This window comes from Sus scrofa, chromosome 8, assembly GCF_000003025.6.
Source record: "Sus scrofa isolate TJ Tabasco breed Duroc chromosome 8, Sscrofa11.1, whole genome shotgun sequence".
Taxonomy (NCBI): Eukaryota; Metazoa; Chordata; class Mammalia; order Artiodactyla; family Suidae; genus Sus; species Sus scrofa.
The window spans coordinates 71,611,666-71,837,575 of NC_010450.4; the positions used below are offsets into that span (position 1 = coordinate 71,611,666).

Below are 225,910 nucleotides of genomic sequence, written 5' to 3' on the forward strand. Positions count from 1 at the left end.
CTTCAAACCAACCCTTGCCTTGGTTTAGGTGCATTCCTCTTGTGGTTTAAAACTTTTTTTTTTTTTCATGAGTCTTAAGGTACTTTATTCCGCAGCCTCAAATAAGTTAGTGTTTCTTATGTAATTACACAGATAAAAACATATACACTGTAAAAGATGGAGAAAGCAAAGTAGATAGAAAAAAGCCTCAAACATGATCCCAACGCTAAAGCAAACCCCTTTAATATTTGGTAGCTTTCCTCTTGGGCTTTTATTATTTCTGATTTTCTCACATGGGTAACTGGATTATACTATAAATATTTTTGTATTTCGTTCTTCTCATTTATAATAAACATTTCCTATTGTGAACATTTTAGTGACTGCGTGATATTCCATCACGTGGATAAATCAATTAACCATCTCCATGTTGAGACTGGATTGACAAAACAACAAAAGCAGAATCTGCAGGAGGAAGTAAAATCATCATATAGGGAGTACCCTACAAAAATATATGCTGTTTAAATAGTATGAAATTGGCTGTGCTCTCTGTTCCTGCTTGCATGTCAAAGATTCTGTAATAGAAAGGAAAAGGTCATTTTCTTATTTAAAAAAAGCTCCATGTCAGTGCCTTACCTTCCTATTCATATGCAAGATCTTTTTAAAATCTCATAACATACATTCTAAAGATATATAAGCAATAGTTAATTTGTAGTTTTACTTCTATACAATGAAAGGATGTCACCTGGTAGAACTGTATTGTCACTTGGTAGAACAGTTTAAAAATGTGTTTACCTAAAATAGTCTGAAGAACAGAATATCCCGACTGGTTAAATATTCTGGTGAGCTACTGAGCTGCCATGTAACCTTGTACATAGATGATAATTTTTTTTCATTTTTCAGTTTCTTTTTTTTTTTTTTTTTCTTTTTTCTTTTTTTTTTTTTTTGATTCTTAGGGCCACACTTGCAGCATATGGAGGTTCCCAGGCTAGGAGTCAAATCCGAGCTACAGCTGCTGGCCTACACCACAGCTCACGGCAATGCCAGATTCTTAACCCACTGAGCAAGGCCAGGGATCAAACCTGCAACCTCATGGTTCCTAATCAGATTCGTTAACCACTGTGCCACGACAGGAATTCCTAGTGCAACTTTCAAACTCTTTTCTTTTGTGATTCAGGAATTTCTCTGCTACTGCTGCCTTGTTCATCAGAAGTATTCGGGTGTTGGCAAACAGGCCTTTCACCCTTCTGCCAGCTCAGCTGTCCCTTCCCAGGACGGCCCTAGCCCTGTGCTGTGCCTTGTGTAGTCATTTTGTGAGTCTATTTCCTTTCCTGGATTAGGCGTTTCTCTATCGCGTGGACATTGTATTTGCAACCAACATGGCTTCTAGCAGAGCGCTTTGTACACAGCCAACATTCAATATACATCTTTATATTTCAAACTAGTTCCCCCTAAATGGGTAAGGGCTAAAACAAATATTTGTAGCAACTGCAATTGTTGTTTCAAGCAAATTAAGCAAAAAATAAAATAAAAACAGGTATCTAATCTTTAATAAGAAATTTACTGAATGCTTACTTTCTGGCAAATACCACGCTAAGTGCTTATAAACATTAGTTCTCAAAATTCTCAAAATAATCAAGGAGGTAGGTGGTATGTTCTTTATAGAGAGAAGACTGACAGATGGGGGTTATAGCAGGTATCCAAATATTTGTTGAGTACCGATGTACTGGGCACTGAACTAGCCCTGGAGATGCAGCACAGAACAAACTCTGCCTTTAGTGGAGCTTACTGTCTATGTCTAGTGGAACTTGCTAAGATGAAATATACATCAGCATTCTAGATTTAGGCATTACTTGATATATATTATGAGCTTGGATAATGTGAAGTTCATCCCTGAAATGAACCATTCTCAATGCTGACAAAAATCTGAGATTAAAAAGCTGAAGCTCACACCCTAGTGACTTCTTCAAGGTTAAAGTCAACCTGAAGGTTACTCTACCTTTGCTGGTAACATCCAACATTACGAGGATCTGACCTCCAGATTTAGAATAAACAAAATATTCTCAAGAGGGCTTATAACATAAAAAAAAGGAATCAGATAGGAAGATGATACTATGGGATGAAAGAAGTAAAAGACTATAGCTTTTTAAGCCAGAAACCTAGCTTCCATATAAACCTCAGTTAAGAGCAATAGAAGAACGACCATCAGAACACAGAATGGACTCTGGCCTCTGGGCACTAAGTGGGCTGGGCAAGTTTAGGGGAAGGACAGAAGTTCCAGGCACTAACACAGTTCACACGGCAAAGCTGTAGACTCTAGCTGCTAGGTCATTCTGAATTTTATTCACCTCTCCCTGGAGCTAGACACATCTGGAGATGCATCATTCAAACAGGCAAAAGAAAAGGGAGCAGTTTCAGTTCTAAAACATTCAAATTTGCATCAGACACTTCCTGAGAAACACTGACGTTGCTGGGGGTTGACTGAGGGCTCCTCTCACTAGGCCAGTGCAATTTAATCATTAAGCCTCAAGGTCTTCACAACGAATCCCCAGGGGTACGGGGCATCTTAGAGAAAGGTACAAAGTTTCATTCAAATAAAACTGAAGTTGAACTCAGAGAGTGAACAGAAGATGCTGGAAGAGGAACAAGAAAAGTGGTTTTAGAAGTTGCTGAGTAAGCGGAAAACTGTCTTTGACTCTAGTTTGAAGCAATTTTTTCCCAACTAACAAGTAGTATCTAAGAAATCAGGGACAAAGGGTACCGAATTATTTCCAAATACAACTTGCAAACTGACGGACCATGGTTCTCATGGCCCTGAATCCACTCAAGCATGCCTAGGAAAGGGATACAACACACCCCACTCAAGCACACAGAGCACCTATTTAACACCAGAAAACATTTACTGAGACAGGGCAAACAGTGGGCTGAAAATATTACAGGGTGAAGGAAGGCTGAGGACACCAATCTGATCTCTTTTTCCTCTCTGGCAGAGTGGGCAGCCCAAATGATGAACTAAAGCCATTCCAAGATTACTTAAGGCAATTTAAAAGCAAGGTCTTAATCAAAAAGCCTGTACTTGGCAAAAAAAAAAAAAAAAAAAAAATTACATACTTAAAGCAATTTAAAAGCAAAGTTGGGAGTTCCCGTCGTGGCTCGGTGGTCAATGAACCTGACTAGTATCCATGAGGACTTGGGTTCGCTCTCTGGCCTCACTCAGTGGGTTAAGGATCTGGCATTGCCGTGAGCTGTGCTGTAGGTCACAGATGCAGCTTGGATCCCTTGTTTCTGTGGCTGAGGTACAGGCTTGCAGCTACAGCTCTAATTCGACCCCTAGCCTGGGAATCTCCACATGTCATGGGTGTGGCCCTAAAAAAAAAAAAAAAAAAAAAAAAAAGACCAAAGAAAAAAAGCAAGGTCTTAACCAAAAAGCTGGTACTTGGCCTTAAAAAAAATTTACATCTTTTGGATGAATGGACCAAAAAAGCTAAACTGTCTACTCAAAATCTGTACAGCAGGGACCTGTTTTCATCATATAAGCCTATTTACAAGTAAGATCCTCTTACTTTTGTAACAGTGTCCTGTTTTAAGAGAATATATAACTCCCATGCCCTGCAGAGTTAGTGCATAAGGCCTTGGTGACCCCACAGATTCATGGACCTATCTCTACTAGAGAACCATGTATGCTGCAGTGTAAACACACATATACACACCTGTCCCTCGCCCCATCCCGAAAACAGGCTGTAAATGCCTTGACTGAGGACTTATGGCTCCTCTATTTTTATATCTTCAATGACAATTAAAAGGCACTCTCTATATATGTGTATATATATAATGAACACTGTATATGTATTTATTTATAACCATTTTCATTTAGTGCAATATATATATCGCATGAACACTAAATGAAAATGATTTTACAACACTGCTGCTGTTAACATTTCAAACACTCTCACCACTACCCATCTCTAAAATACCACCACCAAAAGCTACCAAGTTTACTGTGGTTTTCACAATATGGTGCTTCTAGACTTTTTACAGTAAACAAACATTCTTAATTTATTAATTTTCAGAGTCATGACACAAGTTTAGCATTCTTCTTGGAATGGAAAACTTGCTTGGAAGTTACTTCATTCTTTTTCTCTTTTTCAAAAGTGCATCTCGTAGTGCCAGCTGGAAGATAAAAGAAAAAGATATGTAAACACGATCTAGAGAAAAAGACCATAGGACCAATGTCCAAAGTGAACCTATGAACATTCTTACCAAGTTTTAGAGTTCCCAAAAGAAAATATACAGAGTATCAAATAAAAGATTATGGCTGCTTCCATGTCTTCGCTACTGTAAACAGTGCTGCAATGAACACTGGGGAATGGATAAAGATGTGGTACATATATACAATGAATATTGCTCAGCCATAAAAAAGAACGAAATAATGCCTCTTGCAGCAACATGGGTAGGCCTAGAGGTTATCATACTAAGTGAAGTTAGTCAGACAGTGAAAGACAAATATCACATGATACCACCTATATCTGGAATCTAAAAAAAGGATACAAAGGAACTTCCTTGCAGAACAGAAACAGACCCACAGACTTTGAAAACAAATTTATGGTTACCAAAGGCGACGGGTCGGGGGAGGTCCTCCTCTCTTATCACGTACTTTGCTTTCCTTTTCTAGTCTCATCTCTTTGTGGTGACATTCTACAGCTGCACCATCTGATACATTAGCTACTGCTACATGTGGCTGTTGGGCCCTGAAATGTGACTAGTCCAAATTAGGATGTGCCACCATGTATAACACACTGGATCTCAACTAACTCAAAAACAAGAATGTAAAATTATCTCATGTAGGACTTTTTATATTGATAATATGCTGAAACGATACTATTTTGAGTATACTGAGTTAAATAAAATATTTTACTAACATCAATTTCACCTCTTTCTGCTTTTTTATTTTAATATTACATATGTGGTTTGCATTGTATTTCTATTGGATGGTGTTGGCCTAGAGTGAAGGAGAAAACGGAAAAACTTAGAGGCTTGGAGTCAAGTTTTATAACGAAGAGACCTGAAAGAAAATATAGGGCAAGGCAACAAACACTGAAATTCTAATAAATGGCAAGAAAATTGGAGGAGAAAGTATTCTTGAACCAACGAGTGCATATATCCAATGAGCTTTTAACCTCATCTTAAAAAATTCTCTAATCTTTGAGAGAAATATTTTATACCTCACAAGGTGCTGACGGGAACAAAGCAAGGCTTCTCTGTTGTGCCAAAAGAAAAAATGCTGTTAAAACACAGAGGAAGTAGGGCTGGGGGAACACCCCTACCTAAAATGCAGCAAGTCCACAAAAAACTCACAACGAAGCAAGGCCTGTCAACAGGATGGTTACTATTTCCTCAAAACTAAACTCTCACAAAGGGCAGGAGAAGGACAAACTGATGGATTGAATCGCTTCAACTATGAATTTAAACTGAATTGGCAAAATTCAGACTATTTAAAATCTTAAATAGCACCTTTCCTTTCCCCTCCACTTTCCACTTTTATTCAAAACACTGTACTTTATTACTTTACATAATGTTGCTGAACGGTTTAGAACTAGAAAGGTCACACAGCAAGGTATGCTTTAAGAGCTACCTTAATTCAGTTCATACTGACTCGGTTCCCACACAGACCTCGGAGCACTGCCCTGGAGAGCTGGCTGTTACACTCAGGCCTGGCAGGCTCGTCCTTGGCTAGCAGTTTAGGAATGCTGGTTCAGAATGTGACACTACTTCACCTTTGACCTGAATTCCTAGAGATTCCTCCGAATACATTTAGTTATATACTCTGGTACACTTCCAGTAGAGCAAGATACAAAAACATAAATTTGTTTTACTACAATGAATTATGAAATAAGTAAGCCAAGACAGCAGCACAGGACTACCCATCAAAGACTGAAAATGGATAAAATGAAATCCTAAAGACCTGTAAACAGAAAGGCTTTGTATAAGTGTACACAGAGGACGGATCACGCCAGCAAGAGAACTGTTTTGTTTGTACCCCTTTCCTAAAACTGCTTCTGAAATATTACCACACACATACTTATTGCTCTTTGGAAAAAAGGGCCAGGCACTCAAAAATTATTATTCAGTTAATTTTTGGAATTCTCGTTGTGGCTCAGCAGTAATGAACCCGACTAGCATTCATGAGGATGCAGGTTCAATCCCTAGCCTCGCTCAGTGGGTTAAGGATCCGGCGTTGCCATGAGCTGTGGTGTAGGCCACAGACACGACTCAGATCCCACATTGCTGTGGCTGTGGTGTAGGCCAGTGGGCTGCAGCTGTGATTTGACCCCTAACCTGGGAACCTCCATATGCTGTGGGTGTGGCCCTAAAAAGACTATATATGTATATATATATATATAATTTTTACGTTTCACAGATGCAAGAGAATTTTGGCAGAATGGGCCTTAGTGATTATCCAGCTTGCACTCCTTTATTTATAGAGGAGGAAAAGGGACTGCCTTTGGTCATACAGCTGAATCTCACGAAGTCAGGTCAAGGATTTACACACACTGACCACTTTCCACCTCACCATGCTCCCCACAATCCCCTCATCAATCCTAAGTACAAGGGTCTCAGAAGACACAGCTCCACTGACATGTGGAGAAGTCGTAGATGATGATATCACTCAACCTAGTCAAGCTTCAAGTTGAACTCACCTGCTTTTCTCGGAAGGAACGCTTATTTTTGGACCGGACGTTATGACTATACCGCATCATCATAAAGTTCTTCTGCTTTTTCTTCTCTTTATTTGTGGAACTGGAAAATGGATTCATCTTGGTCTTCTTCCTCACAAATTCTTTCCGGTCTGTCTTTCCGGCCTATCAGCACACACACACACACAGATACCACGGCAAGAATTATCTCATCGACATATACATTTCCCCTGTGCCAGCTCTACTGATGCCAAGGACACCAAGGTGAAGGGAACACAGGCCCAGCTCCCCGGCGACTCAGGTCAATCAGGGGAGAAGGGACCATGATGAATTGTGATGAGGAAAGGGGAGCTCCATGGGAGACAAGGTTTTCATTCTGCCTGGTGAGCACAGGGGGGCCTCTGAGAAAGAGACCCATGAGCTGTTTTTCACAGAAGGAAGGCCTTCCTGGTGGGAAACGAGAGAAGGGCAGAGCACTTCAGGAAGGAGGGATGGTACATGCAAAGGCATGGTGGAGAGAGGACGTGGGAACAAGCCCCAGTACAGATGGAACCCAGAGCGTGATGTGGAGCCCATCTGGAATCCTGCTGAAACAAGGTGGAGAAAATGAAGCTGGAGATGTAGGCAGGGGGCATCCCAGCCGGCCACAGCACCTGCCCGAGGCAGGCTCCACCCGACTTGCTTTTCATCAACGGCTGTAAACACTCCCTTGCTTTTCTAATAGCCTGGATTGTTGTACTGAGCCTCCCTGAGACCGTGCACATAGAACGGTGCCTTTCTATGCTCTAGAACTTGCCATGGATGGTGGGTTACATGCCTACCAAGCGGTTAAAATGCATCTAATGGAACAGCTCATATCTGCGCATTGTATTCTATGTTAACTCTTCCTTGATTTAAAACATTAAATTACTGCAGTTCTGTGGCTATACGGGTCCTGGGTGGTATTTTACTTCATGTGCTTTCCATTTAAAGAGCTAGGGAACGACATGCCTCACTCACCATTGCAGTTGCTAGTCTTGTCTCCTTGTCAGACTTTGGCTTTTTATGAAGGCGTTCAATGTCCCGAAGCGAAAGTAACTCACCCCTGGGGTGAAGAAAAGAACATAACATGAAACAAGGGTGGAATTCCTTTTCCCGATACTTTCATAATCACGCGAGCTGACTGCGGACCTGGCGTGCGCGCCGTCCTACCTGGGCTCCTCATCACTGTCTATTTCCACGTACTTCCTCTTCTGGGCTTTCCCGGGGGCCGCGTCGAGTTCTTTCCTCATTTGGGCCATTCGGATTTTCTGGAAGTCTTCCTGACTTAAGACCCGGCTGGTGCTGACGGCTGCAGCTTTGGCTTTCCGCTCCTCCAAAGGCATGCTGTTCAGCTTCTCGGACTTGAAGGCATACAACACAGGCGTCAACAGCTATTAACTCCAGGGAGAGCGTAGCCCCCATCACTTGAAAGGGCAACGTCAGGACTTACAATTTCTTTCTGCTCTTCATCGGAAGAATGGTGCACGTCAACCCACTCACCATCGGAGTCTGCTTCGTCACTGAGGCTGGTACTCTCCCACCCGTCTGTGGGAAAACGAGCGCACCGTGAGCACCCACTTCACGGGGATGCTCACGATACACTGAGATGAATCAGGTAAAAGAAAACTCAGGTAATGAACCTCAAACAGATGCTCACCAAGAACTGTGCAATATTACTGTTAAATAAGCAGCATCAATTTAACTAAGTCAAGGAATGAAGAATAAGCACTGACCAAGTGTCTACCATGAGCCAAAACTTTACAATTGTTCTTCAACCCTCATAACTCAACAAAAGAGGAACAGATTCTCGAGTTAAATAACCTGTCTCAGACTATATTACTAGAAATGCAGCCTATGCTAAAATTAGGGAAATCATGTCTGACTCTAGAGCCCATGTTCTTGCTACCAAACCAATTGTGTCCATCAAAATTGGACTTACAGGAGTTCCTGTCATGGCTCAGAGGTAATGAACCCGACCAGTATCCATGAGGACCCAGGTTTGATGCCTGGCTTCACTCAGTGGATTAGGGATCTGGTACTGCCATAAGCTACAGTGCAGGTCACAGACGAGGCTCAGATTCCAAGTTGTTATGGCTGTGGTGTAGGCTGGCAGCTGCAGCTCCAGTTCAATCCCTAGCCTGGGAACTTCCATATGCTGCCAATGAGGCCTGAAAAAGACAAAAAACCAACCAAACAAACAAAACTGGACTTACACACTTACTGACGACACGGCAAGTTATCTAACTAGTCTAAGCATATCTACACGTTTGAGAAATTAGAAACATGTCATTTAGGAGTTCCATAGTGGCTCAGCAGGTTAAAGATCCAATGCTGTCACTGCTGTGGCGTGGGTTAGATCCCTGGCCCAGAACTTCAGCGTGCCATGGGCGTGGCCAAAAAAGAAACAAGTCATTCAGAGAACTTAGGTAGAAAATTTTAGGTGTGCAAGATCCTCAATAAAGAGGTATCAGAGTTCCCAATGGAGTCACCACAGTAAACTTTCAAAATCAAGGATACCTGCCGTCTGTGGGTGGATGCCCATGTTCTGTAAGACAGCATCCTGGCTTGTAGGTATGGCACACACAACACAGCCACTCATGGTAAGGCCTAACCCTATCTCTAGTCTCAGAGCTTGCTATGCATCACCTTGCAGACTATATTCTAATAACCTCCTAAATCCTCCAGGACTTTGCTCACAGTCTGCTTGGGCAGTCTCCACTATGCTACCATCGCTCGCTCATTATAAAAAATATGGCTCATTGGAGTTCCCGTCGTGGCGCAGTGGTTAACGAATCTGACTAGGAACCATGAGGTCGCGGGTTCGGTCCCTGCCCTTGCTCAGTGGGTTAACGATCCAGCGTTGCCGTGAGCTGCGGTGTAGGTTGCAGACACGGCTCGGATCCCGCGTTGCTGTGGCTCTGGCGTAGGCCGGTGGCTACAGCTCCGATTCGACCCCTAACCTGGGAACCTCCATATGCCGCGGGAGCGGCCCAAGAAATAGCAACAATAACAACAACAACAAAAAAGACAAAAAGACCAAAAAAAAAAAAAAAAAAATATGGCTCATGGGTCACTATTTCCTTTAAGGGTTTGTTGAACCTCTGAGGTAGACCTGACCTCTCTCTAGCCCTTATCTTCTCCTCCAATCACAAGCCTTGTTAATGCTTTATTAGCTGCTTATGAAAGACCCTCAAGAGCAGGAGCCACATCATTCATCTTGGCTTTGACAGTGGTTGGCTCTTAGCTAATTTTTATGAAAGCGTTGTTGAAATAAAGAAGGAAGAGGAAGAAGAGAGGACCCTGGCAACCAACGAAATCAATGCTAAGCCTGAAATCAGATTAGAGTTCCTCAGCATTCTTCAACAAGTTCAGCGAGCATTCTGCTTTTGGAGGATTGCTAAGGGCTAATCTGCCTCATTTTTTCTAGGCACCAAACAAAAACCCATTATCTTTCCCAAATGTCAAACAGTATGCCCTTGATAAGGGGCAGCCACTCTGAAGGACATGAAAAGACATTTCCTACATTAGGGTGAAAGGTCCTTCAGAGCAGGAACCATGTTCACTTGACCGCCAATGCTTGTGACAGTGCAGGCCGCAGAGTTATTACTCAGTAAGTACCTGCTGAATGGATGTCCAAACAGTATGAAATTTCAAGACCAAAACAAATAGAGGACTGATTCTGCCCAGATAATGGTGAAACAAAAACAAACCTCCATCCTCTTCAGCATTTTCTTCTTTTTCAACTTCCAGGATTTCTGCTCCTGGAATGTAATCTTTAGCATCTAGTTCTCCATATTCTTGCACTCTTGCTTCTAAGGACGCCTCTGTAGGCTTACCCTAAAGGAAAGAATCTAGTTTTCAATCAGGTTCTTAGATTGCAAAACACTCTTCATGAAAAGGATTCTCTAGGATTTTGAATTCAGAGGGAGAGTCACAAAAAGTGGAAGCAATCGAATGACAAAGACAGCTCACTTATGTCTTGGGTCAAGGTAAATCCTCCAGCCAGAACTTTGCCTAGAAAGAAAACTTTGTTTTCCTGCTTTCTTCTGACTCAAATCAGGAAACTTGGAGTTTTAAGCCTTGAGATCACATCATCTTCTCTTACATACATGCACTTCCCTTCCTGCCCAACTCAAAAGAGGCAGTGTCCAGTGAGGGAATAGCCTGTTCAGCACTGGCATCAGCTACTGACTTGAACCAGTTTAACACTCAGCCAGCATCAAAAGGCATGTACCGACTACAAAATATTTAAGCAATAGTATTCAACCAATTTTATTCTGAGCTTAAAGAATAAAACTTGGGAAGTTTCCATCGTGGCTCAGCGGAAACAAATCTGACTAGTATCCAAGAGGATGGAGGTTCGACCCCTGGCCTTGCTCAGTGGGTTAAGGATCCGGCATTGCCGTGAGCTGTGGTATAGGTCGTAGACGCGGCTCAGATCCCAAGTTGCTGTGGCTATGGTGTAGGCTGGCAGTGGTAGATCCGATTCGACCCCTAGCCTAGGAACTTCCATATACCTTGTGTGCAGCCCTGAGAAAGCAAACAAAAACAAACCAAAAAACTACATGTATCACCAATACTCCTAATGGAAGCATGAGAAACACTATTAAATTCTAGGAAATTAGTCTCACTTTTTGAGACCAAACCCTTGATCAACAGATGCATGCTTCACCTACCCGGAATTTCTTTTGCAACATCTGAGGATTCAGTGTTCGGAAGAGCTGAATCAAAGTTCTAGCAGACATCATCACATCTGGAAAACAATACCTATAATCAGAAACTTCAGAGCAGGGTCTCTTGAGGTAAAAATGAGTTACTCTATCCTTTTTGATCTATCCGAGAATAACACACTACTTACTCTTATCTTTGTGTGTTTTATACTGAGCCAGGTCTTGGAGAAGTTCTTCAGTCATAGCTAGAGGACATCGAGCTGTTATCTCTTTTATAGCATTGATTCTAGAAAAGGAAAAAATGAATTTAAAAAAATCAAAAAATACAAAGAAAATCAAAGCAGGGAGTTCCCTCATGGCTCAGCAGGTTAAGGTTCTGGCATTGGCACTGCTGTGGCTCTAGTTTCAGCTGTGGCACAGGTTCAATCTCTGGCCCAGGAACTTCTGCAGGTTGAAGGCATGGCACCCCCCCCCCAAAAACCAAAATTCAGTTTCATCACGGTTTCACGTGGTTCCACCTAAGATGTTCTTTCCTTTTCCTTTTTCTTTACAGGGCTGCACCTACGGCATATGAAGTTCCCAGGCTAGGGGCTGAATCAGACCTGCAGCTGCCGCCCTGCACCACAGTCATAGCCACAGCAACGCCAAATCCCAGGCGCATCCATGACAAGATTTTCTAAATCAAAAGGAATCTAAGTTGGGTTTCATATGGCTTAGGTCTCTAAAACTGCAGCATGGCAGAGTGTGAGGGTGAGCAGCCTCAAAGAGTTTTGATTCCAGACAGTTAACTGGCCTTTCCTTTACTAGTGGAATAAGGAACAGTGTCAGTGCGGCAAAGTAAAGCATACATTAGAGATACTGCAGGTTTGGTTCCAGACCACTGCAATAAAGTGAGTAACACAAATATTCTGGTTTCCTAGTGCATATAGAAGTTATGTTCAAACTATACTGTAGTCTATTAATTGTGTAATAAATAGCATTACGTCTTAAAGAATGTATTACCTTAATTAAAAATACTTCATTGCTAAAAAATGCTAACCTTCAACTGAACCTTCGGCAAAGTATAACTTTTTGCTGGCAGAGAGTCTGAAATACTATGAGAATTATCAAATTGTGACACAGACATGAAGTGAGCAAATGCTGTTAGAAAAATGATGCTGACAGACTTCCTCCACACAAGGTTGTAATCACCACAATTTGTAAAAAAACAGAGTATGTGCAAAGAGCAATACAGAGAAGAGCAACAAAAGGAGGTATGTCTAGGAGTTTCCTGGTGGCCTAGAGGTTAAGGATTTGGCATTTCACTGCTGTGGTTCAGGTTCAATCCCTGGCCTGGGAACTTCTGAATGTCTTGGCACAGCTCCCACCCCTAAAAGAAGGTATGCCTATAAACAATAGGCAGCATTTATTTGCCAACTCCAGGAAGATGGTACTGGTTAAACAAGGAAAAGTTGCAAGTCTTCAGGGCTGTTATCCTAGCAATATTTTCCAAGGGAGATAAAAAATAGCTGTTCATACTGCCTAGTTGTCAGGGCAGATCAGACAATCCCTAAACCAGTGCTCACACTCATAAGTATTTCTGAATTAATCACAAGAGCCGCCCAACTGTCTTGGGATTAAAAAGTGATTCAATAACAAATCATTTGTTCCAGGGAAGAGAGGAATTCAGGATAGGAGACAGGAGAAAAACATTGAGATTGTTATACATTCATTCATTTGAAAGAACAAAGCCAGTAAAAAAACCAAAATGTTGATTAGGAGGACAAGTATCTTTGACCAGTAAATTAAAAAGACCAAGCCTCCTGAGAAGACTGAAGTATATTTTAAACTGTTTTCCCAGAGGGCACATTATAGCTGAGATTTTACATCGCACTAATGGAAAGCGAGCCCAGTACTGAAACCCACATCCGCGGCCTCCAGCCACACTCTACATACCCTACGGTCATGACTTCCCCAGAGTTCTTGTCGGTAACAAAGTTGTTGGCCACCGTCATGAGCAAAGACTGGATGATCTGAATGGGAGGGAAAGGAGAGACATGAGTCCTGGATTACATCCACACCTACTCACACACCGGACGACAAGGGACAATAGATTATTTGTTCCACCCTCGGTTTGGGAGTCAGAAGGATCAGGACTGAGGAAGGCAGAAAGAGAACGACTCCACTCTGGGTGTCAGCTTTCTTCTTGGCTTTGCTCAGATTAAATTTAGTTCTCCTTTAATATTAGTTTTCAATATGGATTTAAAAATTGCTTTGACCCAATGTAATCCAACAGGGTTTTAATCAAAGAAAGGATTCGCCAACTTTGAAAAATAATCACCACAGATGCACTGATGTTCCTGCCTTCCCCGCTATAAAATTCTGCAATTAAACAAAACCAGAATTTTCAACGATTTGTCCAAAGCAAACTTTACTTTCTCTTTTTTCTATGTTTTGGCCGCTCTTCGGCATATGGAGTTCCTGGGCCAGGGATCAGATCCAAGCTGCAGTTGCGACCTATGCCGCAGCTGCGGCAATACCAGGTCTTTAACCCACCTGCTGGGCTGGGGGTCAAACTCGTGTCTCAGCACTGCAGAGATGCTGCTGATCACCTTATGCCATAGCAAGAACTCCAAATTTTACTTTTTGTGATAAAATTTTTTTGTTTCTCTAACTAAACTTTTACATGTTATCTCCTTAAGAGGTAGTGCCTCTTCCACTCAATTTGTAAAAGGCGGGGAGGACAGTAATCCCTTGTGGGAAAAGCCACCATAATATACTTAATAGTGGCTCTGCTATGCAGGTACGGAGATCCAGAGAGAAGTAAGGTTAAGAGCTCTCACCTCTGGAGGTACTAAGTGATGAGATGCTTGTGCAGCAAACAGAAGGATCTTTGTTACTTCTAAAAATGTAAGAGATCAGAAGGGTCACAGTCCGTTTATTGCTCAGCCTCTCAGAACCACAGCAAACACGGCAAGCACAAGCCGACCCCAGTGCTATTGCTGCTCGCCCCCCCAAACACCCAGCCCTCAGACGTCGGCATGAGTTACTGCCTCCATTCCTTCGGGTCCTTGCTCAACTGTTGCCTTAATCAAATTATCTTTCCAACGACATAATCTAAATAGAACCCATCTCGGAACTCTCTATTGCCCTTACCTGCTTCTTTCTTCCTCAAAAAACTTATCTTCACCCGGCTATAGTGTGGACCCCTCTCTAGAATGTAAGCTCTATGCAGGTAAGGACGTCACTTTATGGTCACCCATGTCTAAGGCAGTACTCAGCTAGGAATCATGAAATAAATGAATAAACACAAACATACCTATATAAACACACTCTCCCTCCAAAGGGGTAGTATATATAAAGAATAAGGCCTCTGGCAAATGAAAAAAGTGAAGAAAAGCCTAACTTGCCGTTTATTGGCTGAGTGACTTTGGCCTTTTATTTTCTCTCCGCACCTCACAAGACTGAAGTGAGGATTAAATGAGATGATGTATATAGAGCACTTAGCACGGTGCTTGGCTCATGTCAGATGTTCAATAAATGTTCTTCCTACTTTGGTTCAAGTCCAAAGGCAAAAACCACCATCTCTTCTTTCCCACTTTGATGTCATTTTTTTTTTTTTTTTTTGTCTTTTTGCCTTTTCTAGGGCTGCTCCCTCAGCATATGGAGGTTTCCAGGGAAGGGGTCTAATCAGAGCTATTGCTGCTGGCCTACACCACAGCCACAGCAACACTGGATCCGAGCCACGTCTGCAACCTACACCACAGCTCATGGCAACACTGGATCCTTAACCCACTGAGCGAGGCCAGGGTTCGAACCCGCAACTTCATGGTTCCTAGTCAGATTCATTAACCACTGAGCCACAACGGGAACACCTTTTTTTTTTTTTTTTTTTTTATGTTGTTTTTAATTAAGAATAGAAATGAGGGCAATGAGAGCAGTAAGATAAAATCCTGGTATCTGTTTTATTATTCTTATTCTCATTTTATTTTATGTCTTTTTTTTTTTTTGTCTTTTTGCCATTTCTTGGGCTGCTCCCGCGGCATATGGAGGTTCCCGGGCTAGGGGTCGAATCGGAGCTGCAGCTGCCAGCCTACGCCGGAGCCACAGCAACGCAGGATCCGAGCGGCATCTGCGACCTACACCACAGCTCACGGCAACGCCGGAACCCTGACCCACTGAGCAAGGGCAGGGATCGAACCCTCAACCTCATGGTTCCTAGGCGGATTCATTAACCACTGTGCCACGACAGGAACTCCTGGTATCTGTTTTAAAGTTACAGTAAAAGGTCAAAATTATTTTTTAGAATTTTCCACATGAATATTTATGGTATTAAAACACTTGCTGGAGTTCCTGTTGTGGCTCATCAGGTTAAGAACCCGACTAGCATCCACAAGCATGCGGGTTTGAACCCTGGCCTCGCTCAGTGGGTTAAGGATCGGGACTGCCACAAGCTATGGTCACAGATACAGCCTGGATCTGTTGTTGCTGTGGCGCAGGCCTCAGCTGTGACTCTGATTCAACCCCCAGCCCGGGAACTTCCATTTGCTGCAGGTGTGGCCATAAAAAGAAAACAAAAAGCAAACAAACAAAACTTGCTTTGAGAACTCAGTTTTTTGTTTTGGTGTTTTTTTCCCCAAAAAATAATTGTTTCTTAAAGCTGATGAGCAGAATAATTACCTCATGACAGAATCTGGAAAGAAAACATAAAGGTTTCTCTCCTTGGTCTTTGTTCTTTTTTTTGGCTGTGCTGGCAGCATGTAGAATTTCCGGGCCAAGGATCAAACCCATGACACAGCTGTAACCAGAGCCATAGCAGTGACAATGCTGGATTCTTAACTCACTGACCCATGAAGGAACTACTCTCTCTCCTTGTTTTTGAAACAGAACACACTTTACTCCTAACTCTTGCTAATAATTACAGAATAAGACTCTGAATGGTTATTCTAACTCCAAGGCTACCAAAGGAACGTGGCAAGTGGGAAGCTTACCTCTTTGGTGGGGCTGCAGAAATCTCTGCACAAAGGGATAGAAGTTGAAGAGAAAAAGCTGTGGGAAGAAGAGGCACTGGTTTTTAATATTTATATAGCTAAGCTATAGAGTTTCATTTCCCCATAATGCAACTGTATTACTGAGCTCAACTAACTGGGAATCATTTTTTACTTTTTTTTTTCTCAAGCATTCAAGCCCCAGGATGATTCAATGTGATGTCCTAACCAAGGAAAGGAAGGCTACGTTGCTATCCTCATCATGCCAAAGAAGAAGAAAGTGGATGCAGAATAAACCAGGGGGGAAAGGCAATCAAAATATAACGTTCTTATATCTTATAATAACCAATAATGGAAAAGAAGATGAAAAAAGTATATGTTATGAATAACTTTGCTGCACATATGAAACTAACACAACAATGTAAACCAACTATATGCTAAAAAAAAAGTGCAACATTCTTCTACTTTTAAACTGGTAGAGCTGCAGAACCAACTTTTTAATCTCCAAAGATATAGTAATCCAAATCTAAATAGCACCTAGTGTAATTTTATCACCAAAACCCCCACAATTCTGGTTTTATTCCTGGATACCAGTCCAACCACACTGGAGGAGTTACTCTGGGCTCCATATTTTAGACAGAAAACACACACTCTGGAGTCGACCTAAATAAAGGTGACAAGGATCCGGTTACCCAAGCAATTATAATCTTAACTTCAAGAGGAGAAACTATGGAGACAGCCTAGTCTTTTTCAAAGTTCATCCTGTGAGAACAAATTTTTTTTTAATCCTATTTTGGCCACAGAGCAAAACCAGGGCCAGATAATTAAAAGAGAAGACAAGGGTTCACTATAAAGACAGATGCTCAACTGTAGTCACGTGTGAAACTCCAGTGTCATTTCCATCAAACTATGCTTCAATTGTGAATCACTTTTGCTTTTCTATTGAGCTCAAATTCAGGTGTGACTTGAGATTACTGCACACATGTAACAAGAACTGACCTGGCAATCTTGCTTTAGAAATGCAGCCCATGGAGAAAAAGCAATTTATTCAGCAACATCTAAGGCGCTCTTGCAATCTAATTTAATATAAAATGGATAACCAAAGAATTTAGCTGTGCAAAACTGACAATCTCCTACTAGAGTGGGCTGGAAGTCAGGAAAGCTGTGAAGGGGCAAAATGCAAAATGCAGTAGTAGCTGATAAAAATATATAGGCTATCTTGGCTGAGAAAAATACACACATGAAACTAAGTTAAATAGAGTAGAACATCCTGTCCATAAACTGAATATATCTATAATTTAACTTCCATACTTAGTGATAAGAAAGCAGAGTGATAAAAGCAGCTCTTTTCAGAGCGACAAGATTTTCTTCTTTCATAAACTGTATGGGTTTAAAGGGTTTGGGAGGATAAAATTAAGCACTGCTCTATCCCAGTGGCTTTCTTCTTACCAAGGATAATTCTACTTGTAAGTTTACCAAGATAAACATAATGTAATTCCAACCTCGTGAATTCCCACCAATCTGGAGATGAGGTTCATGAGCATCATCTTCACCTCAAACCTCTCCTTAGAACTCTCTAGCTGCTTCAGTAGCTTTTCTGCAAAATCTGGGAAGGAGAATATCAGAAAAATATATGGGCCCATGGTCTGTACAGTATTATCCAAAGGTAGAGTGATCACTGACTCAGAAATAGCTGTGCCTGAAATCACCCTGCTGAACCAGGGTGGTAAAAACAGCAGCATGACAGCAGGTGACAAGCCTTACACACAGCTGAATACGCCTTCAATGGTGCTCAAAGGTAGGCCTGAAGAATTCCCAAGGTTTTTAGCATCAACATCTTGATAACTGTTTGACAGATGCTCCGCTAACATTCCTTAGGGCCTTGCTTCTCAAAACGTGGTCTGCAGATCACCAGCAGCTGCCCGCCCAATAACATATTAGAAATACTAAACTGCAGGCCCCACCCCAGACCTACGGAATCAGAATCTGTACTTTAACAGGATCCAAAGGTAATTTGTATGTGCCTTAAACTTTGACAAACACTGACTTAGAGGAGTCAGCAAATTAGAATACCGAGAACATTCAAATTAATATAATCTAACTTAATATAGCCAGTGCCCAGCCATACCCCACACTAAACTAAGCGGTCGCAGGGATAATAGGACCCAAGTACCAGCAGAGTTTTATAAATTTCCTAAGTGATTTCAATGTGCTTCTCAAACTCAAGTTTGAGAAGTGGTGTTCTAGAACAAGGTTTCCCAAACTTTTGGTTTCCACAAACCAGTTCATTTGGTCAAGTATGATGTCCTACCATTATAGTATAATTAAAGACATGAACTGCAAAGAGAGTGGTTCCTCCTTTGTTTTTTTTTTTTTTTTTAGTTTTGCTGTGGAGTGAAAATCACTGCTTTAACACGTAAGTCTCTAGGCTGCAACTAACTAGTAACAACTAAGCATTTACTGATTGTTTATTAAGTGCAGGGGATTTTATATTCCCTGGTAGTCTTGAAGGTAGCAAGCTAAATAGGCAGATAAAGCCAACAAGGAACTTGGAAGGTCATAATTACAGTACCTTGGGGATCATGAATCAAATGAATCGCTGAAAAGTTGAACACTTCTGGTTTTTTCTTCTTCTTTTGTTTCTGAAAGAAAGTGAGAGGAAAACATTAATATTCTGGATTACAGTGATGAAGCCCATGGAATTAACTGCAAAAGGCTGTTATCAAGGCTGCCATACTATCTAAAAAGAAAAAAAAATTTTGTTTCAAAAAACTTTCTTTCAACAGAACTAAAGGTGTTTTTTGTCTCTAAGATTAAATCTTGGGAAAGTTTCAGCTATTATCACCTGTGAGACCTAAAGAGAAATACAAACATTACGAAATACACCAGGGCTGGAGTTCCCACTGTGGTGCAACAGGACAGGCAGCATCTCTGCAGCACAAGGATGCAGGTTTAATCCCCAGTCCGGCACAGTGGATTAAAGGATCCAGCATTGCCGTTGCCGATCTGATCCCTGGCCCAGGAACTCCACATGCCTAGGGGCAGCCAAAAACGAAAAAAAGAAAGAAAGGAACCCCCCCACACCAAAACACAAAAGGCCAAATTACCTTCAAATAATCATTGCAAAATATAAAAAATGTACTTCATTTGTATACTCTTCTGAGAAGATATTCTGATCAAAACAAGTTAAAAATTCATCAATTAATTTATTCAAGTCACAGTTTTGGTAGAGCTGAGAACATTTATTCACCAAGAAAATTAGTGCTTAGAATACTACTCAGCCATAAAAAAGAACAAAATAATGCCATTTGCAGCAATATGGATGCTACTAGAGATTCTCATACTAAGTGAAGTCAGAAAGAAAATGCTATATGATATTGCTTATATGTGGAATCTAGAACATGGCACAAATGAACTTATCTACAAAACATTAATAGACAGACATAGAGAACAGACTTGTGGTTGCCAAGAGGGAGAGGAGGAAGTGGGATGGACTGGGAGTTTGGCATTGGTGGATGCAAACTATTACATTTGGAATGGGTGAGCAATGGGGTCCTACTGTACAGCATAGGGAACTATATCCAGTCTCCTGGAATAGAACATGATGGAAGACACTATGAGAAAAAAGAATGTATCTTTTGGGTCACTACGCTGTTCAGCAGAAATTGACACAACACTGTAAATCAACTATACTCTAATAAAAATAAAATTTTAAAAATTAGTGCTTAAACTTCATCACACATTTCTAAGTCTTTCAAAAATGCTATTTTATTTTAAATTCTTAAAAGCTTTCCCTAAGGACCACATATTCTGCATTCTAATGATCTCTACTTCATATTCCAGGTACAAGTCTCACCTTGAGCACTTTCATAGCCTTTTCTAACTTCTTCTTGTTTTTGGAGCTTTTCTTCCCTGTGGCATACTGCACCAGCAGGTCTCTTGCTGTTGGTGTGTCATCCTGAAGAAGAAACTACTTTGTAAAACTGTATACAAGGAAAATCTGCATGGAAGCAAAGAGTAATTCTTTCAATCACTTCTTTGTACTTACACTGTTTGCATGCAGCTATTAAAAAAAATACTCACCCACGTGCATGAACAGGCACATAAATACAAAGATTTTCACTGCAGCACTGAGTTCTGCTTTTATATTTTGCTTTTAGTTTTTATTGAAGTATAATAGAGGAAGAATGCAAATTTTTTATTTGAAAAAAACTGTAAATAACTATTTATCAATAGGGAAATGCTTAAATTATAGTACATTCATATTCTGAAATATTATATAGATGTTAAAAGAATGAGGCAGATCTATAGGCACTAAAAGAATATCTAAATGCACTGGTATATCTATATATGTCACCACAAAGAAAGCAGGCTGCAAAATCGTACATTATTTATATCTATTTTAAAACACTACTACACATGTAAGACAATATATGCACACATCATATATAAACACGTGGGAAACAAAATGGTTATCTATAAGGAAGAAACTGGGAAGTAGAAATAAGAAAAGGACAAGAAAATTTTTATTTTATCTGTAGTATCTGAATTTTTTTACAGTAAGAATGTATTATTTGTAAATCATTTAATAAAGTAATAACAACTTAAAACAACTTAAAAGTTGTTATTCTATATTCCAGTATTATCAAAATGCTAGTGATAGCAAGTGAGAAGGGAGCTTTTTTTAGAATTTTTAAATCTTAATAAAAGTATCAATAAAATAAAAAATAAAAATAAAAAACTATTAATGAAATTAATATTAATAAATACAATAATTGTGTTAATAAACTACTAAACTAAAATAACTTTTTAATTTTAAAAATAAAATATTAAGAAAATAATCTTATTCATAAAACAAATAATTTTATTAATAAAATACTTTATTTTTAAAGACTGCACCCACGGCATATGGAGGTTCCCAGGCTAGGGGTCTAATCGGAGCTGTAGCCGCCGGCCTACGCCACAGCCACAGCAACATGGGATTCCAAGCCATGTCTGCGACTTACACAACAGCTCATGGCAACACCAGATCCTTAACCCACAGAGCGAGGCCAGGGAGTGAACCCGCAACCTCATGGCTACTAGTCGGATTTGTTTCCGCTGCATCACAATGGGAACTCCCAAAAAAATATTTTTTAATAAAGGAAATTTCATGATATCTTAAACTTTGATTTCTCCTTTTAAAGATGCTATACTATTCTCCCTGCCTCTACTCTAAACTTCCATGACATTGACACTCTGCCTCAAAAAATGCTGGCAATAATTTTTATTCTAAGGTTATACAGTGAGAGATAGGTATAGCTTTAGCACTAAGAACAAGGCTGAATGAATCTAAGCTTTATTATTTAACTAATCTTACTGAATATAAGTGATAAATGCTAAATAGAACAAAATCCCTGCATGGCAGAACACAATAATGGATGAAGGTAGCATCTAAGTTTCTTTCTAATTTGAGTAGTCATGGATTTTATAATCTCTATTGAGAACCCAATAATAAAATCTGATAAACTGTAAAGTTCAGAAGCATCTGTGGTTAAACTAACCTCAGATTCTGAGTCACTGCCCTGTTTCTCCTCTTCGTCTTTCCCAAGGAAGAATGTCAAAGCAGCAACTAATATCTGAAGACCAGTTCAAACAAAATCAATTACTCATTCCAGCTTACAACAAAGAATAAATACTTTTGCCTGTATTGATACATATGAACTAGGAGCTGAAGGAAAAAAACCAAGAGTGGTGTGATTTAGGCTCATTTTCTTAGCTAAGCTCTTCATGGTTATTATCTTTCATTATTTATTTATTTATTTATTTATTTACTCTTGTCTTTTTAGGGCTGTACCTGCAGCATATGGAGGTTCCCAGGCTAGGAGTCAAATCAGAGCTGCAGCTGCTGGCCTACACCACAGCTCACAGCAACGCACCAGATCCTTAACCCACTGAATGAAGACAGGGATCAAACCTGCGTCCTCAGGGATACTAGTTGGATTTGTTACTGCTGAGCCACAATGGGAACCCCATAGTTATCTTTCAAGTAGACAGTCAAGAACTTCTATGTCCCCCAAGTGAAAAGTGATATTACAGCCCTTCTAACAGAAAGTCTAAACATGTCCTGCACTTGCGCTTGATAAAAGAACAGTCAAGAATTACAAGGGAAAACATAAAATAAATTCTAAGGCTATAGTTTAATACAAAGTATTTTAAAAACTCATTTAATTTTGTTTGATTCCGCTAAAGCACAGATAAACCAGGGAAGCAACCTAAGCCAAAGATGGTGTGCGTGTTCACACACCACTTCTTCCTGGCACAGCCATCCTCGCCCTCTAGTGGGAAAGCAGACCACTCACAGGAGAGCCAAGCAGTCTTAGAGGCGCTCACCTTGGTGACCTTAGAGAAACATGCTGTTGTGATCACATTGACAGTTTTGGCATCATTCCTAGGGGAAGACAGTTGAGTGTTTTCATGTAAATTTTTATTCTACTGTTTTTGATAGCATAGACAATAGCACAAAACATACAATATCATAAATACTTCTAACATGTTACAATTCATAGTTTATAGTATTTCTAAAAGCTACAGGTTGCTAAATAGTCAACTACAGGTAAACACGTAATTCAATTTTAGTCCGGTCTTGTGTCAGAAAATCATGCCGCCATTAAGATGGATTTTTTGAAGAATTTTAATGACATACCATCCTACTCAAGATTATTGGGCGGAGGAGTTCCCATTGTGGGTCAGTGGTAATGAACCCAACTACTATCCATGAGGATATGGGTTCGATTCCTGGCCTTGCTCAGTGGGTTATGGATCCGGTGTTGCCATAAGCTGTGGTGTAGGTGGCAGATGTGGCTCACAGCACACGTTGCTGTGGCTGTGGCGTAGACCAGCAGCTACAGCTCCAATTTGACCGCTAGCCTGGGAACTTCCATGTGCCCTTAAAAAAAAAAAAGACAACTGAGGGGGAAAAAAGAATAAAAACTACAATATAGCAAAATTCCAACCATATTTTATTTATTTTTTTTTGTCTTTTGTCTTTTCAGGGCCGCACCCATGGCATATGGAGGCTCCTAGGCTAGGGATCTAATCAGAGCTACAGCTACTGGCCTACGCCAGATCCACAGCAACGCCAGATCTGAGCTGCCTCCGCAACCTACACCACAGCTCATGGCAACGCTAGATCCTTAACCCACTGAGCGAGGCCAGGGATTGACCTGCAATCTCATGGTTCCTAGTAGATTCGTTCTGCTGTGCCACGACAGGAACTCCCCAATCATATTTTAAAATGCACACTGAAAATGCAAGGAAATGTCATAGAACATTAACTGTGATTATCTTTAGGTAGTGGAGCTTTCACTAATTTAAAAAAAACTTTCAGATTTCTCCAAATTTTCTCCTGCAACAAATATTACTTTCATGTTAAAAAAAAAAATAGTGAAAAAGCAAAGCAAAAGACATGAGTTGGGGGCACTGCACCACCAAGTAAAAGTTTATGAAACGACTAATTTGTGTACAGAGGATAAAATGATTTGAAAATCTTCAGAGAGGCAGGGTAGAAAGAACTTGGATTTCAGAGTCAGACAGATCTGGGTTTGAATTTCAACTTTGCCTTTTACTAGGAATAGGTTTCATTACTTATAAGATGGGGATGATCCCAGCTGAGCTCCATTACACTGTTCCGAAGGTTGAACAAGGTAAGGCATAGTACAGGTGCTCAAGAAACGGTAGCCAATGCTATTATTTGGATTGCCTCTGTATTTTACTTTCTTCTTTTTTTTTTTTTTTTTGGTGTCTTTGTCATTTCTTGGGTCGCTCCCGCAGCATATGGAGGTTCCCAGGCTAGGGGTCTAATCGGAGCTGTAGCCGCCGGCCCATACCAGAGCCACAGCAACGTGGGATCTGAGCCGTATCTGCAACTTACACTACAGCTCACGGCAATGCCAGATCCTTAACCCACTGAGCAAGGGCAGGGATCGAACCCGCAACCTCATGGTTCCTAGTTGGATTCACTAACCACTGAGCCACGATGGGAACTCCTGTATTTTACTTTCAACTTAATCTATAGCAGCAATAGCGCAAGACCAAGAAAATATTTGTGGCAATTCTCATCGTGGCTCAGTGGAAATAAATCTGACTAGTATCCATGAGGATGCAGGTTCGATTCCTGGCCTCACCCAGTGGGTTAAGGATCTGGCGTTGCCATGAGCTGTGGTGTAGGTGACAGATGTGGCTAGGATCCCACGTTGCCGTGGCTGTGGTGTAGGCCAGCAGCTGAAACTCCAGTTTGACCCCTAGCCTAGGAACTTCCATATGCCATGGGTGCGGCCCTAAAAAGACAAAAAAAAAAAAAAAAAAAAAAAAAAGAGAGAGAGAGAGAGAAAAGAAGCAAGCCTCTGAAAATACATAGTGCATGAGCTCATTTCTATCAATTTAATAAACAAACTTAAAAAAATATTAGTGCATATATTCTGTGGTAATTACAAATGAATAAAAGATGATTTCTCAAGAGGCAAGTGCGTATCTATTACCAGATATTTCTTCTGTAGAGTTCAATCATCACATCTAAAGATATCTTGGCTGCAGTTGCATTGCTGTCTCTTAACATGGTATACATGAAATTCTGTAAAACCTGATGAAAAAGAAGACTTAATATACTGATGTTAAAATGCTGCCAATATGGAAAAGAAAAGGGTACTTACTATATTCACTTTATTGTTCTTGTGTTTTGCATTTATATTTTTGATATCAGTCACAATGTGAGTATACAAAGTCTGAGGAAAAGAAAAACATATACACATTAACCAACATTTCTAACCTTGCTTAATTTGAAGAAAAGTACAAATGTACAGGAGGCTTTAATTTTACTCACTTTTCATTCTATCAAAAAAGAGACCAAAAACAAGTAAACCAAAACCAGTTAAAGCAAAAGGAAAGTTACCCTCAAAAGGTGAAAAGTGGAATTAGAAAAACTTAACAATTCCACTCAGATAATCAAGAGAAAATACATTTCCAACCAAAGTTCACACGAATACTTATAGCAGCATTATTCATAACAGCCAGAAAATGAAAACAATCCAAACCCCATTAGTTGATGAGTGAATAAAAAACTGTGCTACAACCAGACAATAGAATATATTTGGCCACAAAAAGAAATGAAGTACTGACACAGGCTACAACACAGATGAACCCTGAAAACATTATGCTAAGTGAAAGAAGCTGGTCACAATACGCAGTCACATATTATATGATTCCATTTACATGAAATATCCCAAAGAGGCAAATTTATAGAGACCAAAAGTACATTGGTGATTGCCTAGGGCTTGGACAGATGTGTGATGGAAGGTAACTGCTAATGGGAATGTGGTTTTCTGTTCTAAAATTGACAGTGGCGATGGTTGCAAAACTCTGTGAATATACTAAAAAATACTGAATTGTAAGCTTACAATGGATCAATTGTATGTGAATTACAGCTCTTTCTTTTTTTTCTAAAGGAAAGTCATTCCATTTATTGAGCTCTAGCTGCATGTGAGACAATGCTGGGACTTATACATATATCATTGGTACCCCGAACCACTTTTATTCCACGAGTTAGACCAAGAAGTACAACTGCCAAGATTAAATGGTTGTAGTCTCATAATTAAGTTAATGAATGAATGTAAATGTTAGTTTCTCTTTCTTAGAATTCTTTCATAAACTTTCAGCTTCTGGTCTTACTTATATATAAGCAAACACAAAGTCATAAGGAAATATTAATAACAAAAAGTTAGTTTTGGTGGGGAGATGGTGGGAGAAGTTATAGCCACAAGTGCCCAGTCTATGCTCTGATTTAGCTAGTCGGTACAGTGCAGAAGAAAAGGGCTTGGGTTCTGGAGCCAGACTGCTGGGTTTATGTTCCTGCCTCGCTATTCAAAATCTGTGACTCAGGAGCACACTCCTCTCTGTGCCTTTTTAATCTATAAAATAAGCATCATCATCACTATCATTATCATCTTCTCTATCTTAGAGTGCTTTGTGAGGAACCAATAAAATGCTCTGAGAATGGTAACCTGACAAAAATGAAACACTCGATAATAACTGTTAGCGATTACCATCATATTGCAAGCACACAATGGTCGATGTTTTCTCCTATAAAAATTATTCTTAACTGTACCCAATAATATAGAGCATCAAGACTCCAAACTCTACAAGTTTTATGTCACTTCAAGGAAGAATGAGATGGGGGGAAAAAAGCAATTTTGGTTTTTACCTTGCGCAGGAGCTTATCGTGGCAACGTAGAAGTTCAAAGAAGAGTTCTAGCAAACTTGATGGATTGATGAGATTCTTATTCCTCAGCAAGATCAAAGCTTTGCAAAATGTCTCGGGAAAGAAAAGAAAACATACTATAAGATGATGATAAAGTAAGATGAGAAAATGGAGCAAGTATATCCCAAAAGTGCTTAATGTCTTCTATTAACTAAGGACTATTCAAGGCATCGGAACAGAACAGACAGGCCTGCCCTCATGGACCTTATGCTGGGGGTGGCACAGAGGAGGGAACAGACAAGCAAGTAAGCATGTAGACAGGTGTATCTCAGATACAAAGGCAGTAAAACAGGGTAATGTGATTGATATGTAGTGACTGAGGGAGGGCTCCTTTATACAGAGGTCAAGGATGTGCCAACATGTCATAAAACCCTAGAGATCAGAGAATCCACAGAGATAAGAAAGGTGGGTAACAATAACATAACACACTAAACTGGAACAATCAACCTGAATTTGTGAGCTTACAAGGCCTTCTTTGAAGTATTATTACTAATAAGAATGGTCGGACAGCAGGTATAGCACTCTTGCTTCATGAGTACCCGCCTCTTAAATTTTGGCCTCTAATACTATTCTCCATTGCATGGAATAAGTAGCCTTTGAAGAATAGTTGATTTCAAGTCTTAGGGAAGGAAATATAGTAAGAAAGGGTTTAGAGCTATTTTTGCCAGAATGCAAGGATGCTTTCAAACAAATCAGGAGCATTGCGAAAAGGACTGGCTAGGTGGCGACAAGCAGTTTAAGGACCCAACCAATTTTGATCCCTGGCCTTGCTCAGTGGGTTAAGGATCCAGTGTTGCCACAAGCTGTGCTGTAGCTTACAGGTGTTGTTCAAATCTGGTATTGCTGTGGCTGTGGCATAGCCCCCAGCTGCAGCTCCGATTTGACCCCTGACCTGGGAACTTTCACATGCTATAGGAACTTCCATATGCCACAGGTGCAGCTGTAAAAAGAAAAAAAGAAATTGATTTTTAAAAAGTACATAAAAGGTAGTTACAATTTTTTTTGCTCTTTTTTTTTTTTTTTTTTTTAGGGCTGCACCTGCGACATACTGAAATTCCCAGGCTAGGGATCAAATCGGAGCTATAGCTGCTGGCCACACCACAGCCACAGTATCGTGGATCCAAGCAGCATCTGTGACCTACATCACAGCTCATGGCAACACGGGATCCTTAACACACTGAGTGAGGCCAGGGATCAAACCTGCAACCTCATGGTTCCTAGTCCAATTCATTTCCGATGTGCCACAATGGGAACTCTGGTAATTACAATGTTAGAGAAACATTCAAATTTTGTTTCATTGATTTTATTAAGTAAATATTAATATAAATGGGTATTGTGCCACTTCTGCAAGAAATATAGTCCATTCACATCTATGTAAATAGGAATGAATAAACAAAAATTGGGGAATGATTCAGTAAGTACTGGAAAAATAGTAAATATTCCAGGAAGGAAGGAAGACTAGTGGTTGTTAAGGATTGGTAATTATCACAATAGCTAATTAAAAAGTGGCTCCACAACTGTGTTCTAAATGATTCCTCTAAAGAGGAATGCTAATTACACAGATTCAATCCTGTTTCCTAGCAAAAGAAATCTCCTAACTGTTCTTAAGAATCTACTTAATCTGGGAGTTCCCTTTGTGGCTCAGTGGTAACAAATCCGACTAGCATCCAAGAGGACACAGGTTTGATCCCTGGCCTTGCTTAGTGGGTTAACGGTTCGGCGTTGCCATGAGCTGTGGTGTAGGTCACAGACGCTCCTCGGATCCTGTGTTGCTGATCTTGTGTTGCTGTGTCCGTGGTGTAGGCCAGCAGCTATAGCTCCAATTAGATCCCCAACCTTGGAACTTCCATATGCCGAAGGTTAGGCCCTTAAAAAAAAAAAAAAAAGCAACCCCCCCCCCAATCATCATAAAACACTATAGAGAAACAAACACATACATATATTTATTTAACAATGCCTGCAGACCAGTGTGGTTGGGTATTGTTAGCCACACAAAACTTAAAGAAAACCTAATTACTTAGAAAGACACTAAGTCTCTACACTCAAAACCTCAAATCTGTACGGCCCACAAGGACTTGAAAAGTCCTATGACATTGTTAAAAGTCTTCTGTTGGAGTTCCTGTCGTGGCTCAGTGGTTAACGGATCAGACTAGGAATCATGAGGTTGCGGGTTCGATCCCTGGCTTTGCTCAGTGGGTTAAGGATCCAGCGTTGCCATGAGCTGTGGTGTAGGTCGCAGACGCGGCTCGGATCCCAAGTTGCTGTGGCTCTGGCGTAGGCCAGTGGCTACAGCTTCCATTCAACCCCTAGCCTGGGAACCTCCATATGCGCGGCAGCAGCCCTAAAAAGGCAAAAAGACAAAAAAAAAAAAAAAAAAGAAAAGGCTTCTGTAACGGTTCAAGTCTGAAGCCTCTTAGGCTGTGCTGCCTAAGGTCCCAGGTCCCAAAAGATTTACTCAGAGATTCCAAACCTTGGCTTATTTGAGATTATATTCTTTGGGGGAAGGGGGAGCTAATCAAATTAATAAAATCCTAGAGAAGTATAAAATAGAAGAATCACAGAAAGCCTGGGAAAATGTAAGAATAAGAAACAAGCCTGAATCTAGAGACAGCATTTCTGTAATTTTAGCATAGGATATTAGCATGTTTTTTTGTTTTGTTTTGTTTTTTGTCTTTTGCCATCTCTTGGGCTGCTCCTGCAGCATATGGAGGTTCCCAGGCGAGGGTCTAATGGGAGCTGTAGCCACTGGCCTACGCCAGAGCCACAGCAACTCGGGATCCGAGCCACGTCTGCGACCTACACCACAGCTCACAGCAACGCCGGATCTTTACCCACTGAGCAAGGCCAGGGATCAAACCAGCAACCTCATGGTTCCTAGTCGGATTCGTTAACCACTGAGACATGACGGGAACTCTGGATATTAGTATGTTTTGTGATCATAATATTTGTCTAAGTTTTACCAGCTGTAAAGGTGTTTGAAAAGCTGATGTATGGGAGTTCCCACTGTGGCTCTGCAGTAATGAACCTGACTAGTATCCATGGGAACATGGGTTCAATCCCTGGCCTCATTCATGGGTTAAGGATCCAGCACTGCCATGAGCTGTGGCATAGGTCGCAGACACAGCTCAGATTTCATGTTGCTGTGGCTGTGCTATAGGCCAGCAGCTATAGCTCCGATTTGACCCCTAGCCTGTGAACTTCCATATGCCTTGGGTTCAGCCCTGAAAAGACAAAAACAAAAAACAAAAAAAACAACAATCGAATTCATTACAGTGGTTTGTCCATGATATGCTCTCTTCTATAAGGGAAATAAAGGAAGCAGGTTAAGACAGAGAAAAGCTGAGCAAGGATATGTCCTTGGCTGAAGACTAGCTTTAGTCTGATCATGGAGAAAACCTGGAGTATAAATTGCAAAAGACAGTTGGACCCACCTTGTAGGAAGGGCTTGGGCTCTTGAATCTCTGGGCTGGTCAGGTACCACCAGTGGGCCGGGAGGGCCACCTCCCACATGCTAGGGCTCCCATTCAGCTGAAGATAGTGCTCCAGAGAAAGGGCAGCTTTATTAGCAGCCAACATTTCCTACAAGCAGGTGAAACTGGAGCACTGGCCTGGTGGAGGGGGTGACACTCTGCCACTAAGGTGACAATGTTTAAATGCTCCAATGGCTACTTAATGGATAAATGTACACATTAAGCTTTATAAAAACTCTTAAGTTGTAACTAGGATTATTTGTGCATATGAGATTTGAATGAGCAGAAGGCACCATCAATCAAAAGAAGGAAAAGAGCATCCCGGCAGGGTCAGTTTGCTGGCAGAATAGCGAGATCAGAGAGAGGAGTGTGGCAGAAAAGGAGATGAGGTCAAAAACACAGGCAGGAAGCTAATCATGTAGGGACTTATAGGCTAAGTTAATAAGTCTGAGTTTTACTTTACGTAGAAATGAGAAGCTAGAGAAAGATTTTAAGGAACAGGTGACATTCTGATTTAGGTTTCAGAAAGATGTTTAGCTGAAAGACTGCTTTCCTCTAAACATGTATTATGTGCACACATGAACACAGCACAATTTATCAATTCAAGTACTGGTCCTACCATTCGGAGATCTGGATCCAGGACAGTGTGGTTGTAGGAGAGAAGATCCTTCAGTTCTTGAGGAAAGTTACTTAAATGTTCTGGATAACAGTGACCAATCTGTAACAAAGCAAAGGCTCTTCTGAAGTTTTCCTTCTTTCTTATAATTCACATGTACATATTTAGGATGTTCTGCAAAAGGAGAGTAAAAGTAGATGGTTCTAGATCATCTCTTTTTCTTCTATGTGCTAATTGCCCTGATCCCTCTCAAATATCCTCTAGTCTAATAAGTCATATTACACATGATTTAGAATCTGCTTTTATGATGAATTTGAAGGAAACAGTTTGAAAGCCTTGCTCTGGTTGGTTCTGTGAAAAGCTCTAAAAAAATCCTTTACCTCAACATAAGGAGAAAGTAAAATCTGCAAAAAAGGAAAGTTGAAAAAAAATTCTTTTTGAAGTTTCCACTCTCAAATGCAATGAGGCTGCGAGTAAGCAGAAAAAAATTTCCGCAAGTTGTGTGTAACAACTGGTCTTTTTTTTACACAAAAATTGTCTTACCTGTGCCATAAACATCACCAGCTCTGCCAGTTCCTTGCTGGGTTTATTTGGTTGTAATTTGAAAATCTCCACATTGGATTTGTAGTGATTATACTGCTGTAGAAACTGTAGAAAAATAAAATTAAATTGGTCACTCTCTATTATATGACTTTCTCAGGAGAGGATGAAAAATTACCTAGAAATCTTTGACAGCCATATGGATGCAGCCATGGTATAAAGAAACACTACATTTTCCTCATCTGCATTCCTCAAAATTAGTTTTGAAAAACCTGAGCACTTCACAGGTAATCTAAAGACCCATTCTCTTATCATTAGAAATTTAGGTAGTACAGTAAAACAAGAATCAAAAACTTAGATCGGGGAGTTCTATCGTGGCGCAGTGGTTAATGAAACTGACTAGGAACCGTGAGGTTGCGGGTTCGATCCCTGCCCTTGCTCAGTGGGTTAACGATCCGGTGTTGCCGTGAGCTGTGGTGTAGGTCGCAGACACAGCCCAGGTCCCGCGTCGCTGTGGCTCTGGCGTAGGCGGCAGCTACGGCTCCGATTCGACCCCTAGCCTGGGAACCTCCATATGCCATGGGAGCGGCCCAAGAAATGGCAAAAAGACAAAAAAAAAAAAAAAAAAAAAAAAACCACTTAGATGGGGCTCTATACCGGCCATCTACTACCTGAATAACCCCTACTCTATTGTCTTGTACACAGAGCACTGACAGCTGCAGAAAAATAGTGGGTCAGAAAACATAAATTATATCTCAAGTACACAAAGCTCTTCAGTCAAATTCCCCTCTTATTTTAAATAATAATAAAGATTTTATCCTGGAGTTTTAGATGTATTAACAGGCAAAAGCAACAGACACACAAAAATAATTACAGCCCCACTTATTCAGCACTTGCTGTGTACCAAATTCATCATGTATATCATCTCATTTAATTATGTTTACTCCTAACAACATCCCAACAATCTGATGTTGGAACTCAGCAGGCCTCAGCTCCATGCCCTATATCCACTCTTCAAGCCTAACCCACGGCTTTAAAGTGTGTGTGTGTGTCTGTGAGCGTGTGAGAGAGACAGAGGGAGGGGCAGGGGAGGGAGAGGGGGAGAGACACTCACTAAGAGAATGAGTATTTCTTTGTATTATCCCATTTCTTCCCCTAGATGATAGAATGTAACTTAATGAGAATGTGTTTTTATCTGTACAGCTCACTACCTTAGCCCAGTGCCTCACACGTAACAGGTATTAATATCTGCCACATACCTATATGCAGAATTAAAAAGACCTCCCCATCCTGCCTTCCTTCCTTTTTCCTTATCCCCCATATCCACTCCAGCAGGAAGTCCTACTACCTCTATTTTCATGTAGTCCCAGTCTGTTCACTTCTCTCCACTTATGTTGGTAATTTGAGTGGCATCGCCACACCTCGCCTCAGCTATTCCAACAGCCATTATACCAGTTACCCTGCTTCCAGTCTTGCTGCTCTACAATTCATTCTATCATTCACCTTGAGAGTAAATCTTAAGATAAATCAGATTATACCTTTGCTTAAAACTCTTCAATGGCTCCCTTAAGTAAAATCTTAACCTTACCATGTTTTAAAAGCCTCCGCCTTGAGTTCCTGTTTTGACTCAGTGGGATAACCAACTAATATCCATGAGGTTGTGGGTTTGATCCCTGGCCTCGCTCAGTGGGTTAGGGATCTGGCATTGCCGTGAGCTATGGTGTAGGTGACAGATGCAGCTTGGATCCTGAGTTGCTGTGGCTATGGTGTAGGCTGGCATTTGCAGTTCAAACTCAACCCCCAGCCTGGGAATTTCCATATGTCTCAGGGGTGGCCCTAAAAAGCAAAAAAAGGAAGAAAAAAAAAAGGCCCCCACATGATCCGACTCTGTTTGCATTTCCCATGTATCTTACACTGTCCTTTTCTGTGTTTACCATATTTTAGCTACAATGGTGGCCTCTCAACTTCTTTTCCACCAACAGTTGCTCCACTTCCTGTTCCCCCATCTAGAATGCTCTTGATCTGTCTCAATATCATCACAGCAGAGAAGCTATCTCTGTTCAAGGGAGCCAAAGAGACAGCCTCCAATTCTAATGTATTCCTACCCAGTTCTACTTTCTTCATAATTCTTATCACTATGTCTACCATCATTAGAATGTAAGTCCAAGAGAAGAAGGCTCTCGTATCTTATTTATCACTCTATCCTGGGTGCTTAGAAATTATGGAGTTCCCTTCATGGCTCAGCAGTTAACGAACCCAACTAGGAATCATGAGGACGCAGGGTTCGATCCCTGGGCTCCCTCAGGAGGTTAAGGATCCAGTGTTGTTGTAAGCTGTGGTGTAGGTCACAGATGTGGCTTGGATCTGGCGTTGCTGTGGCGGAGGCTGGCAGCTGTAGCTCCAATTTGACCTCTAACCTGGGAACCTCCATATGCTGAGGGTGCAGCCCTAAAAAAAAAAAAAAAAAGACAAAAAAAAAGCATTGACATAAATATTTGTATGTGAAAATATGGAGGAGAAGGTCGATCAAAAGATGAATGACTGTGGTCCTGGTGTGGCACAATGGGATTGTCTGAGTCTCTGAAGACCTGAGGCGCAGTCTCCGGCCCCAGCCTGGCACAGTGGATTAAGCATCCTGAATTGCCGCAGTGTAGGTCCCAACTGTAGAGGTGGCAACTGGGCTTGATCCCTGGCCCAGGAACTCCATATGCCACGGGGCAGCCAAAAAAGAAGAAAAAAGAATAATTGTTTCAGCCATTGAACAAATCACATTCCAGTAAGAAGCACAGACAAGTAATTGCAGCAAATCTTTTTAATGCCTGTCAAATAGGTGTCCTGACAAAGCAATTGCCATTTTTACATTTATAATGGATAAGCAATGAGGTCCTAGTAAATAGCACAGGAAACTATATCCAGTTTCTTGGGATAGACCATGAAGGAATATAAGAAAAGGAATGTATACATATGTATGACTGGCTCACTCTGCTGTAACAGCAGAAAGTGACACAAGACTGTAAATCAAATATACCTTAATTAAAGTGAAAAAATTTAAAAAAAGAAAAAGCACCTGCCAAGCCACCACGTTCATTTTGTCAAACACCCTTAATGCTCACAATTCGTATGAGGTCGGTATACAAAGTCTCTTACAATCTGAACCTAATCTAATTTTCAACTTCATTCTAGAGATAAATTCCGACGCCCAGGTCATGCCAGCTTCCTATGAGACTGAGTTCTGTTTTTACTAGATATGCTAATTCCCGGCCTGTCCCTTATACCCAAGAATCCCTCTGCTTCCCAACACAGTGCTGCAAAGAGCGCGGGCTCCCGCAAACAGACGTCGGTCGAAAAGCATTCTAACTTAAGTTTCATCAAGTTCAATTTAGGGGTTTCAGAAAAGAAAAGGCTGAGAAACTTGCTTGAAAGTCAGAGGTTGGGGGTGGACCATTTGGCTCTCCCCCTAAAGCAAAATGAGTTCTTTTAAAGGGTGTTTCTGTGACAGCGGGGTCTACCGAGCAGGAGCAGAATTCTAAGAGTGAGGAACGAACTATAACACATGTCTCTCCCTTCATCCCTTTCCTCCTTTCGAGGATAAGAGGACGTGAGGCGAATCAGGATCCCAGCTCCGCTCCACGCCTCCCTCCAGCCAGCGTCCCTACCACCGCGCCCGGGCCTCTAGCGTCCCCGCACCGCATTCCTACCTCCTCGATGTAGGCCGGCGGGTCCCGCTTGATAAGATTCTGTAACTGCGGCAGGTTGCTGGGCAGCTTATTATTGTTTCTGCTAGACATGTTCGCTGCTGACTGGCTACGCAGCGAGCAATTTAAGAGAACCCACACGGCTGGCAACCGCCTACCGCCTCAGCTACCGCCAGGAATCGCGCTTCCGTGTATGACCGGAAACAGCACATGGGAAGCTCAGCAGGCGGCGCCATCTTGGCTCCTAAAGAGAGCTTGACTACGGGAGCCTCAGAGTGTCAAACTTGCTCTCAGTGCCGAAATGCTCCATTGTGATTTATGCAAGATTTCTTTTCCCCCACCCCGCCCCAGCCAACGTTTAAGTAATCTGAAATGCGAATATTTTGTTCACACAGTAACTTTTTTTTTGTGTGTCTTTTTTTTTTTTTTTGCTATTTCTTGGGCCGTTCCCGCGGCATATGGAGGTTCCCAGGCTAGGGGTTGAATCGGAGCTGCAGCCACCAGCCTACGCCAGAGCCACAGCAACGCTGGATCCGAGCCGCGTCTGCAACCTACACCACAGCTCACAGCAACGCTGGATCGTTAACCCACTGAGCAAGGGCAGGGACCGAACCCGCAACCTCATGGTTCCTAGTCGGATTCGTTAACCACTGCGCCACGACGGGAACTCCCCCAGTAACTTATTTCATTATCCCAACATTCCTTATGAAACAGACATGAGAATAGATTTTTTTTCCTTTTTAAAATCCCAAAGCCTTAAAGTTAGAAACTAAAAATATCCGTTGAGAATAGATAGCACTATCCTATTTTAGAGAAGGGGAAAAATATCAATGTGGGGTGTAAATTAGTTTTCCTATATAATTTAAAATACCTGTTTTTGTTTTGTTTTTAATTGTTTCTACCCAGCCTGACACAGACAAGGAGGGAAAACGGTGGTCTGAGTAAAATGTGGTCGTATCCATTGATTTAAAATGCAAATGAATTTGTATTTAAGAACCAACTGTTGGAGTTCCCGTCGTGGCTCAGCAGTTAACTAACCCAACTAGCGGGTTTTAATCCCTGGCCTCACTCAGTGGGTGAAGGATCTGGCTTTGCTGTGCGTGAGCTGTGGTGTAGATCGCAGAGGCAGCTCTGATCCAGCGTTGCTGTGGCTCTGGCATAGGCCTGCCAGCTCAGATTTGACCCCTAACATGGGAATCTTCATATGCAATGAGTGCAGCACTAAAAAGACAAAAAAAAAAAAAAGTTAAAAAACCAGCTATTGGTTAGTAGATGCAAATTACTGCATTTGGAGTGGATAAGCAATGAGATCCTGCTGTATAGCACAGGGAGCTGTATCTCATCACTTGTGATGGAACATGATGGATGATGTGAGAAAAAGAATGTGTATATATATATATTTATATATGACGGGTCACTTCTGTACAGCAGAAACTGATAAGTACTGGGGGAATGAATTAATGAAATAGGGTGTTGTTAATATAGACACTTGATCACTCACCCTGTGTCAAGCACTCTTCCAAGCACTTGACTTGTACTTAATCCTGAGACCAGCCCTCTAAAATAAGCACTATAATTATCTGCACTTTGCAGATGAGGAAACAGGCACAGACATGTTGACTGCCTAAGTTCATAGCAGGTGAGGAAGCTGAGAGTTCAATCCAGGCAGTCTTGATTGTAGCCTGTAGAAAAAAGTAGCCTGATAGTTGTCAGCTGCTAAGCTGGTCTGGCACCAGTAGATGGACAGTAGTATTTCCCTGCTTAACATAAGCAATTTCACAGACACCAGCTTTGGTCCAGGTCATCTGTGGCCACGTTGGAATGAGCCAAAAACAAGACAACTTAGTAATCACATGGAGGCACAAGCAAAATCAAGAATAATGTTCAAACCACGTTGAGTTTTTCAGCAACATTTGGATAATGATTATTTGTTTATTAATCATTGAATCAGGTACTTGTGAGGTTATTAAGGTGTAAATATAAGCAATAAATCTTTTTTTTTAAAAAGCCCACTCAGATTTTAAATTTAAAAAATTTGGTCGATTGGATCAGTGAGGATAAAAAGCATTCTCAAAACAAAAGATATTGAAATTATTTAATGTAATTCCCATCAAAATCATAAGCTTATGTACTATGAATGTTGTACTTATGTACTAAGTCACTAAAATGTGACTTATGAATAAAATATTCAGGCCATGTGGCAAGCTTTTACTCACAGTCTGTATATCAGGCACTAGGGTAAATACTTTGAATACAAAAATAAATAAGGCATGGGCATTTGCCCTAAGGAAACTAATAAAGGAGAGAAATAGACAAACACTCTTAAAATGAATAAACATGTTCCTATAATACAGCAGTGGAAGCAATAGAGAAGACATCCTAACCCAGAGGATCAGAATCTTACAGTCATGGTACTAATAGATTGAAATTCTGAAAGGAGGAGCGAAAGAAAGTCTTCTACATAAAGAAAATAGCCAACGTAAAGGGGCAAATGCTTGACAAAGTCTGGTGTGACTGAAGGTTGGGGGTGGGGAGTGCGGCAGGGAAGATGCTGAGGAAAATGAGTCAGGTGAGAGTATTTGGTTCTGATGGTAAAAGCCTTCACAAGCTAATCTAAGAAGGGTATATAGGTCACTCATTTTACCCCTAAACACCCTGAAGCAGGATTTTTTTTTTTTTGATAGATGAGAATACTAAGACTGAGAGCAGTTAAATACATACATATTTTAATTGACAGGACATTGTAAATCAACTATAATAGAAGAAATAAAAAATGTAAAAAAATACATATGTAGTTTTAAAATGTTAAATAATGGCTATATTATGTGTAATGCAATGTACATATGTTTAGTGTGTATTATCCAGATCAACACAAGAAAACACTATTGCTGTATTTAGTCTTAAAATAGTAAAGGTAGGAGTTCCCGTCGTGGTGCAGCAGAAACAAATCCGACTAGGAACCATGAGGTTTCAGGTTTGATCCCTGGCCTCACTCAGTGGGTTAAGGATCCGGTCTTGCCATGAGCTGTGGTGTAGGTCGCAGACGAGGCTCGGATCCTGCGTCGCTGTGGCTGTGGTGTAGGCCGGCAGCTACAGCTCTGATTAGACCCCCTAGCCTCGGAACCTCCACAAGCACCTGCAGCTCCTAAAAAAAAAAAAAAAGAAAAAAAATTAGTAAAGGTACTTTCCATCTTTTTCCATGCCCAAATGATCTTTAACCTAAAGGGAATTGTTCTAGAGAAGAAAGTATTCTTGATACTTTTGCAAAAGAGGCCCTATTATAATTATAAAATGGATCATGATAACTGTATTCAAATGGCTTAAAATTTTTCTTTATTGAAGGGCCCTAGACTAGAAGGCTATTTTAAATTGTGTTTGCATGAGGCACACTCTTTTGACTTATATCTTTATATGGGTTTCCTTTTTTGGAGCGGAAAGTCTTCTAGTAGTCCAGACGGCAGTTTGAGCACCAGTCTTGAGCCATTAAGTCTCTATTACAGGTACATTAATTGGAAGAAAGAAGATGGGAAGAGCAAAAGGGTGCATCTCCTAGCTAAATTAGCCCTACAAAAGTTCCAAACATATATACTTCTGCGTCTCTCTCCTGGGGTCAAAACTTAGTGAAATGGATTGTACTACAAGTAAGTCTTGGGCTGGGCACAAGGAGGTTCTGACTAAAGCAAGGAGAGGTTATGTTCATTTTGAGGAATGAGGAAAGGTTTGGGAGGATGGATGATGTATTTGAGATAAGTAGAAAGACTTATCCTTCTATTATTATGATATTATGGCTGGAACTTGGCCTCTGCTCACTGGTGCCAAACAGAAAGGCAGAGACAGAGTTTTGGGCAAAGGAGTAAAAATAGCCTTAATGCTTTGCCAGGGAAAGAGGAGTCACAGCAGGCTTATGCCTTAAAGACTGTGCCCCCCTTAGGAGAGATTGGGAAGTTATAGTTTTGGAAGTGAAAAATAGGGCCGTAGATAAGGATCAGAGGAGAGGCAAGCTTGCATTGTTTTCAAAGCTGGTCTGGTGGTCTTCTTTCCAGAATAAAGAATGCTTCATTGACATCTTCCATTTGTTGGGGGTTTTAGTTCTACAGAAGAACTCACGGATATATTTATCGATATTCCTTGAGGAGGGACCAGGACCCTGCCACAAGGCTGCACTATTGTTTCTTTCTCTCTCTCTTTTTGTCATTTTAGGGCCATACTTGCAGCATGTGGAAGTTTCTGGGGTGGGGGTCCAATTGGAGCTGCAGCTGCCAGCCTATACCACAGTCATAGCAATGCCAAATCTGTGCCCTTTCTGTGAGCTACACCACAGCTCATGGCAGCACCAGATCCTTAACCTACTGAACAAGGCCAGGGATTGAACCTGCGTCCTCCTGGTTGCTAGTCGGGTTACTGCTGAGCCACATCAGAAATTCCTGCACTGTTGTCTCTTGACTGCTCCTCCCTGGTCTCTGCATCTCCTCCCTTCCCTGATTAGCAACTGTTTGAACCTGCCCTTTGGAACTCAGGGAAGGTCATGGAGCCTAAGCTTGGTCCCTAAAACAAGAAATGGAAGATGCAGAAAGGTTTGTGTGCCAAGGAGCCCCACAGAGCCCTGTTCGGTATCAATGTTAAAGAATACACAGGGGATAAATAAACAAGTCAGTTGGGACAGGAAGTAATCTCCATAAGAGTTTATTAGTATCACTTATTTAAGAGAATTTTGAGGGGAGTTCCCGTCATGGCACGGGGGAAACAAATCCAACTAAATGTGAGGTTTTGGGTTCACTCCCTGGCCTTGCTCAGTGGGTTAAGGATCCTGCATTGCTGTGAGCTGTGGTGTAGGTTGCAGACTCGGCTTGGATCTGATATTGCTGTGGCTTTGGTGTAGGCAGGCAGCTACAGCTCTGTTTAGACCCCTAGCCTGGGAACCTCCAGGTTCCAATATGCCCAAGTTTCCTTGTGGGCCCCCATCCCCAAACACACATCTGCTTTCTGTCATCATAGATAAGTTTGCACTTGTAGAAACTTTATACAAATGGAACTATGCAGTATCTATTCTTTTGTGTCACTTATAGTTATTTTAAAATCCACCCATGTTGTCTGTATCAATAGTTCACCTCTTTTATTTCTGAGTAGTATTGATCTCAGAGAGACAGCAGTGAGTGACAGCTTGGAGCAAGCTCTTAATTTTCTGCTTAGAAATAGAACCTGGACAGCCTGGGTGAAAACCAGGAGTCCTAGCCACTAGACCAGCTAGAGGCTAGAAGAAGAATTGCCCTGATCCTTGCCCCTGTTGAAAGTAAAAATATTTCAAGGAGGCAAACAGTGTAAAAACAGGTATAAAGTTTATTATTAGAGTCATAGTACAACATGTGGGAGAGCACACAAATAGTTTAAGTCAGAGGCAAAGCTGTAATGCACACCCTGAAGAGGGGTGCAGGTAAGGGCTTCCCCCTGAGTGAGGAGCGTGCCAGGCAGGCAGTTTAACTCCCTCATATAGGACAGTTCTTCCAGGTCTTTGTTTACCTTGGACCAAGTATCTTGTTTTATTTCTCACACTTACTGGACATAGAACCCTCCCCAATATGCATGCACATGTTTTGACAAAGATGGATTCCAGAGTAAAGGGTTCTGGGACAGCGTCAGGACTTATTATGGCCTGGCGCTCCCACACTTTTTGACCCCTAGGAGTCTTACTGCGCACATGTAATTGGGGGAGATGGCCTTGACCCCAGGAGTGATTGATATGGTCTCTTATCTTTCTACTCCAGCAGAGCTCAGCTCCTGCAATTAACTTTCTCCTTGAGGTGGCAAAGAGAAGAAAGGCCCAATTTACTCAGCCTAACAAGTCCCAGCTATTCTCAGCCCAAGAACCCATCTACCTCCTGCCTCAGTATTTCATCATATGGATGTGCTAGAATTTATTTATTCATTCACCTGTTGTTAACTCTTTGGGTTGTTTCCAGTTTGGGGCTATCAATATTCATGTTTGAGTCTTTTTATGGACATATGTTTTCTTTTCTGTTGGTAAATACCTGTGAGTAGTGAGGCTAGATCATATGATAGGTTTATATTTAACTTTTTAAGAAATGCTAGTTAATCTTTCCTTCTACCATTCCACTGAAAATTCTTTTTATCAAGATCAGCAGCAATCACCTTGATGTTGCTAAGTCCAATGGTCAGTTTACATTCTTTATCTTAACTGCAACGTTTGATATAGTTGGTCTCTCCTTCCTTCTAGAAATATATTTGGTAATTGGTCTTTATTTATTTATTATTTTCTTTTTAGGGCCACACCCTTGGCATATGGAAGTTCCCAGGCTAGGGGTCTAATCAGAGCTGTAAGCTCTTGGCCTACACCACAGCCACAGCAATGCCAGATCTGAGCCGTGTCTGTGACCTACACCACAGCTCATGGCAACACCGGATCCTTAACCTGCTGAGCGAGGCCAGGGATTGAACCCCAAACCTCACTATTCCCAGTCAGATTCATTTCCCTGTGCCACTTCAGGAACTCTGGCAATTGGCTTTTAAATGCTGTCTCTTCAGCAGTGCTTGTTGTGGCTCAGTGGTAATGAACCTAACTAGGATTGATGGGGATGTGGGTTTGATTCTGATTCTACTCCTAGCCTGGGGAACTTCCATATGCCGCAGGTGCCACCCTAAAACGAAAAATAAAAAATGAAAAAAAGTCTCTCTTCTTCTTCATTTGCCTCCACGCCTTTATTGTTGGCCACAGAGATCCTTAAATGGATTGAGTTACTCCTCTAGCTTCTTGCTTCACTCAGATTTAAAGCAAAAGTCCTTCAGGGACATAAAGGATCATATAAAACCTGATCCCACATTACCTCTCTGGGCCCCTTTCCCATCATGCTCCCCTCTGCCCGCTCTGCCCAAGAAAAATGGCCTCTGCGCCGCCTTCAATGTGTCAGACCTCTGGGCCTTCCTACGTTCCGTTTCCTCTGTCCTAAGCACCACACACCTTGTTCCCTCACTCTCAGTTCTTTGCTCTCATGCCATCTTATCAGGGAGGCTTTCCCTGACCTCTCATGCTGCCTCCCACCCCACGCTCCCTTTGCCTGTTTTATTTTCCTTCATAGCTCTTACAATCTCTGGCATATTATGTATTTACTAGCTTAATTGTTTATTGCCAGTCTTTCTACACTGACTGTGTGTTTAATAAGGATGTTGTGGGGTTTTTCCTTTTTCTTTTTAGGGCCACCTCTTTGGCATGTGGAGGTTCCCAGGCTAGGGGTGGAATGGGAGCTGTAGCCGCCGGCCTACACCACAGCTCATGGCAACGCCAGATCCTTAACCCGCTGAGTGAGGCCAGGAATAGAACCTGCGTCCTCATGGATGCTAGTCAGGTTCATTTCATGCCGAGCCACAACGGGAACTGCAGGATTTTGTTTTGTTCACTGCTCTATCATCCATACTTGGAGCAATGCATGGCCCATAGTAGGTAATCACTTAATACTTGTTGACAGAATGAATAAATAATTTCTAGTCTTCCAATTCTTCAATCATGTGATTTATTAAAATAAGAACTTAAAATATCTTAGATGTCCATAGACTAAATTTATCTCAAAATCAGGGAATGACTAATATGTAGATTCCGGTTATTGTCTTTCTTGTTAGAAACCAATGATCCTGACTGACTATACTCGGAAAAGCCAGGCACGTGTCAGTCCTTTTCTAATTAAAATGTTTTTTAAATTGTTAGATTAGCCACTGGAGGGAGCTCCTGCTTTTCTTTTTAGCAAGAAAATTACACCATTTGACAAAATCACTACATTCAAACTCAACAGGAAACATATCAGAAAGAAATTTGAATTCTTTTCCTATTTTCATTAGTTCATTTAATTTTTTATTGTTCTTTCTTTTTCCTCCTCTCTTTCCAGCTTTATTGTGAGTTTTACCTCACAATATCTTTATCACAATGTCCATCTCTCCTTTCCTCCTGGTGGATGGTGGGACTACTGGGGTGGCCTTTGGACAAATCTCTGAACCCCGCTTGACATGGACTAGTCACCATCTTTCTTTGATCTTTTTCTCTTAAACCACAGCAGCCAATTTTTATTAATGTCAAAACCAGCTTTTTTTTTTTTTTTTTTTAATCTTCTATGTGGTTACACTTAAACCTCAAAGCATGATAACATTTCACTTGGCCTTCTTCTTCTTCTTCTTCTTCTTCTTCTTCTTCTTCTTCTTCTTTTTCTTTTTAGGGCTGCGCCTGCAGGATGTATGGAAGTTCCCAGGTTCGGGGTCAAATTGGAGCTGCAGCTGCTGGCCTATACCACAGCCACAGCAATGCCAGAGCCGAGCTGTATCTTCAAACTACGCTGTAGCTTGTGGCAATGCCAGATCCTTAATCCACTGAGAGGCTGGGGCTCAAACCCACATCCTCATGGGATCTGTGTCAGATTCTTAACCTGTTGAGCCACAATTGGAACTCCTCTGTTGGCTTTGAAAGAATGATTTTATGAATAGAAAGCTCCCTTGTAAGTAGACCACTACACATTGTATCACTATTTAATCTCATAATGGATGGCAAACAATGCTTACTTTTAACCTTATGCTAGATGTCTTGGGTATGCCAGCTGAACCTGGTGCTGTTCACTGCCTTATTCTATAAAAACCTGTTACTGCTGAATTAATTTAGACAGTATAAGACTATTAATGTGAACTGAAATTGGATATTTTTCTCTTTCTTGGTCTTTTTTTAAGGCTATACCCATGGCATATGGAAGTTCCCAGGCTATGGGTCGAATTGGAGCTGCATCTGCCAGCCTACATCACAGCCACAGCAACACAGGATCCAAGCCATGTCTTCGACCTACACCACAACTCATGGCAACGCCAGATCCTTAACCCACTGGGCCAGGGATCAAACCCACATCCTCATGGATACTAGTCAGGTTTGTTACCACTTAGCCGCAATGGGAACTCCAAATTTGGATGTTTCTGGTTTTCACTGTTATAGAAACCCATCATGGGGCCCAAGATCTCCTAATACCACCATGTAATTTTTCCATTTCATGGGAAATAGAATAGGCTGTAGATAGCATTTTTAAAAATTGTAGGGAGTCCTCCAATTTATATCTCATCTCAAAATAATCTAAGACCAGAGAGGTGGGCTTCCCACAGTATGGCAGTCCTAAACCAGATCCCCATGTCAGTTTCTCTTAAAGTATAAATATATTTAGGAGTTCACATTGTGGCTCAGTGGGAACAAATCTGACAAGAATCCATGAGGACGCAGGTTCGATCCCTGGCCTCACTCAGTGGGTTAAGTATCCGGCATTGCCGCGTGAGCTGTTGGTGTAGGTCACAGACGCAGCTGGAATCCCTTGTTGCTGTGGCTATGGTGTAGGCTGGCAGCTACAGCTTGGATTCTATCCCTAGCCTGGACCCTCCATAGCCTGGAGTAAAGGGAGCATCATTGTACAAAGTGGCCAGATTAAGCCATCAGGTGTCCATTAAGCAAAAGTGACTGCATACAGGGCCAAACACTGAAAAGGGATGATGTTTGGGGAGCCCTTTGAGAAACCTCAGAGATCATAGTCTCTCACGCTTGTTTTCAGATGAAGAAGCTGTGAGACTTGCTGAGGCTACACAGCCCATGAGTGGCACCAGAAATATCCTCCAGTCTTTAGATTTTGAGGTTCTTGGTTGTCCTTCCATCTGCAATGTTTCTCCCATGTTTGAAGTCTGTATTTGGGGATATGGGAGATAATAATAAAGATAACAGCAGCTAATACTACTGCTTAAAGTAAAATGTTGTTTGTAACCTGTGTTATTTGGGTTCTTTGGGATGCAGGCTCTGAGACAGAGTCAGATGCACAAGAAGTTTATAGTGGGAAACTTGATCAAAATAAAAGTAGGGAGGAAGAAGATAGGCAGAGGGCTGCCTCAGGAAATGGGGAGTGGAGGGAGGGGGGGGGGGGGAGGGGTGCATAAAAAAAAAAAAAAAAAAAAAAAAAAAAAAAAAAAAAAAAAAAAAAAAAAAAAAAAAAAAAAAAAAAAAAAAGAAGAATGGCAGAGGCTGCCTCAGAATGGGATGCAGTTCTAAGTTTTAATCAGCCCGGTGGGGACCTCCTAGTGAAAGCCTGCCCATCAGGGGAGTCCTTCCCTGGGGTGAAATGACCAGGCCTCAGTATTCCTTCAGTCAACATGGACTCAGCCCAAAATCTGAGGTAGTCCAAGGTGATGCAGCTGGAGGGGGGCAGCTCACTGCCCTCCCTGCAGCTCAACAAGTTTTTTGCAGAGGTTGATCCAGGCAGCACACCTCTGTGGCTGCCATATAACCGTGGCCCCCAAGTTCTGTTTTTCTGGAGTCTCCAATATCCAAATGAAATGACATTAGACCCCTAGCCAGGGAACCCCCATATGCTGCAGGTGTGGCCCTAAAAAGACAAAAGACAAAAAAAAAAAAAAAAAAAAAAAAAAAGAAAAAAGAAAAAAAAGGAGTTCCCGTCCTGGCGCAGTAGAAATGAATCTGACTAGGAACCATGAGGTTGCAGGTTCGATCTCTGGCCTCTCTCAGTGGGTTAAGGATCCAGTGTTGCCATGAGCTGTGGTGTAGGTCGCAGACATAGCTCAGATCTGGCGTTGCTGTGGCTGTGGTGCAGGCCGGCAGCAACAGCTCCAACTTGACCCCTAGCCTGGGAACCTCTATATGCTGCAGGTGTGGGCCTAAAAAGACAAAAGACAAAAAACAAAAAACAAACAAACAAAAAAACCCCACAAATAAAATGGCTTAAGCCCCTCTTCCACAAATTATGAGAAGTCTAAGATCTCTCTCAATATTTTCAAACTCCCCAGGCAGGCTTGCGTTTAAAACTGAATGTTACCCAGTGGTGTTTTAAAGCAGGTCATCCCACCACAGGAAATTTCTCACTGGTCTTCTGTACTTTTACCCTAACATGCTCTCATTTGTACAGCTGCGCTCCCATCCCTTTCTGCCTCTGCCTCTCTCTTTTCTTTTTTTATGGCCTCACCCAAGGCATATGGAAATTCCTGGGTCAGGGATTGAATCTGAGCTTCAGCTGTGACCTATACCCCAGCTGCGGCAATGTTGGATCTTTAACCCACCGCACAAGGCTAGGGATGGAACCTGAGCCTCCAAAATGACCTGAGGCAGTGGGATTCTTAACCCACTGCACCACAGCAAGAACTCCTTCTGCCTTTCTTTGCTGTTCTAGGACTCCCAGTACTCTCCCTAGCTACCAGAGGTGATTTCTATTTCGTTATTATTTGGGGAAATTTAGCTTGCTTTTTCGTTAACTTTCATTCCATAAAAAGCCCCATCCAGCCTGCGGCTAATTAAAGGCTCCAAACAAGAGACATCTGCATTGAAATACCTTCTGCCGCTTTTAAAAGTGTAGGAGTGATTACCGGCATTTCTGTTTTTAAGTAGCAATAATTTTTCTACTCTGTTATACGATTTACTTTGAAATTTCTCCTCTCACAGTTATAAATTTTGATGTTAGGTCCTCTTTCTGGAGGAAGTTCAGGTTGCCTACTCTTGATGGTTATGGAAAGCTGATGGTAGGTGGCTGGGCCTCCTTGGTCCTACGATTTATGCAAAAGACAGAGGTCAAAGCCTTTTTCCCTGAAGATGGAGATATCAGAAACTTTTTCCTGTTTTTGTTTTTAAGAAAAATGAATCGTTTACGAAAACAGCCAACTGCAAACAGTAAAGTGAAGTATTCTAGTTAAAGGATGAGATTTTAAATTTCGTATGGCAAACTTCTAAAGAAAGCAAATAATTACGTATAATTTGACACCTTTCCCTCTAATCGTTTACCGTTTTGCCCCAGTTCACAATCTTATTCAGAGGTAGATTTGATTGCTCATTTGTGATTTACTTACTTCCTTAAAACGTAGGGTCAAAAACCCTCCTGGGAACTTTAAATTGACTTGGTATCAAAATGCCTCAAGTGATCTCTCAGCCACTGTGACTACCTAGGAACTAATTAACTTCTTTTTTAAATTAAATTTTATTTTATTTAAGAATGATTGAACTATAGTTCATTTACAAGGTTGTGATGATTCCTGCTGTACAACAAAGTGATACTGTCATATGTATACACATACCCGTTCTTTTTCAGATCCTCTTCCCGTATAGGTTATCACAGAATATAGAGTTCCCTGTGCTATATAGATCCTCATTGACCATCCATTCCACATACAATGGTGTACATAGGCCAATCCCAAACCCCCAGTGCATCTCTTCTTCCCCACCTTTCCCCTTTGGGGACCATAATTTTGTTTTCAAGTTCTGCGAGTCTGTTTTTGTTTTGTATATGAGTTCATTCATATCCTTTTTCAGATTCAACTTCTTATCAGTAGAAGGTTGTTTGTTCTCCCTTCTCACCTAATGTCACCCCCTATACTGGCCAAAAGAAAAAGTGACAGTACCCTAAAGCAACTCCAATTGTAACCTCTCTCTTCATCTTCCTTTGTAATAAGGAAACAACTTCCCATTTTCCTGAGAGGGATAAAGAACCCTCAAATACTTTCCACCTAATTAACTGGCATTTCAATTTAAAAGTGTAGCTCACAGATGAAATATTTTTACTGATGACCACTTGCTCTAATATGTAAACTTTGGCTACCAACTGATTGCTGGTATAGCAAAATTATTTAAATTTTAAGTCAGAGAACAATTCCTAATAAAGTCACTTTACAACAGGGTAGTCACAGGGGGAGGACTTCAGTGTGACCAGGAGCATTCTGGGATGGAGTTATGGAAAAACAAGCCTTGCATCATAGGTGGGAATCAGATAGATGGGGGGAGGGGAGGAGGTGAATAAAAGAGCATGGGCCAAGCTGAAAGCTGAAGTGAGCATGGTAAATTTAGATGACTGTAATAAGAGTAATTCAGATTGAGTTGAAAAGGTCATGGAAGAAAATTTAGGGTAAAGCCTATGTCAATCAATGGAAAAATACACATTCAGTGCTTCCTAAGTGCCAGGCCCTGCCATAGGCACTATAGGTGCAGTGGTGTAGAGGACAGTGTTTTCTGTAGTCAAGAAACTTCAGTTAGGGAGTTCCTGTTGTAGTTCAGTGGTAAGGAACTTACTAGTATCCATGAGGACACAGGTTTGATCCCTGGCCTAGATCCGGCATTGCAGATCTTTCTTTTTCTTAAAAAGAAAAAAAAAAGAAATTTAAAGTATTGTTTGTGGTGGGGCAGGAGACAGGAAATGACTACGTAAATTTTTCTTTTTTTTTTTTTTTTTTTTAGGGCCGCCCTTGCAGCACATGGAAATATGGAAGGTCCCAGGCTAGGGGTCAAATCGGAGCTGTAGCTGCTGGCCACAGCCACAGCCACAGCAACGGGGAGTCTGAGCCACCTCTTTGACCTACACCACAGATCATGGCAATGCGGGATTCTTAACCCACTGAGCAAGGCCAGGAATGGAACTTGCATCCTCACAGGTACTAATCGGGTTTGTTTCTACTGAGCCACAACAGAACTCCAAGTTACTAGATTTTTTAAATCGTGTGCCTTCTAGGTAAAATTAGAATAGACATTCCCTGTATGAATGTTTTAATGTTTTTTTTTAAAGGAGCAAAATTTGTATTTATTTATTTACCACTTATATAATGATTTTTATTTTTTTCCATTGTAGCTGGTTTACAGTGTTCTGTCAATTTTCTACTGTACAGCATGGTGACCCAGTTACACATACATGTGTACATTCTTTTTTCTCACATTATCATGCTCCATCATAAGTGACCAGACATAGTTTCCAGTGCTACACAGAGGATCTCATTGCTAATCCATTCCAAAGTCTTTTAAAAAATTCCTCTAAGAAATTCATATGGAAAATAATACTAATAATGCAAACATAAACTAACAAAAGATTAAAACATAAAACAATCAAGGAAATAAAAGATGTTTTAATCTTTTGTTAGTTTATGTTTGCTTTATTAGAATTATTTTCTTTCTTTTCTTTTTTTTTTTTTTTTTTTGTCTTTTTGTCTTTTCTAGGGCAACTCCCATGGCACACAGAGGTTCCCAGGCTAGGGGTCGAATCAGGGCTGTACCCGCCGGCCTACGCCAGAGACACAGCAAGGCAGGATCCGAGCCGCATCTGCAGCCTACACCACAGCTCACGGCAACACCAGATCCTTACCCACTGAGCAAGGCCAGGGATCGAACCTGCAACCTCATGGTTCCTAGTTGGATTCATTAACCACTGAGCCACGACGGGAACTCCTATTAGTATTATTTTCCCATGAATTTTTAGAGGAATTTTTTTTTAAAGCCACTTCCTCATTTTCTCGAGATCGGTTTAGCAGTCTATTTTATAATCCTCATAATCCTGGTTCTAGTCTAGAGTTAGCCATGGAGGACTGTGCCCAATAAGGGCAACCCATCGTCTCAAAGTGCAGAAAGTGATGGACTGAGGGCACGTGTCACTCCCTCCCAGTGTGGAAGTTTCAGTTTATCCATGGAAATTCAGTAAGTGACACAGGATCACTAGACAAATGCATTGAGCAAAACCACCAGTATTGCTGACTTCAGATTTATAGTAAATCTTCAGTTTTTCTTATTTTTCAGACAAAAGTATGTTGTAAATACTTGCATTTCATCTGCCCCATAGGGTGCACACCCCACTTTGGGAAGTACTACAACAGAGAGGGTCTGGGAAAAGGATGGCTATTTCACTAAGGGTGATAAGGGAAGAAGACTGAAGTGACATTTAAGTGGAAACTCAAATGATGAGGCAGGACAGCTGTACAAAGAGTGCTTCGGGCACAGGTGTATCAGTGAGGAAGCACAGTCACTCTGAATAGTATGGGAATAAAGGATTTACTACAGGAATCAGAAGTTACACAGGTGAGGGAGGATCTTGGGAAATGAAAGTCTGGAAGGTGAGACATGGAATTGGAGAGATTCACAGATCAAGCCTTCAGAAGTACTGGTACAGTTGTACACGTAAGAGCTTGTAAGAAAAATCCAAGAAGCTGAGCCTGTCCAGCTGCCAAAATGGGACTGCTAGGCGTCTGTGGGAAGCTGTTGCTTCTGTATAACTACTGTCTTTCTGGGTCCACTTGCGAGTATCTGGTGGAGGGCCTGTGACCATGGTTGTCAGAAGGCCAGCAGTGGTGAAGACAAGGTGAGCTGGGAGGAGAGAGAGGGCAAGGTGGGATCCACTGGATTCACTGGTTATATCCCATCAGGAGTAATGGTCATGCCTGCACTTCTGTCTTGCACGTCTCACACATGTGCCTCTTTGGCTAACTCGAACCTAGACCCTTACAAAGAAGGGGATTCTGGGAAACAGAGCTCCCAGCATAACCAAGTTAATGTATCTCAACCCAACAGGGAACAGCATGTGCAAAGGCCCGAGAAGGAAATGAACTCTGTGTGCTTGAGGGTTAGAAAGAGGGTGAGGCTGAGGCTCAGGAAGTGATGGGGAAGGTGGAGGGAGCACAGCCTGGAAGTAGGCAGAGCCTAACTCATGTGGGTCTGGGCAGGCCTTGGATTGCTTGACTTAATCCTAAACCACAGGATTTTTTTTTTTTTTTTTGTCTTTGTCTTTTAAGGGCCACACCCGTGGCATATGGAGGTTCCCAGGCTAGGGGTCTAATCGGAGCGATAGCTGCTGGCCTATGCTGGAGCCACAGCAATGCAGGATCCAAGCTGGTCTATGACCTACACTGCTCAAGGCAAAACCGGATCCTTAACCCACTGAGCAAGGCCAGGGATTGAGCCCATGACCTCATGGTTCCTAGTCGGATTCATTAACCACTGAGCCACAATGGGAACTCTGGTAAACTACAGGATTTTAAGTAACGTGGTGGTATTCTGTGAGTTCTGCTTTGAAAGGGTCATTCTAGCTATTACGAATGGGAAAGAAGCAAGAGAAAAGTTGAGAAAAAAACAGTAGCAGAGAAAAGAGGAAGTTATTGAGGTGGCCTAAGAAAGAGACAATGATGGCCTAGACTATGGGTCTAAAAATACACACACAGAGAACTGGTGGTCAGGTGGGCTTTTGGTCTCTTTTCTCCAGCCTATTTCTTCAGTCCTGGAAACACCGCTCTGTGTGTATGAGATATGAAACACCCTCTGTTGAGAAGAAAGGGCAGCAGAGGTAAATGGTCAGGGGAGGTTGGGACTGACACTGAGGACTTTCTAGGCACCAAGCTCTATGCTGGGCCTGGTCCTCACAACAATCCCTGGGAAGGAACCTTGAGGCACAGGGGGGTTAAAAAGTATACCTGAACCAAGTTCATACTGCTTGTAAGTGGTAGGCTTCTGATCTTAACCTACCTATCTCAGAACCCAGAATCTTAGTTCTTTCTACAGAATCCTGCTGGGTCTCAGGTTAAGGCCCTACCTTGTCACATCCACCATAAGCAGCTGCTACCTGCCCAAATCTCACATCTGTCTGTCCTCTCAAGAGCCTCAAATGTACAAGTCTTGGGTCTCTGTCCATTCCCAATATTAGAGACTCCACACTGCATAATACCTCCAGGCCAAGTTTCCTGGACTCTGAAATAACTTATCCTATGTCTGGGTCGCTGTAACTACTTAGACTTTATAATATTTAAACATGTATGGTTCTAGGATATGGAAAAGAGGACATTTTTGGTCTCCTAGGTATATTTCTTATTGGAATAGCATTGCCTTTGAGGATTAGGAAATAAATTGCATTCCCCACATAACTCTTGTAAGTCAGTTGTCAAATTATCAGTAGCATTTTTTTCTGTCTCCAAAGAACCCTTTAAAGGGCTCCCATGTCTTTATTTCAATTATACCTTATCTGAGATGAAAGCAAATGAATAAGGACATGAATAAGCAAATGAGTAAGAATGGCTGTTAAATATGCAATAGATGAGGTACTTGTTCAAGACATTAAAAAATCAAGACTTGTTTTCTGATCAGTGGTCCATTTACTGACAGCATTGTCTTTTAGCAAAGAAAATATTTCAAAGTACAGGGTATATATGCTAATACAGCTTTGAACCTAATAATTATTTGCTTAGAGACTATACATATATGTATAAATGATGAATGATTATCATGTTTTTATATGTCATAGTTACTTAGTCAAAACATGTAGTCTTTGGCTTTAGTTGTACACTGTCCACTTTATCTGTGAAATGCAAGCGTCACAGATTCTCAAATTAGGAAACATTTAGATTTTTCAGGGGAGTTACATGGAAGGAACTAAAGATCTTCATAACCAGATAAAATGCTGTTGGGATCACCATGGGCAGCCCTGTAAGGAGTGACAAAATTTGGGAAAGACATTCTGGCCAACGACACCTTCCCTTCAACAGTTCTCCGAACTTGCAGAGGCTAAGGGCACCAACCACACTTCCAATGACAGGATTTACTGCTTCCTCTAGCTCTTGATAACTTAACACCCCCTCTCCTCAAGGGTGCTGGTGTGGTAATCAATAATCATGCTATTTTACAAAATCTGAAACAAGTTAAACCAACAATGAAATTCATATTTACCCAACATGTGTTTTCAAAAGGATCTTGGTGGCCTTCTTGTCAGGTCATAGAAAACTGAGGCTTGTCAGGAAGGGTACTGAAGGAATTTTTGTACTCTGCGGGAAAAGCTGAGATACTGGTTGATCCCTTCCCATTCTAAGGCTCCATGAATCTAGGTAGTGTGTATATTCAGTGAAAACAGTTTAGAATTTCCATAAGTGATTTGAACATTTCCTTCTTATCTGCTGGAGAGGCCAAGTAAACATCCTGTCCTAATAAAACAAGGATGTTGCATCACCTCACGTCCCTGAAGTGATAATAGCCTGAAGATAGTGAGTAAAAGATGTTACCAGGGGTTAGACAATTTGGAGTAGCCAGTAAATAGCCAGCTCCTGCTCCGAGGAGATGATCTGGTTGCTCTCCTACCTGCAGCAACTGCAGTGAAGAAATGATGCCAAACCCAGTTCCACAGTATATTAGGCATGATGGCAGATTCAGGGAAATAAACTCTGGCCCTGCCCTCAAGGAGCTGACAATCTTGTTAGAGAGATAAAACACACACAAAATAATTAGGAAACAAGGAAGTGTTCATCTATATGGCACTGAATATAAGTGAAATAGGAGTTTTAAAATGATCCAAGTATCTAGAAGGTTCTATTTAAGAGGGAGGATAAAATTAAGCCTTGAAGTGATCAAGTGAGGCTGAGTGAAGAGAAGGGGCATATCCGTGAGGTGCTGGGGGAAGTGGGAGGAAGCAGTTGACCCAGGCGAGTGAGAGCACGACCTGTGTGGTAGAAGGGGCAGGCACTGCATTGCCATAGGATGGCGAGGAACTGGCCTGACTAAGGCAGAAGGGACCAAAGACTGATGTGGTCAGCCTGGAAAGGCAAGATGGGGTCACATGGCCTCAAAACCAGACAGAAGGTTCAGAAGGCCAAGAGCTAGTGCTCTCCAGAGGCGGCCCCCAGAAAGAGCTAACATGAACCTCTCAGAAATGTTGTATGTGAGACCCACAGGCTGAAATGAATACAGATGCTGATGGCCATGGCAGCTTGGCGAGGTCCAGCTCAATTCCAAACTACCTGGCTTACCAGCACGCTGCCAGGCTGGGGGCTGTTGACCTGTATCTAAAGATGGTCTCTGGAGGCTGCAGTGTGTGGCCTGGAAAGCCCATGGCTGCTCTCCCAGGCAGCTGTTGGGTGGGATGTGTTTGTGAGGATGTCTGCCCAGGTGTGGGCGTTACTAGGACTGTAGCTAAAGCATGATGAAATCCAGTTGGTTGGAGATGGAAGAACAAAGACAAACTATAGCTTCTAAACATTCTTCATACTGGGATTTTAAAAGCAACCTTCTAGCTTGAATTACTCTGACATAATAATGCTTTATTTTTTTCTAGTCAAATCAATAAGCTTATGCATTAAGATGCCCTCCCCTTTTGGAATTATTTCAGGGTGGTTAAAGATAAGCTTTTTAACACAGAATACTTGTTGGTAACATGGTCCCTCATGTCATCTTCTTTTGATCAGGACGTTGAGATTTTTTAACTTTTCGAACTTTCTTGGTTTTTGGATGTTTTTTCCCTTTCTTTTGCTTTTTCTTTAGGCTGACCTGTGAGAAGAGGTCACAGAAAAAAAGAAAAAAAGAGTAATGTATCTCATTCCTACCATTTTTCCTTCCTTATATTATATTTGGACTCTCTAGACTGTGATCTTTCTTTGTCCTCAGAACCAGTTTAAAGTTGCTTCACTCTCAAAGGGGCTCCTTTTGATTCTCTTGGCTTTGCTCACTTTGATGAGGAGACAACAGCCTTCTACCTGGTTGCTTCTGTCCATTCCCTGAGCTTTTTACCAACCTCACTCCAACATGATCCATTCTCCCAACTACAGCTTTCTGAGGTTGGTACTATTATCATTTACTTTTTACAGCTGAGGAGACTGACGCTTGGAGAGGGTGACTCACCCAAAGTGGTAGTTTGTATATGGCAGAACCACTAGTCCATCTGACTCTGGAGGCCACACTTTCAACTACAGACTCTACAGCCCTCTTCTTCTTTTTTTTTTTTCTTCTTTGTCTTTTTCCAGGGCCAAACCCAAGGCATATGGAAGCTCCCAGGCTAGGGGTCCAATCGGAGCCGCGTCTGCGACCTACATCACAGCCACAGCAACGCCGGATCCTTAAACTGTTGAGCAAGGCAGGGATCGAACCCGCAACCTCATGGTTCCTAGTCGGATTCATCAACCACTGAGCCATGGCGGGAACTCCTCTACAGCCCTCTTCAAACTCAACTCCCTAGCATATCACATAGGATTCTTCCTGCTTCATTTTAGTCTACTTTTCTACCTCAGTCCCTTCATTGCCCACACACAAGCTGCAGCCACATTCTCAAGGCTCCCTGAGCACAGCAAGCTCTCTCATGATCTAGTCTTTTTTTTTTTTTTTTTTTTTGCATGTTGTCCTTATGCTCCTGGTAAATTACTTATCTTTCAAGACCCAAATCAAATGTCACCTGATATTTGTCTTCCTTAATATTTTCTCCCTGTTCCCCCCCACAATGGCAAAGTTCATTACTCCTTCTATTATCTTGAAGTTTCTTGTACACATCTTTATTTTATATTTCTCACACTATATTGTAACCAATTGTTAGCATATTTTCTACAGCAGGAAAGACTTTAACTTATTGCTTTTCTATCTTCGGGGTGTACCATTCAATTCCATACACACTTACTGCACTGGATGAGAAAGACAAGCTCCCTACTCTTATGGAACACAGACTCTAGTGGGAGAGAGAGATAAGTGATACTATAAGCAGGAATACAATTATACCACAACTGATGACATCATTTTGGGAACAAAACAGGAGCATGATAACACGAATGAAAAATCCTTAAGTTAATTTCTAAAAGAAAGAAAAATGTTTTCCTCTTTTCACCAACCTGTTTCTCCCACTCTTTAATCAATTTTTTCACATCTGGTGAATCTGGGTTTAGACATGTTTGATCCCCATTCTTCATTGTAGCACTGCCAAAGAAATAGCAACAAGATATATTTTTTAAATAATTTAAATGCTTCATCTTACCCACAGAATTCAATTCCCCTTTAAAACATATTTATGTCATCACTATAAGTATCTGAGACTTCCAGTCTTTTTTCTGCTTTTTCATTTTCTAAGTGAATGAGGGGACTTAATGAATTTCTAGGATAGCACATATCCCTAAATTTTTAAAAATCCAACTGATATATGCAATGGGAGAATCTTCAATCTAAAGATAATATCAGTTCTGTTGTGCTAGAAGTGGCTCTTTATGTTTAAGAGAAAACATAAAATAGGTAAGTTGCCAATATATCTACTTTTTTTTCAAAAACAATGAAAATCAGCATAAAATTTTGCTAAATTTTCCAATGAAACAACTTAAAACATAATAAAATATTTTGCTAAGATAAGATTAACAGACCAGTTGAATTTTTTTATTAATTCTCCAGAAATAATTTAAATAATTTTTTTCTTTAATTTCTATATAATCTAAGAATAAGCTTATTCATTCCATATATCATCCTTGATTTGGGTTTTAAAAAACTTAAAATATGCACCTCTTTTAATCTAGCAGTTCTAATCTCTAGAAAGGTATTACTAATAGGGAAGAATTATAGACAAAATGTTGCCACCATAACAGTTTGTTTCCATAGCAAAACACTGGAAATAACACCACATTTAGGCATTGGTCATATAGATTATGTACCTCCATATGATAGAATAAAATTTGGCCATTAAAAAAACATGATATTATTAGAAAATATGATATTATTATAGAAGATTACTGACATGAGGAAATGTTCATGATATAGTGTTAATGAAAAAGCAGATTACAAAACAGTATATAGTGTATCACTTTATTTTTGTATATATATATTACGGACATAGATGTGTGTATATAAATTTTGTAACTATATGTGCACACACAAAGCAAATGAAAGAGATTAGGAAGACATATATATAGAGATAGACAGAGATTTATTTATTTATTTATCTATTTTGTCTTTTGTCTTTTGTCTTTTTAGGGCCACACCTGCAGCATATGGAGGTTCCCAGGCTAGGGGTCTAATCAGAGTTGCTGCCACCGGCTCACACCACAGCCACAGCCACAGCCACGCCAGATCTGAGCCGTGTCTGTGACCTACACCATGGCTCATGGCAATGCTGGATCCTTAACTCACTGAGTGAGGCCAGAAATCAAACCCACAACTTCATGGTTCCTAGTCAGATTTATTTCTGCTGCGCCATGATGGGAACTCTTAGGAAGACTATATATCAAGAGATTAATAGTATTTACACTAGATGTAGGCTTATAAACAACTTTTAATTTCTTCTTAATGAAGAGTTACCTGCATTAAACATTTTCTTCAGTGAACATGTAATACTTTGGTAATATATCATCCTTGGGTCCTAATCTCTACCAGAAATAACTTGTTTTAGAAGAAAAAAAGAAGTAGACCAGATTTATGGAGAGGGAACCATCTGCATTTTAAGTGTCTAAATGGACCAGCATTCTGAGGGTGAGGATCACACTAAATTTAATGCTGGAGCATGTGTGTTGGATGAATTGTTACTTACATGACTTCCATTTTCTCACAAGAAGGGCTTGGGGCGAATTGTTTAAGATCCCTTAAGGATTTTAAATGGATCATCCTTTGGCTGGTGTTGATGCAGGAACAACGTCCATTCCTCATTAGTAGGGTTCCTAAGGGAAAAAGAGGGGAGAAAACATTGGTGTAGAGCAATATCTTAATTCAGATGATCCACCAAAATGATACATTTGACTTACGATTATTACTAAGTGTCTGTTAATTATTACTGCAAGATTTTGAAGTAGCTGTTATCTCCATTTTATAGATAAAGAAAGTAAGATTCAGAGAAATTAAGACCAAAGTCGTAGCACTGGGAACTCTGTCTAGTCACTTATGATGGAACATGTAATGTGAGAAAAAAGAATGTATACATTTAGGTGTAACTGGGTCACCATGCTGTACAGTAGAAAAAATATATACATATAAATAAATGATTAAAAAAAAAGGTGAGGGTTAAATAAAAAGAAAGAAAAAAAAAAGAAAAAAGAAAAAACCCCACAGCGAATCTCATACATTAAAAAAAAAAAGAAAAAGAAAAAAGAAACAAAGTTGTTCAGCTTTTGGGAGGACAGGTACAGGGTATCAGCTCAGGTCTCTTTTGAGTCCAAAGGTGTTACTCTAAACTATCATATTTTACAACCTTAGGAAAAGAGATTTTCATAATGTTCAATAAATGCCTACTCCAGGTCAGACACACATAACTCACTCATGTTCACTATGCAGACCATAATTTCTTGAGCAACTCTCACAGCCATTTTTTAAAATCTGACTTTAGTGAAATGGAGTCGATGTTGGTTTTGACAAAAAGCTCCACTTATAACAACGAATTACTACCAACCTGATCCTCCCTACTGTCTTGTTTTTCAGTAGTGCTTTGAACTTTTGAAAACGCTTTAAAACACACTAGCATTCCTTAATTCTTCCATTTATTCAACATGTACTTACTCAATGCTACTATATGCCACACACTGTGTAGTAGCTAGAAAAAGCTGAACTATAAAATCTCTATTTTACAGTTGAGGAAACTGAAACCTAGAAAAGTTCACTAATTTTCCCCAAATAACAAAGGTAGTAAGTAAACAGACTAAGGACAACCTCTCTGATTACTGGATCCTTATTTGGTTAACCACAGACATACTATCAAGAAAGTCTATCAAGGTAACAAAATTAATTTAGGAGACAAAGTCTTCATCTCATTATCACCCAGTTCAACAAACATTTATCAAATACTTACTACATGCCAGAAATTCACACATCTAGACTGAGAAGACTTGTAGTTGACTTGGCAGGTCCAATATATGAACTTTGGATAATTGACCACAAATGGCTCATATCACTTTCTGATGCATGCAAAGCAATCACCTTTACTGGGCAAATTCAGAAGCTTTTATAGCAATTCACATCTCTGACTTTAGTAACTTAATGTAACTCAGAATCCCTTACCTTGAACTCCAATCAGAGTCAGGAAGATGATACCCAAAAGCAAGGCAACACTGCTTTTCTTCATAGTGGTAGAACAGTGTCACTTCTGTAGGTGTTCCACTGAGTCACTCTGTATTGGATTTCAAGCCTGAGAAATTCTTTAGAAAACATGCTCTTGGATATCCTATTTATTTAGGAACTCTATTTCCCTCCTAAAATCTGATTGGCTGGTGTTAGCTGATCCAGCTAAACTGAACACGAACTTAACTGCTCTAGGGGAAACCCTACTCTCTGATCCAAGGGAATTTCTGCATGCTTTATTCCTTCCTTTCCATTTCACATAAACGGGGTGTTTATAATAAGAGATGTGAAACCATCATCACTGGCAGCCTTTAGCACACTTACAGCTGCTCACCTGGATGAAGAATAAGTTATATAATGAATATAAAAACTTCATATAACAAGGGTTGGAGATGTGGTTTCCAGATGGGAAATATTAAAGTCCAGATAAGCAAAATATTCTTCACTTTTTTTTTTTTTACTGCTTATTGAATAGCCTCATGTATAGTATATGGCCATATTTATTTTTTCTTATATTGCCTACCCAACAATCTTAAACAATCAAAATACATTAAAAGGCACTTTAATTTTCTACTGTGGTAAGCTCATTTTGTTTTTATGTCACTGCTGCTATAGCTTATTATTTTTTTTAGTGGTTAAATTAGTTAGAATAAAGGATTAGTTGAAAATAGACAGTTGGTACTACACAAAACTTAATAACGTCTATGTATGGAAGAAAATAATCAACAGAATGAAAAAGCAACCTATAGAATGGGAGAAAATAATTGTAAATCATATCTCTGATAAGGAGTTAATGCATATACAAAGAACTTCTACAACAACTACAAAGCCCAAATAACCTGATTAAAAAATGAGCAGACTTAAATAGACATTTCTCTAAAGAAGATATACATACAAATGGCCAATAAGCACATGAGAAAAGCTCAGCCTCACTAAACATTCAGGAAGTACAAATCAAAACCACCATGAGATAATCACCTCATATGCACCAGGATGCCACCAGAAAAACAACAACAATAGAAAATAACAAGTGTTGGTGAGGATATGTAAAAATTGGAACCCTGCTGCACTGCTGGGAATGTAAAATGATTCAGCCATTATGGAAAACAATATAGAGATTCCTCCAAAAATTAAAAATAGAATTACCATATAACCCAACAACCCCACTTCTGGGAATATGTTCAAAAGAACTTAAAGCAGGATCTCAAAGAGATATTTGCACACCAGTGTTCATCACAGCATTAGTCAAAACAGCGAAGAAGTGAAGCAACCCAAATGTCCATTGACAGATGAATGGGTAAAGAAAATGTGGTATATACATGCAATGTGATATTAGGCAGCCTTAAAAAAGAAGGAAATCTTGTCACACGCTACAACATGGGAGAACCTTGAGAATTTTATCCTCAGAGAAATAAACCAGTCACAAAAGGACAAATAATCTTAGAAGTACCTAAAGTCAAATCTTAGAAACAGAAAGTAAAAAGGTGGTTGCCAGTTTCCACTGTGGCTCGGCAGTATGGAACCTGACTAGTATCCGTGAGGATGTGGGTTCCATCCCTGGCCTCGCTCTGTGGGTTGAGGATCTAGTGTTGCTGTGGCTGTGGTGCAGGCCGGAAGCTGCAGCTCAGATTCGATCCCTAACCTGAAAACTTCCATTTGCCACAGGTGTGGCCCTAAAGAAAGAAAGAAAAAAAGAAAGGTGGTTCCCAAGGGCTCAGGGAAAGGGTGAGATGAAGTAAACCTTTCGTGGGTTTAGAGATTAGTGTTGCAGGATGAAAAAGTTCTAGAGCTCTGTTGTACAATGGTGTGAATGTACTTAACACTACTGAACTGTACATTTTAGAAATGCTTAAAATGGTAAATGTGATGCTACATGTTTTTTACCACAATAAAATAAAAAAGGGAATAAGGAGTATGTAATGAAAATCTAAATTAGTAGTGGCTGACTGGATAGAAGTGTATTTCTCCCTGACAGAGGCAGGTGGACTAGGATTTTACCTTGGTTCTGAGGTCTCCATTGCTGTCTTCATGCACATGGCCAAAAGGGGCTTGCTTCCATGTCCACTTGACAAGTACAGGATGGTGGGAGGGCAGAAAAAGGGTTTTCCCCCCCTTTTTTCACCTATCACTTTCCATTTCCTCCCATGGGCCAGAACTTCACATGGCCACAACTAGCTGCACGGAAAGTTAAGAAATGTGATCTTTATTCTGATGACCCACTAAAACTTGGAGGTTCTATTACTGTAGAACAATGTTTCTCAACCTCTTTTTTTTTTTTTTCATCATTGTTTCTCCTGAGATAGAGTCAAATTTAAATTAACATAAATCTAAATTAAATTTCTCCTTAAAGAGAAAAACTAAATAGAAATAAGATTTTGTTGGCTAGGGTTGAACTTTGGTGGGCCATAAGTCACTGTGATATCTAAGATTTTTTTAGCCCCACAAGAACCAATTTTTGTCCCCTTAAAGGCATTCCCCCCCACCCCCCGAGAAAGCATACTGTAGAGTAAGGGGGGAACAGACATTACCATTTTCTGTTGCTTGATGCACATTTGGGACTGGTTTCTAGATGGATTATTAACGTTTAAATATATTATTACAGAATTTTTTTTTGGGGGGGACCACACCTGTGGCATATGGAGGTTCCCAGGCTAGGGGTTGAATTGGAGCTACAGCTGTTGGCCTATGCCACAGCCACGGCAACTCAGGATCTTTAACCCACTGAGCCAGGCCAGGGATGAAACCCACATCCTCATGGATACTAGTCGGGATCATTTCTGCTGAGACACAATGGGAACTCCCAGAATTATTTTTGAAGAAAACTTGTGGTGACCTTTGATAGAGCTATTCATTTGGTTATGTTTAATTTTGGTAATGACTGTGACCATGGCTTGGGTAGAGCTGGGTTCAGGTCCCAGCTTTGTTACTTAATGTCTGTGTGCCAATTACTTTTGTAAGCCTTAATTCCCTCAGCTGAAAAAACTATTACTGACCCAACAGGTTGGTGAAATTAACGGCAATAAGTGTGTCAACTGCACTACAGAGCTAGCGGCCATTTTTTTTTTCCTAGTAAAGAAAGGAAGATAAAGACCAAGGCCCACAATGGTCTTCCCCTGCCCACCTTTCAAATCTCTTGTATAACTCTCTGCTCCATCACCCTCGCCTCCCTCAATTCCTCAGAGGGGCAACGCTCCTTCCCATCATGCTGTTCCCTGCCTAGAGTGCTGTGCCTGCTTTGTCTTCCTCCCCTACTCCTTAGTATCTTACCCACCGTAGATTCCAGCTTGGCATGTCCCCTGGGAAGGCTTCCCTGACCCCTAGACCTGGTCAGGTCCTCCACCAGGTGATTTCATGTCCTCGTTCAAACAACGTCCAAGGCAATGTTAGGTTAGCTGCAATCTATGGTTAATATCTCCTTCTGCCACTAGAACAGGGAAAGCTTGTGAGAGTCCACGCGGGAGCGCAATGCCAGCACAACGCCAGGCACTCAGCACACGTGCACAAGAGAGGGAACTAAAGCGCCCGGGCTCACTCCACACTGCGCATGCGAGGCTCTGCCTGCTTCTTCCAGGGAGCGCGCACTGCGCCTGCCCAGCCAGCCCGCTTCCAGAACGTTCAGTGGGGAGGCTGCAGTCGCCGCTAGAGCATCTCTCGTAGTGCTTGGCCCTGTTGGGTGAGTCCGCTGCCTGTGCTGATCCGGCTGAGAAGCACGTCCAGGAGAAAGGTAGTGGCCGCGAGCCTCGGGATCTTTCCTCTCGGTCCCGTGTGTGTCCCCGTCCCCCACCTCCCCACCCGAGGGGTCGCGAATGAGGTTGAGGGAGCGTTGGCCTCGGACGGGCCTGGGAGTCTGGGCGGACGAAGGCCGCCGCCGGGTGAGGCCTAGGAGGGTCGTTCGCCTTTGGGCCGCGGTCACAGGGCAGAGGCCTTCTGGACCCGAGGAGAAGGTGTTGGGGTCAGTTAGGACTTCCTTGAGGCTCAGTCTTTTTTTTTTTTGGAAGTAGCTGACTTTCTCTGGTTACCCGGGGTCCCGCTGGAGGCCCGGCCAGGGGCTGGATTCTCTGGGCTTTGAGCCTCGCGGAGCAGGTGAGGCCTGTGGGCGGGAAGGGCCGCCGCCCGCGCCGCAGGGCCTTGCTCACTCGGTTCCCAGGCCTCCTTTTGGAAATTGTCCTGAAAACTCGGGAGGGAAAACACACTTCTGACTGAACCCCCCCCCACCCCGAGGTGGCGTTTATGGCTACATAGGGCATTTAGGAGAAACAGAAACCCGAGGAGGGGACATTGCGGGCGGTTCTCACGGCCCTGGGAAGGGAGCCAAGGCTTATCGGCCCCATCAAAACCAAGAGTTAATTCCCAATTTCCTTTTGAATGGAGTTTTTAACCTCATTTGCCTCGCAAAAAACCCCCAGTTCCTGTCCCCGAGGAACCAAATGCTGATGTCACCCTCCCAAGCAGAACAGGGTTCAGTTTTCACATGTGCTTGCCCACCAACCCCCTCTGTCTGGCTGTGGAGCCGGTGCTGGGCTATTTACTTATATACACAGAGTGACCCGCCGCCGTGAAAATCTGAGTCTTCCCTTTTATTTTCAAAGGGGAAATAATTTTCTCTCATAGTGAAACTCCCCAGGCCCGTTTGAATTTCTTGCAGTGTGGACTTCCCCTCTTCTCAGCAGCTCTTGCTGTTTGTTATTAAAGGACGCTGACTTGAAAAGGGGGTATTTCTTGAAAGTCTCAGAAGCCCCTAGTGAGCTCCTAATTTTTCTTCTTTCCTCTTTTCTCCCCATGCAGGGAGTTGTTCCTTCTTTCCAAAATATTATAGTATGGGAAGTTGCCTTCAAGCCCACTTGTTGTTGTTTTTATGGGGGGGGGGCGGTTCATGTCTTGTCTGCATCTCAGGGAACGAAGAGAAAGGAACACGTTCTTCCTTTATTGATCTAAGTATCTAGCCTCCCCGTTTTTATCTTTTATCAAAGGTTTACGGACTGGATTAAATCTGTGAATAAACTGTCCTGAGAGGGAATGTCAGTACATCATTTAAAGAACAGCTGCAGTTGAAAGCTGGCAGTAACACAACATTTTTTGCTCTATGACTTTTGGCGAGTCAGCTTATAGTCTGATAAAATGTAATCACGGTTATTAAGAAGCTGCTGCCTCACTTGAGAAAATCTTATCCCGGAAAGGAAGAAAATATTTTTGTTTAAAATGTTGATATATATTTAAAGTGATTTACATTAAGATTGTTTATCTCAATAACTTTGCAAGAAACAAAATCCATGTTCTCGAAGCCTTTCATTTACTGTTTATCATTCATTATTTCATTCATCAAGCTTTTGTTTTAATCATTCTTGGACACAGATATGAACAATAATTTCTGCCCTTGAAGAGCTCACAGTTTAGTGGGAGAAAGCTGCATGTAAATGAACAATTATTGTAGAAGAAGTGGTGTGATAAAGGATTGTACGTAGTTATTGGAGGTGCAGAGAAGGTCACAACTCTGGCCAGTGGCCTCAGACACAGCTGTTAGAATTAAGTCTGGAATGGAGGTGGTTGGAATTAGTTACTAGGAGAAGATGAGGCAGGGAGGCATTCTGAGCAGGAGGCATAAAAAAGTATGCTAAGTTTTAGAAACTGCAAGAACTTTGATAAGGGTGAAGGGTAGAGTGATAATGGGGGCTAGTGAGAAATGAAACTAGAAACGTAGTAGGAGCCAGAGAATCAAGGGCCTTCTCAATCCCTGTGTGGTGGGGAGACATTGAAGGATTTTACTCAAGGGAATGACACGAGCACATTCAACCCACATATTCACGTATGTCTACATCTGACTTTTGTCACTAAACAATATCATTTAATTTATCTTAACATGTGCACACATATCCTGGTATTTATGTAGTTTATATATTTAAAAAATGGTTCTTTATATTTGTAGTCTGTTTATTCTCAGTGCTGGGCATTGTAGTTGTTGTATTTCAGAAATACCGCTCATATCCTCTTATTTTTTTCAGAGGTTTCACCTTCTTGTGATATTTTCCTTCTTTGGAAGTTTAGAGACAAAGATTAAAACATTTTTATCTTTTTTGTAACATTTTAACAGTTTACTTGTCAGAAAGATTAGGCTAATTTTGTAATGCCTTCATCAGTATGCAGATGTCCCAGTTTCCCAATCTTTTTGTCATTTGTATTTTCTTTTGTTTACTTCATACGTGAACCTTGGCACCTGAGATCACTGTTTCAGTTTTTTTACTTGCTTGCATTTTAGTTTGTGTTGGGTCAATATCTCCATGATCTCTCTTTTCAGGATCACTTGTTAAGTGAGATTAGGGTATTTATAAATGTATGTCAGTTCTTTTCATATTTTGAATAGGAAGCTTTAATCCATTTTCAGTTAAAATACCTGCTTTTTCTATTTTGTTGCCTTCACTTCTTACATAGTTTTTATTGAAGGGTAACATGTTATATGGGCAGAATTGTGTCCCCCTAATTCATATGTTGAATTTCTAACTGCTGCTACCTCAGAATGTGACTTTATTTAGAGACAGGGTCTTTAAAGAGGTAGTTACGTTAAAACAAGGTCATTAGGATGGTTCCTAATCCACTAGGACTGGTGTCCTTAGAAGAAGAGACAAGGACACAAGCATGTACAGAGAAGACCATGTGCAGACACAGGTAGAAGACTGCCATCAGCAAGCCAAGGAAAGACGTTTCAGAAGAAACCAACCCCGATGATTTCTTTATCTTGGATTTCCAGTCTCCGGAATTATGAGAAAATAAATTTCTGTTGCTTAAGCCACTCAGTCTCTGGTATTTTATTATGACAGCCCCAGTTAACTAATACAACCTATATACAGGGAAAGAAAAGTATATAAATAGAAGAGTGCTCCATATGACTCACTGAATTTTCACCAAGTGTTAGTGACATGATATACCCTTCTCTTCTTCCCCAAAGGTAACTCTTGCCATAGGTGAATTATGTCTATTTTTGAATTATATAAATGGCATTATATGGTATGTCCTATTTAGTGTCTCATTGTTTTCTCTAAATATAGCATTTGAGAGATTCATCCATGTCATGGGTAGAGTAATGGTTTGTTCATTTTATTGCTCTTATAGTATTCTCTTATGTAAGAGACTTATTGTAAGATGTATATCCAGTTGATGGACATTTTGATTGTTTCCCATTTGGGGCTAAATGAATACTGCTGTTAATGAATGTTCTCATGCATATCCTTTGGTGCACATATACATGCTTTTCTGTTGAGTCTATCACTAAGAGTGGTTTAAAGAGTGTGTGTACGTTAAGCTTAAGTTGCGCTATTTATGCTTCCACAAGCACTGAATGAGGGTTTCATTGACCCTACAGCTTCACATATATTTAATATCATCAGGGTCATTATTTTGTTATCTTAGCTTTTAGTTTAAAAGTTTTTCATTGTTATAAAATACTTTCTGAATAAACCCCTGAAAACCGAAAAGTTTTTGCACAGCAAAGGAAACCCAAAAGAAAACAAAAAGACAACTTTCAGAATGGGAGAAAATAGTTTCAAATGATGCAACCGACAAGGGCTTAATCTCTAGAATATATAAACAACTTATACAACTCAAAAGCAAAAAAGCCAATCAACCAATGGAAAAATGGGCAAAAGACCTGAATAGACATTTCTCCAAAGAAGATATACAGATGGCCATCAAACACATGAAAAAATGCTCAACATCATTGATTATAAGAGAAATGCAAATCAAAACTACCATGAGATATCACCTCACACCAGTCAGAATGGCCATCATTAATAAATCCACAAATAACAAGTGCTGGAGGGGCTGTGGAGAAAAGGGAACCCTCCTGCACTGCTGGTGGGAATGTAAACTGGTACAGCCACTATGGAGAACAGTTTGGAGATACCTTAGAAATCTATACATAGAACTTCCATATGATCCCGCAGTCCCACTCTTGGGCATGTATCCGGACAAAACTCTACTTAAAAGAGACACATGCACCCGCATGTTCATTGCAGCACTATTCACAATAGCCAGGACGTGGAAACAACCCAAATGTCCATCGACAGATGATTGGATTTGGAAGAAGTGGTATATATACACAATGGAATACTACTCAGCCATAAAAAAGAACGACATAATGCCATTTGCAGCAACATGGATGGAATTAGAGAATCTCATACTGAGCGAAATGAGCTAGAAAGACAAAGACAAATACCTTTGAATTTATCCTGCTTGGAATTCATTGAGCCTTTTGGATGTGTTTTGTTAGATATGGGAGTTTTCCGTCTTATTTCTGTGAATATTCTTTCTATCCTTTTCTTTCTTTTCTCCTCTGGTACTTGCATTATAAGTATGTTTTATTTGGTGGTATCCTTTGGGGCCTTTAGGGGCCTTTGGGACCTCTATCCTTTAGATGCTGTTCACTTTTCCTCATTCTTTTTTCTTTTTTTTTTTTTTTGTCTTTGTTGTTGTTGTTGCTATTTCTTGGGCCACTCCCGCGGCATATGGAGGTTCCCAGGCTAGGGTCGAATCGGAGCTGCAGCCACTGGCCTACGCCAGAGCCACAGCAACGCGGGATCTGAGCCGCGTCTGCAACCTACACCACAGCTCACGGCAACGCCGGATCGTTAACCCACTGAGCAAGGGCAGGGACCGAACCCGCAACCTCATGGTTCCTAGTCGGATTCGTTAACCACTGCGCCACAACAGGAACTCCCTCATTCTTTTTTCTTTCCCTGCTCCTCAGACTCAATTTCACTTGTCCTATTTTCAAATTTTCTGATTCTTCCTTCTGTGGCTCAAATTGCTGTTAATTATAATTACTACTTCTTTATTGATATTCTCATTTTCTTCACACGTCTTTTCCCGTAGTTGCCTTTTATTCTGTTTTCTTTCTCTTTTTATTTTGGCCACATCCCCAGCATGCAGAAGTTCTTGGGCCTGGGATTGAACCCGAGCCACAGTAGTGACAACAACAAGTCCTTAACAACCAGGCCACTGGGGAACTCCTCCTCTTATTCTTGGCACATGGTTTTCTGAGCTCTTTGAGTATATTTAAGACAGTTGATTTAACATCTTTGTCTAGTAAGTTCAGTGAATGGGTTACCTCAGGAATGGTTTTCTGTCAATTCTTTCCCTTTGAATGGGCTTTATTTTCCTGTTTCTTTGTGTGCTTTAGGATTTTTTTGTTGTTGTTGAAAACTAGCTGTTTTGAATATTATAACGTAGGAACTTTGAAAATCTAATTCTCCCACCCCTCAGGGATTGTAGATTTTGCTTATTGAAGTCGGGAACTATCCTTTTTTTAAAAATTTTAAAGAATGCAATTTACTCGTCTTTTTAAAAATTAAAGATTTAATTTTTAATTTTAAAAATTAAAGATGGTCTTTTTAAAAATTAAAGATAGTGTTGTGCCAATTTCTGCTGTACAGTAAGGTGACTCAGTTTTTTATATATATTCATTTTAAAATACTGCTTTCCGGAGTTCCTGTTGTGGTGCAGTGGTTAACGAATCCGACTAGGAACCATGAGGTTGCGGGTTCGATCCCTGCCCTTGCTCAGTGGGTTAACGATCCGGCGTTGCCGTGAGCTGTGGTGTAGGTTGCAGACACGGCTCGGATCCTGCGTTGCTGTGGCTCTGGTGTAGACCAGCAACTACAGCTCCGATTCGACCCCTAGCCTGGAAACCTCCATATGCCGCAGGAGCGGCCCAAGAAATGGCAAAAAGACAAAAAAATAAATAAATAAATAAATAATAAAATAAAGTACTGTTTTCCATCATGGTCTATCCCAGGAGATTGTATATAGTTCTCTGTGCTATACAGTGGGACCTTGTTGTTTGTCCATTCTAAATGTAATAGTTTGCATCTACTAACCCCAAAGTCCCAGTTCATTCCACTCCCTTCACCTTTGGCAATCACAAGTCTGTTCTCTTTGTGGGTCTGTTTCTGTTTTGTAAATAGGTTCATTTGTGCCATATTTTAGATTCCACATATAAGTTATATCACATGGTATTTGTCTTTATCTTTCTGACTTACTTCACTTAGTATGAGGATCTCTAGTTGTATCCATGTTGCTGTGAATGGCATTATGTTCTTTTTTATGGCTGAGTAGTATTCCATTATATATATATTATATGTATATATATTTTATATATATATATACTTATATATATATGTATTTCTTCTTAATCCATTCATCTGTCAGTGAACATTTAGGTTGCTTCCATGTTTTGGCTATTGGGAATAGTGCTGCTCTGAACATGGTGGGGAGGGGCTGTGTATGTATCTTTTTTTCATTTTTAAAAATTTATTTCTTTTATTGAAGTAGAGTTGATTTACACTGTTGTGCCAGTTTCTGCTGCACAGCAAAGTGACCCAGTCATTCATATATATACCTTCCTATCCTTATATTATTTTCCATTATGAGTCTATCTCAGGAGACTGAAAGTAGTTGCTTGTGCTATACAATAGGACCTCATTGCTTATGCATTCAAAATGTAATAGTTTGCATCTGTTAACCCCAAACTTCCAGTCCATCCCTCTCTCTTTTGCCTCCCTCTTGGCAACCACAAGTCTTTATGTCTGTGAGTCTGTTTTGTAGATAGGTTCATTTGTGCCATATTTTAGATTCAGCATATAAATAATGTCATATGGTTTTTGTCTTTCTAACTTCACTCAGTATGAGAATTCCTAGTTGAATCCATGTTGCTGCAAATGGCATTATTTTATTCTTTTTCATGGCTTAGTAGTGCTCCATTGTATATATGTACCACATCGTCTTAATCCATTCGTATGTCAGTGGACATTTAGGTTATTTCCATATCTTGGCTATTGTGAATAGTGCTGCTATGAAGAAGTGGGTGCATGTATCTTTTTGAACTGCAGTTTTGTCCAGGTATATGCACAGGAGTGGGATTGTTGGATCATATGGTAGTTGAGTATTCAGTTTTATGAGGAACCTTCATACTGTTTTCCATAGTGGTTGTACCAGTTTCCACTCCCACTAACAGTGTAGGAGGAGGAACCATCCATTTGTGACTTTACCAAATATTTTTTCCAGGTGGGTATTTTGTTATGTATGATCACTGAAATTTCTTAATTTGTTATGTTTCTTTGTTTGTTGAAACATAAAACTGGTTATGTTTCATTATCTCATGGTCAGCCAGTGACCTGACATATCTCCATAAATGTAGATGAAGAAAAGTAGAATGACACACGAAGCCTGATCATGTATATTTTATTTAAAGTAAATTTCAGGAAGTTGTCTTTGAGACCTGAATCAAAGTTGAATTTCAAAAATTACTTTTGGCTTTCTTCTAATAATCATCCCCTTCCAATAACCACCACTTATTGGTACCTCAAGTTGGAATCTAAACGATGTAATTTTGAAAATGTCCTAGTTTTCTGCCTAGTAGAGTTGAGAAGATCTGCAAGTCATGAAATAGAGGAAGTAGATGCAACAAAATTTAGGTTTTGGAAACTAAGACCCCCTTTTGTATTGCACTATAGTACATTGCTCTGTAGTACCACAAAAATCAAACTTAATTAAAAAAAAAAGTAAACGTTTTGAAAAAACCATGCCTATTATGTTCTTAGCAAACAATTATTAATATATAACATTTATACTAAGAACTTTTTAATATATACATGTAAAGTGGGATTTCTATTTTTATTTTTATATTTTGTCTTTTTTTGCTATTTCTTGGGCCGCGCCCGCGGCATATGGAGGTTCCCAGGCTAGGGGTCTAATCGGAGCCGTAGCCACCAGCCTACACCAGAGCCACAGCAACGCGGGATCCGAGCCACGTCTGCGACCTACACCACAGCTCATGGCAACACCAGATCGTTAACCCGCTGAGCAAGGGTAGGGACCGAACCTGCAACCTCATGGTTCCTAGTCAGATTCGTTAACCACTGTGCCACGACGGGAGCTCCTCTATTTTTATTTTTTAATTTTTTCTTTTTTTTTTTTTTAGGGCCACACCTGCAGCACATGGACGTTCTCAGGCTAGGGGTTGAATTGGAGCTGCAGCTGTTGACCTCATGACAGCCACAGCAGTGTGGGATCTGAGCTGCATTTGCAACCTGTGCTGCAGCTTGTGGCAATGCCAGATTCTTTAACCCACTGAGCAAGGCCAAGTTTCAAACCCACATCCTCACAGACACTGTTGGGTTCTTAACCCACTGAGCCACAATGGGAACTCCAGATTTTTATTTTTTTTAATTTTATTATAGTTGATTTACAATGTTGTGCCAATTTCTGCTGTACAGCAAAGTGACATATATACACGTTCCCTTTCTTATCTTCCAAAATGGTCTGTCCCAAGGGACTTGATATAGTTCCTTGTGCTATACAGTAGGACCTCATTGCTTATCCATTCTAAGTGTAATAGTTTGCATCTACCAACCCCAGACTCCCAGTCTGTTCCACTCTCTTCCCCCTACCCTTGGCAACCACAAGTTCTATGTCTGTGAGTCTGTTTCTATAAAAAAGTTTTTATTCTACCTTCTGAGAATTCTTACCAGTCAAGAGAATTGTATAAACTTTATTATTTGTAGTTTTTATTACAAAAATAATAGTTATTACTGTTTTGTTTTTCAAATTGCAAAATTGGGTATTTCAGATTATGTTTTCCAGTCACTCCAAGAATCAGATGTACTTCTCTTGGTAGGAGTGATGGTAGTACTTCTGGTTGAAAATTGTGCTCTAACGTTTCAGCTCATGTTGTGATGTCTGCCACTGTGGATATGTTTGTTCTTTTCTCCTCTGGTATTTGTGTATTGGTTAATTAGGTAATTAGGCTTTGTGGTTACTCATGTAATTTTTGAACATTCATTTGATGTTACTTTAATTGTGAGTTTTCATTTTGAGTGAGTTAGCTAAATATATGTATCTTGTTATTATTCATACTTGTGTTTTCCCCAGAATATGTAATTCCAATTTAATTAGGTCTTTGTTTTTATATTTCAAAACACATATGAGATATCTCAGTATCTGATGACCTGTGACTTCAGATTTTAATGTTTCTGGTATTCTCTGTCTCAATCCATTCTTTCCCTGCAAGCTATGTAATTGTTTTACTTAGTCCCAGAGTTATGTTGAGCTGTTTACACAGAGCTTTGTGTATGTATGGATGGTGTCTGTCTACAATGCTGATTTGTGATTCTTGGTTCCTGGCCAAACTGAACTCTACATTCTCCTCGAAAAGAATTTCACTTCCTTTGTCAAATCTTCCCTAAACACACCATAGCCCTAGGTTATCTCTCTTTTTCCTTAACTCTTACACTTTTAAAAAAAGCATTTATAACATTCATTCTTTATCCCATTCCCATTAATACTCCTTTGAGTAATAATAAGCATCAGCAAGGATAGATGAGATAACATGGATTCACCTGCATCTCATTTATTTATACTGATGGTCATTAGGAGATATAATTCTGCAAGGCCTAAATTCGTTAGCATATATATCCAGTGTAATTCTTTATAACTGTAAAGAAATTTTTTTTTAATGAATTGTTAAAAGTAATTAAACAAGGAGGCCATTGGATTGAGGTAGTTCTAGTGCCTTGGTAGCCCACGCAGGCAAACCAAAAACTTAAACAAGAGTTAGTGCACTTGAATCTCAGAAAATGAAACTTAAGGACAACCAACTAACTAGGATTTCCTAAGTAAGGCAACTGCTTAAGTTATAGCCAAATAACTTTCTTGCTTTGCTTCCACTTCTTCTCTATTAAAAAAATTCTCTCCAGCTCCTGTCAGTGGAGTGTTTCTAACTACTTTAGTTTGGTGCTGCTTGATTTGAATTAATGTGTGCGCAAATAAACTTTTGAAAAATTTCAATGTGTATGCCTCAGATTACCTTTTAACAGGACCTTCCTTCATCATGCAGAAGCCTTCCAAACTCCTCTCAAATACTACTTCTAAGGTGGCACTAGCTAGGCTATATATTGTTCTGCCCCTCCCCATGGTTGACTTCGTTACTGTGTGGACTTTTCTTAATAAAACACAATTAATAAGATGAGAGGTCTTGCTGCCTACACAATTTAGATTGGTGCATTCATTGTTTAGTCTTAATTTTACCCTTTATTCCAAAGTAATATTTCAAAATATTACTTTCATCTTTGTTCATCTCACTCTCATGATTGCAAGAATATAAACATTGTTTAATTTTATCTTTTCCTTTTTTTGGCTGTGTCTGCAGCATGCCTAAGTTCCCAAGGCAGGGATCATATTTGAGCCACAGCAGTGACAATGCTGAATCCTTAACTGCTAGGTCACCAGGGAACTACTTTAATTTTATCTTTAAAAATAGTTAACTCCTTTGTGTCTCTGTAGTGTTATAGTGATATTTACAGGCGCCTTTGAATTTAATACATCTGTTTCTATTAATTACATGTAAGATGTTTATCATTTCCAACATGATAGATTTTTTTTTTTGGCCACCCTACAGCATATGAAGTTCCTGGGCCAGGGATCAGATCCAAGCCACAGTTGCAACCTAAGTCATGGCTTTGGCCACACCAGATACTTAACCCACTGTGCCAGACTGGGGATCGAACCTACGTCCCAGCAGTCCCAAGAAGCCATCAATCCCATTGTGACACAGTGGGAACTCCAGTAGGTTTCTTTTTTTGATCAGCGTTACTTAAAATACAAAGTATCTGAATATTGGTGTTACCTACCTTTTGTTGCTGGTGATACTTGGTTTATATATGTGCTTTGTTTTCTTAGCTGAGTTATAATGATATTAAGGTCAGATACCATGTCTTGATTGTTTTTGTTTTCCCCATTGTATCTTTTTTTTTAAATTTTTTTTTAAATCACTGATGAACATAGATGTGAATGTTGTTTTATTATTATTATTATTGTCTTTTGTCCTTTTAGGGCTGCACTGGCGGCATATGGAGGTTCCCAAGCTAGGGGTCTAATCGGAGCTGTTGCTGCCGGCCTACGCCAGAGCCACAGCAACGCCAGATCCCAGCCACGTCTGTGACCTATACCACAGCTCACGGCAGCACCGGATCCTTAACCCACTGAGCGGCGCCAGGGATCAAACCTACAACTTCATGGTTCCTAGGAGGATTCGTTTCCGCTGTGCCACGACGGGAGCTCCATTAGATCTTGAAGATAAGTAGGTACACAGTATGTATGTATGTGTGTATTTATTTATTTTTTTGGCCATTTCTTGGGCCACTCCCACGGCATATGGAGGTTCCCAGGCTAGGGGTCTAATCGGAGCTGTAGCTGCCAGCTTATGCCAGAGCCACAGCAACTCGGGATCCGAGTCGAGTCTGCGACCTACACCACAGCTCATGGCAACACCGGATCGTTAACCCACTGAGCAAGGGCAGGGATGGAACCCGCAACCTCATGGTTCCTAGTCGGATTCATTAACCACTGCACCACGACGGGAACTCCCACAGTATTTATTAAGTTGAATTTGATTGAATTGAGAATATTCCAGGAATCTTTCCCTTTCATCTCATATAATAATTTGAAGATCTTTAATTTTTAACAACAGAGCAAGTTTGTGCTTCAGTGGTTTTAGACGTTAAAGGGAAAAAAAGGTGTTATTATGGTTAATAAAGTAGTCCAGATAGTCTTGAAATTCCAGGAATACCTTGGAAATAGGACTGTTTAATCTCCTTTAGGACCTAGATCTTTGGAGTCAGCTCAGGTAGCTTGAATACATCCCCAAACTAGCCTCATATTTCCAGTGTCATTGGCATGTAGTGACGAACGATGAATTAGGACAGACTTATGGTTTTAACTGTTTGGAGGTTATAGAACTGTGAGAATCGATAAAAGCTATGGATATGTGCACATTTGTGCATTTTGCTTACAGTTTTAGGTAAATTGTTGAGCCCTAAAACCACACATACCAGGATACAAATTTTCTGCTCTGGGAATGATGACATTCATTGTAAAGACTCTAACTCTCCTTAAGCTCAGATTGATTTTAAACTTTTTTTGCTGCCTTATTTTCTCCTCTTTTTTTTTTTTTTTTTTTTTTTTGTCTTTTTGCCATTTCTTGGGCCGCTCCCGCGGCATATGGAGGTTCCCAGGCTAGGGATCCAGTCAGAGCTGCAGCTGCCAGCCTATGCCAGAGCCACAGCAACGCGGGATCCGAGCCACATCTGCGACCTACACCACAGCTCAGGGCAACGCTGGATCCTTAACCCGCTGAGCAAGGCCAGGGATCAAACCCTCAACCTCATGGTTCCTAGTTGGATTTGTTAACCACTGAGCCAGATGGCAGGAACTCCATCTCCTCTTTTTGCATTCCAGAGTTAATTGAGGGAGTTTCTCTCTTGCATCTGAGCTTAGGAAATGAGATGGCTATGCTACTTTGGCTGTAATTAGATTAGACTGTCCTGATTAAATATTGCATAACATGTAAACAACATGCTTGTCTCCATCACCAAGTGAAACTAAGACAAGTTATTTTTTATTTTGAAAAAACTCTCTCTCAGAATGAAACCTAGAGGGACATGGATTTCCCCTCCTCTTAACAACTATTGCTGCTAGTAAAATATTAAACTTGGTTTTAAAGCACTTTTATTTTTGAAAGTCATAGAAGCAAGCCCCTGCTTAAAACCTTAATTCTATTTTCACGTAGGAGCCTCTCATAGCCTAGTAGGTAGTTTTCCAGTACACAAAAAAGATATTAGAATGGGAGAAAGTCATTGTTCTTTTTGTGCCTCTCTGGTATTCAACGAAACTGGTATGCTTCTTTTTATTTTCAAGTTTGCTTTCTCCTGAGGTTTAAGAACTATCTAATGTCTTTGGAAAGTTGTCCAGTCCTTAGAAGGAACACTGATTTCCAAAGGATCCTAGCTATAGCATGTATCAGTAACTCGTTATTCCTTCAGTCAACAAGTACCTGTTGAGCATGACTGAGTGCCCAGTACTCTTGTAGATACCACGGATATAGTGGTAGGTTAGGTGCCGTCCCCTGCTCTCTTACAACTTCATGAGGCTAGAGAATAAGCAGATAAATATGTACAGTTCACCCTTGAACTACATGGATTTGAACTACATGAGTACATTTTTAAGCAGATTTTTTTCAATAATTAACTGCAGTGTGACACAGTCTTTGGTTGAATCTGCAGATGTGGAACTGTGGGTACAGAGGAACTGAGGGACCAGAGGGCCAACTAAAAAGTTATACTTGGATTTTTGTTCTCGCGGGGTGGGGAGATACATGCGCCTAACCCCTGCCCATGGGTCACCTGTATTTACAAAGGCTATAAAGGAAGGTAACAACATTGAGAGTGATAGAAATGGTGCCTTTTTTTTTTTTTTTTTGTAAGGGCCACACCCACATCATATGGAAGTTTCCAGGCTGGGTCAAATCAGAGCTGTGGCAGCTGGCCTGCACCACAGCCACAGCAATGTCAGATCCTTAACCCACTGAGCCAGGCCAGGGATCGAACCTGCGTCCTCATGGATGCTAGTCAAGATTCGTTTCCACTGAGCCACGATGGGAACTCAGAAATGGTGCTATTTTCAATTGATTAGTAAGGAAAGCCTTTTTTGAGTAGGTGGTATTTGAGCAGAGATAGGGAATAACATGATGGAGTGAGCTGTGGAAGTGATAGTAATAACGTTTGCTCTACTTGAGAAACAATAGGCTAGTGTGGCTGAAGTAGAAAGGTGGAGGAGGATAGTGGTAGGAATGGGGGAGGTGTGCAGAGTGTTACAAATTATGATGCGTTTTAGATTTCATTTAAAGTGTGGTGGAGGAGGGCTTTTGAAAGGGTGGAACCAGGGGAGAGCCATAATCTTACTTATGTTTTATAAGTATTACAGTGGTTGTTGTATAGTGAATAAACTATATCAGGCGAGAGAATAAGCAGGGAGACTGACGACAAAGACCTTATCTGGTGACCTGAAATATATTTACTAATAGTTCAGTGACTTTTTAACACAGGGCATTAAGTTTTAGCCTAGCATGAAGATAGAAGTTCTTGTATCTATATGACTCGGTTTTCAGTTCAGGGTTTTTCAGGGGTTATTAGTTTCATGAAGGTCACTGAGAACATAAATCCTAGCCTTTTGACTGACACAAACATTCAATGTCTTTGAAAATTGGTTTCCATTTGCTTACATTTTTTTCTTTCTAATTAAAAACAGGAAAAATGTTCTGTGTGGAAAACTTGGAAAATAAAAAATAAAATTATTTATAATCCTATCACCTAGCAATAGCATTTTAATTAACTCTTGGAGGTTGTTTTCATTAGTAACATTTCTGAAAGATTGCTATTTCTACTTTTATTTGAGAACATAGGGGTCCACATGGGCTTTCGTGACCTATTCAGTATTTATTATATTCATACTGCCCTATTGAGGTTCTCAGCTGGTCTCTGAATGGAGGGAGAACAGTTTCATCAGTTATCTAAGTCTACTTCTTAATAATTCAGTGAATTTTATTATATTTATAGTTGTACATCCATCACCACAACCTAGTTTTAGAAGACATCCATCCCAAACCCCTAGTCCAAAGCTTAGATATGGGACAGTGAATTAACCAAGTATGGTCTGACAATGAAAATTAAGAGACAGAATTACAGTCATTTTTCCCTTTCCTGTAGGAGGCCAGTGTTCTCAGATCAGGCTGCAATATATTGATCACTGTGGGCCATGTATTTCCCCAGAAAAAGAGATTCTCCCTCTGAGATTTACAACATGACTGTAATACAGTAGTTATGTCCATTATGTTCACTGTGTACATCAGATTTTATTTACATTGAACATGGAGAGCTTTCTGCTCAGAAAAGACATTCTTCATCTTTTATCTGTCTTCCCTAAAAACAGAGACTTTTATTTTTAAAAAATATCTGCCTAGACTTCTGTTCCTGAACTAGATTTCCGCATGAGCCTTATTTTCTGGCTTATAATTTAAAAAAAACTCATTAAAATTCTATTTCTATTTATATGGAAGAGACAAATACACTTTCCCTTGCTAGTTTCTATTCCTCATGGCAGTTAAGTAAGGCAGTACCTTGTTCTAGACAAGGTCATGCGGACTATAGCATTTAAGAGGATGTATGCCACTTCCATCTCTTCCTGTCCTGGCAACCCTTGATTGAAATAGAGGGAGACTATATTCTGAGTTAGCATAGGGGCCCTGCCAATCTCAAAGTATGGAACTTGGTGTGAACAATAAGTAAACTTTCATTGTATTAGGTTTTTAATATTTGGAGAGCTTTGTTACTACGGCATAGTCTAGCAATCTTGTACGTTATTTTTGTGTGTGTTTTAATTACCCAAAATTATGCATATAGCTTATAAATATTTAATGCTGGTGATGGCATACTTAAACTAAAAAGAATTTCATGATCTAATTCCTGTCTGTCTTTCCAACATCATTTCCCACAATATCTATACCTGTATCTTTAAACTTATATTCTTCCAGATTGAACATACTGTACTATTTCACAACTGTCTGTACATGCTCTTTCCTCTATTAGAATTCACTTTCTCAGGTATAGATTAAAGAAGACATTTTCATGTACCCACTATCTAGGTAAAAAATAGAACTTTACTATAGTCTGGAAGCCTCTTATGCACTCTTACCTGATTGCATTTTCTTTTCACCTCCTGAAATAATCACCATCCTGAAATTTATGAAGCTCATTCTTTTGTCTTTTGTTTTCATCATATAGATGTTTACTGCTAAGTACAATTGACCCTTGAACAATGTAGGAATTAGGGCTCTGACACCCCCTCCTCTGCCACAAATCCATGTATAACTTGATAGTTGACTCTCTGAATCTGTGGCCACATTTATGGCTTCAACCAACTGCAGGTAATGTAGTACTGTAGTATTGAAAAATATCAAGTAGACCCATGTAGTTCAAACTCTGATGTACAATGAATGTTAACCTTACATGTTTTGAAAGTTTATAATAAATGGAATCATGCTGCATGTGCTTTTCTGTGACATGCTTCTTTTTTGCAAGATTATTTTTGAAATTCTTCCATGTTGATATGTATAGTTGTACTTCACTTATTTCCACACTGTGTAATATTTCATTTAATAACACTAATTATCCATTCTTTTCATGGACATTTGGATTTATATCCAGACTTTATATTTAAACAATGCTGCTAAAACACTCTCTCATATATATCCTATGCAAGAATTTATTTGTGGTGTGTACAGAGTTGTAGAATTGCTAGGGCATAGACCGTGCACATGTTAAATTGTATAAGGTGGTACCAAACTGGTTTTCAGGATAGTCATAACTGTTTCTTTCTTTCACCAGAAGTAGAGGGGCATTCCTAATTGCTCTAAGTTACCTTCCTGACAGTTGGTATTACCTAATTCACACTAGTGGTGTGAGTTAGTATACCCTAAGGATTTGAATGTACATATCTCTGATTACTAATGAAATTGACATGTTGTCATATGTTGAGGGCTTGTCCTTTTTATTTTTGTGGAATTCCTAGTCAGTTGTTTCCTGTTTTTCAACTAGTTGTCGATCTTTTTCCTTTTTAATAGTTCTTTTTTTTGCCATTAAATATTTTATATAGCATAATAAAAAGAATAACTTAACTGGTAAGAATAACAAAGATAATACACCCTGTGAAAATAAGTAAAGTATAAAATGCATAAATTGGTTAAAAAATAGTGTAACTATATAAATATGTCCTCACAATTTGTTACATCTTATTGATTCTTCAATATAGGCATTACACCATTCTAGGTGATGTGATCAGCAAGACATTATAGACCTTACATTCCAACAATGATGTCAAATGACCCCCTTCAGGGTGGATTATGCACTTACTATGAGATATATTTCTTCTCCAGAGATTCCTTGTTTGTGTATCAGTTGTAGATTTTTGGTTTGCAGTTATTCTGAAGTTTTGATGTAAGAGTCTATATGTATATGAAATTGTTTTAAGTTGTTGGTCTCTTAATTGCAAGTTCATCTCCAGTGTCCTGCATTTGTATCCACCTCTTCTCATTATTTCTGATTTTGGTGGTATAATTGTGCATGGATGATTTCATACCTTTACTGGTGAGCCTTGTCATTTGTGGAATTTTTGTTTCCTGTTGTGGCCTTTTCTTTTCTGCCTAGATAAGTTCCCTTAGTATTTGTTGTAAGGCTAGTTTAGTGTTGCTGAATTCTCTCAACTTTTGCTTATCTGTGAAGGTTTTGATTTCTTCTTCAAATCTGAATGAGAGCCTTGCTGAGTAGAGTAATCTTGGTTGGAGGTTTTTTCCTTTCATCACGTTAAGTATATCATGCCACTCCCTTCTGACCTGCAGAGTTTCTGCTGAAAAATCTGCCAATAACCTTATTGGGGTTCCTTGTATGTTAGTTGTTTCTTTTCCCTAGCTGCTTTCAAGGTTTTCTCTTTGTCTTTAATTTTAGTTAGTTTGATTAATATGTGTCTCAGTGTATTCCTCCTTGGGTTTATTTTATATGGTACTCATTGTGCTTTCTGGATTTGAGTGAGTGGATCCTTTCCCATGTGAGGGAAGTTTTTGACTATTATCTCTTGGAATATTTTTTCTGTCCCCTTCTTTCTCTCTTCTCCTTCTGGTACCCCTATAACACGGATGTTTCACAGTGTTTCACATTGTCCCAGAGTTCTCTGAGGCTCTCTTCATTTGTTTTCAATCTTTTTTCTCTTTTCTGTTCTGCATCTGTACTTTCCACTAATCTGTCCTCCACCTCGCTTATTTGTTCTTCTGCCTCCTGTATTCTGCTGTTAGCTGCTTCTAGTGAATTTTTTATTTCAGTTATTGTATTTTTCATCTCTTCTTATTTAAGTTTTATATCCTGTATCTCTTTGGTCAGTGTTTCCTGTAAGTTATCCATCTTTGCCTCCAGTGTATTTCCAATGTCATGCATCATCTTTAGCATCAGCAATCTAAAGTCTTTTTCCTGGATGCCGAGAATCTCCTCATAGCTTAGCTGATTTTCTGGGGTTTTTCCTTTCTCCCTCATCTGAGTTAGAGTTCTGTCTTTTCATTTTTATAGGTTTTTGGTGTGGTGGCCTTTTTACAGATAATAGAGTTGTAGCCTCTCTTACTTCTGGTGTCTGCCCCCCTTGTGGCTGAAGTCAGTGTAGGGGCTAGCTGTTGGCTTCCTGATTGGGGGGGCTGATGCTTGCCCACTGGTAAGTGGAGCTGATTCTAATCCCTCTGGTGGGTGGGTCTTAGTCTCTGGATGGGATTAGAGACAGCTGTGTGCCTGAGGGGTCTTTAGGTAGCCTGTTTACTGAGGGGCGGGGCTGCGATCCCATCTGGATTGTTGTTTGCCCTGGGACTTCTCAGCCCTGACTGACGGTGGGGCCAGACTTTCCCAAAATGGCCACCTCCAGAGACAGGCAAGCTGCTGAATATTGCCGAGAGCTTTGCTTTCAATGTCTGTCCCTCACAGCAAGCCACATTCACCCCTGTTTTCCCAGGATGTCCTCCAAGAACTGCAGTCAGGTTTGACCCAGATTCCCATGGAGACCTCGCTCAGCACTGGGACCCAGGGCATGTGAAAGTCTGTGTGTGCCTCTTAAGAACGGGGTCTCCGTTTACCTCAGTCCTGCGGAGCTCCTGTGCATAAGCCCCACTGGCCTTCAATGCCAGATGCTCCAGGGGCTCTTTCTCCCAGTGCCAGGCCCCCGCACGTGAGGGTTTGATGTGTGTGGCTCAGAACTCTCACTCCTGTAGGTGATATCTGTGAACCAGTTAGTTTTCAGTCTGTGGAGCTCCCCCCCCCCCCCCCCCCCCCCCCCCCGAGGTATGGGGTTGTTTATATCACCCAGTCGCCCCTCCTACCTCTTGATGTGGCCTCCTCTTTTTCTTCTGGAGTAGGGTATCTTTTTTAAGGTTTCCGGTCCATTTGGATGGAGATTGCTCAGCCTTTAGTTGTGAATTTTGTTGTTTTTAGAAGAGAAGTTGAGCTCCAGTCCTTCTATTTCACCGTCTTAATCCTCTCTTTAGTAGGAGTTCTTTATATGTTTTAGATAGTAATAATTTGCCAACTAAATGCATTGCAGATACCTTCTTAGTGGCTAATTGGATATGGGAGGTGAGGGAGGAGGAGTGTAGAATTACTCCCAGATTCCTGATTTCAGGAACTGAGTGCATGCTGATGCTATTAAACTAGCACATGGGATAGAGGAGGAGAAAAAGCTGTCAGGGGGAGAGAAATCAGTTTATTTTGGAGTTTGATGTTTCTGCGAGATGTCCAGTTGGAAATGTTTAGTAGAAAGCTGGCTGTAAGGATCTGAAACTCAGGCCAAGCTTTGAAATGCCACAGAAGTCCTGGAGGAATCCTGTATGATGGGCCTTTCAGGAGACTGTGGTTGGAAGGAATAAGGTAATTCTCAAACTCATTTGTCATCTGCCCATTCCTACTTCATCTATAGAATATGGATTCTCCAATCAAAGCTTCTTATGAAATAAATGTCCCAGTCAAATGAGCCACCAGACACTTCATCTTATAGTAACTTTATTACCTTTTTTGTCTGAACAGTTAGTCTTTCTTAATGTTTCTAGGAGAGAACATTAGTTTTATTTTGAAGAGCACCCACTCAGCGTATTTGTCTTACATAACATGCAGAACATGTATCCACATTTAAAAATTTATCTCATTGTAGTACATACTTTTACAAGGTATTCCATAAACACTGAAAACTATAAGAAACATATACATCTAAGAATCCTACTTTATATAGTCTTTCACTAAATAATACTATTTTCATATACATTTTCAGGTATTTCTAGCTTCTCCTGTGTATTTAGAATTATGTATGTAATCACCAAGAGAATATGGGCCCCTTGGAAGGAAAGCAGTAGAAGCCCACGGAGTAAAGATCTTTCTTTAAAAAGCAGGTTTTATTATTGTTTTAAATACCTCTTGGTTATTTGAGATTCTAAGAACTTCGATTAAGTCCCAAAGTGGAATGATCCCTTAATAACCAGACGATAGGAAAGGTGAGGAAAGTGTCAGTAGCAGGGCCAGGACTTGGCACATTCACTAAGAATGTAGCACCTCAGTGTAGCTTATAGTATAGTGCCTGGGCAGAGTTACTGCTCAACAGCTCGGGATGATGAACCATCTGCTGCCCTGCAAGTGTGGGAGCAGCTAACTTGGTGACTGCAATCCATGGACAGTTAGGGCTTGATGTATGGTGTATGTAGAGAGATGATGGCAGAGGTAGATTCTCTCCGGCCCATCCTTATCAGTAGTGCCGTGATTATGCTTCTCTCTGTGTTCGAGGAGATCTTTTAGACCTGTAAGAAGAGAGGGAGAGTGTGAAAGACTCTGGTTTCAGTCTGAGTTCTGCTTGGAACACACTGAATTCATAGATAATCCCAAGTTCTCAGGTGAAGTGTGGTGAGATTTCCTGCTACACAATCATTGTGTGTTACAGGGGTCCTTTTTAAAAAAGGCCAGGAAAGGCTTGTGGGAAATTTGGTATCTTTGCTTGGATAGTTATAACTCTGCCTCAAGGTTGAAATGACCTATTGACACTTCTAGATAGGGAATCAGGTGACTTGATATACCACATAAGATGACATCTCAGTATATAAGCACATGAAGGTAATGGCACAGTGGTGGTAACACTCTTTTAAGCCAAAGATTCCCAGGAAGGCCCAATGCAAATATTTCTAACTTCCCAAAATTGACATTTCTTAAAGAGAAATACTTCTGCAAGCAGTAGCAAACCTACCTTTCTTTGCTAATTGCTTTCAGTAAATTCTTGATGGTCTTAGACTCTGGATTCAGACATCTTTTCTCCCCATTCTTTTTCATTGTGGCACTATGGAAGTAAATAGGAGTGAAAATATTTAAAACAGTGTTTTACAACAGTAAAACAGATGGAATATGCAGTTTTAAAGTCAGACATTTAAGTTTAACTTTAGCTATTTCCCTTTGCTATACTTAGAATAATTACTGATCTTTTGTGATCATCATCACATATTTAATGTATGATTACAACTAGGGAGATGATCATTAGGTGGGATTTTACTCACATGATCTCAACATGTGGGCAAGATTGACTTGCAGGAATCATTTCAAGTTTTTCTAAGGACCTCGGATTAACAGGTCTGTCACTGATCTTGATGCAGGTACAGCGAACAGTTCTGGAGAGAGGTATTCCTGCAGGAAAAGAGACATGTACAGCAGGGGAGCTTAGTGCAGTTTTCATTTTAGGCATGTAACATGGCTGGAATAGTACTTAGCAGAACCTGTACCTCCAGGTAATCACATAGTCAATCTGTGGAGGAATGGCCTCATAGATTATAAAACACAGCTCCGTATGATTAATTAGTTGATTGTCTGAAAGCATGGAATTGCAGCTTGCTGATTATAAGATCATACCCTTGAGCCCATGTCATATAGTTATTTAAGTTAACTAAGGAGGTACCTATCTCATCCTTTTTGGCGTCCTTCCATCGAATTTCTCTATCCCTATTCCTCCTCCACTCCCACCTTCTTCCTTCCCTCCTTTATTCCACTTGCTTTTCTGACCATAAACTCTGACTAGAAGGAATCTCTGCTCATTTTCCATTTATGGGCAGGCTGTAAGACTTCTGCAAATACATTTCTGTATTTAATGAATTTATACCCAGTCCTATTTCTGATGTTACAAGTTAAATATCCCCTGATGTTCCTTACCTTGAGTTCCACTCAGAGTCAGAAGAATAAGGCAGAAAATAAGAACAGCACTTTGGTTCATGGTGCTGCAGCTGAAGATTCTTCTGCAGTAGGCTCAGAATGAGCAGTTGAAGAGTGTCTCAGAAAACGTGTGGCTCGGATGCAGTATTTATTTGCAAAGGCACTTTCCCTCTCTAACTCTGATTGGATAACATTATAGTTGACTCTGCACAACCTGCTTTCTGTTCCTTGGGGAAGTCCCGTGTTGCAGAATTGAAGATATTATTTGTATTTATTGTGGTTTCTGAGTTATGGAATTTCCCTCCACCTCCTTTTTTTCAATTAGAGTGATTTAGGTTTCGCTTTCTAAAACATAAACTGTTTCTTGAAAAACGGGACTTTATTGCAAGTAGAAATAGTTTTTTTCTAATGGGAAACTTGGATTCTCATCTCGCACTTCCTGCAATATAAAAATTTCAACCTAATCCTCAAGTCAGAGTCCTAAATACAGTTAGTTTTAAAATGAGTAAGCCTTAATATTTGTTTTATTCCATTTAAATCTGCAGCAGTAAGACATGGACAGGAATATCTTACATTTGTTCACTTTTTTATCAGTTTCAGAGATGTTGTATAATTTTTGTTTTATCCCTACAGTAATCCTGGAAAAAGATAGGAAATTATTTTTATTTTGTATGTGGAAAAATAATTTTGTTTTATTTTTATTGATTTTTATTTTTTCCATTATAGTTTACAGTGTTCTGTCAATTTTCTACTGTACAGCAAAGTGACCCAGTCACACACATATATATACATTCTTTTTCTCACATTATCCTCCATCATGTTCAGTCACAAGTAACTAGATATAGTTGCATGTGCTATACAGCAGGATTTCATTGCTTATCCATTCTAAATGAATTAGTTTCCATCTCTTAACCCCAGACTCCCAGTCCATCTCACTCCCTCCCCCTCCCCCAGAAAAATAATTTTAAAAATTAGATCATTGTGTTAGGTCATACATAGGTTGCTGTCGATTCTAATTAACTATAATGCTTATTTTTCCCATCATATATTTTGTACTCTTTTTTGGGGGGCCACAGGTGTGGCATATGGACGTTCTCAGGTTAGGGGTCGAATCGGAGCTACAGCTGCTGGCCTACGTCACAGCCACCGCTCACAGCAGTGCCAGATCCTTAATCCACTGAACAAAGCCAGGTATTGAACCTGTGTCTTCATGGATACTAGTTGGGTTTGTTTCTGCTGAGCCACAATGGGAACTTTTCAACATATATTTTAAATTTTGGTAATTACTTTCAGAGGCTAGGTAATTTTTTATGTGTAATTCCTTAGTAATAACAGCTTTTCATCATTTGGAGGTAAAGCTAATTTTTAGGAATAGTAATTTATCTAGGTATTGCAGGACTTGATTAAATACTACAGAGTAATAGGTTTGGTTTTCTTGGACAGGGTCAGGGATATGAAACTGGCACATTTCAAGGAATTCTAGAAGTTCTCTGATTATTCATAATGTTGTTAGAATAAGTGAATAGCCTCCAACATAATTCTTTCTAGGGAAAATTTTCTAGGGAGGCTTCTTGGGAGAACACTACTCATTTGGATATCTGATTTCTGTTGTGTTAGTAAACAAGTTTTATGTGTTAGTCACTGAATGAAAGTATATGATAAAACCTGGAATAGAGTAAGAAAAGGATTTGTAGCTATAATAGAGTTATTGCAAAAAACAAAAGATTTTTGAGGAAATAAATTTTTTTAAAGTTTTATTCAAGTGTAGCCGATTTACAAAGTTGTGATAATTTCTGCTGTACACCACAGTGAATCATATATAAAAAAATTAAAATGAATTTTTAAAAAAGACCAAAAAAAAAAAAAAAAAAAAAAGGAGTTCACGTTGTGGCTCAGTGGTTAACAAATCCAACTAGGAACCATGAGGTTGTGGGTTTGATCCCTGGCCTTGCTCAGTGGGTTAAGGATCCGGTGTCGCCATGAGCTGTGGTGTAGGTCGCAGACACGGCTCAGATCTCATGTTGCTGTGGCTCTGGTGTAGGCCAGCAGCTACAGCTCTGATTAGACCCCTAGCCCAGGAACCTCCATATGCTGTGGATGTGGCCCTAAAAAGACAAAAAAAAAAAAAAAAAAAAAGACAGATAAATACATATCCATTCTTTTTCAGATTCTTCTCGCATATAAGTTATCACACACAGAATATCAAGTAGGGTTCCCTGTATAGCACATTGTCATTGCACACTATATGCAACAGTGTGCGTATGAAATGCCAGACCCCAAGTCATTCCCCCACCTTTCCCCTTTGGTAACCATAAGTTATAGAAGTCAGTGAATCTGTTTCTGTTCTGTACATAAGTTCATTTGTATCATATCTTAGGTTCCACATATAAGTGATATCATATGAGATATCACTGGCTTTCTCTGGCTGACTTACTTCACTTAGTATAAGAGTCTCTAGTTGTATCCATGTTGCTGTAAATGGCATTATTTCATTCTTTTTTCTGGCTGAGTAGTATTCCATTGTGTATATGTACCACATCTTCTTTATCCATTCCTCTATCAATGGACATTTAGATTGCTTCCATGTCTTGACTGTTGTAAGTATTGCTTCAGTAAACATTGGACTGTATGTACCTTTTCGAATTACGCTTTTTTGCAGTTGTATGCCCAAGAGTGGGATTGCTGGATCATATAGTAGCTCTATTTTTAGTTTTTTAAAGAACCTCCCTACTGTTCTCCATAGTGGCTGTACCAATTTATGTTTCCGCCAAAGGTGTAGGCGGGTTTGCTTTTCTCCACACCCTTTCCTGTGGCATATGGAAGTTCCTGGGCCAGGGATAGAATTGGAGCTGTAGCTGCAGGCCGCTTGGCTTTTTGATGATGGCCATTCTGACCTGCGTGAAGTGATAACTCATTGCATTTTGATTTGCATTTCTTTAATACGTAGCAGTGTTGAGCAACTTTTCATGTATTTTTTTTGGCCATCTGTATGTCTTTGTAAAACATTTTTTGATTGGGTTGTTTTTTGATACTGAGTTGTATGAGCTGTTTGTATATTTTGGAAATTAAGCACTTGTCAGTCACATTGTAAATATTTTCTCCCAGTCCATATGGTACGTTTTCATTTTGTTTATGGTTTCCTTGTTTATGGTGTTGCTCGCAACAGCAGATCCGAGCCACATCTGCGACCTATACTGCAGCTTGCAGTAACACCAGTCCTTAACCCACTGAGCCATGACAGGAACTCCACCAACTTCTTTTTTTTTAACCTACAATTTCTGTAGATTGGTTTTGCCTTCTCTAGAACTTCATGTAAATAGAACCATTTCAGTTATGTACTCTTTTGTGCAAGGTTTCTTTTGTTCATGATAATGTTTTTAGATTCATCTGTGTAGTTGCATGAATGAGTAACTTGTTCTTTTTTATTTCTGCATGGTACTATGGCTACTATGCACATTTTTATATAAATATTTATCTGGGCATATGCTTTCATTCCTCTTCAATTTGGTAGTAGAACAGAGTGATCTATTTAAACCATAAATCGTCATGTCACTCATCTGCTTAAGACCCTCTAACAACTTAGTTATATTTAGAATTAAATCTACTTTTGTATTCTGCTTTACTAAGACCTCTGTGATATGACTGTGTTTGATTTCTCCAGGCTCATTCTCTCATTGTTCCCTCTCATGCACTATACTCTAGTCACAGAGGCCTTTATACTAGCAATTTTCTTTATCTAGAATACTTTTGCCCCTGTTCTTTGTACTGGTGGCTCCTTCTGGTCATTTGAATTTTAGCTAAATGGTATCTCTCTTACCAAACAATCTAGAGCAGCCATGAACATATTTTAATTCTCTTGACATTTCTCATTTTCTGATATATGTTTAATTTACTTTTTATTTTTTTAATGCCTATTTCTTCACTCTTGAACGTAAGCCCCCAAAGAGCAGGGACTCTGTTAGAGCTCATCCCCAGCAACTAAACATCACCTGTCATATGGACGGTATTTAGTGAGTACTTAATGGATAGATAGATGTATAAAATTTCCCTGACTTTAAGAAACAGCATAAATAAGAATTGAACATCTTCAAGTATAATTTCTATTGACTTAGCACATTTCCATGTTAGGACATGGGTGTTACCGTTTTCTCTTACTTCAGGAACCAAGTTTAACCTAAGAAAACTATAATTACCCCAGAAATTAGCACAGATTCAGATAAGTAGAATCAATACAGGTATTCTCGCTAGCTATAGGCCAGAATCTTCATTCTTAAGGCTATGGGATTAATATACAAAGGGTGGTTTACTGAAAAACTCCTTAAGTTATCCATTGGTGGTTTTCTGTAATTGTGCATTGAGTGAATGAATGAATGCAAATCTCTTCAGTGTATATTACACATATGGTCATGGATGGTGTTCTAAACAGGAAAATAAGAAAAGTTGTACTTGTTCTCATTATTGTTTGGCTACTTTGTGTAGAGAACCAGCTAATCTCAGGGGATGCCAGGAGGGATAGGAGCCAGTGTCTGTCCTTGTAGACTTGCATTCTAATGGGAAAGACCAACAAATATGAAACAGTAAGTATCAGTGAAAGAAACTATGTGATCAGTGCCAAATGAGTGGTATAGACATAAATGATATGGGCGTTCGTAGGAGATTGTATTCATTAAGACCAGGAGTGTTCAGGTGAACCCTAAAGTGTGAATTGTACTTAGACAGTGGCTGGGAAGGGAAAGCATATGAAGTTAGAGAAATGTCACAAAAAATGGCATAGAGAGATGCCAGACAACTAGTCAGGCAGGTTGGTACAGTCACATAGGGATGGCAGTTTAGGATTCTGTAGGATCCGGTCCTCAGTTTTACAGGTCCAGAAGCTCTCCTTTTCTTCTAATAATCTGGGGTAATGTTCTCAAAGAGTTAATTCTGCTGACCAAATGACAAGGGTCTAAGATGCAAATTAAAAAGATATTTGTTTATTTATAGTGAAGACCTTCCAGTGACTGAGATGATTGGATCTGATATCCAAGTTACCCTTTCCCAGTGTCAGAGTACCTGGGAAATTGAATTAGTAGTCAGAATGGTTTCTTGTGAAAATAGAATCAAAACAAAGGATCTTTCTCTTGTTTTGAATGGGGATCTGCTCAGGAGAGAACCTTTATTAAGGGTTTGTTTTTTTTATCCTGAATTCTTGTCCTTGTAAGTGTGATCAATATGGAGAAGAATTCAGAAAAACTCAGAGACAGCAGCAAGCCAACTATTACTTGTTATATCCACAGCCAATCTTTCATGAATCATTTGAATAAAAACCTAAATTATAACTTTAAAAATTTATATTTCAGTTTTTGTAAGGCTTTTTGACATACTCATTTCTTAGTATTTACTGATTTGGAGTCCAGTTGTGAAAGAAAACAAGAATACAGAAATACTCCATCTTTAGTTTCAGTTTCATTTACTGTTGGTTTATCTTTAAGACTATGGCATCAGGCCAAAAGAAACAGTCTTCCCTAACAAACTTGTTGCAGACCCAGGGAAAAAAATGCTTTCCGAGAAACTAATGTGCTTAGAAGAAATTTCCTGAAAAGTGAGCAGGGAGTTCAGTGCTTTCTGTAGACTGGGAATCTCCCTCAGCTGAGGGACAGAACACCTTGAAAAATATGGGAGAGGAGGGCAAAGCTTTGCTTTTCATAGTTTTGACTGAGCTGCAAAAAGATTCTCTTAGCTAAGAGTGCTTGGTAATACTGGCTACATACTTTGGAGTTACCTCCATCTCCTCATTCACAGCCAGGGCAAAGTGGTTGATAGACTCTAAACATCATCCTGCTTGGGAAAGCCTGAGAAGAGCTTCTCATTCAGACCATGCAGGGTTTTGCTTTTCTCACACTTGATGGGACGATGAGATGGGCTAGGAATCTACAGCTGACTGTATGTAGTTTGGTTTCTCACTTGCTCTGTGATTATGAACAAGTTGTTAGGCCTATCTGTGCTTGTTTTCTTATTTTCAAATATGCCTTATAATACCTAACTCGTCCACCTTTCAGGTTGTTTTAAAAATGACACCTTATGAAAAAGGTATTTTATTTAACAAGTCTAAATGAGTTTTTCACTGGCTAGCATTTCAGAAATACAGCCAGCTCTCTGGCTGAATTTCAGCTTATTTCCTGGATTCAATAAATAGTATTTTCTCTCTGGATGATGTAGTTATTTGTGTGATCAGATGTATCTGTTTGTTTGCAGTGTTCATTAGTTATAGGCCTGACTTTCCTGGTGAAAGAGAGGGTTGGAATCATTCAGCATTTATCTTAGGAAGGGGCTTATTTAGGTAATCTGGCTTCCCTTAGATGAGTAAGAGTCCACTGTGAATTTACCAAACAAGACTTCTCTTCTTTGTTTAATTAAGTCCTAGCCTGAAAAATAAAAAAAGAAAGGAAGAAATTCAATCCATAAGAATCCGAAGGGAAGAAATAAAACTTTGCATAGAAGCCTGTCTGTATAGAAAGCTCCCCCCAATTTACTAAGTTTTAGAAAGAACAGAATTTATCAAAGTGGATGGCCAGAAGGTCAATGTACTACACTTTTTTTCCCTTTTTTTTTTCTATTTTTTTAGGACTGCACCCATGGGCATGGGGAAGTTCCCAGGCTAGGGATTGAATCTGAGCTGTGGCTGCCACCCTACACCACAGCCACAGCATGCTGGATCTGAGCCTCACCCTCACAGCAATGTCAGAGCTAGGCCAGGGATGAACCCAGGTCATCATGAATATTAGCTAGGTTCATTACTGCTGAGCCACAATAGGAACTCCATGTATTACACTTTTTACAAACATGTGAATATGTGCATGCATGGATCAGAGAGGACAATATATGTATCACCAACTAAAATGATTAATCCGAATCTACAAACCTGTGGTCTATTAACAAGTTAATTGACCATAAACTTCTCATTTCAGAGGAAGAGTGAGAGCAAGTTTTAGATCTCTGGTTCCTCTTTTAGAGAGGAGCCAAAGAAATGTGGCGTAATTATGTCACTGCTTTTCTGAGTGATTTCATATCTTATAAATTGGGACATTTCTAAGAATCTCTATTAAATTGTAGCAATATTTTGGCTTAACAGAGCAATTGATGAATTAGATCAGCATGCTGTTCAGTAAAGGACGTTGTTAATCCAGAGATCAAAGCACTGAAGGGGACTCAGTGGCAAGATTATGGCTAGTGAATGACATTGAATAGATGGAATGGTAGAAGATAAAATGAAAGGATAGGCAGAGCAGAGTAAGAGGTGGGAATTGATTTCCTTTTTTTCCTTTCTTTCTGCCCCTGTATATATCTCTTTCTCTCTGTGTGTGTCTTTTTCTTTTTTCACTTTCTTTTTTTTTCTTCAACTCTCTTGATTTCCTCTCTCTCTTTTTTTCCTCTCACTTTTTCTTTCTTTCACTCTCTGTCTCATTTTCTTTCTTCATGGCCCCAGTAGGGCAGGAAGACTGTGGATTAAGAGGTATTGACAGAGTTCCCGTGTGGTGCAGTGGATTAAGGATCTGGTATTGTCACTGCAGCAGCATGGGTGGCTGCCGTAGTGTGGGTTTGATCCCTGGTCTAGGAGCTTTCACATGTTGTGGGTGCAGCCAAAAAAAAAAAAAAAAAAGATGTATTGAAATATGCCAATACAGGGGGCTCTCAAGTTATGAATGTTTCTTAAGACAAAGAGTCTGGAGGATCTTTGGTTTCCATATTAAATATCTGTGCAAACTGCTTAGTATTAGACTTTATTTTATAAAAAATAGTGTATTAAAATTAATATTTACTGTATGCTTTATTTTGTGCTGTGCTGTTTTAAAAATTTTACCATGTTTGGTTTTAATGACCACTGTAGAGTCTAACCATTCTACTAGACTGCCTCTGTGAGTTGCTTTTGGATTAGCCTCTATTGACAAAAATCTATGACATCAATCAACAGGTCAAGGCACCTGGTCATCTTAAGTTAGTGACATCACTTGTCCCTCAGGAATAAGCAGGCTCTGTTGCTGAATCTGCCTCGTCAGGATCAAGAGGAGTAGTGTATCAGACAGGGACTTGGAAGGAAGGGGGGTATATATATTCATCTGGACTTCTGAAAAAAATTTAAGGATGTGGGCAAGAGTAAAGGAACGAATAAAGGATATTGAGGGCATCCAGAAAGAAGCTATTACTGGAACCTAGTGATAAACCCATTACATATTAACATAAAGATATTTATGAAAATATCTATATTTACCAAATAAAAACAATTTAGTGGAAAGAGTAGCATTGTTTTACATTTCTGGAAGTCTCTTTAATGTCTGGCTTGGTAGACGATGGCTAGATTCTTGTTATCTCCTTCTGCATTTAATTTGCTGCAGTATTACATGCCATGTAGCTTTAGGAAATTGGTGAGATGATGAGAATAAAAAAGACAACATCTTAATGTTACTATTAAATAGTTGTCACTTTATAGATTTTATGAAAGTATCTCGGACTCTTTAGAGGGTAGCAGGGAGGAGAGAGTGTCACAGTTTGAGAACTGCTGTTTTATAATACAGTATCGTATAGCATGTTATAGCATAGTATAATCTGTGCTCATTCAGTCTTTAGTTTTATACAGTGAACATTAGACTGTGATCATGGAGTTCCGTGTGGCGCAGTGGTTAACGATCCGACTAGGAACATGAGGTGCGGGTCGGTCCTGCCTGCTCAGTGGGTTATGATCGGCGTGCTGTGAGCTGTGGTGTAGGTGCAGAGCAGCTCGATCGCGTTGTGGCTGGGTAGGCGGTGGCTACAGCTCGATTCAACCCAGCTGGAACTCATATCCGGAGGCCAAGAAATAGCAACAAAACAACAAAAAAAAAAAAAAAAAAAAAAAAAAAAAAAAAAAAAAAAAAAAAAGACTGATCACAAGCATGTTATGATATCACTGATTATATTAAACTTAATGCAGAGTAAATACAGAACAGTAAAAAATAATTTGATGAAAATTTAATGAGTTAAATTAACACAACACATGCCAGTTACACAGATGTGAAGATCCCTTACTTTACAACTAGAAGACTATTGTCGGAGGCCAGCTCCAGCGGCCAGGAGCGTGCACTTCCCGATTGGAGAGGGACCGGCGTCGGCAAATGTATAACAAGGAGACAGCCTCTTTGTCCCTTCTTTCAGGGCACTGGACTGCTCAAACTTTATTGACAACAGTGGTTGATTATATAGACAGTTTTTCACTACAGATTAGGTTACAGTGTTAAAAGTACATTGGTTAACTATTACATGGTATAGCAGCTATGCATCCTGTTTTAAGATCTCTGTCTTAACTAAGCTTAGTGAGTACTTTGAAGAGGCCATAAAGCGCAAGAATTTGGCATTTACAAACTTTGTAGACTGGTGCTTATCTTCAAAGCGTTATGGCAGGGAGACAGTGTAAGTAAATATAAACCAACTTAATTAAACTAGCTATCACTAAAAAGCTTTTAAAATCAAAGACAAAACTCACAGCTAGGTTTTTTGGATAAGATATGGCTAACTTCTATGGACCTCATTAAAATCCTAACTAAAGTTTACTATATAACTAGTTAATAAACACTATGTTTTAACTAAGTTGGATTAAAATAGGGGAAAGTCCTTCAGGATGAAATTCTTATTATATTGTTGTAACTTTGTTAAATCACGAATCACCACAGGAAAATAAGAATGAAAAATAAGAATAATAAATAAGTAATCAGGAAAGACTGAGGAAAACTGAATAACAAATAAAACAGGAAAGACTAGGTCACCCGAGAAACAATCCATGTTCTCCAGCACAAACATGGAAATTGTTTTCCCAGGAAAGCCCCAGTTCTTCCCCATCAACATCAAAATGAGAGTTGTGTAACCTGAGGCCTGCCCTCGGCTTGTACTGTACAGGTAGGCTTTTTATCCTGACCAGAAGCCCACCTTCCGCATGCACCGTTCAGGTGAGCTTTTTTCCTGACCAGAAGCCCACCTTCGGCTTGTACCGTTCAGGTGAGCTCCCTTTCTTGGTTAAGAACCTGCCTTCAAGTTTTTCTGCCATCAGGCAAGGTCCTTTTTTTTGAGTCCCTGCATTTTCTCGGCTCCCCACAGAAGACCAGTTCATGCATGATCTGGTGAAAACCGTTTTGTCCCTGATGCTCTAGGCACCAGGAGTCCCATTTTGCTTGTGAGTGTTGAGCACCTGCCAAGCCGCTTATAACCATGGGTGCTGCAGGAGTACAAGTAGCTGACATGGCCTTAGTCCTGAAAAAGCAAGTATCATAAGATAGCCTTTGGCTAACAACCAGCCATGGAAGCCCAGAGACTGTCAAAGAGATCTCACGATTGTTGTAAAGAGTTTTGGAATCTTCTGAGAAAGACATTGTAAGCAGAGGAGAGGAAGAGTTTGTTGAATAAGGGGAGAGTGATCTATTCTACAGTGTATATGTCTGGGACACCTCAGGAAAGGATATGCTTGGTAACTCTGGGGTAGAATCTTGAAAGATGCATAGGTAATAGACACCTGGATAAAGGAGAAGGACATTTCGGATAAAAAATAGCATGGAAATGGCAAATAATAGAATATGACTGGAGTAGAGAATTCAAGGTGGTGACAGAAACAGCATTCAGAGAGAGGCTAAGCAATGTGGATTTTATTCTGAAGGCAATGAGAAGGTATTGAAAAATTTTAAAAGGCGAGTAGTATCAGATTAACATTTTAGAAGATGTCAGAGAAAACCAGAGCTGAACAACAATTAAAGTAGTAAAAAAAGCTTTTGTTTAGGAACTTGTATAATAGGGGGGAAAAGAGACCTCAGTATAGAGCTGGGCTTATTTCTGAAAACTGCATGGAAAATTAAGGTTTATAGCCAAGGTGAGTGTGTGTGTGAACGGGAGGAGGGGGAGCGGTGGCAGGGTAATAAGTGAATGGGAAATTATTAAGGGGGTAGGGTAATTTTTGCTAAACTGACCTAATAGGATTTGGAGGCAAGCTAGAGTGATCAGATGTCACTGGAGTAATCAGATATGAAGGGTGGGGGATTCTTGTTGAATTAACTTATTAGCAGGACTCTTGCTAAAACAGGAGAGAGATGAACATGTAAATCTACTGAAAAAGAGGGTTCATAACAAACTAAACGTTGGTCGTGGAGAGTTTTTGTCAAAGGTTACTTTGGACCACTGTTGGAGGGTAGAAGACTGAGGCAGGGAGCTCATGGAGGTTCCTATAGATAAGAACTAATTGGGGCCTGAACTAAGCATTATTCCTAGAGATAGGAGTGAAAGGGATGAACTAAAAAAATTTAATGTGATATGAATTGTACTTTCAGGTAATGCCTGTTGGACAGATACTGAGTATAAATGACAAGATACTGAGTATAAATGACAAGATTTTTGCTGCTTCTTCTGCTTCTTTTTTTTTTTTTTTTTTTTTTTTTTGCTTTTTAGGGCACATGTGTGGCATATGGAAATTCCCAGCCTAGGGAACAAATTGGGCTGCTGGCCTACACTACAGCCACAGCAACCTGGATCTGAGCTATGTCTGAGACCTGCACCGCAGCTCATGGCAACGCTGGATCCTTAACCCACCAAGTGAGGTCAGGGGTTGAACCTGCATCCTCATGGATGCTGGTAGGGGTCATTACCACTGAGCCACAACAGGAACTCCCCCGTTATCTTCTTACTGAATGTAATATGTGTGTGTGAATGTGTGTGTAGATAGAGATAACATTTGTTGTTGGAGTGACATGCACATTAAAGGCAGTTAAGGTGGTTTTTATTTTCAGAATCTTGTGACACTTGGAGTATGAAGAAACCAGGGCAGGTAGGCCATAGGTATATGGCTTTATTGAAGAGAGACCCAGGGTCATGGTAAAGGTAGAGGTAGGTGCAGATCTGGTCCTTTTTTGGGGGAACTGCTATAGATGACAGAGAACATACCTTGAAATAGAGTGCTATGTTTCTGAATTTATGCATTTGGGAGGCTTTTACAAATGTGACAGACTTAATCATTTGGGGAGGAGAGAACTATAAAATATCTATATGTGTATAGGTTTATATATGTATGTATATATACATATATACACACATACATATATACACACATATATACATATATATATGAGATAACTATATACAAGATACTGATACTGTAGTTAATATATGTGTGATAGCTATGGTGAGGCCCTGTAAAAGTAAATGTGTTTTGGTAACTGTGGCACATTTCCCTACTCTCCTGTAAGTCAGAGATTTAAATAAAGTAAATACAAATTTTATGACTATTTTGTTCCATTTTAAATTAGAAGCTTTAGAAAAGATCTAGTTTTTGTTTGTTTTTCTTTCTGTGGCTGTACCTGTGTAATATGGAAGTTTCTGGATCAGGGGTTGAATCAGAGCTGCAGCTGTAGTAGCCTATTCCACAGCAACGTGGGATCCAAGCCCCGTCTGTGACCCACACCACAGTTCATGGCAATGTCAGATCCTTGATCCACTGAGGAAGTCCAGGGATCGAATCCGCATCTCATGGATGTGAGTCAGGTTGATTTCTGATGTGCCACAATTGGAACTCCAAGATGAGGAATCTTAAGCAAGTAGTTCAGTATGGTGAGTTCATTAATGCATATTTTTCCATATTTTAGATCATTGATAAGTTTTTTTCAGGCTCTTATTAACTGTTTTTGTGAACAATTTATGGAAGAATGCTAAATCATGATTTGTGGGAAATCATGTAAAGTCTAATTTACCTCAGAGCATTTCTAGTATACTCATAGTTTATTGAGTATCACCAAGCAGCTACATCTGCATTTCTAGTTCAGGACTTCGAGCAAGTGTAGTTATCCTTCTTTGGCCCTTAAGTGAAACTGTAGTAGCAATGTACATAAGATCTCAATCTCAAATAAAATTTGTAGACAAGGCAAGAAGAAGCAACTAACATTATCTTGCCACCCCCCTCAATAGAACAATTGTGTGTGAGTGTGTACTGTTATTTATAATCCACAGAATGCATTGACTACATCTTAAAGATTTATATTTTTTGGGTCTGGAAATCTTTGGCAGACAACTGAAGAGGTATATTAATTCTGTATTGGTATATTAAGTACTATACTCAATAGCCAAAAGTAATTAAATGTAATCTGTCCTTTTCTATCAGTCGTATCCAAAACTCCTTCATCTGTTTGAAAGGAGAAACAGTTCTAAACTTCTAAATCACTGTGGACATTTGGCACCTTAGGTTCTATGTATTTAAAACCCAACCTGCAGTTTCTTTGCTATACCACACTCTTCTCTGATCTACCTATTCCTGTTAGTGGCAGTACTACTCTTTTATTTATTTATTTATTTATTTATTTATTTATTTATTGCTGCACCTGCAGCATGTGGCGTTCCTGGGCCAAGGATTGAACCCAAGCCATGGTGGCGCCCCAAGCTGGAGCAGTAGCAACACTGGATCCTCAAGCCAGTGTGCCACCAGGAAACTTGGCAGTACCATTCTTTTAAACCTCAAAACCTCAGCTTTTCTCGATGCTCTTCACTGGCTTTATTTCAGATTCAAATTCCTGGCATTTTCTTTGATGCCATTCCTCAGCCTTAGCCTTCACATACAATCTATCACTAAGTCTTATTCTTATTTTGCAATATAATTTTATATTTGTTTTCACCATTACCACCTTATTTTAGTCATTATTTTGGTGGTAAAGTACACATAACACGAAAGTTACCATTTTAACCATTTAAAAGTATGAAATTCAGTGGCATTAAGTACATTCACAGTGCTGTGTGGTCATCACTGTTATCTAATTCCAGAACTCTGTTGTCACCCCAAGCAGAAACTGTATCTGTTAAGCAGTCACTCCTCATTACCTCCTCCCTGCCGAGGCCCTGACAACCTTTAATCTGCTTTCTGTTTCTATGAATTTGCCTATTCTGAATATCTCATATAAATGGAATCATAATATGTTGCCTTTTGTGTCTGGCTTTATTTACTGAGTATGTTTTCAGGGTTCATTCATGTTTTAACATGTATCAGTGTTTCATTCATTTTTGTGGCTGAATAATACTCCATTGATGAACATTTGGGTGTTTCTACTCTTTGGTGATTGTGAATGATGCTGTATGAATAAGATTTTGTCTGAGCAATTATTTTCACTTCTTTTGGGTATATGTCTAGGAGTGGAATTGCTAGGTTATATGGTAATTCTGTTTAACTTAACTGCCTTTATCATTTTTCAGACCAGTCAGTATTTCCCAAAGTGTGGAATAATACCAAGGGGCCCACTGATAGCAATATTTAATATCAATTGATTATTCTCTTTTTAACTTCAGTCCTTCTGATTAAATCATGGGGAGTCTCAATTTGAAATTAAGTATTGCTTTCAAATATTTGGAAGATCCCCTGTGGTGCAGTGGGTTAAGGATCTGGGATTGCCACAGCTATGGCCCAGGTTGCAATTGCGGCATGGGTTTGATCTCTGGCCCAGGAACTTCCACATCTGCGGGTGTGACCAAACCAAACAAAATCTCGCCAAATATGTTTATCTACCTTTGAACAAATACAGAGCAGGCTGAGGCTTAGAAGTTTTGGCATGTAATGGTTTCTAGCTGGAATTTAGTATTTTTTATTTTATTTCCTTTTATTGTTACATTTATTTCTGTAGCAAGTGATGCTGATTTCACATATACAGTAGTGAAAATCAGCTTTTCATACAAATAAAAGCCATATAAAGGTGGTAAACAGAACTTGCAAAGGATAATGGAGATTGATCAGAAACATGGTAAAAAAAATAATTGTGATAGTATGAGAATGATTTGCATTTGGGAAATACAGACCTGAGCTATAGCAACATACTCCCTTCCCCAAGCTTTCCCAGTTTCAGTCAACCTTTTAAGCCATTCCCAGAATAATTTAGAGTAAGTTGGAATAACTTGGATAGGGTTATTCTCTTATTTGTGAACATTTAATGAATCCTTATAGAGAGTGAAATTCAAGGTTGTTTTGCTAGGCATTTGATGTCCTTCATCCTTATTCCAACCAACCAATCTAATGATTATTTTTAGAATTCACCTTATACTTACCTACCATTGTGCATTCTTTCATGGCATTTCTCTGCTGTGTGTTCCCTTTCCTTTACTTTCTGTTGCCATTCAGACATTCTATTGTTAATATTTATTGAGAGTCTGATATCTACCAGGCATTGTTCTGTGGGCTAGGACTATAGTAGCTTTCTTATTGAGCTTACACTTGTACGAGAGCAATAATTAAGCACGGGAATACTTATTTACTTGCCATAAATAGTGTTATGAAAAATTAAAGTCTTATGAAAACAAAGAGGACACCCAATCTAGTGGAGAGTGAAAGGGTGGTTTCAAACATGACCTCTTGGAGAAAACATCATTTAAGCTGAGACCTCAGAGTTCAAGTTATGGCTCAAGGGGTTAAGAACCCAGTATCCATGAGGATGCAGATTTGATCCCTGGCCTCACTCAGTGGGTTAAGGATCCAGTGTTGTCACAAGTTGCAATATCGGTTTCAGATGCAGCTCGGACCTGGAGTGCTGTGGCTGTATGGTAGGCTGGTGGCTGTATAGTAGGCTGGCAGCTGCAGCGCCGATTTAGCCCCTATCCTGGGAACCTCTGTATGCCACAGATGTGGTTATAAAAAGGGGAAAAAACTGAGATCTAAATGACAGGTGGCATTAGCTTAGTGAAGGAATGGGCTAGGGAAATAATTATGTGCAAAGGTTCTGAGGTGGTGTGGATGTTGACTCAGGTATGTTAATTCTTTCATGCATTTATTTTACCATGAGGAAATTTAAGTATTATGTTGTTTCTCATTAATGATGTATTGGTCTATACAACTTTACTTTTTTAAAAGAAAGCAAATTTATCATATAGCTCTTACCGAATTTTTATTTTTAAAGATACTCTAAAAAAAAAAAATCACTGTAGGGAGTTCCCATTGTGGCTCATCGGTAATGAACATGACTGGTATCCATGAGGACACGGGTTCAGTCCCTGGCCTGGCTCAGTGGGTTAAGGATCCTGTGTTGCTGTGATCTGTGGTGTAAGTTGCAGACACGACTCAGATCCCACATTGCAGTGGCTGTGGTGTTGGCCGGCACCTGCAGGTCCAAATCAACCCCTAGCCTGTGACCTTCTATATGCCACAGGCATGGCCCTAAAAGACAAAACAAAAAAAATCACTGTAAATAGTCAAAGATTCAGGTTTTAAAACTATCCAGGGAATTCATATAGAAGTCCCATTTCTATGTAGAAATTTATAGATTTATTATAAATTTATATAATTTGTATTTATTATAAATATGTTATAATAAATTTTATTTATAAATATATGCATATTAATATTTATACTATGTATTATCATAGACTAAATACATTATATTATGTACACACATATATATGTATTTGTGTACACACACACACACACACACACACACACGCACATCCCATAGATAACATTTTGACTTCTCATTATTGCTTGTAGGCACCAGTCAAAAGCTAGTCAGTAGGAGGGCATGTTAGTTCCAGGCACCTTTCTCTGCAATTTACTTTTCTGTCCATTCTCTGATCTGCTTTATGGTTGGCTCTTTGATACCAATGAGGAGAAACAAAAGATGCATTTATGGGCCCAGCATACTTTGCTGTGCTACTTTGATAAAAGATGCATTTAATTGTTTTTTTTTTCAAATAAATACTGATTTTTTGGTAATTCTATAAATATTTTCTTTTTTTTTACATTTTTAAAGTATAGTTGATTTACATTTTGTTCCAGTTTCTGCAGCACAGCAAACTGACCCAGTTGTTTGTACACACACACACACACACACACACATACACACTCCATTTCTCTTCTTTTTCTTTTTCTTTTTTTTTTTTTTTTTTTTTTTTTTGTCTTTTTGTCTTTTTGCCTTTTCTAGGGCCACTTCCCGAGGCATATGGAGATTCCCAGGCTAGGGGTCCAATCGGAGCTGTAGCTGCCAGCCTACGCCAGAGCCACAGCAACATGGGATCCGAGCCGCATCTGCAATCTACACCACAGCTCATGGCAACACCGAATCCTTAACCCACTGAGCAAGGCCAGGGATTGAACCAGCAACCTCATGGTTCCTAGTCGGATTCATTAACCACTGCACCACGACAGGAACTCCTCCATTTCTTATATTATCTCCCATCATGGTCTTTTTTCAAATGTATGAATGTCTGTAACAAGAGTGTTGTAGCAGCTAAGGTTTTTGGATACATGCAGAGAAACCAACTCTGGCTAGCTTTAGCAGGAAAGGAATTTAATTGGTAGTTTAAGAAGCCATAGGAAGACTGAAGAATCAGACTTGGAAGAAGTACAAAAAGCTAAGGGTGCTAGGTGGCAGGAGGGACTAGCCAAAGTCATGCTACAGGAACATGTTAGGAAGCCACTACTATAAGACTTAACTGTTATTACTGACAACTTAAAATGTTTCTTACTGATAGCGTCTTTATGGTTCTAGCTGGAGTTTAAAGTCTCGGGTAGGAGCCGTCTGGCTTCAAACTTGTTCTGACTGCCAGGAAGGAACTCCTTCCTTTGGTTTCTACCTTTTGGCCTCCCACCAAAACTCGTATAATAAGGAACTTGCCCTGAGTAAGGAGGGGATTTGAACCTAGGAAGACCCTTTAAAAAAAGAGATAACTGTCCTTCATAACTAGTCATTAAAATACCTTTCAAAACAAATCTGTGTGATGACTCTTAGCTGTATGCCTTTTGAAATACAAGGTAAAATTGTTTAAGGCATTTCATATTTGTGGAAAACACAGTTATTTCTGTTTTAAGAAGGGTTGTGATAGTTTATTAGAGAAGAATGATTTTGGTTCTTTTCAAAGTGAAACTTGGATAACCCTAAATTTTATAGTAGAGGAATGACTAAAAAAGTAGAATAGATATGTATTTTCTAAGGAAAAGAATTGTAGGAAGTAAAGGTGATTGCCATATATGCATATGTATTTATTTTTCAACATTTTCTTTGGTACACAAAAACATTTCATGTTTAAAACGTGTTCCAAATGTTACTGTAATTTATAAGAATAGATAAAACCAAACTGCATGGTAAATACATATGTCCTAATTGCTTCAAAACATCCCAATGAAAAAACAAATTAAAAAAATAAAATTGAGACCAAAGCTACTAATTCAGTTATGAAATACTTGCACTCTTACCAGTCACCCATAGCTCATATTTGTCTTCATAGTACATTTCATGAATTACAGCCTTTTTGTAAAACAAGATGCTATGTAAGAACTTTTTCCATATGTAAATATAATTTTGGGAGAAGAAATGTGTTCTTGCTTAAAATATTATCTAGGGAATGTTTATTACACACATGGATGCTTTTGACTTATGAGTCATGGTCCTGACTCCAGTAGTCATATTATATTGTAATATGAAATATTGGTCAAGTCTAGACAGGTAACTTTTAGAAACAGAAATGTTTTCATAGTCACAGCAGAGTCATCATAAGCATGAAACGTTCTAGAAAGTTTCCTAACCTAAAAATGCATGAATGTACATTGTAGCAGGCAGAAGAAATTCAGGTGTTATTATAGCGTTCTTATTTCAGTATTCACAGTTAGACTTGTTTTAGGTTTTCAAATCTTCTTTTCCAGGGCTTCATACATTTTGATATTTTAGGAAATTCATTCTTTCAACTTTCTGAAATGAAAAGAAGAGAGTTTTACAAGCTCGGGCTGTTCTTGCTCCCAGTGACTTAAGAGTTGACATGCAAAAATGTAGAAAAGGGAAGGTAATTATAACCAAAGACCCCCTTATCAAAATATTTTATACAGAGTTAGAGCAGCGTCATTCTTCAGTTTTCTGCTTTATTTTTTTCAGATTTGTCTGGGATGAAACAGATTATAAAATTGAAGTAATCTGGTAACCTACCTTCATTATAACATTTGCTTGCTTTGATTTGGGATTTAGGCATCTTCGTCCTTTATGTGCTTTCAGGGTGACACTGTTTAGGGAAGATCCATAATAGGCATTAAGTTTTCGATGGAAAAAACATCAAAACAAAAAAAGCCACTACCATTGTCATCTTCCACAAGTCCATTACTTACATCACTTCTGTTTTGTCACAGTTGTTACTTGGGTGAATTATGGAGACTTTCTCAATATCTGCCACTTTCACTGCTTTTACTCCAGGGCCAATGCAAAGACACCTTCCCGCTTTGAACATGGGGAAGCCTAGAACAGATCATAGCATCAGTTACTAATGGATCTGATGGCAAAAGATGGCCATGGTTTATAATCTTGATGAAGAATTTGGTCCATGTTTTCATTAAGGGCAAAGACAGTAACTTGTTAAATAGCACTCAATGCTGATACTGGGGAAGGAGCTTAAGAAAGAAGTTGATGATTTTCTCTTTAAATTTGTAAGCAAACCATTAAAGAATAAAGGGAAGCATGAAAGAAGTTTATTGGAGATCAAGTTTATTTGCCTCTTACTTTTATGCCCAAGAATGTTTCTAGGAAGCTAATAACATTATCTCATATAAAATCTTCCTGGCAGATATTTAAAACTTTTGCTAAAGACTCTCACCAGATTTTGTAGTCAAATAAGAAATTCCATTAAATTTATCATGCTTAGTTTTATCAGTTATCTCTAGTGTCTTAAATATCTCCAATATTCTTTGTCAAAGCTATAGTAACTTCTAATGTGTGAAAATAAATAAAAATTCACTGTATCTTTGAAGATAAAAGTGGAAGAAAAGACATTTGAAGTATTAGGAAAGAAATTCACAGGTTGAGAAGTAAAAAAATACCACTTACCTTGAATAGTTGTAGCACAAAATATGACAGCCAAGACTATAGCCATGCCCTTCACACCCATGTTTGTCTGCTGCTTCTGCTTCAGCTTTGATACTCTTCTTGGAGGGAGTAGAAATGCTGAATGTGGAAGAAAATTCTTAATTGGCATTTATATATAAGGCATTTTACACACCAACAGTCATGTTATGGCAGCAGGGATTTCCCTACCTGAGTCATGTTCCTTTCTTCCAAGAGTTTCTCTTTTGCTCTAGTCCGAATACTACTCTCCCTTCCTTCTGTTACAGAGTTGAAAGTAAAGGAATGTGAAAGTACTTTGTAGACGGTAAAGAACTGTATAAATATGGAATAGGGTATACCCAGTTGGGAACCAGCGTTAAGATACCATTTCCTAGAAATGTGTTTAATTATTGGGCTACTCTGGGCAGTGGTATTCTGATTGCCATCACATTTCTCTCAAGTGATGTTTTTATTCCTTAGATTCTACTTTGATGTAACTGCTGTTTTCTTTTTATTGCTATCTTTTTCCTCTTAAGCTTTCTAAATCTATTTATTTTAAATATATCACTTGCAGACACTTAAATCATATCAAAGGGACTTTAATAGGTGAGTTTATTTACTGTGTAATTGGTAGTCTGTAAACTTTTAAAAATGCATCCTTGTTGGAGTTCCCCTTGTGGCACAGTGGTTAACGAATCTGACTAGGAACCATGAGGTTGCGGGTTCTATCCGTGGCCTTGCTTAGTGGGTTAAGGATCCAGCGTTGCCCTGAGCTGTGGTGTAGGTTGCAGACTCGGCTTGGATCCCGCATTGCTGTGACTCTGGCATAGGCCGGTGGCTATGGCTCTGATTAGACCCCTAGCCTGGGAATCTCCATATGCCGCGGGAGCGGCCCTAGAAAGGGCAAAAAGATCCAAAAAAAAAAAAAAAAAAAGCTTCCTTGTTTCTTTTCTGTCTTTATGTTTTCCTTGGTTTCTTTTTTTTTTTTTTTAATTTTTTTTGTTTTCCCACTGTACAGCAAGGGGTTCGGATTATCCTTACATGTATACATTGCAATTACATTTTCCCCCCACCCTTGGTTTCTTTCTAACTTTAGGTATATTTTCTTTAACATTTTCTTACATGACTTGAACAAAATACATTGTTTTGTATTTTGCTAGCAGTCTTAAAAATTATTTTTTACCTGACTCTTTCTGATTATTTACATCAACCTGAATAGAATCTTCTGGTTCCTCCCTTTGTAAGATGAGAAACAGCACTTTAACTTTCTTTCAAACATTCTTTCCTGTTGCCTAGTTTTGTTGGTGTAATCTGTGGTTATAGCTAGTTTTCTATTTTCAGATGATTATTTTACATTACTCAACTTCTTTTTGGGGAATTACTCCATTTTAATATTCCAAAATCATACATTTATTCAGACATATCCTACATTCAAATTATTTTACCAGCCACTCAAGTCTTTAAACCTCTTAGTCTTTAATGTATCTTGAAGTAGCTGGAATATTATTTCTTTTTCCTCATTCATTTAACATAAATGATTCAAGACAAATTTTCTCTCAGGAAAATGGGTAAAGTAAAAGGAACATGTTCTTGGATCTCTGAGTCCTTTTCCATTATTTTTTATTCACTTCAACTACTCAGGTAGTATGTAGATCCAAAATTATGCAGAGTTGAGAGAGGAAACTGGTCTTGTCCATTAACCTTTCACTCGTGTTTTTTTTTTTTTAACCACACAAAAAGTAAGCCTAAGTAGCTCTGGCACGTGCTAATGTGGATGCTTTCTCTGTCCTTAACACTCTCTCTCTTTACTGCCTCTTCCTCCCAGAGTCCCTGACTTAAAGTTTACTGGAAAGCACCACCTGGTACTATGGGTAGTTCATTGCTCATTTGTTCATTCAACAAATATTTACCTCAGGTGTCTATCACATGCCTGGTGCTATTGAGTATTGAAGATAGAGCAGTGGACAAAACCAAGTTCCTTCTTAATACCTCTCAAGTTTTGCAGCATTCTGACTTACTGTAGAAGGTTGTCTGCCTGATTTCTGCTGGTTCTGTAGATGTGTGTCTTTAGGACTACGACTTCTGACCTAAGTACTTTCTGATATCACATGAGGAGGATAGATTTCTGTCAGAACATCCCCTCATCTAGTGAGCTTGAGAGAGCTCTCTTATTTCTGTTTATATAATAGGGTTCCTCTAGCATGGAATGCACTTTCTTCTGCTTTCCTTTCCTTCCTTTAAGTTTCGATTATCTTCATAGAGGCTTCAATACATGGTGATTTCTTCTCCTGGCTGTATAGCATTTATTGTGTTACCTAGCTTCATCCAGAAGAAATGCAGTGGGAACCACATACTTCATTTTATTTATTTTAATTAATTAATTAATTTATTTATTTATTATGGTGGCACCTGCAGTATATGGAAGTTCTCAGTCCAGGAATTGAATCTGAGCAAATACTGCAACCTATGCCTTAGCTGTGGCAATGCTAACAGCTAACCCACTGTGCTGGCCTGGGGATTGAACTTGTACCTCTGCAGCAACCCAAGCCAGCTACAGTCAAATTCTTAACCCACTGTGCCACAGTGGGAACTCCCATGTACTTAATTTTAAATATTCTAGTAGCTGCATTTAAGAAACAGGTGAAATTAATTATATTTTATTGTAAAACATGAAAAATTACTTCAAAGTATAATCAATATAAAAACATTAAATGAGATATTTTTTCAGTACATCTTTTAAAAATTTTTATTGAAATATAATTGTGTGGAATATAATTATTATTGGAATTGGAGTACCTGTTGTGGCTCAGCAAAAATGAATCTCACTAGTTAGTATCCATGAGGACACATGTTCAATCCCTGGCCTTGATCAGTGGATAAGGATCCGGCAATGCCAACTCGGATCTGGCATTGCTGTGGCTGTGGTGTAGGCTGGTGGCTACAGCTCCAATTCCACCCCTAGCTTCGGACCTCCATGTGCTGCGGGTGTGGCCCTAAAAAGACCTCCCCCCCAAATTTTTTTCGAATGTAGCAAAGTTGTGTTACTTTCAGGCATACAGCAAAGTAGTTATCCATATATATATAATATACATATATATGTATATTATATATATAATTACTTTTCAAATTATTTTGCCGTATAGGTTATTACACAATATGGAATAAATTTCCCTGTGCTGTACAAGGACCTGCTGTATACCATTACATCTTCAAATTGTACTAGTCACATTTCACATGCTCACTAGCCACATGTGGTTAGTGACTACCACATTAGTGCAGATCTAGTTATTCATTTAGTATATTACACTGCCCTAATACTAAATTTTAAATAAAGACGGAGATTGGAGAGATACTGTGCTTTTTCTTAATTTGCTTTAGAAACTTTTCTAAATCTCCTTAAGTTCTTCTTATTCTTTCCTTCCTTCACTGAGTCATTATATCTCATTGCTCTTTCTCTTTGATTAAGCAGGACAAAGTTTAAACTGCATTCTCTTTTTAGTAGTGTTTGACCTTTTTTTTTTTTCTTTGGTTTTTTTCTGGAATTGGACTATTCTAAGTTCACCTACTCAAACAAGTTTCTCCTTGAATTTAAAGGAGAATCCTAGTAAATGAATGTAGTTTTTATAGTCACCAAAAAAACCTTTCCAGCTTAACAGTTCTCTAATCTGTGATTCATGTGAAGTTTTAGTTATGTACGAAGTTATGCAGTTAATGTAGAGTTTTAAAATGTTTTCAAGTAGGAAGAGATTGGTGCAAGACTTTAAAGGTAATTCCCAACCCACCATTCACTAAATCTTTGAATAATATATTGCTTGCAAAAAAAATAAAAAGAATTGAAATTATTTTGCCAGTTAAACTGGTGAAAAGTGGGTTAGAAATGGAACAGTTGCCATTTATTATAAATCAGTATAAGGTAACAGAATCCTGTTATTGTGAATTTATATAGAGAGCAGATGACTCACTCCTAGGGCAGAGGTTGCCACACATGTGAGAGGCACCTGCAGTAATATGAACAGACTGAACAGATTGAAGTAGAGTTCTTAGCTCTTAAAAGTACAGTAGTACAGAACTTGATGCTCTTTTATAAAGGGATTAAGGCATTTAGGGAGCTGCCAGTAGATTTTTTCAGAAACCCTTAATGGAATAATACTTCTGTGATTTTTCTTACAACATTATTTAAAATATTCTTCCCAGAAATCTGACAGACCCTGCAGGCTATATTCAAGGCAGCTGTTAGGTACTGAGCAAAGCTGTATTTTTCCCAAAACATTTTGGGAAAAACAATAAACAATAAAAAAATCACTAAGGCATTAATGAATAGTGCATATTTTACTGCTTTTTGAAAGAATTCCACAAAGACAGTGAATTTTGAATAAGGGTGTTTCCGAGCTTCTACTTAATAATCTCTTTCTGGGACTTTGACATAAGATATTTTCAAAAGCTGTACCTTGCTAACGCAGTCTGGTATTTGAGAATGAAATATACAAGAACTCACATTTCACAAAGATGACTTCTTTTGTGATATGTGCTACCCCAAACACTGCCGTCTCAAATGCACGCACAAAAGAAGGGCCAGTTTTCAGTGGTCACTGTCACTATACTGACCCCACTGCTAGTCCTCTACCTTTCCTCTCCTTTTCAGAATGTCAGGAGGAGTGGAATCAGACCCTAATACACCTTGTAGGCAAGATAACTGAACTCTGCCAAATTTCTAATGTTAAAGGAGAGACAGTTATCTGTATGCTGAAGGATGAACACAAAAAGAAGAAATAAACTTTTAGCTTCCAGTAATTGAAGGTTTGAATGTTACTGACAATTCAGTTTACTTTGCTTTTTAACTATTCTTTTTTGTGCTGGCCAGACACAGTCTATCTGTATCTAGCTCCTGGAGTTGTGTGACCTTCTATTGTCCTAATTAAATTTATTGCAAAGGAGAGAGTTTCCTGGGACAGCTAAACTACAGGTGATTTATTGAACTATGACTCTTGGATTTTCTTGGAGATAAGTTGATTAAGATTTCAGTGTACCCTTCCTCTTCTGACGTGAAAACAATGTTTTGCGTTTTTGGAAGAAGAGTTATAAAATAACAATCATTATTTACCTTTTTTTTTTTTTTGGCGTACCAGTAGCATATGGAAATTCCTGGGCCAGGGATTGAATCCAAGTTGCAGCTGAGACCTGTGCTGCACGCTGGATTCTTTAACCCACTTCACTGGTCTCGGAATTGAACCCATGCCTCTGCGGTGACACTAACTGCTGCAGATTCTTAACCCACTGTGCCACAGTGGGAAGTCCCATTATTTGCTTTTTTTAACCTAGCAAAGCACATGTATAAATGCTGTTTGTTTTATGTAGAATCAGACTTACTTGCCATGGAATATTACTTTTTACCAAGTTTATTTTTTTAGAGTATAATTAATGTGTCAAAGAGAAGCTGCTTGATTTGTTTTCACAATAACTCAGAAAGAAAAAAGAACATGGGTTTGAAAATGAATTACTTCCCTTTAGAATTTTAGGTAAAAAATTAAGGCCTCACATGTTTAGAAGACACCAAAACACTCAAGTTTCATCTCACTGAATAGATTAATCCTGTTTTCTATGTCCACTGTACTCCTCACGAGAATGTTTGCTGCTTGCTATTTGCATGTATTTGATCCACGAGCAGTGGGTTGTATAAAGCAGCTTCAACATCACCTTATATTCAGAGAAATCATTTTTCTCACATCAAAGGCTGCTCTCTGCATGGCCTTAAATTGGCCACCTGGAAAATGACTGCAGTCTGTAACTGCCCAGATCAGTATGGGTGTTCATGTTAATTTTCCAAGCAGGAAAACAACATGCTTATTATTACAGGATAAAAACACGTGAGAGATTATGAACAACGAACAACTTTACAAAAAACTAGTTGATAGAAGCTTGATTCACTAAGAGGAAGGAAAATTGTGCAGTGGCTTCCCTTACTCTTTTCTGCTACCTAGAAAAGCTGAAGGAGAGGGAAAAACAGATCTGGCAGGTAGTATTTCAGGGCTAGTTGGAAAAAGTAATGCATGAAAGGGTCTTGCCTGGAGAGATGAGCCCTGTCTGTGAATGTTAGAGGAGCTATATATGTAAGGTATGGAGTTGATAATAAAACGTAAGTTTCAACTTCACATTGTGCATGTTTTTTTTAGTCAGCAGCAGAAAACTACTTACCTCTTATACTCCATCATTTCTTGATTCTTACCACTTAACACACTGTGTTGAGTTAGCAGGATATGTGGATTTTTCCCTCCCTAGATTGACAGGAAGGGCCACTTTTTATTTTTTATTTTATTTTTATTTATTTATTTATTTTTGTCTTTTTTTTTTTTTTTTTTTTTTTCCTAGGGCCGCTCCCACGGCATATGGAGGTTCCCAGGCTAGGGGTCTAATCAGAGCTGTAGCTGCCAGCCTACTCCAGGATCACAGCAACACGGGATCCGAGCCGTGCCTGTGACCTACACCACAGCTCATGGCAACGCCGGATCCTTAACCCACTGAGCAAGGCCAGGGATCGAACCTGCAACCTCATGTTCGTAGTCGGATTCATTACCCACTGCGCCATGATGGGAACTCCAAGGGCCACTTTTTAAAATCACCTTTGTGTCATCCACTACCATGCTGCATAGCAGGGAGTAATATGAATGTTTGTTACATAAATAAAGTTGATTAAAGAAAAAATAGGATAAATAAAATGATGATTTATAAGGAGCATTTCAGTACACATGGCCTGCCAATCGGAACTTTAAATGTAATGTTTTAAATGGAAGGTACAGTTAGGAATGTAAAAAAAAAGAACTGGAAGGCCTTTTTTTTGTTGTTGTTACAGATATTTTACTTCTTACATTATTTTAATACAGTGAATTTTGAATAAGGATGTTTGAGCCTATATTTAATCTCTCTTTGTGACTTTGTGATAGAAGACATTTTCAAAAGCTGTATCCTGCTAATGCAGTCTGGTATTTGAGAACGAGATGTACAGGAGCTCACATTTCATAAGGATGACTTCACCTGTGATGTTTGCTACCCCACACATTGCAGTTTTTCTTTTTTTCACTATAGCTGCACCTGTGGCATGTGGAAGTTCTCAGGCTAGGGGTCGAATTGGAACTGTAGCCGATGGCCTACGCCGTAGCCACAGCAACACCAGACCTGAGCTGCATCTGCAGTCTCCCCAACAGCTCACGACAACACTGGATCCTTAACCCACTGAGCAAGGCCAGGAATCGAACCTGCATCCTTACAGACACTATGTCAGGTTCTTAACCTGCTGAGCCACAATGGGAACTCCCAGAGTCCCATTTAATTTGTATTTCATTGAATACCAGGAGAATGATTATATTATGAGACATCAAAATTTGCCCTTTGTTAATATTTCCCTGTCATGATGAGTAGCAGTAACCATTAAAAAACCTTAGAGCAACTGATTCTTATTCCATGGAGAGAGAAAAAGGGAAGAAGCCTGTGTTCTTTTTCTTTTATCCTTTTAGGGCTGCACCCATGGCATATGGAGGTACCCAGGCTAGGGGTCTAATCAGAGCTGTAGCTGCTGGCCTACATCAGACCCACAGCAACACCAGATCTCAGCGGCATCTGTGACCTACACCACAGCTCATGGCAACGTCGGATCCTTAACCCCCTGAGTGAGGCCAGAGATCAAATCCGCAACCTCATGGTTCCTAGCCAGATTCGTTTCTGCTGCACCACAGGAACTCCCAAGCCTGTGTTCTTAATTAGCTGGGATAGACAGAAACTCTGGTGTGAGGCAGTAGTTGATGTCCATGCAGTAGGCAAACAACAGTCCCTGTCCCTGGGACTTTATACCAGATGAAGGCCTCAGATCCTTCCAGAGAAAACAGGGAAGGATAGGGAAGGAGTCAAGGAAACTAATTTAGCTAACCATCACAGTGCTGCTCCGTTATTCCCATCCCTGCATTCCACTGCTTTCACTAGCCTACATCCTTAATTCATTTCAGGGTACCAGTTGCTACCTCTCCTCATCCCAGGTCTCTTCTCTTCTGGAAACTTCTAAATTTGCATTGACAAAGAAGTACTGATCAGTTATTTTATAGATGTTCTTCAGTTTTGGCTTATCTTATGTTTGCTTGTAATTGGGATGAAGTTAAGCATTTTTGGGAAGAAAACAATCAAATGCTGATATGTCCTTTCTAGTGTATCATACCAAAGAGCTTATATTGTTGATATATTTTATGACTAGTGGTATTTACTTTGATCATTTGGTTAAGTTTCTTGCAAGGAAACGTCATCAAAGATTGGAGACCAATTAGGAATAACTGAATGCGGAGTTCCCATTGTGGCTCAGTGGGTTAAGAACCCTATGTAGTCTCCATAAGGTTGCTGATTTGATCCCTGGCCTTGCTCAGTGGGTTAAGAATCCACCATTGCCACAAAATGTGGTGTAGGCTGGCAGCTGCAGCTCAGATTTGATCCCTAGCCCGGGAACTTCCATATTGTCACAGGGGCGGCTGTTAAAAAAAGAGAAAGAAATACCTAAATGCAGTTTGGCTCCTGGACAGATCCTAGAAAAAGAATGTTAGTGGAAAAATTGGTGAAATTTAAATGAAATTGTTTAGTTAATTATGTTGTACCAATGTTCATTTCTTGTTCTTAGTAATTGTGCTCTAGTAATATAAGATGTTAAGATTAGCGGAGGCAGCTGGAGATAAGGATACCTGTAGTGTTTTTACAGTTTTCTCTAAGTTTAATTCTAAGGAAAAAGTTAAAAATAGTGACATCTAATACATAGTCTCTACTGTGTGCCAGACTCTTGTCTGTTAACTCTTTGATTCTTCTCAACCCACTGGGAGGAACTATTATTATGGTTGTTTGACAGATGAGAAAACTGGATACAGAGAAGTAAGAAACATGTCTAATGTCATATGGTTGTTAAGTGATCGTTTAGCTGGAAAGTGGCTGAGTTGAGATTTGAACTGAGGCATTTTAGATCCAGCAATCCATTACATCATACTGGCTTTCATTGTGCATCGTATACACAGACGCACACACACACAAAGTTTAAAAATAATTCAGACATACAAAAAACAGGTCTATCTGCCCCTGAAGCAGTCTGTTACTAGAGGGTTTTTTTCATTGTTTGTTTTAAACCTTCATAGAAGAATTGACTCTTGAACATTGATAGCAGCCTATTTTGGTTTTTATCCATAATATTCAAAGCTGTGCTGTGGCAGTGTTCTCTCAGAAGCTTCTTTTGGCTACTGACTGTTGTTCATAACAGCTGTGTTGGAAACTTAGGGAATCCCTTCTGAGACGGTTGGACCAGAAGATTTTATGAATAACGTGCTAAATGCTCATAACTACATGTTGCATTCTGCATAATAAGATTAAGTAGAACCAGATATTTAGAATTCAGCTAAGAAATTCTGCTGTCGCTCTCCTGAATGCCTTAATTAGTATAAATGCCTTTTTTATCTTAGTATTGAGATTATTTATTTATATTTTAAAAAACCCAACTTGGTGGCCATTGTAACAATGGCTTAATTTAAAGATTATGTTATGTGTAGTACTGTAGATAGGACCATTGGGAGTCTGAATGAATTACTTGAGTCTGATTATCAGATAATGTAGATTAAACCTGGGTTTCCTGTATAACTTCTAGAGGTAGGTGGTTCCACAAGGTATATATTTCCCTGAAAAAAAAGATTTTATCTTTGAGTGAAATAGAAAGTTGATAAAATATATTAAGTTACTGACTCATTACATTAAGCTTCATAATTCTAGGAATCAATCACTGCTGATGCATATGTTTAAAGAAATTCATTTCTATCTTTCATCTTGGACAGAAAGAAGAGGAACGAGTTATTTAAAAGGTGATAAAAACAGTAGGAATTTCCTACCTGTTTATACACGCACACACACACACAGAACAAGCAAGTACTGTTCGTCTTTCTTTCCATAGTTAGGATATTTTTTTCTATTTTGAATTAAACTTGGTAAACAGCAGCAGCAGCAGTGACTTCTTTTGTGTTACCTTTGGCTTCATGGTGCAGGGGAGGAATCTCATGGTAAGTATTTGCTTTGGAAAGTCCAAAGGCCAAAGTTTTTGTTTGTTTGTTTTTTTGGTTTTTGTCTTTTTAAGGCTACATCCGTGGCATATGGAGGTTCCCAGGCTAGGGGTCTAATCAGAGCTGTAACTGCCGGCCTACACCAGAGCCACAGCAACGTCAGATCTGAGCCACGTCTGCGACCTACACCACAGCTCATGGCAACGCCAGATCCTTAACCCACTGAGCGAGGCCAGGGGTTGAACCTGAAACCTCATGGTTCCTAGTCAGATTCATTTCCTCTGTGTCACGACAGGAACTCCAAAGGCCAAAGTTTTTAATTTTCTTAGTGTCTTCCCTTCCCTCTTCTCTCATTTTTATATCAAGATTTATTCACATCCTCATTTGTCTCCACCGTTACTTTTTTTTTCCTTCTCTCATTTTTTAGAGTACAGTTGATTTACAATGTTGTGTCAGTTTCTGCTGTATAGCATAGTGACCCAATCATATATATTATATATATTCTTTTTCTCATACCATCTTCCATCGTCTTCTACTCCAGGAGATTGGACATAGTTCCCTGTTCTGTAAGTAGGACCCCATTGCTTATCCATTCCAAATGTAATAGTTTTCATCTACCAACCCCAAACTCCCCATCCATCCCACTTCCTCCCCCTACTGGCAGCTACAGATCTGTTCTCCCTGTCTGTGATCTGTTTCTGTTTTGTAGATAGCATCATTTGTGTTCTAAATTTAGTTTTCTGAGGAATCTCCATACTGTTTTCCACAGTGATTGTACCAATTTACATTCCTACTAATAGTGGAAGAGGAGGGTTCCCTTTTCTCCACACCCTCTCCAGTATTTATTATTTGTTGACTCATTAATGATGGCCACTCTGACCAGTGTGAGACAAGTGAATATGAAAAGAGTATTGGCCAATGCATTAGGATTTATGGGTTTAATTTAGATTCTGCTAATCAGAGTGTTACCTGAATCCTAATTCTGTAATCTGAGAAAGAATGGGGTATGGATGATTTCTAGGGTCTCTTTAAACTCTGATAATCTGTGAATTGGTGTTTTTCAGTAGCATTTCATACTTTTGAATCCTTCCTTCTTGAAATTCTCTTTCCTTTGGTTTCTGTAATATTGTACTCATGGCTTTCCTCCTGCCTCTCTTGCCATTCCTTCTTTGCAGGCTCATCTTCCCCTCCCTGAAGATTCAGACCTAGGTACTGTACTCTTTTATCACTTTCTATCTATCTTCCATATCACTATACATATCTTAGGCAGTGTAGTCAGTGATCATGCTTCAGTAATTTTGTACACACACACACACATCAGTGGTCCCCAAATTATATTTCTTTTTTTTTTTTTGCTATTTCTTTGGGCCGCTCCCGCGGCATATGGAGGTTCCCAGGCTAGGGGTCGAATCGGAGCTGTAGCCACTGGCCTACGCCAGAGCCACAGTAACGCGGGATCCAAGCCGCGTCTGCAACCTACACCACAGCTCACGGCAACGCCGGATCCTTTAACCCACTGAGCAAGGGCAGGGAGCGAACCTGCAACCTCATGGTTCCTAGTCGGATTCGTTAACCACTGCGCCACGACGGGAACTCCCCAAATTATATTTCTAATCTAGACTTCTTCTCTGAGTTCTAGACCTGTATATAAACTGTCTACTCAATATCCCCATTTGAGTGCCTTTTAATCCCAAACTCAACATGTCCAAAACCAAACTCATAAAATCTTTCCCTCTGTGGTGTACCCAATCTGGGTATATGCCACCATCACCCACCAGCCTCTAATAGTTGTACAAGGCATAAATGGGAGGGTCTGAAGTAGTCTCCTTTTCTTTTTCTTTATTAATTTATTTTAATTATATATATATATATATATGCTTTTTTTTTTTTTTTTTTTTTTTTTTTTTTTTTTTTTTGCTCTTTTGGGGCCGCACATGGAGGTTCCCAGGCTAAGGATCAAATCAGAGCTATAGCTGCCAGCCTACGCCACAGCCACAGCAGCACCAGATCCGAGCCATATCTGCAACCTACACCGCTGCTCACAGCAATGCTGGATCCCCAGCCTGCTGAGGGACGCCAGGGATCGAACCCACATCCTCAGAGATACTAGTCGGATTCGTTTCCTCTGCGCCATATGGAAACTCCTGTTTTTCTTTTTACGTTTCTTTTTATTTATTTGTTTTTGGCTCTGCCTGAAGCATGCAGAAGTTCCAAGGCCAGGGATCAAACCTGTGCCATAGCCTTGACCTGAGCCACAGCAGTGACATTGCTGTATCCTTAACTCCTGTGCCATCAGGGAACTCCCTGCAATAGTGTCTTCATTGATCAACCTGCATCTGTTCTGTTTTCCCTCTAATCTATCCTTTACAGTGGGGCCAGAGAGATTTTTTTTTAAAGGCATCTCTACTCTCGTGTCTCTGTGATACTTTTGCAATATTCTAACAGCTTTTAAGAAATTAAGACCAAATTCATCGTCATGGTCCTGCCTGCCTCCCCAGCTTCATCCCACCATTCTGCCCTTTGTTATCTCAGTACCAGCTACACTAATCTTCTTTCAGTTCTTCAGATATACCATAGTCCTCCCACACACCCTACAGGGACTTTGTCTTACTCTTCCTTGTGCCCAGAATATTTCCCATCCTCTTCCCTGTTGCACATATTACTCGTCCTTATGCTTTGAGCTCAGTAGTGACTTTGAGAGTGGTCTTCCCTGGCTCCTCCAATCTAGATAAGGTTCCTTTATTAAATGTCCTCTTAGAACTTCTTTTCAGGAGCTCTGTTCTGGCTCAGTGGTAACAAACCCGGCTAGTATCCATGAGGATGTAGGTTTGGTCCCTGGCCTCGCTCAGTGGGTTAAGGATCCTGAGTTGCAGTGAGCTGTGGTGTAGGTTGCAGACTCAGCTCAGATCCCACAGATGTTGCTGCATCTGTGGTGTGCCTATACATAATCTTGTTCTTTTAAGAAACAGGACCTTTCTGAAATCAGGTCATATTTTCTCCTACATCATGGCTTTGCAATACTATTTCAGAAAAGTCTCAGCTTCTGAACATTACACATGAAGCTTTTTTTGTCATCTTGGCTCCTGTTTCCCTCCCCAGGCTTGAATTCTCTACTCCTTTTAGCACATATCATGCTATCCAGCTATTCTGCGTATCTTGGCATTTTCTTGAATATATGTGCTGTGCTGTGCTTTTACACCATCACTACCTTTTGCATACTTTTAAATCTTCCTGAGATTCTACCTTCTTTCTTTTCCTAACTAGGTCCTATTTCCTCTCTAGTCTTCAACTGAATTGTAACTTTCAGTACCTTCCACACCCCAGAGTAAAGTAGCGGCACTCCTTTGTAGACCCCATAGTACCTCATGTATATTTCTGACATAGCACTTACCACACATATTATAATTTTTGTTTATATCGTGTCCTCTTCCTATAAGTTCTTTGAGGGCAAGGTACTGTATTTTTAAAAAATTTTTGTTTCTTAGGCACCTGTTATGGTGTGATACTTTGGGCTTAGTAAATGTTGGTTTAATGAGTGCATGAAAAGAATACCAAAGCATAAGGATTGTGTGCCTCAAAAGTGGAATTTCACATAAATTTTTAGAGTATCTTTCCTTGGATAGTCTAAGGACAATATTAGCAGTTTTTCTGAGTTAGTTTAGTAGTAACCTTTTGTCAGTTTTATGTAAAAGCATTTGAATTTGATATTTGGGTTAGGAATAGGCAGGAACTCCCTGAAAAATTCCTTTAGAAGAGAAAGCTGTTGTGGATGATGAGAACATGTAAGAAAGCTACCAGGCCTATTCCTGTAACCATTAACCCCTCTCATCTCCATAAGGGACCACCCCTTTTAGTTTTGCTTCCCTTTTTAAAGGCCAAGATTTCCTGTTCCAGAAGGGAGTAAGCTTAAATTAAAACACATCAGGTTATCTTCAGTTTTCTTTTAAGTTTGAATGATGTTCCAACAGTAGTTGCTTCCTGGGGGTTTCCAGCTTTGAGAAAAAAGTTAACAACTAAACTCTTGACTACAACATTAGCTATGCCCAGGGACAGGATCTTTCTCTGTTATTTATGTTACATAAAATGCTCACCTTTTAAATAGTGTTCTGTGCATTTTAAAAAAATTTACAGGGCTGAAAGTAAAAATTCTTTTTTTTCCCCACCATCTTATTTGGGAATCCATAACTTCCACAGGGTTTTCCAATCAGTAAATCAAATCCTGTTTACTCTTATTTTGTGTCCTCTGTCCACAAGGTTCCATACAGTTTTGGACATCTTACAGCTGACAAATGAATGAAGACAGCTTATTTTCCCTCTGATTTTAAAAGCTTTTTTTCTTTTCAGTTCTCTGTTAATCAGTTTTGTAAAGTGTGGAGAAAAATACATGTGAACATAAAGCTGTTGTTTGAGCTGCTCTTAAAACTTTTTTAATTAAAAAGTCAGTAAAGGAGTTCCCATCGTGGCTCAGTGGTTAACAAATCCGACTAGGAACCATGAGGTTGTGGGTTCCATCCCTGGCCTTGCTCAGTGGGTTAAGGATCCGGCATTGCTGTCAGCTGTGGTGTAGGTTGCAGATGCGGTTTGGATCCCATGTTGCTGTGGCTGTGGTGTAGGCCGGTGGCTACAGCTCTGACTAGACCTCTAGCCTGGGAACCTCCATATGCCGTGGAAGCGGCCCTAGAAAAGGCATAAAGACAAAAACAAACAAACAAAAAAGTCAGTAAAATGCATATGGCTGTTGCATAGATGATAATGATGATAATTAAATTAGCCATGGTAATTTACAAAATTACAAAAAAGAAATACAAAAGCCTGTTTTCTTACTACTTGAGAAGAAGCAGCCTTGGATGGAATGAGGTAGTGAAATAGAGGGGTATAGAGAATGAAGAAAGGGAGGAATGATGGAGTAGATCTGACTTGACCTGCTGGAGCCTCTGTGGGCTTGGCATGATGGGAATTGTCTGCCTGCTCTCTAAAGGCTGTATAGTCAAGGTTTTAATGAGGCTTAACCTTTCTCTTACCACATTGCGTCTTTTTTTTTTTTTTTTTTTTTTTTTTGTCTTTTTTGTCTTTTTTGCTATTTCTTGGGCCGCTCCCGTGGCATATGGAGGTTCCCAGGCTAGGGGTCCAGTTGGAGCTGTAGCCATTGGCCTACACCAGAGCCACAGCAACGCAGGATCCGAGCCGCGTCTGCGACCTACACCACAGCTCACGGCGACGCCGGATCGTTAACCCACTGAGCAAGGGCAGGGATAGAACCCGCAACCTCATGGTTCCTAGTCGGATTTGTTAACCACTGCGCCACGACGGGAACTCCCACATTGTGTCTTGTGGCACGTTAGTGTGCATCAGCATGATAGGGGTACAGTTGTAAAAACAAATGGTTTTCTAGAAATTACTGACAAAAGAGGTAGTTGTTTCAGGTGTCAAGTCTACCTTCAAACTTGCAATTTCAGTCATTGTCATTGTTATCATAGAAAGGTTTAAAAGGTATTTGAGGACCTATACATGGCCACTCTACCTCTCCTCATCTTCTACCTTATTTTTCATTCACTCAGCCTTAGCCAGCCACAGTTAACCTTAGCCGTCCTGCTTTTCCTCAGACATAGCAGACATAGCTCCTTGTTATAGCTCAGTGTTGTCCAGAAGTATTGTCCAAAAGCAATATAAAGCAGGCCACATATGTAACTTAAAAATTTCTAGCAGCAACATTAAAAAGATTAAAAGCAGCAAGGGAAATTAATTTTATTAATGTATCATATCTAACCTAATATATCTAAATAAGATGTTTACTGTTTTCTGTGTGTTTGAAATCTTATTTCAGCTGTATTCAAATCTGTGTTTGAAAGTTGTGTTCAAGTATCAGCTTTTAAATTTAAATTAAATAAATTGAGACACACTACAAAATTGAGTTCTTTAGTTACCAAATCACAGCTCAATTGCTCAGTAGGCATAGATGGACAGGACACTTCTCACTACTCTCTATGTAAAGAATACTTTCCTATAGAAAACCTTTTGGTTAATTCCCTTACCTCCTTCAAGTTTTTTCTCAAATCTCACCCTCTCAGTGAGGCCTACCAAGCATTCTATTCAATACTAAAACGTGCCCATAACTCCCCACACCCCATACTTCTAATCTGCTATACCCCACTCTATTTCATCTCTTTTCACTATATAATTGCTTATTTATTATCTTCATTGTCAGTTGCCTCCCTCCCTTTCCTCTGCTGCTTGCTAGACAGAAGCTTCATGAAGCCAGAGACCTTTGTTTTGTTCATTGATATATCCCAACACCTAGAATAGTGCTTGGCTTGTAACAGGTAAACATTTAGATTAAATTTATTAATGAATGAGTCATTATAAAAACTTGTTGAAATTATTAACAAATATATACTAGATTCTAGATACAATTCAAAGTTAAAAAGCATCATTGACCACATTCTTCTTAAATAGATCTTGAATGCATTCTCTGTACCTTATGTTGTTTTAATTTGGGAGTAGTGAGAGAAAAATGAGGGGTACAAAAGAAGCTTATAATTTAGTTAGGAAGCCAAGATTCAGAAAAAAGAGAAAAAAACAAAAAATACTGCATTCTCTTGCATACATTAGAGAAGTGACTTAAAACATGGTTTCTCTTATTGTGCTACATGTATTCCTTTGAGAATATTTAAGTAGTTATGTGTCTATCATTAACTATTTGACAGGATTCAGGGAACACAACAAATCGGAAAACTAAAAGTATTATAAAACATACACTTGAAAACAATGACAATCAGAGAATAATTTCAGTTTTGAAAATTGAATTTAGCAAAGACAATCTCTTCTTTTTTTTTCTTTTAAAAAAATGTTGCTGGAACAACTAGACATGGTTATACGAAAGAATAAATGTAATCACCATATCACCCTTCGCAAATTAACTCAAATGTATCACAGGCCTAAATATAAAATGCAGAACTATAAAGTTAGAAATAACACAATAAAAAACCTAGATATCCATGGGTATGGTGGTAATTTCTTAGATACAACACTGAAGGCACAGTCCATTAAAGAAGTAATTGATAAGTTGGACTTTGTTAAAATTTAAAACTTCTGATCTATGAAGGATAATGTTGGGAGAATAAGAAGACAAGCCACAAACTGGGAGAAAATCTTTGCAAAGACATATCTGATAAAGGATCGTTATTTAGAATATACAAAGAACTCTTAAAACTCAACAAGAAAACAAAAACCTAATTAAAAATGGGCCAAAGACTTCAACACCTCAGTGAAGAAGATATACAGATGGTAAACAATGCATATGAAAAGATGCTGCACATCATATATCATCAGGGCAATGCAAATGGGCACAACTGTGAAATACCTTATACATTATACACCTTATTAGAATGGCCAAATCCAAAACACTGTTGGCAACAAGTGCTGTTGCAAAAATGTGGAGCACCAGAAACTCTGATTAATTGCTGGTGGGAATACATAGTTATATAGCCAATTTCAAAGACAGTTTGGGGTTTTTACAAAACTAAATATACTATTACTATATAGTCTATCAGTCACAATTCTTGGTATTTACCTAAAGGAGTTGAAAACTCAGGTTCAGGCGTACACAAAAACCTGTACATGGATATTCATAGCAGCTTTAATCATAACTGCCAGAACTTAGAAGCAGCCAAGATATCCTTCAGTAAGTGAATGGATACAGGGGCACATCCAGACGGTGAAATATTCACCACTAAAAATAAATGAATTATAAAGCTTTAAGAAGACATGGGGGAAGCTCAAATACATATTACCAAGTGAAAGAAGCCAATTAGAAAAGGTTATATACTATGTGATTCCAACTCCATTACATTCTGGAAAAGGCAAAACTATGGAGACAGTAAAAAGATCAGTGGGTTGGGGCAAGGGAGGGTGATAAATAGGTAGAACATAGAGGGTTCTTTGGGCAGTGAGACCTCTCTGTGTGATTTTATAATGATGGATACATGTCATTTGTCCAAACACATAGAGTGTGCAACACCAGGAATGAGCCCTAAGGTAAACTATGAACTTAGGACAGTTGTGATGTGTCAGTGTAAGGTCATCGTTTGTAATAAATGTATCACTCTGTTGGGGGATTTTGACAATGTCTGCATGTGTGGGCAGGAGTGATATGAGAAATATCTGTATCTTCTTCCCAGTTTTGCTTTGAACCTAAAATTGTTCTCCCTCAAATCTTTTTTTAAAAACTAAATTTGTACAGATCTTTTAGAAATAAATTTATTCTACACTTTGTTAGGGAAAATTATTTTAAACCTAGAATTATGTATCAGCCAAACTGTTAATCATTTCACATTTTAGAAAGCACTAAAAACTTGTGTTTCTATGCATCCTTTCTTAGAAAATTATTTCAGAAAGTATGCCACAAAACTTATAAAGATAAATCTGAAGAAAGAAGCTGTATAATATAAGAAATGGAAAATGTACCCAGGGATATGTTAAAAATTTTTTTCTAGTGTGGCAGTTGTTGGCTTAGAAAGCAGTTGGTCCAGATTAAAACTGAGCTTCAAGAAGGAATGGACTGGGAGTTTGGGGTTAGTAAAGGCAAACTGTTGCATTTGGAGTGGATAAGCAATGAGATCCTGCTGTATATAGCACAGGGAACTATATCTAGTCACTTGTGATGGAACATGGAGGATAATGTGAGAAAAAGAAAGTGTGTGTGTGTGTATATGTCTGTGTGTGAGTGACTGGGTCACGTTGCTATACAGAAGTTGACAGAACATTATACATCAAATAAAATAAAAATCCTTTAAAAAAGAATCAAAAAATTGATTTCAGGCAATAAAATTGGAAAAAGAAATATATTAGGGGAGTTTCCGTCCTGGCTCAGTGGTTAATGAATCTGACTGGCATCCACGAGGACGCAGGTGGGATTCCCTGGCCTTGCTCAGTGGGTTAAGGATCTGGCATTGCCATGAGTTGTGGTGTAGGTCACAGATGCAGCTCAGATCCTATGCTGCTGTGGCTGTGGTGTAGGCCAGCAGCTATAGCTCTGATTCGGCCCCTAGCCTGGGAACCTCCATATGCTGTGGGTGTGGCCCTAAAAAGACAAAATATATATGTTAGGGATATGATGGAGACATTACTTCTCTTAGAAACAATGTTAAAGCCACTTGGAAACTCAAGGAAAATTAAAAAAAAAAATTGTAGTGATCGAAATATGAAACAGACCAAAATGGGGCATGATTTTAACTGATTAGTGGAGTATATTCCACTAGAAAGAATTTTTCACTTGATCTTAAAACTAGAATGCTTTACTTTGTGATAGTGATCATGACATTAGAACAGAACAGCAGAGATGGAACTATAATCCTAGATGTTTCTTAGCTTTATCCTAAAGAATATTTACATGTTTGCAAAGTTATAAACAATATTTTTGGGTTTTGTAGTTTTTATTGAAGTATAGTTGATTTACAGTATTAGTTTCAGGTAAAGAACATAGTGATTCAAATTTTTTTTTTTTTTTTTTTTTTTTGTCTTTTTGCCTTTACTTGAGCTGCTCCCGCAGCATATAGAGGTTCCCAGGCTAGGGGTCTAATCAGAGCTGCAGCCTCCAGCCTACGCCAGAGCCACAGCAACGCAGGATCTGAGCCGCATCTGCGACCCACACCACAGATCACAGCAATGCCAAATCCTTAACCCACTGAGCAAGGACAGGGATCGAACCCTCAACATCATGGTTCCTAGTGAGATTCGTCAACTACTGCGCCACGACGGGAACTCCAGTGATTCAGTTTTTTAATAGATTATACTCCACTTAAAGTTATTACAAAATAATGGTTATAGTTTCCTTTGCTGTACAATATTTCCTTGTTGCTTATCTGTTTTATAGGTAGTAGTTTGTATCTCTTGATCTCCTACTTACCTCTATCTTGCCCCTCCCCTCTTTTCTTTCCCCACTGGTAATCACTAGTTCTCTGTATCTGTGAATCTGTTTCTCTTTGTATTAGCTGTACACACACACACACACACACACACACACACACACACACACACACACAGAGTTTATTTTCTTTTTTAGATTCCGCATATAAGTGAGAACAGAATACTTGTCTTTATCTGGTTTATTTCACTAAGAATAGTAATGTCCAGGTCCATTCACATTGTTTTGAGTGGTAGAATTTCATTCTTTTTATGACTGAAAAGTAGTCCATTGTATATGTATACCATATCTTCTTTACCCATTCATCTTTGATGGACACCTAGGTTGCTTTCATAGCTTAGGTATTAATGATGCTGTGAACATTGGGGTGCATTTATTTTTTTATTTATTTTTGAATTAGTGTTTTTGGTTTTCTCAGATTGAATGGTAGTTCTATTTTTAGTTTTTTGAGGTCCTCCCTTATTGGTGTCCACAGTGGCTGCACCAACTTACATTCCCACCAACAGTGTACAAGGGTTCTCTTCTCTTCACATCCTCATCAACATTTGTTATTTGTAGACTTTTTGATGATAGCCATTCTGACAGGTGTGAGGTGATATCTCATGTGGTTTTGATTTACATTTCTCTGATAATTAGCACTGTTGAATATCAGATACAACAGATGTATCTGTTGGCCATCTGTATGTCTTTTTTGGAGAAATATCTATTCAGGCCTCCTGCCCATTCTTTAATTGGGTTGATTGGTTTTTTGATACTGAGTTGTATGAGCTATCTTTATATTTTGGATATTAATGCCTTATCAGTCATATCATTTGTAAATATTTCCTCTCACTTGGTAGGTTGTATTTTCTTTTGTTGATGGTTTTCTTTGCCAATTTGTTCGATTTCTGTGGCTGGGATTTCCAATACTGTGCTAAATAGAAGTGGCAAAAGTGGATGCCTTGTCTTGTTCCTGATTTTAGAGGAAGGGCTTTCAGCTTTTCATTGTTGAGTATGATGTTAGCTGTGGGTTTGTCATAAATGGGTTTTATTATGTTATGTTCCCTCTACACCAACTTTGATGAGAGTTTTTATCATGAATGGGTGTTCAGTTTTGTCAAATTCTCTTCTCTGTGTTGAGATGATCATGTGATCTTTATCCTTCCTTTGGTTAATGTGGTTTATCATATTGATTTGAAAATATTGAACCACCTTGGCATCCCTGGAATAAATCCCACTTGAAAATGGTGTATGCAGTTCCTGTTGTGGCTCTGCAGTAATGAACCTGACTAGTATCCATGAGGACGCTGGTTCAATCCCTGGCCTTGCTCAGTGGGTTAAGTATCCAGTGTTGCCGTGAGCTGTGATATAGGTCAGAGATGCGGCTTGGATCTTGCATTGCTGTGGCTCTGGTGTAGGCTTGCAGCTATAGTTCTGATTGGACCCCTAGCCTAGGAACTTATGTATGCTGAGGGTGTGGCCCTAAAAAAAAAAATAAAATAAAATGGGGTATGATCCTTTATATATATTGTCAAATCTTGTCTGCTGGTATTTTGTTGAGGATTCTTGCATCTATGTTCATCAGAGATATTGGCCTGTAATTTTCTCTTTTTTTGTAATGTCTGTCTCATTTTAGTATCAGGGTGTAATGGTAGCTTTGTAGATGAATCCCCCCACTTTTTTTGTCTTTTTGTCCTTTTAGGGCCGCACCCTCGGCATATGGAGGTTCCCAGGCTAGGGGTCTAATTGGAGCTGTAGCCACCGGCCTACGCCACAGCCACAGCAACGTGGGATCCGAGCCGCATCTGCAACCTACACCACAGCTCACGGCGACGCCGGATCGTTAACCCACTGAGCAAGGGCAGGGACCGAACCCGCAACCTCATGGTTCCTAGTCGGATTCGTCAACCACTGAGCCACAACGGGAACTCCTCTTTTTTCTTTATTTAGTCTTAGCAAGTTGTTTGTTTCTAGAAACTTGTCAGTTTTTACCTAGGTTGGCAATTTGTTGGCCTTTAACTGTTCATAATGTTATCTTACGTGGTTTTTTTTTGTTTTTGTTTTTTGTTTTTTGTTTTTTTTGTATTTCTGGGTATCAGGTGCAATTTTTCCTATTTCATTTCTTATTTTATTTGGGCCCTCTCTCTTTTCTTCTTGATAAGCCTGGCAAAGTTTTATCTTTGCCAAAAACTAGCTCTTGGTTTCTCTGATCATTATTTTTTCCTTCCTTCAGTTGAATTTGGGTTTTATTCTTCCCTTTCAAATCCATTTAGATGGTAGGCTAGGTTTTTTTATTTGAGATTTTTCTTGTTTGTGTGTGTGTGTGTGTGTGTTTGAGGTAAGCCTGTATTGCTATAAGCTTCCCTCTTGGCGTTCCTTTTTCTGCCTGCCATAGATTTTGCAGAGTTGTGTTTCCATTTTCATTTGTCTCAAGGTAATATTTTATGGTTTCTTCTTTGATTTCTTTATTGACACACTGATGTTTTAGTAGCTTGTTGTTTAGTCTCTGTGTGTATGTGCGTTTCCCATTTTTCTTCCTGTAATCGATATCTAGTTGTACCATTGTTATCAGACTAATAACGACTTCTGTCATCTTAAATTTTTGAGACTTATTTTGTGGCTTACTATGATCTGTCCTGGACAGCATTCCCTATGCCCTTGAAAAGAATGTATAGTCTGTTGGTTTTGGATGGAATACCCCATAGATACCTCTTAAGTCTAACCACTCTATTGTGTCATTTAAGACCACTATTGCCTTACTGAGTTTCTGTCTAGGTGACCTCCATTGATGTTATGTGGGCTATTAAAGCCCCCTACTGTCATTGTATTATTGTAAATTTCTCCATTTATGTCTGTTAATGTTTGCTTTGTATATTTAGCTGCTTCAGTATTGGGCTAATAATATATGAGTACAATATCCTCTTCTTATATTGATCCCTTTATTGTTATATAATGCCCTCCTTTGTCTTTTGTTATACAGACTTTGTTTTAGAGCCTATTTTGTCTGATAGGACAAAGGGAGTATTGTTATGGACTTTGTTATAGAGTCTGTTCTTTCTGTTAGGACAAAAGGATTGTCACAGGAATAATTTCTTGTCTCTTCCATCTCTGTGAAATATCTTTTTGCATCCCTTCATTTTCAGTCTCTCTGTGTCTTTAGCTCTGAAGTGAATCTCTTGTAAGCAGTACATAGATGGATTTTTGGGTTTTATTTAATTTTAGAATAGACCTATAATCAAAACATAGATGATTTTATTATGGCTTTGGAACAGAAAGCAAATGTTACTGAATTTTAACAGTGTAAAGATAAAAGAACTATTGATGGAAATTGGAAGGTAGGGTGCAGTAAGGAGATGCCTACTACAAAATGAGTACCAGAAAGAGAATGTTGGAAGTCGATGCTTTTAAATATACTAAAGATACTGTTATAGTTATCAATATAGAGAGGAAGAAGGGAGCTGGAAGAGTATGAGTAAAATCTTTACCTATAATAATAAAAAGTCAATAAATTTATTTTCAAGTTGATATACTAGCAGTATAGCTAGTAGTATAAACAGAATAATGCGAAATAGTTAAAAGTGATTATTTCTAGGAACAAATGGATCACAGGTTATTTATCATACTATGCCCTCTGAAATATTTGATGGTTAAGTTCTGTGTATTGTATAAAATTTAATTTAAGAAATTAAAAGGCCTTAGATAATAGGCCCTTTTAAATTGATGCATTCAGAAGAAAGGATAGTTAGAAGGCAGTATCTGTTGGGGGAAAACCAGATTATACATTTGTAAGGAAGAGAAATTCTTATCAAGACTGCTCTGTTCCAAGTCATATTATGATCCCAAAATTCTTCATCTTATATCTGTTACCATCACCAGATAGTATGTAGAGGCCGAGCACTCTCTTAAAATATTTAATATCCCTCACCTGACTTAACACATAACATTCAGTAAACATTTGTAAGTTGCTTATTTGTATAAACCTTGTGTGCACTTAAGGTTCAGGTTATCCTTTTCAGAGGCACAGTGAGGTATAGAGGTGTCACATTTACTAGGCCTTAGTTTCCAACTAGCACTTAGGGGAATACTCACCAGGTAACTCAGTGCTTCTCACTTATGAGTGTTCCTATCACAGTGGTGAAGAAAATTATGTTAATTTACAAATATTAGAACTTTGTCATTGAACTCTATAGTCTCATACATAGTAGACACCTCAGGTATTTTTTGAGTGAGTGAATGAATAAATGAGTGACCTCTTTTGCAGAATCATATGGGTATAGAGAATCCCACAAAAATATAATCTCTGAAATTGCCTGTGAAATCAGTTACTCACACAGGAATGGGTCCTTATCTTGGAAAGATTTTTTTTTTTTTGGTCTTTTTAAAGCTACACCTGCAGCATATGGAGGTTCCCAGACGAGGAGTTGAATCGGAGCTGTGGCTGCTGGCATACACCACGTCTAGATCCTAGCCACATCTGCGAAGTACACCACAGCTCACGGCAGTGCCAGATCCTTAACCGCTGAGTGAAGCCAGGGACTGATCCTGTGTCCTCATGGATGCTAGTCAGATTTGTTGCCATTGAGCCATGATGGGAACCTTGGGAAGAATTTCAATGTAATTGACTCTTGTGCTATGTTCTTGCATGTCCTTTTTCTAGAGAGTATGTTTTAAGTATCATTGCTTAGATTATTGATACTTTTCTCACTCCTTTGAAGTACTTTATGAGCACAAGGGAATCTCTAATTTTATTGATGCCGTATTTTAGTTTCTACTCTTCCACCTTAGTATCAACATTGTGTAAGAGTTCCATTTACTGTCTGTTGTTCCAGAATCTTGGTTTGCAAGTTTTGGAAGTCTTCTGGAAGGATAGAATGCAAAGGGGAATTGTCATATGCCCTTCTTTTCCTCAGAGGTGCTTGATTTACTATCCAAGTCAGTGGTTAGTATATGAGAAACCAAATCCTCAGCACTTACCATGGGTCATTCATACGTGGTTGAATGATGTCTGCCTAGAATGTTTTGGGTGCTCTATAAACTAATTCTCTAAGTAGTTTAAAAAATTATGCCATAGTAATTTACGTTAACTCTCTTTCCATGGTGATTGTTTGTGGGTTGAACTCCACCTTTACTCCACAAAAAAGAGAATTGCTAAAAACTTCATCATCTTGGTCTAGATTTCTTTGCAACAAACCGTATTATCTGATTTAAATAATAAAACCTGACTATAGATTTCAGTGTAGTAAAAAAAATCTCCAAGATGAAATCCTGAGTTGTAAAAGAGACTTGTAAGACTATAACAGGTTAGCTAAGAAAGTCACAGTTCACTTGGCTTTAGCCTTCTAGCATGTAGGAAAATACTGTGTAGCTTAGTGCTTCCCATTTACAAGTGCCCCATCATAGGGGTGAAGAAAATAAAGTTAATTGACAAATATTAGAGCACTGACACTGAACGTTCAATGTCAGTGCTCTAATATTTGTCAATTAACTTTATGAACTCTTTGGTTTAGAACATATTAGAACATAGTGTTATATGTGAACTTGTGGCCAAGTGTGTCTGTGTGTATAACAGGTATTAATAAATAGCACAAGATTGCTGAAGCATGGAGATACTTGGTTTCAAGTCATAGTTTAAGTGTTCTTTGAAACCAAAATTATAAGTCCAGGTGACCAAAAACAGAACACCTTACCACTTGTACTGGAAAGTCCCTATGAGTAAAGTTTCTTCCCAAGTGGGCACATTAGATCTAGTTGCAAAAGCTAATTCTTTGCCCTTAGTGTCAAAGATGCTGCTGCTATTTCCACTAATGTTTATCCTGGAAATATTATTAAGCTTAGTAAGGCTACTGACTTTCTTTCCTCCATCTCTCTCCCTCCCCTCACTCTCTTTCCTTATCTTCTAAACATTTTTAAAGTGCTCATAGTGTAAAAGACATATACTAAGGAGAATTCTAGGAGATCCAAAGATAAGCTAACACTTATCACAAGGGACAAATGAAAAATTCCTGAAGGAGTTTTTTGAAATACTGTACCTCTTGTACTCTAATAAAATCCACTCCAAATATACACATAAATGCTTTGAAGTTACTGTCATAGAGATCCATTGTCCTTGATAAGAATGTGTCCCTGTGGTGCGGTGAGATCAGCAGCATCTGTGGAGCACTGGGACGCAGGTTCAATCCCTGGCCTGGAACAGTGGATTAAAGACTTGGCATTGCCACAGCTGTGATGTAAGTCACAACTGTGTCTCGGATCTGATCCCTGGCCCAGGAGCTTCATATGCTGTGGGGTGGCCAAAAAAGAAAAAAAAAATGTCTCTCTCACTGTAGTAGAAAAAAAAAAGTTGAGAATTAAAATGTACAAACAGAGACACGTTTACAAATATAATAATATATTTTAATCGTTGTATATTTGAATGTTATAGGGTAATATTTGGGGTTATTTTGAAAATACTAAATATGCTTTCAGTCCCTCTATAAATTCTGTTCTGTTGTGTTTCAGTCACCTTTAGTATTAAGTCATTAGTGGTCCAAGGGAAGCAAAAGATAGGTAGATGATACCAGAACAAGAAGATTCATAGGGTAAAGGAGGAGGAAATAGCATATGGGAAGTATCCCTAACAGGAATTGGGAGCAGAACAGAAGGAAAAGAAGGGGAAAAGAATAGACTCCTGTGTCCCGGCTCCATGAGGTTGTAACTTTAGAAAGGGTTGGTGTAGGAGTTTAGAAACAACCCAAGTTTCAGGGAATTCTAAAGCAGTAGAGGTTGTTTTCTTTCCTTTTCTTGGGCAAACTGGGCCATTTTCTTTAAAAAGCATCTTGTATAACATGAGACCACCCAAGCAATAAGTTGAAAATGGAAAGTAGTAGAATGAGTTGGGAGCAGACAAAGTTTCCTTCTCTCCTGTTTTACACAAAATCAAGATTGATTAGGTGGAATTCCTAGGTTTCCCTTTGAGCCTAGTAAAGGTAACTGGGGCACAAACCAGCTGTAATCTTCTATAAAAAGATGCTCAGCAAATCCAAGGAAGCTTATCTAGGGTTTGTGGAAGGACCACCTAATGTAAGTGAGAGGACATAGAAATTGTTTTTTATAATCCTCAATGTCAGAGGTTGTAATGGGGGCAGGGGTTACTGATGGGAGGGATTTACCAACAGCATATCATCTATAGGAAATACTAAGTTATTAAACCAGCAATTACATGTCACCATTGCTGGAGACCAGAGCTAGAGCCAGCAGAATGCCACAATGTAGATGGGGAACTATGTAAAAAAGGAAACTGTTTCTCTGTATTGGATATCAGCGTGATTCACAAACTCAAATGCTCATAAATGGCAGAAACAATATTGCCAATCAAAGTTTAGTTACTTCTGAGTTAAAGAAGTCTCCTGTAAGTGAACATTTAGTTAAGTTTAGAACTCTTTTCTCCTCTTCTCCCCTTTTGTCCTTCCCAAGAGCAAGCTAAGTCCTGCCATTGTAGGGAGAGGTAACTTGTTCTGGTGCGGAGCTCTAGTGTCTGCTGGCTTTCACTGAGGTGTCTGATCCTGCTGGTCTGTGGATGATGGTAATTTATGTTCATTGCTGTAATATCCTGCCTTGGCCTCCGGACTCTAAGGTACCTGTACTTTGCATTATCTGATCACAACCCTGAGCTACTTTGGATTCCCCATCATTCAAGCCTCTTCCTTTGGCCATTGCACGATTACAGATGCTTCCCAGTAGTGGTCTTCACATTGGGATACATATAACTCTGGAGGTACACTAAGACATTCCAAGGAATAGGTGGGCAAGATTGTTGTTATTTTAAAAAATCAACTGTATTTACATATGATTTATATGATAAAATTAATCAATTTTAAATGTAAAATTCTGTGAATGACCCTTGATGGATGGTTATCATAATAACTACCAATTCAATCATGGTATAAAACATTAAGTCATCCCAGTAAGTTCTTTTATGCCCTTTATAGTCAGTCTCCTTCCTCCACCCAAGGCCCTGAAAGTCACTAATCAGTCTTCAGTCACTACAGTTTTGTATTTTCTAGGATGTCATTTAAATATTATCATATAGTATGTAGCTTTTGGGGACCAACTTCTTAGTATAATGCTTTTCACTGGTCTTTAGTGCATTCACACACACACACACATTTTTTTTTTCTCAAATTATCCTCCATCATGTTCCATCACAGTAACTAGATATAGTTCCCTGGGCTATATAGCAGAATCTCATTGCTTATCCACTCCAAATGTAATAGTTTGAATCTACTAACCCCAAACTCCCAGTTCATCCCATTCCCTCTCCCTCCCCCTTGTCAACCACAAATTTATTCTCCATGTCCATGTGTTTGTTTCTTTTCTGTAAATAGGTTCATTTGTGCCATATATTAGATTCCACACAGAAGTGATATATGGCATTTGGCTTTCTCTTTCTGACTTAACTTCACTTAGTATGAAAGTCTATATCTAGTTCCATCCATTTTGCTGCACATGGCATTATTTTGTTCTTTTTTATGGCTGAGTAGTATTCCATTGTGTGTACATACCACATCTTTTTAATCCATTCATCTGTCAGTGGACATTTAGGTTGTTTCCATGTCTTGATGTCTTAACTATTATGAATAGTGCTACAATGAACATAGGGGGTGCATGTATCTTCTTCATTGAAAGTTTTGTCCAGGTATACAGGAGTGGGATGTATGGGGTCATATGGTAGTTCTGTATTTAGTGTTCTGAGGCACCTCCATACTGTTTTCCGTAGTGGTTGTACCAATTTACATTCCTGCCAACAGTGAAGGAGGGTATCATTTTCTCTACACCCTCTCCAGCATTTGCTATTTGTTGACTTGTTAATGATGGCCATTCTGACAGGTATGAGGTGGTATCTCATTGTAGTTTTGATTTACATTTATCTTTTTTTTTTTGGTCTTTTTAGGGTCACACCTGTGGCATACAGAGGTTCCCAGGCTAGGGGTCAAATCAGAGCTGCAAGTGCTGGCCCATGCCACAGCCACAGCAATGCAGGATCCAAACTTAAAGACAAGACATTAAGCCATTTAATGTGTAAGTCTTTTTTTTTTTTTTTTTTTGGTCTTTGTTGCTATTTCTTGGGCCGCTCCCTCGGCATATGGAGGTTCCCAGGCTAGGGGTCGAATCGGAGCTGTAGCCACCGGCCTATGCCAGAGCCACAGCAACGCGGGATCCGAGCCGCGTCTGCAACCTACACCACAGCTCACGGCAACGCCGGATCGTTAACCCATTGAGCAAGGGCAGGGACCGAACCCGCAACCTCATGGTTCCTAGTCGGATTCGTTAACCACTGCGCCACAACAGGAACTCCTAATGTGTAAGTCTTTTAAGCCATTTTGAGTTTATTATTGTGCATGGTTTGAGGGTGTGTTCTGGTTTCATTGATTTACATCCACCTGTCCAGTTTTCCCAGCACCAATTGCTGAAGAGACCATCTTTTTCCCATTGTATATTTTTGCCTCCTTTGTCAGAGATTAATTGACCATGGGTATCTGGGTTTATTTCTGGGTTCTCTGTTCTGTTCCATTGGGTTATATGTCTGTTTTTGTACCAGTATCACCCTGTCTTTTTTGCTTTTTAAGGCTGCCCCCACGGCATATAGAGGTTTGCAGGCTAGGGATCGAATTGGAGCTGTAGCCTCTGGCCTGTGCCAGAGCCATGCCAAAGCCACACCAGATCCGAGCCACGTCTGTGAGCGAGGCCAGGGATCAGACCTGCAGCTTTATGGTTCCTAGTCGAATTTGTTTCTGCTGAGCCACAATGGGAACTCCCACACTGTCTTGATTACTGTAGCTTTGTAATAGTGTCTGAAGTCTGAGAGAGTTATGCCTCTTGCTTGGGTTTTTTTTTTCCTCAGGATTGCTTTGGCAATTCTGGGTCTTTTATGGTTCCATATAAGTTTTCATATAGTTTGTTCTAGTTCTGTGAAAAACGCCATGGGTAATTTGATAGAATTACTTCAAATCTGTGAATTGCTTTGGGTAGTATGGCCATTTTAATGATATTATTCCACTCCAGGAGCATGGAATATCTTTGCTTTTGTTTGAATCCTCTTTAATTTCCTTGGTTAATGTCTTACAGTTCTCAGCATATAAGTCTTTCACATCCTTACTCAGTTTTATTCCTAGGTGTTTAATTTTGGGGGGTTTGATTTTAAAAGATATTATATTTTTATATTCCTGTTCTAATATTTCATTGTTAAAAATACAGACACGCAGCCGATTTCTGAATGTTAATTTTGTATCCTGCTACTTTGCTGAATTCATTGATCAGTTTGAGTAGTATTTTTGTGGAGTTCTTAGGGTTTTCTTTTTTTTTTTTTTTTTTTTTTTTTTTTGTCTTTTGTCTTTTGTTGTTGCTATTTCTTGGGCCGCTCCCGCGGCATATGGAGGTTCCCAGGCTAGGGGTTGAATCGGAGCTGTAGCCACTGGCCTACGCCAGAGCCACAGCAACGCGGGATCCGAGCCGAGTCTGCAACCTACACCACAGCTCACGGCAACGCCGGATCGTTAACCCACTGAGCAGGGGCAGGGATCGAACCCGCAACCTCATGGTTCCTAGTCGGATTCGTTAACCACTGCGCCACGACAGGAACTCCAGGGTTTTCTATATATAGTATCATGTCATTTGCATAGCCAGTGCATAGCCAGTACTATGTTGCATACAAGTGGGGAAAGTGGGCATCCTTGTCTTGTTCCAGATTTTAACGGGGAGGCTTTCTTTCTCCATTGAGTGTTATATTGGCTGTGGATTTGTCATAAATGACTGTGATTGTGTTAATGTATGTTCCTTCTATACACTTTGGTAAGAGGTTTTATCATGAATGGATATAGTGCATTTTGCCAGATATTTTTTCTGCATCTATTGAGATGATTTTGTGGTTTTTGACTTCAGTTTTGTTAATGTGCTGTATGACATTTATTGATTGGCATGTGTCAAACCTTCCTTGTGAACCTGGGATGAATCCCACTATGATTTATTTTATATGTTGTATTTGATTGGCTAAAATTTTGCTGAGAATTTTTGTGTCTATATTCATCAAAGGCATTAGCCTATACTTTTCTTTTTTGGTAGTATTTTTGTTTGGTTTTGGTATTAGGGTGATGGTGGCTTCATAGAATGTATTTGGGAATGTTCCTTCTTCAACCTTTAGGAAAAGTTTAAGAGAGATGGGTATAAGTTTTTATTTGTATGTTTGGTAGAATTGGGCTGTGAAGCTGTCTGGTCCTGGACTTTTGTTTGTAGGGAGTGTTTTTATTACAAATTCAAGTTCATTTCTAATGATAGGTCTGTTCAGTTGATCTGTTTCTTTTTGATGCAGTTTTGGCAGGCTGTATGTCTCTAGAAAGTTGTCCATTTCTTCTAGGTTGTCAAATTTGTTGACCTGTAATTGTTCATAGTATTCTCTTACAGTATTTTGTATTTCTGGAGTATCTATTGAGGTTCTCCTTTTTCATTTCTTATTGTGTGTATTTGAGTTCTTGTTCTCTGCTTCTTGGTGAGTCTGGCCAGAAGTTTGTCAATTTTGTTTACCTTTTCAAAGAACCAGCTCTTGGTTTTATTGTGGGTTTTTTTTCTATTGTTTTTTGAATCTCTGTTTTATTTGTTTCCCCTCTGATCTTTATGATTTCCTTCCTTCTACTGACTTTAGGTTTCGTTTGTTCCTCTTTTTCTAATCCTTTTAGGTAGTTAATTTGTTGATTTGAGATTTTTCTTCTTTTCTGAAGGCATGTGTATTGATGATTTTAATATCCTCTTCTTGAATGGATTCTTTTATTATTAAATAGTGTCCTTCTTTTTCTTTATGGCCTTCATTTTTGAGTCTATTTTGTCTGATGTGAGTATTGCAACTCCTGCTCTCCTGTCTTCTGTTCTTATGAAATAGCTTTTCCATCTTCTCACTCTCAGTTTGTATGTGTCCTTTGCCCTACTGGTGAGTCTCTTGTAGACAGCATATTGTAGGCTCTTGTTTTTTAATCTAATCTGCCACTCTTTGTCTTTTGATTGGAGTGTTCAGTCCATTGATGTTTACGGTAATTATTATAAATATGTCTTTATTGCCATTTTAAACCTTATTTTCCAGTTGATTCTATGTTTTTCCTTTGTTTCCCTTTCTTTTTTTTTGGTTGGATGATTGCCAATTATTTTATGTTTTTGTCTTTTTTTTAGTTTTTGTAAATGTAATGTTTGGTTTTGACTTGTGTTTGTTTCATTCCTATATCTGCCTACTTTAGCCTGATAGACATATAGTCTCAAACACATTCTAAAAGGAAAAAAAAAATCTAGATTTTCTTACTTTCCTTCCCCACATTTTATGATTTTGAAGTCCTTTTTTAACATCTTCGTGTTTGTCCTTTTGCTTTTATTGTCACTTTTACATTTTTTTCCTTTTAGATCTGTATGCTGGCTTATTTAAGTGATTGCTTTCCAATTGTGATTTCCTCCATCCTATTTCATCTTCTTTTATTTAGAGCAGCCCTTTCAGTATTTCTTTTAGAATGGGTTTAGTATTGCTGTACTCTTTTCGTTTTTGCTTGTTGGAGAAACTCTTTATTTCTCCTTCTGTTTTAAATGATATTCTTGCTGGATAAAGTATTCTAAGCTGCAGATTTTTCCCTATTAGAACTTTGAATATATCTTGCCACTCTTTACTGGCCTGTAGTGTTTCTGTAGAGAAATCAGCTGATAGTCTTATGGGCGTTCCCTTATAATTAAGTCTTTGTTTTTCTCTTGCTGCCTTTGGAATCCTCTCTTTAACTTTTGCCGATTTTTATTATAATATGTCTTCATGTGGGCCTGTTTGGGTTCAACTTGTTTGGGGCCCTCTGTGCTTCCTTTATCTGGATATATGTTTCCTTTAGATTTGGAAAGTTTTCAGCCATAATTTCTTAAAATATATTTTCAGTCCACTTTTCTTTTTCATCTCTTTCTGGAATCCCTATTATGTGTAGATCAACCCACTTTATATTACCCCGTAGATCTCTTATATTGCTTTTGTGTTTTTTCATTTGGTTTTCTGTCTGCTGTTGGGTGATTTCTATTATTCTGTCTTCCAAGTTACTAATTCATTCCTCTGCATTTTTCATTCTGCTCTTCAGTGCCTTTAACTCATTTTTTTGTCTCTGCAAATGAGTTTTTTAATTTTTTTTGGCTCCTTCTTATATTTTCTAGCTCATTTTTAAAGTAATGTGCATTACTGTTCATATCCACTCTTAATTCCTTCATATTCACTCTTAATTCTCACTGTCTCCTTTTTGAACTCAGTGTCTGTTAGACTGCAGAGGTCTGTTTCATTGTTTGCTCCTTCAGGTGAATTCTTCTGTTCTTTTAACTGGGAATGGTTCCTGAGCATCTTCATTTCATTCATATATTTCTTATTCTGTGAGTTTAAGGAAAGCAACTACTATAGTCTTAGAGGGCTGTTTATATATGTGAGTGTGTCCGGTTATTTTGTGAAGGCTTGCTATTTATTTTTAGGGTGCTGCTTGTGCTTCCAGGGAGGTGGAGGCAGTAGGCAGGGCTGGTAGCCAGTGCCAGGTTGCTAGGCCCTTGATAGTGGTAAGGACCCACGAGAAGGTGTCACAGGTTTCTCCTAGTTGCAGGGCCCTGGGAAGTGACCTTGATCTTCAGGCAGATGTATGCAGTGCCTAGAGTGTTTCACGGTGGCAGCAGAAGGGCTGGTGCATTCCCAGGGGATGAGAGCAACAACAGGTGGTGCTCAGTTGCAGTGCCCTCCTCTTTGCAACTGCTGATGTGACTTGGGTCACAAGTGGTGCCTGTTCATGGACCCCTGGAGATGGCTGGCCACTCCCACTTCTGGTGTCCGAGATGACTACTGTGGTTTGCCCCCACCACTGTAGCCCACACAAGAGGCACCATGTTGTGCTTAGCGCCCCCAGCTGCCCTTAGCCTGTGCAAGAGGTGCCCAGCCACCCATCACTAGCACAAGTGGCATCTTGCCACCTGTAGCCTCTGCTGGAGGTGCCCTGCCCTCTCAGAGTCTGAACGTGTGCAGGGAATGATATTCCTATGGCAGTCCACCCTCCCCAGCAGTGGTGCCTTGCTTCTCCTACAGGTCCAGATCTCCTCCTGGATTCCCTCAGCTTGGCACTCTGTTCCCCAGCCACTGGCACACTGCTCCCTAGACCCTCAGGTTGTCTCCACACAGCCACCTCTAGTTCTCTCTCCAGAACTGATGTCCAGAGCCTGAGTCTCAGCTCCCAGCCCCCACCCAAGCATCTCACGCTATGGTGTCTGGTGGCAGTGGAACCAAAGGTCTCTGCAGTTCTCACTCTGCTTTGCCCTCCTCAGTCCAGCTGCTGCACTTTTCTCTGTGACAGGTCCCTCTGGGCTGATCTCCCTGTTGGCTAGGTAGTTTCCCAGGGGATGGGTTCCTTTCCTCATTAGCAGCTCCCTCTCAGGAGTGATAGTCTCGTCTTGATTCCTTTTTTCTCTCTCTCCCTCTTTTTTTCTCCCCGTTTGTTCTACCCAGTTATATGGAGGATTTCTTGCCCTTTTTGGAGGTTGCAGGTCTTATGCCAGCATTCAGTAGAGGTTCTGTGCAAATCGTTCTACATGTAGATTTTTTTTTTTTTTGATGTGTTTGTTGAAGGTGAGTGTCACATCTTTTCTGCCATCTTGATCCCTCAGTTTTAGAACTGTTGATACATGCAGCAACATGGATGGATTTCAAAACATTATGCTGATAACTCGGTCAGAACCTCACCACCTTTACTACTACTGTTTTGGTTCAAGTCACCATAATTGCTACTTATATAGTAGCCTGTAAACTGGTTGACTTTCAACCTCTAGGCTATTTTAAGCATATATCCATTTAAACCTTGTTATTTGCTCCCTTTCTTTTAGAGTAAAATCCAAGATTCTTACAAAAGCCAACAAGGACATACATTATCTTCCATTGCCATCCCTACCTTGCCGACCTTATCTCCTACAACTCTCCCTACCTGTGACTCTTCGGTTCCAGCCCTGTTAACCTCGCATATTCCTTCTGCCTGACCACTCTTCCACCACAGTCTTCATTGCTGATCTCCCTTATCTCCTTAAAGTGTTCGCTCATGTATCATGTTCTCAAGGATTCCCCCAACCATCTAGTTTAAATGGCAAACTCTCCATGCACTCCCCATCTCCCTTGTATTACTTTAAAAAAATGCTGTAGCATATATTAATTCTAATATACTTATGTAATTTACTTGTTTATTTTACTTGCTATTTACTGCCCCTTCTACAAGAATATTAGTTGGACAAGAGCAAGAGGTTTATCTATTTCACTGATATACCTCCAGTACCTAAAACAGTTACTGGAACATTGTAATTCAAATATTTGTTGAATGAACAGATGGATGAATTAAATCAAGAGTTAAAAACTGGAGGTTCCAGTTCAAGATGGCATAATAAGAAGATCTTGCACTCACCCCCTCCCACTAACATACCAAATTTCCAGCCAAATAGAATAGTTTCCTCTGGGAAAAAACTAAAAACGTGGAGCAACCTTTCACATCAGACAAATGAGAAGGAAACCACATTTAAGTGGGTAGGAAGGGGTGAGGCACAGTCTTGCCATAAACCCCTCTGGCTCTGTGACCCATGATCAGAAGGAAATTCAAAACTTGGAGCTTCTGGAGTTCCCGTGGTGGCGCAGTGGTTAACGAATCCAACTAGAAACCGTGAGGTTGCGGGTTCAGTCCCTGCCCTTGCTCAGTGGGTTAACGATCCGGCGTCGCCGTGAGCTGTGGTGTAGGTTGCAGACGCGGCTCGGATCCAGCGTTGCTGTGGCTCTGGTGTAGGCTGGCTGCTACAGCTCCGATTCAACCACTATCCTGGGAACCTCCATATGCCGCGTGAGCGGCCCAAGAAATAGCAAAAAAGACAAAAACAAAATAAAACAAAAAAAATTTGGAGCTTCTCACTGAGGAGTAAATAGCTCATAATCCATATTGAACACCCCAGCTTTAAAGACAGTTACCTGAGTGACAAGCCTTCAAAACACCTGGGTTTTGGAGTCCCCAGTGGCTCAGCAGGTTTAGGATCCAGTGTTGTCCCTGCTGTGGCTCAGGTCACTGCTGTGGTGCAGGTTCAGTCCCTATCCCTGGAACTTCCACATGCTGTGGTGTAGCCAAAAAATAAACAACCCTGATTTAAAGACTAACAGGACTCATCACCACAAACATTTTTTACATTTTCAAGTTTCATACTTGGGAAGAACCAGGACTGATTTTACTCATGGTCATCATATACATTTTTAATTAATGAATGAAAAAAATCTCTAAATTTGTCTTTTAGCCTTATATTATTTTAATTTTTTTGAGTGCCTGTATTATAAATAACCATACTTATTTGTCTATGTTTTAGGGTTTTGTTTTTTTTTTTTTCGTCATTTTAGGGCTGCACCAGCATATGGAAGTTCCCAGGCTAGGGGTCTAATCGGAGCTGTAGCTAGCTGCCTGTCTACACCACAGCTCATAGCAATGCCGGATCCTTAATCTAGTGAGTGAGGCCAGGGATCAAGCCTACGTCTTCATGGATACTAGTTGGGTTCATTACTGCTGAGCCATGACAGGAACTCCAAAAAAAACCCCATACTTAATTAAATAAATAAATTAAGAAATAGATAACAAAGATTGTAACAGAAATAAAAGAAACAAAGAACTGTTTTTTTTTTTTTAATAAAATTGGGAGTTCCTTTGGTGGTTCAGAGGGTTAAGAACCCAACATAGTATCTGTGAGGATGTGGGTTTAAACCCCTGGCCTTGCTCAGTAGGTTAATGATCTGGCCTTGCCACAAGCTGTGGCATTGGTTAAAGATTTCGCTCAGATCTGGTATTGCTACGGCTGTCATGTAGGCCTGCAGCTGCAGCTGCAGTTCAACCCCTAGCCTGGGAACTTCCATATGCCACAGGTACAGGTGTAAAGAGGGGAAAAAAAATTGGCAGACCTTTAGCTGGACTTACCAAGAAAAAAAAAGAGAAGACTCAAAGAAATAAAATCAGAAGTAAAAGAGGGAGTTCCCTGGTGGCCTAACTTTTAAGGATTCAGCATCATCACTCCTGTGGCTTGAGTTCAGTTCCTGGCCTGGGAACTTCTGCATGCTATGGGCATGGCCAAAAAACAAACAAACAAAAAAAAGAAGACATTAAAGATGATACTGCAGAAGTAAAAAGGACCATAAGAGGCTACTACAGAGTATACGCCAACAAATCGGACAACCTAGAAGAAATGGGTAAATTCTAGAAACAAACAACCTTCCAAAAGTGAACCAGGAGGAAATAGAAAATCTGAGTAGACCGATTATTAGTAATCAGATTGTCAGTAATTAAAAACCTTCCCTAAATAAAAGTCCAGGTGGCTTTACTGGTAAATTCTACCAAACATTTGAAAAATAATTAACATCAGCCCTTCTAAAGCTCTTCCAAGAGTAGAAGAGGAAGGAACACTTCTAAGTTCATAACTCATTTCATAAGGCCAGCATTATCCTGATACCAAAACCAGACAGACACTACAAAAAATGAAAGTTATAGGCTAATGTCCCTGATGAACATAGATGCAGAAATCTTTAACAGAATAGATGCAAAAATCATTAACAAATGAGTTCAGTGATACATTAAAAACAGTACATACCCTGATAATCAAGTGGAACTTATTCTAGATTATAGGGATGCAAGGGGATGGTTCAGCATCCACCAATCAATCAATGCAATACATCATATTAATAAAAATGAATGATAAAAATCACATAATTGTCTCCATAGATGCACAGAAACACTTGACAAAATTTAACATCCATTTTTGATAAAACTTCTCAACAAAGTTGATATAGAGGTAATATACCTCAACATAGTAAAAAGTATATATGATGGGCCCACAGCTAATATTATACATAGTGGTGAGAAGCTTTCAGCTTCTCTGTGGTCAAGAACAAGACAAGGGCGGCCAATCTTGCAACTTGTATTCAGCATAGTATTGGAAGTCCTAGCCAGAGCAGTCCAGCAAGAAGAATAAATTAAGGCATCCAAATTGTAAAGGAAGAAGTAAAACTCACTATTAGCACATGACATGGTATTATGTACAACCTTGAAGACTCCTCAAGAAAAAAAAAACAAAAACAAAAAACCAGGAATTCCTGTTGTGGTGCAGTGGAAATGAATCCAACTAGGAACCCTGAGACTATGGGTTCAATCCCTGGTCTCGCTCAGAGGGTTAAGGATCCGGCATTGCTGTGACTGGATGTAGGCTGGCAGATGTAGCTCTGATTAGACCCCTAGTCTGGGAACCTCCATATGCTGTGGGTGTGGCCCTAAAAAAAAAAAAAAAAAAAACCAGAACAGATAAATTAGGATTGTAGGGTATGAAATCAATACATAGAAATCTACTGTGTTTTTATACACTGATAACTATCAAAAGGAGAAAGAAAATAATCCCATTTATAATTGTACCGAAAATAATAAAATATCTGTGGACAAGTCTAACCAAGAAAGTGAAAAACCTATATGCTGAAAACTATATAGACATTGATGAAAGAAGTTGAAGAAGATTCAGATGAATAGAAAGATACTCCATGCTCATGGATTGGAAAACTATATTGTTAAAATGTCCATACTACCCAAAGCAGTCTGCAGATTGAGTGCAATTGCTTTTAAGATTCTAATTGCATTTTTCACAGAAATAGGACCAAAAAAAATCCTAAAATTTGTATGGAACCACAAAAGACCCCAAATAAGCAAAGCAATCTTGAGAAAGAACAAAATGTAAGGCATTTTGTCCCATGATTTCAAACTATATTACAAAGCTATAGTAATCAAAACAGTGTGGTATTGGCATGAAAACAGATACATAGATCAGACTGGCAAACCTAGAAATAAACCCATGTGTATATGGTCAATTAATTTATGACAGAGAATCCAGTATACAGTGGGGAAAGGACAGTCTCTTCAGTAAATGGTGTTGGAAAAATTGAACAGCCACATACAAAAGAGTGAAACTGGACCACTATCTTATACCCCAAATTACCTCAGAATGTATGTATTTTATTCAGCGATAAAAAGAATGAAATCTCGCCATTTGCCACAACATAGATGGAGGGCATTATACCAAGTGAAATAAATCAGAGGAAGATAAATAACTTATGATCTCACTTATATGTGGAATCTTAAAAAACCAAGCTCATAGATACAGAGAACAGATTTGTTGGTTGATAGAGGGTGGGGAGTGGGCAAAAGAGTGAAGAGAGTCAAAACATACAAACTTTCAGTTATAAAATTAGTCACAGAGATCTAATTAGTAGCTATAGTTAATACTATATTGCACATTCGAAAGTTGCTAAGAGACTAAGTCTTAAAAGTTCTCATCACAAAAAAAAATTTATAACTATCTGGTGTTATATTTTATTAATGTATGTATGTACTTATTTTGCGTTTTAGGAGGCATATGGAGGTTCCCAGGCTAGGGGTCTAATCAGAGCTGTAGCTGCCGGCCTATACCACAGCCACAGCAATGCCAGATCCGACCCGCGTCTTCGACCTACACCACAGGTCATGGCAATACTGGATCCCTAACCCACTGAGCGAGACCAGGGATCAAACCCACAACCTCATGGTTCCTGGTCGGGTTCATTTCCGCTGCACCACAATGGGAACTCCTGGTGACACATTTTAATTAGACTTAATTATGGTGATCATTTCACAATATATACAAATACTGGTTATCCTGAAAGAAAATAGGGATGGAGCAAAAAGCATATTGTGAATAAATAAGGCCAAATTTGCCTTGAACCTCATGTAGTGTTCGTTACGTTGTTTTGGGTAGATTCGGTCTTTTGTGTGATATATAGATACATCTGATAGGCCTTAGGGGGCCAAACATAGGAAAATCTCACTACTGCATTCCCTGTAAGGCCTGGAGGGAGCTAAGCATGGGAATTAAATGCAGATCAGTGTGAGCCTAAGGCCTGAAAACATGTGCAAACTCTTTCTTAACTAAGCTACCTATAAAAAAGTAATGCAATAGCTGAGAGTCTGTTCTGTGTATTTAATCTTAAATTGCTTAGCCGGTAAGGTGGGAAGAGGCTAGAGGTCTGGAAGAGTCTGAAAAGTAGAGATAGGTTTTATTTATTTATTTATTTATTTAGTCAGTCTTTTTGCCTTTTCTAGGGCTGCTCCCGTGGCATTTGGAGGTTCCCAGGCTAGGGGTCCAGTCGGAGCTGTAGCCACCAGCCTATGCCAGAGCCACAGCAACTCGGGATCCAAGCCATGTCTGCGACCTACACCATAGCTCACGGCAACGCCAGATCCTTAACCCACTGAGCAAGGCCAGGGACCAAACCCACAACCTCATGGTTCATAGTTGGATTTGTTAACCACTGCGCCACGACGGGAACTCCGAGATAGGTTTTATAAAACTGTTTACTTCATGACAATTTATAATGCTTCATTGAGTAAATGGGCACCTCTTGAGTATGCACACAGGAGAATACATGTAAGTATATAGCTTGGTGCATTTTCATAAATAGAATACATCAGTGTAATCAACATCCAGAACCAAAGTCAGAACCTAACTCACATGCCAGGTGCTCCCCTTGTGCCTCTTCCAGTTACTGCCTCCCACTCAGGGTAACTACTGTTCTGATGTCTAATGCCATAAATGTGTTTTGCCTGACTTTATAGTAATTAAATCATGCAGTGTATACATATTTGTATCTCTTGTTCAAAATGTGTGGGATTAATGCACTTTTATGTGTGGTTAGAGTTTATTAATTTTTGTTTTGTCTTTTTGCCTTTTCTAGGGCTGCTCCTGTGGCATATGGAGGTTCCCAGGCTAGGGGTCTGATCAGAGCTGTAGCCGCCAGCCTACACCAGAGCCACAGCAACGCAGGATCTGAGCCGTGTCTGCGACCTATGCAATGCCAGATCCTTAACCCACTGAGCAAGGCCAGGGATCGAGCCCGCAGCCTCACAATTCCCAGTCGGATTCGTTAACCACTGAGCAATGACATGAACTCCTAGAGTGTATTAATTTTTAATACTATATGGAATTCCATGATATAAATATATGACAGCTTATGCAATCTGCTATTTATAGACATTTGAATGATTTTCAGTTTGGGGCTTTTATGAATAGTGCTGCTGTCTAATACATTCTGTTAATTAATTTTGATGTATATATGCATGAATTTCCTAGAACATTTCATGGTGTTTTATCCATAGTCAGTGAACTTTTAAATATTCTTCAGCAATGCAGTCAATATATTTAGTAGGTCATGGAGTTCCCATTGTGGCTCAGTGGGTTAAGAATCCATCATAGTGTCTTGGAGTTCCCGTTGTGGCACAATGGTTAACAAATCCGACTAGGAACCATGAGGTTTCCGGTTCAATCCCTGGCCTTGCTCAGTGGGTTACGGATCCGGCGTTGCCCTGAGCAGTGGTGTAGGTCACAGACGTGGCTCGGATCCCGCGTTGCTGTGGCTCTGGCGTAGGCCGGCGGCTTCAGCTCCAATTTGACCCCTAGCCTGGGAACCTCCATATATGGTGGGTGCAGCCCTAGAAAAGGCCAAAAAAAAAAAAAAAAAAAAAAAAAGAAGAATCCATCATAGTGTTTATGAGGGTGCGGGTTTGATCCCTGGCTCCTCCATGTGGGTTAAGGATCTGATATTGCTGCAAGCTGTGGCTTGGGTCCGGCATTCTTGTGGCCTTGGTGTAGGCCAGCAGCTGCAACTCCAATTTGACCCCTAGCCTGGGGACTTCCATATGCTGCAGGTGCAGCCCTAAAAAGAAAAAATATATGTATGTATATTACTAGGTGTACCTTACTCAAATGAGAGCTATAGTTGCAGGTGTACTTAGCAAATCCTTCCTTTCTTCCCTTCAGTGTTCTCACTAGCTTTTGCCCATACTTAAGATTCTTAACATGTATTCTGGTTAAGTGTTCATATTTCATGTCTGTTTATTAGATTTAGGGCTTTTTCATCCTTATTTTACTTGCTTGTGTATCCCAGAACCTAGCACAGAACCTAAAATACAGGAAGTTGGTTGAGTGAATGGTGATAGCCATCACCATTGCCAGTGATTAATACAGAAAGTCCCTTTAGTTATGTGAACCATCTAGCTAGGGTAAAATCCTTGCTTTAGTTTGACATCTCAGAGCCAAAGGGTCACAGGGTTAGGAATGGGAAGTGATGGCTCTCTGAGAAGCCCCACACTGAGAGCTCAGAATTGAACGTGCTGTGTGGTTAGAGGGAATTGCTGTGGCTTTACAAGCCTCTTGGAGATTTCATCTGTTAACAGTAGTGATTCCAAGGGATAGTGTGGGGCTAGATATAAATAGCAGAACACAAATGGGGTACTGCACTACTGCCAAGCTACTGCTGGGGGTGTTTATAAAAGGAAAAGCATTCCCTCTCAGCCTTCAGTGTCAACAACCCCCCATCCTGAAGACACGCTCACCACAACTGAGAGTGGGGAAACAGTTTGAGACCTAGCATCATTTAAACTTCCTCCACAGGCAGAAGAGCCAGGTAAACATTTTGACTTACTTACATTCAGACTACAAAAGTGAAGAATTTTCAAGAAAATCCTGATTTAGAGCTTGCTTGGCACATACTCCCTTTTGGCAGTTTTCTGTCAAGTATTATATTCCAAATCTTTTTTATAAAGGGAAGTTTAACACAAAAGTGGCATTTTTGTACTGTCTTTCAGTGTTTTTAGTGAAACTGCTCCTGAATAAAGATGGGAATCTGGGCCAAAGGGAAGGCAATTCTTCTTTCCCCTGTGCTATTTATTCATCCCCATTTTCAGTTACCAGAATATGGTGATTGGAGAGTAAAAAAGAGATTTTAAAATCCAGTTCTAGTAATGTCAGCTTTGTTGTAGGTATGTAGAAGGAACTGTAAACCAACCTTTAATTGAATCAGTTAATGGCTCTGGGATAGCCTCAGCCCTGGAGGGCCTCTTACCCTCCTGTTTACCTGTTTCTGTCTCATGAACATTGGGATGACTTTTGGGCATTCAGCCAGTAGAGTTATATAATCTTACTAGAATTGCTGCCTACCTGGTTCCTTTTAAATCTTATTCCTGACTTCAGAAAGCTATACAAGGCACTTGCTTTATTCTTGGCTTCTCTTAATTGTGAACATTTGAGAGAAGGAGATCCTCTTGGATAACCTTCTGGTTTTTACCACTACTGGCCTCCATCCTACCCAAATGGATATGATGGTTTGCAAAGAGAATAGAAGAATGGATGATGTTCATGAATACTAACTCCTGGAAAATTCTTAGAAACAGGGATGTAGGGGACCAATTTGAAATGGTTGTTTTTCAGTTTGTGGTTTTCTGTGTATGCTGAGGGGATATTTAGAGGTAGGAAGAAAATATGACTGCAGTGACTGTGGGAGAAACATGTCTAAAGGAGAACAGAAATGGACAGATATAATCTTGAACAAATTGCTGAAGTTCTCTAAGCTTTTGTTTCCTCATCTGTAGAATGATGGTGTTAGACCACCAGACAAAATCTAATGGCCCTTCCAGCCATTGGAAATTTATTAAAATCACTTCCCAGCCATCATGATACCTATCCTTACCCAAAATGAAAAAAAATATATGTAATGCATTATCCTATTTTACTTCCAAAAACCTTTTTTTTTTAATCTATTAAATTGGAATTCCTTCATTTTAATTTAGAAGAGAAAAATGAAGACAGGACATTTTGAAATGGTCACCATACTGCTGGCACCTGTGATTCTAATGGACATCTTCCAGGTAATGTTAGGAATGGGAAGCATGTGTCATTGGAATGGAAACTCTTGTTACAACGTTGCCTGTGGCATTTGTGTGGGTTGATGATGGAAATGAAAACAGATAGAATAGGTAAATTACTTTTTTACAAGTAAATATTATCTTTTACACATTGATACATGTTAACTGTGGAAAATTGAAGAATTAAAATTAAGCAAAAAGAGGAATGTGAAAATCATTTACAATCATTTCCACCCGGAGGGAAAGACTCTTAATCAGTTGGTGTATATTCTCAGCTTTTTTTTTTTTATGTGTTTGTGTTTGTAATTTACAGAAAATAGATTCACACTATAATCGTATTTTTATACCTTGCTGTTAAAGTTAATACTGTGTTACAGATGTCTGTCTGTGGTATCACATATTCTAAAAATGTGCATTTTTCTCTAGGTAAGATGACACTGCAGTGTGTGTTTATGTGTTTTCCATTAAACTATATGATAGCCATTTTCACACATTGAGTATTCTTTTTCTCTGTTAGAACTTCTATGATCTTATTTTTTGCAATTGAATCTTTAAACATTCTGTAACATATTTTTTTGTGAAATACGAGCCCTATATCTCACTTGATTTTTTCTCTATATTGTTAGCTGTCACATCACTACTGTTTGTCCACTGATTTGAAGTTCCTTCTTTATTTTTTTATTTCATTTTTTGTCTTTTCTAGGGCCGCACCCACGGCATATGGAGGTTCCCAGGCTAGAGGTCTAATCAAAGCTGCAGCCGCCAGCCTACGCCACAGCCACAGCAACGTGGGATCTAAGCCACATCTGCAACCTACACCACAGCTCATGGCAACGCTGGGTCCTTAACCCGCTGAGCGAGGCCAGTGATAGAACCCGCAACCCCATGGTTCCTAGTCGAATTCATTAACCACTGAGCCACAATGAGAACTCTGAAGTTCCTTCTTTAAAATGTATTAAATTCTTCAAATGTTGTCCATTTTTTAATTTAAGATTATGATCTATTATTATAGAACATTGTGTATTTTGTAACCTAGTCTGTAGTGTGACTTTTTAAAATTGAGGTATAATTCACATATAAAACTTTACCATTTGAAAATGTACAGTTCAGTGATTTTCACATATTCTCTATGTTGTGCAGCCATCACCCTAAAAAAGAAAACCTGTAGCTATTAGTGGTCAATCCCAATTCCCTCTTCCCTGCATCCCCTGATAACCACTAGTCTACTTTTTGTCTCTATGGATTTGCATATTCTGGACGTTTCACCTGGATGGAATCATACAATATCTGGTCTTTTATAGGGTTTTTTCACTAAGTATCACATTTTCAAGATTCATCCATGTTGTAGTATAGATGACTACTTCATTCTTTTTTTATAGTTCAATAATATTCCATTACATGGTTTATCCATTCATTAATTGATGGATGATTGTGTTGACCTCAATTTTTTTTTAATTTTTTTTTTTTTTTTGGCTTTTTGCTATTTCTTGGGCCGCTCCTGTGACATATGGAGGTTCCCAGGCTAGGGGTCGAATTGGAGCTGTAGCCGCTGGCTTACACCAGAGCCACAGCAACACGGGATCTGAGCCGCGTCTGTAACCTACACCACAGCTCACGGCAACGCCAGATCCTTAACCCACTGAGCAAAGGCAGGGATGGAACCCGCAACCTCATGGTTCCTAGTCAGATTCATTAACCACTGCGCCATGACGGGAACTCCTGACCTCAATTTTTGATTTTTATGAGTGAATAGTCTTGCCATAGACTTTTATGTACAGGTTTCTGTTGGTGTGACATGTGTTTCCAGTTCTCTTGGGAATATACCCAGGATTAGTGGGTCATATGATGACTCTGTGTTTAACATTTTGAGAAACTACCAACCTGTTTTCCACAATGGCTGCACCATTTTACATTACTTATACAGCAGTGGTGAGGGTTCAGTTTATCTGCATCCTTGTGAGCACTTACTGTTTTCCTTTTTTCCTCCTTATCTTTATAGCCATCGTAATGGGTATGAGATGGTATCTCACTGTGGCTTTGATTTGCCTTTTAATTTTTTTGGGGGGGTGGTCATGCTTGTGGCATGTGGAAATTCCTGGACCAGGGATTGAACCCGTGCCACAACAGTGACTCGAGCCACAGCAGTGGCAATGCCAGATCCTTAACCTGGTGCACCATCTGGGGACTACAGCAACATAATTTTGATGTTTTTGTTTTATGAATGTTTCATAATTTGTTTGACCAATTTTCTTTTTTTAACCATTTAAGACATTTTCACATTTTTTGTAATACATTTTTGGTAATTGTGTTTCAGCTATACAGGTTTTTGTTTTGATGGATAACTCAGGAAATAAAATCGGTGTGTTCACCTAGCCTTTGTACCTGTCCCTTAATGTCCATTCAGTTTTTCTTGAATGGTGGTGGCATTTGTGAGCTTTTTCACTGCTCAAGGCACTCACTGTACAGAACACACAATCACTTGTGGCCTTGGACCAGAAAGACTTGATGTCTAAAATTAGACATGTGGAGAGTGGTTAGAGGCATGGGGAAAAGACAGGAGCATATTGGATCAACTCCTGATATGATGTGAGGAATGTGGGAGGTGATTTCCGGGCATGATGTGTTCTAACATGTTGAACTCCTGAAGATAAATTAGGCATTGGTGCTCAGGATGCACTCTGGTACATTCTGTGCTGGAGAGGAAAGTGCATTTCTTGGCTAGGAGATGGCAATGATTTAATCTCCTAAAGCTCAAATTCCCACTTCAGGAAACTGACCTACAGACCTAGGAGTTCAGGGGTCTCAGTGACTTCCTAGGCAGAATATTCTGTGGCTGGTAATCAAGATAGTATTGACACAGTTCTTACATTTGTAAAATTATGTCATGAATTGTCTGCCCAACATTTCCCAAGCGTTGTTATGAGGACCAAATTAAACTCTTTTTTTAAAAAAGTGATACATAGGAGTTCCTGTTGTGGCTCAGCAAGTTAAGAACTTGACAGTCTTCATGAGGATACAGGTTCACTCCCTGGCCTTGCTCAGTGGGTTTTGCCACAGGCTGCAGCGTAGGTTGCAGATGCAGCTCTGATTGGGTGTTGCTGTAGCTGTGGGGTAGGCTGGCAGCTGCAGCTTCAGTTTGAGCCCTAGCCTGGGAATTCCATATGCCACAAGTGTGGCCGTAAAAAAAAAAAAAAAAAAAAAATGCTCTATAAATGTCAGTGGCCCTCATCATCAGAAACATCCCATTTTTGTTAAGAGAATAGGCTCTGGAGCCAGATCGCCTGAGTTCATCTCTCAGTTCCAAACAAGATACTAAATCTCTCTGTGCTTTAGTTTCCTCATCCTTAAAAAAGGAACTGATAATAATACCTACCTACCTCACAGAGATACCATGAAGATTAAATTAATTAATATATATGAGTACTTAGTGCTTCACATACAGAAAGCACTCTGGAGAAGTTTGTTAGGCCTTAATGATGGGTGGTCACACAGGGTGACTGAGGAGCAGAAATTTAATAGTTTCACATATGAATAGATGGTTTTATACAAGGACTAGATTGGTGGTATTTGTAGGCAATACAATTATAAGTTTGCTCTTGGTCTTAGACTATTTTGTTTGAAGAGTCTTTGAGTAATTCAAATGGGGTTATAAGTAGGCAGTTGATATATAGAGACCTTGGGCTTAAAGGGTAGGTCAGAGGTATTTAATTGACAGCTGAAACTCTGGGCCTTATGTAATTGCCTAAGGGCAGAATTGAGACTTAGAAAATAAGTAGCCTTGAGAAACTCCAACATTTAATGGCCAACTAGAATATGCTAGATCTACAAAGGAGTCTAAGAAGAAATATTTCTTAGTGAGAGATGTTTGGACAGAAGAATTGGGGTGGGAAACTGAATTGAAGAGGGTTGAGATGCAGGTGGAAATGAAATGGAGATGGCAAAGATAGACATTTAAGTTTGATTCTGAGGGGAGAAGAATGGGAAGGAGATAGTGTGGGATATGAGATCAAGTTTTATTTTATTTTCTTAAGGTGGTTCTCCACAACTGCTTTCCTTCCCACACAGACACTTAGGCATTTTATGAGTCATTCACGTGGAACCCCTTTAACAGGTCCTGGCTTAGTGTCTCTAAAGAGTCTCCAACTGTGGTTGCAGCTGATGTTACGGCTTGTATGGCAGTCGGTGTACCCTACAAGTATAGAGTAGTGGAAAGGGACAGACGTGGAGGGCAGTACCTTTTTATTTGTAGAAACCCTCAGATGGTGTCTCTGGGCAGATTTACTCATCCTGTGTTTTGATCCATAGACCAGAGCACAAGGTTCTTATTTAAGTTCACTTGAATATTTTGCCAGTTGCTATGCTAGATTCTTGGAATTTGAAAGATAAATATAATACATATCTTGCCCTTGTAGAACTTACAGTATAAAACAGCCTGCCCTCCATATGCACACATGCATGACCCTATGGTACAGAGGGCCAACTGTAATCCGGCTTCAGTCCCAGGATTCTCTGTGGAACTGAAAGGATAACTGTTGGCTGTCTGAAACCAGTAGTTATCCTTAGAGCTTATGGTTATAAGCAAAGAAAGCCTTTTGGTTTTTCTGGGAGTGCTCTGGTTTTTAAGCCTGCATCATTGTTTATCATAGATGCTGAAGAGGCAGAATCATTCCTAGCCAAACCACACAGACAAGGGAGAAAATGTCCTCTAAGAAAAGGGGGCTGTATTTGCCATTATGTATTTATCCATCATGTAGAATATTTCACACCAGATATTTCGGATTCACTCAACAGCCTTGAATGGTTGAGGAAATCTAGCTAAGAATGTTGTTCAGAGCCAGGACTGCCACTCATTTCTTCAATTTCATACTCATTGTTCTTCCCATGTACTACAGGGTTCAGATGAATGAGTTATAGGCATGGTCATGCTCATACTTCTCATCCACCAATATTTATTCTTTCATACAAATAGGTCACAAAAGAGAAGTTATCACAAGCATTGTAATGTATTTCCTACATGGAAAAACATATCCTACATGTATTTCCTACATGGAAAAACATATCATTGTAAACAAGGGTGAGAGTTTTGGCCGGACATGAGAGAATGGAGGCAGTAATTAAGAGAAAATGATACGCAAATACCTTAATTTCGAGAGTATTAATTTTCTTTTCCTTTGAAGGTAAAGGCTGAAATGTTAGATATGGCAGATAATGCATTTGATGATGAATACCTGAAATGCACAGACAGGATGGAAATCAAATATGTTCCCCAGTTGCTCAAGGAGGAAAAAGCAAGCCTCCAGCTCTTGGAAGATGTGTGGGAAAATGCAAAAGCCAAATGGGAAACTCGGAAGACTCGGCTCTTTCTCCCTGTGGCTTTTAAGGATAACCATGGAATAGCTCTGATGGCATATATTTCTGAAGCTCAAGAGCAAACTGCCTTTTATCATCTGTTCAATGAAGCTGTGAAAATGGCTGGCCAATCTCGAAAAGATTATGTCTATGGCTTCCAGTTCAAAGCTTTTCATTTTTACCTGACAAAAGCCCTGCAGTTGCTGAGATCTTGTGAGAAGAGTTACAAAAATGTGGTGTATAGCATAAGCCAGAATACTTCATTTACATTTGGAGGGCTAAACCAAGCCAGATTGGGCCATTTCACTTTGGCATATTCAGCCAAACCTCAAGCTGCTACTCACCAACACATCCTGTTAACCATCCGTACGTGCTTTGGAGTTGCCATTGAAACATTTTCTGATAAAGAAAGTGAAACAATTATTTTAATACCTCTGAATGAGGTTTTTCATGTGTCACAAGATGGGACTAGCAATAATCTTATCCTTCAAAGCACAAACAAGACCTGCAGCCATTACGAGTGTGCGTTTCTAGGTGGTAAGTGTCTCTGTTCCGTCTGTGCTTGTCTGGGAGGGAAGGAGGGGATTCTTAGGCCTAGGGAGAGCTCAGGAAGGAAATTCGGAGGTGTTTGAAAGGAAAAGAGACATCTCCAGTCTCCTGTCTAGTTCCTTTCCTGTTTCTTTTTCCATAATTTTATTTTATCAAAATAATATGTAACAGTATGATTGAAAGTTGAAAAAATAAAATAGTAATCTAAGGCATTGGGTCTCAGCCAGGGGCCTTTTGCCTCGTAGGGTCAGTTGACAGTAGCTAGAAACATTTTTAATTGTCATAACTGTCTCTAGTTGATATTAGCATCTCGTGCATATAGGCCAAAGAACACTGCTAAACAATGCGCAGGATAGCCCCTCACAGCAAAGCAGTATCTGATTCTAAACCTTTCTTAAAAGGCTTACAGTGAAAAATAGCAACTTCCTGCCCCACCCCTTTTTGTTCCCAATTCCCACTCCTCAGTGGCATCCTTTTTTTCTTCTTCTTTTTTTAAGCTATTTTTTCAGGTGCTTACTGGCATGTTTCTAAGTAAATAGCATACTTCAGTATGTTGTTTCTGGATTTTAAAATTTTTATGCATTATTTATTGACTTCCCACTATAGAGAATGAGTATTTAGCATACCTTGCATTAGGTAGGAATTCTTTATTGAATTCAGCTATAACATAAATCCTGCCTGGTGGCTCCCATTTAATAAGAAGTCTAGAGGTGGGCTGTCCATAGTTGGTCTAGGAACTCAGCTACATAATCAGTAACTCAGACTCTCTGTGTTTTTCTTGTCTGCCAGCTTTAGCATGTAGGATTATGGGTGATGTTTTGCAGGGTGACTGCTGGCAGCTGTAGGCATCAATCCATATTTAAGACAAAAAGGAAGGAAAGGAGGGTGGCTGCCAAATCTGCCTGTTTAATTAGAGTAGAAGCTTTTCTAGAAACTCTGAGTAGATTTCTGATTGCATATCATTGACCAGAACAGCTACTTGTCCATCTGTAACTACAAGAAAATCTTGAAAAGAGAGAATTAGCTTTTCCAGTCTCGATCATGTAGGGAGGGAGGGGAGACAGCAATGAGAAATAGCTGTTATGTCAGTAAATTCAAAGTATCTGATAACCACCACCCTCAATATTTGTGCATTTTCCCTTCCCATTCTCCCAGGGTAGTAAAAATTGGTACGTTTTTCTTTTTAAGTACTTCTTTCACCCCAGAGTTATTAGTTGTATGATTTTCTGCTTCTTTAGCTTTTAATATCCCATTAGTAATTTACCCCCTGAATCCTTAGAAATATAAGTCTCTTCTTAATACATTTAGACATATCAGATACATTCTTCTTTTTTCCTGAATATATTCCCTCTGGATTCCATCATCCTGCTTTATGAAAATGGCCTGAAATCTCTCCTCACTACTATTCTGAGACTTTCTTTTGCTTCTGCCCTATGAGGAATCCCCTATATCTTCTTACTTTTCCTTCTCTTCCTTGAGTTACTCCTTAGGGTGGCAGGGGGATAGGGTTCTTCAGAAGTTTTCTGAGAGAAAGGATAGTGAGGCAAATTTTCTAAGACTTTGTATGTCTGAAAAATTTATCTTTAGGCTTGAATAATAGTTTGTAGATTTGTGTTTCTGTTTTGGAAATTATTTTCCTTGAAATTTTAGAGATGCTCCTCCATTATCTTTTAGTTTCTCATGCTGCTGTTAAAAAGCGTAAAGCCATTCTAATTACTGAAACTTGGAATGAGACCCATTTTTTTCCTCTGGAAGGTTTTAGGATGTTTTCTTTATCCTCAACATTCTGAAATGTTATGGTACTGTGTCTTGGTGTATATGAGTAAATATTAATACAACCCTTTCTCCTTCCTCCTATGTAAATAGCCTCCTGTTGGTCTTCTAGCGCTGTTTTCTCTAACTTACCAGAGGTGGAATGACTTCGTGTAACATGCAACACTGCCTAATGATAAACATAACCCTCAGTAAAATGCATCTGAGCTGGGAGGTTGTGAATGAGCTCTAAAAACTTGAGGGGCGGGGAGCAGGGACCATAGCTTTAGGCATTCTTGTATATGATGTGACCTATCAAGGAATTCTTGTTGAGTCCTAGAAGTGCAGGCATGAACTGATAGATACAAGAGATGTTCTCTTCTGTATGTAGCATGAGACTCCTAAGCCACCATGGTTCCTGCACCCACCTGTGTAGTCTTTTTCCTTGTGCCTGAGATGCCATTCTAGGGGCTGAAGGATAGCCCTGAAATGCTATGAGGACTTGCATTGAAGGTATGTAGCTCATGCTACCCTATTAACAGTATGCTGTATTCCCTGCCTTGCAGTCGTCTGCACAACTGAATAAACTGGTGAGGGGACTGCCTTTTGGGATCTTAAGAGCATGATTGTCTAACTGAACCCAAATCCATGTCTGCTGTTTAAGCAGAGCAAGTATTGCAGTAGGCCTTGGAAGTGAGATAGACTTTTAGACTTTGACTCAATGTACCAAGACATTGAGATACCAAAAAAAAAATTTTTAAAAGAATGAGTAGAGGAGTGCTGATGAGATATTATACATAGGGGTAGGGGTTGGGAAAGGGAGCTGGTCCACTTTTGATTTAAGTTATGTGCATTGAGGTCCCTGAGGCACAAAATTTTAAGGGAATTTTCATGCTTAGGGTTGTATACTTGCATCATCTGCATCTGTATGATCCTAGAGGGAGTGCCTCCTTAAATTTTGCGTTGTGGGCATCTCACTTGCCTCACCCTAGTCCTGGCCCTGAGTTGGAAGGGAGACTATTCTCCTTGAAGGGGCAGGTGAAGACTGGAGCAGGTAAATATGTGTCCAGAGGAAAGTGCCGATTTCCCTCACTCAGCCACACATTAGACCTGACCAAAATCCAGGCCAGTGAAGCTGGCTCATACCAGCTCAAGGGAGCTAACTGGGGGCATTTATCTCTTCCCAAATCCTCATACATCACAGGGGTTTGGAATTGACCATGGAGAGTTCTCGTGGTGGCAGAGCAGTAATGAACCCTACTAGTATCTGTGAGGACTCGGGTTTTATCCCTGGCACAGCAGGTTAATGTTCAGACCAACCACAAGGGAAAACCTTTATGGAGGTTCACGGGTGCTATTTGTTTGGAGAGCTCTGTCTGACAAGAGCTCCACTGCACTTCATTGTTTTTACCCTAAGCCAGAGTCTAACCAGTGTTCTCTGCTGCCACCTGGAGATAACTGATGGGAACTCAGGATCAAAAACACCCTAAAGTGATTAGTAAAGCTAGACTGATAGAAACACTAAAGGATAATAAACAGGTTTTTAAAGCTCAATCCAGGAGAGTATAGTCAGAACCTTATTCCATTGTGACTTAGTAGAACTCTGGATGAAAAAAGGCAACATTTCTAAAAGTGATTAAAAAATTATACTTACTAAGAGTTCCCATCGTGGCTCAGTGGTTAACGAATCCGACTAGGAACCATGAGGTTGTGGGTTTGGTCCCTGACCTTGCTCAGTGGGTTAAGGATCTGGCATTGTCGTGAGCTGTGGTGTAGGCTGCAGACGCAGCTCGGATCCCGAGTTGCTGTGGCTCTGGCGTAGGCCGGTGGGTACAGCTCCGATGAGACCCCTAGCCTGGGAACCTCCATATGCCACGAGAATGGCCCAAGAAATGCCAAAAAAGACCAAAAATAAATAAATTATACTGTACTAAATTTAGTGTGCTAACACAGTCCTGTGTTATTCTAGACTTGCTTTTTGGAGTTCCCGTCATGGCTCAGTGGTTACGAACCTGACTAGTATCCATGAGGAGGCGAGTTCAATCCCTGACCTTGCTCTCAGTGGGTTAGGGATCCAGCATTGTCCTGTGAGTTGTGGTATAGGTCGCAGACGTGGCTCGGATCCCCAGCTGCTGTGGCTGTGGCCGGCAGCTACAGCTCTGACTGGACCCCCAGCCTGGAAAGTTCCATATGCTACGGCCCTAAAATGACAAAAAGACCAATAAAGAAATAAACAAACTTGCTTATGATTTCCAAGATAAAAATGTATGTGGAGCCTAACTAGTTAGGTAGTTAGCTAGTTAGCTAAAGGAAATAGTTCAGTTGGTTAGGAAGTGGAGAGAATATCAATATCCTGGTAGATAATATAATTCCTGGTGATCAGAGATACTCATATTAATCCAAGATTGTGGGAGTAAATGGTACCAAAACCTTAATCCATCATTATAGAAAATTACCACAGGTTAACCACCACCTTCTTGTTTTTTTTTTTTTTCTTTTTTCTTTTTATGGCTGTACTTGCATCATATGGAAGTTCCCAGGCCAAGAGTCAAATTGGAGTTGCAGCTGCCAGCCTATGCCACAGCCACTGCATCATGGGGTCTGAGCTGCATCTGTGACCTTCGCCGCAGTTTATAACAACCCCAGATCCTTAACCCACTGAGCCAGGCCAGGGATTGAACCCGCATACTCACAGATACAATATCAGGTCCTTAACCCACTGAGCCATATTGGGAACTCCTAGGTTCTATACTGTTTTCCTAGAAATTTGATAAAAGTAGAATATCAGCTGTGTAATCAGGCTACATTCCTTATCATTTAAAATGATCCCATTAGAAACTAGTATCCATGAGGATATGGGTTTGATCCCTGGCCTCACTCAGTGGGTTAAGGATTTGGCGTTGCTGCAAGTAGCAGACTAGGTTGTGGATGCACTCGGATATAGCTGCTGTGGCTATCTATGGTGTAGACTGGTAGCTACAGCTCTGATTCAACCCCTAGCTCCAGAAACTTCCGTATGCTGCAGGTACAGCCCCCAGAAAAGAAAAACTGCACTTGGGATCACTGTAGGGTATAACGACCTGATAAGAAGCTATAACTTTGGGATTCCATGCACCTTACAGTACAAGTATCATATGGTTTATTGTCAGAAAACTTATAAGCAGAGAAATAGTGGAGCGTACATCATCCCCTGAACTCTCATTACTTTACTGAAAAGGCAGGTCATACTAGATGAACTGGCATTTTGGACAGTGTTTCTAAAGAGAGGGACCAGACACACTCTCTTCTTTCTGTCTCTCTCTTTGTATATATGTGTGTGTGTGTGTGCCCGTGTGTGTGTGTGTATATATATATATATACACACATATATATACACACACATGCACACACACATAAACATACTTTGCATATTAATAGAGTCATGGGAGCAGGGAGTATCAACATTTCTTGGCTGGAAATAACTTTTAGAAAGGAAGAGCCTCTGGACTCCAGTGGCTGGAATTAAGCTGTTTTGTTGAGCTTACTCAGACCTATGGAGCCAACTCTCTGCTAAGCCATCAAAAGGGGGAAAGATGATGAACCTACAGGGCTATCCAGATTCATATTTTATAAATCCACCCTTAGCACTTGTGGGCTCTTTAAATATAAGTACCTTCATTGGTTCTGATAGACACTCTTTTTTAGCCTTCCCTAGGTAGCAGTGTCTGTGCTGTTATCTGGAGTTATGGAGTCAATAAGATTCCGTATAGATAGACCAGATGGAAAGTGACAGACTCATTACCTTGAGAAATTCACATTGAGTCAGTGCCTAGAACATTATGGAAGGCTGTTCAGACTTTATTTCCTGTTTTTAGGAAAAGGGAAATTTTTTTTATTACCAACCTTCTCCAGACTTTCCCCACCAGATTTGTTCATACTGATTTTATCACAGTTCAACCAGAGAAATCAGTTGCAAGGAATTGGCCTTGGCAATTATAGGCGCTGACAAGACAAGTCCATAGGTCAGGCTGTCAGGAAGGACAGGCTGGAACTCTTGGGTATAAGTTAAAGTTGCTGTCCACAGGCAGAATTTCTTCTTTTGAGAAGTCTAAACTCTTAAGGTCTTTCAAATGATTGAATCAGGTCCATCAGATTATCTAAAATAATCTCCCTGACATAAAGTTAACTGATTATAGATTTTACTCCCATAGGCAACAACTAGATTGTTTGAATAACTGGGGACGATATCCTAAACAAGTTGACACATAAAACTGACCCTCACCCCTATATTAGTTATCCATCACTGCATAACAAATTACTCGAAGATTGAGTGGCTAAAAACAACATTTATTTTCTCATAGTTGGCGTAGATTCGGGAGTCTGGGTGCAATGTAGCTGGATCCTTTGACTCTGGGTCTCCTACAAGGCCGCATTCATCATAAGACTTGACAGGGGAAGATCTACCCACCTCACTCACATGGATTCAGTTCCTTGTGGGCTGTTGACTAAGACCTTAATTCCTCATGAGCTGTTGGCTAGAGGCCTCCCTTGTTCCTAACTACGTAATTCTCTCCAGGGACTATTTTAAGGCATGGCACCTTTCTTCATCAGAGTGAGCAAGGGAGAGAGCCAGCAAGTCAGTCTCTTGTAGCTTAGTTATGGAACTGACCTGCATCACTTTTCCTCTGTTTGCTAGAAGCAGATTACTAGGTTCATTCCACACATGAGAGGATTAAGTAAGGGTGTGAATACTAGGGGCCAGAGTTATTGGGAGTTATGTCAGAAGCTGCCTATGGAGGTCCCGAGTTCCCACTGTGGTTAAGGACCTGGCATTGTGTCTGTATGCAGCGGGCATGGTTTTGATGCCTGACTCAGCACAGTGGGTTAAAAACCCGGCATTGATGAAGCCGTGATGTAGCTGCAAAGCTGTGATGTAGCTGCGATGTAGGTGAAAGTTGCAGCTCAGATCCAATCCCTGGCCTGGAAATTTCCATATGACAAAAGTGTGGCAAAAAAAAAAAAAAAAAGCTGCCTACCATAATCTCAACCCGTTATACTCTGTCACCTCCTCTTGTGGATGCCCCAAATTGGCTTTTCTTTTTCCATACTAATGAATTCTGTGGTAACCTCTTCAGGCAGAGGAGAGTAGCTGTAGAATTACTGGAAGCAAAATCAGCATCCAGTTTCATATACTTATATTTTTTATTTGATTAATATAATCTGTCTTTTAACTGAGGTTATATGAAATACATGTTCATTTATCTAAGTAAAGCAGATATTATATGATTGTTTATCCATCCCCTGAGTCAGAACAAGTAGACCTGTGCAGGCTCTTATATTTGGGGCCTGGGAATTCAGCCCAAGCAGAGGTTAACATGGTTGTGTGCAGCTCATAAAAAGCCAAAGACACCAGACCGGTCAGCCCTGTACAGATCTTCACTGGGGAGGCTGTTAGAATTTTTAATTTGAAGTTCTCATCCTTTATAGGTGATTTCCTTACTGTCGTAGATTTACATGTAGAGCCAGAAACTGTACTAGAGACAGTGGCCACGCATGCTTGATTTGCTCTGTCAGTTTCCAGAGACTTTTCTTTAGATGCAGTCAGTTAACATGAGCATGTATGTGGTTAACATAAAAATTGAGTTCATGAGTTGTATTTGCTGCATTTGTTTCCATAGATAGGTACTGCGTATAATTTTCTCTTTCTTTAGTAATCCAATGCTAGGGACCTTGACAACCTGGTCATACAGCTAGGGCATTAGAATTGGCAAATGAGTGTATACAAAGGTAGATTTCAGTCAGTTCCCAAATGGGGGTGCTCACTAACAGGATCACCATTTGAAGTTCAGCTCCTCACACAGCATCTAAGGCAATGAATGAGTTATCACTGCAGTGAATGGATGCAACATTGCATTGGATTTGCTTACCTTAAGGGTAGGCTCTTTTCTTAGAGAACTGTGCTGTCTTTTCAGATGTGAAGTCTTGTAGGTATGACCCCCCCCACCCCATTGAGCTAATAGTTTGGATAAAGTAGTAGGTAAGGCTTTGTACTGTCTAATGCCAAGGCTCACTCACTTTCTCAGTTCATGATCTCCTTGATGTTGTCATAATTTTTTTTTCACAGTATTCCTATGCTAAAATAACTACCTAAAAGTTCCATTTATTAAGTAAAATCAAACAACTCGGTATGTATTTATGTCCTCATGTCTTCATAGCTGTTTTAAGAAGAAACATATATAAAAATTTTAAGTACTGTTACTTCATTCTTAGACAAAATAACTTGTTAATGGGATAAATGTGCCAATTAGACACTGCACAGTTTCTCAAATCTTGGATTCAGATTAACCACACCTTATTTCTTGATCCACATTGATTTTTCACATATATTTGCTTTTTATCACAACAATTGCTGAAAACCCAGCTTCATAACATATATAGGATGGAACAGAATGTAACATAACTTTGAAATTGTCTTCTACCTAAAGCTAGTAGTTCATGTGTGTGTCTGAAAAATAACAAGTATGGTTGTGTTTTTCTTGAAATTCTAAGATATCCCTCGGTACCTCTATGAATTTGCTGGCATTCAGGGACACCTCCATCACTATTGGAAAATTTCAGGTCTGACAGATGGGCAGCCATTAATTTGTGAATGTGGCTAAGGCTTTACCTAGGAGCCAAATTTGGCCCTTAAATTAAAGGTAAAATTTCCATGTGAAAACAGAACTTTTGGGAATTTGTCCTACTTCATGGAAATTTAGAAATTTCCTTCAAAATGAACCTGTTGCACAATAAAATAGTGGGTCAGAGTCATGACTTTTCTTTCAGTGGGACAGTCTGTTTCAGGCCCTACCGCTACTAGTGGGAGGAAGTCATGGTGTCAAAAGCCTGGTGGCCAACGCATATTGCCAGAAATTCCAGTCAGCCAAGAAATTGTAATTTTTTGAGATCCAAAGGAGATAGGGACCCCTGGAAAGGCTTTATTTACTGTTGTCTGGCTGCTATGCTAAGGCTTCTTACTGTAGAGTTCCCTGCTTAATGATGACTTTTTAGCTTTTCCAGTGTGGCTGGCAGGAATACCCACTGTTCTTCATCCTCTGGGTTTTTTCCCTGGCCTTGGGTAGTTGCCTCACACAAGTTAAACTGATTAGTACTTGCCGAATTCTCAAGGAAAACACTTTGAAGATATTTGGGGTTCTCTGTGTAGCTCCTTTCTCTTCAGTAGTCTGTAAAAACAAAACTATCCTGTATTTTTCTTTGTGGAAAAAATTTAAACTGCTAAATCATTATAAGACTATTTGAGTTTTTAAATTTGAGTTACTTTTGATAAGTTATGTATTTCTAGGAATTTGTCCATTTGTCTTACATTTCAAATTTATTGGCATTGGAGTTCCTGCTGTGGTGCGTTAGATTAAGACTCTAACTGCAACAACTCAGGTCACTGTGAAGATGTGGGTTCAATCCTCAGCCCTGCACAGTAGGTTAAAGGATCCAGCATTGCTGCAGCTAAGTCATAGGTTAGCTGCAGCTCGCATTTGATCCCTGGCCTAGGAACGTCTGTCTACTGCAGGTGCGGCCATAATCCCATGTTTTTTCACACCTGCTGAACCTGTGATTATGTTCCCTTTCCCAATCCCAGTATATTTGTGCCTTCTGCTATTTGTTTCTGATCAATCTCTTACCCATGTTTAATCCTGCTACTTTTTTTTTTTTTTTGCTAAGGTATAGTTAATTCACAGTTGCATTAATTTTAGGTGTACAGCAAAGTGATTCAGCTATATATATTTTTTTCAGATTATTTTCCATTGTAGGTAATACACAATATTGAATATAGTTCCCTGTGTTACATAGAAAATCCTTATTGCTTATCTATTTTACATATAGTAGTTTATATTTGTTAATCCCATAGTCCTAATTTAACTCTCCCCATTCCACCCTTTTCTCTTTGGTAACACTAAGTTTGTCTTCTGTGTTTGTGAGTCTACTTTGTATGAAGATTCATTTGTATTATTTTTTAGATTCTGTGTATGAGTGATATATAATATTTGTCTTTGGCTTATTGCTTCTCTAGGTCCATCCATGTTGCTGCAAATGGCGATATTTCATTTTTTATGACTAATATATATATGTGTGTGTGTACATATACACACACACACCATATCTTCTTAAACCAGTCATCACTTAATGGGAACTTACTTAGTTTCCATGTCTTAGCTCTTCTAAATAGTGCTGCTGTGAACATTGACATGCATGTTTCCTTTTGAATTTTCATCTTTTCCAGATATATGCCGAGGAATGGGATTGCTGGATTACATGGTAACTCTATTTTTAGTTTCTTAAGAAACCTCCATACTCTTTTCCATACTGGCTACACAAATTTACATTCCCATCAACTGTGTAGGCAGGTTCTCTTCATACCCTCTCCAGCATTTATCATTTGCAGACTTTCTGATGATAGCCATTCCAGTAGGTGTGAGATATCTCATTGTGATTTTGATTTGCCTTTCTCTAACAATTAGTGTGAGCATCTTTTCAAGTGCCTGTTGGCCATCTGTATGTCTTCTTTGGAAAAATATTCAAATTGTCTTCCCTTTTTTGTTTGGATTTTTTTATATTGAATTGTATGAGCTATTTATGTATTTCGAATATTAACCCCTTGTCAGTCCTGTCATTTGCAAATATTTTCTCCCATCCTGTAGCTTGTCCTTTTGTTCTGTTGATGGTGTCCTTTACTCTTCAAAAGCTTTTAAGTTTGATTAGATCCCATTTGTTTGTTTTTTTTATTTATTTCTTTTATTCTGGGAGACTAATCTAAGAAAATAAAGCTACAGTTATGTCAGAGAATGTTTTTGTCTCTGTTCTCTTCTAGGAGTTTTAATGTGTCTTATCTTTCTTTTTTCTTTTTTTTTCTTCCGTTTTTGGTCGCCCTGCAGCATATGGAACTCCTAGGCCAGGGATCACATCTGAGCCGCAGCCTCAAACTAAGCTGAAGCTGCGGCAACAGCAGATCTGTAACCTGCTGTGCCAGGCAGGGATCAAACCCGCATTCCGGCACTCCCAAGACACTGCCAGTCCTGTTGTGCTACAGCAGAAGCTCCAGTGGTGTCTTGTCTTATATTTAAGACTTAAAGCCATCTTGAGCTTATTTTTGTATATGGTAGGAGGCTAAGTTCTAACTTCATTGATTTACATGCAGCTGTCCAACTTTTCCCAACACCACTTGCTAAATAGACTGTCTCTTCACAGTTGTATATTCTTGCCTCTTTTGTTGAAGATTAATTGTCCATAGTGGGTTTATTTTTGGGCTCTCTAATCTCTTTCACTGATCCCTATGTCTGTTTTTGTGCCAATTCTATGCTGTTGTTTTGATTACTGTAGCTTTGCAGTATTGTTTGACGCCTAGGAGAGTTATGCCTCCAGCTTTGTTCTTTTTCCTCAGGATGTTTCTGGGTCTTTTGTCATTCCATATAAATTTCCGGATTATTTGTTATAGTTCTGTGAAAAATGGAATGGGCATTTTGATAGGGATAGCATTAAAACTTTAGATTTCTTTGAGTAGTATGGCCATTTTAATGGTATTAATCCTTCCTGTCTAAGAACATGGAATATTGTTCCATTTCTTTGAATCATATTCAGTTTGCTTTTCCAGTGTTTTATAGTTTTCAGTGTGCAGAGTCTTTGACTTCCTTGGTTAAGTTTATTCCTTGGTATTTTATTTCTTTTGATGTTACTTTGAACAGGATTATTATTTTAACTTTCTCTTTCTGGTATTTCATTGTTAGTTTAAAGAAATGCAACAGATTTCTGTACATCAATTTTTTATCCTGCTTCCTTGCTGAATTCACTTATTCTCATAGTTTCTGTGTGGAGTCTTTAGGGTTCTCTATATAGAACATCATGTCATCTGCAAATAGTGACAACTTTACCTCTTCCCTTCAAATTTTATTTTTTGTCTGATTGCTGTAGCTATGACTTCTGATACTGTGTTGAATAGAAATTGTGAGAATGAACATCCTTGTATTGTTCCTGAATTTAGCAGGAAGACCTTCAGCTTTTCACCACTGAATATGATGTTGGCTGTGGGATTGTTGTAAATGCCTTTTATTATGTTGAGCTATTCTGTACCCACTTTGGTAAGAATTTTTTTCATGAATGGATGCTGAATTTTATCACATACTTTTTGTATACCTATCAAAATGATCATGTGGTTTTTGTCTTTTATTGATGTGGTATATCACATTGATTTACTTATGTTGAACCATCTTTGTGACCTTGGAATGAATCCAACTTGATCATGGTGCATAACCCTCTTTATATATTGTTGGATTTGGTTTGCTAATATTTTTTTGAGGTTTTGAATCCATATTCATCGAAGCTATTGGCCTGTAATTTTCATTTTTTTGTAGTGTCTTTGGTTTTGATATCAGCGTGATGATGCCTTCACATGGAATGATTTTAAGAGCTTTCCCTCCTTTTCAGTCTTTTGGAATAGTTTGAGAAGGAGAGAAGGATAGTTATAAATTCTTTATGTGTTTGGTAGAATTCCCCAGTGAAACTATCTGTTCTTGGACTTTTGTTTGCAGGGAGTTTTTAAATTATGGATTTTATTTCACTTCTAATGATCAGTCTGTTCAGATTATCTGTTTCTTCTTGACTCAGTTTTGGCAAGCTGTATGTTTCTGGAAACTGGTCCATCTCTTCTAGGTTTTCCAGTTTGTTGGCATATAATTGCTCATAGTATTCTTTTATAATTCTTTGTATTTCTGCAGTACTGGTTGTTATATCTCATCTTTTCATTTCTTATTTTATTTGGGTCCTCTGTCTTTTCTTCTTGGTGAGTCTGGCTAGAGGTTTGTCAATTTTGTTCATCCTTTCAAAAACTAGCCATTAGTTTTATTGATCTTTTCTATTGTTTTTTGATCTTTATTTTAATTTATTTTTTTCTCTGATCTTTATTATTTTGTTCCTGCTGCCGAGTTTTGGTTTGGTTTATTCTTTTTCTAGCTCTTTTAGGTGATAAGTTAGGTTGTTTATTTGAAACTTTTCTTGTTTCTTAATTCCTGTATTGCTATGACCTTCTCTCTTAAAACTACTTTTGCTGCATCTCATAGATTTGTAAGGTTGTGTTTTCATTGTCATTTGCCTTGAAGTATTTTCTGATTTCCTCATTGACCCATTAGTTTTTTAGTTACATATTGTTTGGACTTCATCTGATCTTTTTTCTCCCCATTTTTATTTCCAGGGTTGATTTCTAGTTTCAATCTATTGTCAGAAAAGATGCTTGAAATAATTTTGATCCTCTTAAATTTGTTGAGACTTGTTTTTGTGTCCTAGTTTGTGGTCTAACCTAGAGAGTGTTCCAGGAGCACTTGAAAGAATATGTATTCTGGGGTTTGGGGATGTAGTGTCCTATAGATGTCAGTTACGTCCAAATGGCCTATTGTGTGTCATGTAGAATCTCTGTTGCTTTACTGATTTTGTCTGGAATATCTGTCCGTTGATGTCAGTGGAGTATTAAAGTCTCCTACTATTGTATTCCTGTCACTTTCTCTCTTTATTATGTCCGTTAATGTTTGTTTTATATATCTAGGTGCTCCTATATTGGATGCATATATGTTGAAAAATGTAAAATCCTCTTCTTGTATTGATCTCTTTATCATTAAATAGTGTCTTTCTTTATGGACTTTGTTTTAAAGTCTGTTTTGTCCAATATGAGTATTGCTACCCCTGCTTTCTTGTTTTCATTTGCATGAAATATATTTTTCCATTTCCTTACTTTAAATCTGTGTATGTCTTTTGCCCTAGAATGAGTTTCTCTTGTAGGCAGCATATTATAGACTTTTTTTTTTCAATCTGCCACTGTTTCTTTCAATCAGAATATTTAGTCCATTGACATTTAAAGTAATTATTGACAAGTATGTATATATTGCCATTTTAAACATTTTCCAGGTGATTTTGTAGTTCTTCCTTACTCATTTTTTTCTTTGTGTGGTTAATGGTTTTCTTTTGAATTATGCTTTGAATTCCTTTTTTTGTGACTCTATTATATGGTTTTTTTGTGGGTACTCTGGTTTTCAAGTATGTTAACCCATAACTATATCTACTTGCTTTAGACTGATTATCATGTTAGTTCAAACACATTTTTATTTTATTTTTTTGTCTTTTGTCTTTTTGAGGGCCACATCCACGGCATACGGAGGTTCTCAGGCTAGGGGTCCAATTGGAGCTGCAGCTGTCAGCCTACACCACAGCCACAGCAACGCCAGATCCTAGCCGCATCTGTGACCTGCATCACAGCTTGTGGCAATGCCAGATCCTTAACCCATTGAGCAAAGCTGGGGATCGAACCTGCAACCTCATAGTTCCTAGTTGGATTAATTTCCACTGAGCCATGATGGGAACTCCAGTTCAAGCACATTTTAAAAGATCTACATTTGTTTACCTCCCTCTCCCTATTTTGTTATTTTGATGTCGTATTTTACATCTTCATGTTTATCCTTTTTTTGGGGGGTGGGGGAGTGCTGTGTGCTCATGGCATGTGGAAGTTCCTGGGCCAGGGATCATGTTTCCTTTTGCTGTTAATTGTAGTTACAATCACTTTTACAAAACTTTTTGATTGTTTTTTAATTTCAATATGGCTTATTTAAGTGATCTTCAGTCCTTTTATATATTTGCCTTTCCTATTGTGACTTTTCCTATAGATTGCTGCTTCTTTTCTGTTTGGAGAGGATGTTTCAATATTTCTTTTAGGTTAGGTTTAATATTGCTGTAGTCTTTTAGTTTTTTCTTGTCTGAAAAAGTCTTTCTCCTTCCATTCTAAAGGATAATCTTGCTGAGTAGATTATCCTAGGTTGCAGGCTTTTTACTTTCAAGACTTTATTTATTTATTTTTGTCTTTTTTTTTAGGGCTGCACCTGCAGCATATGGAGGTTCCCAGGCTAGGGGCCTAATCGGAGCTATAGCTGCTGGCCTATGTCATAGCCACAGCAATGTCAGATCCGAGCCACATCTGCAACCTACACCATAGCTCACGGCAGCGCTGGATCCTTAACCCACTGAGTGAGGCCAGGGATCGAACTCACAACCTCATGGTTCCTAGTCGGTTTCATTTCTGCTGAACCACAATGGGAACTCCTCCAAGGCTTTAAAAATATGATGCCACTCCCTTCTGGCCTGCAAAGTTTCTGCAGATAAATTTGCAAATAGCCATACGGGAATTCTTTTGTAACTGACTGTTTTTCTCTTGCTGCCATTAGATTCTTCTTTATCTTTAACTTTCTCCATTTTAATTATGATGTCTTGGTGTTGATCTCTTTGGGTTCATCTTGTTTGGGGTGCTCTATGCTCCCTGTACCTAGCTACCTGTTTGCTTTTTTTAGGTTTGGAAAGTTTTCAGCTATAATTCCTTCAAACACATTCTCACTAGTTGTCTCTTCTCCCTCTGAAATTTCTATTATGCATAGGTTGGTGCATTTTATATTATCCCATAGATCCCATATGTTACTTGTTTTTTTTTTTTCATTTCTCTTTCTGTCTGCTCTTCTCATGGGCAATTTCCATTTTCTGTCTTCCAGATCACTTATTTCTTCTGCATTATTTAGTCTGCTATTCATTGCTTCTAGATTGATTTTTTTTTTCTTTTTAGGGTCACACCTGTGGCATATGAAAGTTCCCAGGCTATGGGTCACATCAGATAAGTGTGGAATCAGAGCTGCAGCTGCTGGCATCTGCCACAGCCGTGCCAGATCCAAGCCACATCTGCAACCTGCACTGCATCTTGCAGAAGTACTGGATTCTTAATCCATGTGAGGACAGGAATTGGAACCTGCATCCTCATGGATACTAGTTGAATTCTTACTCCACTGAGCCACAGTGGGAACTCCTAGATTGAAATTTTTTTTTTTTTTTTTTTTTGCTCACAACTCCTAGAGTGATTTTTTTTTTCTTGGCAATTGAGTTAATTTTGTGTTCTCCTCTTTATGGTTTCTAATGCTTTTTACAGTGATCTGTATGTGTATCAATAATCTTTCTGAATTACTTTAGCATTTCCATTGCCTCCTTTTTGAACTCAGGGTCTGGTAGGCTGGAGAAGTCTATTTCATTGTGCTTTCAGGGGATTCCCCTTGTTCCTTTCATTGGGAGTAGTTCCTTTGCTTTTTCAATTTCCTTAAATTTATCCGTCTATATGAATTTAGGAGAAACTGTTATCTACTGTGGTCTTGAAGGACTGTTCTTTTATGTGGGAGTGTCCCTGAGTAGACTTTATGAGTCCAATATTTTGGGTGTGAGGGCTGCTTTTAGTGTGGATGCCAGACACATCTTCCCTCAGGATGTGCTGACCATTAACCCCTTGATGGGAGTTGTGATTGGTGTTGTGGTGACCAGAACCTATACTTGACATCGGGCAGGGTCTTGTCTTTGCTACCTGGCTGTCACAGCCCTGTCAGAGGATGGGATCTGCACCCTAGTTGTTGGAGTAGAATCTCTGAGGGTTGATTTGATAAAGATCCATTGCCCTTAAGCATGTGCTCTGTCCTCACGTAGGTGAGCACTGAATTAAGTGTGGCCCATGTGGTCACAGTGAACCTGTGCACTAACCCATGCAGGCTGCTGTGGTTTTTCCTAGAGATAGTCCAAAGTCCCATCCCTTTCTTGCCTAGCTAGTCTGGTACTGGGGGCCAGGGTGTTGTGGCTGTAAGAATTAAAGTGATTACGTTGCCACCTGGGACCTGAGCCATCTCTGTGATAGTGTTCTCCCAGGACCTGTCTACCCTAGTCTGGCTCCAAGCTGTGGTGTGAGCTGGGCAGAGGTTGGCACTCCTACCAAGAAAGGAACATCTGCGTATGTCTTCTCCAGAAGCTGTGATTCTGTGATGCTGCCTGCCACCTGGTATGCACACCAGCAAAATCCACTGGTGGAGCCAAAGTCTGTTATGTGTGCAAACAATGGGCTCTGATGGCAGACCCAAGCTTTGCCCTGCATGTGCTGACAATGGGCTCTGGTTTGGCCTAGACCATGCCCTAGGCTCTCAAGGATGTTTCTGCCTAGAAGAGCAGTGTCCTCTCCCAGGGTCTGTTTCCCTGAGTTTCAGTGCCTAGCTGCTACACATATTAACAACCCACCCGTCATGTGTTTCAGGCTGGGATGTGTGGCAAGGTGGCAGCTGTTTCTCTCTACCCTGATTGCTAGTTAGCAAGCCAGCACATGTGCACTCCTCATGAGCAGAGTCCGGGCTCCTCTAGCTTCTCTGATGAGGGGGGTCTTTGCAGAGCAAGGGCCTGCCCATGAGAACCTTACCCCCTTTATAGATCCCTCTTGGGGCGCTGGTCCCACTCTGATGCCTTTTTTTTTGGTCCCATCTGGCATCTTTTTTGAAGCTTTGGTTGTATCAGAGATCTTCCAACAATTTCCAGTTGGTTTTCTGTGAGAATTGTTCCACACGTAGGTATCTTTTTGATGTGTTTGTTGGGGTGAGGTGAGCTCCATATCCTCCTACACTCCACCATCTTGATCTCTCCCCAGCCCTACTACTTCCTTAGAAACCCCAAATAGTTTGATTGATTATTCCCTGTCGCTGAAAACCCTAATGGAAAATTAAATCCAGAGTCAAATAGGGAGGAGAAATGCAGTCTTTTTTAAGTGGCTCTGTGTTAAACATTGAGATACCCGTTTTCTACTACTGAGAAGGCTCTTGAAACTTTTGTGCATAAAAATCACTTGAAGTACTTAAAATGAAGATTACATAGGCATCAATCCCAGAAATTTTGTATCAGTAGTCTTATCTAGAGTCCTGGAATTTGCAGTTTTATTAAGCTCCCAGGTGATCCCGAAGTATGTGATTGGAAGATGACACTTGGAGAAACATGCTCTAACATGTGCCACAGACAAAAGATACAGGCTCTTAAAATCCCCCAGTGCCTTGTCCCCAGGCCTCTGTAATGTCTGTAGCTTTCTCATCCGCAACTCTCACCTTCACCTTCCTCTCAACTGAGGCTTGTAGGTGAGGTCTGCACCTATTCATCTCCTACTGAGACAACATTCTCTAGTGGTCTCTAGAACTGTGTTTTGAAATTCCTTGTATAGCCAAATATGTGAGGTTACGCTCAGGGTACCATCCAGATTCTTAGAGATTTGTACCATTTCCTAACCAATAGAAACTGGACTAAGTCCAGTTTAAACTCCACGAATGGAGCAGAATTTGAGAGCAGGTTCTAGAGGAATGCATCTCACAGTGAAGACAGACCTCTCAGAGACTCCCCCATCTTAGATCAAGAGGTTTGCCCTCAGGTAGCTGAACTTGCAGATGAGATCAGTGAGTTAGCAAGGCTTGGAGAAGAGAACACATAACATCTTCATGCGGCATTCTGGGAGGACCTCTATGGCTCATGCTGGCACCAAATCTAAATACCCTCTTGCTGAACTGCCTGTGTTTTTTTTTTTGTTTGTTTTTGTTTTTTGCCGTTTCTTGGGCCGCTCCTGTGGCATATGGAGGTTCCCAGGCTAGGGGTCTAATCAGAGCTGTAGCCACCGGCCCACGCCAGAGCCACAGCAACGCGGGATCCGAGCTGCATCTGCAACCTACACCACAGCTCACGGCAGCACCAGATCCTTAACCCACTGAGCAAGGCCAGGGACCAAACCCACAACCTCATGGTTCCTAGTTGGATTTGTTAACCACTATGCCACGATGGGAACTCCTGAACTGCCTGCTTTAACCATTGTTGGGCAGGCTAGCAGACTGCCCCTTATGTCACATCTCAGGAGAGTCACTGTGGCCCCGATGACTTTTTCTAGGGCATCACAAGCAAGAGGATCTAGGGCCTTATGTGTGTACTGTTAGATGCCATGTTCCATTCCCCCAAAATTGTGAATTTCCTTGCCTATAAATCAGGGTTCTGGGACAGACCAACTTTGTTTCTCTATATGAATGTAAGGGATATTTGTTTATATATTCAGAGACATCAAAGGTCTGATTGAGATTCTTTTTCTCCAGTGGATAGGAATTGTCATGGTAAAGGGATGGGTTAGCTGTCGAGGAGGACATTTAGTTATCTGAAGAGAGGATTAATTAAATAGCAAAATTTTCTCCTAACTTTTGCAGACTAGTCCTAGAATAGAATCAGAAAGTGTTAGCTTTGGATGAGACTTGAGAGGTCACTTGAAGCTGTCTTCCAATAGAAGATACAGATAAAGAAACTGAATTCCAGAAATGTTAGCTGTTGTATCTCAGTCTACTGCTTTAGTGACTTACTATGAATGCAAAGAGGTACTTTGCTTTGCACTAAATCATGCGTGTGATAGACTAGTAGCTGACAGATTACCAATAGCTACAGACCAATTTGAAATTTTTACTAGGTTAGATTTGTCTAACTAATAAATAAAGCTTTATCTTTATGTTTCAGGACTGAAAACTGCAGATTGTGTTGAGAACATGGGTAAGATATACTTTGAAATATTATCTTTGTGATAGGAATTTTTGTCAGTGTTATTTCTCACAGGTTTGAGTCAGAGCCACCCCCCATACTGTCCTACTGTCAGCCATTGTCTTCTCAAGGCCGAGTTGTGCTACTGCGACTGTCTCTGTGGGCAGATGTGCAGGAGGCCACCTCTCTCCCCACACCTTGTCTGTGGCTCGTCTCTCACACACTGCCTTTGCCTTGGGCATGCAGGGACTGTGCCACTCTGGCCCTAGCCTGTTATTATAGGAACTTAAGGACTCGTGAATTGCCCTACATGACTCCTTTGCACAGAGTTAGATTCATATTCCTATGTTTTGACATCTTAGGAAGTAATATTTGGAAGGCTGATGAAAAAATAGAGTTAATATAGCTCAAGGGGACAGGCCAGGGGGACAGAATAGTAGCATTGTCTGCTTCAGAGTTCTAAGAGTATTCAGGAACAACATTATCAAATTAGACCCAACCAACTTGAACCAGAGTTACCAGAAAATGCCTTGGGCCAGTTCATGCTTTGGGTGGATACTTTTAAAGATTTCCTTATTAAGAAATTTGAAAATGTATCCATTTCTAGCTATCTTCCTGGCTCATTTTTCTATGAATTCTTCTTCAGGTAACTTAAATGAATCTATATCCATTTGTTTTTGAAACTGAAATTTTATATTTCTCATATTGCCGTATTTTGCATTAAGTTTGAAAGTAAGCCAACTCAAATTTTATTATTTATAAGCATTTAAAAATACTCTAATTAAGAGTTCCCGTCCTGGCTTAGCGGTAATGAACCTGACTAGTACCCATGAGGATTTGGGTTCAATCCCTGGCCTTGCTCAGTGGGTTGAGGATCTGGCATTGCCACGAGCTGTGGTGTACGTTGAAGACATGGCTCAGATCTGGTGTTGGTGTTACTGTGGCTGTGGTGTAGGCCAGTGGCTACAGCTTGGATTCAACCCCTATCCTGGGAGCTTCCATATGCTGTGTGTGCAGCCCTTGAACAAAACAAACCAAACACAAAACACTGATTAGCACAGCATTGTAAATCAACTATACTTTAACAAAAAATATGTAAAAAAATAGCTGAACATCTGAGTATATCATTCACATGTGAGTGTAGTACTCTGTAATGAAAATGTGTTTGTGTTTCAGAATATTTTCAACCCATCTATGTCTACAACCCTGGTGAGTATGCTCTAGTTTGTAAAAATAACCCCTACATGGATATTTAATAGTTCTTTCCTGTTAAGCGGGTTCAGTTCTTGGCAGAAGAAAAAGAGTACTTTGCACATATGAAGGCAGATAGGAGTGGGGAGGGGGAAGGAATCTCGTCTGGGGAAATTCACCTCCCTGCAAATGAGAGAGTTGGCTCCCTGAAGATCTGAGTACTATAGAAGCAGTCTGGGGAATAAGGTTCATCAGCCTGAAGAGCTAGTCACTCTCCACAGGTCTGAGGCCTCTTCTGTGTAGCTCTGTGTTCAGTCATTGAGATTAGCATGTATGACACAAACATCCAGATCAAAGTAGAAAAATAAGTTGTTTGCCTCTCTTAAACAAGCTGATGTGTGGTGTCATTTGACTGAAACACCTGGGTAATTAGACAGTTTTTCCCCCAAGTATCAGCTTAGGGCGATATGGCCCAGATCACTTCTTTGCATCAGGTTCTCTGTTAGGTATCTGGCCCATGTAGCTACAGTGTTTTTCTTTGTTGGCAGTTAACCAAAAAAGTATGTTGTTTATCTAATGTTTAGAAGCTGTTTTCCTGTCCTTGTGTGGAACATTTCATGCCCCTGAGTAACACTTCTTATTGAACCAGTGCAGCCACAAGGTTTACCAGTCACTTCATAGGGACTTTGGCTAACTCTTCAGGACAGACTTTTTTGTAGCTTGTGGAGATTGCTAGGAGACTTGCTCTATGTGACAGTTTTTCTTAGTGGGAAAGGCCAGAGGAACGTTCCAGCCCAGTTAGCCAAGGTGCATTTAGAATGTGGCTGACGCTTAAATTTGGTGGCATTAGTTTACTGGATATATTAAATGGATCTTTACGCCATATTATCTGAAAATAGTTCTGCTCTGTCTTTGGTAACCCCCAATTACTTCGTTCTGTCAATAAAACTGGTGTGTTTCTTTTTGTAACTTAGGTGAGAAAAACCAGAAGCTTGAAGAACCTGGTAAGATATTTTCATAAACTCTGGAAGCTTGCATTTGCAAGACAGCAGCTGCCTTAGGAGAAGAGCAGGAGGCATGTGGCGTGGTACAGAAAGTGGAGCAGAGGCAGAGCCCCCCTGAGGGTACAAGTGGGCTACTGCAGACCCTCCCGAGTTCCAGACAACCTTCGCAAGGGTCACACAGCAGCTCTTTGTATCTCCTGTCTAATAGGCTGTGGTCATCCTAGCAGAGTGGGTAGAGAGACATGAGGAAGTAGTGCCAGAGACTCTTATTTTCAGCTTCCTGCCAGCATGGTTTTTGTCTTTTTAAAAAGTGATATTCTTCAAGAGTGCTAGGACAAAAGCACTCTCATAAGTTACTGATGACATTATATAAGTCAGACGATTTCAGTTAGTATGTATCACTAGCCTTGCAACCTATCCATACCCAGAAGTTGCCTTGTGGCGCTGGTCACAGCTGGGGCTCAGGTTCATTCCCTGGCCCCGGGAACTTCTACATGCCATGGTTGCAGTAAAAAAAAAAAAAAAAAAAAAAAGTCCATACCTTTTAACCCAGCTATAACATTTTTAGATATTTGTCCTAAGGAACATAAAAATTTGTGTACAAAATATGTACAGAAATGTTTATTGCAGTGTTATGCAAGTGATGTTAAATTTTATACATATTATGAAACACTAATCAATTTAAAAATCTTGTTTTTGAAAAATATTTAAAGATATGAGAAAGTACTTATAATACAGTGATAATAAAAATAGGATATAAACCAGCATATGGAGTATGATAGCAACTTTATTTTAAAATGCAAAAAGATACAGACTTCCAGTTAAGAGAAAATAAGTACAGGAGATGTAATATATTACATGGCTATAGTTAATTGCTTTATGGTGTATTCGAAAGTGGTTAAGAGAATAGATCCTAAGAGTTCTCATTACAAAGGGAAAACATTTTTTTCTTTTTTTTATATCAATATACTGGGTGTTAACTAAACTTATTGTGGTAAGCATTTCACAGTATATGTAACTCAGGTCATTATGCTCTACTCCTTGAACTTATTGTGTAGTGTTGTATGTCAGTTATATCTCAATAAAACTGGGGAAAATGCTAAAGAAATGCAAAGAGACAGAAAGGAAAATATGCGGAAATTAAGAGTAACTCTGATATCTAGAATTATGAATAATTTTTAATAATTTCCTTTGTTTTTCTAAATTACCTGTAGTTAAAAAATAAATCATGGGAAATATAGGTCAGAGTCTTTGGACTAAATCTAAAAAAAAGGCAACAGGAGCTGTTTGCTTAATCTAGAAGTGATCCTGGGTCACTAGCCGTAGTTCTCGCAGTACCTTAGGCACCAGTGGATTAAATCTTCTCTTTTACCTATTCACTGCCATCTCTCAAAGCTTTTTAGAGTTTTCCACTGTAAAACAGCCATATAAATATAAGGTTAAAATTTCAAGCTGATTGCATTTAGCACTAAATAGTTCCTATTTTCATCTTTAGGAATGAAAAGCCAGGATTCCACTGTCTCGCCTGGTAAGTGACCTTTTACTCCTGAGACTAGCTGCCGGGGTTCAAGGAGACATGAGGATTCTCAGAACTAACATTACTGGACACGGAGTTTGAGGAATGAGTTAAGCCCAAACAGAGGGACTCTAGTTATTGAAGGCTTATTACATTCTGAGCAATAATGTACTAGGTAGGCACTTTTATAATGCATTACCTTTAATCATCACCTACTACAAACCTACATGGTATTTCTTTTGCATAAATATGGAAATGAAGGTCAGAGGGATTAAGCCTGCCCGGTCATAGAACTGTAACTATAATGACAGTAGAACTAAACCAAGCAGAATCCTACACCCAATCCAGTTTCATTTAAAAACCAATGTACTAGGACTGCTTTATGAAGATAAGGTTTGCCAAATCATGAAGTTTTCTTGAAGTCCAGCATATGGCGTTTGGGCTTTGTCCAGTCAGAGAATGAAGACCAAATTGAAACTGTTTTTGTTGCTCTTCCCTCCCTCCTTCATTCCTTCCTTCCCTCCCTCTTTCCTCCCTCCCAGAGGAGGTGTAGACAAAAGGGAGCATTAACAATGCAAGATAATTGATGAACACTAACCAATATTCATTTCTATCTTTAGGTGTGAAGAGCCAAGAAGCCACCCAAATACCTAGTAAGATAGCTTTATTTATTCTCTGGGCCCAAGTAGGAAATGTGAAGAAGAGAATTCCCGAGTATTAAAGACTATATTGGGGAGTTCCCGTCGTGGCGCAGTGGTTAACGAATCCGACTAGGAACCATGAGCTTGGGGGTTCAGTCCCTGGCCTTGCTCAGTGGGTTAACGATCCGGCGTTGCTGTGAGCTGTGGTGTAGGTTGCAGACACAGCTCGGATCCCGTGTCTGCAGGATCCGAGCCGCTGGTGGCTACAGTTGTGATTCGACCCCTAGCCTGGGAACCTCCATATGCCATGGCAGCGGCCCAAGAAATAACAAAAAAGAAAACATAAATAAATAAATAAATAAAATAAAACACAAAAGGAAAGTTTAAAAAAAAAAAAATATTGGAGTTCCCATCGTGTTGCTAGTGGAAACGAATCCGACTGGGAACCATGAGGTTGTGGGTTTGATCCCTGGCCTTGCTCAGTGGGTTAAGGATCTGGTGTTGCTGTGAGCTGGCATAGGCCAGCAGCTGTGGCTCTGATTTGACGCTTAGCCTGGGAACCTTCATGTGCTGCAGGTGCGGCCCTAAAAAGACAAAAGACAATAAATAAATAAATAAATACGATATTATCATGAGACTATTATTCATTAATATTTCCTAGTTATCCTACAAAGATTTAGCTGGGGAAGAGGGTAGAAAAAGTGGCTTTCCTTCCTAATGTTCATGTGTTCCCAGCAGCAAAGTTAGCTCTGTTGGGGGCATGGCTGAGGGCCAGGTTACTGGGCCCGGGATGCCTGCAATGCAGACCTTAGATTCTCCAGCTAAAGGCATGCAATAGAAACTTCAGCTTCTTGCGAAAGCTGTCAACTTTGACAAACATCTCAGCATCTAGATCTCCCGATAACTAAACCTGATGTTCTCCTGGCATAGCGGCCGACTCAGTGGGGCGCCATGGCAGAAGGCTCCTCTGAGCTTGGCATGTAGATCTGCACAGTGAGGGTTCATGTGGCCAGAACATCTATAAAAAGCCAGAAACCACAGTGCAGTGGGTTCTTTGCCACTTATATCACTTGAGCTCATCACACAAGAAAGAGTTTGCAAATTGTACCCACTGGAGCTAACTGCAAGTCACTGAAAATTTCTTTCTCATCTAGGAATGAAAATTCCAGAACCTTTCTCAGTACCTGGTAAGTGATACCAGGCCATGCCTGCAAGGAAGCTGCCAGTTTGGGGGGTATAGGTATATAATTGTCACCACTAGATATGCAGGGAGGCTGAGTATTCTGCACAAGATCGCAGAAGTGAGAGTGAAGGACTCAGGTCTCCTAACTTACGGCCAGATTTCCTTACAACTCGTGGTTCTTGGAGTTCCCATTGTAGCTCAGCAGTAATGAACCTGACTAGTATCCACAAGGACGCGGGTTTGATCCCTGGCCTCCCTCAGTGGGTTAAGGATCTGGCATTGCCATGAGCTGTGGTGTAGGTCGCAGATGTGGCTTGGATCCTGAGTTGCTGTGGCTGTGGTGTAGGCCGGCGGCTGGAGCTTCGATTTGACCCCTAGCCTGGAATTTCCAGGCCCTAAAAAGCAAAAAACAAACCAGCTTGTGGTTCCCCACATGTTTTTCCAGTATATATTTCATGGCAGATATAGTCTACCTTTAAGGTAAAATCAGGAAAACAGATATTTTAAAAGTGTGAGGTTGTCACTGAAAGCAAGGATTTTGAGGGGCCTTGAGCTTCTTTGGTCAGAGAAACTGAACAGTGTGATTCCTGTCAAGTTCCTCAGAAAGTCCTTAGAACTTATGCTTATGTGGAGGAAGAAAATTAAAAAGGCTCTCAAACAAAAAATTTTTTCCTGGGACAAGGAGAAGTTAAAAAAAAAAAAAAAAGGTGGACACAATCTGATATTTTACTGGAGAGCCGTGGACAATAATAATACTTCTCTATGCCTCAGAACTGTCATCTTTCAAGTGTGGTTTAACACACGTTTACCTCATGGGAGAGGCTCTAAGGACCACAGAGACAAAACTCAGGGTGCAAGCCCTGGCTAATGCTTGAACCGTTTCTTCCAAGTTCGTGTAGTGTTTTGCAAATAATTTTGGTAGGTTGTGTTGCTGTGGGATGATCATCTGTTAAGGTAATTAGATTTTTGGCACCTGGTAAATGACATCCACCCACACAATACTGAGCCTTGGCTGCCACTGCTGTTTTTGGGTAGTGCACGCTGTGGACAGAAAGGGCAGACACGGTTAGTGACCTACAGCGCTGATGGGGCCCAGAAAGAGGCTCTAGGAACACTACTTCCCATGTTCACCCAGATTTCAGCTGTTGGACTTATTTGGCCACAACTCCCAAGTGAACCTCTAATGACAGATGCCACACCTCATGTGTCTGCCCCTCCTCAGCTTGCTGGACCCGAATGTAGCTAGTACACTCATTGGCACCTTACCAGGCACACTGTTGTCAAAGGCAGCTGCTGAGCATGGTGTGGGGGATGAACGTGGCTATGTAGACAGACACACCCAACTTTAAGTTTCTCTTCTGCTGTTTTCCTCTGGATAACTTTGTATAAGTTACTTTACTTTTCTGCACCACTGCTTCTAAATGTAAAATCAAGAAAACTTCTGTCTTGCAGACCTGATTAAAGTCCTAATGAGAAAAAGTATAGATAAAATGAAAGGTAGTTTAAAATATTAAATGAAAATTATTATCTGAAAATCTTTTTCTCATTTAGGAATAAAAAGGTTGCAACCAGATGAAAAACCTGGTAATAAACTCTTTACTGGGGTGGAGGCACCATGGGTTCTGAGTCCTTTACCATGATCATTCAGTTAGCGCCATCATAAGGGGTCTGGGAGAGGACACTTGAGCTGTACAGCTTCTGACATCCAGTCTGCAAGCAAGGGGGGAAACAATGAGGACTCCTCTCTGTGAGTGCAGATGGCTCTTACGGCTCTCTGGGCCAGGCAGAAAAAGACACTTGACCTAAAATTGGAACAGCTAGCATCTAGCTACACCTGTCTGTTCCAGGATGAGGCTATTGTGAGGGAATCTGGAGTCATAGGAATAGCATCATCAAAGAGCTGTGTGAGAGCCATCCCACATGGGGCTGTCGTCCCATGCTCCTCACTGCACGCTCATGGCCTCCAACAAATAGGCCACTCAGTTTGGCGGGGGCTGTTATGTACTGCACCCACTCCTAGAAAGCTGGGTGTAGTGCAGGCTTTTCTAAAAAGTGGTGTCAAAACATTTACACGGGATCTCATATAATCCAGTAAGAGAAATGTTGTGATCACCAGTTCAGAGATGAAGACATAAGAATATATAGGAAAGTTAAGGAACCTGTAAATGGCTAGAATGAGACAATCAGGACTCAAAAACATTTCAAGTTTTATTCATTTTCTGTAATACAACACTTGTCTTCCAACCAGTTAGTTACAGAAAATACACCTCTAATCTGGGCTACTAGAATTGGCATCTGGCTTCAAAGCTGTCAAAATATGGCAATATTATATTATTTCAATGCTCAGCACACACTTGGAGTCAGAATAGCATAGTAATAAGAGCAGAGGTTTTGAAAGCAGGCATTGCTACCAGTGATTACCTCTGTGATTTTATGCAGGTTTTGGGGAACATCTGAATAATAGGGGGTAATTCTACTACCTACCAGGACTGTAAGAAATAAAGGGGACAGTGTACATAAAGCATTCGGTTAATGCGTGACACATAGTAAACACTCAACAAATGGAAGGTATTACGGTTGTGCTTGGCAATCTGAGTTCAATATGTAGAAAAAATACTTTTCTATAAATGAAATTTTAACCTTTCTTTTAATGGAAATACACATACATGGTAAAAAAAAAAGTTTAAATGAGCAAAAACTAAACTGTCCATATATATATATATATATATATATATATATATATATATGGACATATACCTCTGAACCTCACATCCTGCCCCCTAGTCCCACACCCAGAGATAACCAAGTTTGTTTAATCATTTAATCAGATTTTTCTGTTTGGGATAAATAGGTGAATAATGCAGTTAACTCAAAATCTGTTTATATTTTAGAAGGCAAAAATCAAGATATCAACAATCCTAGTAAGAAGTATCTCTTTTCCTTAGTTGTTAAATGCCTGTTTTTGTGATACAGAAATATTTATTTTTCTCAACAAAAGGAACAAAATCATGTAACACAATACATGTCAGATCTAAACGCTTACATGTGCAAATGGTGGGGGGCAGCTTGACTTTGCTTCTTGAGTGATCGTTTGAACTGTGTATAGTTCAGACTTTTTTGAGCAATGGTTCTCAACCCTGTCAACCCAGTTCTCCCTTTTTAGAGTAAAAATTTTAAAAAGCTATCCTGGAATAAGATTCATAGATAAGACCCACTTGTACCCATTAAAAACAAAAACAGTATAATGTCTTAACTGTAATTTATAATAAAATTACATATTTCAATATGTAAATGCATAGATTATTCTAGAAGACATAATGAAGTGGTCAGATGATTATGTTTACTTACACAAGTTTGGATTTAGGCGAGGACGGGAGCTATTCTGTGCACGTACAAGAAAAAGTGAAGAAATACCCTGGGCACTAGGTAGAATCTAATGTTTATTAAAATCACCCAGAAACATTTTGCTTCTGTTTAAAACTGACTTAGGTTCTGGGTTTGAGCATTATAAATAGGTTTCTAACTTACATGTATGTTTCGTGCATTTGAAATTTATATGGAAGTGGGTCGATTTTTTTCATTGTGCCAGACTGTCCATAGCATTGTGGGATACTACCCTTCTACCCCACTGTTGTGACAATCAAAAGACAGCCTAACAGATTTCCAACCTGCCTCTTATGGGGCAGTACCACCCCCTTGAGAACCACTGCTCTCTAGTAACAAACTAATGTACGAGTGCACCTGTCTGTCCATTCCCCATCTGTATGCACGTAATTGCATGTTTATAATGATGACAAGTCAATCCATGAGCTGAAGGTTTTTGTAACATTTACTAGTTATTTCTCTTGGTTTCTTTATGAAATCTGAGTGGTGGTTCCATTTGTATATTTCTTGTCAGTCTTCCTTTGAATAGTCTAAACTAGAACACAGCCAAAAGTCAGATAGCTAACATTAAGAGCAGTAGGAAACAGACCATAATGAGATGGCCAGATTCCAATATACTGCTCCACTAGTTCAGATAAATGGAAAGCAGTTTCTTCCAGAAGTATTTTCTGTCTAGAAGGAAAAAGTTGATTTTTAGCAAATCGGATTGTAGGGCTTAGCGTTTAAAAAATGCAGCTGTAGGAATTCCCATTGTGGCTCAGCAGTTAATAAACCTGACTGGCATCCATGAGGACGTGGGTTCGATCCCTGGCCTTGCTAAGTGGGTTAAGGATCTGGGGTTGCCGTGAGCTGTGGTGTAGGTCCCAGATGTGGCTTGGATCTGGCGTTTGCTGTGGCTGAGGTGTAGGCCAGCAGCTGCAGCTCTGATTCAACCCCTAGCCTGGGAACCTCCATATGTCACAAGTGTGACCCTAGAAAAGAAAAAGCACAGATATTTCTGTTGTATATTGGTAGAGTATGCATGTGAAATGTACTATCTTATTTGAAGTAGAGAAGACAGAATTAAGCTGTATCTTGCATGTAGAGAAAGAAAATGAGAATTTAAAATTTCTAAGAAATTCTAGGGAACTTGAACAACAACAAATTATCTTGTCTATACAGATATTAAAAGGCTGAGGAATCCTAGATCAAACCTAGATCAGCACACCCTGGTGATGATAGATATGAAAAATGTAGCCCCAAATCTGTAATGAACTATTTTTAAACTCTTCCTGGTTAGAGGTATTTCACGTAAGTTTCTAACTCAGCTTGAATGTGTGCTTATATATTCAGGATATATAGCATAGGCGGATGAAACTTGATATCAAAAATGATGTGTCACTGACTCTGTGTTCTCATTAACAGCTCCAGCTCCAGCTCCAGGTCCAGGTCCAGGCCCAGGTCCCAAAACCCATCACTTTGCATCTTCTGGCAAAATGCTCCTTCCAACACTTGGAACATTCATTTTAGTCGGTGCCTCTACTATAAATCCCTTTACTGCGCTGTAGTCTGACACCTTCTTTATTACCTGAAATATACTACCGGCCTCCCACAGAAATCATCAAAGGAATGATGTATTTTTCACTTGTTGGCCAAAGTCAGTTGACAAAATGAGAACTGCGTATTTGTTATTCACCTCACAAGTTCGGGTAATTGATCCATATCTCACAGAATTCAGTTTTTACTTATTTCTGTATTAATCTTATTGCAAAAATAAAAGTATGCTTTTAATTCAATAAAAGACTAAAATTACTAGAATTTCAGTAGAATTGCCAGATATTAAAATGTAAAGTTAGTTAGTAGTTTATAGAGTTTAAGATGAGTTTAATTCCTGAATTAGAATTTTAAATGTGTTGTACTCATCTTTAAAAGATCAAACTTTGACTTCAAATAGTGTATTCAGTCTCTGCTTTCTCTCGTCAATAAATGAACACTTTTTATTTCTATAGTTTACTAAGTATTTAATATTCATAGTCCCTAATTTGAACCTCATGTTAACCCAGGCAGATGGTACTGAAAGAATATTTCATGCTCAATACGCAAGGGAAAATGAGATTATACAATATATAGTACTCTTTTTTCCAATATACTGTAGTAGTTAAACAGTAGTAAGTAATTTTAGGGCTTTGGTAACTGACACTTAGAATGCTAATATTTTTAAAAGGAATTAAGGCCACTTTAAAAAATACAGAAAAGCTAAATGAAATCTAAACTAGGCATGAGAGGTTTGATATGCTTTAATTTTATCATTTACCTAGCTTCATACTCAGAATTTTGAGTGGACTGAACATCTATAAATTGTGCTGGGGAATACTAGTCATGAGGCCAAAGTGAGCCTTTCTTTCTTGTGTCCCCCAAGTCTACAATTTGGTTATCACTTGCTTGGAACACAACTCAGGTACAGACCAAATCCAGTTACCTAACCAGTTAATGAACAAGGAAGGATCACAGGCTTGCCTTACACACATAGTCAGCAGCAGGATCAAAACTTAATCTGGGCCTGTCTTTGAAAAGCCCTGAGCCCTGTCTAGGGCTGGTGAAATCAGAAACCTGATAATATAATATCAGAGCACAAAAAAACAAAAGGCTAGAGAAGTGAGCACAATGTGCGTTGATTAGCCAGCTGCCCAACAGAGAATGTGGCTCAATGAGTAACAATTCTCATCTGTTAGATCAACAACTCTTGCTATGATAAGATGGCATGCAGGGGAACACACTCCTTCCACATGCACTACGTGGATGAGAAGAATGGAAGTGCTTATCTTCTGGGCCAAGGAGCAAACGGAGAGAAAAAAATTCCTCCCACCACTGTTGGAATTGCAGCAATGAGTAGGAAGGTATGATGAAAGGGTGGTACAGAGAGGAGTATATAACAAGTTTGCCTGACGTAAACTTGCAAAAGTGGCTGCACACTTCTAGCAGCTGTCATGGAAAGAGAGAATGAGCTGTAAAGTTTGTTTCCTACAAAACTGTTACCTGGTCTGCATCTAGACAGAAAGTCCTTCAGTGGGACCCAAGAGGATGGCTCTGGCTGGACATACAGTGCGTCACACTCCTCACTATCTTCACAGGCAACACGGTGGCAAGGTTCCTCAGGCTGTTTCTTACGATAAACATCATAAGCCAAAGCATTACCCAGAAATGTCAAGTTAAAGCATTAAGTTTAATGCTTTAACTTTTAATGCATCCTTAAGAGGGGCAGACATGATGCAGCCCAAGTGTGCAGTCTGCAGTCAGAAAAACTCTTAAAATTATCTAGTTAAAAAATCACTGTTGCACATCATCAGGTCTATTCAGATTTTCCAGTGTTCTCAGATACAACATATTAGAGAATTCTGTATCCTAGATGACTCCTGAAGGAATTTTTATTTGCTACACCCTCATCAAAATATATCAGTGTTGATACATTTTCCTAGGAGGGAAAAGTCAGACTTAAAACCAGGATGAAACTGAGTTGTGATTATGATTTAGTACTTGTGTGGACATGAATGGTCATTCTCCAAGAGCCAAATAAAGCACCAGACAGAATTATATAAAAAGTAATTACAATCAACAATTTATTCATGTTTATCTTTTTTAGAAATAAAAAAGTTTAAAAAACAAAAAAGTTGAAAAATGATAAAACATAACTTTGTTATATCCTAATTGCTTAGGTGTGTTCTGTAAATTCCAAATAAGTAAAATAATATAAAAATATATTTTCAAATCTTTATAGAATGAAAAGAAAACCACATTAATCATTAAATACTTAGATTTTTCTTTGCTCCTCTTCCCACAGATGAATTCACAAATATAAAAACTGATGTACATTTACATTTTGAAGTACAAATCTCCAACAGCCAAATGATTATACAGTTTATTTTGTTATGTGCAAAGTTGATATTTCATATTTACTTGCCACGGAAAGCAGAGTTCAGGCTCAATGGAGAATAATCATTAAACACTGATTGTTTTGAATGATGCTGCTGTAAAAATGTACAATAGTACATATTTTTTGTAATTACATATTCTCTTAAAGTAATTACAGCTTTTAGATGTAAATCTTTCAAAGGCTATCTCTGAAGAGCAGTTAAATGACTCATTTCAGATTCGATGATTAATAATTTACCAGTAACCTTCTCAAAAACCAAGCCAGGAGAGAGGATTGGTTTTTTCCCCCCCTCCATGTGGTCAGTTTCATTCTTAAGGAAAGCTTGGTGTATAACAAGAAGATGTACGTCACAAACCTTAAACATGAGTTTGTGAACTGTCAACTGAAGACACCACTTCTGATGTGGAGGGTTTCATTCAATCCGTGTTCTACCAACTTGATATCTTCTAGGTCATCTTTTATGATGCTAATCAAGTGGCTAAGGCCTTCCTGTTGTTGTTTCAAATGCTAAAAGAAATTGAAATAGTAACATATCACTCCAGGCTACTCAGAGGAAAAAATTAGTTTTCACTATTTCACTAACAATACAGCACTTAGTATCTGCCCTAAAAATACGCATATTTAGACATTTGCACTGTATCATTTGCTAAGACTTTTATATGACCTACAGTAAAATACTATGGTGAAAAGCAATAAAATATATAATGAACAATATATGCAACAGAAATTTTACAAAAGACAGATGTTTATTAGATTCCTTTTACCAACCTCTGACTAAAAAAGATACGTTAAAACAATGTAGGAAGATACTCAAATGTGGATGACGAACAGAATAATCGTCCTGAAAACTGAGGATTTCCATGTTTTGAAGTACAAAGCGATGATAACAGTGATAACTACCAACTGCTAATATTTTGAAGCATCCTTCCCAGATGTTAAGGCAGCTGTAAGAGCTTCATGGGCATTAACAAACTTATTTAAAATCCCTTTGCAGAGTTCGTCACGGCTCAGTGATTAATGAACCCAACTAGTACCCAAGGAGACACAGGTTCAAACCCTGGCCTCGCTCGGTGGGTTAAGGATCTGGCGTTGCTGTGAGCTGTGGTGTAGGTCGCAGATGCGGCTGGGATCCCACGTTGCTGTGGCAGTGGTGCAGGCCGGCAGCTGTAGTTCCGATTGGACCTCTAGCCTGGGAACCTCCATATGCCGCAGGTGCGGCCCTAAGAAGACAAACGAAATAAAATCCCTTTGAGCACGCACCCTTTGGGGGGGTGGGTACCATCATTACCTCTTCTCTACAGATAAACTGAGAAACAGGTAACCTGCTCAAGGTCATAAACTAAGTGATGAGCCATGATTCAACCCAAAACAATATACTGCTTTTCGTCATTTTAGGTAGGTGTTTATATTATTCCCAGTTTTACTGCATACATAAACACTTTCATATAGTTCTTGACTCCAGTGTGCTGGAATCTATTTTACTGTAAATAACCTTTTTTTGCTGTTTTTTAGGGCCATGCGCATGGTATATGGAGGTTCCCAGGCTTGGGGTTGAATCAGCTGTAGCTTCCAGCCTACACCACAGCCACAGCAATGCAGGATCCAAGCTACTTCTGTGGTCTACACCAGAGCTCACAGCAACGCCAGATCGTGAGCAAGATCAGGGATTGAAACTGCAGCCTCATGGTTCCTTGTCGGATTCGTCTCCACTGCACCATGAGGGGAGCTCCTACTGTAAATATTTACAATGGAATATAATCGAATGTACGCATACTTTTAAAGAACCCAGGAGCCAACTAGTTTTTAGCTGCATAAAATGGGAATATTCATTCTAAGAAACGTAATAAAATCAGATTTGTTGATGACATCTATAGCCACCTAAAATCCTCAGGGCCATGCCAACCAGCCATGCCAATTAGTGGCACCTAACAAATTCCACAAAGTTTACCATCTTAATATATTTTTTTAGACACAGGTGATGGCTGGACAGCATTTACTAAACCAGTGTATAGATTTATACCAATGAAAACATGCTAGAAAAGTACTTACTCGCTTTTCCATAGAAAGTGAATTTTAGACAAGCAGCTGCAGGTTTTGCCTACCCTAGCCTCCACCCAGGTCCCCGAGGGCTGACAAGATCAGTAACTCTATGTAGTTATAATTTGTATGTGGCATCGTATAAGTGGGAAAGATGGGATAGAAGGAAATTATTTCTCAAACTCCAATGTGCATACAAATCACTGTGATCTTGAAAAATTTGATTAAGAAGGTCTGGAGTGAGGATAGATTCTGCATTCCTTTTGCGCGCGCGCGCGCGTGTGTGTGTGTGTGTGTGTGTGTGTGTGTGTGTGTGCTTTTTAGGGCCGCCCCCAAGGCATATGGAGGTTCCCACGCTAGGGGTCCAATCGAATCTACAGCTGCCGGCCTGCACCACGGACAGCAACGCAGGATCCGAGTTGCATCTGTGACCTACACCACAGCTCATGGCAACACCAGATCCTTAACCCCACTGAGTGAGGCCAGGGATCGAACCTGCAACCTCATGGTTCCTAGTCAGATTCATTTTGGCTGTGCCATGACAGGAACTCCATACTCTGCATTTCTAATGACTTCCCAGCTACCACTGCCACTGCCTTATGCATTGGGTAACAGAGTCTAGGAAGCTTTGGTGTCTGTATTACCTCTGAATTTATCTTTCGGGAGAGGCAGGGGAGAGAATGATTCACTTTTTTTTTTTTTTTTTTTTTTTTTTGGTGGTAAAATACACATAACATGAAGCTGTCCATTTTAACTTTTTTTTAAAAATAGCCACGTCATGCCATATAGAAGCTCCCAGGCCAGGCAGGGAATGAATCCAAGTCACATCTTCTGCAACATTGGATCCTTTAACCCACTGCGCCAGACCGGGGATTGAACCTGTGCCTCCACAGCAACCCAAGCCACTGCAGTCAATTCTTAACCCTCTGCACCACAGTAGGAACTCCTATCTTAACCATTCTTAAGTGTGTAGTTCAGTAGCACTGAGTAAATCATGTGGAACCAGCATCTATGTGTAAAACTTTTTCATCTTCCACAAATTGAAATTCTGTACCCATTAAACCCTAACTTCCCATTCCTTCTCCCCCAGCCCCTGGCAACCACCATTCTACTCTCTACGAGCTAGACTACTCTAGGTACCCCAAATGAGTGAATCATACAATTTTTGTCCTTTTAAATCGGTTTGTTTCACATAGCACAATGTCTTCAAGGTTCATCCCTGTTGTGTGTGTTAGAATTTCCTTTTAAGTGTGACAAATTTTCCATTGTCTATATATTCCATATTTTGCTTATTCCTCCATCTATAGACACTTGGATTGCCTCCACTTTGCTCCTGTGAATAATGCTGCTATGGATGTGAGTGTACAAATAGCTGAGTCCCTGCTTTCGATTCTTTTAGGTGTGTACTGAGAAGCAGAACTGCTGGACTATATGGTAGTTCTATGTTTAATATTCTGAGGAACCATTTTCCATAGTGGCTGCATGCACATTTTACACTGCCCCCAGCAATGCATGAGGGTTCCGTTTTCACATCCTCTCAACACTTATTTTTTTGGTTTGTTTCGTTTTTTTCCCCCGATTATAGCCATCCTTATGGATGTCAGGTGGTACATTCAACTTTTTAAAAGTTCATTCTAGGAGTTCCTGTGGTGGCGCAGGGGAAATGAATCCGACTAGGAACCATGAGGCTGCGTGTTCAATCCCTGGTCTCGCTGAGTGGGTTAAGGATCTGGCGTTGCCATGACCTGTGGTGTAGGTCGCAGACGAGACTTGGATCTGGCATCGCTGTGGCTATGATGCAGGCTGGCGGCTGTAGCTCCGATTAGACCCCTCGTCTGGGAACCTCCTCATGCCACGGGTGCAGCCTTAAACAGCGCAAAAAGAAAGTTCATTCTAGTATAGCACTTACCTGCTTGATTTCTCGCAACAGATCTGCATCTATATAATATCTTTCTTCAGATCTGACTGCTCCAAAATGATTCTGCATCCTGATTTGGGACATCAGTTCATTGAGTCGGCCCTAAAAATAATACTGGTATGAATTACAACTGCTCACAACAGCAACCATTTCTAAGAATGTTTTATCTTAAAAGGATAGGTGGCACTAAGGTGTCAGTTCCCCCTCTGTACATTATTTGAAACATTAATACAAGCCCAGAACATCATGATTAAGAGTCTACTTTAAGACAGTTTGGGGGGTGGGGGATGTGCTTGGGCTGTGGGATGGAAATCCTGTGAAATTGGATTGTTATGATCATTATACAACTACAGATGTGATACATTCTTTTGAGTAATAAAATTAAAAAAAAGTCTACTTTAGAAAGCAAATTTGGATTAAAGCCAGCAAATACTTAATAAAAACAAGTATACATAATTCCTTTCTGAAGACCAAGTAACATTTCTCTGCAGATCCACCTGAAACAAATTCTAGCTTTAGGCTCTGATAAGTGCTTACCTTAAACTGAGTGGGGGCATTTAGTTCACACTGAATTGTATCTAGCTGAACTCGCAACTGCTCTTCATCAGCTTGGATGGCATATCCACTCTTCCTCTGAATTTCCTGTTTGATTAGGACCTATATAAAGAAAACCCACCAATATGGATAGAATCAACTCTTTTCAGTTACGCATGTAATTTTATTATACATCAATTGTTGAAAGAAATTAGGTTAATACATTAACAACAAACAGTATAACGGTTCAAGATCTGAATCATGTCTGCACATTTTTATTAGGCAATTTACATTCATTTGTTACTTTTAATGACTATGTAGTTTTCATGCATTATTATTAAATTACTTAATAAAACCAATAATTTATTCAAGTATTTTTACACTGAGGGGCATATATCTTGTTTCTAGTTTTGACACTATGGACAACGCTATAATAAACATCTTTGTGTATATATACAAGAAAGAGAGTGCTGGGCTTAAAAGTATGTGTGTTCAGTCTTCAGAAGCTGCTAGATTCCCAAAAGATCCTAACAACTTATATTCATAAGCTACATATGACTACCCTTTTCCTCACATGATTTACTCAGTGCTACTGAACTACACACTTAAGAATGGTTAAGATAGGAGTTGAAAAAAATAATAATAATGTGTAGGAATTCCTGTGAGCAATAGATCACGAAGTTAAATTTTTTCCCAATCTGATAAGTATAAACGCATCTCACGAAATTTGAAAAAATTTGCATTCCCCTGAATGCTAAAGCACCATCCATCTTTTAACTGACAAGAACTATTTTGTATTTGCTCTTCTGTGAACTGCCTTTACACATTATTATTATTTTTTTTTTTTTTGTCTTTTTTGCCTTTTCTAGGGCTGCTCCCATGGCATATGGAGGTTCCCAGGCTAGAGGTCCAATCAGAACTTAGCCACCTGCCTACGCCAGAGCCACAGCAACGCGGGATCCGAGCTGCACCTGCTATCTACACCACAGCTCACGGCAACGTCGGATCCTTAAACCACTGAGCAAGGCCAGGGATCGAACCCGAAACCCCATGGTTCTTAGTTGGATTCGTTAACCACTGAACCACGATGGGAACTCCTACACATTCTTTATTCATATTTCAGTTGGGGTTTTTTGGGGTCAAATTATATAAGATCTCTGTATAACAAACACTACAACTAAAATCGGTGCTGTCTGCAAATTCAATTTTTTTCTTTTTAAAATAATATTTAAATTTTCTAATTCTTACATAGTCAATTTTGTTTTACTTCCTGGCTTTTTGGCCAAAAACCTCCAATCCTAGGTTGTACACCCCCACCTCAAAAATTTCTTAAAGTCTTCGATGTACTTTACTTTTGTCTATGGTATGATACAGTGACCTAATTTTATTTCATTTTCCAGATGGACAGTCAGTTGCTCTAGCATTATTTGTTAAATAAATCCACTGAACTGAAATACCACCTTTCTCATATTAAGATACAGGTGCATCTCCAAAAACAACACAGATGGCCAAAAAGCACATGAAAAGATGCTCAACCTAATTATTAGAAAAATGAAAATCAAAACTACAATGAGCTATCACCTCACACCAGTCAGAATGGTCTTCATCAAAAAGTCTACAAACAGCAAATACTGCAGAGGGTGTGGAGAAAAGGGAGCCCTCCAACACTGCTGGTGGGAATGTAAACTGGTGCTACCACTATAGAGAACAGTATGGAAGCTCCTCAAAATACTAAATCTAGAACTACCATATGATCCAGCAATCCCATTCCTGGGCATATATCCAGAGAAAACCATTATTCAAAAAGATACATGCACCCCAATGTTCACTGTGACACTATCTACAACAGCAAAGACATGGAAACAACCTCAATGTCCATCGACAGAGGAGTGGATAAAGAAGATGTGATACATATATATACAATGGAATATCAGCCATAAAAAGCATGAAATAATGCCATCTGCAGCAACATGGATGAACCTCGAAAATACCATACCAACTGAAGTACGTTAGAGAAAAATATGAGATCACTAATGTGGAATCTAATAGAAATCATGCAGTAGAACTTACCAGAGAAACAGATTCAAAGATTTCAAAACCCTTTATCAAAGGGGAAATGGGGATGGCATAAACTAGAGGGGTTGGGATTGATAAATACACACTACTACAAACAAAAGAGATGGCTAACAAGGACCTATTGTACACCACAGGGAAATTTCCTCGACACTGTATGATAACCTATACAGGAAAAGAGTCTAAAAAGGAATGAATATATATATATGTGTGTAACAGATTGACTTTGCTGTATGCCTGAAATTCATACAATTTTCCCAGTCAACCATATTCCAATAAAATTAAAAAAAAAAAAAAAGACAGGAGCATCCATTTCTGGATTCCCTATTCTGTTCTATTGATCTTTATGTCCCAGTCGGCATATTGATTTGATTATAAGAGCTTTGAAATAGGTTCTAAAATTTGATAAAACAAGTCCCCTTCACTATTTTTTTTGGTCCCCAAAAGTTGTTCTCAAAATACTTATCCTTATTTATGAACTAAAAGATTTTAATCAATTTTTAAGTTGTAATTCATTTTACAATTTTACAAAGTACATATTTTGTTTATCTAAGAGAATGGTTTGTCTCTCTACTTGTGAAAACTTTAATACACTGATTTTTGTACATTTACCTCATACTGAGCCATATTACATTAACATTATAGTTTATTTCCTTAGGTTTTCTAGATATACAATCATGTCACCAGCAAAGAGATAATTTAATCTCTTTTCAATGTTTATATTAGTTAACTACTTTGCTCATTATATTTATGAAAACCTCTTCAGATAACAGTGAATTTTTTAATAATACTGGGTAGCAGGGTTTAGTTTCTGAATGTGATTTTAGTGCTTTGCTCAGAGTATTTGCTGTTCATTTTTGGTAACTAGTCTTTATTATATATTTTCCTTTCACAAGTTGATATGATAAACTATGCTGATAGATAATCCTGCTATAGAACCAATCCTCCATTCCTGAAATGAACCCTACTTAGTCAAAGTGTATTCCTTTAGAATTTGATAAATCGTTGGATTCTCTTTATTTATAATTTCATTAAGAATTTCTGCCTTTGTTTTCTTTGGCCAGGTTTACTGAGGAACGATCACATACAACAAAATTCATCCTTTTTAGGTGCACAGTTCTATGTATTTGGACAAACAGGTTACCATCACCACAATCAGGATATACAACATTTTCATCCCCCACCCAAGTTCTCTCCTGGTCCCTGGAGTCTCCTCTCCCCGTACCTCCTGCTCCTAGCGGCTCCTGATCTGTTACTCACCTCTAGTTTTGCCTTTTGCCTGTGTCACATAATTGGAAACATGCCATATGTAGCCTTTCAGTCTGGCTTCTTAGCATAATTGGCATCTCTATTACAATTATCTGTTTATAGATTTTTATTTGGGGGGGTTGCTAAAAACAGAGATGTAAAATGGTGCTGTTCTGGAAAGGTCTGGTAGTTTTTCAAAAAGTTGAACATTGAGTTACCACATGATCAAGCAATTCCCAGCCTAAGTTTATGTACCCAAGAGAAACAAAAGCATACAACTACACAAACACCTGTACACTTGGGCTAACAGCATCATTATTCAAATAGCCAAAAAAAATGGAAACCACCAAGACATTCGTCAGTTGATGAATGTGGTAGATAAAATGTGGTATATTCATGTAATGGAATGTTATTCAGCAATAAAAAGGGATGACGTCCTAGTACATGCTACAACGTGAACAAACCTTGAAAATAACATGCTATGCGAAAGCCAGTTAAAAAAAAAAATACCACATATCATATGATTTCATTTGTATGAAATGTCCAAAAGAGGCAGATCCATAGAAACAGAAAGTGGCTGCCTACAGCTAAGGAGTTTGGGATGAAACAGGGAGTGGCTGCTCATGGGTATGGAGTTTCTTTTTATAGTGATGAAAATATTCTAAAATTGTGGTGATGGTGGTACAACACTGTGAGTACACTAAAAATCATTGAATTATACACTTTAAATACAAAAACCATATGGTGTGTGAATTATATCTCAATAAAGCTGTTTTAAAAAGCAGCAGCTGTCTATTTCATTTTTGTCTGAAAAAAAGTAATTTTGGAATAGCTCTTTCATCATCAGATAAAATTCAGCAATGAAACTATCTGACCTTGGTGTTTTCCATGGCTGCCCTTTAATCACTTTCCCAATTGCTTCTATGATATTTGTCTATTTAAGATTTCTCCTATATATCAATTTTAATAATTTGCATTTTGTGAGAAAATCATGTTTTCCTCCAACTTCCGTATTTATTGCCCTGAATTGCATGTAGTATTTTCTCATGCTCTTGTGTGTATCTGTGCTTATGTCCCTTTTCTCACTTCTAATTTTTCTTCCTTATGCAGACTCATGATAGCCATTTTTTTTTTTTTTGTCTTTTTGCCATTTCTTGGGCCGCTCCCGCAGCACACGGAGGTTCCCAGGCTAGGGGTCTAATCGGAGCTGTAGCCACCAGCCTACGCCAGAGCTACAACAACGTGGGATCCGAGCCTCGTCTGTAACCTACACCGCAGCTCAGGGCAACACCAGATCGTTAACCCACTGAGCAAGACCAGGGATCAAACCCGCAACCTCGTGGTTCCTAGTCGGATTCGTTAACCACTGTGCCACGACGGGAACTCCCAATGTTAGCCATTTTAATGGTCTTTCAAAAAAAAAGCTTTTCAATTTATTCTATTATGACTAACTTTTTTCTGTTTTACTCATTTCACATTATCTTTATTCTTAGTTTCTCTTGGCTTATCTTAAATATTTTTCTAACTTAAGATTAAGTACTAAGTTCTTTATTTTTTGCATTTGAACTTTTAAAAATGAAGATTTTTTTTAAGGCTATAAATTCTCCTGAGTATACCTTTTGCTGTATCCCAGTGATTCTGCTATATAAGGTTTGGTTTCATAATTTCAATATTTATTGCTATCCATTCTTTTATTTCTTCTTGATAATTTTTGATTTCTACTGTAATGATCTGATACATGCTTTTCTTGTACCAAGATGACTTATCATCTCACTGCTCGCCCCCTACCCTTTCAATAAAATGTGAATTTTAGTACATTTTTACTTTCTTCACCCAATCCTGACAGACCTCTCCTCCAGCTTCTAGGCTTTAATGAAAAAGTTTGTGGTACTTTCAGTTTCAGACTATTATTATTATTTCCTTTTAGTCTGTCTGTCTTCTACTGAAAAAAATCCATATTTAGCACTTCTAATATTCTAAAATTGTGGTGATGGTGGTACAACACTGTGAGTACACTAAAAATCATTGAATTATACACTTTAAATACAAAAACCATATGGTGTGTGAATTATATCTCAATAAAGCTGTTTTAAAAAGCAGCAACTGTCTTAAAAATATTGGGGAAAAAAAAAAATCCAAATTACTACCTGTAAGGTTCTGTGGGAAAGATCCATGAGTTTCCTCTTGTACTGTGCAATTTTGGCCATAGTTGTAGTTTGATTCTTCTGTAATTCACTAATATCTTCAGATATGATCTGTTTTTTTCAAAAAAAAAATTTAAGGTAAATTAAGTATTGATATCACAATTATTTATCAAGTTCACCTATGTGCAAAGTCTGATACTAAGATGAGCCTGAGAGTCATCTCTCAACATATAAACTCTTTCCCCTTTAAATCTCCTTTCATATTTCTTCCCATTTTGTACATCTAAAAATTAAAAAGTACCATTCAAAGATTTCTTTAGAGCTCTAGGAAATTTAGTGATGAGGCAAAGGATATTAGAAAAAGGAAACATACACTTCAGTAACAATTAAGGAATCTGAAGTCATACTACTGAACACAGCCAACAACCAGACCACAAATGAAAAACGTTAAGGTCTATAAAGTGACATGCAGGAGGGGCCTTAATAGACAATTAAATCTAACTATTTGCAGAAAGTACAATATATATCTATATATATATGGCTATATATATATATATATATATATATCAGTATTAACTCTTACAGAATATACTATGGAGGGATGTGCTCAGACTGGAAAGGAAAAGGAAAGATACTAACTACACAACTGAAGACATTTTTACGCCTCTGGATTTTTATTTTTCATTATTTTTAAATCTTTTTGCTTTTCAGGGCCACACATGCAGTATATGGAAGTTCCCAGGCAAGGGGTCAAATCAGAGCTGCAGCGGCCAGCATATGCCACAGCCACACCAGATGCGAGTTGTGTCTGCAACCTACACCACAGATCGTGGCAAAGTGGGATAGAACCTACATCCTCATGGGATACTAGTGGGTTCTTTACTGCTGAGCCACAACGGGAACTCTGCCTCTGGATCGTTGATTTGTTCTCTGCCTGGCCCAAAATCTTACGTCCTACCTTACAAAATTCTTAACCTTACAGCGTGAGTTAAAATCCTATTTTGTTAAACTTTCCCGATTAGATTTCTTGGGGGCCATGACGGCGGCATGTGGAAATTATTGCACTCATGTCACAGCAGTGACAAGAGCCACAGCAGTGACAAGTCTGGATTCTTAACCTGCTGAGCTATCAGGGAAGTCTCCAACCAGAACTAACTCCATTATCACTCCTATCATAATTTATAATTCTACGACACTGGCTTACATTGAGATGTTACAAGTAAGAGGGTAAGAAGATTGTACAAGACCACTGACCTACTTTATCTCACATGTGAGTGGTATTATTTCTTAAGTGCCATACAAATAACTGAAGATTAATTAGCAGTATAAACAGTAATGCTGCCAGTCTCCTTCAGTCACGCACAAGACTGTACAAGACATACTTCAGCAAGTGTCTTCATACACATGTCTATCACATTTTAAGGAACTTTCCAATGATAGACTATGTTGAAGGGACAAAATTAGGTGGCTGTATTTTATATCATGTAGCCCTGAAACGCTCCCCATCGCAGTTTTAAAAAGTTGGCAGGAAAAAAATAAATAAATAAATAAAAAACTGGAGTTCCCGTCGTGACGCAGTGATTAACGAATCCGACTAGGAACCATGAGGTTGCGGGTTTGATCCCTGCCCTTGCTCAGTGGGTTAAGGATCCGGCGTTGCCGTGAGCTGTGGTGTAGGTCGCAGATGCGGCTCGGATCCCGCGTTGCTGTGGCTCTGGTGTAGGCTGGCAGCTATAGCTCCAATTCGACCCCTAGCCTGGGAACCTCCATATGCTATGGGAGCGGCCCAAGAAATGGCAAAAAAAAAGACCAAAAAAAAAAAAAATAATAATACATAAATAAATAAATAAAAAGTTGGCAGGGCTTCTAGACAACAAGAGTAATTACACTATTCTTCTATACCAGCAATACTAAGAAAAAATAGAAATGTTACCATTCAAGTATTTATTGACAAACATTAAAACAATTTAGGAATTAACCAAGAAAAAACAATGTATGATTTTTAAAGGGTTTTGTCTTTCTGCTTTTTAGGGCTGCACCCATGGCATACATAGGTTCCTAGGCTAGGGGTTGAATCAGAGCTAAAGCTGCCAGCCACAGCCACACCAGATCTGAGCCGCATCTGCAACCTACACCACAGCTCACGTCAATGTCAGATCCTTAACCCACTGAGTGGGGCCAGGGATCAATCCGGCATCCTTGTGGATACTAGTCGAGTTCGTTACCACTGGGCCACAATGGAAGCTCCCAAAAGAATTTATTTTAAAGCTTTTACAAAGGACATGAGACCTCAATGAGTGAAGAAACACATGTTCATGATGGAATAATTTAATGTTATTAAGATTCAATTATCTACGAATTATATATTTAATGCAATTCCAACTAAAATCCTAGCATTTTGAAAAACTCATACTAAATATGTTATAGAAGAACAAAGACCCATAAGAGCTTAAAAATCTGAAAAGAACAACAAAGGACTATAGAGTCACTCTACCACATATCTTTAAGATATACTACAGAGCCATAAGAATAAAAAAAATGTGAAACTGATTTAAGAACAGATTACTTCACATATACATTGGAACTTGGTTTGATAAATGCTTTGATAAATTAGTGAGGAAAATGTCAGTTTTGGGGGATGACAATGGAAAAACTGACCCACTATTTAGAGAAAGTTGGGCTCATTCCACTTAGTATATATAAACTCAACTCCATGGGGACACAAGACCCAAATGTGAAAGGTTAAATTCTAAAATATAAGAAAAAAACGCAGAAAACTCTTAGATAGACTTGGGGTAAGGAATGATTTTTTTTTTTTTTCTTTTTATGGCTGCACCTGCAGCATATGGGAGTTCTCAGGCTAGGGGTTGGAATTGGAGCTGCAGCTGCCAGCCTACACTATAGCCACAGCCAACACTGGATCCTTAACACACTAAGCGAGGCCAGGGATCGAACCTGTATCTTCACAGACACTATGTTGGGTTCTTAACCTGCTGAGCCACAATGGTGATTCCCAAGGAATGATTTCTTAAGCAAATTCCCAAAAAAGAAAACACAAGGAGAAAGAAAAAAAACCAAAATCAATGGATATCATTACATTAAAATTGAAGTTTTCTGTTTAACTAAGAACACTAAAGCCAGTTAGCAGAGAGATGAGAAATGTGAGAAATATTTACAATGTTATAAACAGACTAGGGATTAAAATCTGGAATAAATGATGAACTCCTGAAATTCAAAAAGAAAACCTATGAAGTCCAATAGAAAAATTGGCAAAAGACATGAACGATTTTGATTCTAGACAAGGTGGACCTGGAACATGCCACTCCATCTGACCTGTAGAAGATAGCTGTAAAACGTGAAGAGAATGCATGGGCAACTTCCTGAGGACTCTGAAAAATAAACAGGTGGTAGAAGGAAGAAAGTACGACTTTGAAGTACTACAGACCTGGTGGTAAGTTTACCATTATTTTTCCCTCAGGTAGCACCCCTAGCTTGGTTTCAACACAGCCCCAAGCTGATAACTCCAAGTAAAGCCTATTAGTTCTGCTGTAAAGAGATACATTATAATATCTAGAGAAATGCTTCTCCCTTTCAACACTGGCTATGAATCTGAGCCAGATTAATTCTTTGTTGCAGTGATACTGTTCTGTACACTGTAAGATGTTTATCAGCATCCTGGTCTCTACCCACTAGATATACAACACCTCACCTTACCCCAACCCAGCTGTAAGAACCAAACAAGTCTCCAGACATTGCCAAATGTGCCCTAGGGGACAACACCACCACCACCCGCAATGAGAACTACTGCCCCAGAGCAGCTACTAAAAAACTGATGAATGTTGAAATGACAATAAACTAAAAACAGAATACCAAAAAATGTCCAAATAACCCAGAAGAAAGCAGAAAAGAGGAAAGAGAAAAAAAAAAAGGAAAAACAGAGGGAAGAGTTAACAAGACGGTAGGCCTAAATCCAAATTGTATCTGTCTACAAAAAAAATTTCAAATATGATAATGGTAGGTTAAGAGTAAAACAATGTGGAATTCCCGTTGTGGCTCAGTGGTTAACGAATCTGACTAGGAACCATGGGGTTGCGGGTTCAATCCCTGCCCTTGCTCAGTGGGTTAACGATCTGGTGTTGCCGTGAGCTGTGGTGTAGGTCACAGACGAGGCTCGGATCCCACGTTGCTGTGGCTCTGGCGTAGGCTGGTGGCTACAGCTCCAATTCGACCCCTAGCCTGGGAACCTCCATATGCCGTGGGAGCGGCCCAAAGAAATAGCAAAAAGACAAAAAAAAAAAGAAAGCGAGGGTGGCTTTGTGTTAGTATCAGAGAAAGCAGACTTCAGAGCAAAGACAACTGCCAGGTATAAAGAGGAACATTATAGAATACTAAAAGGTATCTGGGCCAAGAAAATGTAACGACTCTAGATACAAATGTACCTAATAGCAAACCTTCAAAATACATTGTGAAAAAAACCTGATAGAACCAAAAGGAGAAAAAGACCAATTCATAACTGTAGCTGGAGACTTCAACTCTCCTCCTGCAGTAGAACTAGTATACAGAAAAATCAACAATATAGAAGAACTGGACAATTTACCAAATGGATCTCACTGATACTAAGAGAAAAAGCCAAGAACAGCAGAATCTGCATTCTTTTCATAGGCATGTGGGTTAAAAACCTTTACAAAGTTAATAGAAAACATACAAAGTTCTCTGACCATAACAGAGTTAGGTAAGATACCAACAAAAGAGGGATTATCTCCAAGCACGTGAAAATAAAACACTTCTAAATAATTCATTAGGAGTTCCCGTTGTGGCACAGGGGAAGTGAATCCAACTAGGAACCATGAGGTTGTGGGTTCAATCCCTGGCCTTGCTCAGTGCATTAAGGATCCGGCATTGCCGTGAGCTGTGGTGTAGGCTGCAGAACTGACTTGGATCTGGCATTGCTATGGCTGTGGTGTAGGCTGGCTCCGATTTGATCCCTAGCCTGGGAACCGCCATGTGCCGTGGGTGTGGCCCTAAAATGACAAAAGACAAATAAAATAAAATAAAATAAAATAATAGATAATTCACTAGTCAAAAAATCCAACAAACAGAACCCTCAAGGGAAATTAGAAAAAAAATTTTAATACATCAAAGACGAAAATACAACATTATCAAAATTTGTGGGATTCAAGTAAAGCCGTGCTTAGAAGGAAATTAACAGCATTAAATGCCTTTTTTAGAAAAGAAAGGTCTCAATAACCTAAGCTGCTAACTCGAGAAACTATACATAGAAAAATAAACCCCTAAACCCAAAGTAAGCAGAATAAAGGAAATGGTTAAGCAAAAATTTATGAAACTATAAACAGAAAACGGGGGGGGGGGGACAAAAAAACCAAAAATTTGTTCTTTGAAAAGATCGATACAATTGACAAACCTCCAGCAACACTGACAAAAATAAAGAGAAATAATAGCTCCTTTGGTCTTACTATGAAGGACTTGGTCACACCCTATTTATATTACTGTGGACAACTCATTTTAAAAGTGATGCATTTTTCAACGTATGCATCAAAAATTCAACGTATCCACAAAAAAAAAAAAAAAAGAGGAGTTCCCGTCGTGGCGCAGTGGTTAACGAATCCAACTAGGAACCAGGAGGTTGCGGGTTTGGTCCCTGCCCTTGCTCAGTGGGTTAACGATCCGGCGTTGCCGTGAGCTGTGGTGTAGGTTGCAGACGTGGCTCGGATCCCGCGTTGCTGTGGCTCTGGCGTAGGCCGGTGGCTACAGCTCCGATTCAACCCCTAGCCTGGTAACCTCCATATGCCGCGGGAGCAGCCCAAGAAATAGCAACAACAACAACAACAACAAAAGACAAAAAGACAAAAAGACAAAAAAAAAAAAAAAAAAAATTTCAACGTATCCAACCTAAGATAATAAGGGCCTAGATATCATGTCACATTCAAAAACTATCTGGAATTTTTAGCCAGAGAAATTATTACTTAAATATCTATAGGGCTGTCACAGGAACACAGTGGTTACCTACAAAGCATGCCAGAGAAAATGGATATAAATTACAGCAAGGTAGATTCTGGGGCAATGTAAGAAGAATCTGTATTGGTTAGAGCCAGCTGACAATGAAAGGAATTGCTTCATAGAACACTAAGCTTTTTGTTACTCAGAGTCTGAGTCTGAAAATCTAATTAGGATTTCCATAAAAGAGAATGTGGGGGTAAACTTTTGGAACCTTTACAATTTGATTATTAAAGTCTACCTTATAAAATATTAAGGAAATTCAAACATTCAATAACTTAAATTTGCTTCATTAACCTGCAATAATAGTCTATGACACCATTATCATAATTGTAGCCTTCATTTTCACAAGTCCCCATAAATAAAATGTCTAATAATATGCATTCTCTGGCTGGAAATGAAAAATAATATCTAATTTGTTAGGCCAACAATTCTAAACTCATTGTTAAAATATATCAAATAAGATTTACATGATTTTGAAGGCTCTGAATAAAGAAGTCATGTAAAACTGTAATTGTTAATTTGCGATACACATTATATTGCTTCCCCTAAGGCAAAAAAAATAATAACATATGGTAAAAAGAAATGTCTGCAACCTCTATCCTCCCAGGCCCAGAGAACGAAGCTCAATTCTTACATCTAATCTGGTTTGATGCTGCTTAGTCATCTGATCTTGGACCTTCAGTCTTCGAAGAAGTTCCTTAAAACCCACCATTGGTACAGGAATTAACCTGAAGAAATGCAGGTGGTCAATTTTCAGACTTAAGCCTATTATTACAAAATACAAGGTAATATTTTCATAATAACATTCATGTAATGTCACATTAAATTCCTGTGGTTCAAAGGCAGACCCATGACAATGAAATTAACAATGTTACACCACAGATATTTAATTCAATTTCCTTATTTTATGAATAAAGAAATACGGTTTGGTCAAAAACTGCATTATTAAATGCAAAAATATAATTAGAGGACTGGTACTCAGCGACTTCGTTTTCACCATACTATGCTGCATTATCACAATCAACATTCTTTAAAAAGCAATGAAAATGAAAATAAACTCACCTCAAATATAAGATACATAGTTAACAGCCTGCTTCCCTAGCAATAAATATTAGTTCTTATATGAAAACAAGCTGAAGATACACTTACTTTTCAGAATCAGGGTTGTCCACCTTGGCTTGTTCCCAGATAATAGGATCGACACCTACACAAAGAAGAAATATTTTTTCTAAAAGGAACTACTTCTTATTCTTACAGTATCTGTATGGGAAAGGCTTTCCTAAAGTTAAGATATAAAATCTAGAAGCTGGAATGAAAACTGATTGTCAAATATGAGCACTATATCATAAAACTCCAGACCATAGTGAGTTAGAAAAGACCTTGTTTTTCTTACAGTCAGAGACAATAGTATAGGTTATAAATATCCTACATTTAAGCAAGTCATATGACTTGTTGATATAGGGCAACCTAAATTTGGTTGTGTCCGGGATTGAGCATTGCTTGCTCATTTCATGTATTGCTTTTCTGCTATGAAAGATGGTCCTCTGTATACTGCAGAGTAAAGCTGTTTCTTGCAGATAAGAAAAAAAAGGGACCACAACAAAAAAAGCTTGTTTTATAGGATAAACTTAGAAAAGAAAGCTTGAAAGCAAATATTTATAACCTATAGGATAATAGATTGACCTCCAAAATATAGGACAAATTCCTCTAAATCAGAAATACAAAAAATTTAATAGAAAACAGGCACAAAAATTATAAACATGTGGCTAATAAACAGACAAAAATACGGTCTTCAGTAGTAATCAGGGAAATGCAAATGAAAATAAGTACTGATTTTTTGCCATCAGAATGGCAAAATTAAAAAGTCTGATAATCCCCATTGTTGGCAAAAATAGATCAAAAAGAGAAAACATTAGAAAATATTTAAATGAGAAAAATAACACGTTCATGTTATGAATGTAAATGGTAGAACTTCCTCTGGAGAGCAATTTGGCAGGAGTACACAGCAATATATAAAGTACAGTCATCCCTCTGGTACCTGCAGAGGATCAGGGTCAGGACGCACCCCACTCCCAAGCCTGCTCAAGTCCCTTACAAAAAACAGCATAGTGTTTGCATATAACCTACACCATCCTCCCATACACTTTAAATCATCTGTAGGTTACTCACAACAATACAATGGAAATACTATGTAAATAGTTGCTGGGGCACAGCAATTCATTTTGCTTTTTGGAACTTCCTAGAACTTGTTTTCCCTATCTTGGGGCTGGGTTAGTTGAATGTACCAATGTGTAATCTTGACTCTAAATTTTTACACTCAGAGAAATACATGTCGTGTGTTCTAAGATATATTTACAAGGACGTTAACTGCTGCTTAGTTTATAATTAGTGAAAATGACTTCCATGTAATTTTTTTCCATGTAACTGACATGGAAAGTATTATGAAATACCCTAAGTAAAAAGGCAGTTTGCAGTGAATGCATAGTGCAGAGTCCCTTTTTTTAAGGATTTCCATAACATATGCTTATATTAAAATTGCAGATAAAGGACTGATAAAGTACCACAAATTATTAATAGCAGTTCTGTAGAAGAGAGGTGAAGAAGATCTGTCACACAGTCAATCCACTTATGCCATTTAGAATCTTTTAAGCTGAGAACACATTCAGGTTTTATCTGAACACTCAGTTAAAAAGAGATAAGCCAGACAAAAATAAAATACTACGATTGAATTACCTTTGGGTAGATGGACTATGGACTATTTTTCTTTATTTTCATCATTTCCAAAAATTTCTAAAACATATTAGCTAGATGATGGAAAAAACTAAATGAATGAATAAAAACATTCAAAACCTTGTCCCAAACAAGCAGACATGTGAATAAGCTGCCATTAATTACCAAGCAACATAGAGGAAGCATGTATTTTCTAATATCTTTCATTTCCTCAACTCAACTCCATGACTCTGGAAACATACCAGCAGGAGGATTCTGTAAAAGCTGTTTGATCTGTGCAGGAGAAAGTTCTGTTCTAGTCATAGAAAGGGTTACACCAAGCTGCTGCAGTTGTGTTTTTATAATGGTTTGTTCAAAATGGGCATAGAGTGTTGTAGCTGGAACTCTTCTTGAGGTACCATTTGGAGAACGCTCAACAACATAAATGACAACTTCTGTCCTAGGGGAAAAATAACCAAGTCATAATATATGGAGCACATAACTCACAGCCACAAATATAAATGTAGCATATGACTTTGGATGGGTACTAGCTGAATTCAGAAAGAAAGTTAAAAAGAGGTAGACAAATAGGATATTATCTGTAAAAGGAATGCTTAGCTGCAAAGTCCTATACAAATTTACTATTTTTTCCAGAACTGAGAAGTACTTTGGAGGTTCTGTTGAAGCTTATGGGTTGCTTCATTGCCCCTAAGACCAAAAAGTAAAATTTGATTTCAGTTATTATATCTCACTAATAAATAATCCTACTAACCCAAAATATTCTAAAGCAAAAGTCTTGCTGCTAAGTATGACAACTATACACAGGACAAGAGAAACTAATCATATTTATCCATAAATGAACACGAAGAGTAATCAGTCAAAACATTCCAATAGTGTCTTTGTGGCCTATGATTTGCACACAGTCATGATTAATGCTTCTTCCTGTTTCTGAATGAAAAATCTAAGAAATTATTAGCATCTAGTAAGTTAAGAAACCCAAGATTAAGAAAAGAGTTTTTAAACAAATGTTTCTATAAATATGGAAGAATCACTAGCTGAGAAATAACACTCTGCTTTGAGATTTAATTTGTGCTTTAAACAACAAGCCTCTTTGAATCAAGGCACCCAGAAATATATAGTATATTTAGTGTATACTTACTGATCATCTGGTAATGTTTTAATTCCCTCTACATTTACAGTAAGGGTCTGGTTTCCTCCCAAAACTTTATGTAATGATTCTACCAACTGCTGTTGCTGGCTTCGAATATCCGTTTCCTTTTTGTTGAAAACTAAAACCACTAGGCCATCTTCGTCTTTATTATTGGGCATACAACTGTAACCTACTGCCTGTGGAATAACAAAATAATTGACCTTAAATCACATGTTCAGCATTAATAGCTTAATATCTGCTACAACAGGAAAAACAACTTAATGTCTGATAATGAAGGAAACATGTAATGGTTCTTTCTACCACTCTGTACCCTAAGAGGTCACACATAATAGAAAAACTTTTCTATCCAAGAATAACATAAACTTAAGAGAGTGAAATTAAAACTTCCTCTTTCTTGGAGTTCCTGTTGTGGCACAGTGGAAACGACTCTGACTAGTAACTATGAGGTTGCACGTTTGATCCCTGGCCTCGCCCCATGGGTTAAGGATCTGGCATTGCCCTGAGCTGCAGTATAGGTCACAGACACGGCTCAGATCCCATGTTGCTGTGGCTGTGGTGTAGGCCAGCAGCTGTAGCTCCTATTTGACCCCTGGCCTGGGAGCTTCCATATGATGCGGTTGCAGCCCTAAAAAGCAAAAAATAAAAATAAAAATAAAAAATTAAATAAAATAAAAACTAAAACTTCCTCTTCCACAGAGTAACTGAATAGCTTTCTCTGAAAAACTTTTTTTTTGACCATGCCTGCAGCATGTGGAAGTTCCTGAGCCAGAGGTTGAACCTATGCCACAGCAATGACCCAAGCTCTTGAAGTGACAACGCCAGGTCCTTAAGGTACTGCACCACAATGGAACTCCTACAGAACTCTGGAATCCATCATTATTAGGTGTTTCTGCACACTGCCAAAACAACTCTGAATGCATAAAAATGACTGCAAAAGTCATGGACCAAAATGTATTTCACTATACTTTTGACTCATGGAATCTTAAGTTTTTATAAAGATACATAAAGAAACAATTTACTAAATAAATACTTTTAAAATAACAGTGTCAACTTATACATGCCATAAAGTATGTCTACATTATTTTCTGGTTTCATTTAATACAAAACTTGTGAAATAAGTTAGTTTTCATATAATATTAAATATGACAAACTATGCCTTCCTAAAGAATTACTATTACATTTTTAGACAGAAGCCTTTCTCTTTTGTCACCACTTATAATGCATTTTTAAAAGAATTTAAATTTACTCTAGATTAGTTCTTTATATATTTTATCCTATGTGTGTTAATATGCCAATTAAAAAATTGTTATATTCAACCTATGTCTACTGTATACCTCATAGTCACTAGTATTAAAATTTCATTTATTCACACTCAAAAGATATACTTTCATTTTGTTAGAGTGATGAGATAAAGAGATACTCTAACAAGATATGCTGGTCACTTTCTGCTATTTAACCACATTCAAGGATCTGATCCTTAGTTTTGCAACTCCAAACACAAACTTAGGTACACACTGATCAGGTTTAAGGGACTGGAACAGGCAACAAAACTAAAAGATGTTGACGTATAAACTGGATTGCAATATGTTACTTTTTTATGAAAAATACATTATCAAGTTGACCTAAATAGTCTCACTGGCTGATGAACAGAACCTCTGAGAAATCAGATTCACAGAGCAAATTGTTTGGCAGGCACATGGAATCAGAAAATGGAGTATATTGTAACGGCTTTGGCATCCAGCTAATGGCAATGATAGGATTATACATGCCAAGCAGAAAGTTTCCTCTATCTGCTGGTTACAGTGTACTTTCCTGGACAGTATTAGATGAAAACTACTAAATTCTAGCTTTGGGTCTCCCTTTTTATATGTAACAAGGAGATCATTTCCCCTCTGTTAACATTTTTTTCCCTGTTATAAATTACATTCCTAGCACACCTTCCTTCAGTCATATTCATCTCAATCACATATGTAAGAAATCACTCATATTTTATAATTTCTGTACTTTTAAAACAAGTATTATTATGCCATAACATTTCAAAGAGTCCTAAAAAACCAAGCAATAGTTTGTTTTTCTTTTTAGGGCCACACGTGCGGCATATGGAAGTTTCCAGGCTAGGGGCTGAATCAGAGCTGCAGGTGCCGGCCTACACCACCACCACAGAAACGTGGGATCCGAGCCACCTCTGCAACCTACATCACGGATTGCAGCAACACTGGATCCTTAACCCACTGAGCAAGGCCAGGGATCTAACCCACATCCTCATGGATACTAGCCGGGTGCTTAACCTGCTGAGCCACAACACAAAGTCTTCCAAGCAACTGTTCTTCTTGGTATTATTTTAATCCAAACATCATATTCTCTCATACGCTCTTCAGATTAAGATCAAAAACAGGAGTTCCCGTCATGGCGCAGTGGTTAGCGAATCCAACTAGGAACCATGAGGTTGTGGGTTCAATCCCTGGCCTCGCTCAGTGGGTTAAGGATCCAGCACTGCTGTGAGCTGTGGTGTACGTTGCAGACATGGCTCGGATCACGAGTTTCTGTGGCTGTGGTGTAGGCCAGCGGCTGCAGCTCTGATTTGACCCCTAGCCTGGGAACCTCCATATGCTGTGGGTGCGGACCTAGAAAAGACAAAAAAAAAAAAAAAAAAGATCAAAAACAGTATAATACCTTAAATCGGCAAAAAGGATTTTCTTGCGTGAATTCCACTGGTGGAATGTTATTGTTGAAATATCCTTTTCCTGTTCCCCAAAAGGCCTGTAGTTGATTCCATTTCGCCAAAATAGCATCTCTCTCATCTCCCAGTAGTGTTGGAGCAGAAAGAGCACTTGCAGTATTTATCAGTTGATTGGACTGGGTAGGAGCTTGTGTAGGCTGACTGAAGAGACCACCTAATGCTAAAAATGTACCCCAAAATTAGTTTCTGAAAAAAAAAGGATCAATCAATTCAGATTCTAGATATGGTAGGCAGAATAACCCCATTCACCCACTCGGAAGGTCCACATCTTAACCCTCACAACCTATAAACATGTTACCTTAGACAGCAAAAGGAATTTTGCAGATGTGATTAAACTGATATCATCTAACATGAGCGTTCTTAAAAGGGAAGAGGGGGGACAAAGTCAAAGTGAGATCCAAAGATGCTATGCTGCTGAATTCGAAGATGGAAGAAGGAGCTATGAGCCAAGAAATGCACCGATTCTACAAGATGGACAAAGCAGGGAAATGGATTCTTCCCTAGAACCTTAAGAAGTAACAATCCTGTCAACACCTTAATTTTACTTCATTTTTTTAAAACTTTTATTAGAGTACAGTTGATTTAACACATTATGTTAAGTTTCAGGTGTACAGCAATGTGAATCAGTTATACACATATACACACACACCATTCTTTTTCAGATTCTTTTCCCTAGGTTATTATAGAATACTGAGTAAATTCCCCTGTCCTATACAGTAGGTCCTTTGTTATCTGTTTAACATATAATAGTGTGCATATATTAATTCCAATCTCCTAATTTATCACCCCCCCACCCCATGTTTCCTCTTTGGTAAGTTTGATTTCAAAACATTTTCATGTTTCTGTTTTCTAAATAAGTTTTGTATCATCTTTAACTTAGATCCCACATGTAAGTGGTTATGATATGATACTTGTCTTTTTCTGGTTGATTTAACTTCACTTAGTATGATAACCTCTAGGTCCATCCATTCAACAACTTAATTTTAGCTCAGTGAAACTTAAATTTCTGGATTTCTCATCTCCAGAACTATAAAATAATATATTTTAAGTTACTAGATTTGTGACACTTTGTTAAGGCAATAATAGGAAACTAATATGCTAATGTTTATAATATTAAACTTACTTTTCTAATATTATCTTAATAAAATTAATTCCACTACCAGAATATAAATTAGAGCCATAATATTCGATCCATACCAAAGAAAAGGTAAAGCTTGTGAAGTTGCAGAAGACAGTCTAAGAGAACTCTGGGACAAGGTTAACACACCAACATCCATATTACAGGAGTGCCAGAAGGAGAAAAGAAAGGGCCAGAGAAGATGTCTGAAGACATAATAGCTGAATACTTCCCTAACAAGGGAAATACTCCCTCAAATCAGGGAAGCAAGAGTACCATATAAAATAAACCCAAAGAGGAAAACCCTAAGACACATATTAATCAAACTGACCAAAATTAAAGAAAAAATATTGAAAGCAGCTAGGGAAAAGAATCAAATAACATACAAGGGAACCGTGATAATGTCATTGGCAGATTTTTCAGCAGAAACTTGGCAGGCCAGAAGGGAGTGGCAGGATATACTTCAAGTGATGAAAGGAAAAAACCTCCAAGATTACTCTACCCAGCAAGGCTCTCACTGAGATTTGAAGAAGAAATCAAAAGCTTTACAGACAAGCAAAAGTGAAGAGAAGTCAACACCACTAAACCAGCTTTACAACAAATACTAGAGGAACTTCTCTAAGTGGAAAAGAAAAGGCAACAACTAGGAAAAAAAAATTACAAATGGACAAAGCTCACCAGTAAAGGCACACATACAGTAAAGGGAGGAAATCATCTACACACAAATATGCCACCAAAATCAGAAACTGTGAAAAGAGGAAGATACAAATGCAGGACTCTGGAGATGCACTTGCAATTAAGAGACCAACAACTTAAAATAATCTTGATTACCTATAGACTCCCATATCAAAACTTCAGGGTAACTGGAAACCAAAAATCTACAACAGATATACACACAAATAAAAAAAGCAATCCAACTACAACAAAAAGCAATCCAACCACAAGAGAAGAGAACAAGAAGGGAAGAAAAAAGACCAACAAAAAGAAAGCCAAAACATTTAATGCAACGGCAATAAGAACATGTATATCGGAGTTCCCGTTGTGGCTCAGTGGTTAATGAATCGACTAGGAATCATGAGGTCACGGGTTCGATCTCTGGCCTTGCTCAGTGGGTTAACGATCCAGCATTGCTGTGAGCTGTGGTGTAGGTTGCAGACGTGGCTCGGATCCTGCGTTGCTGTGGCTCTGGCGTAGGCTGGTGGCTACAGCTGCAAATGGACCCCTAGCCTGGGAACCTCCATATGCCGCAGGAGCAGCCCAAGAAATGGCAAAAAGACAAAAAAAAAAAAAAAAAAAGAGAGACCATAAAAAATTGAAAGTGAGAGGATAGAAGAAAATATTCCATGCAAACGGGAATCAAAAGAAAGCTGGAGTAACAATACTCGTATCAGACAAAAATTGCAGGATACAAAATTAATACACAGAAATTGACTGCAGTTCTATATGCTAACAACAAAAGAGCAGAAAGAGAAATTAGGGAAACAATCCCATTTACCAACACATCAAAAAGAATAAAATATCTAGGAATAAACCTACCTAAAGAGACAAAAGACCTGTCCTCTGAAAACTATAAGACTCCGATGAAAGAAATCAAAGATGACACAAACAGATGAAAAGACATACCATGATCTTGGATTGGAAGAATCAATATTGTCAAAAATGACTTAACTACCCAAGGCAATCTACAGATTCAATGCAATCCCTATCAAATTACTGATAGTATTTTTCATAGAACTAGAACAAAATATTTTAAAATTTGTTTGGAGGCACAAAAGACCCAGAATAGCCAGAGCCATCCTAAGAAAGAAAAATGGAGCTGGAGGAATCAGGCTCCCTGATTTCAGACTACACTACAAAGCTATAGTCATCAAAATCACATGGTACTGGCACAAAAAACAGAAATATTTATCAGCAAACCAGACAGAAAGCCCAAAATTAAACCCACTCACCTACAGTCAACTGATCTATGACGAAGGAGGCAAGAATATACAATGGAGAAAAGACAGCCCCCTCAACAAGCAGTGTCAGGAAAACTGCACAGCTACATGTGAAAGAATGAAATTAGAACACTTCCTAATACCATACACAAAAACAAACTCAAAATGGATTAAAGACCTCATTATAACATCAATACTATACAACCCTTAGAGGAAAACATAGGCTGAATACTCTCTGACATAAAAAACAAACCACAGCAATCAATTACCTTCTTAGATCCACCTCCTAGAGTAATGACAATAAAAACAAAAATAAAGAAATGGGACCTAAGCAAAATTAAAAGTTTTTGCACAGCAAAGGAAACAAAAAGACAACACAAAGAATGGGAGAAAATATTTGCAAACGAAGTGCCTGATAAGGGATCAATCTCCAAAATTTATAAACACCTCTTGCAGCTCAATACCAAAAACCCAAACAACCCCATCAAAAAAATGGGGACTTCCCGTCGTGGCTCAGTGGTTAACGAATCCGACTAGGAACCCTGAGGTTGTGGGTTCGGTCCCTGCCCTTGCTCAGTGGGTTAAGGCTCCAGCGTCACTGTGAGCTGTGGTGTAGGTTGCAGATGCAGCTGGGATCCCACATTGCTGTGGCATAGGCTGGAGGCTACAGCTCCGATTCGACCCCTAGCCTGGGAACCTCCGTATGCCACAGGAGCGGCCCAAGAAATGGCAAAAAGACCAAAAAAAAAAAAAATTGGGCAGACGATCTAAACAGACAATTCTCCAATGAAGACATACAGATGGCAAAAAAAAAAAAAAAAGATATTCAGCATCACTATTTATTAGAGAAACGCAAATCAAAACCAAATGTGAGGTACCACCTTACACCAGGCAGAATGGCCACCATTAAAAAATCTACAAACAATAAGTGCTGGAGAGGGTGGTGAGAAAAGGGAACCCTATTACACTGTTGGTGAGAATGTAATTTGGTGTACCCACTATGGAAAAGAGTATAGAGATTCCTCATCCTCGAAACACTAAAACAGTATGGAGATTCCTCATTCCTCAAAAAACTAAAAGCAGAATTACCATTTGATCCGGCAATCCCACTCCTGGGCATCTATCCAGAGAAAACCATGACTTGAAAAGATACATGCATCCCGATATTCATTGCAGCACTATGTACAACAGCCCAGACATGGAAGCAACCTAAATGTCTGTCAACAGAGGAGTGGGTAAAGATGTGGTACCTATACACGATGGAATATTACTCAGCTATAAAAAGGAATGAAATAATGCCATTTGCAGCAACATGGATGGACCTAGAAGTTATCATGCTAAGTGAAGTTAGTGAGACAGTGAGACACCAACATCATATGCTATCTCTTACATGCAGAATCTAAAAAAAGGATACAATGAACTTCTTTGCAGAACAGATACTGACTCACAGACTTTGAAAAACTTATGGTTTCCAAAGGAGACAGGATGGGGGGATGGGGGAATGGGCTGGGGGTTTGGGATGGAAATGCTATAAAACTGGGTTGTGATGATTGTCATATAAACTATAATTGTAATAAAATTCACTGAGTTAAAAAAAATGCCACTATAAAAAATTTCCTTTCTTATTACAAAGAAATACATAGCAAAAAACAAAAAACAAGAAAAAACAAACAAAAAAACAAACGGACAAATTCTAACCTAAAGCTTTAGCTGGTTGTGTAACTTTGGACAATCACTTATCCTCTCTGTGTTACAATTTCTCCAATAGAAAGAAGAGCTAAGTTATTATATCATATCTTTCCAAAGTGCAAGATAAGAAAGTAACTCTGGCAAATGAAATCACAGCTATCAAGCAACAGCTGTGTCACTAAATGGGCTAAATCATATATAAAAACTTCTCTTAGTTATCTGATTATATATTCTTTTAAAAGTCTGTTTGGTGCTATATGCCTTTAATGCCTCATATCATCTGCTCATCTCACTTTTTAACAAAGGGGAGAAGAGATCTAAGGCTCAGAGCTCAAAACAAAGATACGTAGCCAAAAGTTATTAACACTATTATTATATTTTCTATGGACTTAATTTCAATTACCCTTTCTTTATAGCAAGTGATACTGGTTTTCCACTTAACAGCAGTAGTTTGAATTTTTCTTTAAAAGTAAACATATTTAATGTTTAAAAAAGTAAACTGATTTAAAGAAAATTCTTTAACAATACAAATGTTAAGTAAATAAAAGAAAAATCATGAATACCAAAATGACCCGAGTTTTAGGACCACTATATCAGATGATATTTAAGTTTTCTTTCAGCTCTAAAGGCTACAAGTACCACGAGGTCACTGGGGCTTCTTCAGAGCTAGAGAGGGGCTGCCATTACCCTCCACACATGAATATTATTAACTCCCAAAGGGGTATATATGAAAACAGTAAAGAATTAGACTAGAAGTCAGAAGACTTGAATCCTGGTTACTATAAGCTCACTTTGTAGCCTTGGTCAAGAAATTCCTAGGCTTCATCTTCCTCAATTTTTAAATGAGATAAACTATTATCTATACTAATTTACATTCATCTTCCCCCTTTACACTTCACTCTGGATTCCAACCACACTAGCCTAACTCAGAGCTCACTAGCTGGAAGGCATTTGAGAAACTCAACTAACAAAATCCAATAGACTCTTTTAAAGCATTAGCATATTAGACTTCACATACCTTTGTACCTTTTTAGGGCCCCCCTTCAGCCCCCAAAGAAAATCTTCAACTTTTACTGAATATGTATCTTCGGTGAAAAACTCTTTTCCCTGAAATTTCCTGACCATACAGTCTCTCCTGGTTTTATACCATACATACATACATACATAATACATACTTTCATGCATTCATTCACTGAGCATTCATTCAACAAACATTTACTGAGTACTAAGTGTCCAACACAGAGGTAAACACTAAGGATATTATGGTAAACAAGACTGGTTCTTTAAACAAACTGAGCACATCAAACAAATATTAATAGCTATGATAAGAGCCTCAGAGAAGTAGAGTCTGTGAGAGTCCTAAATGAAGGAGCTAATCAAGCCTGGGGCAGAAGGGTCTAGAGAAGGCTGTCCCATGATGTGAGAAAAAGAATATATATATGTATGTGTGACTGGGTCACTTTGCTGTACAACAGAAAATTGACAGAACACTATAAACCAGCTATGATGGAAAAAATAAAAATCATTAAAAAAAAAAAAAAGAAAAGAAAAGGCTGTCCCATTAGAACTTCAGTTAAAGTCTAAAACAGAAGTAAGCCAGGTCAAGGAGTAGCAGCAAAGAAACACAGCATGTGCAAAATCTCTGTGGCAAAGAGGAAGGGAAGATGAGCTGGCAAAAGCAACAAGGATAAGGAGCTCCTGCTGTGGTGAAACAGGATTGGCGGCCTCTTGGGAGTGTTGGGGTGCAGGTTCCATCCACAGCCCAGCAAAGTGAGTTAAAGATCCAGCGTTGCCACGGCTGTGGCTTGGATCAAGGCTGTGGCTGGGATCTTATCCCTGGCCCCAGAATTCCATACATCACAGGGTAGCCAAAAAAAGAAAAGGCAACAAGGATACTAAACAACAGACTAGGGAAAAAAAAAAGATCAGGCTACTATTGAAGTTAAGGGTTCACAGTGGCCAAAAATATGACAATTTGAGGATCAAAAAGAATAAAATGTAACCAATTCAAACACATTCAACTTATTAAAGCTCATGCATTCAAAATGGTATTTTTTTTTTTTTTTTTTTTGCCAAGCCCAAAGCATGAGGAAGTTCCCGGGCCAGGGACTGAACCCACGTCATAGCTGTAACCAAAGTCACAGTGGTGACAATGCAGGATCCTTAACCCACTGGGCTACAACAGGAACTCCCAAAATGATAGTTTTTAAAAGTAAATATTAAAAATTTAGAAAATCTCAACTCCTTAGACACCATTAGAAATAACCAGGCCACCAACAACTTCTTACAAAAATTGTCAAATAAAAAGAAAGAATTTATCATGCCTTTCCTATACAAACTATATTTCAGAGTGACCAAGCAATCTTGAGGGAATGAAGAAAAACTCCATTTACAGAAGAATTTCAGTGTGGAAGAGACAGCAGAATTAGGAAATAACCATTTTGCACTCCTAATAAAATAACTGAGTTAAAGATCTGGTGGATGTCTCTGTGGTGGCATGGGTTCAACCCATGGCCGGGTGCAGTGGGCTAAGGATTCAGTGTTGCCACAGCAGCAGTGTGGGTCACAGCCTACGGCTCAGATATGATCCCTGGCTTGGAAACTTCCATGTGCCACAGGTGTGGCCAAAAAAACCTGATTAAGGCAATGACCATCAATGAATGAAACCATTAAGTTAGAGACTGGTGGGGAACTTTACAAGACAGACTGGCTCTTACCACCTGAACCCAGTGATCAACCTTAGCATCTCTAAAACAAAGTCTCTTAATACGACGCTATATGAAGCACACAGCACCACCTGCAAAGTATTCATGCTAAAAAGTCAAACTAGGGGATGAAGTTAAACGAATCTACAAAGAAAACAAACCCAGAATGGGAGGTATTTCACAGGACAACTGGCCCAGTATCTACAACAATTCATGAGCAGGGAGGGGAAAAAAAGAAAGAAACAGAATAGGAAACTGTCTACACTAAAAAGAAACTTCAGTGACATAACAAGTGAATGTGTGGATCTTGTTTGGATCATCATTCAAACAAAACAACTGAAGAAAACTTTACTGAGATATATTGGGAAATTTGATTAAGGCCTGGGTATTAGATGATATCAAGGAATTACCTACCTGTGAGTTGGAATGACTCCATGTTTTAAAGAGAGAAGCACGTAAAGCAGTAAGAATAGGGTAAAATGACATGTTGGAGATTTGTTTTAAAGTACTTAGCAATTCAAAAAAAAAAAAAAGGAAGAAAAGGAGATCAATAAAACAAATGTGACTTTTGTTGAATCTATTTGGTAAAATATGGGGTTTTCTATTCTCTTTGTGTGTTAGAATTTTTCACAACTAAAGAACAGAAAATGTTGATTAGATTTGAGATGATTAATGACCTTCATATTGGATTGGGTAAAGAAAGCAGAAACCAGATTAGTGTGAGCAAAGAGGAAACAGAAGATAGCAGAAGATCCCATTCGTCTGCACCTATTTCAAAGAGTTTAAGAAGGGGAGAAGACGTGATAGCAATGATAACTAAAGTAAGATGTAAAATTAAAGCAGATTTATTTTGTTGTTACTATTTTAAGAAAAAAGAAACTTCAGACTGTTTAAATGTGGATGAGAAGAATCTGTGGGTAGAGAAGCTGAAGACTTTTTTAGTGGGGGGCTGGGGGTGGCCTGGGGTGGGAGTTTGCTGGGAAGAATAATCAACAGTACAAGGGTTCCCAGAAGGTAGGAGGAACAAGATCCAGAGCACAGGCGAGAAGAGAAGTGGGAGTTCATGCTGCAGCTCAGGGATTCGCAAGAAACCGACACAGTGTGAGATCCGAGTTCGAGCTGATCCTTCGACAAATTAAAAAATAAAAAAGAGGGCTAAAAGAGTAACTCACAGAGATTTAAAACAAATAGCACTAAACATTACTGTTTATACACTAGAGTGACAAAACAATAAAGAAAGGAAGTAATCAACATAAATGCAAAACTCTAATTCCTTTGACCGGGAAGTGACAAGGAAGGGAATGGGGGGGGGTGACCAAGGTGGCTGGCCAGGGTCTACCTCCTGACATGGGCAGTGGTACAAGGTGTTCACCTTATAATTCACGAACCTGTACTTTTGTATGGTTTTCTATACTCATGTTATTTTTAGCAACTAGGACAAAATAATTGTAATGGAATGATTCTAAACATAAAGGCCTTAGAATCATAATCATGCCAGCCTGCCTTCTCCCCAGCTGCTATCATCATATATAAACACAAGATGTGGAATCCTATGGAATATAATAGTTAACAATTCCTCAAAAAAAAAAAAAAAAAAATCCACTAAAGTGTTTTGAGCAGTGCACTTTATATTGTCATTGTTTTATGTTTGAAAACAAAAACCTCTTATACTTACTAGTTTGTTGTTGTTGCTGCTGCTGCTGTGTATTAAATCCTCCAAATCCAAGTCCAGTTCCCAAACCAGTACCTAAACCAGTACTAGTTCCAGTTGTTGTGCCAAAACCAGTACCAAATCCAAAACCTTTGTTCTGAGTACTACCAAAGAGTCCTTTGAACGAAAAATTGAAATTAAGTTAAAAAAAAAAAAATCTGACCTCTAGTTCATTTGCTTCTACAAATAATAGAAGATGTCCTCTTACCAGTAGTGCCAGTGTTAGCTGGAGCTGAAAAGCTGAATGCAGAGCCTGCTGTTGTAGATGTTGTCCCAAATCCTCCAAACCCACCTAATTACAAAGGACAAATAAAATAGGAAGAATCTTTTGTATATACGTGAGGTAATTTCTTTTTCAAATTACATAAGTAAGTGTGCCATATGAAAACAAAATATATTGGTTTAATTTTTCCTTTCTCTACTTTTAACTTCAATTTTTTTTAAATGATACTACTAATCGAGAAGTCAAAATGTTACAAGAAATGAGAGACTAAGTATTTAAAGTAGAAATACCACAATGCAATATATGTCTTTCAGCTAAAGGGATGATTAAGTTACAGCTGAGAAAACACGTGTTAAGCCTATTGCCATATTGTTGACCAAACTCTAAAGTGACTATGTATGTATTTCTAGAGTAGGGGGTTGCAGATTCAAATGCCTACAAGATATAGGCTGATGACATTAATGAGTGAAGCAGACTAGGTGTTTACTGAGTGGTGGAACTGATCAATGTAAACAGTTTTTAAAAATGGCAGCAGTGCCCATATTCCAGCAGACTGCTGCTGCAAGAATGGTAGTTTAGTAGTGTTATACATTCCCATTTTCCTCCAAGAGAAATAGAAGATCTAGATTTTCCACGTGAAATTTACACAATTTTAAACCCTAATTCAATTGGTTTTTTGCAACGAATTCAAATATTTTTAGAAAGGTGTGACATCGTATCAGCAGGCTGTGATGCCAGTTTGCAACCTTATTTGGTGCAAATTCATTTATATTCTACTTTAGCTTATATTTCTCCTTAGTCTCCATCAAGACTAAGCAACTTTTAAAATGAAACATACCAATATGCTGATTTTTATACAAGAATGTGTTTCTTGAAGGAAGAGATAAGGGGAGAAAAACACAAGGAGGAGGCAGATGCGGGAAGGAGAAGAGAGCTATCACAAGGCTCTGCACCACAGTTGAGTAACGGTGGCCAATACACCAGTTTCATTTTTACATAATCTAGGGACAAAATTAATTTTAACCATATCTAACAACATGAATGGAATAAAATGCTAATCAATCTAAAATTGTGGGGGTTTTCCCCCTTACTATCAGCCATCACCTGACTACCAATGTGGTGCCAGTGGTAAACTTTAAAGACAAATGTTTGAACCATTAGTGCTCCCTGAGTTATGCCACAGACTTCTGGGATTCTAACCTTTAATCTCATGTATTTCTGGCATAAGAGACAGATTTGTCAATATTGTAACACAAAATATAAGAAGGAAAATGAAGACTCAACCCATTGGTGGTAATCACATAATTCTGTCTTAGAAAATTATTCAAGAATAGACTACATGTTGCATGCAGGCACAACCAAATATTCTACTACTTGTAGGTTCTACTGCAATACTACAAATTGTAAACAATTTGATAAGTACCACCTAACATACTGAACATTGTTCCTAATCTTTTTCATTACTTATAAATTTCATAGAAAAACTAAGATATATTCTGAATTGGCTATGCAATAAAAACATTAGTAACTATCCTAACATACTCCTAATACGAAAAATGTTTATTAGTAATAATGGATCTGCAAGGATAAAAAAAAGTAAACAAGAATGTCTATCAGTCCTATTGCTGAAGACTAAGTTAATGTACATAAAAGTCGTTAAAACACAGTTATATTATCGCAACTCAGAACTGAACAGTAATAACTCCAAATGAACATGAAATCAAGCAAATACCAAAGGTTTATTTATTGTTGAATCAAGAGCTGGGTAGGTTTGTTTGGAAACATAAATTTCAAAACAATGTTTCTCTTTTACCCAGTGCCAATTTTAAGCAAAGAGGGGAAAGTAAACATACCAAACAACAGTGATGTGTGATCATTTTAAATATACCTTAATGATAATGGATTATTTCATCTTTGGAATTTTCAAGTATCCTTCAAAACTTTTTCAAATTGAATGCAAATTGCAAAAAAAAAAAAAAGTGATTGCACAAAATGCCAAATTTCTCAAATAAGTCTCATGGAAAAGACATGTTTACCAAATGCATATAATTGGCATGGGCATACACAGTGGAATGTAAGAGAATATGGACAATAAATTCATATACGAGCAGCTGAGGAACAAGACTTTTTCTATAGGGTCACTGTAGGCGAGGTACACATACCTGTTTTAAATTTATGTATATAAATAAATATACACACACAGAGAATAGTTTGTATTTTGCACAATTTGCAATGAGCTTCAAACAATCCATATAGTTACCAAAATCTTCATAATTAGCTTTTTGAGTGCAAAGATGTCTAGCCTACCTTTTAGAACTCAATGTTATCTGACAAATTAAGATACTCTCTGATCACTTCTCAAAAAATCCACTTAAGACTTGGAGGTTCTTTCAATAATTACATTATCTTATAGAAATGTATCCTCATCTGCTTAGTTGACCAAAAAAATAATTATTGTTACACAGGTTAAAAAACAAGACAGGTTGCTGCTGTTCGTATAAGACTTGTTTCTCTCAGGAAACACAAAGACAATCAAATGAAATTCCAATGAAAGGTGCAGGAAAAGTGGAGAAAAAAACGACCGCAGAAGTCCAAGAATTTCAGGAAAATGGGTCTGACTGTTGATCTTATACTTTAAAAGAGATATCTAATAATTTGGAAGATGTATTCTATTCCCAATAATAACGTACTCCAAATTCTTATCACTTGGAAGGTACAGTCTGTTCAATTAAATGCAAATTTAACAGACGAAGATAATAACTTGAAAGGTTTCTCAAAATCAAATCTTTTTAAGAGTCAAAACTTGATACAAATGTTTTTAAATCGACATTAGGAAACTAATTTCCTTTCCTTATTAGACAAGTCACTGTTCTTTCCCAAACTCTAGCAACTACAAAATATTCTTGGACTCCAGCTCCCAACATTCGTTACACAGACGGCCCGCATATCTACCTGCACTTGCCAGACTGTTACCAAAATTGAAAGGAGTCGCCGAAGTAGTAGAAACACCGAAATTCCCAATATTAAAGTTCACTGCAGGATTAGCAGTTAATCCGAAACCCCCAAAATTAAACCCACTGGCGGTGGAGTTGGCAGTCTCAAGCCCACCAAATCCTGATAGGCGTGTAGGCAAAGAAAATTTTAAAAGGGGAGAGGGGAAAGAAGGAAGAAGAAAAAGAAAAGAAAGCAAGATAAGGATTAGAAGAGTCAGCAGGAGGTTTCACAGAGTGAACAAAGACAAACCCTGACTTGGCTCCAAACGAATTAAGAAAGCGGAGGAGGCGGGGCAGGAGAAGGAGCAGGTACGTGCAGTCCCGCAGCAAGAGCCAGAGGGGCCAGGGCCGAGGGAGCCGCAGAGCAGCCCGGAGGTTCTCCAGCGCTACCCTCGCCGCCCAGCAGCGGGAAGCACCCGAGCGCGCCCGCCGGTCCCGGAGCCCGGGAAGGGGAGGGGATGAGAGGGCGGGCCCGGCAAAGGGAGCGAGGAGCCGCCTCCAGCCTCTTGGAATCCGTCTCCCCGGTGGCGGGAAGCGAGCGCTAGAAGGGGTGGGCCATGCGGGGACCCACCCGATGCACGCGAGCTCCCAGCTGGGCCTCTATCCCCCGCGTGGCCTCCTCAGGAGCCGTCTCGGCCCGCTCGGCCGCCGCCTGCCTTTTCCAAAGCCCCTAAAATCTGCGCGCGGGCAGGAGACCCCAGGTTCCCCCAAGCTCAAGAGTCTCGGACCCAAGGCCTCCCCTTTTCCCCGGGAGAAGGTCTGGGGGGAATGACTCACCCGCGGGGGCTGCGGTGGCTGCAGCGGTACCTGAGCTGCCCGAGGGAGCCGCAAAGTTGAAAGCCATGTCGCGGGAGCAGGGGACCAAGGTGCTGCTGCGGGCCTGCTCCCGCGACACTTGGTGCGCTTGGCTTTTCGATCCGGCAGGGAAACCGCGCCAGGAGTACGGAGTTCCGCCCCTTTCTGACCCAGCCTAAGAGGCCGGAACGTTCGAAAAGCGTAGGGGGCGGAGGATGGAGAGGGAACGCCCCTGGCTGGCTAGCTTCCGGGACCTGGCGGCTCCACGCGGCGTGGGGCGTCACAACCAGCGTGACACGCTGGAAAGCTCACCCCGGCGTGCGGCCCGAGGACTCTTGGAGAAGATGCGCAAAAGGCTGACTACAAGTGTGCAATGAAGGCAGGGTAGCAGAGAAAGCTAAATCCTCGTTCTTCCCAGTGGAGAGTCAGTGGTTATCAAAACTGAAAACTCACGAAACAGCTTGTTTGTCACTTAGAGCCGTGGGGTAGTAGTGGGAAAAAAAAAAAAAAAACAGGCTAAAAGTGCCTCTGAGAATGATATCCAAGTAGCTTTGGGTGTTTCTGTTTCGTTTTGTTTTAGAATTCTTAGTAGAAACTTTGTAGAATTATTTGATTCTTCTATTTATATGCTTGTATAACTTTAATAAAAATAAAAACAAACCATTGTGTCTATCAAAATCATAGTTGTCCTTGGATCTAGCAATGCTGTTTCTAGGAATTGATCTTGTAAATGATTTGGCAAAATTAGTGGCCTGCAAGGTTACCTGTTCCAGCATTTTTTATAACAAATGATTCGAAACAAACCTCAGTTTGCTTAAATAGTTGCATTCATACAAAGGAATACTATTCAGCTATGCAGTGGGAACACTCAAGCTCTTCAGGTACAGAAAAGAAAGATCTTAAAAGTAAATGATACAAACACAATTTAGAGCACAGTACATGGTATTCTACAATTTGGGAAAAAAGGAGGGCCTGAATATATAATTACCCACATTCATATACAATATTCCTGGAAAGATACATTTTAAAAATGAATAGCAGTGGTTGCCTCTGTTTTTGTTTTTTGTCTTTTCTAAGGTGGCACCCGAGGCATATGGAGGTTCCCAGGCTAGGGGTCCAATCGGAGCTATTGCTGCTGGCCTACACCTGAGCCACAGCAACACCAGATCCAAGCCACGTCTGTGACCTACACCACAGCTCACGGCAACTCCGGATCCTTAACTCACTGAGAGAGGCCAGGGATGGAACCCTGCAACCTCATGGTTCCTAGTCGGATTCATTAACCACTGAGCCATGACGGGAACTCCAGCTTTGGTTGCCTCTGAAAAGATGAATTGGGTGGCAAGGAGATGGATGAAGACTCTGCAGTATAAACACCTCTTATAGTTTTTGAAAATGTAAATGGTTTACCTAACAAAAAAATTAAATAATGCTAATAGTGGTCCTTGGTCCTAGTGAGAAGGCTGATTGATGGATGAGGACAGCAGGAACGGAGGCTGAGATGAGCAGGCGGACTTGATGATTGATGGGGTATGGAGAGGCGAAGAAGAAGCTGTCCCGCAAGAGTCCCTGGTCCCTGGCTTGCAGAGCAGGGCCCACTGTAATGTCCTTCCCCAGTTGTGGGAATTTGGGAAGAAGACAGGAAAAATGCGTTCCTGTCTTTACTGGGTTTGAGGACAACCTGGCTGAGATCCAGCAGGTGCTGGTTAGAAATCTGGGACTGAGGTTGAACAAGGGGCTTTTGTTTAGATTGTAATTGAAGTTAGGGAACCAATAGGATTGCCAGGGAGAGAGCATCTAGTGAGAAGAGACTGCAGCTAAACACCAGTATGACAACCAGAGCAGAGAGCCCTTTAAACAGCCTGAGAGAGAGGAGAACCAACTGAGCAAAACACGGGAATGCTGGGTGGAAGGGGCAAAAACGGTCACAGCTGGAAAAGAAGAGGTGACTATTTCTTCAACAGGAAGCCTTTGCTGGTCCTTCTTTCTAAAATAACACATCCTACTCCTGCCCCTCTGGCTACTTTAATATTCTTAGCACTTAGTACCCCTTGTTTAGTGTCCCCATCCCCCTTTTAATGTAAGCTCCCTGAGGACAGAAAGCTTTATTTACTGGTGGTGTCCCCAGAGCTAGCAGAGTGCCCCCCCACCATAGGTCCTTATTCAGGACTGTGGAATGAATGCTTGCTTATGCCACAGCTACAGCCACAGCCACAGCCATGCCAGATCCAAGCTGCACCTGCAGCTTGCAGCAACTCCAGATCCCCAACCCACTGAGTAAGGCCAGGGATCAAACCCGCCTCATGGAAACTGTCAGGTTTTTAACCCACTGAGCCACAATGGGAACTCCGGTATTGTTATCTTTTAAATATTTCAGAAATACTTCATCTTCGCCACCATCTCCCTGATTCCAGTTACCGTAACCTCTTGACTAGACCAGGGATCAGAAATGATGGCCCGCTGCTCAAATGTGGGCTCCTTCCTCTTTTTGTAAACACAGTTTTATTGGAACACAGACACATCCATTTGCTTATGTGTTATCACTGCTTTCATGCTACAAGAACAGAATAGTTGTGACAGAGAGGATTGCAAAGCCAAAACAATTTTCTAAGTGGCTCTTTACAGAAAAAAGTTTGCCATCTCTTACCTGGACTGCTGCAGTAGTCCCCTCAATGCAGTGAGCAGGGCTGTTGGACTGTGACCTTAGCAGTTCATTCTAGGTTGCCTGGTCAATGAGCTAGCTGTGGCTGGGGGTTCCCCCTTTTCCTAGGTGAAGGGAAGCAGCTGCACCCAAGGTTTAAGTCCTGGGTCTTCCTCACTCCAACAGCCCAAATCCAACCTGCCTGTTGTTCAGTTGCTCGTGTATTCCTCCACCGACAAGACAGCTTCTTCGCACTTAACCTATAGAAGCTGGGTATATTCTCCATACTGAGACCAGACAGTGCTCTAGTCCTCAGCTTGCCTCTCCGTGGGATGACAGGAAGATTGGAGGGTCTGCGCCTTCCTTTTTCCATATTTTTATTTTCCCCATTAAAGCCATTACTTAACCCATGCTGTGTGGCTTTGTGCAGTTCACTCTGCATGCTGGTGAATGATCCATCTACATGTCGGGGGGACCCCAAAGGGACCCACCTAACACAGCATTCTCCTAATTGACCTTTCTATATCCATACTGACACTCTTCCAGTTTATTCACCCTGCAGCTAGAGTGGGTCTTTCTACACAAGCCCATCACAGTGCCAATTCCGCTCCCACCCAGCGCCAATCTAATTCACAATTCAATGGCTTCCCATTGGTCTTGAAATAAACCAAAACCTTTAACATGGCTCAAAAAGCCTGTCTTTCTCTCCAGCCTCATCGCCGACTATTCTTCTTCCTTCTCTGAACTCCAGGCAGATCCGTTCTCATTCACTTGTAACATGTTCCTTCCTCCTCCTGCTCTGTCCAGAATGCTTTGCTTTGCCTAATTCATACCTCTTCTTCAGTCTCAGTCAAATGTTACTTTCTTGGGCAAGCCTTCCCTCCACTCCAAGTCAGTTTCCCAGAGCATCTGGAAACTTCATTGAAAATGTGTTTATGATCATTGGGTAACTGTTTCCCCAACTAAACCTGAGCTCCGCAGGTCTCTTTTTGGGTTACCAACGGTCTACTTATAGTTCCTGGACTAAAGTGGCTGCTCAAAAAAATGGATGAAATACATGAAGGATAATACAGAAAGCCAGGCCCTAAAGACCACATGTATGATTCCATTTATACGCAATGTCCAGAAAAGGCAAATCTAGAGAGATAAAAAGGAGGTCAGAGGTTGTCTAGGGCTGGGAAAGGGGATTGACTGTAAACTGGCATGAGTGATTTGACTGAGGTGTAATGTTCCGAAACTGCACGAGTCAGTAGATTTACGAGCCATCATCGGATTGTACATTTTAAGTGGGTGAATTTTACGTTATGTAAATTACAGCTCAATATAGGCTTAAAAATAAAAAAAATATATTAATTGAATAAATGAAAGACTAGAGTTATTACTGGAACTGGGACCTTTATCTCGTGTTAAATGTGTATCCATGTTTCCTGACCTTGCATTCTATTCCACTCACCTTTCACCACGATTTCTTTTCCTTTTTTTTTTTTTTTTGTCTTTTTGACTTTTCTAGGGCACATGGAGGTTCCCAGGTTAGAGGTCTAATCAGAGCTGTAGCTGCTGGCCTACACCAGAGTCACAGCAACGCAGGATCTGAGGTGCATCTGCGACCTACACCACAGCTCACGGCAACGCCGGATCCTTAACCCACTGAGCGAGGCCAGGGATCGAACCCACAACCCCATGGTTCCTAGTCGAATTCGTTAACCACTGAACCAGGACAGGAACTCCACAATTTCTTAATTATTGTTCATGGATCTATGTTTCAATACCTGGCAGAACATTTCATCCCTTATTAGTATTCTTTGAAATATATTTTGTGGTTTTTGAGTACTCTTTGATTTGAATTAATTAGGCTTGGTATGTTAGAGTTCCAGATGTCTCTGTATGCCTCTGAGTAAGCAGAAAGAGGCAGCAGG

At 39.4% G+C, this 225,910-nt stretch overlaps 6 protein-coding genes across 11 annotated transcripts; 1 reads left to right on the forward strand and 5 right to left on the reverse strand.

Moving 5' to 3' along the window:
- On the reverse strand, positions 926–35,187 carry SDAD1 (SDA1 domain containing 1). Of its 2 annotated transcripts, none has more exons than XM_003129088.4 (22): positions 34,948–35,187; positions 31,253–31,357; positions 30,713–30,811; positions 26,567–26,677; positions 25,020–25,091; positions 24,849–24,949; positions 22,702–22,759; positions 21,873–21,947; positions 20,186–20,287; positions 18,902–18,971; positions 17,832–17,935; positions 16,333–16,390; positions 14,185–14,243; positions 13,298–13,374; positions 11,551–11,648; positions 11,369–11,445; positions 10,403–10,529; positions 8,143–8,237; positions 7,863–8,053; positions 7,671–7,755; positions 6,675–6,836; positions 926–4,146 (listed from the first exon to the last, which is right to left on the reverse strand). In XM_003129088.4, exons 1-22 carry the CDS (start codon positions 35,035–35,037, stop codon positions 4,099–4,101), a joined length of 2,064 nt encoding a protein of 687 aa, XP_003129136.1. In that variant the 5' UTR covers positions 35,038–35,187; the 3' UTR covers positions 926–4,098. The 2 variants fall into 2 exon arrangements, with proteins under 2 accessions (XP_003129136.1, XP_005666825.1); XM_005666768.3 differs by having other exon boundaries at positions 4,006–4,146; positions 30,713–30,883; positions 34,948–35,178.
- On the reverse strand, positions 53,876–58,571 carry CXCL9 (C-X-C motif chemokine ligand 9). The gene is made up of 4 exons (NM_001114289.2): positions 58,466–58,571; positions 57,009–57,135; positions 55,333–55,417; positions 53,876–54,007 (listed from the first exon to the last, which is right to left on the reverse strand). The coding sequence occupies exons 1-4, from the start codon at positions 58,527–58,529 to the stop codon at positions 53,903–53,905; spliced, it is 381 nt and encodes a 126-aa protein (NP_001107761.2). The 5' UTR covers positions 58,530–58,571; the 3' UTR covers positions 53,876–53,902.
- Positions 62,134–183,667, forward strand: ART3 (ADP-ribosyltransferase 3). Of its 3 annotated transcripts, none has more exons than NM_001244205.1 (11): positions 62,134–62,249; positions 147,638–147,715; positions 152,890–153,598; positions 172,742–172,774; positions 173,939–173,971; positions 174,928–174,957; positions 176,453–176,485; positions 177,094–177,126; positions 178,269–178,301; positions 181,189–181,218; positions 183,086–183,646. In NM_001244205.1, exons 2-11 carry the CDS (start codon positions 147,647–147,649, stop codon positions 183,226–183,228), a joined length of 1,146 nt encoding a protein of 381 aa, NP_001231134.1. In that variant the 5' UTR covers positions 62,134–62,249; positions 147,638–147,646; the 3' UTR covers positions 183,229–183,646. The 3 variants fall into 3 exon arrangements, with proteins under 3 accessions (NP_001231134.1, XP_020956053.1, XP_020956054.1); XM_021100394.1 differs by lacking the exon at positions 62,134–62,249 and adding an exon at positions 146,347–146,475 and having other exon boundaries at positions 183,086–183,667; XM_021100395.1 differs by lacking the exons at positions 62,134–62,249; positions 181,189–181,218 and adding an exon at positions 146,347–146,475 and having other exon boundaries at positions 183,086–183,664.
- On the reverse strand, positions 81,976–84,283 carry CXCL10 (C-X-C motif chemokine ligand 10). The gene is given in 4 exon segments (NM_001008691.1): positions 81,976–82,772; positions 83,213–83,302; positions 83,517–83,643; positions 84,163–84,283. Coding segments are annotated over 4 exon segments (315 nt in total). The 5' UTR covers positions 84,224–84,283; the 3' UTR covers positions 81,976–82,735.
- Positions 102,125–114,004, reverse strand: CXCL11 (C-X-C motif chemokine ligand 11). 2 transcript variants are annotated; one of them, XM_005666774.3, is made up of 5 exons: positions 113,861–114,004; positions 103,971–104,087; positions 103,259–103,385; positions 103,083–103,155; positions 102,125–102,851 (listed from the first exon to the last, which is right to left on the reverse strand). In XM_005666774.3, exons 2-5 carry the CDS (start codon positions 104,029–104,031, stop codon positions 102,810–102,812), a joined length of 303 nt encoding a protein of 100 aa, XP_005666831.1. In that variant the 5' UTR covers positions 104,032–104,087; positions 113,861–114,004; the 3' UTR covers positions 102,125–102,809.
- On the reverse strand, positions 180,488–221,515 carry NUP54 (nucleoporin 54). Of its 2 annotated transcripts, XM_021101458.1 has the most exons (13): positions 221,336–221,506; positions 220,518–220,679; positions 217,551–217,634; positions 217,307–217,459; positions 208,117–208,343; positions 205,432–205,619; positions 204,536–204,732; positions 202,713–202,767; positions 202,198–202,291; positions 195,549–195,656; positions 190,084–190,203; positions 189,538–189,648; positions 185,253–186,098 (listed from the first exon to the last, which is right to left on the reverse strand). In XM_021101458.1, the coding sequence occupies exons 1-13, from the start codon at positions 221,400–221,402 to the stop codon at positions 185,970–185,972; spliced, it is 1,695 nt and encodes a 564-aa protein (XP_020957117.1). In that variant the 5' UTR covers positions 221,403–221,506; the 3' UTR covers positions 185,253–185,969. The 2 variants fall into 2 exon arrangements, with proteins under 2 accessions (XP_003129166.3, XP_020957117.1); XM_003129118.6 differs by lacking the exon at positions 220,518–220,679 and having other exon boundaries at positions 180,488–186,098; positions 221,336–221,515.

Bases quoted from the DNA above. Each gene is read 5' to 3' on its own strand.
- NUP54 (XM_021101458.1), bottom strand. From the start codon at position 221,402: ATGGCTTTCAACTTTGCGGCTCCCTCGGGCAGCTCAGGTACCGCTGCA. The intron at 208,344-217,306 runs GTAAGTATAAGA...GTACATTTTTAG, and splicing joins GCAGCAACAACAACAAACTA to CATTAGGTGGTCTCTTCAGT. The intron at 189,649-190,083 runs GTAAGCACTTAT...TATTATTTTTAG, and splicing joins ATGCCCCCACTCAGTTTAAG to GGCCGACTCAATGAACTGAT.
- ART3 (NM_001244205.1), top strand. From the start codon at position 147,647: ATGAAGACAGGACATTTTGAAATGGTCACCATACTGCTGGCACCTGTG. The intron at 147,716-152,889 runs GTAATGTTAGGA...TTTCCTTTGAAG, and splicing joins TTCTAATGGACATCTTCCAG to GTAAAGGCTGAAATGTTAGA. The intron at 153,599-172,741 runs GTAAGTGTCTCT...TTTATGTTTCAG, and splicing joins CGAGTGTGCGTTTCTAGGTG to GACTGAAAACTGCAGATTGT.
- CXCL11 (XM_005666774.3), bottom strand. From the start codon at position 104,031: ATGGGTGTGAAGGGCATGGCTATAGTCTTGGCTGTCATATTTTGTGCT. The intron at 103,156-103,258 runs GTAAGTAATGGA...TTCCCTAAACAG, and splicing joins TGTGACAAAACAGAAGTGAT to TGTCACCCTGAAAGCACATA. The intron at 102,852-103,082 runs GTAGGTTACCAG...TTTTCATTTCAG, and splicing joins AAGCAAATGTTATAATGAAG to AAAGTTGAAAGAATGAATTT.
- CXCL9 (NM_001114289.2), bottom strand. From the start codon at position 58,529: ATGAAGAAAAGCAGTGTTGCCTTGCTTTTGGGTATCATCTTCCTGACT. The intron at 55,418-57,008 runs GTAAGTAACAAT...TTTCTTTGGCAG, and splicing joins TGTGAGAAAATGGAAGTCAT to TGCTACAATGAAGAATGGGG. The intron at 54,008-55,332 runs GTTGGTGAAAAG...CTCTTCTCACAG, and splicing joins TTAAAGAGTGGGAGAAACAG to GTCAGCCTAAAGAAAAAGCA.
- SDAD1 (XM_003129088.4), bottom strand. From the start codon at position 35,037: ATGTCTAGCAGAAACAATAATAAGCTGCCCAGCAACCTGCCGCAGTTA. The intron at 20,288-21,872 runs GTTAGTTTAACC...TTTCTTCTTCAG, and splicing joins GCAGTGACTCAGAATCTGAG to GATGACACACCAACAGCAAG. The intron at 11,446-11,550 runs GTAAGTAGTGTG...ATTGTTTTCCAG, and splicing joins TAAAACACACAAAGATAAGA to ATGTGATGATGTCTGCTAGA.